At 41.3% G+C, this 250,100-nt stretch overlaps 1 protein-coding gene across 5 annotated transcripts; it reads left to right on the top strand.

Moving 5' to 3' along the window:
• The first annotated feature begins 26,501 nt into the window (after positions 1 to 26,501).
• LOC101156929 (AT-rich interactive domain-containing protein 1B) lies at positions 26,502 to 244,470 on the top strand. Of its 5 annotated transcripts, none has more exons than XM_023952010.1 (21): positions 26,502 to 28,045; positions 59,053 to 59,256; positions 83,175 to 83,342; positions 97,242 to 97,343; positions 167,940 to 168,243; positions 192,548 to 192,634; positions 195,854 to 196,021; positions 210,472 to 210,775; positions 219,911 to 220,035; positions 221,951 to 222,051; positions 227,365 to 227,544; positions 228,097 to 228,309; positions 229,262 to 229,481; positions 234,070 to 234,211; positions 235,381 to 235,550; positions 236,951 to 237,083; positions 237,164 to 237,283; positions 237,364 to 237,439; positions 239,371 to 240,085; positions 241,274 to 241,404; positions 241,496 to 244,470. In XM_023952010.1, the coding sequence occupies exons 1-21, from the start codon at positions 26,867 to 26,869 to the stop codon at positions 243,251 to 243,253; spliced, it is 6,600 nt and encodes a 2,199-aa protein (XP_023807778.1). In that variant the 5' UTR covers positions 26,502 to 26,866; the 3' UTR covers positions 243,254 to 244,470. The 5 variants fall into 5 exon arrangements, with proteins under 5 accessions (XP_023807778.1, XP_023807779.1, XP_023807777.1 ...); XM_023952011.1 differs by having other exon boundaries at positions 227,362 to 227,544; positions 239,374 to 240,085; XM_023952009.1 differs by having other exon boundaries at positions 26,503 to 28,045; positions 83,178 to 83,342; positions 227,362 to 227,544.
• Positions 244,471 to 250,100: the final 5,630 nt, after the last annotated feature.

Genomic DNA, 250,100 nt, shown 5'->3' with positions numbered 1-250,100 from the left:
CATGACAAAGATGAATTACTTAAGTATTACGTCAAAAATAACTATTTTAGAAATCAACATGGCAAATGCAGATCAGTCATCTGAAATATATGCAGCTTATGTTACTTATAAAAGCCATTCATATGAATAAAACATAATACTATATTATTAAAGCAGACAACACTACTTCAGGAATTTTCATAGCAAAAATTTCATCAAGTATCAAAAGTTAAAAACATGTGCAAAATTATGCTACATTAGGAAAGATTTTTGAATCAATTTATCAAGTTTTGGAGAAAGTGTAGTAATATCATTAAAAGTCAATCAATTTAACAATTTTCAATAAGTGATTAATCATTTGTTTTACTTTTTTTTAAATATTTTTTTTGTATTTTTTTTTTTTTTTTATAATAAAGAAATGCTGTAGGGGAAGAGTAAAAAGGGTCCATAACTGTCGATTGTCCAAGGTTGGTATTTCTTCTTTTACTGATAACAGCTGATCTCCTGGGTTCAAAACAGAGTTTATAGTTCTCTTCGATGTTATGTCTGCAGACATTAGATTCAGGTCCATATCCTTCTTCAGCTGATATCAGCGACGGTGAAAGTTGAGGTCAAGTTGTCTGCAGGTCAGAACTCTGCTGTTATTCAGGTTACGTTAAAGTGATGAATCCACGTGTCATATTTCTTGAAATTATTTGGCTCTTTGGTTTATTACTCCATGTTGTTTCAGACGACCGTGATCAAACACTTTTCAAAGTCTTTCATGGTGTTCACAACCACAACCTTGGACCGGTCCTCTGGACCGAGCGGTTTGACATAAATCCTGCAGCCTTTAACCCAAGTGTTCTCAATCTGCTTACGCTTCCTGAGAAGCCGTGCATGTTTTGAGATTTCAGCATTCCTTCTGGTAAGATGGTCGTTCAGATAAGCAGCCGAACCTTTCAGGTGTTTCCTTTGATTCATCAAAGCTAGCTTGTGTTTGTGATTCACAAACCTGATGAGGATCGCTGGTTTATCCGTCTCCTTTCTCCTGGGGAGCAGGTGGCAGGTCTCGATGGTATTGAGATCCAGGGAAATCCCTTTAGATGTGAGAAATGAATGTATTTGCTGTTCCAAAGACACACCGATCTCCGTATTGGCACTGCTAGCTACGCTAGCCCTAGCATTAGCAGTGCTAGCTCGAGGCTTGATTGGTACTCCAGTGAGAATGACATTATTCATCCTTACTTGCTGTTCCACATCGTCCAGTCTTTTCTCCAGAATCTCGACCCGGTTTTCTCGCTGCTCGTTTTGAGCCCGAAATCTTCGGAACTCTTCCATCATATCCCAAAGGGGCGTTAGCTTAGCCGACACTTGTTCCATAAAACTTTTCAGCGTTTCTTGAATAATGTCAAGAGTCTTCTTGAGGTCATCATATTCCTGGGGTTTCTTCGGGGGCATGGTCAGCTCTCTTTTTTGAAAATCAACCTTTTAAGTAATTTGAAGATAGTTGTATTCGCAGAGAGGCACGCCACGCGTCCTGCCGTGTAACCCGGAACCGGTAATGACTTTTTAAAGCAGCATTTTTGCATCTGCTCCTGATTCACAATGATTTGAATGAAAAACACTCAGAAACAGAAATTTAAGCTTAATTTTCCTAATATATGTCCTCCATCATCAGAAAAATGTCACCAGAGCATGTGAAAAACACCAAAAACAGCATTTATAACTAATCATAGACAAAAATGTGGGTTGATGTGACTTTTTAGACACGATTATTTCTCGACTTTGTGCAAAGTGGGAGCAATATCTTTTCTTTAGTATTACAAGACCTTAAGTGTCACATATTTATATAAGTTTTCTAATCTTTGGTGTTTCACAGTGGCTGCAGGCTGATCTGAAAGAGCATCATAGTAACATTTGAAATCAAACTAGCACAGATCTTTTGTCTAGTTTACCAAAAAAAACAAACCCAGAAAACTCCATTTGAAATTTATCACAGAAGAAGATGTGTCACATTAATGTGTTATTTAATAAATTAAGAGATAAATCAAGGGAGTTTTTCTGTTCTTCCAGCAGACCAGTATGCAAACTTGAGATCCGGTGTCCAAAAACTGACCTCACACTTTCCAGGGCTGTTAAGACGGTCTGTCAGTGGTTATTTGCTCGTCACACGATAAATCAACAGAGCAGAAGTAACGAAACTGCCAATTGCAATAACAGCCTGAAATGACACACAATTATGTCTTCAGATTGAGTGGATTGTTCTGTCAATCAAAAAAGTGCTCTGTAACGTTCCAGTGAATGGCGTAACGTTTCCTTTTTTCCACGTCAAGGTCACAGTTGTAAAGCCTGCCACCAATTAAGGCCTATACTGTGTCGAGTCAAGCGTGGCAACAAAATAGTCTGCAATTTCTTTTGCTCCTGTTGGAAATTATGCTGATCAGGTACCTTGCCTTAGCAAAGGGCAAAGGTCAGCCTGAGCAGACAGGCAGCATTTCTCCACATAATTGAAAGAAGTTTAGATTTAATTGTATAATTAATCTTGTCAAATTAAGTTACACACAAGTTCAACCCCTAAATTAGGCAGTCTGGAATATTTTTAATTGCCTTAATGTGAAATCTGGCTCCAGAATGCACCTTGTTCTCTCCCGATGCTACGAGCGAAGTTTTTATCCAGCCTGAGCATGGCTCGCTGTAATAACCTGTTAGCAGTTCTTATCACACTGTGATTAATTTCCTCAAAATGTAATTGCAGTTTGAAAAAAAGGAAGACTTCTTTTGATTTTACAAATTATTAAAAACCAGCAAAGTATAAAGGCTGAATTAATTTTAATTTTCAAGAAATAGAAGCGTAACACAAAAGTGTGTGTTCTGTTTTGATAAAACCATTCATTTGATTCTTAGTGTTTCTGATTTTTAAGGAGTAAAATTTTCTTTTGCTGAATTTTGTTCTTCTGTCAACCAAGCTAAAGAATAATTGTATATTTTATTTTATTTTTTTAAATAGCACGACCATCAAGTTTTGATTGGAAAAAGAAAATAAAGTTAAAAAATGTTTGTGTTGTGGAATCTGCATGGCTAAAATCTGACAGGTATGACCTACAGATTATAATCTTAATTCATATTACACAGGGAAATACATTGACAGAGTTATGGGCAATTAGTTTATTAATTAGTAATAAGAAATTCTGTTACGACTGTCTTGAAAATGACTTGTAAGAGCCGTTTGCGCTTTCCTCCCACAGTGAGAATATCGCATTTCAATCTACTATTTTAATTTACAACGCTTTTTCTTATAATATTTATATATAAATAAAGAGGAACTGATGTTTCGTTTGAAACCATATTATTAAAGACTCTGGCAACGTCCATCATTTGGAGAATTGACAAAAAAATGTCCCTTTTTGAGAAGAGCTGCTATACACTCGTGCTCTGTGTATTTTTATTATTTTTTATTTTTTGGAAGTATGGAAAATTTTCTAAACTATTTTACCATAAAAGCACAATAGGTCAGTCAGAACAAATACATTTTGAACTTCAAGCTTTCTATTTGGAAGGAATAAAACAGAAATAAATAAATTAAATGTACATTTTCTTTTATTATTTTCTGTAATCAAGTTTTTTTTTACACATATTACATCACATGTATCATTCTGTAGTAAATCTATGAAAATATGTTAATTTTAAGTCATTTTCCTATATGCAGATAAGCAAGTTTCCTTTTTTGTGCCCCTTTCAATCTCCCCTGTATTAGAACGTGTACAAGAACTTTTATTTTTGTTGAATTGTGGAAATGAAAAGAAAAAGTAAAATGAAAAAACAAAAAAAGAAAAGATGCTTTTTTAATTACATTTAACTGATCTGGAGTATGGCTGAATTTTTGTTTTTTCCATAATTAATTGCTCATTGTTTCTTTTATTGGCTCACTTGTGTACTAATCTTTTATTTTGGTAAGGTTTCAACAGCTTCTCCAAAGTTTTTTAGATTTTTAGGTAATTTGTTCTAACTATTTTAACATCCATATCCACTAAATATCAAGTCCTTTATTGGCTTAAATTGTGAAACATGTGCATTAACTTGAAGCAAAATCTTTTTTTTTTATCCTAAAATTTCTTTGTACCTTCTCTACATTGTTTTATTTGACTTAACTGTCAACTTATCTTTTTGTTCTGACACAGAATGAGAAGGCACACCTGCAGCTTAGAGAGCGGAGGGCCCTTGGGGTATTTGCCAGCGTTATTTTCATCTTAACCCATCGACCTCGCTCTTGCTGTTATTGTCAGATTTAGTAACAGCGCGCACACGAGACAAGGTGCAGGATAAAGAAAAAAAGAAAAAAGGACTCTTTTTGAATGCCAGGTGTGACGTGTGTGAGCCTCCGTGTCAGCCACATCTCTGGGAGAGATATGACACTCCCACACAACCCTCATGCCACCCACAATGCTGATAGATAATCTATGTTTGTGTACTTTTCCCTGAAGTACCGGCTTTTGTGGATGGTTTCTATGTGTGTGTGTGTGTGTGTGTGTGTGTGTGTGTGTGTGTGTGTGTGTGTGTGTGTGTGTGTGTAGATTGTGTTTGCTTTCCAAAAATGTGTTAAGACTGCAGATCGATTTCTGAAATGTGTGTATTTATAGAGTCCACCAGTTTTAGAGTTCTGAAGATTATAGGATGGTCTATTTTATTTTGAAGGTTTGGGACATGACTTTAAAGGACGGATGGAGGGATGGATGGATGGATGGATGGATGGATGGATGGATGGATGGATGGATGGATGGATGGATGGACATGTTTATGTGTAAAACCAGGTGAATTGAGTAAAAAAGTGACAACACAAACTTTTTAAGGATATCAAACATCTTTTTCTTCCATAATACCCAACTGAGACATTGTTCAGATAACAAACCAAAGACCAAAGGTTTTATCATAGCCCTTAGAAGAATGAATACACAACAGCAATAATACACTGAAGTATTCTATGACTGTGATCACAGCCCTCTGAGCTTATAGTGCCTTCTTGTTGTTTATCAAAAAGCATTCTCTGAATGTCGTCTGCTTGTCCTCTGGGTAAATTCCTAACAGATGTTTTAAATTACCCTGTACCCTTCGCCAAACAGTACCTGGGATTGGCTCCCTCAACCCCATTAACCCAATTCCGTTTAAAGATCCTTTTCAAGGAAAATTGTGTTTTCAACATGTTCTTGTGGCATTCTTTTGATTATGGAGGACACATATTACGAAAATTAAGCCCAAAATAGCATTTATTTATACAAATTGTTGTGAATCAAGGGTAGATGAAAAATTTATTTTTGAAAAAAAAGAGTAAAGAAAAACAGCTGGGCGGGCCACAAGTTTATAAGCTGATTGGTATATTGTTTAGTATGGGGAGAATGCTTATGTGGTTTGCTTTGTTTACTGTGAGTTTGCTCAACTTTATTGATTAAATTTCATTGAAATATCCAAAAATGACTTAAAGTGTGTCCAGACTGGGAAAATCCTGTGTTCCGGATCGAGTCCTGAACCTTGTGTTTGGTCTGTATTCAAACTGGCATTAAGGGGACCTTTCTGTTACGAACCAACGCTTGTGAACAAAACCCTGTGACTAAAGATCTCTTCAGTCATTGTCCAGGAACTGCGAGTCTTTATAATCCTTATCGGGACAGTTAACTTCTTAAAACTTTATATTTCAATTACCAGTTTAGAATGTCAAGAACATCACTTTTTACTTGTTACTTTGGTACAGCGAAAGCGTGCTGCAACTGGTTCGGTTTGTTTGGGTTTCAGAACACTGCTATAGATAGATGGAAGAATAAACCTGAGACCACCATTCTTATTAAGAGAAGGTTTATCCTTCTTGACAAACCATCCTTTCTCTCTGGCTAGATCTAGCCAGAGAGAAAGGATGGTTTGAGTGAAGAGTGAAAAAAGCCATCTCAAACCGAACCAGTTCCACCTGGGTCGTTAACAGCTGAAAGAGATGACCAGTTTGGGGAGGAGTCACTGGCTCCCCAACCCCCAGCTGAGGACAAAGGACTCTCAACGACCCGAAACCATGGTCTGACTCCTCCCCCATGAGCGCACATATACCAGCTCTTTTACCAGCTAATTCAGAATTGACAAAGCCTCTTGGATAAGAGGTGAAACGTCTTCTAACTTTAAAAACTAAGTCCAGATGACAGCCCCTAAACCTACTACTTATGATGGAATCAACCTGGATGAATGAGTCTTCATAGACATATCCGAGTAGAATTGTTTTTTGTCAATCATTCAGTTTGCTATTTTCATTGGTTCTTCATGAAGTGTACGTATGTAAGAAAAAGAAAGGACGCTTTCTATTTTAGGAAGACATCTCAAACATTCATCCTATAGTCTCTCATATTCAGTCTGTTTAACCTTTCCTCTGAATACTGTCATGACATTTTCCAACATTCAGTGTCTTCAGAGTGTTATGAAATTGAATATAGCCTAATGGCCTGTTTTGGTTTTGTTTTGTTTTTTTGTTTCCCCTTCTTTTTCCCAATCCATCTTTGATTGTTCAGAAAAATCTTGTGAATTGCAAATGGAGCCAAACAGAATGTGAGTGCTGCCCTGTGATGATTACAAGGGAGAACTAATGATATCTCAACACTAAGGTCAGGAAGGGTTTAATTAGAAGAGGCACAATCAGTGTCATTCATGTCTTATGCTCCCCTGTTCCTGCCGCCTGCCTGGGCCTGTGCCAACACGCTCTCTGTGAGAATAAACAAAAAAAAATGCCTGCTGATACGACAAGAGACAAATGGACAGTAAACAAGGCAGCCTAGCTCTTTTGTTTGAAGCCAGGATTTTCTTTTCTTTTTTTTTTTTTTTTGGGGGAAAATGGAGCCCCAGAAGAAATATGTCTGTCTGCAGATAAAAGTGGAGGTTAATCAGTGGAGCAGAATTAGAAAAGCTGCCAATTATTCTCCTGAACACGTTAGGAAAACCCTGTGAGGTATTCAGCCTAACACATGCTCACAGGAGCACTTGGTAACAGTGAAAGCACGCGCTCTACCGTCCTTCCCCCCTTTGTGATCACGAACGAATGCTCGGCGGGAATATGTTGCGCAACTAAACAAATTACTGCAACGGGGAGACCATATTGGACAGATGAGTGAGACTAGCCAAGGAGAATGACTGGCCAACATTCCTGATTATCCAATCAGTGCTCCAAAAACATCAATTCCATCTTGTCAATAGATAATTAAGAAGAATAATTGGCTGTCTGCTCTCTGGGTAGACATGCACTCCTGGTAGCGTTCCATCCCTTTTAGCAGAGCAAAGACATCTGGCCATGGAAGGTCGGCATCACATCTGGGGGAACAGGACGGAATTATGGCTACCTAATATACCATATTTTCCGCACTAAAAGGTGCACCTAAAAGCCCTATATTTTGTCCAAAAATGACAATGCGTCTTATAATCCGGAGCACCTTATATATACATTATCTCTAGTTGTGCTCACTGATGTCGAAGTGATTTTGAGAGGTACACAGTGCTCTGTCAAAATGTCAGTCTGTTTCTGTTTTTTTAAGCTAGGTTGTGTGTTGTTATGAATATGCTAAGGCCGCTACCATGTGTCGGTGTCGTACTAGTTTATTTTTACGTTTTACATACAAGGTGTGTTTGCGTAGTCACAGTAACATTTGTTTTAGCGGTATCAGTCTGTTTAAAACATGTTAAAATAAGGTTGGGAGTCACAGGTACTGTTAACACGCCAACATGTACCGATGTCGGACTGCGTTTTTTTTACGTGTTACCTACTAGGCCAAGAGTTCTTGTAGTCATAGTAATGTTTGTATTTGTGGTATCTGTCTTTTTTTTAAGTGTTGCTAACAAGGGTAAAAGTAACAGGTATTGTGAATACACTAACGTATTGAATATGTATCATGTCAGACTGTTATTTTTTTTTTTAAATTACTGGTATCTTAAAAATATGCTAACATGTAGTGATGTCAGAATGTGTTTTGTTTTTTGTTTTTTTTTACGCGTTACTAACAAATGATTGTGAGTTAGCGTAGTCACTTAAACGCTTGTTTTGTGGTATCAGTCCATTTTCTTACGTGTTACTAATAAATGATTGTGAGTTAGCGTAGTCACTTAAACGTTTGTTTTGTGGTATCAGTCCATTTTTCTTACGTGTTACTAACAAATGATTGTGAGTTAGCGTAGTCACTTAAACGTTTGTTTTGCGGTATCAGTCCATTTTCTTACGTGTTACTAACAACGTTTGGAGTTACTGGTATTATGAAACACTAATGTGGCTAATGTGTAGCGTGCTACAAACAAGCTGTAGAGTTATTGAGAAAGCAGTTAATTAAGTCTGACTGACAGATTTATCTCTGACTTTTTTTGTCTCGCTTAATGCGCCTTATAGTTCGGAGCGCCTTAAATATGACAGAAGTTCAAAAATAGACCATTCATTGATGGTGCGCTCTACAGTGCAGAAAACATGGTAGTTAAGAATTAATAAGGAAACAACAAGATGAACATCATCTCCACCAAGTTGTGGTTTGAGCCTTTATTTTTTCCTAATGTTTGTCTTGTTTGTGTCGCTCCTGCTCCTCCTTTTATCCATGAGTTATCTTTGATTTGCAGGCCATCGGATTCAACCGGACAAGACCAGAGATTTGAAATGTTGACCCACCAGGTCTCAACAGCTGTGTCGTAATCTATTCTGTAGCGTCCAATGTACTCCCTCCTCTTTCCCGCTCTGGTGAATTGTAAGGTCCTTAATGTGTGAGATCAAGAGGAAAATAAGGCTATCCAAATGGAATCAAGTCACACAAGGGGGTTGCCCCCGCTTGCTGCAAAAAGGCCCCACCAACAGAAAGGCCAGAAGAAGATGGAGCGCTCGGACTGTAATTCCTTTCCCAGCTATTAGCCCGTCACAGCTTGCCGTTTTCTCCTTTGCTTGGTTCACTTCTCATGGCCCTCCCCGGCCTGTCGGTCTTTGATTAATTCATTAATTCACAAACAGAGGCTAAATAACATCTCGCTGTAAGTTGAGCTCAAATTAGACGCATCAGTCTTTACTGCCCCAAACTGATCTGAGGGGGAGGATGAAAAAAATAAAGTAGCATAACCGAATAAATGGATCTCTGTCCGTTGGACCTGATAATTTGTTGCATTTTCATGTTTTATTTATGCTCAGAGAAGCTGCCTGCTCTCGTATATCACAAGCCAAGGAGGGTATTGATCTAGTATGACTGTGCAGCCCTTTAGCCACAGCTACGGCCCATGCAGTTTGTATGCAGTGCGAGCGTCTAACCCTCTCTAGCCCTTATGTGTTGGCTCTCATTCACTGGTCCCCCCCACCTCCACCTTCTTGGCTCACACAAGGTTCAATCCCATTCCCATGCATTCAATATTCCCATTATAAGCTCATTAGTCTCCTCATTGTTTTGGACTCATTAATAGGATATCCATCGCCGTAGACACCTCTGAATTAGCATGTCACAGTGCGGCCGCTTTCAAAAACGCACAGGGGTGGTTTTGCAGAGTTGCCTCTTTGCGGGTCTGCGCGCGTCTTCTGTGCATTACGTCGACCTTGAGTTTGCTGACATGACGGTCCCTCTAGAAACCTGCTGACACACTTCATGCAGCAACGCACATACACACACACACACAAGCCTGCGCATGCATTCACTCAAGCCCTCCCTGCACAACCTTTATCCAATTGCTTGCCTCTCCCAGAGGTTTGTCCATCAGATATGTAGGAGACATCTCTGAGGGGCGGAGGGGGGCGTGCATGGGGGATTTTAACATGCGAAGCAGGTCCTCCAGTGTGTTCATATTGATCCTCTGAGGGCTCCCAGGCCCAGTTTTCTTTTTTTTTTTCTCCTTTCCTCCTCTAGGCAGTGGAGGCCATTCATCACCAAAGCCATGACTGGACAACTCAAATAGTCATCTCTGTCAGAAAATGAGCTGCAACCGGCTGCAGCAACAACTAACTTCTCTATCTCTGTGGCTTCCTGGTTCTGTTGACCTATCGTCTTCTCTTTGTATGTTAGTTTTTATGCAGTTCCTTCTATAGGAAATCTAAAACCTGGCACAAAATTTTTTAAATCATACCAGATGTTTATATATATATATATTTTTAAAGTCACTCTCTAATCATCATTTGATCTATTCTAGTGGTATTTTAATTATGATGTTTTTTTAGCCAATATTTTAAAAACGTATGGTTTGTAGGACATTTTTTCAGCAATTTTTTTGCCTGCTCCTGATTCACAACAATTTTCGTAAAGAAATACTCAAGAAATAATCTGAAATTTTTTGTATGTTTGCCCTGCACCATGAAAAAAACTACTTGCCCTTGTGCTATCTTGTGGGGTCCAGATGACCCCACTCCCAACGTTAACGTGCCTTGGGTCACCTGGACCCCACAAGATAACACAAGGGTCAATAGAACATGTTAAAAACACAATTTTCATTAGAGTGGGTCTTTAACTTTGCTCCAATAAAATAGAAATATCTTTCTCTTTTTCGTGGGTTTCTGCTGTCCTTCTTGCCTTCTTCCTGCCACACCTACGTCCTCTTCTACATCCTGATCGTTGATTGATAGTGACTTTCAGTGCCATGGGGGAGAACCGCATCCCAGCTGGGCTGCCAACGACTGCAGCCTGAACCTAAGTTTGGGCAGTGACAAGGACAAACGGGGAGAAAGAAGGATGGTGGGTGGGAGCAGAGAGGAGCATAGCCTCAGCATCGGATGTGTTTTAAATAACTTTGACAGAGCGGTTTGAACTGTCTCTCTGGGCTGGAGCTAATCTGATGTGAGAGGATACCACACTGAGGCTTGATAGGACACAGAGATAGAGGAGGGGGGAGGACGAGGCAGAGCCAGGGAGAAAGGGTAATAGAGGTGCTCACTCAGCTGGTGGGAAATCTGCCCTCTCCATCTTTTTATCTCTCCAGCCTTTCCCTTTCTCGCGTTTGCCCTGCCTCCCGTGCATCCATTTACCGTCAACCCCCACCCCGACTGTCCCCTCTCCCTTTCACACTTTGCGTCACTCACACCTCCTTCCATCTCCCTGCCTGTCGTCCCCTCTCTCATCTCCCCCTCGCCTCGCCGCCGCCTCCCCTTTCTGTCTTTCACAGACAATTTAGGAAGTCACAGCCTCTCCCTTCCATTTATGAAATTGCTCATGTTATTTTCTGCCCCCTTACCCCTTGTGGCCAGCTCCCCCTCATAAGTCCTACTGCCTTCCTCTCAAATTGTCCCCACATGACCTGGTCTTCCATCCAAAAGACGTGCAGCTCAGTGGTTCATGGTCTAAAATAACAAAAATCTGTCCAGAGGGCAATTTTCTCTGACAGCACAGCCAACTCCCAACACTGCGACCCTGCCATAACATCCAGTGTCCATCCTTAATCCCCACCTGTGGCCTCTTGTTTACCCCACCACCCTCTGGCCGCTGTAAAAAGGCGTCCATTTTTTCCTGTGGCTGCATCCTGTTTTATGGCGTCCTGCTCAGAGGCCAGTGCTCTTATGAGTGTTGTCCAGGAGATGATGCAGTCAAAAAGATTTAGAGGATCTCCAAATGTCATTTTCTTCATGCAATGGTGAACCACAACAGCAATTTTGGGACCTTTGATTGAATTTGACCACAGCTGAGTGTCTTTGACCACTTGGGGGCAGTGGAGCGAGGTGCAAGCACAACACTTCATGGCATTAGGACATTATGAGGAGAATCTGCAGCAGCAACCCACTCATCCAGAAGATCATTACTCAGTTTGGGTCCATTTTTAGACAAACTAGCATCTTTAGTTAAAAAAATATAAAAAAAAAGTTACATCAGATTTGAATGAACTATACAGATATTAATTCATGTTAAACTTGTTTTTTGATGTCATGCAGTGCAGTCTGTTGTTTTGAAGCAAAATTAAGCTAGAATAGTGAAAATGGTACTTAAAATAACCGTGCATTTCGTCGTACAAGCACAAAACTTGGTGTGGATCTAACTCGGGATCCCTTCTTTCAGAAAAGCACATTGCTTACAAAAAAATCCAAGATTTTAAAATATATATAAGATTTATCCAGTATTCTGTAGGTACTCCTCAAGTTAAAAGACAACATTTTGTGCATTAACAAACCATATTGTTGAGACTGGGCCACATAAAATCTAATGTATTTGTAACAATTGAGTGTACCCTTAGAAAAAATGTAGTCTTTTAAGTGTACAAGTATACTTGGTCTATGCTAAAAGTGAAGTAGTATACTTGAACTTTTCTTTTTATACACTATCTATGTATTGTAAACTTTGCTGTGTACTTCCTATGCTACACGTACATGTTCTATACTTGCTTAACGTATACTTAAGTAAATTTAATAAAATAAGCTCCAAGGGTCCTACTTTTTGGTAAGAATGGCCGCCATCTTTAAAAATGGCCACCATTTTGGGGTTTTTGAACAGGGGCAGAGCTACAGGGGGGCAAAACGCTCCAACCCCTCATTTGATGCACACTTTCTGAGTCAATCTTATTGTCCTTATTGACAAGGATTAAGAAACTATCTTTATTTGCCACATCTTTGTTTTGTGTATGTTGGCCCATCTGGGCTTTCAAGAATTCCTACACATTTGTTTATCTTTTTTTTTGCTACTACTTTACATTAGTTATTGCATCTACGCAAAACGAGCTGCAGTTTTGATATTAATAGCATTAATAAAGCAGTTCGAAATATATATATATATTATGATCCTTTCAACTGTAATGGCTGTCCATTGCTGGTCTTATTTACCACCTTTCCAATTCTTTTGCCCCCCCCCAAAATAAAATCTTCTGGCTCTGCCACTGACTTTTAGCCATACTATACTTTTTGCTAAGTGTATGACCGCCATCTTTTAAAAAGCTGGATTTTTGCATTTTCTGAAAGAGGAGATCCTTAGGCACCCCCATGCCAAATTTGGCCTATGTTCCACAAAATGCACAATTTGTTTGAAATATCAACCTAACCAGCTCGACTACAAATGTATATCTGGTTTTATAACAACATAGAGGAAATCATTCTTAAATAAAACAAAAAAGGAACTGAAAGCAACAATGCAGTGCGTATTCCTTTATCATTTAGTTTAAAATAAATATTTTACTATAATTTGTTGGGACAAATCTGCAAGGCAGTGACCATGTCCTTTTTTTTCATGAGGTGCAAAGAAAATAATTAAAAAAACAATAATTTAAAAAAATATTTTAAATTCAAAAAGTTTCAATTTGGATATATTTATATAAAAAAACATGTTTTGTGTGGCTCCCCCTCAAAAATCAACAGAATCTTCAAAATCTCCCGTTCTGCAAAAAACAAAAATTGTTTTTAATAAAAGCGGATTACTTTTTACCCATTTTATTAATGGGATGCGACCCTGCCTGCTGTAATTGGTTGTAGTGTAGTGGGGCGTGCAACCTTCACCAATATAGAGGACCCGTGTGAAAAGGAGTGCAAGGATGCGTGCATGCCTAACCTGTGACTGTGTGCATGGAGGCACATACAAATACACGTTTCAGGATAGTGTGTGATGTAGAGCAGAACAGACGGAGCCACGTGGATGGAGGGAGCGGGACAATGTGAAAGAATATAAAAAGAAAAAAAAAAGTGGAACCTTGATGGTGTTTGGCTTCCTGCAGGGGAGGCGGGTGGCAGGATGAGGGAAAGAAGGGAGGCTGAGTGAAGGATGTATGTGTGAGAGGTCAGTGATGGAGTGTGGCGGCCCGTCCTTGTGCCTCCTCAACTGCTCTCCTCTCAGCCTTCCCCTCACTCCTCTCAGCCTGTTTCTGGCTCATTACCCTCTCTGCCAGCAGACTTTTCCCTGGGCGGCGGTGAAAAGAACTGTCCTCTCTCCCTCTGACCGACACTCGCAGCCTGAGCTCTGCCCTGCCCTCTTGATATTAATCAACACACACACACACACTGCTTCACACACACACACTGCTTCACACACACGCACACACACACACACACACACTCTCCAGTGAGCTCCTCTGATGGACTGGGCCCTGGGCAGCCGTATCTTCTGCAGACTCTCACTTGCAAATGACATATCTAACCTTGTGGCGCAAGAGAGCACAAGATATTATTATTTTTCATTATATATTGTCAGAGACTGGAAGATGTGAGTGTTGCTTCACCCAAAGAAAAGAAAAATGACAGCTAAAAAAAATCATTTTGTTTCAAGGTAAAATTATACAATATCAGTGTTAACTCTTCATTAATGTTAATATGACTAACAGACATATCAATCTATAGTTTCTCACGTTTCACCCACAAATATTCAAATTTAGGAGCAAAAACTTTTATTTCATTTAAATTCTCAAACGAGCATGCTGCAATTTACTCCGATGATCTTTTGATTGATTTTAAATGTGCTCCCGTTGGTCTTTTAGTTATGATTGTGCAGTTTTTAGCCAAAATGAAAAACCTGTGTTGTTAGGACACAGGAGCTTGTAGCCTATGTCAAAAATATGACCTTTTTCAAACTGCCTTTTTTCGTCTGCTCCTGTTTCACAACAGTATGGAATGATAGATAGATAGATAGATAGATAGATAGATAGATAGATAGATAGATAGATAGATAGATAGATAGATAGATAGATAGATAGATAGATAGATAGATAGATAGATAGATAGATAGATAGATAGATAGGTAGACTTTATTAATTTCGAAGGAAATTTCAAGTGGCCAGCACAATCCTTCCTAAAACAAATAAAAACACAATACATGGATAAAAGTCTAAAAGGATAAAAAGTAAATGAGTACAATTAACTAAAATCAAGTTTCCCAAAACATTTCAGTGTAATCAAATAAAAAATAGTAAAAGCTCTCTGGTGCTAAGACAGCGTGCTTTTCAGTCCAATGGCTCATGGGACAAAGGAAATACTCAGAAATACAATTTTGAGCTTAATTTTCTTTATATATGTCCTCCATGCACATGTTAAAAACACACAAAACACTATTTTCATCAGTCTAACTTTGCCTCATCATTATGTTTTAATTTCAAGATTTAAAAACTGTAAAATAGACGTTTGACATGCAAGTTCAAAGCATAAAATAATATTTATGGGGAAAAAAATCAAAATAATGTACCATCTTAGCCCTTTCTTAAAGCTCACTGACGGACAACCAGGTGTGCCTGCACCCTGGAGACATGCCTTGTGCCTTTACAGAGGACTCCCTCAGCCATAAAGGGGATGAGGAATAGAAGCTTGGCTGCAGAATTCCTTCATGGGGGCGCACTGAGAGCCTCCCTGGCTGGAATCCGTGACATTAGCTGGCTGCGTTCCCTCTCCTCTCAGCAAAGTCGGCTGCCACAGAGCGCTGGCTTCACACAATGTCTGGGGTATGTGACCTGATGTCCAAGTGACATCTTGCCTGGCAGGGAATCAGAATATGAAATGGCGGTATTATTCATGTCCTACCTTTGACTTTGTCTGCTAGCTGTGCAGCAGGCGGCACAGGTAGAGCAGCAATCTGGCAGTGCTGTCCACCTGGGGTGTCTGATCAGCAAGAGAAAAACTAACAACACCCATTCAGTTTGATGTTGTGCTAATGGCTTAGCTTCAATAATTGTGACCATGTCTCCTGGGTGTTCCTGGAAATTTCCTGGTCTGTTGAGAGTTCCCAAACTCCAGGGACTCTCCTTTCTAAAGCTACATTCACACCCATGATGTTCACACTGGACAAGCAGGGAGGGGCTTCTTCTTTTTCATTTTCTACTGTTTCCCTAGCACTACGCCACCTACAGTTGGACGAGGCTTGGTGCAAAATGTCAAAGCGGTGCAAATCTTGCCTCTAGGCTTTTTTTTTTTCACGGCTCTATTCATATAAATGAAAGTTGAAGCATATACAAGCACACACATAGTGTGATCGACTGACCACATTTGGTTTGCTAAAAAATGAACCACAGTTTTTCGTTTCCCCCGATAATACGGCAACAAATTTTCAGTCTTAATACATCCAAGCGGACCCTGGTCCAGGACCAGGAACCGCTCTCGGACCCATCTTCTGAGGTGGCCCTGGTTCGTTTCCAACCGGACTAAGCTTCGGTTTGCTCTGAGTTTCCTCAGTCTGAATAGGCTCCGTGCTCGGGGCTGAACAACTGAACGGGAGCCAGGATGTGAGCAGAGAACAAACATGGAGCAACTCGTTGAAATGTGGTCGGATGAATGCAGGCTCATGAAAACAACTTTTAACACACTACAAAGTGTACAATTAAGCACACCTTCTTAGCCGTTGTCTCTGCCTTGCAGCCTGCCTTCATCTTTCCAAAGTAACAAAAAAAAAATGTTGAACCGGACGTTGATACAGACGTTCAAAATTGGTCGGCGAAACATAAAGTTTGGATAAGTGAACTATCCCGACTAACATTGTAGAGCTTCCATTATTCTTTCTCTCATTGCTTTGCCCCGCCCTCGTAATTCCTGGCCAATGACTTAAGGGATCTTTAGTCACATATTCCGGACCAACAGACTTTTTCAGTCTGAACACACGCTAAGACGTACGAATTTAAACCTGCCCCAGCACGAAGATTTTGCTCCCAGGCCAGAAGGCTTAAAATGATTGCAAGTTATTTGAAAGAAATCATTATCAACATTTGGATTTCGCTTCATCGTCCCCCCTGTATGTGAGCACCTGTCATTCATGTCAGTACACAAGACTCCATATAGAGGAGAATCATCCCAGTCAGAACGCAAAACATTAAAAGAAACAATATCCATTGATTTTTATTTTCTGTTTTCAATGTCCAGCATCATTTCCACGGCAACCGGCAACTGTTGCTGGATTGCCCTTTAGAGGCCTGGAAGTGCCATTGATGTACATGTAAGAGGGTATTAAAGTTTCACTATTCATGTCTTCCGTTGCGGATGGAGTCTTTGGTATAACACAGCAGTCACTCTGCTCCACAACCAAGGAAATCACATTCCTTCACACAGATGACTCAATTTCACACCCTTAGCTGGATTAAGAGGACTCTGCTCCGGGCCTGCACAGGAAAAAAGGGTAAATATCACCCTCGTTCTGGGTGCAGGAAAATCCGCTATTTAAATGAGGGGGTAATATAACTGACATTTTCCAGTTCATTATGCAGCCCCTGACCTTCGCCGTGTATGACTCGGTTACTTCTCTGGCAAAAGGCGAGGCCTGGTTCTCTCTAATGGGAGACGCTTGACCTTGTCAGGAACTAAGGGAGAGGTCAGGAGTGAAGCGGGCCGTAATGGCCCCGAGAGAGATGAGGCGCAGTCAAAGAAACACCTGCAATAATGACAGAGAGCGCTGTAGCGTTCAGCCGCGCAACCCAGTGTGGCATTTGGACACGTGTAGGTACAGAAAATAAACACGTAAATACGTGATATGTGCTCTAGAAAGTTCCTTTGATGCTTTATGTAAATTTCTGATCAGTGGGGATAATCTATTTCTGTTACATCGTGTGGTCGTCAGCTTTGTGTTTATCTCTGTTTGTGGACAAACTGTAGAAGCTTATCACAGATGGATTCAACTAATCTTCAACTGGCTCTCTGCCTTTACGTCCAACTGTACTTTAAAGACTTCTCAGGATTTCAGATAAATCCATCGCACTCAGCCTCCAAACATAATAGAAAGTAATCAAATCAGGAGTCTTTCACGGATTAGGCTGTTGTGAATGTGATTTATAATCTCTTCTGATTGTGTGAACTACAATGATGTGCACTGGGCGCCTGGCAGAGATAATCTTATTACCCCGTTGCCTTTTGTTTTCTGCCTGCCTTGCTTTTATTCTTTATTAAAACATTTTTGCTGCATTTAACATGCTAATTTGAGGCTGGGCGTAATTGGGGTCTTGCTTTAAACACCTCTCTTCTGTTTGGAAAAGATTAGGAATTTCATCTTCACAATTATGTATTGAGTACAGCGAAAGCGCATGAAAAAGCCCCCTTTTCCCATTATGTTTAAAAGCACTAAAGCTTATTAAAGCTAAAGAGAAAACGTATTAGTGCCCACATAGTGTTGAAAAGATGTCAGATGGCATCTGGGACTGTTGGCTTGATGAGTTTCTTGTCCACTCGCTGTACTTCCAGGCTCAAATTCATTAAGTCTAGCAGCTCAATCCTGGTCATTTTCACTCTCTTTATTACATGGATTCTTAGAGGTAGCCCAACAGTTACAATCTGGACTCTAATCGTCAATTATTATTACGATTTAAAAAGCTGCAGTCGACTTTTGGACCTCAGAAGTCAGATGAAACCCAGCGACTCTCACAGGAATCCTCATTGATCATTGGTGGCTTTTTTCACGAGCCTCAGATGTGCCGAGATCAGAGCCGGAATCATGCTATGAAATGATATCTCACAATGCGAAACGACTCCCAGATCCGCTTGGAAAAAAAAAAACTGTCAAAGAAAGTGCAAAGTGAATATTCAGGTGTCAGTATTTCTCCCCGGTTCACCTCGGGGTCTAATAAGTGATCACACAGAAGAAGAAGGGGAGCTCTGCCCCATTATGGTGAGCAACTTTTGATTTTCTGTCAAAACATATTTAAAATTTGAACAGCGCTGTCACTCCTGTGGCGTGCCGATCTCTCCGTGGGGCTTGTCACAGGAGGCGTCACGCCACGCAGCTCCAACACACCAGGCTCCTTTCATTCCTCTGCCTGACACGTTAAGTGTGATGCTACAAAGAGGCTCCATTTTAATTGTTTGGACAGATCACTCAAGAGAGAGGGGCTTTGATTTTGGGTGTTGACAGAATAGGCACAGGCTTGCTCGGTGCGCTTTGGCGTCTGTCTTGCCGTAAATGTCATTGCGCCGTATGGGTAGGGAGAGGTTCTCCCTTAAAGCTTTAGCCCCATGCTCCTATTGACCCGTACAGGTTTTCGGGTTGTCCAGGCTGTGGAAGGTCATAGGCAGGGGCAACAAAATTTTAAAGGGAATTGCAGGTGTGTGGTTAAGTGCAAGATTGGCACGCAGGAACTCAGGGTTCGATTCCCAGGGGAAGCGATGAGCTTTGTCCAGTGTGGGTCCCTTTGGCCTTTACGCTACGGCCTAATTATATGCCGGCCCCCAGCCCGGTTAAAATACAGGGTTTTGTCAGGAAGCGTGTAAATCTCTGCCAAACCACCTGTATGAATGAGTGAAAATGGATTCACTGTGGCGACCCCTAAAAGGATATGCTTAAAGGTAAACAACAACAGTAGTTCCCTTCCTGTAACTCACAAAAATGGAACGTACCATTGTAGTCTGTGTAGTAAATGTATCTTGAAGTATTTGTAAGGATATGAGTTATACACACTTGTGACAAACAGATAATGCTAACGTACGCTGTCCTTATGACGTACTCTAATTATTATTGAGGTGCACTTACTTACCGCATGCACGGGGTGTGCAGATTTAACTTAAGTGTCCATACCATGTGTCAGAATCCAGGCCCTGCGGGCCAGTGTCCAATATGTCTTTCAACTAACACACACACCTAACAAACACACCTGCACATCAGCAGCAGATAAGGCAGGATTTCTGGAAAACTAGCAGAAGGCCTGGAGGATGTCCACACAAACTGAGCTCTGATTGTCTAATTTTCTGTCAGGCTGCACACAAGAACCGCTCACTCATTAGTTAAACAGCACTAACGCTCCCCCCTTACGCAGTGCACAGGTTTCGGGGGGGTTGAACAAATCTGTATGACGTTCCTGCATCTTGCCTACTTCACCCTTATGTGTTTTTTAAGTTTTTGCTACGACCTGTCGCCTACACCATGCCGGTAGAAGAAATATATTCTTTGGGCTAACCGAGAGAAAATTTTAAGTCTACAATCTTACAATTTTGTGTGGTTGTGACAGGTTTGTCAGTTCTTGGACCGCAGACCACCCATACCCACCTGTAAGGACAATTGTGACAGCTGTATAAGAAAACTGGACTGGCTGACCCCTGCCCCCATCACAATCCAAATAGGAAGAACCTGCTGGTTCAGAGAAGCCAAAACTCCATTGACTTCTATTGACCAGTCTGACCAATCAGAGGCCTCAAAAAAAGAATGCGGTTTCACGTTGAAACATTTGATTGACAGATCCTCTTGAGCTCGCTTTCAAGTGGTAGGGGTGAGCCCTTCCAACAAACTCACTCATGGTGGGCAAAAGTGGTTCCCATAGAAACTTTGACTCAATTTGACTTGGACCAATTGCTGCTTATTGTCATTGACTCGCTCCAATATATTGGCCTCTGTTTGGCAAAAAAATAGCGACTAAATTGACTTTATTTGGTTGGAGCTGGCAGGAAGCCATTTTCAATGGGTGATGTCACACTCGCTCGGACCAGTTCTCATATACAGTCTATGGTTGTGTCTCTTGTCAAAGACTTTCAGGGATAATTATTGATCAGTTCCTTGCTGATGAACAAGGAACTGATCAATAAGCCCAATTTGCCCCATCACAGAAGATGGAAGATGGAATAAACTTTTAATCAATCCCTGTCAGCTGATGGACAATAATGTAGTTTTGCTTTTAATTTAGCGGGAACCATAATGTCACACAGCTGTTCATATCCTCCTGCTGTGCCCATGGCTTTGCTCTCTGCTCCCACGAGGGTGTTCCCGTTCCCACCCTGCTTCCTCCTACCCGTTTCCTTTCGTCCATCCTCAATTCCTCGACACAACAGTTACAAATTACCCACTTTACCCTCAATATTATCAGGCCCGATCGTTGGTGTCCATAATTAGAGTCTTAGTGTCATCTTGCCTCCATTAGTCTAACAATGGAGCTCTGGAACAAAGCCACTTTGGGCAAATAACATGTTGAGAACACTTGACTTTTTGAAAGGAGATAATGAAAAGCATCTGAGGCCGTTGCTGATCCAAACAGCCTTTTTCTTTCTTTCTGTGAAAGTCGTGCATTTTCACTCAAACTGTGACAGCGGTTTCTCTCACATCGCAGAGACACAAATCCAAACATCATCAGAGCACATGCTGCAGTCTTGTGAAGGTTGGATTGCAGTGACAGAGCAATAGATGGCTGTCTGCCGTGTTTCCTCACAGGCTGTAGAGAGAGAGAGAGAGAAAGTATTCGGAGTCGGGGCCCTGTTTGATCTTCATCGCTGCCCCTCCAAGACATCATTGTGTAACAGTGGAATAGCGGACAGCTTCACGGAGCAGAGGAAATATCAGGGAAGTTATTCATAAATATTAGATAAGATCAAAACAGCCGGTTTCCCCTCAGACTTTGAGCTCCTGGGTCAAGCCATCCACATCTCTCAGATTTCTCGCCTTTCCACTCAGACTTGGCAAGAAAGATTGCACAGAAATTGCAAAAGAGCTTGGGAAAAAAAAACATCGTAGTGTCTAACTATTACAGCAGTGATAAGACATAAATCTGCAGTTTTGTTTCATTTCTGATCAACACCTCATTATTTATAATTCCCCCCCTTTTTTTTAATGTTCTGATTAGGGTCCCTAATGCAAGACTGCGCCCAATCTGAGGAAATTCACAGGCAGCTTTCTCCAGTCTTCCTCTTCTACTCCACAGCTGACACAAATTGGTGAAATATCACTTTGATCGTGCCTCCCGAACAACAAACCAAACACAAACCTAATTAGCCTAATTCAAGATCATTCCAAATGCCTCTCTTTGTTATGAAAGCCTCCCCTCTCCCTATACCCTTGTTAATAGCGAAAATAACAAGTTTGGGGTTTTTACTTTACCTTTGCATGTTACTTCTATTTTCAAAGTGTTCCCAGTGGTATTTTAATTTTTATTATACTGTTTTTGGCCACAAAAAAAAAATCTTTTTTTCTTCGACATAGTTTCTGCAGAGCGGCAGTAGTTTATTCGAAATTCACCTCTGAGTTGTGGGAAGTTGGAATGGAGCAACCCCGCTCCCCTTTCCCGTCCTTGTTGTGGAGTAGAGGAGGTAGCTTAAGGCCCACCCAGTGTGCTTTCCACGGCACAAATAAGCTCTTTTTAAAACGCCACTGTTTCAGATTTGATCCACTTTTTTTAACATGCTATTGTTGTATTATAAAATACATAATAATTATAAAACACTGCATTCTTTCAATTCAGCAGGCAGTCATTTTTAAAAATGAATAACAACAGGAGTAATTTCACAATAAAATTTAAAACATTTGCAAAACATTTTTGGCAAAAAGGATTTTTGAGATTTCACGGAAGCAGCCATTTTGAAAATGAGCAGGAAAAGTCCTTCTGCCCCTAGTGGAGAGATGATGAACTACAGGGCAGAAAGCATGGACTAAAATACATCAAATTTGTTTTTAAAGACCCCCTATGATCGTCTTTTGAGCTGTTTTTTCTAGCCCATTATTTGTGCAGAGCTGCAGTAGTTCATTAGAAATCCACTGCTAGCTTACAGCCCCTCACACCACCAACCCAACATTACGGGTGCGACAGAAATGGCGAGCAATATTGGAGCTGTCCAACCGCACAGTGTTGAGCCAGATGCCAGCTCACGACGAGAAAAACAAAGACATACATGGATCTATGCCCAGCGTATTTTTCACCTCATAAATGCAATATTGTTCAACTTTATTTCTTCGTCTGCTTTTGATTCATGATAATTAGACTAAAAAAATACTCAGAAATTCAATATTAAGCTTAATTTCCTTCCTCTGTTAAAATGTTAAAAACCCCATTTTTCCTCAGAGTGGGTCTTTAAATGAACAGTGTCTTTTGTTGCATTTAGTTAGGTGAGAGAATCTCTCTCTGATGTTTATCCCACCCGCTTTTCTTTTTGTCCTTCTTCCTTCTTCTGGGCAACATGAAAAAAATCTCCCTATAATCCGCACATGAACTGTTATATCCATGCTGTTGGAACCATGGAGTTTTCCATGTTGGCTTCATGATCATTGTATGGGGGCCCATCTAATGAATATTTAAACTTTATCATAGAATTCAATGTACAGCTTCTTGCTGTAAAGGAGATGTTGTAACAGCAATGCACCCATCTCAAGTGCACACTTACGGCAATCTGCTTGAAGCCTACCTTCCATTGGTGGTGGATTAGCTCACGTTGCCACACTAACATATGCAGTGACTGGCGGCGAGCTCTTTCCCCATTAGGTTGGCACATCAAAGGCGGCGGGAGAAGTTCTTCACAGGCAGTTAAAAGTGGGCTCAGTGTGGATCTTGTAAATACCGTCTTTCAGTCAGTGCCTCTCGGGGGACACTTCACACACTCCTTCAGCTGGGAGACGGGGTTGGTAGGATGCAGTGACAGGCATCATATTGGGGGGGGGGGGGGGGTGAAGGGGAGGAATAGGGGTCGTGGTGTTTTTTTTTGTTTTTTTTTTTTTTTTTTGTGAGCCCAGTTTCCTGTCACCATCAGGGGATGAAGAAAGTCATTCAGCTCTCCTTTCTTCCCCTTGCCTCTGTCTCATCGCACACTTCCTCCCCTTCACACATCACATGATAGCTGCCAGTGAAAGTGGAGCATGGCTGCTTTCTGATTTCTTTTGAGTCATGTCTTTCATAACACATAAACAGAGCCTGCCGCGTCCTGGGAATTCTCTGATTCTGTGTGTTTTTCTTTTTTTTTTTTCTTCCTGGAGACACAATAGCATCCACTCCTCTGAAGTGTTGCTGAAAACATTTTATCCATCACAGCCGCTTTGGCGAGGCCCTCAACTCAGCAAGGAGTGGAAAGCAATAAGAGGCGTGTTTTGGAAGCTCGCGCGCACACACCGAAACACGCTCTCAAGACCATCGTTGGCTGTTTTTTTTTGTTTTTTTTTTGCAGGATGATCAATGCAAATGCTGTTATTTACCCAAGCCTGAAATGAAAAGACTATGGATCAATTTGATGCACTTCTATACTCTGCTCTCACAATGGCTGGCTCAGCTACACCCCCTCCCTCTCCTCTTTCTTTTTTAGCCATCATCTTAAACAAGACCCCTCCCACCAACTGTTAGATCTGCGGTCATGCTGTAGCCCGTGTCCACAATCATCTGTGCGCTCTCCTCCTGCACCCTCTGTCTTTTTCTCTCAGCCACTCGGTGACATTAGGGCTGCACATGTCTGAGCCGTCTGTGTGTGTGTGTCTTTGTGTGTGTGTGTGTTCAGGATGACCCACTTTCTGTGCTTGGCCAGGCTTGTGCTGCTGCTGTCTGCTGTGCTGTGCTGCTTAAGGGGGAGATCCCTGCAGACTCCAGGAGAAGAGGCTCTCCTCCTGACAGACACTCGCCGTGGCATGTTAACCCCCACGGATCGGAGAGCCTCCGCCTCTCTGTCGGCGTTTGCGCGCATCTCAAGTGCACCTTGATGCAGATGCCACAAATAAGGCGCTCGCAGGAACGCCTGCATGGCGCACAGGCTGCAGCAGCTTCCTTGCCCGTGCGCGGATGTTGCTCAAATGGCATGCCCATGCAGAAAGCGCACACCATATCCCATATCTGTATATTTTTACACCCCCTCCTCCTCCTCTAGCTCCTCCTCTCTTTTCTGTGTTTGTCTGGAATTATTGTTTCAATCTTGCTGCATCAGGGGGCCCCTGAAGGTTATAAATTAAACATAAATGCAAATGCGCCGAGCCATTTCCCCTCATCCACCTCCTCCAGTACACACACACACACACACACACACACACACACACACACACACACACAGCATCTCAGCTTTCAGATGGATCCGTGTGTCTGCGAATTAATAGAACAGTGGGCTTTTTTTAATGAGTGAGAAAGGGAAATTAGAGTTGCAAAGTCACAGCGTGGCACACCCAGAGCTGCAGCCCAAGCTTGAAAAGCTGTGTGCCATCATAGAATATGCTAATGCCCCAGGTTCCCTCCACCCACCCTCACTGTCAGTGTTAGCGTTGCGCTAGATGAGATCAGCGCGCTGAGGCTTTGATCTGGGATGCTGATGAGAGCCGGGATCGTCGTGTGTACAAAAGCCCGGGAAGCGGCAGCGCTGCAGATGAGGGATGTTCTGATAGGAACATGCGCACTGTAGCGCCTAGATGAATCATGCAATCTGGATCTATATTCAAAGGGTCATCACTCTGCACACACACACACATTCCTGGCCTTCTGTCACCTGCATGGAGTGGAAATAGGATTTCCTCTGTAACAACTGCACAACTGTAAAACAACAACAAAAACTGGCCTTGCTGATGTTATATACTAAATATTAACACCATGGAGACTGTAGTTGGACCATAATGGCGTTATTGCTTCTATCCTCTGCCATATGGGCTCATAAAGGCAAGCGGTGGAGAAAGGTTTCTGGGGATGTCACCATGTTTCATTTGCCTCCAATCACCGAGTTCCATTTGGAGGGTGGGATTGAGCCTCTATACTGTGGGAGGTATGAGACTTTGAAAAACCTCAAAAGAGCGCTTTTATTTCTTGCTGTAATGTTCTGGTGGAACACAAGGTGTTTTTTTTTTTTTGCCTGTGTTTATACACCTTTTTCCTTTTTCTTTACTTCAAGCTGCACCTCCACTGCACCTCCACTAGGGGTCTTCCCATTGTCATGAACAAGGAAATGTGACTCCATAAGTTTTCATTTGAAATGAGGAAGAATTGTGTTTATGATTTACCTTCACAGCTTTTACAACAGTCTTCCTCGCTTTTATTTTCAATATCCTTCCACGCTTCCTCATCATCATCATCATCATCATTCTGGCTGTCCTCAGCACAACTCTCAAGCCCCCCCCCCTAAAAAAATCCTCTTTTCCCACCGCCTCCATCCTCCCTCTTTCATCCGCGCTTCTCTCTGTTGATCAAATGCATCGGATCTCATCAAAGCAGACCCTCTGCTCATTCAAGTCCCAGCAGACACCCTGGCTCTTTTTACTAAGCACTATTTTACATTCATGTTTGAATACTGACGATGAGTAGAATATCTTGTAGACTTTGGTTTTGTGTGGTCTTGCTTTGCAGCCTGGGGTTAATTTTTTCTCCTTTTTTATGCTCAAAATGTACAAGTCGGTCTCTGATAAAGCATTAGAGTTTTATTTTGAAATCCATTTTATGTTCCTTTACTGTCTCATCAGGGATATTTACATTTATTGTTGGGGGATTTGTCTGAAAGAAGTGATTGGAGCATTTAGATTATTTCTGCATGACGAGGTGATAGTGTCCACGTTCCAAGGGCAACGTTTTTGCGCACCGTTTGTGGTTGCGTGTCCGACTGCTGTCAGAGCTGCAGAGAAATTGACTTGAGCTGAGGGACGTGGAAAGAGGGGGAAAAGGAAAAACAGACCTGGATAATGGAGCTGTTCTTCTCCACGTCCAAAAGAAAATGTATGATTTGTGTCAATTTGGACGAATTCGGGTGAATTGGACATAAATCTAGTTGGGTAATTGCGTACATTGTTTTTTCCCCCAAATCAAACATGATTAGGGTGTGCGCGCAAGGAAAAAAAAAATCCAAGTCTTATGATGAAAATCGATGCGATTCTCCATCAATATTAAATATTACTAACACAATAGTGGTCTAAGCTTTCATTTTTCTTAACATACTTCATTGGATGGATGTTACATGCAGAGGCAAACACTCTGGAGCGCGCGCCGGCGCAGAACTCCAGTCCGGATTTTCCATGTAAGCGCCAGAGCCCGGGAGGTGGATAAGCTGGTAGAGCTCGCTCTCTCTCGTGCCATGCTGGGCCAGAAGGGCTCCAGAAGACGCTGCTAGATTCCGGAGAACCGGGATGGAGGAGAGGCGGAGGGGGGAAGGAGGAGAAAAGTTTGGCCTGAACCAGCTAGAGAAACTTTTAGCATGAAGCCTCGCTGACGCTCCATTTTCAACTCCAGCGCAGAGAGAACGCACTCCGTTTCTTCACTGCTTTTATTTTTTCAGCACCACAGCTTGTGTTTTCTTCCCCTCCACCCCCCACCCCCGTCTTGTGTTGTTTTCTGCGCGAAAGGCTGGCCGGGGCTCGCTGTCACTGCGCGTTGAGATGCTGGAGTGACCATGGCTGCGCAAGTGGCGTCGGCTCCGACCAGAACCAACAATAAAAACAAGAAATTATCCGGCGGGCTGTGTCCTGATCTGAATTCTGGGAAGTCCGGAGGAGGAGGAGGAGGGGGCGCGCAGAGAGCTGGACCGATGCTGGGACCCGGCGATGGGACTCTAAATAATGTAGACCACAACCGGCGGAGCGAGCTGAGCGCGGTCCATTCAGCCTCTGCGGCTCACGGCGCGCCGGACTGCCTCGACAAGGCTGGGAATAACCTCGCCTCTGCGTCGAATCCGAGCGCTCCGTCGATGGAAGCGGGTTTGATTGCGAACCACAAGCTGAAATGTGTCGGGAGTGGAGACCCCTCTCAGCCTCAGCCGCCGCAATTCGGCCAGTTTGCACCCCACCAGCGACAGATCCAAAGTAACAGCACCGCCAGCAACAACGGCCAGCTGCCCCGGGGGGACAGAGGCATGGACCATCAGCACCACGGTGGGAAGGAGAACCTGTTGGGGGTGCAGGAGGAGCACCTGTCGGGGAAAGGTGAGGGGGAGCTCACCTGTAAATCCTCTGAGAGGATGCTGAGCTCCAGGTTTGAGCAGCCAAACTTGGGGCCACATGGCACCAACTCCGAGTTCAACAACAACTATTACACCCCGAGGCCTTGCTATGATCAACATGGCGGGCAAAGCACTATGGGAATAACGCACTCTCACAATAACATGGAGAACTCCCACGAGGGAGGGTACCACAACAGCCAGTACGGGCAGTACCCGGCCTACCGGGCGGGGTACGGCGGTGGGGCCTACGGGATGATGGGCACCTCTGGGTGCAGGCAAACAGGGGGCATGATGATGGGCAGCAACTCCTCCGCAAGTCACGGCAAACTCCCTCTGGGGGCCGGCTCGGGAGGCTTTCAGAAGTACCCGGTGCAGACTCAGCAGCAGCAGCACCCCTCAGGGGCCACACCGACCCTCAACCAGCTGCTGACATCTCCCAGCCCGATGATGCGGGGCTATGGGGGGCCCTATCAAGAATACAGCGGGCCTGCTTCTCAGCAAGCCGGCATGGGGCTGGGGAAGGACTTGGGGCCCCAGTATGGAGCCACATCTGCGCACTGGGGAGGTCAGCAGAGGAACCACCCACTGTCTGTGAACCCGGGCAGCGGAGGTCAAGGCCTCAGCAGAGCGCAGGTGAGTGGAACAACGTATGGCAGCCTTCATTGAAGTGCTGAAAAGGCATTATTAGCATGCATGAAATGAACATTTCTTGACCCAAACTTGACTGTTTTGTTGAGTAGTTTTAGTCTGAGATAAGGAATTCATTTCCATTTGCAGACGTGTTGCCCGACACGTAGCGAGGCGGCCCGTTTCCATGCGCGCGCTGCGTAAAAGTGTCTGCGCACAGAAGACAAATACACGCCAATCCTCACAATATTAACCTGCATCCATTTAAATACCCCTCGTTTGGGGGCATTAGAACAGCAGCGGGACTGTGGAGAGGACCATCCGTCCTCCTCCGTGCGCTCTGCGGCGCGCAGCTGCGCCACCTCCTCCTCCTCCTGCTTCGGCTCCTGCTTTTATTATGGACTCAGGATTATGAATGTGCGCGAAAACTGGGTTGAAGCTCCTGTCTCACAGTTGACATTCAGCCTGCCACCTGATTGGCTCCCCGTGGCCCCCTGGGGCAGAATGCAATCAGGGAAAAAACACGAGGATTGAAGTAGTGATCTCTGCCCACGGCGCCACACTCATGCTGCATTCAAGACTTATAGGAATATTCAGACCCAGACGTTTTGAAGGCTAAAACCCAGTTGGGATTGCTATATGTGCCACTTTGTCTCTGATTTTTTCCTCAAACTTGGATTTATTTATAATTAAAAAGAACGAATTACATTAATGAAATGTAAAAATCTGGGCTCCTTCTGTTTCCCTGTTTCTGGCCTGTTGATGGGTGTGTGAGACCGAGGGCAGAGCAGGAGTAAACAAATGAATGAGGATTGCAGAAGTAATCCCTGAAGCTTGCTGTCATTGCTGTTGAAGAAAGAATGGACACACAGTGAGAGATTTAGTGTTGTTGCCTTCAAGAATCCTCAGAAAAGAAAAACAGAAATAAAAGTCTGAGCTGCAGCATCTTCGCCGTCTACAGGGACCATGTGCCAGTTCAGAGCCGTCTTCCGGTGAGGCTGTTGTTGTTGTGTCAAATTATGCGCCCCGCTGGACGGCACATCTGGATGGGTGGGGGGTGGCTTTGTGCTAACCCCCTCCTTTAAAAACAAAAGTTATTGTTTTGATCAAAGGACATTTTGTTGGTTGAAATGGGGTGAAACAATGAAGGCGTCATCACTAAAGCAGTTCAATGAAAATTTGTATTTGAAAATATATATTTTTGGAGATATAAATTAACTTTTATTCCAACGCTTTCCCTCCTCAGCATTAGTTGTGTGTTCTACTTTTCTTTCTTTTCCTCGACTTTACCAACACTTGAGCAGCGGCGGATCCGTGCTACAAAAGCCCCATGTTTAATTCATATTTGGAGCTGCAGCTCTGCTCTCCTCGCGCTGACAGGCTGTGTGAAAAAGGCGAGAGGTGTAGTGCATAATACTTCCTCCAAATTGGCCCCGTGATATGACTGCGCTTCCCATCAGACGGCGTTTGGTCGAAGCGCGCCTCTGTCACCTGTTGGCACAGTTTCCCCTCTTTCAAATTCAATTTCCCTCCCCGCCGCCTCTCTTCAGGAGCAAGCTGTGAACGAGGCAACCCCCCCCACCACCACCCCCATACTCCCACAAGACGGAAGACTCACCTCTGTGGATGTGAACGCATCCTGCACAAGACGCTATAAAAACAACAAAAACGACTTTCCAAACGTTTGCTTTTTGACCTTCACCAGCTCCTGTACGTCCCAGATAGTTTCCTCCCATAAAAAAACACTGTGTTGTTGCAAAGCAACATATGTGTCATTGCTCAGTTTGCAACACAAATGAAACGTTTTGCGTCTCATCCCATGTGCTACAAGCCTCCCTCTGTTAAAGCTAATCAGAGCGCGCACACACACAGAACAGTAAGAGTAATTAGTAGATAATAATGAGGGCTCAGTGAGTGAGAAATAGTGTTGTTGCTTAGATAATTACAACAGCAACTCTTTTAAAATCTGACCTAATGAAAGAAAGATGAATGCATGTTTGCAGTTTCCACCCATTTATCACCATTACTTCCTGGTTTCTTTTTTCTTTTTGGTTAAGAATACAAATCAAAGGTCAGCAGCTGAATATCAGAGACTGAACTGAAGCCGATTCCATCCTTGCTAATGTGCTTACCTCTAAATGATCCGTGCTCTCCAGTGCACACTGTTTACATTTCTCTCTTATGAATTATTAGTGTGATATGAACAAAGACTTTATAATGGGAGCAATGCATCAATGTCACTTTGTATTATGCGGCTATCCCGGGGAGCTCCGTGCATAGTGATGGGCCCTGACTGATGCTGCTGCTGCAATTTCATTTGCGATCCATGTTCTGCATCAGAGCGACAGCCTGCAGGGCCGGCTCTGGAAGCTGTCCTAAAGGTGTGTGTTGTTGTTGTTTTTTTTGTGTGTGTCTTCTCCTTCCACGAGGCGCCTCCTTCCTTCCGTCTCCATGCTCTTTGCCCCCCCCTCCCGCCGGTCGTTTGTTTACGCGGTTTTGTTTGTATCTCTGTCTCGGCTAGCCAGCTGATTAGCAACACTAGAGTGAAATTTTAATTTGCTCTGTTTGGCTGATAAGGCCCTGAGCTGCCTGCTTTTTTCATCTCGTTCACATAAAAACACAGAGCAGGCTTAGGTAATTGGCAGGCTGGGGTTATCCCTGGTCTGCATGTGCTTCCCACAAAACACCAATTATTTCTTATTTTGACAAATTAGAAGAATTTTTAAAGCACAAAATAACAGTCTTAAGATGCAAACTCGTCTCGTATTAGCTGTCTTTTCTAGAAAAAAATTGCTTTCCTTTTTTCTTTTTTTGTTCTCTCCGCTATGCATTCATAACAGCCCCTTGAGTCAAAGGTTCGATTTAATTACTGGGAGATTTAAGATTTAATTAATCAGAGCGGGTGTTGATTTTGTGTCAGCTCTTTCTCAGCGCCGTCTGATCCCAGCTGTCGAGGTGGGCATGCAGAAAAAGCAAAGCAGAAAGGCTCCAGTGAGGAGAGGAGAGGAAATCTCTGACCTTTGAAAAGACTCCAGAATGCTTTGACTTTGATTGTCTTTAAAGATCCACTCTGATGAAAATCATGTTTTTGCTGTTTGTTACCATGTTTTTCTGACGATGGAGAACATATATTAAACTAAAAACTGCATTTCTGAATATTTCTTTATGCAAATTGTTGTGAATCAGGAGCAGATGAACAAAAAAAAGCCGTTGGAAGAAGCTCAGTTGTGACGTACAAACGACATTCAGCTCCGCTCCATTCTGATGCACCCACTAGCAGACGACTACATCCATGTACGTCTTTGTTTTCCTCGTCTGAGCTGACGTCTGTTTTTGGTGCACCGTGTTGTCGGTTGAGGTTGTGAGGGGCTGTGAGCTAGTGGGAGAGCGTGTTAACAGAATGATGATGGATATGGGCTTACTTTGCATCCACAACTCCGAGGCGACTTTCTAATGAACTCCGGCCACTATAGTGCGGGACTTGCTAGTTTTCTGGATTTTAAAAGGGCTTTTTTTTTATTTACGGCGAATGTGACATCCCAGATTTCCCATACCTATTAATCATGAACATTTTACGAAGATTATTTAAGAATCTACCGTGTCTTGAGGATGAAAACGTGCATGGTTGTAAAAAAAAACATAAAAATACCTTTTTTTTCATGAAAAAAAATCGTTTAATCGCAATGCATTCTGGTCTATATTTGCCAATCTAGTGAGCATTAATGCTCACTGGGTTTTCGTAGAAGCTTCTGGGAAATTTCACTGATTTTCAGAGGTGTAGCTTTAGACCGTTTTAAAAAAATCCCAAACGCCCTCTGTAAAATGAAGAAATGAGGAGACAATCTACAAAATTGACATTGATTTTTTTTTTTAATTTTTGCCTAAAAACGGCACAATCACAATTAAAAGCCCACTGGGAACGATTTAAAAAAAAAAGATGATCAGAGTGGGTCTTTAAAGTCAAAAAGCTGTTACTTCAGGTTTTGAGCATTCAGAAACGGAAGAAATCAATACTTTTAAAAACTAAAACACCCCTTGGTAAAAAGTAGTACATATGAAGTTTACTTGATCAAGTATAGTAGAGTATAAGTACACTAGGACGTATACTATTGACATGCAGCATAGGAAGTGAAGGAACATTTTAAGTTTATAATATATAGAAAGTATATAAAAGTGAACTTCAAGTATACTGCCTCACTTGTAGTGCACTTAATTCGACCACATTCGACTGATTGAAATCTCTTTTTCCTCTGAGTATTTGATTACGTTTTGTGCTCAGAACAGAGTCTGCGCTTGCAGAGACACAGACGCGACAGGAAGCCAGAGATGTGGAAATGCAGACGGCGTTTGAAGTGAGTCACATGGAGGGCTGCTGACTTCTGAGGAACTGGCCTGACCGACTTTACAGAGACAAAACGGGAGAGACAGAGAATCCGTTTGTGAACCCTGGCAAATGTCAACACAGTTAAAATCCCTTTCCCTCTGGATCTCGCCCCCACTTCACTTCTGTGGATAAAGACAGAAAAAAAAGGAGTGTTTTATGCACTGTCGGCCTAAAAACAGATTTTATTTCTCGTTCATTTGTGTGCCTTTAAGCTTTGCTAGGTGGGAATGCCTCACCCCCCCCCTGACATTCCCAAATACTAATTAGCCACGTGGAGACCCAGAATGCACTTCTGTCCTCCCAGAGGGGTGCAGCTCTTCCCCTCTTTGTTCCTTTTTGTACTTGAACATATCAAAAATGACTGAATACTTTAAAAAAAAACGGCATCCATTCAATGTTTTCCATCTTTTGATCTTTTCTCTGCATCTCTTTTCTGAAAGTTTTATTTCCTCTGCGTTGCTGCAGCTCTCCCAGGGTACCAGTCAGTGTGAAGTATTTAGAAAAACAACACATAGTATTGAATTTCCATACAGAGTAGCCACTGATACTCTGTCCTCTGATGTCTTGGCTTTTTGCCTCTTTGCGTATAACAGAAGGCCATAAAAACACCACTTTAGCTCCTTCTCCAGTGATAAATCCATAAACGTTGTTATAAATCATGTTTTGTATTTCTACATTTTTTTGACTAATCGGGTTCATGATAACAGGAAAATGGCTTATTCGCTATAACTTTGAAGTTATTGAATTTGAAATCTTTTTTGGAATTAAATGAAGGAAAAAGGATCTTAAGGCTTGAATTCACTTTGGTGGTTGTTTAAGGAGTTATTGCTTCTTATGGTGAGATTTGAAAAACAGCGGGCGAGAATTTTTAACTTTATGAAGGAATTTAATGCCTTCAGCTTATAAAGCCTGTGAGCAAATCATGGTCATCATCCTCATCATCCTCATCTGTCGTTTTACACACCAAAGCCTCTGCACTCGTGAGAGTTTCTGGCAGACTGCAGGCTGCTCTCACCAGTCACACGTCTGTTTGGCTGTTTTAGTTTGACTCCATCCTAATCAGCACTGACATGGCAGGGCACGCACATACGCACACACTCATACACACACAGACTCACACGTACATATGTAGACACATCCGCGCGCACACACATTTGTAAACACACAGGCACGTACACACCAGCACACCCACTTATACGCACACACTTACACGCACACACCTACGCATGCACAATTGCACACATATACAAATGCGCACACACAGATTGGCACGTCCATACGCATTCGTGCTCACACCCATACATATGCACGCATACACACACACGCGTATGCACACACATACTTGTACACGCACATACTTGTACACGCACATACCTATGCACACATACGCACACAAGGACATACATAAACATACTTGCATACAAACCTATGCACACACACACACGCACACACACACATAGGCAGCCACATACACACGCCTGTATTCACACATATATGCACACACACACATGCATGCACACATATGCACGTAGACGCACATATGCACCCACATGTGCACACACCCGTATATGGACACACACAGACATGCACACATGTGCACACACTTAGGCACAGACACACACACCCACATACTTTATGTGCACATACATCTGCACCTACACAACCAGGGAACTCAAGACTTTCTCGTCATTTAATTTCGCTGAAACAGGGAAGTGATGGAAAAAAGTTTTGTGGTCGCACACTCAAATACATACGCTGACACACATCTTTGCAATCTCCCTCTAAAGAGTTTAAACCAACTTTAGCCATTTTAACCAAAGCCTTAACCTTAACCTCCTTCTTACTCCATCTTACCCCAGAGACAGCTTTCAGATTACCCCTCCCCCCCATTTTTCCCAGTCCTCCTGACGCTCCGAAGAGAATTCTGGTTTGGATTCTGCGCTAATGTGACGGATGTGGACAAAGAAAGCTTCCTGAACTTGCAACCTAATTAGGCTGTCAGCTACTGGAGGTGTTCTTGTATTTAACAGAATCTGAGGTTTAGCAGCTGCAGCGCTGCCAAAACAATTGCAGGTTTTGTTAGTCTCTGTTTTAAAGTTACGCTCACTGGTTTCTTTCACAATCTCAGCATCACAGCTGTCTGCTGTAGTTTGGTTCTTTAGCATGGGAACTAGTTGTGGCAAGAATTGTGGGTTATTTTTGCACCTGTGTTGAGTTCATGTCATGGATTGATTTGTACCGCTACTAGATTTGCTTCAAAAAATAGTTAAAAAGAACAGTTTGCCTTAAATTTCCTTTCGTTTTTTTTGTTTAAATCCTGTGATGATTTAACGCGTTTCTCTCTTTTTGTTTGTTTTTCTGAGACCCAGCGTGTTCTGGTCATCCTTCAGCTCTTTAAACAATCTTTGTTACAGCTGATGGTTTTTGTGTGCTGGAAACATATCAGTAATTTAGAAACAGCAGCCACAACTGGACACTGATGCTGACTTCTGGCAGCACGCTGCTTCATTCAGATCAATTTAAACTTGATTTAAGAGGCAACTTCTCACCGCAGCCTCTTGTACACAAAGATGCATTCACAGCAGACACACAAATGCACACTTGTGTGTCTTACCTAAGGAGGTCAAAGGCCATTTGAGAGATTTTTGTCCAAAATCGGCTTTGCCCCTCTGCACCTTGTGGTAAACATTTCTGACAGAATCCAGATGACCTCGATTAGACGTCCACAACCCTCGTGAACTTTAAAAATATATATCTTCAAGGGATATCAATATGCATCGCAGGAGCGTAACCGCCCCTCTGCAACAGAACGTGCACGCCCGCGCGCCTCCCAGCTCAATGAACATCCATAGTTACTGTTGGCTAAACATGCAAAGGTTACTGTAATGTCAGACACATGCCAGAAGGGAGTGTGGAATACCACATTAGCATAATCCATAGAAGGCGGTCCCATTTACAAACACGGCTGCACCGGGCTGGCCGCCACGGCTCTGCAGGAGCACATGACTGCTCACGCCTCTGCCGCCATGCACAAGGCGGGACAGGGGAAGCCACCGAGGGATTTCTAATGGGGGGGACCCCAACAGTGGATTATCATCAAGAGGAATGCAAAGCTGCTGGTATTGGGAGTTCGATGACTGTTATCTCACATTAAAAATCCTAAATACTCAGTTTAAGTTTTTGAAATGAACCTATTGTCTTCAGAATTTATTTCCAGCTACAAGAAGAAGAAAAATTATGTTTTTGCTTTAAAGTAGATGCTAAATTAAGGTAATTTGGAGCTGCAGTGCTTGATATCCGTCCAAAGGCTTAAAAATGAAGAGTTTCTAACTGATAACTGTAAAGGAATTCAAACTTTCTGTTCATAGTTAATCTCTCAGAAGGAACACAAAGCAGCCACAGGTCAATAAATGAAGCAGTTTAGTGTCATGGAGAGGCTGACTAATGGCTGGGATGTGGAACATCCTCATGCTGAGGCCGGAATCGGTGCCAACAGTACAAGCCCGGTTAGCAAATCAAAGAAAAGGTTTTCTCCTTTTCTTTTGTTTGATCACATGGGTTAAATCTTTTTTTTTTTTACGGCATAACTTATTTTTTTCTGCTTTTCAATGCAGACTCCATCAGCTCATAGGCATTTCTCAACAGTTTTATCCCCCTCCCCCCCAAAGAGAAGATAAAATCTGCAGACTCATTATGTGTCCTCTCCCTTTCTTAAGTTTACCTCTTTCTCTGTTCTGCTTTCTTTTCCTCTCTCACTGTTTTTCAAGTCTTTGGGATGCTACTTATGAGTGACCTTGGCTGGCGACTACAGTGGCTTCTCATTAGGTAGTAAAGATGAATGGTTCCATTATGATGGGGGTGGGAGGGTGGGGGAATCGAGCAGAGCCAATTAGTGGTAATTAACAGCAGAGAGGGTGAAGGGCTCTGGAGGACACCTTGACCTGGACTCTGGAGGGGCAGGAGCAGCAGCAGGAGGGCAAAGGTGGGAAGGAGGTTTAGCTGTTTGGGCACGAAATGGGAAAGTTGGTGGTTAAAAACAGTGGCAGAGCTAGAACTTTTTACATGAAGGGGCTCGAAATTTTCTTTAAAAATGTTACTTTTGTTATTTCTGCGATGCTTAAAGAAGCTTTTATTGAAGATTTCTTAATCATTCTCAATTAGGATTGTAATATTGACTCAAAAATTGGGTGGTGTCTCCCTCCCTTTGCCCCCCACCCCTCACATAGCTCAGCCCCTGGTTAAAAGTCTGGATTTGGATGAAGAAAATTCCTAACGCTGCGGCGTTTTGTTAAACTATTAGTCAGTGCTGACTGGGATGTATGCGTCACTCAGTCATTGCGGGACACAAGTGTGGATCGCTGCTGACACTTCTGCATGCTGACAGAAGGGGAAAATAATCCCGGTGATCCAACACATTTGAGCAATTAGAGGTGACGAGGTCAATGGCAGGTAGCACCCCCCTCAGAGACTTTTGCACCCCCCACCTCCTCTGCCTGCTTCAGTGTGGCCAGGGAGCTTGTTAGGTCTGAGTATAACAGGGCCTGAAATGCCAAGCCGATACACGGTGAGCACTAATGAGCACCATGTGATCGTCTTTGTTCCTAATTGGGATTTTATTTGTGCTGATCTGCGTTATTTCTGCATATCGGGAGCGAGAAGACATTCAAGGTTGTTCCGCTGCCCTTGATTTGCTCACCACTTCTTTTTTTTGTTTGTTTTTAATCAGTCTTTGGGTTTTTTTTCCCAGGTATTCAGTGCTTTTGGTGTCAGACTAACAGGTGAGGATGCGTGTAATTGGCCCAGCTCGCATGGGCTCTAACATTAAGCGGGAGCAGGTAATTCTTTTGTCCGACATGGAAATTCTGGCACGTCAGGAAGGCGACGTCCCCATACGGTTGTGTTCCTACTGTAATAGACATGTTGAAATTGGCAGTTGCTGAAAGAGCGTCTACAGGCTGGAGGTTTTTCGGAGGTATTTCGCAGCAAAGTGCTGCTTTCAGAGCCCTGAAAATTGCAACGGCTGGTAAATGGATGGTTTGACAAGTATACAATGTATTAGAAGTCGATTGTGCTTAGGAGGGCCTGTTTTCCAAATCACTACCTGAACTAGTGTGTTACTCGCCTGTGTTGGCGCCTGGTCGTTTGCATCCCCCGCCTCTGTGCCTTTGCGCTCAAACCATCTTTTTGTCTGTATTTCCCTGTTGCTTCAGCATCTTGAGGCGTCGCTCGATCCGTAGGGCTGGTGGTGGGGGTTTGGAGGGAAGGGGGGGTGTTACGCTGCCGAGACGCCGTACATAAAAGAAGTCATTACCCATAATGGCCTTGTTCCCTGCATTCTTCTTCCCTCTCCGTTTTCCCTGCTATCATTTATTTTATGACTGCTTACGCATCAAATATTTAAATAAACAGACTATTTGGCGGGAGGGGGGAGTTTTGAGAGGAAAAATAGATGGGGTGAAAGAAGGAAAGGACCCAGAGGGTCACCAGTTGTGCACTTGCACCCTTTTCTGCATGCAGGAAAGGGTGCAAGTGGGACACATGGAAGGAGGCCCATGTGGCTCATGACGAAGGCGGCTGCACGGAAACAATATCAGGTTGAATGACAAGCGGCAAGAGGATCACAGCACAACACATAAGTAACAAAAGAAGTAGTGTGAAGAGTAACAAAGTGGAACAGAACAAAAGGGAGGGGGCAGAAAAATGACAAGACAAAGAAAGGTAAGAGGAGGAGGAGGAGGGCAAGGTATCTGCTTTCCTCAAGAGAGGAAGGCGGAAGACAGAACTGACAGGAAGACGTTGAAGGGAATGGGGAGAACAAGACAGAGTGGCCGGTCTCATATTCACTGGCATCAGTGGGAGGCCCATTATTGTCAGGCTAATCTTAAAATAATTAATTGAAAAGTCGATGCTTTTTAAGGAGTATTGTAATTGAATCCTAAATTAAGCTTGGGAAAGGGGACGCGTCCTGCTTTGCTGCAAATCTGCTCCCATTCTCCAGTAAAACGCGCGCACGTGTGCATGCAAGCACACACGTGCGCATGCACCCACACACGTTAGGAGAAAAAAAAAACAAACACAACAGGCAAAAGGAAATGCTAATGACCTGCATATTTGGGGAGAAAGGGGCCATCTATAATTTAGCCGTGCTCTTTGAAAGTGAGTGATACGTGCGCACGCGTTGTGATTTATTTTTGGTGTGCAGAGGGATAATTCTGTCAGAGCAGGCTTTTATTCTTGTAAACAAATGTGGGGAAAAGAGGCGAAGGAAAGTGGAGTAATAAAGTAAACACCATGCTATGATCGCATCTGCATGAATAATTTGGGTCGTTTTGATGAAAGTGAAATGGCGTGTTGAGGAGGGGGGAAGGCTGTGTTGCTTTGTGAAGATCTTGGCTGACCTTTGGTTTAAGGGATTTCTTTTAGGAGATTCCAGAGTCTGATCGGGATGTTTTGGATTTCCTTTGGATTTGGACTTAGAGACGGAGCTCAGAGAATGTGTCTCTTTACGGGTCTGGTAAAGCTACGAACACAGCAGGTCTGTGATGTGCTTAGCCCATGGTGTTCACACTGGACAAGCAGGGAGGGGCTTCTCCTTCTTTTTCTTTAATAATTCTTCTTAGTCTGATTCTGAAGGATGTTTTATTTTGGAAAACTTCTGGAATCTCCACCAAATCCCTCTCATTCTTGACACGTGTCGAGAGTTTTGGTGCGAGATGTCAAAGTGGGGAAAATCTGGTGAATCTTGTTCCAGGCTTTTGCTTTTACAGCACTATTCCTATAGATGAAAGACTTGGTGTCATAGATTTCTGGCCGCAATTATTTATTGATTCTTTATGATCAATTTAAGGTTGGCACTAACGTAGAAGCCCAAAACGCACGTTTACAAAGACTTTTCATTGAAAGTGGTCACTTGAATGTGTGTTGCCTAGGGGTGTGTGAACATAGCTTTAGAACAGTGGTCCCAACCTCCTGCAGACTGGGACCGGTCCGTGGGACGGTTGGTACCAGGCTGCAGAGGAAAAAAGACCCCACAGCCTATATAATTTTCATTTTTTTTTTAATAATCTGATTCTGAAGGATGTTTTATTTTGTAAAACTACTGGAATCTCCACCATATCCTACTCAATCTTGACGCATGTAAAGTCGCTCTGTCACGTGTCAAAAATTCATCTGCTAAATTAAAACTCTCCAGCTAGCAAAGTGAACAAAAACAAACGTATTTGGAAAGTTTCTTTTTGTAGAAAGGAAGTGAGGAAACATAAGAAGAGTCTTGGACTTCAAAATAAAATAAACCTTTAACAGACAAAGAGTCTTTACTCTAAATATGGCTGTTGTTACACAAACCATAATAACGATTCATAATTTTCTGCAATTGGCTGTCTAATGTTACGAAGATGCTGCTTATAAAGCTGCTTTTTTTTGCCGTATATATCCATCGCACCTTAAAAGTCGTCTGAAGTCGGCGTCATCTGACCTTTTAGCTTCCATTTTGACAGTTATGGGTAAAGGGAAATCTGTATCACATTTCAGAGGTTTCTTTACGAAATCTAGTTTAGACGAGCTGAAAATATTTCACAGAGGATGAAGATAAACTCAAAACGTAAAGAAAACTGGAGGTTAAAAAAATCTGTTGTCTGACCTCAAACCGCCTGGAAATGGTTGGGGACCACTGCTTTGCAGAAACCACAGAAGACAGAGAACGATGGGACTAATTAAAAAATAGATTGATTGGTGCTTTGTATCTCGGCTCCACTCCCCTCACAACCCTTGGATTCCGGCTTTGGCGTAAACACGCGGATGACCCCTGCAAAACGACGTACTGCAGAACTTTCCGGATCAAAGCACTTGGAAAAGGATTTCCATAAATGTCGGCCCGGCTTCATAGCTCTGGCAGGAATCCTTGGAAGAGTGATAGTAACGGGCTGCAGGGTCAGGGAGACGGCTATGCAAGACGGTTATTAAAGCCAAACAGCCGGTTGTAAACTTTCAAAAAGTGCGGGGACTTAGTTAACCTGTAGAAACGTCTGTATCCATTCATTTTTGCACATTTACATGCATTCTACTAAAATAAACCTCAAAAGGCAGCCAAAACAGCTGTCAGTATTTATTTTTTCAACACCTTGCTTATTGCTATTTGGATTTCATATTGCCTATAATAAAACATTTTATCTTCTTTAAGATGTAAAATCTTGAAATTGGCCACATCTGCATGACAAATGAAACGCTCCAAACATTTGAAACCCATTCAGCTGTTATTTGGCCCTGATCTGACAGCTATAAACTTGGCCCCGAACATCCCATTTTCTCTTTGTTGGCTGAGATAAATAAAAGCAGAGGACAATATTGTGCTGGAGCTGGAGCACAGCTGACTCCTCTGTCTCTGTGATCCCTCTATCAATAAGGAGAAAAAAAAACAGAAAAAAACGGCCTGTCAGAAGGCTTGCCAACTGTCTGGCCGTCTGTACAGCCGGTGCTCTACGCAACATCTGGACACAGATGGTTGAGGCTCTGATCACACGCAGACACCGGCACAAAAAGATACTGGCAGTCGCTCACAGGCATGCTGTGCATTTGCAAAATGGTTAAAAGGCTGATCTCAGTACGTGTGAGTCATTGTCATGCATGAATTTAGTTACCCGGAATTTGTTGTGTTCATTTTTTTCTCCTTATCGTGACGGAAAACATGCGGTTTCTTTCAGAAAACACATTACTGCCCTCTACAGTTGTCTGTTCTTTGAAATGAAAAAAAAAATTGTCTTTTTTCTTCTTTTAGGCTTTGATCAGAAAAGGTCAGTTTGGGTTCTAAGTGTGAAATGTTCGGCTTTTGTTGTTCCACGTTTTCATGGCGAAAGCAAATCGGAGCGAAGACAGTCCATTTCATTCACGCTGGTGATGCAAATTGTTTTTCCTGGATCTTATCGTGGCGAAATATAATTAAAGCTCTTCAACGGCAAATAGCAGTCAGTTTTCCCTGTCTTGTTATTTATATGCTCTGGCTCAGCAAGTCCACCATAAACATAGTGGCCCCGGGGCTAAGCAATAATGGGAGTAAATGGTGGAGCTCAGTTTGAGTCAGAGGTGTGTGTGTGTGTGTGTGCGGCCAGGCCATGCATCAGGGGTTCTCACAGGCCTAGAGCCGCTCATTGATCGACCCGACACCCCCACCTCATGTTCCCCAGCCAACTTCAGTGATTGATTCCCAGTCATAGCCCAGGCGATGGGAGTTCTGGCCCAGGCTGACGGGGCCCGGGGCCTCCCAGAGGGTGACCTGGAGGTGCTGCAAGGGGAAGGGAGGCCTAGTAACGGGACCCCTAATCCAAGTCTGGGAGAGCCTTTCTGGAGACGCTTTTGCTGCGAGGTGAATGATGGAGACGCATATTTATTACAGGAGAAAATGAGGGCCACGCCGTATGAAAAACATCAGAAAAGCGCCGTAGGGGGTGGTAGAGGGATTGGTTTGTGTGTATGTGTTGGGTTGGATGTGTAAAACCTCCACATACTTAGCCACCATCTCTTGGGAAACACACAATAATGCTGTTCCCGGAAGCAGGACTAAAATTTGCCCCTCCCCAATAAAACCCCAAAGACTCACAGCAATGAAAATCATTTTTTGGGTGTTTTTAAAAATGTTTGTGGCATTTTTTTAGATGATGATAAAGAAAATTAGGATTAAAACAGGGTTTCTGCAGATGAGAAAAGGCAGTTTGAAAAAAAGCTTGTATTTTTTAAGAAAATCTACAATCCTCAGGCCACAAGCTCCCTGTTCTGCTCCATTCCGATGCATCCACTTGCAGACAAATGGATCCATGTACGACTTTGTTTTTCTTGTCTGAGGTTGAATCTGGCTCAAAACTGTACGGCTGGATAACTCCAATAATGCTCGCCATTTTTGTTGCAACGGTAACTTTAGGTTTGGGGGTGTGAGGGGATGTAAGCTAGAGGGAGAGAGTGTAAACATAGGGGAAGTGTGGACAAGCTTACATGCACCCATAAGTCTCACCCACAAATTAGAGGCGAATTTCTAATGAACTCCTGCCGCTCTGCAGAACTATATTCTAGAAAACAACACAGGTCTTTTGACTTTGGCCTAATTAGAATCAAAAGACCACTAGGAACGCTTTGACAATGGATCAAAAGATGATCAAAGTGGGACTAAACCTCTAACTTGAAGATATCAGCTGTTATTCTTCACTAGGATCCTCTTCATGTCACTTCATAGCATCTAATCAAATAGGGAAAAAATGTATGTATGAATCAATTTTTTAAATTAACTTTGTAAATTTCCAGCAGAGCTATGAGACACGGAGGCTGAGTGTGTCATGCTGAGTGCGATAATGAAATCAATTAGTCTCAAATTGTTTCAGGTGACATTTAATGAGTTTCTAATATTTGCCTGAGGAAAGGAGGAAGGTCAGAAAAACTGTTTGTTACCCCCTTTTCTGTTGTTATTTTGAAGTGATGTAGAATCGGTAACCATTGACTGTAAAAGGAAACTGGACTGAGCAAGTGTGACATCACCCATAAAAGAAAGGTGATGTCACGCAATGAAATGAAGTCATTTCAGTTGCCATTTCTTTGCGATTCGGACCCGGCCATGTTGGAACCAATTTGTAAGCAGCAGGGGCGGAGCCACAGGTGGGCAGCTGCCACTTCAGCAGAAAGCTCCGCCTCACGCTTACCCTATTTTTTAGTTATTATTAGTTATTATTGATAAAGATTAACCAATCATCAATACAAGCTTCTTTAAGCGTTGCAAAAATAACAAAAGTAATATTTCTTAAATGAAATAAAAACATAAAAACAATAAAACTATTAGAAACACGTATTTTTGATTCCTCTATGTATAGTGGCCGTCCGTTCTGGTGTTTTGCCACCATTCCAAAGTCTTCTGCCCCCCCTTTCACCCCCCTCCATGTAAAATGTTCTAGCTCCGCCCATGGTAAGCGTGGTGATTGGTCCAAGTCATTCTGAGTCGGTGTTTATATGTAAACCACTCTTGCCAATCAGGAATAAGCTTGTTGGAAGGCCACACCCCTAGTCCTTTATAACTTGATTAACTTGCTCTAAAGAAAAAGATTTCATGAAATAAAAATTGTGATTAACACAAACATTTAAAAAAAGGTAGTAGAGCAATAATGGTTCTTCTGATAAATAGACTAAGTAAAAGCTGTTTATTTCTCTACAGAGGTCTATGGGATTTTGTTATTTTGGAACTAGCGTGTCCTGGAATACAAAGGGGGAGGGGGTCACTCAGTCCAACTCTCTTATACAATCAATGGTATGGACAGACCACACATCTCCAAAAGGAACAACCCTGAATGCAGAAACCCTTTAAGAGGAAGGTGCTCTGCCGTTTGTTATTTAGAAAATGACCTGTGAGGGCGTCATACAAACACTGCAGGACATTTGGGAAAGAGCTCAGTGAAGGGGAGGCAGACTTATTGTGCTCTTGCTTTAGATTCTTCCATATTCACACAACCTGAGGAGCCTGTGTGAGGAGCCTTCCTCACACAAAGACTAATGGATGACGGAAAGAGCCCTCTCAGGACCTTTCAGCGTCGTTTCTGTTTGTTCACTTTGTATTCGCGTATTTGTTTTTTGCTGGAATACGAGTGCACGATCAAACACTGCTAAAACATTGCAAACATGGCAGGTGAAATAGGACTTTATTCATATTTATCCAAGGAGCACGAGAGTGCAAATGATTTCATCAGGAAAGGCAGAGATTTCCTTAAATAAGTGAGGATGTTAGCCTGTGTAATCAGTGCAAACACGTCTGCTTGGCTCTACAAGGTGTGAAAAAACAAATAGAACATCATATTTATTTGAACAGCTAGAGGAGAGGAGATGGAGTTATATTCTGACTATCTTTTTTTTTGCTTTTGCCTTAGTCACAACTGTCCTTACGGGTTGATTGTCTGCGAGCGAATAATAGGCAAACCTGAACGCATGTGGCCTGCATGAAACCTGAAGATCGACCACTCGGCGAGCCCATAGAGCGAGAATGTTTTTACTGATTTTTTTCAATGGGCATGCTGCAGGTGACAGGTTGTAGTGAACACTTTACGACCCTCCACGGACCGGGACAACCCAAAATCCAACCGTACAGGTGCATGTGATGAGGCATAGGTAACTGCATCCTTTTCTTTTGGTGCTTATGTTGGCTCAGACTTGTAAATTCTTGTTGTTTCAACATAAACTATTAGATAAGATGACTCACCATGCTTTGGTTTGCCTCTACATAGAGCAGTGCTGGGAGTAACTTGTGATTGTTTGAAGGCATAAAACAACAAGTTTTACCAAGAAGAGAAAAAAAAACACACAAGAAAATCTAGTATTTCATCTTCTTTGTTTATCAAACACATTCAGAATAAACTGACGGATATTACTGGAACCAAACCCCTCCAACGCGTTTTCCAACCTTTTTGGGATTTGTGTATTTTTCTTACACTTTTACCGCTCGCTTCACAACAACTTTTGGTCCTTTTTGCTAATAGTCTGTCTGCTTTTCAATCTGTCGCTAAACCAAACTAAGGTTTCCTTGTAGGCAAACTAAATCCTTGTTTTCAGGTAGATCAGTGTTCATTTCTTCTGCAAGTTCAGGTGAGCTTTCACATCTGCCAGCAGACGCAAACTATCCAACAAAACTCTGATGCAGACCAAAGCTGTGAAAGCCAGGGGCATCATGGAGGACTTCCTGCTGATGCCGCTCTGGAACAGTAGAGCCCGAAATATGGAGATAAATATCATTCAGGTATTTTCAGTTTATTAACAACGCCCCAGTTCAAAATAAGGTTTGTTTCAAAACGCTACACAAAAAGCAAAACACATCAGTTAATTATTAATTAGGATTGTTACAACTCATTTTAGTCCAAAAACAGATTATTTTAATCGTACACTAATGGCCTATATTAGGGATTAACAGATTACATCAAAGGATTTTATGTGTGATCTTCAATTAAAAAAATCCCTAACTGGAGGATTTAGGAAGAGGCGTCCAGCTTCGGGTAGGGCGACCATCTGCCAGGACGAGTTGGGGTCTGAGATGACAGACGAGGACTATACTGGAACATTTGGAGAAAGATGAAGAGGCAGGTTAGTCACTGCCGCAACGAGAGGAGAGGAAGCAGATGAACGATCCCAAAATCCCTGAAACATCTGTTGGAGAACTCGATAAATAAGTTAGTCATTGCAGCAGTTTGGGATCAGGAAGCAGATGAGCACAAAGTCATTGAAGTTCAGCTGTAAGACAAAAGAGATGTGTTTGCAACTCTTGGCGTAGAACGGCGGTCGGTCAGAAAGCAGACAGGGGTCAAAAACACTGGAACATCTATTAGAAGGCAAAACAGGCACATTAGCAACAACAAGAAAACAGGATCAAAATGACAGAAATCTGTGAAGACGTAAGAAAGTAATTAGTAATAATGAGCAAGAAGGAGATAATGACTAAACTACAGAAAAGACAGAAAGGACTGGAACAACGGCCAATTTGCAGCCAAGGTATAAAAAAAAGTGTTGGAAGTGTGGAAAAATGCCCAATGCATCCCAGAACAACCTCTGACACAGATCTGGCTCTAGAGGAGTTCAGCTGGAGGTGCTTTTGCTCGTTTTGGGGGCGTAACTATCCCAGGTTTTCTTTTGATATTTTAAATGCATTTAAGAATTCACTAAACATCCCTGAGATCACATCACATTACGATGAACTTTCTGCTTGGGAAACAGTGTGCAGCATCACTGTGTGCTCAATATTCAAGCCAGGGTCTGGGTGTTGGTGCCATGAACATGAGAAACTGCATTTCTTTCCAGAGAAATTTTGCGATGGATACATTTCGAGGTGTGCTTGCCTGGGTTGAATCTGGGTGCTGCAGCCGCCGTGCAGCGGTTAACGCCTTGGTACAGAGGCGGAGCTGATATGCTTGTTGCTGGAGCGCTTGGCTGCACTTGCCTCGCTGATGCTGAATTAGTTTCAGTAGTTTCATTGCTGCTTGTGCATTCCATACTCACTTTTTTGCCAAGTTCTAATGTCCATTTGTGGCAATATTAGGGTACAATAATACAGAATGGCTTTTTTTTGGGTGGAGGTGGCCTAATCAGAAAGGGAAGAAAGAAATGAACTAAAGACCCAGCGTGGATCCTTTGACAAGACCCTTCGTGCTGCTGCCTAGCTGTGTCTGTAAAATACAGGCACATGAAAGGTATCCGGCGTAAAAGCTCCTGCCAAGCCACCTGTGTGAATTCAGTGTAGTGACCGCTAGTGGTATAAGCCAAAAGGAGATCAGCAATGTGGACGGCAGGTGGAGGAAGTTGAAAATGACTGTAAATGAGTATAAATCACCAATAAACGAGTAATGAAAGGGATTGGCTAGTGGATACGAACCAGCATTTAACTCGTATGTCAGTGTAAAAGCTGTACATGTGACAATAAAAGCTATTCATTCATTTGTTAATAGTTCCTCATAATTTTCTGCCATTTATACGTAGGATTCAAACTGTGAATGTTTTTTTTAATTTATTTTCACATTTTTTTCCATCTCTGTTTATGAGGTGAACTCCACCAGAGAAGCTCAAACAAAGCAGATTATCAAGAGAAATAATAGTGGAACTCTGTGTCTTTAGGTATCAAAAGAGAAAGTAAAGGTCTGAATCTTTCCAGATTGGTTTAAAATCCTCATATATTATATATTTGACCTATATTTTTCGTACAGATCTCGAATTATGTCACTTAAACAAAATTTTGATTTTGTTTCAGCAAAAAATGTATTTTACACATTAAAGTACCATAAAATATGTCAAAAGTAAGAAGGTAATGAATTTTGATTGTTAGATATGAATCAAATTTGTGCCTTCTCTGTTCAGGCAAAAATGCATCCCAACTTACATTTGGAAATGCTTTCTCAACAGTTTGCAGATGGCTGCGTTTGAGTGGTTTTCATTCCTTCATAGTGTGTCACAGGCACGTCAGCTGCAGCTTGTTTTGTCATTGAGATTTTCTCCATTCCGCCCAGCCGCCTTTTTAGCTCCCAGTCTCAGCCGAGGAAAAGAGCTCCAGCGACCCTTTGCCCCCAATCTCACTTGAGACAGATGAAGAAGCCTCCTGCCTTCTCCTCCTTTATCTCCCTTCCCTGTCCCCCTTCGTCCTCTCCTCTTTCCCCCCCCAAATGACGTTGTTGTGTGTTTGCTGTGATGAACCCACAACTTTTCACGCATGTCGGAGATTTGGAGCGGCGGATGGGTTTGGGTGCTGTATGAGTGGAATGTAAATATCGGTGTCAAACGTAGAGGGCGCCGCGATCCCCAACTCTGAAGGCGACGCGGGGCCAGTGAGCAATTATGTGCACTGCGGCCAACGCAAAAGCGTGCTGATCTGCTGCATCACAGAAGGGTCCTATTTGTTTTTTGTTTTTTTTTGTCTTTGGTTTCTTAACTCACAGCATCATTGGGAAAACATACACGCTGTATGTAAATATCTGTCCCACCTCTCCTGAGATAATGCCATGCCTCCTATTGTTAGCTAGCCTTTCTACCTTTCTGCCTGCACTGTCCAGGATCCAGGCATAGTGGCTTAAGGAAACATAATTTGGCTCTTCTCAGCTCCCTGCGGGCCAGCGCCACTCCTCACACTGCCATTCATTATGAGTCTTTCTACTAACAAGCAGTGCATGCTGGGATGTGGGATCGAAATGGTTTTTCAAGACCTAATTCAGTAAATTTGCTCCCATTAGTGATGCAGCAGAACATATGGGAACGCCATCTTTTGGTCAGATCCTTTTATTTATAGTTTTTTTTATATATATAGATCAATATTTAAGAAACATTAGAGAGCTTGCGGTCCCTATTTAGTATTTGGTTTGTTAGTTTGAATCCTATAGTATAAAAGTACATTTACACCGCCTTCGGTAATGGGTGTTGAAGCGTCCAATTTCAATGAGAAGTCTTTGTAAACGGGCATAACTGCGTTCTGCTTTGCGTTCAAAACTCTCGCATTCAAGCAAAACTACTCAAGTTTCTACAACCATTTTTGAGGTCAAGGTACAAAACACGTGGGTACTAAACGTGCGTTCAAGCGAAGCCTTTCTATGAGAAGTCTTTGCAAATTCGTGTAACTGTGCGTTTAGGGCTTCCACGTTCAAAACTCTGGCGTTCATGCGAGACTATTTGAGTTTCTACAACTACTTTCAGGCTCTACGTACGAAACACGTGGCTATTTAACATCCGTTCAAGCGACCACTTCAATGAGACGTCTATGTCATCGGCGTATATGCGTACTTTGGGCAATGATGTTCTAAATTCGTTGCCTTTACACGAAGCTACACAAGTTTCTAAGACCATTTTTGGGGTCAAAGTACAAAACACCCGGCCATTGAACGTGCGTTGTAAGTTAAACCAGCGTAAACTGTGACCAATCAGGGACTCTGATTTAGTAATGGCATATGTATGGCGTTCCTTTAAATTCATGGAAGTGCCAACCATTTGGAAATTGAAGATTTGCAAAATTTGTACCACTTTAACATTTGGCAATAACACTCTTTTAACTGTTGGTGGCGGACATGCGTTAGTAAACAGTAGAACAACACAACGAAGAAGTAACCTATCCCTGCTTGTCCAGTGTGAACACCATGGGCTAAATGTGCACTTTTGAACCTGCGTTTAGCACATTCTTGATCGTGCATCACATTTTCCGGTATGTCCGTAGCTTTAGTGATGAAATGATGGCACAGAAGGATCTGCTTCTCCTCCAGGCCAGGCAGGGAGGGGTTAACAGCGCCGATCCTTTCCTCTCCACTTGATGACATCAGTATTGTCTCTGCATCCATGAAATTAATTTTTCTAATCTTAGTCAGCAGGAGCCGGGGAATTTGCATACATTAAAATGCAAGTCGATCTGTACTCGCCCACCACTGCAGTCTTATCTTCTTACCCCTTTTTTTTCCCCTTCCCCCTTTCCCATCTTTTCTCTTTTTGACCATGCGCCACAGCGAGCCCAAACACAACTTTTTTTTATTTATTTTTTTGGTTATGGAGCATCGCACCTCCACTCAACACATAAAGAAGTGGAGAGCGCTCTGCTACAAATAGATACCATGAAAGACGAGGCTGATTGTCCCAGCGGACCGGCGAGGCTTTGGCTGCAGCGCGTTGACTCTCCAGAGGCAGACGCTGCACAGAGGATAAAGAGGATCTGTTGACAATAATTAGCTGTATTTGTTTCTCCTCACAAATGCACCCAGGCTACACTAGTGTCATTACACAGGAATTAAAGTTGGCTCTCCATAGAGGTCCATTTAGGAAAAAGAAAAGATAATCAATACTAAAACAGCAACTTGAGGCCTGTTTTTACACACAGCGTTAGTGGGCTTTTTATTTTTTATTCTTTTAAAGCAATATTTTTCCAAAGCACTAATTTGTGCCATGTGACTACTAAATATGTCTTTATGCCTAAAAATATGCTTTCCTTTTGTACACCCTAAAGAGCATTTATGTAAATGAAGCTGGAGAGTCTTCCAGTTCAGCGGGCTTGAAATAGTTCTGGAGAAACTTTTTTAAATCCAGAAGAAGAAAAAATAATAATAAACTGTTGCTTAAGACGGCTCTAAACCAGAGTTTCCTGTAATTCTTTTTTTAATAAAAAAACCAATTTCTTCTCTAGAAATTTCTCAGTAAAAGGTCATGAAAGCCATAAAGCAGATATGAAAGAAGAAATGTGTTGCATTCTTGTTTTTCTTAAAAAAACTGTGTCATTGATGTGAGAAACTCTAGCTCTGTACATAACAATAAGAAAGAGTACATTTGTGAAATTTCAAGCTTAATAGTTCCAATTGATATTTTGGATGTAGTCAATTTTCTCATGCAGGGTTTCGGCCAGTTGTCCACAAAAAAACATCCCGAAAAGCTTCTCAACATCAAAACAAAGCTCTGAAACGGACTGCGATCAAGGCATGTCAGCACTGCAAGGGCAAATGCATTCAAACAGCATTGCCCCAGTTTATTGATATGAGTTTTAATTAAAAAAAGTCACACAGATTAGGGCCTCATTAATTCAGATTACAGACAAACACTCTCATGTTGTAGCATAAAGTTAGCAAAAGTGGAACATTTAGACACACTGATTACTAATCTAAAAACAAAACATGTCAGCTAGGGTTGTAACGGGTATCCGAGTACTTGGATACTTGCGATCTGCTCCCGAAAATTTGAGTATGAATATTCATGAAGTCCAAGATCGCTAAACCCACGATAAAGGCAGAAATGCAGAATAATGTTGGATTTTAAGTTTATAAAGTAAAAAAGCTGCATGCACAGCTCTACTGTCACCGGAAACAAATCTTTAAAATAAAGTCACGGTGAAGCTTTCCATTTTCAAAGTAAAACTTGTAGTTTTCTTGTAGTTGGAAAAAAGATAAGATTGAATTTCCATTTATTGCTTTAACCTCCATTGTTTTACTTTTTTTTAAATACAATAACTCTTCAATCGTTGACGCAATTGACTGATTCAGAAGCGTATATTATTTTCAGTATTTATTGTTGCCAAAACAACTGTGATGTTTATGTTTTTATATTGTCTAAGTTACTGCTGAGCTTAACCAGAATGTTCAAAGGGGAAAAAAAATGTTTACAATAACAAATACCATTCCTTTTTATGGAAATTTTTGTGTTTTTGTCAGTTTTGTTGATTGAGATCTCTTTTTCTAAATAAAGGTATAAATGATGGTGATTTAATACATGTCATTTTAATGTTTATACATCCAGTAAAGAGACATGGCAACTGCACTAGCACGTTATATTAAAAAGTAAGAATCGTGGTTTGATCTGTAAATATTGATCTTGATTCGTGAATCAATTTAAATTCGTCAATCAATCATCTTTGCACGCTAAGCAACGACCACAGCCCTAATGTCAGCTGACCAAAGGATTCAATTCTGTTGCAAAAAAAAGATCAATGTGATACAAAGACCCCTGTTAACTTTACAATGAGGCATGGCAGACTTTTTGTCTAATTTAGAAACACTGGAAGTCAGATTAAACTATTAAAAAACCAATGTAACTATATAAAAAATCCAACAAACTGAAAAAAAATATCCAAGACCAATAATCCTATTATCATATTCGATACACGCATTTCTGTAACTCATTGGTTAGAACTAGGCCTTCATTTTCGGCCTTGCAGTTCATCATTATTCCACTAGGGGCAGTGGAAGGGCTTCTTTTGCTCATTTAAAATGGCTGCTTCCGTTAAATCTCAAAAACACATTTGGCGGGAAGGTTTAGCTAATTTTCAAAGCTTTATGGGGAGAATACCTCATCTATCGTTATTTGTTTTTTAAATGACTACTTGCTGTATTGAAAAATGCAAAATCTGTTGAAAATTAACTCTTTATACGGTTACAAGATGTGTGGATCAGATTTGAGACCGTGGGGAGATAAGTTGCTTTTTTATCCTGAAGACTTGTGTTAAACTTACAGTGCTGTGAACAAAAACTTACACAATCCCCTAACCCTATCTCATTAAAAAATTACATGGCAATATTTTTTGTAGATTTCGACAAAGGGTTTGAAAACATTTTAATTAAAAAAAGAAAAAGTGAATTTTCTGTCAATTATTTAAAGTAGTGGGCTTTACAAGCTTAAAAACATTTATATGACTGAAATAAAATAAAAAAAAGAAATTGCTCTAAGAATGCAGTGGTTCCAGTGCTAAGACATGAGGACTCATTTGATCCCTACACAAATGTGACAGAAAAGCTTTGAAAGTAAAAACGGCATCAATACATAAGTTTAATTTGAGCAGAATTCCCACTTCATTCATTTTAAGGGTGTTATATGCACACATTTTGAGGCTATATTATGAGTTTCTAAAACACACAAGGCATAAAGACAAATCTGAAACAATATTTCAAATAAAACTTGTTTTGGGCAACTCTAGATTGGTCACTGCGTCGGAGCAAACTCACAACAAAGCAGGATTTCCACATTTTGTGCATTTGTGTTTGTGTGCTGGCCCTGCTCCAGCGCGTCCCTCCATAAATCTGAAGATTTTCCTTCAAACTTTTTCATCATTTAGCGCAGAACTGCGTAATAACCATTTACTAATATTGTTTTATGTTTCCTTGATCCCCGTGTGTGTTTTCTGAACCACATATCAGAGCCTTTTGTGTCAAGCATTGCGTCTTTTTCTGATCCACAACTTGGCACATTAAAGTGAAAAGGAGTAAAAATCATTTGGCAACATAAAAACGCCGTCGATTGAGCTCACAGAAGCAATTTAACCGCTTTCACCCCACAGTAATTTCACCCATGTTCTGTTTTAATGGCTTTGTTTTTTGAGAGGGGAAGAAAAAAATGGCAATAAAAATAAGTTCATAAATTGAATTTTAAATTTAGCTGTTAAATTACCATTGTCTGCAATGCCTCCCCCCTTTCTGGTGTTGAGGCCCAGATGAACAAAAGTGAAGAAAAATAAAACAATTACTTTGAATTCCCCTTTTTTTATGCGCTGTCCCTTCTGGCACAAACAGGATTCACTCTGTGTCATGTTCATAATTTTTTTTCTAAGTACAGGCGTTTTCTTTGACGCGAGGAAAAAGAAATAACATTTCATTTTTGCTGTGCTTTTTTTAAAATTCTATTTTATTTTTGTTGGTGACTTTGAAAGAAATGATGGGCAAAGCTATAACTCCTGGAAAAAAAGTGGCATTTTATTTCCTCCAGCTTGTGATGAGAGCAGATTTAAAGCTGTCCTTTATTTTTTATTTTATTTTCCTCTCAATTCTGTGTGGATGATCTGTGAAAAAAAAAAAGATAATAGAATCAAGTATGAATTGAAAGTGAGTGTTTTATTGCGGAAATCTCAATAACTTGGTGAAAAAGTAGAAGAGAAATAGGAGGATTAGAAGCAGGAGGATAAACAGCTGCTAACACGTGTGTGAATGGGTGTGTCTAAACAGCTTTTTCCTAAATTCTATGTTCCCAAGTGCAGCATTTTATTTTTTTTCTCTTAAGCGTGTGTTCATGCTTGGCAGCTGGATGACAGGATTTACTTGTGTTTGCACTCAGCGCTTTTGGGCAAGCTGACAACCACATCTGATGGATTGGTAAAGTCGATTTCCAAGTGCTAGGTAATGTGTGTCCCGCGTCAGTTTTGGTAGCACTGCCCTGGAAGCCTGGGAGCATTACCCTTTTGGCCCTGATGGGGTGCGTCTGTGTTCTCTGTGCAGATCACCCCCACCCACACACACACACACACACTTATCCGAAACGGCCTTTAGACTACATTGGAAACACATGAGCGACATCAACTTGAGCGCATTACCATCAGTCAAAATAAATCCCCCCTTTGATTTCTCTCAGATGCTTTAACTTAAAATTCTGTGAACTCTATTAGAGTTGCGATCTGAATTAAGTTAATATCCCATTCCTGTTTTGTCATGCTCTTCCCGGTCCCACTGACAAAACAACAAGTAAGGACAAACACAACAAACGCAACCCGGCAGAAGCTTTGTGTCATCACTTATCATTAAAATGCTTTTATCCATTCTAATTCATAACAGAAACTACAATAAATTGTGGTTTAAATGTTCATAATAGTTTGGTAATTCTATTACAAAAGTAGGGATGCACTGAAATCAAAATTTGTGGCTGAAGCTAAAACTGGCAAAAAATGAACCCTATGAAACCAATCATATATTTATAGACACAGTACTGAAATCCTTATATCGTTAACATGATCCAAACTTTCCTTAAAAACAAATAGTTTACAATAGGCCTGCACAATAAATCGCACATTTATTGTTATTGCAATATCAAGCTGTGCAATACACATATCGCAAAAGATGGCAAAAATTGCGATAAATGGTAACCTTAAAAGTGCTAAAACAATCCTATGGCAGCTTGAAGTATTTAACGAATCACATAAATCCATTTATGCATTTGACCAATCGGATGGACCCATTCACGTTGTTCAATCAGATGGAGTCCTTGTATCGTAGATGCCCTCCTCCTACGTGGACGAAATTTTTGTAGACATAATTTAAATTAAACTGTTACAGTGAAATGGAAATTGTGTTTTTAGTTGTTTTGCTATTTATACATTTATCGCAGGTTATATCACCATCGCAATATTGATCGCAGATCGCAAGTTTTCCGCATATCGTGCAGCCCTAGTATACAACTTGGTCCATGTTTTCTGCCCTGTAGTTCATCATTATTCCACTAGAGGCAGTAGAAGGCCTTTTTAAACTCATTTCAAAATGGCTGCCTCCGTGAAATCTTTTGGTGGGAACATTTTAGCTAATTTTCAAAGCTTTATCATAAAAATAACTTATTTATCGTTATTAATTTTTTTAAATTACTCCTTTCTGAAACAAAATAATGCAAATTTAGTTGACAATTAATTGTTTAAATGACAGTTACATCAAGGTAAAAAAGTGTTGATAAAATTTGAGACAGTGGGTGAATGAGGTGATTTTTTTTTTTCCTGAAAACTAATGTCAATATCTTTGTAGCTTAGAAAAACATTGTTGTGGGGAAAAACTTATCAATTCACCCAATGTATCATAACTGATCCTATCTATATCACATTTCAAAATAAATGATTGCAAGAGATTTTTTGTGGATTTCATTAATGATGTTCATAAAACACCTTGCCTTCAAAAAACTTTGACGTCGGCCACGGTAGGACAGTTAGCTTTCCTTTTTAGCTGGTGTTCTGAACTTTTAGGCATTTTAAGGTGCTATAGATTTTACTAGATGAACTTCTACAAACTAGTTTATCGCCAATGTCATCGTAATATCAGCCTGTGCAATATGTGTATCCCAATAAATGGTTACCTTAAATCAGGGGTGTCAAACTCATTGTCACAGAGGGCCACATCAGCATAGCGGCTGTCCTCAAAGGGCCAGAAATAACTTATCCATGTAACTAAATGCAACGGAAGAGAAACGTAACTACCCCTTAATGTTAAATAACTCATTTATTTATTTATAACTTTTTAATGTGACAATTAAAGTTGCATAGAAAATACATGTTTCCTTGATACTTTAGCATAAATCCTTTTACATTTGATTCTGTCAGGTTAGGTTATATGGACAGTGTTTAAGTCCTAATGTATAGTTGCCCAATCCGATGTTTCAAGTCTGATTCCCCCTAAATATGAATAAATACACACCAATTTTTATATTTTATTTGAAGAAATTAAAAACTGTTATGCTCTCGCGGGTCACATAAAATGACATGGCGGGCCACATTTGGCCCCGGGCCTTGAGTTTGACACCTGTGCCTTAAATGTTTACACTCATGCTAAATATTTCTTATAGTACAATTTAAGTTATGTTGAATTTTACTTAACAGAAACTGTTTGTTTTTTGTTTTGCTTGTTGTTTGTGTATCGCAAGTCTTATCATCATCGTAATATTGATAATTAATCTCGCACATCACACGATTTTCTTGTCGTGCAGCCCTACACTGCAGACATTTTAAAGAAGGCTCAAAATCATTGATGCAGATTGGTTAATTGCGTCAACCACCACTATTTGGCCTTACTTTACCTCACACCCACCAAAGCCCGAATGTTTTTTGTTGTTGTTGCAATATTTGGCTGAATAATTGTGGTGCATCTCTATAGAAGAGATGTCCTGGTTACGTTATGAAACAGGATTTTACACACAATACAGCGGGTAAAAGTGAAGACTGCACATAATTTAAAGTCAAAAATACTTATAATCACTTTTTAGATGCTTAAAATAGATGTGTTACAAAGTTGAACAGGATATCCTTCCTCATCTGCAGTGCTTTGGATTAGTTTTGGAGCTGTGCTTCACTTCCTGTTTTTTTTATTTTATTCGATTCTCCCACTACCCTGACACACTCAATCGTTCTCTTTCTACTTTATACTCACAAGAATAGTCCAAACTACTCCACACACATGCCTCAGTAGGTAAAACCCTTTTACAGCCGAGGCGCCTTAGCCTCACACACGTAACCTGCTGAATGAAGTGCTCCCCTCCCTTGACATGTTTTTCTTGATATTAGCCTGGCAATATGAGGCAGCGGCAATTTCTCCTCTTCGCTATAGACGAGGTGATATTGAATTGGGGAAAAGAGAGGACGCTGAGGAGGCTGGGGGAGGAAAATGTGTGTGTGTGTGAAACAGTAATGGAGCAAAATAGCAAAAATCACTCATGATCCAAAAAAAAGTGAAAGCAAGGGAGGAAGAACGCTGGAGCACATCACTTTTCTTTCGCCTCATAGACAGATAAAGTATGAGGGGATAGATAAGCCTTTTGCTTTGAACAGAGTTTTGCAACAGCTCTGTTAAATTCTCAACAACCATATAAACGGCACCAAAATACAAAAACCCCACCTAATGTTCCCAAACTTGATACCAACCAAGACAAACCAAATGTTGCAGTTTTGCCAAAGAAAAATCACTGAAACTTTACCACTAATAAACCAATATACATACTAGTGTCTGAGCTTTTTTAAAATCATTTTTATTCCTTATTTATTCTTCAGGACAGTTTTGGTTAATGGCGTATATGTTTATAAGGTTTTTGGACCTGCCTTGAAGGCTGAAGGTGCTTTACAATCCAGTCCCGTTGACCAACACACACACATACATTCACACACTGATTTCTTACACTGGCACCAAAACCACCAGGAGCCATGTGGGGTTTGGTGTCTTACGGCCACGCCCCACAGCCTGTACTTACAATTTGCACATTTTTCATGTATGAAATTTCAGTCTTTCGTGATACTTGAGGGATTTCGTCGATGTGCTCAGATGTCCGTCGATGGTTTCCACCGACGAGTCTTTACATGAATTCAGTTTGGAAATGTTCAACATTTTTTGGATGGTTCAAATTTACTCAGCTTATGCCTTTTTTTTAGGTAGTTTAAAGAGAAACATTAGGTAAATCTTACCCAATTGTGCGTGATTTTTGCTAGATGCATACACAAATTTGTGGCGTTCCATGACGTTCCACGTTTGTCTAATGGACTTTTACGCATCTACATCCGATGTATAACTTATATATTGGATATACAGCACACATATCGCTTTAAAATTACATAATTAATGCATGAATCATTAATGAATTGCATATAAACAGCCCAATAATCACGCACGGTTTATGTTCTAAGCTTATTTACATGTTCTTTGAGTAGTTTATTCGTACTTAATCTGTGGTTTTAACATGGTTCATTCGAGATACATTTGTGAAAACAAACACAACCTTTCTCATTTTTTCTACGTATATTCACAGATGACCAATTTTCATCTGTGCAATATTCGCAAAATGTACGTAGTGGATGTATGACATGGCCTTTAGCCAAGGACACTCCAACCTTCAAATCAGAGGTTGACCACTGCACCTTTTTGGGGGAAAAAACTCTTTTTGGAATCAGCGCTTAAATTTGCTTGGATTTTGGGGCTGACCCTTTTGATTGGCAGGTGGGTGGGCCTAACACAGATTTGAAGTGCACTTCTACTCATTCTATTGCATTATGGAATATTGTTGGGGTTGGTGCCATAAACTCAGATCAATGGGTTTGACCAACTTTAGCCTTCATTCTTGGTCTGGTAAACCCAGTGAGTGACCAGATTATACGTCCAGTGTTTTTTTTTTAATCAATTTTCTGGACCTGCTAAATGTTAAGTCACTTCAGTCACCTTTCTTCCCCTTTCCGATGGGGTTTGAGCAGCAGGTAGCATTGAGTTGCTGCCATTTGATTGGCTGTTTAGAAATTTGTGTTAACAAGCAGTTGGACAGGTGTGCCTAAAAATTTGGCCATGGAGTGTATGTCAATGCAAAACTCTTACGCTGAGCTTGATCACATAGGAAGCCCGGTTCTTAAAAGCGTTAATGCTTTTCATATTGTATATTTATACAAAAATGTTTGCAGGATATCGTAATTCTGAAGTCCTAATGAGAACATTTTGAATTATTGTTACGCATTTCAGTGACACATTGAGGTGTTGCATATTTGTGTCACTCTTTAACCTTTAACTTCTTTGTCTAAACAACCCCTTGGTTTATCAAACAACTAGGGTTACAGGGTGTACAGAGATTCCCCCTCAAACTTCAAAAAATCTTTTCTAATTTTTTTTCTTATTTTCTTTAATGCATAATTAACGCATAATGTTTTTTAGTAGCTATTTCTAGTCTTTCCTGCCAATTTCCTATAAGCAACAACATGGCATCCAAGAGGGAAGCTCAGTGATTACTGGCACTGCTGGGTTGCGGTTGTGGGAACAAGGCCAAAACTGTTTTTTATTGCCATCGCTTCCCTCTACTTTAAACAACATTTACAACACTTTAAAACCTTTTCAAACATTAAAACAAAGATACAAGGTCTAGGTTTTAATTAAATCATCTTGTTGTTGGCTCCCCGCCACTAAAGTTTTCTCCTTGTAGCCACGCAATAAACATCTTCACTGACTTAATTCAATTTGTTGTTATTATCCGTAAACATTAATTTAAAGCCCCCACTTGTTGTGCAATTATGAAATAAATCACCGCGATTTAAAGTAGCTGCACTAAGTGGTATTCAGCTTTAAAATTCTAGTTTGGCAGATAAATTGAGTAAATCTGAATTCTTCCGTCAGTTTATCAATCCCTTTTCCCGCCGCTGCAGGTGTCCTCCATGGATTTTATGGCAATGAAGCGCCCCCAGCTTTACGGCATGACCAACAACCCCTACCCTGCCTCTCAGCAGCCAGGGGGCGGACATTACCCCCCCAGCCAGCCATACACATCGCCTCCTGCGCATCGATATCCCATGAACATGCCGACGAGGAGCCAAATGGGCATGGGAGGAATTCAGTATCCTCAGCAGCAGGTAAGTCAACAAACCAAAGAGGCTGTGGGTGTTTTCTGATGGGTATCAGTGTAGGTTTTACAAGCAATACTGCTGTGATTTAAGTATTAAATGTTGTCTCCTGGTAATCGACTTCTATTGTTGGGCAGACAGACTGTTTCATGATTTCGTGGGTAGTTCTTTCTAATTGATTCCACACACAGGTGTACAAAAACGTGGAAGAAACTGTCATTTCTATTTCTCTTTATGATCCACTTCTTCTGTGCAAAAGGCAATTGTTCATCTCTCTACCTTATTGAGTCTTTGGTAAATCCCATCGGTATGTCCAGTGTGTGTTAGGTTGTGTGTGCGCTTGTGGAACCGATGCCACAAAACGGTTTTGAATGGCGTGAAAACCGTCACCCACATGCTTTGCAAAGCAAGACCTTTCTGAATGACTAGTTGTGCTTATCAATTTATTTGTGTGTTGGGGGGGGGGGGGGGGGGGGGGGGGGGGGGGGGGGCTGCTGGTGCTGAATGCTATATTTAGACAGCCCAGATTGAACTTGGACATCTTTTTGGGCTGCCTGAGCTTCCACGTATAAAGGAACTCGAGGATGCAGAGAAGGAGAAGAACATAAGGACTGACAGACTGTCACATTTCTCCACAACATATTTTGCTGAAATGGACAAATAGGAAATATTACACTGATTTTGCCAGTGTGCTTTAAATATTTCCAAAGTGAATGAATTGGAGACATTAATAATTACAGTATTTTCTGCACTACATGGCACGCCAAATCATAAGGCACACCATCAATAAATGGTCTAACTTTGAACTTGTGTCATACATAAGGCGCACCTAACTTTAAGGCACATTGATTGGGACAAGAGTCAAGCTATGTACAGACTGAGCATGTGTGGCGCGTTCAAAAATGTACGGAATGTGGGTTTCTGTATGCCCTCTTGGCATACGGTGTTCACACAGGTCTGTCGCTACCCGATACTTGGAAGAGGCTTGGTCCAAAATATTGTAGTGGTGTTAATCTTGTGAATCTTGTTTCATGAATTTTCTTTCACAGCACTATTCCAACATATGAAAGACTTGGTGTCATTGAATTTTAGCCAGACACAATCTGCAGTTATTCATTTCTCCTTCGTGATCAATTTTCAACCGATTATCATTTACGTGTTTTAAAAAGCCTACTACCCACCAAATCTGAGTCCCTAATCAAAAAAAGTTCAATAGATTTAACTTTCAGCACAAGTCAATTGCTATGAGTTATGTATGTAGAGCCCGAAAACTTAACTCAAAAACCTGCATAGCGTGAATGCGAGATTTTCAATTGGGAAGCCCAAAATGCACATACACGCGCGTTTAGACATAGACAGTTTAAGCCAACCTTGGTCTTATAGACTACGATGGAATGCGACGGAACAATTTCTTCCAAAAAAAATGTATTTAAATGTTTTTATTTTTTAATTTTTATAAATCACCACTGGTTTTATCTCCAGAAGACAGTGGATTCATAAATAATTGCCGCAAAACGCTCATTAATTACACTTTAACTTCGTGAAATCGATGACGTCATGTGGTGTCACGGCATGGTGTCTAAAGTGCTGAACTATGCCACATTATTTTTTCCTGCTCTAAAAGAGATTTTTAAAGTCTTGTTTTTTTTGCTGATTTGTGGTGTTTTCTCAGTAATCAAATACAATATAGGTCATTAGATTTGAAGGTCCCAAACCCCTTCTGATGCATTATTGAGACAGCAAATCTGCCCAAATAATCCTTGCAATACTCAATAAGAGGCTATATATCATGAAATACACACAGTGGGGAGAAAGTGATGGTTTATGTGTAAAAATAGGCTATAGTGCACAGGGATGTACAGTCAAACAGGAAATACATCCTTGGTACTATTTTGTGATGAAATTGTCCTGCGTATTACATAGGGGAGGCTGTGGTTGGGGTAGCAATCACTGCCTAGCGTTATGGAATGTAATTAGTTCAAATAGAATTAGTTGTTCACTCTGGCTATAGCCATGGGAACTGTGCTTCTAAAGTTTCTAATTATCTGGCTCTGGCTTTAAAAGCAGCACCACCGCATTGCCTATCTGCAGCCGGAGAAATCTAGCTCGCAGTAATGAGTTCGGAGGAGGAGGTTTAATTCTACACTCTCGGATGAGCGTAATGAGCCTCACCTACAGAAAAGCGGTCAGGGGTCTGATCAGGGAGGAGCGGAGCAGGAAATGAAATGAATATTCAAAAATATGTACTGCGGAATGTACAGCACAGCAGCTCCTACAGCGACCGCTGCTTCCGTATTTAAGATGTGCCCCAAATGTCGTGATGATTGCAGCTGTGTGCGGAGGCGGAGGAGGAGGAGTGGTCCGCCACCCCACCTTCTCTCATAAGCCCAGAGGTTGAGAAACTTTTCCAGGATCAGCTGCAACAGCAAGGGGAATTGTGGGTGATGTAAGGCAAACAACACACAATCACCCATGATGCATTACACTTGAGGGCTGAGACCTCAGCTTGTCACAGTCAGGCATGCTGGGAAGTTGCCAGGCAACGTGACGTCAACAAAGGCATGTGTGTATCTCCCTGTCTGTGTTTTCCCTGGGATCCAGAGATGTGTGTGTGTGTGTGTGTGTCTGTGTTTGTGTAAAGGGGTTTCAACAATAGAACAAAAGGTCTTCTTTGACTTCCTTTCATTACTATGATTAAATCCTGCTAAAATTAAGCCTCACTCAATTTAAATAAGCCCTCCACAGCAATATTTCATCCACTGGAGTTATTGGATATGCGTGGAGGCTCATGTCTGTCCTTAATACTGCCAAGGAGGGGGGCCTCTGTAGTTCAGCTTGTAGATTGCATTCCCATGTCAAATATTCTTTCCCACATTAGGTCTGACTTGGACTCTTGACCACTTGCCCCCCCTCCTCTTTGTTTTATTAAAAGGTAAGATCTCCCAAATTCCAGGACTTATGTTTTTCTTTCCCGTTTACCACAGTGACATTTAGCCACATGACAGCTTAAGTTTGTCCTGGCTCTCACTCTGAATATGTGACTGTAGCAGGTCAGCTGACCTCGCTCTGCTGAAACCTGGCAGAGACTCTCTTTGTGCTCCATACGAGACATGTCATATTGCAGATATTGGCGCCCTTAACCAAAGAACTGCAATCAGTTTATCTAAAGAAAATGGGAATTTACTAATTTCTATAGCAAATCCAGTTTAAAGTGGTCATAGCTTTTTATCTTTAAACCTATGTAACAGGTTACAGAAAGAACTTGCATGAAATAAAAGCTAAGATATTAAGAAAATTGTCTATGCTTTTAGTCATTAACAACAAAGAGGGAACAGTTTCTTACACTTAGGTATATTCAGACTTCATTTTTCATTCATAAAATGAATCTTTTAAGCAGTGGCAGAGGAACTTGTATACACTTTGGTTGGGCTTCCCCCTAAACAATACCCTCTTTTAATAGGTTAAATCAGCCTGGGGGCCAAATGCGGCCCGTCAAACTATTCAATGTCAAACTGAAATAACTGAAATAAATTATAATGATAATACTTATTATTATTTTATTGTCTGGTGTGTCCCCATAGATGGTGCACTGCTAATAAGTTGACCTTTGTTTATGTGCAGAAGGTTATTCTACATTCATGTGGTTTTCAAAGATTTGTTGGTTTATTTAGCATTCATGTGTGTTTTCCAAGTCAGAACAGTCAATTTTGCGATCATTCCAACATTACCTGGATAAAGCATTTCTCTAATATGCATTTTTCCCCCCAAGGGACATCAATCCATTGAAGCAATTGGCTCTAAAATGAGAAGAAAAAGCCACAGTTTTAATAAAATCTCCAAAATGTTCTGTTTCATATCAGAATCAGAAATACTTTATTGATCCCACACGTGGGAAATTTGTTCGTTACCATAACAACTGACAGGAAAAAAAGAGTAAGAATAATATAAATAAAAATAAAAAAAGAGAACAAGGAAAATGTGGTATAATTTAAAGAGCTATTTACAAAACAGTGCAGGTAAAGAGATGTGCAAAAGAAATGTGCAAAAGAAATGTGCAAAATAAAGAAAAGAGAAAAAAAAAATGTGCAAGGTTATCTTCTGCATTGTGAATTATTGAACAGGGTTATAGTATTTGGCAGGAAGGATTTCTGGTACCGGGCAGTTTTGGAGCGGAGCTGTCTGAGCCTTCTTGAGAAGGAGCTCCGCTGTTTGTCCAGAACAGGGTGGAGAGGATGCTCTGGGTTGTCCATGATGGATAAGAGCTTGTTCAGTGACCTCCTCTCCATCACTGCTTCAAAGGTTTCCTGTTTGCAGCCAATGACAGAACCCGCCTTCCTGATCAGCTTGTTCAGTCTGTTGGTGTCACTGACTGATATCTATACATATCTATCTATACATATTCATCTCATATCAAAATTAAAGCAGGTTTTCGTCCAGATTCCATGTTTTTTATTTTTTTTATGAGGTGGGATACCAAAACGTGCCACGCATCTTCTCCAAGTGCGGCCCTACTGTCAAATTTTACAACCTTTTTGGCCCACGAGTCAACCCACCCCTGCTTTATATCAAGTATAAACTAAACACACAATATTTTAACTAAGAGATAAAATGAAGAACCCAATTAACAATAAGGTAAATCATGACTACTTTAAAAACACACTACTGCCGTTTAAGAAATTTAAGAAACTGCAGCTCTTCCTTTTGTAAGGAGCTGCAGTTCCACTTTCCACCCTTGGGGGCGCAGTCTTTTGAAAACTTAGAGAATTAGAAAAGTATTCATCCATCATAACATGCCTAAACCAATTAAAGAAAACTTTGCATAGTTAGACTATTTAATAAGTCCTCTTTACACATTGTGAGTCCATAACGTGACATGTTTGTCAAAGTGTGTCAATTTTGTCAAATAGCTCATGCATTACCTATGAGTTTTGCTTTTGTGATATCAATTTAAAAAAACAAAACAAGTATTGAGCGACTGAGCAAATCAGAAGTCTTGAATGTAAAAAAAAAAAAGGAAAAAGTTAATTAATTTTGTCTTTTTTGTGCTAAAAGTCACTGAAATCAGTGTTCTAAAAAGATGTTCATTTTTTAATTAAAAAACTGACATGCATTAAGAATCAGAAGGATTTTAATACATGACCACTGGCGAGTGGTTACCCCCAAGGAGGGACATTTTTAGAGTGACTTTACTGTTATTTTAATCTCACTGTTGAACTTTGTATTCCCCATGTATCAAAACTGCTGACCTCATGAGCTATTCCATCTCTGGGGAGATGGTTTACCAATTTGAGCCAAAAACATGGAGATGCTTTCACTACCAACGTTGCTTTTGGGCCTATTTTCCTTAATTCCAACCATAAGAGACAGGCACAGACACCAGACTTGTGGCTAATGCCCTCTGAAAGAAAAAAAAACCCAAAACACTCTTCTATCTTTGCAGCCTGCAGCAAATAAAGGCTAGATCAGCCCCTAGATGTAGTTAAGGTCATGCTGAGTGTGCATGAGAGGCAGGTTGAGTGCATCAGACAGTCAGAGACAGTGTGTGTGTGTGTGAAACCCCAGAAGATGTCGAGTGTGTGTATCGGACAATATCAGCCAGATAAGAAAAAAGGAGGGAAAAAAATGATGGAAAGCAAAAAGCAGAAGAAAAGGCGGTGTCTTGAGGATGAAAGGCCATATGAGAAAAAGAAGAAGAAGAAGAAGGGCCTGTTTTGGATGTGCTGCAAAGTTGAAAACAAAACAAAAAAAATTGCTGCCAATTCTGAGTGTAATTTCCTGTGATGTCAAAGTTGGCAGACGAAAAGGAAAGGGAATTTGAGGGAAACATTAGTGTTTGATGTGAAAAGAAGGGAGGGCTGATGGAGTGGGAGAAGAAAGATATCTTGGGAAATAGCTGAGTGTGTGTGTTTGTGTGTGTGTGTGTGTGTGTGTGTGTGTGTGTGTGTGTGTGAGAAAGAGGTTGAATGTGTCAACGAGTCAGGCAGAAACCATTACCAGTGTTGGATGTTTGTTCCTTGCACGCTGGGCCAACTTAATAGAAGCCAAGCATTAAAGTCAAGTGGAAATGTGGCTGACCTGCCACCTGTTCAGAACACACAAAAACCACAGCGGCCCCTCGACAAAACCTCTGTCCTTCGCGGCTTTGTGGCGCTTTAAATAGCTCCTTTCTCTTTTAACACATGACTCCTCCGGCTTTCTGTTTATTCAACAAAGAAGGAAAAAGGCAGAAAAACATTGCATCACTTTTAATCTTGTATTCCTTTCAGCTGGGCAACATCTGTCTTCTTTGAACTGGAAGCTTTCAAAGACGGCACCATTTTTTTTTATTTACTTCACATGTCATATTTATGTACAACATATGAGGATGAAACCTAAATCTTTTCTTAAAAAACTCAACTCTCTCTGATGTAGGAATTCATTTTTTTTCTTAGGAATTTAATTCAGTCTTGAAGGGAAAAGCGTTTCTGGAGTCCAAGCTGTTAAATGATTGAAGCTTTTTTCAGTACAGATATCCTTACTAGCCTGATGTACATACTGGGCATGTGTCATGTGTTCAAGAACGCTCATTTTTAAACGTTCGTTTAGCATACGGTGTTCACATTGGAGTGTCTCCACCTGATACTAGTGCATGTACTTACAGTTGGAGGAGGCTTGGTGTACAATTATTCATTTGTCCTCCATGATCAATTTTCAAACAGTTGGCACTTTAGTGATTCAAAAAGGACACTCTACATACGTCACTACTAAATCCAAGTCCCTGATTGGTCAAAGTTCAACTGGTTTAACTTTCAAAGCACATTCAATGGCTGTACGTGTTGTACATAGAACCCGAAAGCGATCTTAGAAACCTACATAGCTGTGCATGAATACAAGAGTTTTGAATGAAGAAGCCCGAAACTCGCATTTACATTTACTTTTTATTGGAAGTGGAAGCTTGCACACGGGATGCCGGTGTGAATGTAGCATAACAGATGAAAGCTTGGTTAGTATTCCTTCTCCACATTTGTTCAAAAAATGATTCAAATCTGGGCCAATCCGACCACAGCAAGGCCTTAGTCACATTCAGCCGTACAAGAGGTTCATCCCTGCAGATGCTGCGGGATTTTGGGTTGTATGGGCTTGTAGAGGGTATTAGACACGAATGGCCTCATCTTATGAGGAGAACAGGTATGTCTGTGTCCTTGAGGCCCGTAAAAATGGAACGCACGATTGAATGTTCCAACGTCTGCACCTGCACCTTGCATTGGGGCCCTGTTTGTCCTGTTTAAGTGATAAGTGCGTGGTAAGTGTATTGTGAAGTCTCTGTTACACCCACTTATGATATATGTTTGATGCTGTTGTACGGTGCCCTTGTGCCACGCTCATGGGTTATTCCTTAGTTACATGCATCCGTATGGAGGGTTGACCTGTATGGGTGAAGCAGGTTTTTGGATTGTCCAGGTCCATGAAGGGTCGTAGACAGGTGTAACCACATCTTAAAGGGAGTGAAAGTGTGTCTTTCAGTTCCCTTGAAGCTTGTGTAGCAACCTCATGAAAGTGGAAAGTACAATTGTTGTGTGTGTGTGTGATAGGTGTATTGTAAAATATTTGTAAGACAAATGTAAGTCTCCTGCAGGTGGATGTTGCACTTTAGCTGTTGAAAAGGTGCGCACACTGACCCCTTACCAACTATGCCGTACGCTGCATGCACAGGGCGTTCACACGACACATACAGTAAGTACCTGTAGGACGCCCTCACAAAACCCTCACCCTCACAAAACCCTCACCCTCACAAAACTACACTTTGTGTCATTTCTAACAGTCAGTGTGTACATGAGGGGCTTGCAAACGGCACTAACAAGCCCCTTGGGCAGTGGGAGAAAATGCATACAACATGCCCATGTCTCACCTACTTCAACTTTACTTACCATTGCGTGTTGTTGTTCCTCATGACCTGTTGACTGCAGCATGGGCATAGAAAAAAAAAGAAAATAATCACTCTACGGGTCTACAAGCTTGAAATTTCATACGGGCCACCTACCCTGTACATGTTTGCTGTTTTTGTGCCCCAACCGCCCTTATCCACCCATAAGGCAGTTATGACTAAGGTATGTAACTACTCATGGATGAGTGGACTCCTGTCATCCAGTGTCTTCCTTCCCTTTTCTGTTTGTCCTTCAGAATGTTGGCAGCAGTAACACTGACAGCATTATTCAACCCATTCTCCAATTTCATCGCGTCGACGTGACGTTTGACTGCAAAAAAACCTAGCCTTTTGAATTTTACTGAAAGAGGAAACAGTCCATGACAAACTGCTGGTTTCATGTTCCCGTCGAAACAAAAAGCTGGAAAAATCTTTGTCTGTCTTAACAGCTTCTTATGGACTTTTGACTTCAAGGAGTTAGATGGTCAATTTATAACATCGATTGAGTCTGAGTGGGGGGGAAGGGGAAGTGGGGGAGTGGGGGGTTCCCTCACCAACACGGAGATTGAGGGCCACTTGGAAGCACTTACGGACCCGAGTGCCGAGGTTGTCTCTAGGGTTAATGCAGCCGGCGCTGCTGGCTCTGACAGATGACTAGGAAGCCCCGATAAATCAGCTCCTCTGCCAGGAAAGATGGAGGAAGAGGAGGGAGCAAGGGGCTTCATGGGGGACCACTCCAGACCCCCCCCCCCCCTTCCCCCCAATCTTCTGAAAGCCTCTTGAAAAAATACAGGCTTGCTCTTCAAAGTACACATCTTGTCATATTGAGGCACCAAGCTGCCACAACACCAGACCTGCTCAGCCGTTTGTGCAACCCTGAGTGTTTTCACCTCATAATTAAAAAAATGCATTGAGGGGTTTGGAGGGAAAGCAGTTGGGAGAACAGGACTGAAAGTAAGGAGGACGATCTGGATGGCCTGATTAATTAAGGGCTCCTCTTCGACTACACAACAGATGAAGTTTCAAGATCAATTAATTAGAAAGCTAGCCCTTGCACGTCAATGACTCTAATAGCCTTCTCTCATCTGTAACTTTTATTACCCTGCTGCTGTGTCGGGGCTCTCAGCCAGTCAGATTTTTACCAGGAGCCCCCGATTTCTAAACAATCCTCTTTCTGACAATGAACGCTGCATACTCCCATCATTCATGCTTAGAGGGATGAAGTAACACCGAAATACTATTTAGTGTCAAATCCAGGCAAGAGATGTAAAAACGTCATGTTTTTGAAGCATCCAGACTCTGCGTTCTGCATCTGTGCTGCTCGTTGATAAGATAAAAGAGCCGAGAGATGAAAGTACAGTGAAATGAAGGGAGCTAAGACGATGGTTAAAAATAAAGAAGAAGGAGTAGCGCTGCCTCTTTTGGGCGTTACAAGGGGATTAGCCCCCTCGCTTTAATTGGCTCACCGAGGATACATATCAGTTTTCATCCAGATTAGAAACAGGTTTTTTTTTTCCACAGGTCAAGTCCGTCTCTGTGTCTCCTCATTTGTACTGCCTAACGGAGGAGGGAAGCAAAGTGAGGCATTATCAGCATCTGAAAAACAGATCAGAGACGGCAGAGACAGTTCGGATTAATGGGTTGCTCAGTTTCAACCACGGTGGGATGCTCACATTCGTCCAGACGAGGGAACCATAATTACATTTGTTTGTTTAAAGCTATAAACTTAAACAGTCTTTGAGTGTAGAATGCCTGCTAATTTTCTTGTAGCAACAGCCGTGTTTGAAAATTGGAACTAAATACAGAGACATAAACACGTTTTTTTCTTCTGTTGGCTAAAACTGCATACCTGCCTTTCATCATACATGTTGTGTTTAAAAATGCAGGCTTTTCAATTAATCATTTGCTGTTATTGGGTCTGATTGTAGCCTCTTGTCAATGACCTAATACATCCAAACATTTCCAAGAATACAGGTACTTGTTTAAACATCTATCCAAACCCAAAGTCTGTAATGTTACTATATATGTATGATACAATTCCTGCACCAGACTGACCTGGAGTTAACTCTATCATGTGGAGAACAGCTGGGGATACTTTTACCTACAAGCTCGTCTCAATGTACTGTTTCCCAAGTTGTGCATTAAGATAATAGAAAACTAAACCAATACCCGATTTCGTGACTTATTGGAAATGTACATTTGTGGCTCTCAGTAAGATTGAGGTGTGGATCGAGTGAATATAGATTTACACTTATGGGACATTTCTAGAACATTAAGAACCTTCAGTAAAATCTATCTCAGAAACACACCTCGAATTGTTCCAGACATTTATGAGACTGCTTTCACATGGCAGTACGTTTCTATAGAATTTATGTGTGTGTTTTGACGTTGTATTACTGTAAAGCCTTAGTGACGACTGTCCTTATGGATAGATTCACCCTGTCTGTGGATGAACTTGTAATAGGTATGCAGGTGGCCCGCACAAAATAGCAAGGTCGTAGAACGCTCGGTAAGCCCATAGGGTAAAATGTTGGGCATATTTTTCTACAGGCATGCTGTGGTTGACAGATTGTAGTAAATACTTATATAACAGTTACGGGTCAGTAAAGGTAAGCAAATGGATTTTCCAAATGTTTTTAACCCAGCTAAATCCTATGCACTGTGCAAGCAACCTATTAGGGCTTTTCGTGTGATAAATGCAGGATCCTTACACACAGCCTGACTGTTGGAAATTAGGAAATTGTACAATCAGAGTAGTTTTTGTGGGCATCCTACATGCACTTCCTTATCACCTGCATACCCCGTGCGTGCAGCATTTGCATGCGGTCAGTAAGGGACCAGTACCTCACTAACGACTAGAATGTGGTATAAGGGAGCCATACGGCAGCACCACACGCATGTAATAAGAGTATGTAATTTACGTTATCTTTAAAAATACTTCATGATACACTTACCACACAACAATCACATGTTCCATTTTCATGATGTCCTTTAAAGTTGCCGTACGAGCCTTAAGGAAACTAGAAGACACACTTGTAATCTCCTTCAGGGGATCGATAACCCAAAAACCCCTCACAAGGTTGCGTGTGACTAAGGCTATAAAAGTGAGTATTTGGTATGGGATAGCACAGAAACTTCTTACCTGTTTAGATGGAAAATGTCTAAACTTTTTAGAACTTTGCTTTGTTTTTCTTTGCCCTTCCACTGTACTCAGACCAAACCAATTGAAAGTCTTAAACAGCTGCACGTTTTGGCAGGGTCCTCCCTGAAATGAGGACTGTAAAGCGTGCCAAGGGCATGACTCCTAAGCCACATACTTATTTCTTTTTGGGCTGTTGCATTGTCAATTGGTGTTGAACCGCACCAGGATTCATTTGCAAGTGAACTCGGGCATTGAATTTCAGACGGATCAGAGTTTGCCTGCCAGAGTTTTCAGAATATTGGAGGAAAAAAAATCTCTCTTGACCAAAACTACTTTGTTGTATTGATTGCTCAGCAGGAGATAGTCACTTATGACAATCTTAACTTGGGTTCTCATTTTTAACACTATTTATCCTTCTTGGTGGTGTCTGCATTGTTTATCCTCATAAGACTATCATTGACAGATTATCACTGTGCTATATTAAGCCTCATAACCTGCAATTAGCAGGACTCCTTCACCTGTACTAGGAAAAAAAAAGGGCTTAAAGCCATAGTCTCTGCTGGCGCCTCTACCCGTCAACTTTCCAGACAGACAGCTTTACGCTGTGAGATGTGAAATCCAGACATAATATCCCAAGCTTTCTGTGACCGCTGATGATGAAAAGTGTATTTAATGTTAAAGCCCCAACCCTCTCCCTTTGGATGTAATCGACATGAGTCCTACACGAGTTGGAGCCCGTCAGGTGAAAAATGAGCCGAGCCGCAGTGAATAGAGATGATTGATCTTTGAGATTTCAGACTGTTTAGCTGTGATGTGTACATGTATCATATAGCATTTTTTCTCCTGTGTAATTGTGATTATTTGCCATCTGTCAGACTGCCTATATTTGGAGCTGGATGCCCTTATGAGATGTCCCTGTTTATCTGTCTTTGATGCACTTTAGAAAACTCCCTCAGTATTAACCACTAAATCCTTCTTCTCCTTATGCAAACCCATTTTTGACCCTTCGCTGACTCACATTTGCTTTTTTTTTTTTTCCTGCAGACTGCTTCTCTCTTCTCTTCTCCGTCTTGCTCGGCCCCAGATTGGGGTCAAGAGTTTAGTAGGGGAAAACATTTGGAGTTGGTGGCACAGAGCCCAGAGTGTCTCTCAAAAAAAAAAAGAAAAGAAGAGAAAGAATAAATAAATGGCTGTTCACACTGACATTACGGAGAGCATTAACCTGACCTGTCCTGCCGCTCTAAATGTCTCCATTACGGCTCTGCCTGGAACAACAGAGCCGCTGCCAGTTGCAATCAGCCTGCAATAAAAACGTTTGTAGCAAGCTGGGACTGTTTTTTTATCAACTGATGCAGACCGAAACACAGAATTAGAGCGATAAAAAATGAGGAAAGAGACTCCAGGGCAAAGAGTATCGTTTGGCAGCTGTCAGAGAGGCATCAAAAGGAAAAAAAGATATATAAATAAAAAAACGTCTCTGTGTATCAGTTGATGTCTCCACTATCTGCTGCTTTTACTCGCCTTCCCTGTGATTTGATGTTATCAACAGGTCAATAAGTCACGATTGTTGAATAGACAGACTTGAGTTTTCATGTGGGAATAAAAAAAAGGTAGCAAATGAAATCTAGCGGGCTTTATGAAGAAAAGATAGTAAAAAAAAAAGAAAAATACCAGCAATTTGATGTGCAGCAGAGTTTTTCTTCAGTGTTTGAAGGGAGCTTTGAGTGCTCAGTTTGGCCTTCTTCATGCAGGCTGTTAACATGTCACCTTTCAGACTTGTGTATCAAAACTCGTGTCCGTCCTTCTGTCTTACTCTCCTTGAACAGCAGAGCATTCTTGAGCGTTAAGAGCCTCCACGTGCGCGAGAATGGAGGAACGGAGGGAGAGATGAAAGACGTGGGTAAGGGAGGGAGGGAGGAGCATCACCTTGAAGAAGAGATACCAGAGTGATGATGAGAGCAAATAATGCATCTTTCCCTCCTCATGTTTAACCATGAGCCCGCTGATGCTAATCCTTCCCTCCAAGCCTTCACGTGATGAAGCTCACCTTTTTTTTTTTTTTTCTCTCCTACAACGGCCTGATTTTATCTCCACAGAAAGGCTGGAGCAGCGGGCTGATTTATTTTACTCCAGAGTGGGATGATAACCTCTAGTAAACTTTATGTGCTACAGAAATGACAGCTCAGGTGCAGCACGCTTAGTATGCGATCTCTTATCTGACTTTTGCTTATATTAACATAAAAAATAGTTTAATTAAATGTTTATAAATTGCCAACTTGGATGCAGCAAACAAAACAGACCAGCTACACTAGAAACTAACAATGAAATGAAATAAATAGAAGTATGTAGGGCTATGGTATTTAGAGATATAATCACTACATACCAATGAGTTTCAAATAACTGACCAAGGACAAAGAGGAGTTTGGCATTTTCTACATTAAGATTATAGAAATATCAAATTTTTTCCACAATTTAGCAGTCCTGCCTGTTGAGACCGTGCCACACAGCCACTACGGACATTTTGCTCACTTTCTATTTATGAACTTTCGGTCTTTTGGAAAACATGCTTGATATACGTAACTCTTGCGTTTGTCGATGGGCAGAGATGTTATTGTGTAAATCTTACACAATTGTGCGTGATTTTGGCGAGATTCATACACAAATTTGTGGCTTTCCACAACCTTTCCATATATATCTAATGGACTTTTCACACATGTACCACCAACGCATAACTTTTATATAATTTAAACGGCTCATGTATCGCTTTAAAATTACCTAATTGAAGTAAAAATCACTCATGAATTGCATATAAACAGCACTATAATCACGCACCGTTCTTGTTTTGTGTTGATGATTTACGTGCTCTTCTTTTCAAAATTTCACGTAAAGACCACAATTTTTCTCACTTTTTCCACCTATAATCACGAATGACCAACTTTCTTTTTTTTTTCTTTTTTTTTCAACAAACTTTATTGTACATTTTTCAATTTAGAGAAATTCAAAGTTACTTGCACAATAAACAATTGTTAATATCAAACACACATATAAGACCGAAAAAACAAAAAACTAATATTTTTACGAATGAATGACCAACTTTAATCCATGCAATATGCACAAAATGTACGTGGTGACTGTGTGACACGGCCTGTAGAGTTTCCTGATATATATACATATATGTGTATATATATATATATATATATATATATATATATATATATATATATACACTGTCAAATGAAGCTACAAACTAAGATGGGCATTGCATAGTTTACATACACGCTGTTTAGCTCAGGTGAGGTCAGTTTAAATTTAGGCCAATTTAAATTTAGCACTGTTATTTATTTTAAATAATAGTTTAATAACCAAAAGAGTATGAAAAACAGGTAAAATTGCATCTCAAAATGCAGCTTTGCAGTTGAAAATATTAAAGAAGTATTAAAAATAGATAAAAGAAGCTAAGCTGAACATACTCCCTTGCGGTACACCAGCGCTGAAGGTTTTGAACAAAGATGGTATTTTTCCTTCTCACATGAGCGTAGTAAGACAAATTTTAGAAAGAGAAACGTTTAAAACATTATACATATTTGCAAAACTGTCTATTTCATTGTTAATAACAAGAATATATTTGTTCACTTGTCTGGCAGCAAAGCGCTGGAGACCAGAGACAGCGAGAAAAATATGCAAACTATTCCTGAGTTAAAAAAACAAACAAACCTGAAACAAGACCAAAACATCAATCAATACATGCATACATGCATAAATAAAATGACCCCAAAGTGAGAAGATTCAAAAGGAAGGATCAGAAAGATGTGAAACAAAGATAACTGACCAGATAAACAGCTGAAAACTGAAAGCAGCTGTGCTCTTTAGTAACAGAAACCAGGTGACATGAAGCAGCAAAGCAGGGAACCCAAGATTTGGAAAAGTCAAATTATGCAAACATCCTCAAAACAGCTCCAGTTATAGCATAGATTTACAGTTGACTGTTTTCATAAACAACCCTGACCCTTGGTAATAATTTATTACAAAATAAGTGTTGTTTAAGTGGTTTTAGAGCCTCATAAAAACAATGCAACACTAACAGAGGATGAAACCAAACAGGCAAATAAATTATACATATAATTGCTGGAAAAACAATTTAATGCACAAAATGTGATATTGATATTAACAAGAAAATTGTCGTGCTTTAATTGTCTACACTCTGCATTTCTTTACTGTTGTTGTTTTTTATTATCTTTTTCTATTATGGAAAAATGATTTTTTTAATTTTGTTTGACTTGTGCAATGACATTTGGTTTGATATTTCGACACGTGATTCAAATTTTATGGAGTTATTTTTGATTTAGTTTCCTTTCTTAAAAAAAAAAGGTGGCCTTCTTTGAGGGATGATCGGAAAGACAGTGAGAGAATAACGAGTGGGTCAGGTCAGCGGAAAAATGTTCCTGTTGGATTATTTAAACGCTTGCACTAAAGGAGCTTTGGATAGAAAAAAAAAGAAAAAAGAGGTGAGCCAGCTGCCACAGTTGTCAGTTATTTTGAAAGCTGTACACTTTTCATTCCTGTGACTGGCACATCTGTCAACACTGCCATTTCTGTCTTACCTTTTTTTCTCTGTTATGTTCCCTCACTGAAATGCCCTTTGATAATCTGCTGTAAGGTAGCTTTTGCATTTCTAGAAGTGCTGATTTAACCGAAATATACGGTAGATGGAGGTAGGAGGGAAAAAAATCCCCTTTTTCATTCAGAATCTGTGTACAAATGTGATTATTTTAATGTGGCCCGTTTTTACGTATTCACTCGCAGGCCTCCTGCAAATTGGAGAACTGCATGTAGATATGCAGAGCTGCAGAATGAGGTTTGAGGTCTTTTGAGGGAGACTGATTAGCATTTGAAAAAGAATCCGCTGGAACACATGACTTGGTGGAGAATACACATCTAAAACCGCCACAAGTTCATGATCAATACACACATTTGCTATACAGAGAAAAAGTTAAAGAAATAAAAGAAATAAAAGTTGCTTTTTTCTTAATCTGGGATAGAAAAAAAAAGTTTGTTTTAATGTTTTCTTAGTGGTACAGTACGACAGAGTTTTTAGACTACCAAAAAAAAAAGACATAAAATGAAGAGATCTAAAGTCATAAATTTATGAGAAAAAAACCTTTTTGCATCTTTGTTTCATGTATTCTTTTTATCATGTTCCTGCTAATTGCGGGTTATTGTAATTATAAACTGGCCAAACAGATGCCTGATTAAAAAGCATGTGGCCTCACGTCAATTGTTCAAAACATTTGGTTAAGAGATTCTCCAGACCTCGCTTTCAGTGGTAGGGGTGTGCCAGAGTGGTCGCCATAGAGATGTCGACTCAGTCCAATTCGGATCAATCACTGCTTACTGACGATTTCTGGTCCCAACATGGCAACGCCCATTTCGTTAAAAATGGCAGCTGGATTGACTTCATTTGATTGGAACAGGAAGTAATCCATTTTCTGTGGGTGACGTCAGTTCTCTAATACAGTCAATGACAAGTGACACAAAAGAAAACAGTAGTTTGCATTTGTTTTCCATTTAGATAGAAAAATGTGATGTGATTATTGGTTCAAATCCAGTGCTGCCCTTTGTTTCTAAATCATGACCAATTATCCATTTATCTTCCAAACCTGCTTGATCCTTTCCAGGGTCATGGGGTTGCTGGAGCCTATCCCAACTACTGTTGTGCAAAAGCAGGGTATAGCCTTCCCAGCTCGCTCTCACATTCACACCTAGGGACAGTTTTGAATCATCAATGAAGAATGTTTTTGGAATTTGGAAGGAGTTTTCCAATTTAAAAGTAATTTAAAGTAGGCTACTGTATTTTCCGCACTATTGGGGGCACCGGATTGTAAGACGCACCGTGAAATGAATGGTCTATTTTTGAACTTGTGTCATATTTGTGATTCATCGAACTATAAGACGCATTTAGCGAGACAAAAGTCATTGATAAATCTGTCTGTCAGTAGATATTTTGAACTCCTTAACATGTTTGCAATACTTACAAAACAGGCTGATAACACTTAAACGTTAATGTGACTACGCTAACACCCAACCTTGTTAGTAACACAGTCAGACACCAATACACGTTACCCACATTAGCATATTCACAATAACGCTCAAACTTGTTTGCAACTCGTGAAAAAAACTTTACTATTACTACACTAACTCCCAACCCTGTTTGTAACATGAAAAAACACAACCCAACAACGCTACACGTCAGCCACATTGGCGTTTTTACAATAACGCCCAAACTTGTTTGCACCTCATCACTTAAAAATACATACTGACATTTTGACAGATTACCATGTACCTCTTAAAATCACTCCAGATTATATGGCGCATTGTCTTTTTTATGTGGTAAATTTAAAGCTTTTAAGTCCGCCCTATAGTGCGGAAAATATGCTACTAGTTAAATAGATCTAAATCCATGTGTTTTATATAAACTAACTCCAACTTTTTAACTAAACTCCAACTTAATAATAATAAAAACAAAAAGTTTTAACACATTTTCCTCTATCCTTTTTGCTATCTTATGGGGTCCAGGTGACCCCACTCCCAACATTAGCGTGCCTCCAAGGCACTTTTCTTCTCCTTCACCTTTTTCCACCTTTGTCATGGTAGGGATGACACGTCAATGTAAGGGTGGGGTCATCTGGACTCCACAAGACAGAACAAGGGATTTTATAGACATCTCTGACATCACTGAGTGTTTAAAGCATGCATGCAGTGTTTCGTGCATTTTTAGCAATGATTTATGTTTCCCCCTCTTTCAGAATATGCTTTTCCTTATGCATATATAAAAAACAACTTCAACAGTCTGTATGTGTCTCCCTTTCCCCTGCACGTATCTCTGCGCCTCGCACAAACTTCTTTATGTGTCTTTATCCTTTGCAACACCGCTTATCTTTCCCCTTCAAGTGTTTTGGTGTGATACACCCATCTTATACCTATCTCTTCATCTCTGTCTCTCTAAACATCTTCCCTCACCTCTCTTGTCATGTTTATTTTTATGTTTTCCTGTGTTCGGACTTGCAGCTTCAGTAAGAGTTTCCCATTTTTCCTGGGTTTCAGCTGATATTACTGTCAGCAGGCTGCGCGTCAGTGCTGAGGGTAATGTGCGTGTGCCTGTCAAGCCTGTCAGTGCACGTGTGAGCGCTCGGAGGCTGGGTGGTGGCACCGCTTAACGCTCTGGTTGGCTGAGTCCATCTGTCACTCAAACGGGGGCCACCTTTGGTCCCGGTCAGCAGCCAGGCGTATCAGAACTCTGACAGAATTATAAAGACTCCTGTCCGTTGCTTATTGGCCGGATTGAATTACAAGCAGTGGCTGGAGTTTGTTTAAACGGCTCATTTGCGACGACACCCCCCCCCCCCCCCCCCCCGGCTCTCTGAAAGGAGCCATTTCTTCTCCACGTTTTGCAAAGCGGGAAGTTATTGCCATTTTTTTTTTGCATGCAGCTCCTGCTTTTGATGGATTTTTGATTGAGTTATTCTCAGTGTTTTTGTTTGTGTCTTTATATTTTAATATGCCGCCAAGGCTTTTGTTTTCATCCCACTGTTTCTCTAGTTTATGGTGAATTATTTGCTTCACAGGATGTCGGTTCTGTGTGGTTTCTCCCTACAGCACTTCATATCTGTTGTCATTTCATTACAGACATTTATATGACACTGCGCGCCTGCCAAGGCACTCTGGATAAATAACACTCTTATTTAGTTGGCTTTCACACACCTGAGAGGAAGCGAAAGGCAGAAAATGGTCTTATTTTCGCCTGCCAGCGGTTATTTTTATTGGTGTAACCAGAAGCACATCAAGTCTGTTTATCACCGTGCATATTCTCAGTCAAAGAGCATCAGGTTTCATTGAGCTGCTGTGTGCTCAGCAGGTACGTTTCTTTCATACGGTCTGCTCCTGCAATCAGACACAAGCAGCTTTGAATAAGTCATTCTTCTTCCCAGAGCCACTCTGACAGGTTACTACTTGTTAGGCCTCCAGTCTGCACACCGCCTTTGCTGCCATTATTTCTGTCTCCTTCTTCTAACACGTCGGTTTTATTTTCTGTTAGTTTTCCTGGCTGATGGTTGTAGCTCACAGCTCCTTGTAGTTGCTGTTTTCCTGCAGCGAGAGGGTCCTTGTTAGGATTCAACTGTTCTCTGCGGAGTCTGCACGGTCTCCCTCTTTTGTGTGGCTTTTATTCTCACCTTTGCAGTCAAAAAAAAAAACAGGCCTGCTAAGTTGATGAGTGGGTTGAAATTGCCAGTGCAGTGGCTCTAAATCTCTTTGTGGCTGCTTAATAGACAGGCAACCTGTTCCCTGACCTGACTGCAGCTGGCATAACTATAACCTGCACTGAACAAAGAGGGATTTTAAAATGACACGTGGATTATTTAACTACGAAAAATAAAAATATTTTTTTGGAACCAGTACAAGCCTGGTTGGAAATGAATTTCGCTTCTTGTAAAAACATCTAAAAGGGTTACGTTGTTGTCATTATGTTGTGCATTATTTTGCAATCGACAATATTTGCCATTTAGGTGACTATTAAATCCATCGGATTGAATCTAACAGAAATTTAAAGTTAAGGGGTCTGCAACCTGAGGCTCTGGGGCCACATGCGGCTCCTTCATCTTTGAAGAAAAACGCTAACAATTTAAATAAGCTACGGGTTTTGTAGGTATTTAAATTTGTTTTAGTAAATTAACTTTGTCAAATTAGTAATAAATTTGATAACTGAGTAAAATGATTGTAGTATATTGTCTTAGTGGTTTATTTTTCTTATCTCCTGCTGCATCACAGTTTCTAGTTACTCAGAGGGAGAGTTAGTCTTAAAATATTTGATAACATGTCCTATACAAATGTTGTCATGTTTATATTTGATAGTAATTGTAGAAAAAGGCTGACAGCACTCTAAAGCCATAATTTAATTAAGTCATAATTTAAATCTGCTGCAGCAGGAAGATCTTATTTGACTCAGGACGCTTCTTTTGAGGAACTTGTATTTTCCTCTGTCAAAAGTAAAGGAAGTTAAAATTGTTATATAGAATAATATAATAATGAATTATTGTAATTTTTTAAAAGCTACGTTTCATAAGTGGAAACCTTAATCGGCACAAAAACATAAATAATGAATTTTTATGGTTTTTTTTTTGGTACTTTGTGGCTCTTTGATCATTAAAAAAAAAATGGCCTAAATGGCTCTTTTTGCGCCAAAGTTATTTTCTTTTTCAGCAGCAGAAATTATGAATCATGATATCCGGAGGATCTATTACAGTAATAATAATTCCAATCATAATGTTTTTATAAAAAACATTATAAAAAAGCTAACACCCCCAAGGAACACTAGATGTATGTGCCCACTTATACTGAAAATAGCAAAAATTAGGGTTTAGTCTTTTGTGCTGTGACGCTAAGAAAACCTTTCAAAATACTTGTTGATCTCGCAATATTTCTTTCTCTCCAGAATCAGTGCTGAAACATTAATATACGTTTTTAAACCTCTAAAATAGATGATTGGAATGCCCTATGGACTGCTATTAAACACCTGCAGCTTTTCAAAGCCTCAAGGGGCCCAATTCTGGTTTCCCCTATGCAGGAGGTTTTACGCCCAGTTTTACGCCCTTCCTGGGCGTAAAACTGGGCGTAAAACCGCCTGTACGAACAGTGAAAGCTGATTTGTTGTGGCGACCCCTAAAGGGATATGCCGAACAACAACTTGTAGTTTGTCCAAAAATCTTTTTGCTCCCAGTCAGCTTTAGGATCAATTTTACGATTCTATTATTAGTTCATAAATATATAAAAGTGGGACTGGATCTTCCTTTTTTTTAAAATAAAAATTATTTGTAGTTTATGACCCTCCCAGAGCTCTCAGGTCCTCCGGTGCAGGTCAGCTGGTGGTCCCAAAGGTCCATTTCAGCCCTGTGGGCCTCACCTGTGGACCAGCCTGTCTATTTTTTTTAAGAAAAAACTCAAAACTCATCTTTTTAGTTTAGCTTTTAAGTACACAGCCTCATGTTTTTAATGGGACTTTATGGACATTTTTTTCCTGTTTGTTTTTTTGTGTGGGGGAGCTTTTTTTATGATAACTATTATTTTTTATCATTTTTTATTTTATTTTTTGTAAAGCACTTTGAGGTGTTCTGTAATAGGAAAGGCGGTTTAGAAATAAAGTAGATTTTGAAGAATAATACGCAAAAATCTGCGAGCAAAACGAGACAATAGGTCTGACTTTTGTGTGTTAAAGGGCCTATATCGTGCAAAATCAACTTTTTGAGCTTGTAAGTGTATTGTAATATTAATTCCTCACTAGAAACAACCCAAAAAATGAGTGGATCCTAACACAGAGCTAGCAGGGATCAGCTAATCACTTTCATTTTCTATGCACAATATGCACATCCATCTTTGTTTTCGTGGGCAAAATGCAGACATGCTGCTGAGACCGACTTTAGGTTGGCGTCATGAAATGGGCGGCACCCACAAGGAGCGAAATGCGGTGCCTCAGAGATCCAGTCGTCTTACTTCAGGGTAGGAAAATGAACTGCGCATATGACTTATATTTCATAAAGAATTGGTTCTTTAGTGTGCCAAAGGTAATATATTATCACGTATATGGATATAGTTTACTCTTTCTCTCTATATATAGACCCTTTAAGTCTTTCCTCTGTTTAGAACATCATACCTGCAACACAGAATGAATGCTTCCTACAATAATTAAAGCTTTTAGGACGTTTAGAAGAAGGCGTCTTATTAACCTCTGTCTGAACTGCCACCAAGAAAAGATGCTTTTGACTCGCTCTTGATCTCCATGGCGACCCCACTCCTTTCAAACCCTGAGCAGTCGTTCTCCAATTGATACCCGCTGTGTTGCACCAGACTGTCATTACTCATCACTGGGATGGCGTTGCTTCGGTTTTCTTGGAGTGGCTTCGTTTTCGCGTCTTAATGACGCGCCTGAGCAGGAGGGAGCAGAGCTGTTGTCCCTTCCTCGGCTAAATCAGAACAACTTGCGTTCATTTGAGGATTTCGCAATCAAATGTGATGTTAGGCGTGTGTGTGCATACATTGGTGTGTGTGCCTGTGGGTCCAGTAATGAATCCAGCGGTGCTGCTGGCATGAGCAGGGCCATGCTATTAACCTCTCCGCCAGCTAGACAGATCTCACCCTGCCTGTCTGTCTCTGGTTGGCCTAATGACACACTCACACTCTGAGCACAATGCAGACACACACAAAAACCTGTCCTTACTAATCAAATTTTCCACTGAAGTGAAAAGTATCCAACACTGCCCAATCATCTCTATTCAGAGGCAAAAAGCTTCAGCCGTCATTAGGGAAACGCTGGAAAAGTACTCCTGGAAATGCCTTCAAATGTATTCATCTTCACTCCTGCAACCAAATCAGATTTCGCTATATTTTAAATCAGAATTGAGCGTCTCCGTGCCCACTGTGAAGGGTTTTCTCTCATTACAGTCACAGCAAAGCCTCAACTCTTAACGGCGCGTTGAGCAGTCGTTGCGTCATGTCTGACGTTCTCAGAGCATCGTTATCGGAGGTATGATTCATGCCTCAGTTTGAGGCTGTTTCTCTGCAAAGGAAGATGTAAAACAATGCTTGGCTCTTTAAAAAAAACCTCTCAAATGGTCGCATCTTTACAGGTTTAATGAGTTTATGGACGCACAGAAAGAAAAAGCGAAGTGTGAATCTCTTCTTTGGCTGTATGTGTGTCAGTGCACGAAAGGGAAAACCCCGGACCCGGTAGGGAAATCCTCCCCCCCCAGCACAAAGGAGCACCTGGTCCTGTCTATAGTCATAACAAATAAAAATGAAGGAATTAAGATTGCAGTTGTATTTGTGCCAACTTGATCTGGACTCTCTCCTTCAGCATCCGTCTAATGCACCATCGCCTCTCGCTTTGTCCTTGCGAGTTACTTTTTCAGCTGAACTTTAGTGGAATGCTCCCCCATGTGTCCCTCATTAAGGTTACGGCCTGGGACGGGCCGGCAGTAATATCCAGCACACATCATCCCATCTGTGAGCTGACCGAGACAGGCGTAATGTGGAGAGAAGGGTGCATTTGGCAAGCCAGAGGACATAAAGTTAGTCGGAGGTTTCGCCGTGCGAGTTCATTAGACGGAGGACTGCTGGGAGATGGGTGTGAGACCTTTCCAAGCTAAACGAAGAGGCTGTAGCTGTGGAGAAATCTGAGGAACTGGAAACATTTTATGGGGATAGTCTTTCTGACCCCATTGGGATGCTTTCTGTTAGAATTTTAAACAGTTGTAAGGGTAGAAACTCTGGCTTTTATGGGATTGATGTAAAATAATCGTATTTACCCAAAGCTACATTCACACCAGGCATGTTATTTGGGGTCAAGATCACGCTAAACGGGCATTCTTGAACACGCTTCTATCATATAGTGTTGTCAGTACCCGATACTAGCGCAGTTGGATGAAGTTTGGTGCGAAATGGCGAAGCGGTGCGAATCTAGTAAATTTTGCTCCAGGCTTTGTTTTTCCACAGCTCTTTTCCGATATATGGGTTCAGACCGCGATAATTTGTTTCTCCTTCATTATCAATTTTCAAACGTTTTGCATTTAAGTGCATGATAAGTGGCGTGATCCATTCTTCAAATCCAAGCCCCTGATTGATCCAAGTTCTACTGATCTTGTACGTAGAGACCGAAACGGTCTTAAAAATGGGAGAAGCTACGCATGAAAGCGATAGCCCAAAATGCGCGTTTACATAGACTTTTCATGGGGAATGGTCCCTTGAACCCATGTTTTCAGCCTCTGGTGTTAATGTAGCATAAAAATTTTGCGTTCTGCCTTCATATCTCTGCTTTAATCGCTGGAATTGTTTCAGCAGGTTCCGCCGTACAACCAACAGGCGATGGGGGGCTACAGTCAGCAGCAGCAGCAGCAGCAAGGAGGGCCACAACAAGGAAACCCTCCATACTTCAGCCCCCCTCAGCAGACACCTGCAGGCCCCACCCAGAATACCTACCTGCAGCCTCGAGCTCCACCGCAACAGGTGCCGTCTCACACACACTGAACATCCCTGCATGGGAACAGACAAGCATTTTCCCCCCTCGGGCACTTTGAACAAGCTCAAAACGAGTTTACCAAATGTGCACACAAAAAAAAAGGCCTTAAATGCAATTCATGGCAACAGACAGATCCATCTCTGTGCATTTCTACTCTACATTTTCAGCTGCTGCAGTCAGAGCAATCCCAATTTTCACATCTACAAAGGCTGCAGATACACATCAAGAACTTATCCTGCCAAGTTTCAGAGTGCTTTTCTGTCAAATATTTCCACTGGGAGGCCGAGATTCAAGTGGTTGTTTTTGAGCTGAGTGAAAGCTACCCATGTGTTTCCCATCCACTCCTGCAGCCATGAAGGATCTATCAGCCTGCTTGGAGTAAATCTGGCTTGCAGCCCCGTGCTGGATCGTTACTGTGCAGAACAAGTAAAAAAACAAAAACACATATCGGACAAGAGTCTGCTGCACAATTGGACAGGAAAGAACAGATCAGATAGAGCAAGATGGAAAACAGAAGATTGGATGAATTTAAGCAGAGTGGTCAGATGGGGAAGAAGTTTCCCTTAGGCCTGCATGTGAGATCAGTATCATACTTGATAAAGCCTTGTTTAGGCTGATCGATACAGACTCAATCAGTGCATATCTAGTCCTAATGTATAAGCCTGTGGAAAAAAAGAAAGGGCAACAGGATCTAAATCTTTAAGTCAAAAGTGGGTTTTTTTTAGCAAAAAGGGTCAAATGTAAATAAAAATATACATTTAAAATACATTTAAAAATACTCAAAATCCAATTCTGCTTACATCTGTGTACAATTTATTTATGCATGCTCTGAGTTTTCAATTGAGAAATAAGTCCTGCAGTTTATTTAGCTAAAAATAAGGATAAAGTCAATAAATTGTAGTTGCATCCTTCTACTGTATAAGAGAACTGGATTGGGTGAGCCCTCCCCTCATGATGTTCCGAACAGGAAGTACCCACTGGCTCCAAGAAGCCAAAATCCCGTAGACTTCTATAGAGAAATAAACAGCTATTACTTCTTTATTTTACTTTTTGCACTAGATGCCACATCGATCTATAGGACGCATGAACTGAGACAAAAGAGTCAGACTGGATTATCTGCGTTCTCTGTATCTCTAGAACTTGTTAGTGACGTGCTACACGTTAGCCACGCTAAAAGCGTAGGCCGCGCCAACGTATTCACAACAACTCCCAAAGTTGTTTGCAACACATAATAAAACCGCCTGATACCGCTAAAACAAATATTATTGTGACTACGCTAACTTCCAACTTTGTTAAAAACATGGAAAAACAAGTCTGACACACACACACAATAAAACCCGACCTTGTTTGCAACTTGTAAAAAAACATTTTGACAGAGCGCCGTGTACATCTCTAAGTCGCTTCGACATCAGTAAACACAACTAAATTGACTTTATTTCATTGGAGCCGGAAGTTGACGTCACACTCACTCTGTCCAGTTCTCATTTACAGTCGATGGTTGCACCACAACGACGAATCTATGCCAGCAGAAGGAATCCAATGAGCTAAAACAACATTAACATTTGAAACTTAACAGGAAACACTTTAGTTTATCTGTGAAAGATTGTGAAGCTTAAAGAGTGCAGAAGTCTTGTCACAACTGTTTACAGGCTGCATTGTGTTTGTGTAATGGCTTCATAGTTCATAACTGAATAGGTGTGAAGGACAAATCCAAATATTCATTCATCGTTAAAGTGTGTATTTGTAGTAAAGGTTGGATTCTATCTTGAGGTAATTACTGCATTCCTGATACAAGCACCATATCTATTTTTAATAGTTAGTTTGATGGCTTTACTAAAGGATAATAACCAGAAATCAGCGTTTTTTTAACGTCATAGATGATAGGCATTCAATCTAAGAAAGATTTAATATCCACCTGCATGCAGAAAAAGGTTTTGGGTTTGCCTGCTTAACAACACATGAACATTAAAAAAGACTTTTAACAAATCTGCATGACTTATACAGTTGAAATCCAAACATCTTTTAAATGAACATCTTTTTTTTTTTTAATCAGCCTAGATGTGTAGGTCAGTAAAGGACTCCTTCAGTATTAACACACAAGCTTTGGTTTCTCTAAAGAGGACTTTCTTCTTTTAGCGCGCTGACCTACACAGGCGACATTATTCACCCTAACAAGGAGAGGCGGAGATCTATGGCTGCGCCGACGCTTTGTGACAGTAATGGTGTGCTTTCATCATCGCAGATGATGTGGAGGCATTTGGCCCATGCTGACATTTGTATAACAGGTATAGCTTTTGCAAAACCCTCTGATTGGCCGAAGCCTTCGCTTCACCTTGATTGGTTGCCAGGCCAACCCAGCCGTAGACCGAGGAGCTGCTTTCTTAATGTCTCCCGCTGTAATGCATGCACTCTGCACTAATGGAGACTGTTTCAATCAGTGTGCATGAAAAGCGGCGTAGAGGACTCCACACGGCTTTTTACCCGCAATCAAGAAATCCTCTCTGTGACTTACAGCTATGGCACATTCTGTGCTGTAAAAGGCAGACTATGTATAAAATCATCAACCAATATGTTTACATTAGTTGGCCTCATGAATCCAATGTGTAAAACTCACAATGTTTGGATCTTTATGGAGGGTTTAGGTCCAATTCTTCATGCAAATTTAGAAATAATTACTAAAAATTCCTATTATTGATCTTTCAAAACCCATGACATTTAACACATGACAAAAACAAGCTTGTGCAGTGACATTAAGACAGAGTTAATTGTCCATTGATTTAGTGTGAGAGGAATTTAGAGACGTGGAATAAATTCATTGGACTTCATTGGAATAACAAAGAAACGTGTTCCCGCTGTTTGATTTTTTTTCTTCTTTTTTTTTAGATCCTGCATGAAAACATGAACTCACAAAGTAAAAGTGGCAAAGATCATCCCAAAAAACAGCCTTTGATTTGAGCCGTTACCTTTTTAGATTGCTGTGCGTTCGCCTCTGTCAGGTTTTCCTCTGCGTGCGTCTGTGTGTACACTAATCAAGAGCTGTGAAAAGGTCAAACAGCGACCTTTTGTCTGTGATTCTGGGCTGAAATGAGACATGATGTGTGCCACATGATGGAGGCGGATTACATGCGCACACGCTTGCCAGTGCACAGCAGATTACCATGCAGTTGTGGGTTTTTTTGACCCCTGTTTTTTGACCCCGCATTACTCTCAGAAATCCAAGCTGAAAAGTTCTTTATTTTTGCTCTTCCGCCTCTCTCAGCAAGTTCCTTCTACTCCCACCCCCCCGTATGTACTACACTCCCATTAACCCCAGCCAGAGGACATCCTCCAGCTGATGGAACCAGTCCAGTTCCCTTTGACACAGAATTTGCTCTGTAACCGACCGCTATTAGCCAGTTTTGTAACAAATCGAAGAGAAAATGCTGCCTTTCTTTGAGTTTATTGCACCGCTGTGACCTCATCTGATTGCGAGGAGCGGAGCAGTCTAAAAGCACATTTCTGAGACTCTCGAAAAAAAGAAAAAAAGAAATAAATGAAGCCTCGCAGGAGGGAAGACTTTCACGAAAAGGATAAATAGAGGAATCCGGATACCACGTGTGAGATTAGCAGATATTTTTAAACTGATTGAACGTTGATTATAACATTAAGACTTCTGTTTTCGGAAGCTTATTATTTGAATTTAAGCTCGTCATTTTGTCACTAACCTTAGCAGGGATCTACATTTTTGCATCCACGCCGATGAAAAGGATGTTTTTGGTATTTTTTACATGTTTTGTGGCATTTTTCTCATGATGGAGAACATTTATTAAGAAAATCAGGCTTAAAATAACATTTCTGAATATTTCTTTACCCAAAATATTGCAAATCTGGAACAGATGAACAAATGCAATTGGAAAAAATTACTAATTGTAGAAAATATGCTGGGGAGGGCAGCAAGCTCTCTTCTCCGCTCTGATGCATTCACTTGTAGATGGCTAGATGTGAAGGGGAAGGGGGGTGGGGTTGCTTCGCGCCAACAGTTACGCCTAAAACTCAGACACAAATTTCTAATAAACTTCTGCCAATCTGCAGAAACTATCCTAAAACATGACAATTTTTTTTATTTAGGCTAAAAACGTCATAATTTTAATTCAAATTCAGCCGGGAACACTTTTAATATAGATTGAAAGAGATTAAATTACACAGATGTTGTAACTATGGTAACCCCATGGCAGAAGCAGTGCATAATATCCCATTACTGTTTACACATCCTACCTTATAAAAGCAGAAATAGAGAGGGGCAGTAATTTAAAGAATCCAGAGATCTTCTTTGCCATGCTTGCTTCACAGGATGATATGCAGCAGACTTCAGACAGAAAAGACCTGGAATACAACGCTGGCCAACTGCCAGACTTAAACTCATAACACCGTGAGAGCATGTTTCTGGATTTGATCTGCCTCTCCATGGAGGACACAGCATTTAATTTTCATTGAGAAAGCACTGTGTTAAAGTGGTGTTTATGGAGTAATAACATTATACAGATTATGGCCTTGTTTTAGTTGTGCTTGAACTGGATATAACACGATCCGCATGTGTGTGAGCGGTGTCCATGTCAGGATTTGACTGCCGCTCTTTGAAAAAAAAAAAAGAATAAAAGAGGAAGTCGATCCTTGTAAGATTCACTTCCCATACTAAAACTATCTATCTGGTCTCCTGTGTGAAACTGATCCCAATTGCTCTATTGACTTTTCCTATTTCCTCTTCCTGTCTTAGAGTGGGCTCTGGGGACTGCTGCTTTGGCAGAGATGAACTCTCAGCAGATTGGAGGAGACACGCTCACTGTACAGAGACCAGCGTGCATGAACGCTGATTCACCAGGGTTAGAGGCTGCTTAGCTGTGAACTTAAGCACATATTTTTCAGTTTGTTTGTTGACAAGAAAAGGATGTTTTTGCCTGACAGGTCACGCTCAGAATGCCAGAAAACCGTCTCATTAGATTAGCTGCCGACTGTTAGACGGCCAATAAAAGAAGGAATGCCAGTTTTTATCTGCTGGGCTGTTGTAGGAAAAATGGTGGTTTTTTGTGTGACATTTTTGTGATGATGAAGGACGTATATTTGGAAAATCAAGCTTACATTTGCATTTCTGAGCATTTATTTATTCAAATTGATGTGAATCAGGAGCAGACCTATAAGCTGGGAGGGAACGGGGAGGGAAAGGGGGGCGGGGTTGCTCACAACTTGCTCTGGACTTTAAATTACACAAACATATTACACAATAAACACATCTATGTTCTGAACCCGTTTGATCCCTTTACGGGCTGCGGGAGCGTAACCCTGGCAATTGTTGGGCAAAGGCAGGGTCCCAATAAACCCACTTATTAAAGTAGAATTAATAAGAATTTACTAGTTTTTTTAATTTTTGATTAAAATTTTTCAGGTTTTATCCATCTTATGAGAAACTATCGTCACGATCTAATAACGTTCATAACTTATTGTGTTTTTTTTGTACTATTTCCTGTCTGCCACCTCTCCCACCAACTGGCTGCATCAGCAGGCCGCTTCCCGCGCACCTCCACCACCCCCACCCCCACATTTAATCACACCAGGTTAATTAAAAGGCCATCGTGCCATTCTGCAGCCTGTCCCCAACCCCCGGCTTTATTACCCCCTCCCTGTAAACTGACTTTGCTGCCTCAGCCGCCTCCTCACGTTTGCGCCTTCAGTCACACGGAAATGGGAGTTCACCTTGGTGATGGCGGGGAAGCAGAAGGGGCGAAACAGAGGAAATGAGAGAAAGAAAGGCAAGCGAGGAGACATTATCGTGACTGGTGATGGTGGTGGTGGTGGTTGTGGTGGGAGGGGGTTTGCAAGGGATGTGGGTGGGGCACCTAAAGTTCAATGTCATTAATTGGTCAGCATTTGAATATTAGGTGAAGAAGTCTGTTAATTAACGGGATAATAAAAGCGCCGCTGGCTGAAAAGGGGGTGGACAAAAGGGGGAGGGAGAAGCAGTAGGAATGGAGGGCATATGGCGAGATGGGAAGGAGGAGACAGGGAGACTGAGCGAGGCTGGGCGCGATGTGATAAGAGGGAGAGAGACGTCCGTGGGTAAAGGTCTGGCAGTGGTAATTTGCGGAGAGCTGCGTTAATTGTCATAACCTTTTAAATGGCAGAGTTTATCGGAGTCCTCTAAATGTCCCTGCATATCACCACGGCAACCCTAGGCCTGCTGCACCCTGATTGGCTGCTGCCGAGGAGCACTTAAGCTTGATGAGTTTTCAGCAGAAAGGAAGTGATGAAATAGAAAAACGAAACGTATATAAACCGTATAGAATGTGTCATTTCTGCGCGCGTGCGTAAAATAGCAAGGAGCGTGTTTTCTAGACAATATTTTTAATTTAGTATTTTTATTTTTTTAACTTCACATTGACTGACACTTGCTAATTGCTCGGCCAGAATCCGGCACATTTTTTTTTTTTTTACCCTCTCTTCTTTTTTTTTTTTTGATTTATGTTTGTTTTTGTACGGCTGAGCTGCAATTCAAATGCAAATGAACAAGAACGAGAGAGGTGTTTTTGGAACGGTTAGGACAATCATAATGGCTCTGAAAAAAAGGGGGCCGATAATTAGCGGCGCAGCGCCCTAGGGGCCTCATTTAGCTGCCATTTGTTTGGAAATGCCGCTACATTTGTTCGTGGCTACCGACTTCATAGACAGAAAGAGAAAAGGAAAATGCCCTCAAAAATGTCAACGGAGAGCTCGCCAACATTTAGCCACTGTTCCTCCTTGTTTGAGCAAAAGTCGCGTGGGTTTGGTTGGATGTCCTCTTTAGTGGTGTGCCAAGCAAGTGAAGTGAATGGGTGGAGAGGGGTAGTTTTGACAGTGACTTGCAAAGACTGTGTGAAGTGAGGGCCACCAACTTCAAACACCAACTCTCGTTTGATTGGACGGACAGAAATCGAGCACTTTGGCTATGGCGTCTGCAGGAAACACTGTTAGCCACGTCGGACGCCAACCTTGAAGCTAAGTACACAACGGCATTAGACACGCGTTCAAGAACCTACATCCACACTGGAGTGTCGTTACCGACACTAGTGCATGTACTTGGTGTGAAATGTCAAAGCAGTGCAAATCTCGTGAATCTCAATCCAGGCTTTTTCTTTTGCAACTCTGTTCCGATAAATAAAAAGCTTTGTTGTAGAAAATACAAACAGCAATTATTAATTTCTCCCTTGTGATCAATTTTCAAACAGTTGGCATTTAAGTCAATGAAAATGGGCACCATCCATATGTCTCTACCAAATCTGAGTCAGTGATTGGTCTAGACAGTTTCACTTTCAGTGCTCGTTCAATGGTTTGCTATGTAATGCCCGAAAAGTCTATAGACTTTTCATTAAAAGTGGTTGCTTTCCAAGGCCGGTGTGAACGTAGCGTTAAGCTGTATTCACATTGACCGCATGTGGTGAGTTCAACAACTCGCAATCAGCCGGTGATGTTCACACCGGACACGCAGGGAACAGCAGGGAGTGGGACTCTTCTCTTGTTTTACTGTTTACTAGCTCGTGTCCACCACCTGCAGCCACTGACGTAAATACGAACTCTACGTACGGTCTTTGCCAACAGTGGGATGAAGCTTGCTGTGAAAAGTCAAAGCGGTGCAAATCTCACAAATTTTGCTACAGGCTTTTTGTTTATACAGCTCTGTTCCGATAAATGTTCGTCTTAGTGTCATATTAATCTGGCCGGGCACAAAACGCAATTAATAATTTCTCCTTCGGGATCATGTTAACAATGCTTGGCACTTCCGTGTTTTGAAAAGCACCTGACCCACACCTCACTACCAAAGCCGAGTCCCTGACTGGTCACAGTTCAGCGTTGTTGCGTTTTAGCACCCAAGAAGTTAAACCGGTAGAGCGTTCAGCATGTGATCAATAAACGCCCGTTGGGTATGTGGAGCCTACGACCGAACATGAGCAACGTGTGATCGCGAGAGCTCTGGACGCGGGTTCATGCATGTTTATTTTTTTATTGAAAGTGGCCACTTGAACACGTGTTGCCAAAGGAAATATGCCGCTGACTTTAAACTCTGACAGGAATGAACGCTTATAGAAATTCTTGTCTGCAAATGTGCATTTTCTCTTTTATATCCACAAGAATAAATGTGCATTTTTGTTTCTACTGTATGTGTGTGCACGTGTGTGTGTCTGTGTGCATCTTGAGCCAAAGCTCTGGTCTTCTCTTGGAGTCTCTTTGTCCCAAAGGTCAGGGGGATAGCTGAGATAGAATCCAATCTGAAGGACACAATACTAGAACAAACCCTGCTGCAAATGGACCGGCCGGACACACATGCACACACTCACAGCATAGGTTTACTTGGTTATAATACTGTCATTGTCATTGTTTGGACATAACAAAATCGGAAAAATTAAATAAATTATTATTTGTGGACAGGTTGGAGAGGTGGTAAAAGGAAAAGGTGTAAAACAAAACCCAAATCTGATTTTCCTGTTCTTCAAAGCTGTTGTACTCCCTCACACCCTGATTGTTGCTTTAATTATGTTGCCGTCAGCCTGATTGGTGCGTGTGTCTAACTGCACGTCTGAACCATCACGTGTGTCCAACACCGGGTGATGAATATGGATGTTCCCCCCTCCCTTCCTCCCTCCCTCCGGGGACCACTCAGACCAGTCTTTATTTTTTTTAACTGCATCTCCCGTTTTGACAGCTTCCCCAAATGAAAGCTAAATTAAAAAAATATCTACTTTTAGTAGGAATTACTGGCAGAAAGCGGACCATTTACATACACACACACACACACACAAAAACTATCACTCTTTGGAGCATTTGCATATTTGTGTGCCTGCTTCAGATGACGGAGGCTCCTTGTCCTTGCAAGGTGGAGGCACTGGTGTCCATGGGGTGTGTGTGTGTGTGTGTGGTTGAGTTCGTCTGCGCAGGTCTCTAAGACATGCAATTAAGCTTAATTTTTAATGAATATTAATGACATTAGCATGAGATTTTGTGGTGATGTGCATCTGCCAAGGTGGAGGGGAAAAGGAGGGATGACTAATTCATTAAGTAGTCATGAGAGGAGCTGTGGAAGCGAGGGATGAGGGCAGAGGGAAGCAGAGAGTCACAAAAATGGGGGTGGGTTTAAAAAAAAGGGGGGGATACGGGTGCATGAAGACTAATGATGCAAACTTATCAGGACACTAATGAGGATCTATGTTAGTGACCCCCCCAAAAAAAGGAGTCATAAAAATGAACAAAGCAAAAAAATAGAAATGTTTTTTTTTTGTTTTTTTTTAATTCTATCATTTAGTGATGAGACAATAAATGAAGATCGATGGGACGTTCCCTGCTTGAACATGGGGGGTGTGGAGGAAACCAACCCAGAAGGCCCTGCGCACTCCTCCTTGATGAGGTGTGAAACACCAAAATAGAAAGTGTTAAATTGATTCTTCCATGATTACTATTAGGGCGACCACTGTTTCCTCAGCTGTTAATGGACTCCAGCTCTTTATATGGGAAAGAAAATTTCCCCTGTGGTATAAACTGTAATACAACAGTTAACTTGAAAACTGGGCGAGGTAAGCTTTTCAAAAGCGACATATTTTCTGTTGGTTTTTTTTTTGAGCACCCCCCGTCCTTCCTGAGTTTGTGGGATCAAGGTGCTGCTGCAATATTGATTAATTTCTGCATAAAGCTTTTCCGGCTCTATATATTACAGCACATTCAGCAGTCATCTATTCAATCAAATCTAATATTACACTGCCTCTCCACACAGCTGTCTAATAGCATTTAACTCACAGTTTGATTCCTCCATTCCCTCATGTACTTCAAACGCTTGCCTTCAATATCCTTCATGCGCTTCTACTGTGCCAAGATGATGTCTATTTTTTTTTTTTTTTCTAAAGCATGGAGGATGAATGAGCGTGGCTGGCTGAGCATGTGTGTGTGTGTAAAGACAGGATTAGCTGTGGCCTTAGGCTTAAGGTATGGAGTGGAGTGTATTTTAGTGGCTTCTAAATTAACTGGGAAATGGGATTTTGAGACAATGGACTGGAAAAAAACTCAAATGAAAGGATGCACTCGGAGCACTCTTTCATTTGCCTGATGTTCTCTCACTTCTGATTTTCAAACGCTGGCATTCCTTCTTCTTGTTTGTTTTTCTTCTAACCGCTCTTTTTAACCTCCTCGCCTCTGTTAATCTTAGATTCGAATTTGTTGCTAGGTTTTGGGTTTAAGCTATAAATTACAATCCAGAGTTCACAAACACTTTTTGACTGCTTTTGTCTTCCTATTGGAATCCTTTGTGCCCAAGGTTGTCAGCTTCAAAGACCCACTCCAATAAAAATCATGTTTTTGGTGTTTTAAAATGTTCTTGTGGCATTTTTCAGATGATGAAGGACATATTTTTGGAAAATTAAGATTAAAATTGAGTTTCTAAGTATTTCTGCATTCAAATTATAAGCAAGTTACTAATCTGTGTATTCTGTTCATTTTTTTATTATCATTAACTAAAACAAAAAATACACCTCAGACAAATAGCACTTCAACTGCAACAAAACATTTGCAACTTCATCACAAAAAGCAGTTGCACAAAATAAAACCAGCTCGTCAATACAAATGTCCTCAGGTTATTTCACATGTACATGTTTAATCAAAGTTGATTTGCAGTTATTATTTTAATTGAACTAAAAAAATGTAAGAAATTATTTTGATTCAGATTGTAATTTGTTTATTTTAATGAAAGCTGCATGGATTCAGATGCTGGTGAATTGTTAGGAGAAAGCAGGAATTTTGGGCCACTTTTCTTAATACTTTCCTGCAACTTGTAGTTAAAGTCATAATTTTATGTGATTTTTTTTTTTTTTTTTTAGCTTTTTTACTCATTTACGTACCTTAAAAACTCATAGTTACAAATACTTGGGATGTTTTAAATCCAACTCTGACGTTAAAAAGGGACTACCTTTTTTTTTTACTCTGGAAAACTTAAAAAACGCTCAAACATAAATTGGATGAAAATAAAACCCCAACAAATGAGTAATAGTCCTAAAAGTAAGCCAAAAATGTATCCCATCATGAATAACTCAAGAAATGTTTTTAATAGTGCAAAATAACAAGTGGAAAGTATAAATTATTATTTTTCAGAAATATTTAAAAGGAGATTTGTGATTGGGTGGCAACAAATCTTTACATACTTTAAGCCTTTTTTTTAACTTATTGTGACAATATATAGAAATGCAAATGAAAAAATCTATTTAGTAGTTGATTTAACAGCATAGATTTGTGTGGAGTTGCTCTCAAAAAAGGTTTTTGTTATTGTGAAAAGTGAAACTCTAAAGAATCTACAAAAGGACAGATAATTCCAAAAACGATTTATAGCCTGGAAGCTTGAAAGATTACACAGTTCATAATAATTCAGTTTTCACTTGATACGTGTCCTGCTGCGAGGGATTATCTCCAGCTATAAAATGATATCACCTAGCTGACAGGAATATTGCTCACCTGCTCCATAATCAGAAAAAGGATAAGAAATCAAACTGTGGGGAGAAATGGATTTTTGAAAGTTCCAAGCGGAGGACAAGCGCACGCTCCCGCGTCTGCGTGTTGTGTCTGGTGATGCCGGCACTCGCGTGTGATCCCTCGCTGATCAGTTATCACTAATCCTCCCACTCAGAGAGCTCTGTAACAAGTTGGCATTGTGCCGTTGACGCTTAACATGATGGAGGAACGACCTTCGCGCTGAATGAAAAGAAGAGGTAGAGGGAAGGAGGGCGAGATTCAGACGGAGAGGGCAACACCTCTGACAATGGGGAGAAAATTGGTTTACACTAGATAGGCTTATGATTACAGAGGGAAAGAAAATGACTCGGTTCGAACAATGGCAGCCAGTGTGCGCCTTTACATGGGTTTGGATGTGTGTGTGCATGTTTGGAGGATTAGTGAGTGGATAGACTGAGATTTGGGTGGAATGAATCCGTGGTTACAGTGGGCTGATGCGCTTCTTGGTGCCTCATTTTGATTGTGACTCCATCTAACTGGAAATCGAGGAGTCTGTTGCATCCCTAAACCGAAGACACTCCACGCCCAAACCCTCTTGTCCAACTCGGCCTCGTTATCACTGCAGGGATGAGACTTATTTGATGACACAACAAACTCTGTGGGGGCGTCACGACTGTAGGCCAAAGTCATCCTGCAAACAAGTCGATGCAACAAGAGAGAAAAGAAAAAAATATGTCTTCACGTCCTGTTTGTTTCTGGATACTTTCACATCCACTAATTTGTATATCAAAGAAGCTGCAGCAAATATGCCCTGGAGGTATTTCACAGCTGAACCATAAAATGATTTTTCATAACATGTCTAGAAACTCAGCTTGTAGGAACACAAGTCTTTTGAAGTCCCCCACAGCACTTTTTTACTGAAGGTGTTGATTCACTTCTCTTGTATTTCAGCCATAAAGTCACACTTGTTACTGCTGTAATCACCCAATTTGGAAGCGCTTGTACTTCACGAAACCATCACCAGTGTTTTTTTATATTTATTCTCCTTAAACATAGCATTTTTGCTAACCATGTGGGCTCACGAGGGCCACACAATAGGGACCCAGAAATGGGTAATGCCAGAGTACTGTTTGATTTTTGTCTCTTAGCTGTTTGTATAAGCTGGTAGTATGAAATATTGTGTCAAAAGCCCTGTTAGCAGCACAGAGGACAGAGATTTCTTGTACTTGATGAGCAGATTTCTGCAGATATTAGACGGAATTTTGCTCCACTAATCTTTACAAATTACTAAACCTTTTAGATTTGGTAGCTGTTGCTTAGTAACTTAGAGCTTCATCTCTCTATAGGTTTTCTACAGAAAGGAGGTCCATCCACCACCCATTTTAAGCCACGTGGTGGAGGGAAGGAGGTTCTTACTCAGGATTTAACGGCACATGACTCCCATCAACACCCTGAAGTATCCCTGTGCAGAAAAACACCCCAAAGCATAATGCTTCCGCCTCCATGCTTGACAGTGGAGATGGTGTTCTCGGGGTCATAGGCAGGGACTCAGGGACTCAGTTTATGCCAGAGCTCCATGTTGGTCTCATCTGACCACAGCACCTTCTCCCAATCCCTCTCCAAACCATGAAGGTGTTCTTTGGCAAACTTGGGCCTGCACATGTGTCTTCTGAAGCAGGGATGCTTTGTGAGCACTGCAAGGTGTTAAACTATTACAGCGTAAAGTCTTAGCAATGGTTTTCTTGCTGACTGTGGTTCCATCTGCTTCGAGATCATCAACGAACTCTTGTTGGGTTGATTTGGGCCCATTTGATCATGGAAACTCCACCAAGTGAGATCTGGTTTGGAACTCCAGACCTAAAGGTGGATTGATGGTCATGTTGGAATTCATGTATTTTCGCACCAACAGTTGTCACGGTAACCCCCAGCTTCCTGCTGATGGTTTTGTAGTTCACTCTAGTCTTGAGCAGGTCTACCATCTTTTCCCTTAAATCCATTGAAAGCTTTTTGATTAGTTCAAACAGGTTTCTTCAATTCAGGACAGGTTGATTAGTTCAGTCTAATAGGTCTGTGTGAACCAGAACTCTTAATGGTTACTAGGGGATGAAATACTTAATTCCTTCAATGAAATGCAAATAAATTGATATAAATTCTTTAAAGTCAATTTCTTGTTTTTCTTTGTGATTTTTATTTTAAATCTCTCACTGTTCAAATGAACCAACCATTAGGATGACAGACGGTCAGTTTGTTTTTAAGTGGCCAAACCTGCAAAATCAGCAACGGATTGAATCCTTGTTTCTGATGTCTGAAATCATATTAGGATCTCATCAAATCCATGACTTCTGATATGTTTTTTTTTTCTTTTATGTTTTTATTTATAATTTTTTTTATCTTAGGAGTCCCAACAAGAAAACTACACCGTTAGAGGTTCAGCTCCTGGGAATTCTGGGAAATCCAATGAGGACGGCGTTTCCCACATCCGCCCGTCCAGCCTCCCTGTAAGTGAACATCAGCGGCGAGACCAAACTAACTACCAAGGCAGAAAATAGTCAGCAAATCTCAGCTTTCACAGTTTGGGGGATTTTAAAAAACAATTTTAATTGTTGCATCTTCCTGTGGTTCACCACCATATTGGATCTGATACACCCACATGCACACAGAAGCATATGCATGGATGCAGACATTGCTTCCACTGATGGTCAGCTTCCTCGAAGAGCAGCTTGGCTGGAGGAGGAATTGAGAACAAATGTGAACAAGGTGATGGGCTGTGTGAGATTTGCCTTCTTTAAAGCAAAAAAGCAAAAATAAATCGAAACGCCTCCTATTCCTGTCTCCTCTCCTCAGCACTTTTAAGGAATCCAGTTAATAGACGATTGCTAACAGTTGAGCATCTTGGCTCCGCTTGAGGTGTTTTTGCTGTAATTTGTCAGATTATTCGCAGCAACCCAAGGAGTGGAGAAATGAACTGCTAGAAAAGCTATATTAGGAGTGCAAACTCCACTCAAGCAACAGTTTTTTTTTCATGTTCTGGTGCTTTTTAAACTGTGTGCTGGTTGCTTTAATAGTTTGAATGTTCTTCACTTTAAAGCAGTCACCCTGATCTGTCATTTATCAAGGGATCCCGATTCCTCCTCTTTTTTTCCCTCTGTACATACACAGTTACACACTCTTCCCTGCCTTTTTTTATTCATAGCGTGCTATGTCATCTGCATTTCTTCCTTTTTTCTTCACCCTTTTCGTCCCCTCGCCTTTCCCTCCAAAAAAAAAAAAGCATGAAAGTTCTATATTGAGAAACGGCCTTGATGTATCAACGTGCGAGAGAACAAGACGAGAAGAGGAGCCGCCGCCGTCGTGGTTGTTGTCATGGGGGCCGATCTGTTTGAACCAGCTCCACCATCACCCCCGTATTCCCTCACCCCTTATAATCCTGGCGTTTTACCCCTTGGGTTCTCCGCGTGTTTTCACATCCCATACAAAGCCCGTCGCTCGCCAAGATCCTAATCGGCGGCAAGTTGTGATGAGAGACACAGATAAAGAGATGGATGGATAGAAAGGAGAAAGAAACGGCTCTGCGTTTGCCAGGATCTTCCAGCAAGTTGTCACAGTAGAGATGTTACTGCCCCCCCCTTGCCTTTCTCGCTCTCTTGCCAGCGTTTGATGTCAGATCTAAAGGTGCTGTCATCTTTTTTTTCACTCCTCTCTGTCTCACTCTGTCAGGGGCAAAGGAGAGCGGGTCGGCAAAGTGTCATGTTGTTGTTTTGGGAGGCTGTGTGATGGGGTGGAATGGTTTGGAGGGAAAATTATTTAGCAGCTTCCTACAAATGCACCTCCTTGTAATAGTAATATTTGAAAAAAAACATGATAGTAGTCGGTTAAAGTTGATTATTATCATGGTACGTTGATTTTTACTAGGGATAGTGGAACTGGGTATTAACATAATCTTGCATTTTGTGGTAGATGCACCAAATTTGTCATGCATGGACCGTAGGATCCCCTCTTTCAGAAAAAACATTAGCTGTGAACAGATTCTAGAATTGAAAACAAATAGAATAGGGTTGGAACGATTAATTGACTCAATGGATGAATCAAGACCCTGCGACAGACTGGTGACCTGTCCAGGGGGCTCCCTGTCTTCGCCCACAAGTGGCAGGGATAGGCTCCAGCAGCCCAGTGACCCCGAAAGAGAATAAACGCCAGAAGATGAATGAATGAACGATGAATCGAATTTTATTCCTACGATCTAACCAGATCAATCTGTCTGAAGCATGTTGTTATTCTGATAGACCTATACCATTATAAAATCATTTCAAAATGAAATAAGTCAATCATGTCAATATATGAAAATACTATTTAGATCAACGCACGGAAGATTCTTTTACTTTAACGGGACAACAACTACCGTAAGTGCATCACAGCGGACAACACACATGTCATGCAGCAAAAAAAGATCAAGCCATCATTACAGCCCAGTGTGTGAAAACAGCTGGACTAATTCTCTGTTTGTTTGTACACATATTTTATTAACACTCAAACACAAACTTTATTTATTTGTATAGCGCCTTTCATTCCTTGCTGAAAACACAAAGCGCTTGTGTTTTCAGCACTTTCAGCAATTTAGACTTGATTATCTTGGAAGAAGTACAAGATAAGTACAAGATCTGGAAAACTTCACCAGCACTGTTCAGTACACATGCAGGTATTTAGCTCTGACATGTTTGGCTAAAGATATCCAGATTGATTTTAGCTCAGGGAATTGTATCGTTTAAAATGAACCAACATTGACTATGAATCTGATCCAATTATTATATGAATTGTGAAAATAAATCTTGAACAAAATAAATTGTTATTATGGTATGTTGATTTTTAGTCAGATGAGTGGAACCGCATTTTGTGCTAAAAGCACCAAATTTGGCTGCTGGACCTCTCGCACTTGACCGAGGAAGGAGGAAGCTCCTAATGTGCGTTATATAAATAAATAATTAAAAAAAAAACTCTTTATGATGAACAATGTTCAATGTTCTTTAATAAATGTTTCACAAATGATCAGAAATGTTTCAGAATCGTTTTTGATAAGTGAGGAGCGGTGATGGACATTCTTCGGTCGTGCGGGTGGGTTTTGGATTCATCTTGTTATCCAATTTATTCTTTACAACCACATTTATGCTGTATTTATCCATCCATCTTCTGAAGCTGCTGAATCTTTTTCGGGGTCACAGGGTCGCTGGAGTCGACCCAGCTCCTGTCGGGTGAAGGCGGGGGTGAACAGTCGTCAGTTTATGGCACACAAACGCGCTCATATGCACACCTACGGGCAACTTGGAGTGGCCAATTAACCTATGAAGCAAGCTTTTTGGACTTATCGGAGAAAACCGGAGAAAAACCCACGCATGCATGAGGAGAACATACAGATGGGATTCAAACCAGAGCCCTCTTGCTGTGAGCCAAGAGTGCTACTCACTGCATCACCGTGCAGCCGTGTTTTTTATCCAGTTTTCTTTTATTTCCTTCTCTGATTTTAAAACTGTTAAGCTCTTTGGCGATCTAATGTTGATGTAGAGTGCCACAGAAAAATACAGTTCATTCATCAGTTCACTCAGGAAGGTTTTTATTTTCTAGTTTTCTTTTTCAGGTTGATTTCCTTTTTTCAGCCCATAACTATTGTTGAATTAAGTGGCTTTTTCAAAAAGGAAATAATCTTTGAGCAGAAAAAAATGGCTAAAAATGTTCTCCTTTTCATTTTTCATGTAAAATGATACCTGATGCTTTCAGTTATTCTTTGACTTTAAAGACAAGCTCCAATAAAAATGTTGTTTCTCAAAGGAATGATGGGAAGTCTGGGCAGGCTTACTTTATGCTATTAGTCCCTCCCACAACTCAGTTGTTTTTGCCCACAACTGGCATAAATACAACTTAAAGACCACTGGGAACGCTTGATGGTGGATTTTGTGTCCTCAGAGAAGACGGCGTTGACTATAACCTCTTGATCGTTTGTTTCCCCTCAGAGAGTCTGTGATGGAGTTGCACTTTTTCCAAGTCGGGTGCTGCTTTTTTCCAAATGAATCTGATTTTTTGGGGTTGTGTGCACCCGCAGGTTCCGTTGGCTTGCCTTCTTGGCGCCCCTCGCTATTGCCAGCGCTTTTGTGGCAATCAGCGGAAAGGTGAAAAAAAGAGGAGCGATCGGTCTCTGTTTCTAGCCGCTCCGCTTCACCCTCAGGCTCTTCTGTAAGCCCTCAGCCTTCTCCTTCAGCCCGCTGCCAACCTGTTCCAGTGACTACATGTACCCTTCTCTCCTGCTTTCCCCTGACAGCCTGCCAGGCTGCCGCGCAGCCTCCCATCCTTTGGGACATGGGGAGGGATGGCCAGCCATGTGGAAAGACGGAGTGGAGGTGGGAGGGCGGGGGAGAGAGAAAGGGCGCGAAGCGCTGAAGTGAAACGTGGTTATCTTTTTGTCACTTGTTCAGGATGAGGGATGTCGAATCCATGCTGTGGGATTCTGGCAGTGCTGTGCTTTTCGGATAAGTACACATGCACACACGTGCACTTTTACTCTTTCCCACAGATGAACCAAAAAAACGCTCTTACAGGTCTTGTAGTGCTCGTTTGTCCCTCCTTGACTTATTCAGGATCAAAAAGAAAAAAAAAACCTCTGAAACATAATTTCCTTCTCTTCCTCCAAGCCTTTCCACCTCCTCTGTTTTCCTGATGTGAGGTCATGAATGATTGACAGGGCACAGCTGGAGAGGCTGCATACGCACACATTTCCCCCCACACAGCTCTGCACCCGCACACAGCTCTGTTTGCACAAATGTCCGTTCAGCTCCCACCCCTCCCTCCTGCACGTGCACGCTCCCCCTGGCTGCCCGCTCTCATTCCGGTGCTGCCTGGCTCACTGCCGGGTTTTATTTTAAAGTTCCCCAGACAGGGACAGCAGGCAGCGCAGAGTAATGTCATCCAGCCTGCACATTAGTGCTCGCTGGGGAGGAGGAGGAGAAGCAATATGAGGAAGATGAAGAGGAACACATAACCCAATGTGGAAGGGAAAAAAAAAAAGGAGCGGGGATAAATTGTAGCAAATAAATGATACTGTGTATGTTTTGGAGTGTTGAGAAAGTGTGCTTTTGCAGAACGTGGAGGGGAGAAGGCCTGTGGGCTATTCTTAGAACAGACAGCAGCACTGAAGGCCACTGCAGCCCCCCCCCCCCCCCCCCCCCCCCCCCCCCCCCACACACACGCTACCGCTACCGCCGCCATAGTGGCTCTGAGAGGGGAGCTGATGTGCAGACTCTGAGGCTTCACGCCAGCCTTAAAACTAGCAGAATGTCTGCAGGGCTGTATTTTCATAAGCCCCTATTTCTATTTTTTGTTTCATCTCAAAGAGTTTGTATAAAATGACAGCAAATAATCTGAGCCTCCACCTTTTTTCACCGCAGATATCATGACACAGCATGTCATTGAAAATGCAGACAGGCTATTTTTTCCCGCTTCTATCCCAGCCTGCTCCCTCTCATGAATCATTTAGCTCACTCACACAGTTTCATGTACGAGCAGGGTGTTTTTGATCCTCCAGAGGCGGGAACACATGTTTGTCCCTGGGCTCACCATTTGTTTCCCTGTAGCACGCAAAACCATTTTAATTGATATGTGGAAGAAGCTATTTTAAACATCTGAATGTAAGAAATGTAATGGTAAAGATATCTTAGCTGTTTCTTTGGTGTACATTTATACAAAATTGTGTGCTTTTAGAGCTGGGTATCACTGCCAAATCATTAAGTAAGGTTCACAAACACACAATTTGATTTAAAATTGTATACAATTCCATCACATATAGATATTTTTTCACTTTTTTACCCCCCCAAAAATTTGTTTGGTTATAAAAATGTCCTTTTTGTACTGATATAGATTAATAAAGGTAGAGCTTTAATTATAAAATTAGAAATTCTTTAAAATGAATGAAAATAATATGGTTTAAAGAAAGTTATTTTAATGGATTTGGTACATTTATCTTTTTTTAAGTGAAAATATATTTTTTTTAAAGTTGCAAAACAACAGTTTATGATTTAAATCATGACAAAAACTACCATCTGTGACTTTGTGTTGGCTTTGGAGTAGTTGCAAAATACGATTATCTCCTAGAAACATTAGTTAAAAAAAACAATTGTACAAAAATGTTTTTGCATGACTATTAAGTTACAAAAAAGGTTGGAAATTTCAAAATAAAATGGAACATTTCTTTAGTAAAGACTGACTGTAACAGTTTTGGCCTAAAAATAATGCAAGATTTTTTGTTTAATTGTTTAATACATTTGATAAAAGTTTGAATTGGTTAATTAAACCTTTTAGGTATAAGATATAAATTATAGCAACAGCCATCTAAAGTGAGCATTTATCAGGCATTTTACCTGCTATCTGTGACTTAGCCTTCTACTTGCTTTGGAGCAGCTGCAAAATAAGATTATCTCATGAAAAAAAAGTTGTTATTATTTCGCCTTTTAGATTTTTTTAATTATATTAGGACATCATGTGTGACGCAGGTTATCACAAATAACACAATGGTGGTGTTTTTCAAATTGTTCAAATCCCTACTCAAAGCGAATTTTATTTGGTTACAGAAATGTTTTTGCATGACTATAAAGATAGATTTGATAAACGATTTAAAAAAAAAACCTTATTTGTTTAGAACATTTTCTGATCTAAATCACAGCACAAACAACATCTAGAGGGAGCATTTATCTGGCATTATTTTAAGTTATCTTTGACTTAGCGTTTTATTTGCTTCGAAGCTCCTTCAAAATAAGTGTATGTTTCTTTTTTTGACGCCTATGAGGTTTTTTGCTCTACATCTCATGGCATTATGTGCGACGGCTGTTGTTGGCGGTAACACCAGGCTGAGCCCCAGTGGTGTAGGGAGAAGCAGGAGGCTCTGGTAAAGCCCAGCCACCCTTGACAGGCTTGCTGGCTGAAGCCCTGCACAGCGGCGCTAAAGGGCAGACGCCACATCTGTGTATTCATGTACACACCTTCCCCCAGTACTGCTTTCTAACTCACACACAGCTACTTCATGATCGCCATATATTCCCCACGTGTGTCAATATGACTTGAGAATGCGGAGGAAATGGAGAGGGATGAACTTGGTTACGAAAACAGCCATCTTGCTCCACTGGCGCCTGTCCACCAAGCTCTCCTACAGAGGAGGAGAGACGCGAGGGGGAGATAAGGAGGAAAGTAAGCATAGACTGACCCTACAAGGAGAGAAATGTTCCCCCTCTGCATCCTTTTAAAATCCCTTGCCAGTCAGTCCTCCTCCCCTGACTCGTGTCTTTTGTCAAAGCTTATTTCTCCTAATAGATCGGGAGGAGCGGTTCAAATTGAGGACAATTTAGGACAGAGAACTTCTTTGCTTTTTTGATTCCAGGAACCTACAGAAAAGATGATGAAGAGCAGTCTGTGTGAGGCCAAATGTGTGTCACTGTGTGCGTTTGGGACTTAGCAGAGAAAACACAAAACACACTGTAGGGGATTCAAATCCATGACAAAATTCTTTTTTAAAATAAGTTTTATGAGGCGCCTTTCTAGACACTCAAGGTTGCCTTACGACAGAAAAAAGAGTAGAATTAGAAGCAAAAGTAGTAAAAAAAACTAAAATGTAGTTAACCTTCAAAGTCTCTGCACTCACAAGTAAGTTTGCCAATCGGCTCTTCACGATGATGCAGAAATGAAGCTGACCCCACCCCCCATTAACATTATTTCTATTTAAAATTTACGTAAAGTTTTCAAAAAAGTTTTTAGCTTTGACATTTTTGCTTTAAGAGTTCTGACATATAATTGTGACACCCTTTGGGATAAACTTTGTGCGTGAATAAGTGAGATTCGCCTGGCAGCTTTTTACATATTTTTCACATCGTTTTGACCTCGTCTTTGCTATGTTTGTGGATTTTTACATTTTTATTTTGTCTCTATATGTTTGATCTTTTGTTACAAAACATACAAACTGATTAATCTAAATGTTTGGGGATTTTTGCAGCCTATGAAAAGATAAAATGTACCACTTGGCAGGGGCGGAGCTACAGGGGGCATTGGGAGAGGCAAGTGCCCCCCAGTTTTCCCCCATGAACCATTCATCAATATAAGCTTTAAGCACTCCAAAAATAACAAAAGCTATGCATTTAAATTACGTTTTTTGGCCCCTCAAATTACATTGTTTTTACATGTTTGAATTTTTGATCCTTTAACATTTGTGTTTGATGATAAATCAGTAAAGAAGGTAGAAAAGCAGAAAAGAAATGTTAAAAAAAGCCTCACATTAATAAGGGTTAAAATACATTACTGTAAATAAGATGCTTTTTCCTTTTGAGATTGGTAGCTAAAAGTCTGGCCTCTCTTTATTTTTATTTTTAGATCAGAATAATTTCATAAGACAAACTAGATTTAGCCATTTGTATATTTGCAACACAGATTTTACAGAACAATTTGAATTTTTTTCAAGTGTTACTGAACCATTAGAGCTGATTATTAGTATTTTTTCAGAAAACCTTTTTTTTGTCCAAAATGATCAAATTCAGAAAGATGTCTTCCTCTTTGCAGAGCAGACAGACACTGAGTGACTGTTTTTTTTTTTACTCTACCTTTTCTCAGTTTACTCTCCCCTGCTTTGAAGCGGGCCGTGACTCTCTGCCACTACAAAAAAATAAAAATAAAAAAGGAGACAAGAACCCATCTATTTATGCTTTTGAGCTTCCCCTCATCCCACTTCACCCCCCCCCCCCCCCCCCACACACACACACTTTTCCGAGTCTCAGTCGCTCCAGTTTATTTCTATGTCTGTTCCCAAATGTCTGGACTCCCAGCAGGCGACCTGGGGAGGGCGGGGAGGTGCGAGACAGCTCAGGATGGAGGGAGGAATGAGCCGCTGTGGGAGGAGCCGGCTGTCATCCCCGTGGCTCCCTCTGGCTGCTGGGAGGCTGCAGTTGCATCTCGCTTTGGATTCGAGAGCATCGGAGTGGTTGCTATAGCGACAGGAAGAGAGTGCGCGCAAACTCCTTGGGAGGTTTATTATGCATGATCCTCACCGAGACAAGTCCTGATGGCATTACAGTGGTGTTATTAATCTACTCTCAGAAAATATCTTTAAACACATCCTCACGCGCGCACACCAAGAAGAGCACACAGCCCTCTTCACAGCTGGATTCAGGCTTCATGTTGTGCTTTTTATAGATTAAGATCAAGTTTTTCCTCTTATTATCTTTGAAAAGGTTTAGCCGGCTACACACAGCTCACAGGCAAATACGCACACAAAAAAAAACACACTCCGGCACATGCAGAGTGTCTTATCTGATTGCAGATAAAAGTGTTGGGTCTGTTTAAGCCGCTAATGCAGTCTGCAGGATGTATGGCTTTTGTTTTCCACGAAGGCCTGAGAAACACCTAGACAGAGAGATTGATTGATAGATACAGAAAATAAAAATGATGGATGGGATGTATTACCAAAAAAAGAGGAAAAAGTGGGAGGAGCAGATGTGGAAGAAGGATAGATGGGAGGAAGAGGATGAAAGTAATGTTCCATTAATCCAAAGCCAGGCTCTCGCTGTGGGCCCCGGCACCAATCTGCATCTCCCTACAGTCAGGCTGCTATACATTTTTCATGAACGCTGAGTGAGAATTAGCGACGGATTGCTGCTGCAAATTGCTTCTCCTTGGTTGGGGGACTATGGAGGGAGAAAGGATGAGGTGCAGGGAGAAGGGCAAGATTTAAGAAGGGTGCGAAGGATGCAAAATCCAAGTGGGTGGACGACAGCGCCAGAGCAAGGGGATTCGTGGGATAAGTGAGAGCGGATATTGTTAGATTTTACAGCTTTTTTTCTCAAAATATCCTTAAAGTCCCACTTGGATCATCTTTGATCAATTTTAAAATCTGCCCCAGTGGTCTTTTAATTAGGATTTTGTAGGTAAAATTGTCTCTTTTTTTTTTAGGACATCATTTCTGCAGAGCGGCAGTTGTTCTTTGGAAATTTGCCTCTGGGTTGTGGACGGGACTTTTGGTGTGGAGCAACCCCCACCCCCCTTCCCCTCCCCACTGCTGAGAGCTCCAATGTGGCCCGCCCAGTGTATTAACTACTTTCGTTCCAACCCTCTCATCTGGTCTAAACTGATAAAAAAACAAAACTGTTTTTTATACGACACTAACATGTAAATGATAACTGAACTGGGCAACCCCTCCCCCCTCACAAGTACCCATTGTCCCAAAAAAGGTGAACTCCCACAGACTTCTATAGAGAAATAAGAAGCTATGATATTTTTTGCTGTAGGTCAAGTTATTTAATGATTAACCGACCAAAAAGCTGCCTCAATAAACGTAGGGGGCCTCGCATCAAACGTTTAAAGCGTTTGATTGACAGATTCTCCCGAGCCCGCTCTCAGTGGAAGGGGAGTGGCCTTCTAACGTGCTTACTCTTGATTGGAGAGAGTGATTGCCATAGAAATATAGACGGACCAATCACAGCATACTAAGGACGTTTGGTTCCAACATGGTGACAGACATATCAGAAAATGGCTACTGAATTGACTTCAATTGGTTGGAACCGGAAGAAAACCTTTTTTTTCTATTAGTGATGTCATCGCAAAGTTATATATCAAACAGTTATTGGTAATAAAATACGCTATTTTTCCAACAACATTTCCTGATTGGTTCTTTGAATAAAGAAGTACTCAGAAACGGCAATTTGAGCGTAGTTTTTATTTATATATGTCTTCAATCATCCGAAAAAAGCCACAAAAACAGGTTAAAAACACCAAAAACCAGGATTTTCATCGGAGTGGGTCTTTAAATATCATCATATTAACATGTTTGCATGGATGATGTACCCTGTATCAATCCTAATCTTTAAAAAAAAACGTAGAGTGTGCGATAACAGGAAAATCCGCCACAGTTTTTTTATTCTTATTTAAAATCCAGTTTTGTGTCAAATTTTTCCCCATTGTTTGACCTTTTATTTTAAGCGTAGTTGGTTGCTTTGGGGTTATTCTTTTTTTGGAATTTACAGGTCAGACTCAGATGTGTTTTTGCTGCAGTGTTATTTATTTGTTTTGGACAGGATTGGAAGTGTGTGTATGTGTGGGCCTATGATTGCTCCTGTAATCTGCTCTCTCCTGTCAGCTACCGTTATTACAGTTGTCGATATGGTGCTCAGGGCTTTATAGACACAAGCAACAAGGCTCTGTCTGGACGCCCGCCAGACTCTGTGTGTGTTTGTGTGTGTGTGTGTGCTCGCCAAAGAGCTTGATATTTGCCTGCACCCTTGTGTGTGCACACGTGTGTGTGATCTTTTGCTCTGTGTGTATGTAATTGATCTCTCGGCTCATGTCAAGGCCGGTTCAACTGTGTGTTAATTGCTTATGTTTCAAAGTGTCGGTCCCAGCAGTATGTGTCGGTGTGGCTTTTTAGCTGCTGTGTGTGTGTGGACGTGTGTGTGTGTGGTCCGTCTTTGCTCGGACGGGTTGACTATGATAGTGGATGGAAAACAGGCGAAAGGTGGAATAAAAACCAGTAAAAGTAGTGAAAGAGTTTGGGAATGAACTGGAAAAAGTTTTGAGTTTTGATGGAAACAAAGAAGTATGGATGTTTCTTAAAGACCCACTCTTATAAAACTGCGTTCTTGTGGCATTTTTGTAATGTAGAAGACAGATAAAAAGGAAATTAGTATTAATATTTCTTTATTCAAATCGTTGTGAATCAGGAGCAGACGAAAAAATGCTGTTCAAAAAACCTTTAGCGTATTTTTTGGAGTATAAGTCATGTTTTTTAATTGTTTTTTTTACATCCATTGGGGGTTCAACGTATACTCGGGTGAGACTTGTATGTGATTTTAAGAATAAATAGCAACAACAGGTAGAGGGTGCTAGAGGGGCTAGAGGTGCATTAGAATTTGCAAACAGTGTTGCCAGATTGGGCGGTTTTCCGCCCAATTGGGCGGTTTTTGTTCTAAATTTGCGGGTAAAAATGGCTTTGGGCGGGTATGCATAATTTGGGCGGTTTTAGGGTCTGCTCGGCGGGTTTTTCCCCCTCATGAATATATAATAGCGGACTACGTTAGGCTGGGTGGCTGTTGAAGTCTTATGTTCTGAAGCTCCGTGAACGCACCAGGTAGAGACGCTTAATGGGTTCTGTCATCTAACCTGTTGTTGGGGGTTTGCCGCCCCGCCCCTCCTCTGAGAAGTTGCGTTGTTTAAAGGTGACACCGCGGTCGCGTGTGGGCGGAGCTACGAGCTAACGTTATGGTCTGATCGATGCATGTCTGTGTTTATCAGTGCATGGTAGACACGGAGAATGAGGAGAGATCAGGTTTATTATTTTGAAGAGTTCTACTTGGTAATCATGTTTCCATGTTTGAGTTCATGAGATCGTCCCAGAAAGTCTCTGCTTCAACTCCCGCAGTGAAAGCTGCGTGTGAATCTGACGCCCGTGTTTCCATCTCTCTGACAGTTTGAAAAAATCTACAAAAGCTGTATTTGTTGTTTCTCCCAATCATAGATAGATAGATAGATAGATAGATAGATAGATAGATAGATAGATAGATAGATAGATAGATAGATAGATAGATAGATGGATGGATGGATGGATGGATGGATGGATGGATGGATGGATGGATGGATGGATGGATGGATGGATGGATGGATGGATGGATGGATGGATGGATGGATGGATAGATAGATAGATAGATAGATAGATAGATAGATAGATAGATAGATAGATAGATAGATAGATAGATAGATAGATAGATAGATAGATAGATAGATAGATAGATAGATAGATAGATAGATAGATAGATAGATAGATAGATAGATAGATAGATAGATAGATAGATAGATAGATAGATGGATGGATGGATGGATGGATGGATGGATGGATGGATGGATGGATGGATGGATGGATGGATGGATGGATAGATAGATAGATAGATAGATAGATAGATAGATAGATAGATGGATAGATAGATTGATTTGATTGTGCTTTTAGACTGGATAGGTAGCTGTGAAAAGCCAGTCGAGTAATATCCCCTTTCTACATCTGTGATTTGTGAATGTGTAATTCATTTGACTTGATCTTATTTTAGAAAGGGCGTAAAGACAACGGAACGGGCTTTTTCAGGAACTGAGTGAGCCCACGCAGGCGAAATTCTCATTGAGCGACCCCGTATTTTAAAATGCACTCCTGCAATCCTAACTGAGCCGTGATCCCACGCGGTCAATTCTCCTTTGCGCCCTCACCAGGATTTGCGCTGTGTTAAGGGGCGTTTTTGTCACTTGGGGGGTGGTAACCTTTCTGGTTGATCTGATTGGGTAAAATTTGCATGTCGTATCCGGCGGGGCAGGGGGGCGGGACTTTCATTTTTCAGAGCGGGGGGGGGGGGGGGGGGGGGGGGTTAACAGGCAGAGCTGCATCCGGCTCTCTGCCTTTTATCATGGTTTCTATATAGCATACTTTCACAACCATAAGGCGAACATAAAAGTCTTACATTTTCTCCAAAATGTACGGAGCGGCCCTAATGTGTTTCTGGTTGATCTGATTGACTGAAATTTGCATGTCAAATCCAACGAGGCAGCGGATTCGCCTTATGGTTGTGAAAGAGCTGATTATTAGTATTTTTTCGGAAAACCTTTTATTAATCCAAAATGATCAAATTTAGACAGATGTCTTCCTCTTGGCAGAGCAGAAAGACACTGAGTGAGTTTTTTCTTACTCTACCTTTTTCTCAGTTTACTCTCCGCTGCATTGAAGCGGGCCGTGCGCCTAGCACCAAGGCTCTTCCAACTGTAGGTGGTGGACATGCGCTATGTAACAGTTGAAGTAGAAGCAGAAGAAGAAACCCCTCCCTGCTGGTCGAGTGTGAACACCGTGGGCTAAACATGCGTTCTTGAACATGGGTCACAAGCCCAGCCTGACAGTAGTTTTGTACTCCAGTGCAACCTATACATGATTTTTTTTGTTATTATGAATTTTTCTGGCTGCTGCGACTTTTACTCCAGAGCTTTTACTCCAGTATTTCTTATGGAGTAAATACGCTTGGCGGGCCACTAACCCCCTACTTCGCTACGTTGTGATGCATCTACTTGCAGACAAATAGATCCATGTATGTCTCCCTTGTCTGAGCTGACATCTGGATCAAAACTGTACGTCTGGTTAGCTCCAATATCGCTCGCCATTTTTGTATCACTGGTAATGTTAAATTGGGATTATGAGGGGGTATGAGCTAGAGGGAGAACATGTAAACAGAGAGCTCTCAGTTATGGGTAATGGGAAGGAATGGTGGGGTTTCTCTGCACTAACAGTCCCGCCCACAACTCAAATTTCCAATGAACTACAGCAGAAACTATGTCCTATAAACGACACAGGTCTGGCTAAAAATGACATACGGTAATCATGATTAAAATACCACTGGGAAGGCTTTTACGATAGATTAAAAGATGATCAGGGTGGGTTTTTAAGTGATGCCCGTTGCTCATGTCCACTTCCTGTGTTTGCTGTTCCTCCAGCCTACAACTGTTTGGGCCTGGCAAAGGGCTGCAGCAGACTAACATTTGTTTTTGCAACAGTGTCATACAAGCATACGCACACACACAAAGACAAACACCGTTAGGGTCACTCATGCCTCACTTTAACAGTCACACTGCTCTTTTGGAAAAAAAAAAAAAAGACCATCTGCCAGGGTTGGCCGAACGATTTAACAAATCCTCCGTCTCCCTCAAAGTGTGTGACTTGATTCTCTGCACATTTTGTTGACCTCCGAGAAGCATCAGCGTCTCCGCTGCCAACACTGAGTGGTTGTGTGTCTTTTTTTTTTTTTTTTCTGTTTCTCAGATCAGACCTCCCTTTCTAAATGAGTGTTCCAGACTAGAAATAAAGAAGCAAAATCACTGCTCTTTAGAGAAAACATCCTGTTTTAATGGATTTTTTATGAGCTCTAATTTGTGCATCTGTATTGGAATGTTCTGAGGAAGTTTTCGTTTTTTTTTAAATAAATGATTCTTATTAAATTTTAATTACTGCTTCCCCAAGGACTGCACACATTTTATTGCCAACATTTTTGACTTTATAACAAGTCCATTCATCTTTTTGCTCACTAAAATACAGATTTGTTTTCCTTTTTTCAAAGGAAAGTTATTAGACTTTCTGTTAAGTTAAGTAGATAGTTGATAGTTGATAGTTTTTCTCTTCAAACATGGTTTCTAAACATCAAAATAGCTGTCATTAGCATCACTTTTACCATCGTTTCCAAACTCATTGTGCTTATGTTTGTTTGGATGAACGTCAAAAGTAATAAAAGAACAAAAATGTTCAAATGAAGGCATGATGGCCATGGGAGTAGTGTTTAAACTATGATGAAAAACCTTTTTGTTAAAAAACTCAACAGAAATGAGCAAGTTGACCTAAAAGAAGGTTGAATTTGTTAATGCACCTCTACTAAACACTATTATGTTAAACTCCCTTTTTCTGGTCAATGAAATAGACTTTATATAAAAGCCACATCTTCATCCAGATTCCTGATATAAAAGCTCTAAAAAATCCAAGATGTGAATTTCTACATTGCTGCTCACAAATCCGTAGTCGATGCATCTTTTATACAAACAAAACTTTACAAAAATACAAAGAAGTTTCTGTTTTTGCTGCAGGTTCATGCATTTTATTATCTAACTTTTATGATATTTCAGCATCTTAACTTGCTGGTTGCTAACTTCATCTTTTTGCTGCATGGTGGGGAAAAGAATGTAATCTTTTTTTTTCTTCTCTTTTTTTGTGTGCCTAAAACAGTTTTTTGGAGCTGCAAAGAAGTGCAGAGTCAGATGGTTTTATCATTATTTATGATTCTAGATTTAAATTCCATATGCAAAATTAATGAACATCTAATAACAAAATGAATGAATTAACCTAAACTTGCTGGAATTAATCAGGAATTCCATATTTAATACACTCTTAAAAGTCTACTTTGATCATCTTTTTTGTTATTTTAAAGTGTTCCCAGTGTTTTTTATAAGTATGATTATGATGTTTTTAGCCAAATCTTTTAAAAAATGTGTTGCTTTCTAGGACATAGTGTCTGCATAGCGGCTGTAGTACTTTAGAGGGCTGTTGTGGAGGGATTTTTGTGCCATTTTTGCAAGCACAACAATCAAGCACAAACCTGATCCAGTCTATGAGCTTATTGGAAGAATTTCAATTTCGTTTTGATCGCACATATTTGTCAGTTTTGAGCGCAAAATAATTTTTGAGCGCACAAAATTCTTTCCGTTTTAAGCTAAAGAAAAATGAGGTATGGGTGGGATTGTTAGTATGGAACAACCCCGCCCCCTTCCTATCACCCATCTCTTTACGTGCTTTCCTGCTGGCTTACAATTTTCTACGTCACAAGTACGCTTTTTTTTTAAACTGCATTTTTTCATCTGCTCCTGATTGTCATGTATTGGAATAAAGAGATACTCAAAAATACAATTTTAAGCTTAGTTTCCTTTTTTTTATTTGTCCTTCCTCATCAGAAAAATGCCACAAGAACATGTTAAAAACACAGTTTTCATCGGAGTCGGTCTTTAAAGAAATAGCAAAAGATTTGAAGGTGGGTTTTTTTTTCTCCAATAATCCTCTACTTTGACGTTTACTATTTTTCCCTTTCCTGACAAATGCTTTTGTTCACACCACTCCTGCTCAGACAAATTCATCCTAAGGGTCTGGAACGGATCTGACTCCTCACAACTCTTAAGATAAATGTCAGTTTTTCCAGTTGAGCAGTGAACTCATCAGAGGCAGGGTTTTTTTCTTTTTTCTCTCCTGTTGTGGCTTTTGTAGGTTTGTTACACACTAACACATGCCGGCGTGCACACACTCAGCCTGAGTAAGTTTGAAAGTCTTGTGATATGCTTTGCTAAGGCACTAATGGCGTGCCGTGTGCTTCCTCCCAGTTCAGTGCATCCATTAGCAGTCATATTACTGCCACATAATGGCTTATTGGATGGTGGGAAAAAATTACCAAGAAGGCTCGACGAGGAGAGATGGAGCAAGAGGGGGGACAAAAAGATGAGGAGACAGGAGAAGAGATGAAGAAAAGCATCTCGAGCAGGGCCTCCGAATTGAGTTACAGCTGTTATGATTTGTCGTCTCTCAAGTCCTTTTCTCGCTCCTCTTCTTCATTTGTTGTTGCCACCACCTTCAGTTTCATCCTCGGGGCTTTGGGATGTTTTTATCTTTCTAATGAGCCGTTGATTCTTTTTTTTTTTCTCTTCTCTCTCTTGTCATTACTTCATTCGCTCTGGATAGAAGGCAATATTTGTCATTATGTCAAGCTGGTGTTTGTGTGTGTGTAGCGTGCCGGAGCTAAGTGGTTTTGGTTAGTGTTGACGGCTGAAGTGCACGCTGGGGTCAGAGTGGTTTGGCATGGTGGCCCCGAACTCCGCGTTTTACTCCCCACTTTATCAATATGCAGCACGGTGGGCGAATTGCACTCGACTTGATTGCTTTAATTGGCGAGGCACACACAAAACAGGCGCGCTCGCCGCTGTAGCTGCGGCACAAAAGCGCCTCCTGATGTGTTGTTTCATTTTGTCCAGCCGTCGTGAGACTCCGAAGCACTCAGCTCGACTTTGCATGAGTCATTGGGCTCCTACGCGCTCATTGTGCGCGCCGTGTAAACACACACAAACAAAGAGTTTGTTGTGCAGAGAACTTTAAAGGCGCTTTTGTGCTATGATCAAATTTGAGAAATCACTACACAGCAACGAAAGTCGTGTTTGTGTTTGTTTAGTGTTATTACCAGCCGTGAGGGAACTCTACTTACGAGCGGTGCTTGGGTGGCAAATAGGTGTGTGTGTGTGTGTGCATAAGTGTGTGTTAGGTGTGTAAAAACCAGTTGGAAATCAAATTCACCTTGAAGTGTCCTTCTCTCTCCTCTTGCCACCCCCATATTTTTGCCTTCGTCTTTGCTTTGAACAGGCTGCTGCACTCAGTTCAAAGAGAGATGCAATCGTGTGTGTGTGTGTGTGTGTGCGTGTGTATGTGTGTGTGCGATGGGGCTTCAACTATTTGTAAGGGATGGCAGCTGGGTTGGAGATGGAAGAAGGTAAAAGGAGAAGAAGACAGGCGGCTGCAGCCTCCTTCCATCATCAAAGAGCAGCCAGGCTTAGAGAAGCGCTCGTCCTTCTCCCATCACCCTTCTTCCCAATTAAAAGCAACCTGGGACAGAGGAGAAGGAGAACATGAGACAAGGTCGAGGCAGGAACGGAAGCGGATGACAGGAGGAGAGGTGAATCGACGCGGAATGAGAGTAATCACAGCGGTGTCGGACAAAGGAGGCGAGGGATAGTTCTCATTTGGGCCTCGCCGACCTCTCACCTTCTCGGTCCTCTCGGGACAGGCGGAGCTGTGGGGGATCTAACCGCAGAGGTGGAAAACTTTGGAGTGATCCTTTTTTCCAAATGGGGGTTTCAATCAAAGCGCCCTCATCGCCTCGCACTTTGAATTGAAGTGGAGCGGTAATGGCTGCTGTGAAGAGTCTGAATTCATCACATATTCCAGAGTTTATACATTTTTGGTCTCATATACTGTGTGATGGAGCCTATTTCTGTATAGCCTCAGGATGACCTCCCCTTACACACACACACACTGTTTGCATTCAAAGTTTAGGAAACTTTCAACCTTAAAGGTCACAGGACGGCATAATATTGCAGCTCAGCGTGTGATATTTACAGCCGTCTCATGCATAGATAATCAAATGTGATGAATGTCTCAGATGCTGCTGTAAAAATATTAAAGGGTGGGACGAGAAAGATTGAAAGCAAAAGATGAAGATGGATCAATAAACTCGGGGAAGAAAAATGAAGGTGTAAGTCAGAACTTTGAAACAAGCCTAATTGTACATGAGGGAGGGGATATTTACATCCTACCCGGGCCAGATGGAGAGCGCGTGTCCCCCCCCCATCTCTGTCTTTTCTTCCTTGCTTCTCTCGGGTTCACAGATGCTAGTTTAAGAGGAGGAAGCTGCGGGGAAGGAGACAATAAAGGTCAATCTGTCTTTTCCTTCCTCTCTTCTCCTTAGCTTTTTCCATCCTTGCAATGATTTCCAGTCAAACTCTCGGGTCAACTTCATTCTGCCTCTGTTATGTGGAGAAATGTCAGAGCGGAGCATCAAACGGGGAGAATCTGACGGATTTACAACAAGTCTGGATGTTTTTCTCATTGTGATCATCTCTGTTTTATTGTGTTACATAGAAAATCCACAGAAAGCCTTTAAAAATGAAGCAAAAACGCAACACCAGTCAATAGTTATTTAAAGGGGATATTGCTGCTTGAGGCAAAAACAAAAAATGGTTGCAAAATTTTTAATTCATAAAAATGTTTACTTTTTTATCATCCATCGTGACCCTTTTTGATTTTAATAATCACTTCCAATTCTTCCTCCAACTCATCTCTTTTCGTTGGCTCCTCCTGTCCTTTCTGACTCAGAAGGCTGAATCCCCCTAAAGGTCAGTCCCTGCTGGCATTTTCTCTGGAACCTCATTGATTTCTAGTCTGCACACGGCAATTGGATAACCGGATCCTCTTCCATTTCCCAACAATCCCCTTTAACTAGGAAGCAAGCTAGTCGGCTGACACTGAGGTCAGCTCGTTCCAAATAGCTTTTTCTGGACTGCTGGGGTCTTCTTTGCTCCATATTTCTCTCCTCAGCGCCGGCACACCTCCCTGCAGTGGCAGCACGGAGAAAGGGTAGGAGTGGAGAGATAAATCTTAAAGTGGAAGTTTAGAAAAGATGTGGTTTTCATACTGCGGTTCGTCAGCTCCCACAGTGCCTTGATGTGGCTCCTCAGCGGTCCTGGTGAATCCTGGAGTCATTTCTTTTCTGCTTGACCTGAAAAGCTAAACTATATGTGGGAATAACAGCTTTTATGAAGACACTGATTTTGTGAACTATCTGGCTTTTGTTAAATAACAAATCCCACAAGTTGTTGTCGCAAAACTTTAATAAAAAATAAAATAAAAAACTACAAACTTTAGTTTGCTCTACCTCAGTGACCTTTTTATTGACCTTTATCGTCTATATTTGTTGTACCTTGATGCCAGCATTAGTAGATTATTAAACCATAACAAAAATACAACTAACTGTTGCAACTTAACAAAACTAAAGTCAGGTGCAGTTCACCTGACTTCAGGAGTTCAGGAAAACTTTTGTCCAACCTAAAAAATTATGGTAAGCACACATAAATCTTGATTTTAAAATCCTTGTTTGCCTGTTAAAATAAGTGTTTTTATTGATTTTGCGTCAATGGGAAACAATTTACCAACGTACAGTAGCTTGGACAAAAAGAATTGCAACACTTTACCAATGTAATGATATGGAATTTTACTAATGTAAAAATATGCAACACTTTACCAGGGAATAATTACAGTGGAAGGCTGCTTTTCTTCACTTCAGAATCCACTGGAATTTGGTAAATTGCGTAAACAGCTGAAGCGTTTGTATGTGAAAATTGTTGGAGGCAACAGCTATGTTTATAGTATTTGAGTGTGTTTGTGGACAGGCCCTGCCCCTTACAGATTTGTGTTACATCTGAACCTAACCGTAATGATTAAAAACATCCAGTAACTTGTTGCTTTATGCTGCTTCATGGTTTCATCCCCCCTTCTATAATCACCCTCCTACCCCCCCTCTCCCTAACGTCCCTCTCTCTTTCCCTCCTTTCCTTTTCCGTCCGGTCCGATACAAAAATGTTACAAATATAAGTAAGATGAATAGAGTTTGGCCTAGATTACAAAAGGGGGTTTATTCAGACATACCTCTGGTGTGTCAGAAGATTCATAACCCCTGTTGTAAACGTAAAATATGTCCAACACAAGAGGCCTTCAGCTCTCATCTGTTTGCCCAGCTGTTGGACAGGACAAGTTAAAAAATAAATAAATATATAAATATGCAACACATTACCAATGTAAAGATATAGAATACTTTACTAGAGTAAAAATATGCAACACTTTACCAGGAAATAGTTACAGTGCTAGGCTGCTTTTTTCTCCACTTTAGAATCCACTGGAATTAGGTTAATTCTGTAAACAGCTGAAGCGTTACGGTACTCGAAAGAATGTAAACACTGGAGCTAGAGCTCCGGTGTTAAAGAGTTTTTTGGGTTATTTTAGAGCTGAATTTGTACAGATTTGTGTTTTTCTGATTGGCAGCCGGGCCACAGGTGACTGTGGGGCTTGACCTCTAAAGTAGATGCAGGAAATTTTGCACCAGATTATAAAGTTATCAACTTTCCTTTGAATGCGACTGTCGGGAATAACAGCTGTTTTGTGGACACGACGTGAAGTAAACACTCGAACGGTTTGAAAAATTGCTTCCAAATGTGCAGGACCTCATTGGGAAAAACAACAATTGAAAAATCCTTGTTTAGATCTGTATTCTCCACCTCATTTGCTGCTTGTTTTTTTGTTTTATCTGCTGCTGCTGCTGCTTTTTTTCCCCTCTGCACCTCCACGCTACGTTCTGCTAAATCTGGTAGAAAACCGTCCTTGTGAGAGACAGCAGTGGCGGCGTTGGTAGAAAATTTCCGACAGCAGCGGCGTAAACAAATGGGCAGACAGCTCTCAGTCTTTCTCTCTGAAGTGATAATGTGTTCCCCACACTGTTTTTTTGTTCCCATGCTAATGAAGTGGACCGTATCGGTAATCACTTTCAAACCCTCAGAGAGCAAAAAAAGGAGAAACGGCAAAACAAAGGCTGGAACAAAAGGATGCTGTGCTGTTGTCACCGTGTGAGCGTGTGCAGAAGAGAAAACAAGGATGAACGTGGGTTTTTTAATTCTTTATTTTTGCTTGTTTTTTTTTTTTTTTTGCAAACCCACTCATGCATGGAAAACAAGGTCAACCGCCCCTGGATTCTGAAGAATAACTTGCAGATTTAATGAAACATGATAGTATATGGGATGACAACTGTCCAGTCCCATAGGATCTCCATGTATGACATTATGCTTTTGTGGAGCCAATAAACATTTGAAACCTTCGTTTGTGCTGGTTGATTAAGTTTAGTTGTAATAATTGCCACAAAATGTTACTTTTTCGAAGAATTGTTGCAAACAGAAAAACAAAATTATATAAACTTCACCTAGATATAAAAAAATAGTGTTTTCTGGATACTTTAAAATGTGTTTTACCCATAACTCGGGTCGGATTCTGAGCCTCCTAAAACTGTAGAAGAGTTTGAGGTTTAAATGTGAAAAGAAAAGGAGGAAAAATCGTCTTAGCGTAATATCCTCTGCGCCACATAAATGTAATGACGGAAGCCGTTGCTAAAAAAGGTTTTAGCCAAGAGACTCATCTCCGAAGATGAAGGGACAAATCTAAACTTTCATTTCCTGCTTGGTTTCTCTCTATGTATTAATGCCCCCCCTCCCCTCCTTCTTAATTCATTTTTTTTTCTTTTTTCCACTCGTCTTCTTTTCAAACCCACTCTTGTTCTCCGTGCTGACAGAGTTGGAGCTGTAAAGCTGAAATGCAGCCTCCTGAGAGCCATTAGTTTACTGAAGACCTTGGAAATTAGCATGTTTTGTAAGACGGAGGACAGTCTGGAAACACATGGTTGTTTTTGATGCTTTATGCTCTTAGACATGCGGATTCCTTAACTGACACCAAAGTTCTTGTTTTCTGTATTTTTTGTTGTTGTTCTTTTTATACGTATTTGCTTTAAAACGTTTTGCAATAGTTGATGTCCGCATGTTCACTGCTGCCTCCCTCCTCATGTGTGTGTCTGTGAAAGACATCAGGCCGCAGTAACAAGCCTTTTGGAATAGAGGAGGATCTCCTGTGGAAATGCAGATGATCCACAAATGCAGATGTTAATGCAAAGTTCACTAATAACCAAACATAAACGTGATGTAGAAACACAGATGTGTAACCATTATGGGTTTTTTTGTGAACATCTTTGTCATATTCTGTGGATATCTGAACGGATGCTCTGGAGTTTTTTTAAACCTAACATTACCAGTGCAACCAAAATGATGAGTTTTTTTGAAGCTATTTTTGAGTTCTGAGGCAAATGCCAAGTCAGACGAGGAAAACAATGACGTACACGGATATATTTGTGTACTAGTGGATGTATCAGAATTGGGCGGGGCAGAGAGCTTGAGTCCCGCCCACTATACTTTCTTCTTTTTCCAACAGCATTTTTTTCATCTGCTCCTGATTCACAAAAACTTGAATAAAGAAATGCTCAGAAATGTAATGTAAAGCTGAATTTTCTTGATATATTTCCAGAAAAATGCCACAAGAAAATGTTAAAATAACACCAAAAACAAATAGTATTAAAGGGCCTATACCATGCAAAAGCAACCTTTTTGAGCTTTTAATTGAATTATAATGTAAATGCCTCTCTTAAAAAAAACAAAACAAAACATAGCTCTCTGAACACCACACCCTCCAAATTCATGCATGACCTTTAAGTCTTGGCACTGTGTTGTTTTGTTGAAAAAAGTATTTTTTTTTGTATGCTCTTTATTGTATAATGTTTGAATTTTTTTTATTTTTTTTTTACGAGGAGAGCTATCAGGATAATCAGCGTTAAAAGGCAATCAACCTTTTCACTTCTGGATTGAAGCACATTAAAAAAAACAAAAGGTAATGGAGTTAGACACTGTTCTACAAGCATTATCTACTTGGCTATGTCCTAATTCCTTTCCATAATCCCTAACTACTAAAAGAACGATATAGTACGGGACTATCTAGTACCCTGAATTTTAAAAGCAATTTGGGCACGATGCTCACTCCTTTTATTTTATTTTTCTTTAAAGGGGAAATGGGTCACAGATTTCATGAAGTAAAAATCTAATAATAACAGGCATTTTACGACATTTATTTATGAATCCACTGAGTTCTGAAGATGAAAACGGTGATTTTTTTATTTAAAAAAAAATTTAAACCCCGAGTTTTTTCTGCAACGCAATGCATTGTGGTCTATATTGACAGTCTAGTGAGCATTGGTGCACACTGGTGTTTCGCATAGACTTCTGGGAAATCTCTAGATCACTCTATTCGGAAATTCGGACAGATAAATTGGGACAGCACTGGAAAATGGCAAACGCACTTTGTAGTGCACTATGTAGTGAGTAGTGAAGTTATTCGGACATAGACCGAGACATTTATTGGCGACCAATGAAAACATTTACTGTGAGCACGTGATCTATGATAGGAACTGTGAATGCTGTCAATGGAGGAGTCGGACTATTCTTCTTTAGAATTGTTTGGTATGTATTGGTGTGTAAACAGGCCTCAACCCGACGCAATAGAGAATAAAAAGCTCCTAAGCAGTTGAATAAGAAGATCTGATCTCAAACCTTGAACTACTTCACCTCATAAGAAAAATGTCCCATAAAAATTTGTCAAATCTACTCCAAGTGTTTATAAATGCGGCTACAAAAACAGAAAACCTGCTATCAAGGATGTGACCTTGTGAAAGAGTGATAAAGGTTCTCTCTTCTAAAGCACATTTCAGTTTGGAGCATCAAAGCAAAATAAATACGCAGTCATGACTCTGACTCAGTGTGTGTGTGCACACACCTGGTTTTGCTGCTGGCGTGACGTTGGCGTCTCAGAGGTAATTAGACAGTTGTTGGCTCTGCTACAGCAACTCGGATCCCGCGTCTGACTCCACTACACCTGTCTGGAAGGGGGGAAAAAAGAAAAGAAAGAAAAACAGAGCACGTGGGCGTGTTTGAGTGCCTCTGTCTCATCAGCGCTGTACTTTACCCGCTTCAGGATTTTTGTGTGACACTGCGATGACACGTGTCCCTGTGATGTGAACATGCGAACATGTGACGGTTTTTCCGCGACGCTTTTCAGGTGTGTGTCGCACCTGCCAGCACGCCGTTATTTTGACACGACTCTGATCTTGGGAGGAAAGCCTTAACAACAGGAGCATATACCGTCGTCTCCTCTGTCTGGCTTACACTCCGGTGCAGATGAAAAGGCAGACATCTGGATTACAGAGACGCTAACATGACAGGGCTGTTATCTGCTATGCTCTTTATGAATATCACTAGATGGTCTTTAGGATAGATAACACAGCCTTTGATGATTGCTGTGTTGCTGGAATGACATTTTGGCAGTTGTGTACACTCGGAAAAGCATCTGAATGTATTGCAGCCGGCTTTCACACACACACACACACACACACACACACACACACACACACACAGAAACTTGCACCAATGACAAATGCAGGGATTTGTTTGGAAAGTTGTCATCGCACACTTTCCTTCGACACAAACATGCAGGTCATTGTGTCTTGGAATTCAGCATCTTCCTGCTACATATGAAGCCTCTTTCTTGGTCTGGAAAAGATGCAAAACCCTCAAACTGGAGGGTAAAGTTAGCTCTGTAATTTGAAGCATTGAAAAAAAAAGATAAATAGCAACGAATAATATAAGAAAAGCACCTCCTCTTGTTTCATTTTGAATTGAGCTTTTTTCATTTGATTTTGATGGCTTTCTGCCAAAGTAATAGGATTTTTTTTACTAATAAATTAGTTTGGTCCTCTTGGAGGAGCAATTTTGCTCTTTGACCACTTTACTGTTCAATTATGTTTTTTAGTTTCTTTATTATAATTCCTATCCAACTGAAATAAAAAAATAAAAAATAAAGCTTCTGTGCTGAGAAAAATGGAAAAAAATTGATGTAAAATACAAAATAATAATTATTTTTTTCTCTGTTATTCTTGGAAGTCTGATATCAAAGCATTCGCTTCGCCTTTTTGCGACATTCTACTCGTTTTCTGACCTTGAACACGCGTTGCTTTTCATTTCTGTGTTTTTGTGCACAGAGCAAAGAGGTGCAGATCAAAGTTCTATGCAAATGAGATGATGTAGACAACCTGTGTGGAATTTGGCCAAAACAGAATTTTTTTGACATCTGAATTTGACATCAGAGCTCCATTTGTCTAAAGAAATGTCGCCCTAGCTAATGAGGAAGCACGAGCGAAAAGCCGCAGCAGGAGCCGACACGCCGTGGTTGATCACCTGCCCCAACTCAGATGCTTCTTCAGAAAAGAAATTGATGAATACCTCACAGGGTTTGTCATTTTAGCCATGCTCGCTGTAAAATAGATCACTGAGATTAAGCTAAACTTAACGTTGACATCCTCTTTCTGCCGAATAAAACCAAAGCAGATTCTGGAGCTTCTATTTGTCAATATTGGTTGATGGTTTATACTGCAAATTAACATTAATCTAATGTTTTTTGTGTTTTTTCTGATTTAAAATCAACTGATTGATGCAAACAGAATATATTTTTATCTGTATTTATAAAAAATTGTATCCGATTTTTTAAAATCCTGAGACGAAATCATTGGCCTGGATATTAAGCACACAAACTTTTACTTCACAATACAGTGTATGTCATGTTTCCATCTTATCCAAGCAGGTTTTTGCAAAACTATGGTGATCCTGAAGTGTAAATGATACCAACAAATCACTTGACGCAAAAATCCCAAAAACAATTAAATAAACAAAAAAATCCAATCAAATAAAATAAGAAATCAAAACAAAACAAAATTGTAATTCCAAAAAACAGCCGAAAATCCACCTCACCACAATGCTGAATGGTTCGAGGGAATGTCCCTTTGGGATAAATCTGTATTTAAAGTAGGACTCCTGATCCTGTCTATTAAATGTAGCTTTCTTTTTTTGGAAGTCGAAGGCTCCTCTTCTGTCTGCTGGCTGGGCCTTTTCCCCTTGGCAAAGAAACTTTCCACGTTTGTTTTTTATTCGTTTTGCTTGTTCCTGGGTTTTATTTTTATCTTATGACGTGACCAAGACTGATTGAGGTTCTTTTCTACATCATCTATTGACATCTTCTCCATCATGTCGGAAGGCAACCTCCCTATATCCCGCTGTGTTTTTTAAGCTGCCCATTCCCGCCCACAGCAAAATTCAATCCGCCTGCTCCTGCGAAATTTGTGTTGGGTCGCGGGACACAATCCCAATGCAGCTCTCTAGCTGCTGCAAATAAAAAGAATGATGCTGCAAATAAAAGAAACACTGCAACAAATAACAAGAAATGCTGCTGCAAATAAAAAAAACTGTAAACAAAAAAGCCACAATGGAAGTGGATTATCTGGGATTGTTTTTGCCCATGCACCGCTGTGACAAAGGAGAGAAAAAAAACAGAACTGAGAAAGTTGGTGTATAATGTCACTATGTGTACTTTTTAATGTGTTATTTGGTTAGGCCATATAGCCTCAGGTTTGAAGGTAAATAGGAGGATGCTGTTGTATCGCTAACTTCGGCTAACATGGAGAATCTGTCGGCCCATAACGAGAGAAAGATGGAGTTCTATAGCTTTGCTCAAACATGCAGCAAAACCCAATTCCAGGTACCACCGCACAGACTCATTCCAGAACGGTGCCCACCCTAGACAAACTCAACTAACAACAGGTACTGAAAGCCTGGAACAAAAAAACATCAGAGTTGAAACAACGGATAGCTAAATATTATGGGTGTAGGGGAAAAATGGATTTGTTGATATATCGCGATATTTCATTTGGCGATACTAGTATGGATTTAAAATAGTCAAAACGACATTTAATTAATTATTTATGAGCGTCCTTTGGAGTCTGACAGTTTTTTCCACTTAAACGTCACTCAAAAACCACCCTGTGTTGATTGCTAAAAGGTCAGTCAACCTTGCAGTTTTTGTTATGAGACGTGTATTACTTAGTTATTGCTTGGGATGGGTACTGAACAGAAACTCTGCACCTCCTTTCTGCCAGTACCATAAAAAAACACAGATTGTGGTGTTTCGGATTGGGCTTCAGATATCATGAAATGCTTATGGCAATGCATATTGAATCATTAGAATCTTGCAAATACACCCCCCTACTAAATACTTCTGGCAGCTTATTACTGCGATTGTTGTTGTTTTTACCATTAATAATCCTGCTAACAATTGTTAAAGGTGTAGGTAACAGTTGGCTTTTTTATTTGTAGCAATTTTATGTTTTACTTTCTTTTTATTTGCAGTTTCTTTTCTTGTTTGCTCAAGTTCAAATCTCTGTTCCCAAAATTCATCCACTTATTTCAAATTTGATGTATTTTTCAATAACATATTGATTGATTGCATATTGAATTCTCATTAATATCCTTTTAACAAAAATCCCTTTTTGTAGCGCTGGTACTCTCTAAGCATAGCAGTAGTTTAAAATTTGTGTTTTTGTTTAAAGGTTTAGCTTGTAAAGGTTGAGTCAACCTTTCAGATTCAGCACAGGTGCTTATTATTTGCTCATGCGCTGGGATATCTGTGTGCCAACAGCAGACCAAATCCACCAGGCTTTGTGTTTGCATATGTGTGTGTGAAAATACACCAAAGCCGACTTTCCTCCTTCAAAATGGTAGATCAAGGACTTCTCCCGGCTCAATTTGGAGAAACAGAGAGACGGAGCGGGAGGGATATAGGGAGAGCAGCCACAGAGAGAAAACAAGAAAGAGGATGAAAAGGAGAGGGAAACTGCCAGGCTGTTTGCTCCCACCTGTCTTGACTTGAAAGAAGAAATGGGAAGAGAAGACAAAGACGCTTGGGAAGACTTGAAAAGGGGAACAAAAAAGTAGAGAAAGAGAGGAAGAGGAAGAGAGCAGATATGTGAGCGGCCCCAATAGGCACATTGGTGTTTGAAGCTGAAGCGTTGGAACAAGCGGTAGCATTGACTTCATAGAGAATCGGTCCCCGGGTAAATGACTGGAGTGGAAGGAGATGTTTGATACTGGGAGCGCTGGAAGGGAAGGATCGCTCATTAGATGCATCCGCCAGCACCAAACCTCTGCCGCCATGCCTTCTATATCTAAGGGATTAGGATATGTAAACAAGACGAAGAGTTGTTTTGGAAAAAGTCGACTGGAATAAATTGACACATTAATTTCGATATGTTTTGTTAACTGTGCACTACGACCCCCAAAAGATTGATGTCAGTCTTGTCTGATTGCAACCTCAGATATATAAATAATGTTAGTCCATGTTTTTTTTTCCTTTTTTGGAGGGGGGATATGATTGCTTTGTAGCTGATAAGGTTTTTTTCTTCCACTGAACACACTGTTTACGAAACTTCGACAGTGCTTCATGCATTAGCACAGTCCTCAAAGACCCACTCCAAAGAAAATGGTGTTTTTGGCATGTTCTTGTGGCATTTTTCTGATGTTGGAGGACATACAGTACAAACCAAACGTTTGGACACACCTTCCGATTCATTTGAATGGGAATGAACGTTTGTCTGTACTGTATATAAAGAAAATTAAGCTTAAAATTGTGCTTCTGGCCTTTTTTTTATTCAAATCGTGAATCAGGAGCAGACAAGAAAAAATAGAGTCGGGAAACGATCATATTTGTGTTGTCGAAAATACGCTAGGTGGGTGACAAGCTCCCTACTCTGCTCCATTCTGAAACTACATCACCTTTGGCAACGCACGTTCAAGTGGACACTTCCAATGAAAAGTCTATGTAAACTCGCATTTCTGGCTTCAGAACTCGCATTCACGCATAGCTACGCAAGTTTCGAGGCCTTTTTTTAGCCTCAACATACAAAACGCATGCCCAGAGATAGAAAAAGCCTGGAGCAAGATTGGTGACATTTGCACCGCTTCGACAGGCTCTTCCAACTGTAGGTGAGGGACATGCGCTACAAAAACAGTAGAAAAAGAAGAAGTCACTCCCTGCTTGTCCAGTGTGAACACATATACATTTCAACCCACATTTAGCTCATTCTTGAATGCCTGTCACATACCCGGTGTTTCCGTACATTTATGCATCTAGATGACTACATCCACATTCACCATTTTTGTTGCAACGCTAATGTTAGGATGGGGTTGTGAGGGGCTGTAAGCTAGCGGGAGAGCAGTTAACCCTTGTGCTATCTTAGATGACTCCACCCTTACATTGACGTGTTCTCCCTACCATGACAAAGGTGGATAAAGGTGGAAAGATTTCATGTAATCCATTGACACCAGTGAAGATCACAAATCATTGAAGAAAGAAGGTTCAGCGCACTGTCTAGTGGGTCTAGATGACCCAACTCCCAACGTTAAAGTGCTTAGGATAGCACAAGGGTTAAATAGAGAGATCTCAGTGATGGGGAGGGGAAGCTCTGCCCATAACTCAGAGGTGAATTTCTAATGACTGTCAGGACAGAACTCAGGGCTGGACTCAGATGCAGAGCTTAGGTAAAGACACTGGCACGGGACAAAGGGAGACTCAGACTATTCAAGACATGAGGGAGGGAATCACAGGTGGAAACAATCAGGGAGGATTAGACAATCACACCTGCGGGGAAACACACCCGGGCAGGAAGTTACAAGGCCTGAAACGAGAGGAGAGTTAGTGTTTCAAAATAAAACAGGAAGGGCAACACGAGACAACACAAATGACAGACATTAACCCAAACGTGCACAAACAGGACAAAATATAAAACTGACGAGACATGACTGAATTATTGCCGCTTTGCAGAAACTATGGCCTAGAAAACAACTGTTTTTTTTTGTTTTGTCTAAAAACTGCATCGTCATAATAAAAAGATCACTGGGAACACTATGAAATAGATCAGAGGAGAACTTTAGGAGTCAATTTATTATGGAGGACAATATTTGCATAAAGTGCAATATTGCAAGTTGTGTCAGCAGCTCCCAGTAAATCCAGTCAGCATCTATTTTCATTATTTTGTGTTTGCTATTCTTAGTGCAGCTTCTCTTTCATCATGTCTGCCTGGCGTTTGTTGTCCTCCTAACCCCCCCCACCCCTTTTGCCTACTCATGCACTAACTTCCACGGATCTCCTCATACGCTGTTATTCATACGGCGCTCATATCTGCCGTGTGACAAAGTGCTGGGCTAGAGCCATCCGTTTGTTCGTCATCTTGCTGTAAGCTCCCAGGGAAATGATCCGTGAGGTTAAAGACAAAAAGATTTGTCACTGTCGAATGAGGGGGGGCGCAGCATCACGTGTTCACTGTAATCAGCTTCATGAGAAGATGGAGCGTGTGCTATAGCACACATTTTCCCAAAAGCTCCTTCCACACATCTTAATGATGTCTGACCTCCGCTTACAACTCCTTTCAATTATAGAACAAAAATATTGCGGCTGTCGTCTTCGTCAGACTTAATTCTGTGTGCGCGCGTCTTCAAATGTAAACCTCCTGCTTACATTAACCTCAGTAAAACAGTTAAACTGTTTTTGTCTGGAGAAGTGTGTACCTGCGTCTGTGGTCATCTGATTGTGTGTTTGTGTGCGAGGAAGGGCATTGTGAAGGTTAATTTGTATATGAAAGCTTCGGCTCCTGGTCTTTGTGTGTGTGTGTTTGTGTGTGTGTGTGTTGGAGTGACTCAAGCTGGTTATGCATTGGGGTTGGGAGCTGCATAAACAGGCATCTCCTCAGTCAGCCGTGCCTCCGCTGCATAATGAAGGGCGCCAATCCTTCGAGTTTCCTGCTGCGTTCAGACACACGGCAGTCTGCAGATGGAAAACACAACCTTAATTCTGCCACACTGTCTCCGTCTTTTAGATCGTCTTGATTATCATATCTCTTTTTCTTCTTCATCTCCTTCTGTTTGTCTTTTTTCCCTCCATGTCTTTGAGTTTGTATCTGCGGTTTTTCTGCTTTCTTATCCCCCGTCGGTGCTCTAAATTAGGTAATGGAACCTTTCCTCTCTTCTTAGTTTGATAATCTGTCAGTTGCCATTTCATTTTCACTCTTTGATTGCGTTTGACAATAAGACACCAACCTAGATTTGGCTGTTGAGAAAGGGCATAATAATAGTGTTCTTGTTCTTCTACTTTGAATTTATGAAAAATAAACAACTTTTACTTTTTAGGATCATTTTAAACTCTGTATCCCATGAACATGTTTTTCAATCCGGGCAAAACTAGCTCAAAATCTGCTAAAGCTAACTATTGGAGAGATTTGTAGACTTCAATAACTTCAAAGGAATATATGAAAAACAGTAGTGAGATTTACCCATAGACATAGGAGGTTTACACATATATGAACTGATCATCGCTGAATTTAACAGATGAATTCTGAACAGCAGAAAAGACGCCAGAGTTTTGTCGTATTCTTTGACTGGGGTTTTCTACACTCGACCCAACAACAACTAAAGAACTTCAACAACTTGAAGTAAAACAATGCGACAACAACTCAAAAACTTTAAATGACTTTACAATTTTAGAAATTCAACAACTCAAGAACTTCAACAACTCAACTCCAGAAATTCAAAACACAACAACAATTTGAGCACCTCAACAATTCAACAACCTCTCAATACCTACAACAACTTAAAACTCAAAAACTCAACAAATGTATGGCTTTCAATGACCGTTCCACGTATGTCTAAAAGACTTTTCACGCGTGATACATTCGTCTACGTGCGCCGTAGATGCACATATCACGTTAATATTACATAATTGACACACGAGTCACTAATGAATTGCATATGAACTGCACAATAATCACACACGGTTCATGTTCTACATTGATTTACGTCTTCTTACGTCTTGTTTTTTCCTACTTCTTCCATGGTTTTAACGTGGTTCATTCCTGATGCAACAGTGAAAATTTCACGTAAAGAATTACAGCTTTTCTCCCTTTTTCAGCGTATATTCACGTATTACCAACTTTCATTCATGCAATATGTGCAAAATGTACGTTGCAAAATGTACGGCCCTATTTGTTTTCAGTAAGTTTGATCTTGAGTCAGAGCGCCTTTTTTTCTCTCTTCTGGACTGTGGCGCCGGTGATAAAGCAACAGCTTCGTTTTCATTCTGCGAACAAGAGGGATTATTTTTTACCTTATCATCAGTAATGCGACACTTTGTCGTCTTGTAAGTAAGACGAGGCTCCAGTTCTTATTTCCTTCAGACAAGTCTTGATGGGATGCTTATTGCTTTCTTTTTCTTCTCTCAGTAGAAAACCAGCTGTCATACGTGTCTATCCCTGTTCCTCTTCACCTTTTTTCTTTGTCTTTATCTTCTGTCTGTCACCTTTTTTGCATCTTTACCTTGAACATAATTGATCTAAATGTTCATTCAATAACACCAAAGGCCTTTGCATTTAGCACTCATTACATCTCTTTTCTTTGTTGCATTGAGTCATTCACTCATATGAAGGTGAGAAAAGGCAGGTTGTAGAAAATAAGACACAGCTGGAAAACAGAAAGTAACTTTGTCCTGACAAAATAACTCATAATGTTCATTTAAAACGCTTGAAAGGACGAGAAATAAAGGAGTAATACAATAGTATTACGTTTATTTAAAGTCTAAGGTTTTTTCAGCTAAGAAAATGGAAAAAAAAGTATTTCAAATGAAAAAAAGCGCAGTTTATGGTTTGTGTGTTAGAAAATCTCAAAAAGACAGCAACTGGGCTTTCATCTCTTTCCTTTTTTAGTGTGTCTGTGATCTTAACTCTGGAGGATTTCTTCTCTGTGCGTTTGAAATCATGTCCCCGTTCCTCTTTTCTGCTGTGCTTCCTTCCTTTTGCGGTGCGTGCGTTCAAGCACGCCTGGCTAACAGTGGCGGCAACACAGATGCGTTGATGAAAAATCCAGAGGCTATCAGCAGAGCCCAGAGACACATATATATATATATATATATATATTTATATATATATATACACACACACACACACACTTGGTGCGACAGCAGGGACTCATTCACCCTGGGAGACTGAAGGACACGTTGCTAAATTCCTGTGAGACATGCAGACATTTTTTATGCTCCCACAAACCCATAAAATTTGAATTTCAGAAGAATTTTTTGGGAAGTTTCAAAGAAACAAGAGAACATTTTTGGTTTATTTCTGCATCGAGCTAACTGACCCTTTTCTTTCTGCGGCCATCATGATAAAAATCTCCATGGCCCCTTCATCTGTTTTAACCCCCCCCCCCCCCCCCCCCCCCACACACACACACACCCACCTTTTCCAATTCTAATTCACTTAAGGGGATTGATGGTTTATCATCCCATCTGATGCTACAGAAACCTCCTCCGCCCTTCTATTCTTTACCTCTCTCCCTCCCTCCCTTCTTGCCCTCCATTTTCCTTTTTAATTTGTAGTGAAGGCTCCTCGCCATCATTGAAGGTAATTAAAATGAGAGCAGGGCGACTGAAAATGAGAAAAGGAGAGGACGAGCGGGGGGAGACGGTGGGAGAAACGAGGACCTGGAGAGGTTGTGAGGGAGGGATGGGACGAAAAAAGAAAAGAAAAAACCCACATTCACTGTATGAGCTGATGACATGCGGGAACACGAGTGTCTTCAACTATAAGTGTGCAAAGGAAGGTTACCCTTTTTCCCGATTAACCGCCTGCTAAGTGGTTTGGGTTCCGTCGGTGCATTTGTGCAGTTTTCATTTCATCTGTCCAGTACCCCCATCCTCTTACTCACTGTGCAAACACAGTCATTATGAAACTGTGAAATCTACTGTGATTCTTGAAAGCGCTAATGATCCAACAAGCCCTTAAACGGAGCAGGTTTTTCCTGCACACAGACCAATAAAGTGTTGCCACTGCTGCAAAACATTCCAGGGAATATATGTAATTAAAAACACAATTCCTGCTGTAAAACAGGCATGTAAAATTAATGAATTGCAGGTTTTTCAAAGCTATAATTATATGCAAATGCTATGGAATGTATAAATAATTACAGTGGTATCATAGTGCTGATCACATTATAATTATGGTCTTTCTCTCTTCCCTTATGTCTTCTGCCGCCGTTCCTGCGCCTTCATCATCATCTAGGTAAGTCCTTTTTTCCTTTTCTTTTTTTCCATCCCCAATTTACTGCTTCATTTTACATCCTCACAAGTCTATTAAGTAAATTAAAACATCCAAGGGAGCCAGTAAGAGTCTTAAACCTCAAATATATTTCAAAAGATGAACAGGAATGGGACAAATGAGAGGTAATTCCCTCTGACCTTCATGTGGTTTTGATGCACAAGCAGCAAATTTAACAGGAAACCATTTACAGGTCACTTAATATTACCTCATAAACACACAGGAAAACATTGTAGTGCATTGCACTGTGGGAAATAGTTATCACTACAGTAAATAAACTACACAATGAAAGTAACGCTGTAGTTGACCACTCTGTGTTTTCATGGATTGCATAGACTCGATGCTTTTCGATGGAAAAAAGGGTTGATTATTGATTATTTAGTGCTAAAAGATTATTATGTAATAGTGGGGGCTGCATCTGACATTCACCGGATTTTGTTCAATTGAGGAGTGAAATGGGAGTGCAGTTTTGTCACAAATGCAGAACATGTGGTAGGATTAAAACAAGGGGTGCCCAACATCTCGGTCACGAAATAGACAGGTTGACGTGTGAAGTGAGTGGTCATTTCAGAAGTAGCTTACATGCCCAAAAAAGTGTGGATGCCCCTGATTTAAACTGTTCAATGTATTGATGTTCTAAAGATCTCGAAGAAAAGTGCAAAGTTTTGTCTCCTCAGAGATGCTTTACTGTAAAAGTCTACACTGAAACCAGGGTCATGTTAGTTTGATCTGATTCAGATAGTCTCCTACACTGAGACGGCTCTCCTATGTGACAGAGGCCCCAAAGGCAGCTGGAGCTGCTCAACGGTCGTAGGTTCTCATCTGTCCTGACTTTTCAGTTGGACACATGGTGTCTGTACTTTGTGAACAGCTGGGATAAATTGGGTTTGACCGAGCGTAGGGGTTAGCATTCTCTTGCTTCCGTTAGGAGTGCCTCAAGGCACGCAACTCAGACACTGTTTCTTTTCAAGAAACAGCACTACTTTCAGATTAGTCCTCTATTCTTCGTGTTTCCCTAAGTTATTCGTCTCTCCTCAACTTTCTGTTAGTGATGTGACTTTCACCTTAAAAAACAGAGGTTACTTTAAGGTAAAATCCAGGAAAAGGTTTTGGTAATCTCAAATATTACACCAATAGAAAATAAAATCAACACAAATCAGTGCATTATCTATAGAATTACTATTAATGACTCCAATAATTTTTCAAAACACCAAGTCTCTTACTTTTGGAAAATATTCCAAAAAGCCTAATGTTTGTTTGAGCATCTTCTTTCATTGAATTGTATGGATTCATAATATACATATTTTGTAACACTCCAGTCAGCATTTTGCAAGATTGACACAGTCAAACCAATTGTGTCTGAGCTCCTGGAGACCTAATTTTGCATCCTTGTTTTTCTTTGTCCTACGATATCAATAAGCTAATAATAAGGAGCTCAGGGTGATGTCTGAGGTAAAGTTTTTTCAGAATTGTTCATGCACGGGTGTGAATTCAGACCAGCCAATCAGGGTAGAGCTCAACGACTGTATATAAGACCAGGACAGAGTGAGTGTGATGACTTACTTCTGGCTCCAACAAAGCTGCTGTCAGCAAGCAGTGATTGGTTTGAGTCAGTCTCAGTCAACATTTCTACGGCAACCACTCTCACAAATCAGGGGTGAGCTTGTCGGAAGTTCACACTTGAAAATAGATTCAGGAGAATCTGTCAATCAAATGTTTCGAACATGAGACACGAGGCATCTGATTGTTCAGTTTATAACTTAAAATAACTTGCAGAAAAATATAAGAAAAAAAATTTATATTAACACGAACATGCTAAAAAAATGTAGCAAAGCAAATAGAATGGTGTTTATTTTTCATTAGAAGTCTATTGGATTTTGGCTTCCTGTTTGGAACTAGGGGCCAGGGTCACTTGGTCCAGTTCTCATATACAGCCCGTGGTGGAGCTCCAGGATTTTGGATTTCCATATTTTTCAAACTCTATTCGCTGTGTAAACTGTAAAAAGGAGGAGCTAACGTCTCTTAGTTTTTTTTTTTGCTGCACTCCAAATCACAGAAGAGACTGAGATTCACACAGACTCACAGAATAACACACATATCATTCTTTTCTTTACAGTCAGCATGTTCCTGCGGTGCTGTGAGATTTGTGATTTGGAGCTCGTCTACAGAGTTCTCTTCCTTTCGCGCCGACACACATTCGCTGACACCTTTAGAGGATTTACTGCGCTCTGTTAGATATTTGCTTTGTCCAACATCCTGGCAATAATACACAAGACCTGGGAATATCTTTTTTTTTTCCCCTCCATTTCTGGAATTGGTTCAATCGCTCTCTTTCACAAGAGCTGACACATTATTTTGCCCTCCTGGCTCACCCCTTCCCTCCTCACCTCACTCTCCAGCTCATCTCCCTCAGGCTACCAGAGAAGTTTGGTGCCCTTTCCCTGTGTCTGGGGTCCTGGCTTAGGACAGAGAATCAGTCACAGTTACACATATTAGATTAGAGGAGAGTGGGAACCAAATTGCCCTCTCCTTCTCCTCCCCCTCTCTCCCATCTCCATCCTCCTGGTCCTCTCCTTCTGTCTTTCCCCAAAGGAGGCTAAGTGTCATTGTTCTGGTTTTATTTCATTATTTACTGGATCTGTTTGTTCGTTTGCCTCTATCCTTTGCCGTATCAACATGTGTCGCTTTCCAGGAATGAGTACATCTGAGCAAGTTAAGATCGCTGCTGGTTCAGCCACTTCAGGGTCAATAAGCCAGGCATTTCTGCCCTCTGGTTGCTGGTCTGAATCCCCTCCTTTAAAGGAATGAGTCACACCAGAGCCATCTCAACGTGGTTTAACGGCTTTTGAATTTACTTTATCCTAAAAAAGAAGAAGTGGCTCCTTCTGTGTGTGTGTTTCAGACAAAGATCTATTTAGATCATTCTTCAACCCACTAATGACCCCATCTCACCCAGAAAATGGGAAGCTTGACTTTTCCCTTTAGATGGCTGCAGCTGACACAAGGCCAGTAAGGCAGGATATTAAAAGGAATGGCTGTGATTTATTACCTGCGCATATATTATTCTGGCTCACCATTGTGTTGTGAATCTGTCATATTCGCACCACTTCCTCTTAAAATTTTATTTTGATCCGAGTCGTATTTTGACCTAATAAACTATAAATATCCGACTGGAAGACTGAAAGAGGAATCGGCGAATCTTCCAGACGACTCCCAGGGCTGCTCTTCCTTCACAAAGACCGCTAATCCTTCCATTAACCTATCACATGGATAAGAAGAGGAATCCCCCCCAACCGCACACATACAACTGATAGGAGACCCACGTCTCCCCTCTAATCCTCTGCAGGGCATATTCAGACACATATGCTCAATTTTAAAGCGGAATTGTCAAACGCCTTGATGTTGGAACTAAAGCCTCGGGATAAATCCAGCCAGGTGTCAATCACACAAATCACCATAAAGAAACAATGACCTTCTTTCACAAAGCACCTGTAGCAAAGTGTTGCTTTTAATGTCTCACTGCAGGAGTTCCAAGTTAGATAAACGCACAGGAGCGGGCTGATGGGGTTTTTATGTGTGTGTGTGAGTGGGGGGGGGTGTATTACGGCACAACATTTTTAAAGGCAGAACCGGGCGGTGGCGTCTCACCTGAGTTAAAATGGCAAAATAGTTTCAATAGAAACCTACACGACTGTCGGAAACTGAAGCACGGCAACGAGCCACGCCACCTTTTTTCAATTCAATTTTTCTTTAAAGAAAAGTGGGCGTTGCTACCCCTAATGAAAAACCTTTCACATCAAACTGTTTCTTCAAACCCCTTCGAAAGACTCTGACAGAGATAATTACGCTTCCATTTAGTGAATTTTATTCAAATTTGTGGAAAACCTAAAGGCTTCGATGTGCAGAAGTTTCATTCCTATATACAAGCAGCAGGTGTTGCCATAAGCCCCTCCCACTTATAGCAAATACTGTAAATAGAAGCTTACTCACAGGACACCATTTCTGCCATTCTAGAGCAGATCTAACTGTTAACGTTTGTTTTGTTTCTGTGTTGATGCTTGTTCTTTTCCCAGGGACACAACGCTGTTTGCAGAAGTGTGATGTTTCACAGTAGGGTTGTAGTGTGGGCCCAAAATTTTACATGAACCCATGTCCTATACTGAAAGACAAGTGTTCGGACTGGACAAGCCGGGAGGGGCTTCTTCTTCCCTTTTTTTTTTTCTACTGTTTACTAGCACTAGTATCTACAGCTGAAGGAGGTTTGTTGTGAAATGTATAAACGATTCAAATCTTGCAAATCTTACTCCAGCCTCTTTCTTTCACAGCTCTATTACGACAAATGAACGACTTGGATTCATGGAATTCCAGTCACGCACAAACCACAATTATTAATTTCTCCTGCGTGATCAATTTTCAAACAGTTGGTACATTCAGGAATTAAAAGACAGCTATCCGAACGACACCACCAAATCAGAGTTTCTGATTGATCAAACGCACGTTCAATTGCTGCACATTTTGTACATAGAGCCCGAAAATGGTCTTAAGAAATAGCGTAGCCATAGAGCCCGAAACGCACGCTTACATAGACTTTCCAATAAAAGTGTACGCTTGAATGCACGTTGCCGAGGCCAGTGTGAACTTTGCTTGAGACGAACCATATAATGGGCTATAAGTGATTTTGGATAGGAACAGAAGAAGGTCTGGATGTTAGTTTCAGCTTTGGTTGATATAAAGAGACCTCAAGCGTGAATAGTCGCATGTTGGCAAAGTTGTGACATATCCTGTAACCTAGTCCTAACTTAGCCCCCACAGGCTTACAGCAATGTTTATAGGATTTATTTATTTATTTTAAAAAGTTTTTAATCTTGAAAAATTGTTTTATGTAAAATTTTCTTAAATATCAAATGAGTCTTTGTTGGGCTCTGCAAGTCTTTTTTCAACAAAAAAATAACAAGAACAAATTATTGATGATTAAACAATAACAAAGCACGCAGTCCAATTAGATGGTAATACAAGTTTACATTTGGTCCAAGTTTTTTAATTTGAAGTTTGACTTATGACCTCACCAAAGTGCCAATTCAGCCAAAGGGACATGGCAGCAGACACCTGGCTGCAACATCCGGAACCAGAAATCCTCGATCAGAACAGGAAGTCCCCTCATATAGATCGAAAAAAAAAAGTATTTTAACTCGCAACCCTAACTTTTCGGTTAGAGTTAGGGTTATTAGAGGTACGGTTAGGGTTGGGTTTATTAGAGTTAAGGTTAGAGTTAGGGTTATTAAAGGTAAGGTTAGGGTTGGGTTTATTAGAGTTAAGGTTAGAGTTAGGGTTATTAAAGGTAAGGTTAGGGTTGGGTTTATTAGAGTTAAGGTTAGAGCTAGGGTTATTTAAGTTAATGTGAGAGTAAGGGATATGGTAAATTGTATAATTTCTGCTTCTGGCCAATGATTTTAGGCGCCATCTTGTCTGCAGCCAGGTCACTCTCCAGTCATTATACTTGTTCATTTCCTAAAGTTGTAAATATTTTATCATGTGTTTAATTCAAAGGTGAGGGCATTAAGTCTACTTATGAAGAGGTGCTGCAAACATTTGACCAAAATCTCCTTTAAAAATAACATCTTGACAAGTAAGAAAGTTTTTATGAGGAGTATTGTTGGAAAAGTGTCACAGTCAGTTTGCTTTTTTTAGGTAAATAAAACTATTTTGGATTTTATTTCACATTTACATACACGTTTGTAGTTCTTCTGGTTCCGATGGATGGATCTGTTCTCTGACAGCTTCATGTGTTGCTTTAGTCGATGTCGTGTCTTTTTTTCCCCCTTTTCTCACAGCATCATCTCTCGTTAGGCTGCAGAACATAACGGAACAGACTTCTGCTGTGTTTTTCCTTCCAGAGGCAATTTTTTTTTTTTTTTGTGTGTAGTACCAATTTGTTAGGCCAAGGGCATCAGTTTATCCTCTGAGGCCTGTCCTGAGGCAATACAGGCTTAGACTTAGGAATTCATCCTGTTTTAAATTTTCCTCTTGACGTTTGAAAGCTTGTTGAACTCCTTACAGCCTTTTAGTCTAAGAATCTAATCCAAATAAATATAATTCTACTGTTTGTGTACATTTTTTGTATTTGTCTTTCTTTAACTTATGCAGTTTTAGTCTTTGAAAATAATAGTTTGATTATTTATTTTCTATTCTTTTAAGAAAATGTGAATATTTGAGATGAGAGATGAGTTTATTTTGAAATAAATAACCATGCCTTGGACTCTAAAGGCCTAAAGAAAAACAAACTGAATTAGATGGATATAGCACTCCCTTTTATGGCTTTACTGATCACTACGAAGATGAGAAATGGAAGAAGAAGAAGAAAAAAATAGTAAAATAGGAGGCCTAATTAGGGGGTTTGATCACTTTCATCAAAGATAATGAAAGTCTTGGACAGTCTCCCAAATCCCTCTCCAGTATTTGTAATATCCCCCTCACTGTGCTGGTTCATTTCTGTCTCCATTTCTTTTCATTTTTTATTTTCGGGAACCTCGCGTCAACACGGCCGTGCAAGCATCCAAATGCAGAAAAACATCAATTCTATAGAGAAAAAAAGCTTCAAACAGAGCCATATTTCAGCATTAAGGTCTCCTATGAAAAGTGAACTTCTCAAATGTCCTTCCCTGGCCTAATGGAGCAAGAAATCATTCAGCCTTGAACATTATGCTAATGCCTGCTAAGCTTGCTCTCTCTGCCTCTTTCTGTGAGTGTCTGTCATTCTATTTAGCCTGATAAACAAGTCTGATTTTCAATTATCTCTATTCAGATGAGGCCTGCGGCAGTATTTGCTTAGAGAGGTCCAATTTGTGTGCACCACTTATTTGTGTGCGTGTGTGTGTGCGTGCGTGTGCTCTTGCACCCAAATGACTCTCCTTCAAACGCACTTAATTGTGCTGTTTGTGTCTGTTGGTGTGTGTCCGGTAATGTGTTGGTATATGTGTGGGCACTACCTGTAAACATTATCAGCTTTATTGGGATGGTGCAAAGCTACAAGTGGTTTCTACGGTGGCCCTGAAGTGCAAATCACACCAACAAATCACAAAAAAATCACCGAGATCCCTATTAAAAAAGCAATCAAATAAAAAAAAAACATCATTACATTTAAATAAAAACAAGAAACAAAACAAAAAAATGTAAACAAAAGAAAAATGTATTGTAAAAATGAAAGACAATAAGAATTTGAAAACTGGAAAAGGTTGTGTGGGACGTCGCTGATTAGATGATGACATTTGATTTTTTCAAATCAATGTCCGTATACTAATTTAAGTTTTATAATTTATACAGTTTCCCTAAAATACCTTTTGGTTGAAATGATGGACAATTAGTGAGATCCCGTAGTCCATACCTTTTCCAGTTTATGTAAAAAAGAAAAACGTTTCGGAAAACAAAAGGAATGTCAAGAGATCAAAATGACCTGCCAAAAAATGAACCATAAGAGGTAGATACTATGTATGTCGCTGATTGGATGATGACGTTTGTCCATCGTTACCACATAAAAAAAATCTCAAACATGGAATCTTAAACATTAACATCACCAATGTCCTGCAGTGCCTTTTGTTTTTGACCATTTTATTTTGCCTTCTAGAAATTACTTCCATTTTAATTTTTTTGAAAGTCTGTTTTAGTTTTTGAAATTTTAGTTTTACTTCCCAAGATATTTTGGTCTTTGCTTTTTTGATTGTGATCTTTAAAATGTTTTTGTGTTGAGTGATTCGTTGATGTGATTGGCGCTTCAGGGCCACCGTAGGTTTCTGCGTCTTTTATGAGTGAAGTGACACCTACCAGGAGGGCTACAGGCGTGAAAACATCGGACACAAAGTCTGGCCGCATCTAAGGGAAGAGAAGGACAATTAAACGGGAGCGTGATTCATCGTCTTTCTTTCCCTTTTCTAGGAAACCTCTCATCTTTTCCTCCCCCACTCGCCTTCACTTCCTCCCTTTCTCTGTCCTCTATTTATAAATTCCCCTTGCTCGGCACGGCAGTCAGCGGAGAAGTTTTTAGTATGCAGCCTCTCTCAAGGACAGAGCCTTGTTAGAAAGCCTATTGAGCTGTGGAGCAATGGCGCTCTACAACCTGCCAGTGGATTGGCTGCATCCCACCATCCCCTCCTCCCTTCCTCCATCCCTCCATCTCATTAATGATGTATTAGTTTATTAGGCACTGGATATTGGGTCGGGGACCCTGCGACGGACTTCATCATGACGCCGCTGCATGGAGAGGAAACAGAGAGAGGAGGAATAGGACTCGGGAGCCAGAGGTGCATACAGATTTAGGACCATCCACTCCAGGATAACACGCACACACAGAAACACATAAAAAATAAACAGTTTGAAACTGAATAAAGCCTGGACACTGTCAGTATTCATGAACAGGAGCTGCTCACTCCAGCGATTCAGTTAGAGTGGCTGGATTAGTAACCGTGCTCCCTCTACTGTCGGCAGTGTGGTTAGGAGAAAACAAGCCAGCTCCCATGCAGCACCCCCCGCCCCTCCACCCCCCACCTTTTGGTCACCCCGGGACACAAGGTGATTTCCCTTAATGTCTTTGCGGTCTGTAAACTCCATCTGTCATGCAAAGTGATACATTTCAAGCCCTGAGCTGCAGTGATTGTGGTTTTGTTGCATTTGTTTGCCAATGCATTATGGAGCTGCCTCTTGTATAATTTATAAAAGGGGAATATTGAATTGTTATGAGCCTTCAGTAGTCCAGAATTTCTTAAGCATTACATTTTTTTTTCCTTTTTACTTTCCTGCCTTCCATTCATTCTCTTCAAGAAATGTAGGACTTTACAGTATAGAACAGGAGAGTTTACGTTCAAATGACTTGATCCTGTCTTTACAGTTCCATTTAGGCAGTGGCAGAGCTGGAACATTTTATATGGAGGGAGCGGAGGGGGGCAGAAGGCTTTGGAAGGGTGTTCAAGGCCCAAATAAAAGGATCAAAAATACTTATTGGAAGCAGTTTTATTATTTGTATTGTTAATAATGTTAAAACAGCAGTTCTTTTAGCGGAGCTGCTATTACTAATGCATAAAGAAGTTTGTATTGATGATTGCCTAATCTTTGTCAATAATTATAGTAACATTAACCCAAAATTTGAGGGGCCAAAGCTTTTTGCTGGGGAGAACCTGCCCCTTTAGTTCCCCTTTGTAGCTCTGCTCCTGCATTTCATCATTTTTTACCTTCTTTGAAAGATATTTTTGTCAGCAATTATCGGATTGCTTTACAGTCATTAATAAAAAGCTTCCTTTAAGGGTCAACCAAGCAAAAAATCATGAAAAAAACAATTTAGTCCCAAATGAATTTTGAAATTTGTCATTTAGAACTTTAGATTTTCTCCTAGAAATAAAACAAAGGAGGATCAAATGTCTGTAGTTCATCTTTTTGTAGTTAAAAAAGTGATTTTATGAACAAAAACAGATTTTTCAGAATTGAAACAAAGTTCATTCAAGGTTAGCCTGTTCAAAGACAAACTCTAATAACTCAAAGAGATGAATCGGTGGAGCGGACATGTCAGGTGTTTATGTTCAAGGCCGTACAGCTACAAACGGACTCATAATAATGACCTGATTGGGAGAAAAAAATCAAAGCTGCGTCAAACAGGGATGTTGTTTGGATTTGTCTCGGGACACAGGAACCCCATCTAGACTCTTTTGTTATCCAAACTGTTGCTGAGTAAACCAAAATGTAATCCTAAACACATTAGGAAATGAAATCCAATTTAGGTTTGATAGTAAAGTGAAACACTTCTCTGGATCTCCATAACTTATTAACTGAGAGAACTCATTCTTACATTACTGCTCTGGTTTAGGCCTGCACAATAAATTACAAATTTATCGTCATTGCGACATCGGCATGTGTGATACACATATCGCATAAGACGATGGAAACTGCGATAAATGGTTACCTTTAAATGTTTACACACATGCTAAAACAATCTCATGAAAAGAAATCTCAGAAAAAAATAAAATAAATAAATAAATAAATAAAACAATCTCATGGCTGCTTAAACAAATTCAATAAAGTCTTTTATGACTTGTGAATTTCAAATATTGATGACATAATTAATTTGAAATGTACATTTTTAGAGCGAATTGCAAACTACCAGGGATAAAACATGCAGAAAAGGTTAGTTGTCGTTTAAAGCACTCGTGAAGTTCAAGTTACTGCTGCTCAAATTTGTCTTTGAGTTTTAAATGTCTAATTTTAGTATATTATTAGAGCAGATAGGGCCCAAATATCTTTATTTTTTGTCTAGTTCTGATATTTACAAAGAGTGGAGTGCTTATTCTTTTCTCCCCCAAGAGAACTTTAAACACACTTATAAAACATAAACTGCAAAGCTCGTCTCCAGATCCCTGCCTGTTAAATATTGGCCTTGAAATCCAGCCAGCCCATCACATTTTACCATCCCTACCCACCCCAACGTCACCTCAACAGAATACCTTTTTTTTCTCCCGTCCCTGATGCACTTTCATTGCTGCAGCTCTGTCTGCCTCTTCTGGAGAAGCAATATTTTAGACCGAATTGAAAGCTGTGCACTTAGAGTTTGTCATTGGCCTTCACCTTCATGCCAAGAGATGAGAGAAGCACTCTCTAAGTGGAGAGTTTGGCTGCATGTGTGTGTTGATCTGCTGATCTGGGTAAATGTCACTAAAAGGAAGCAACTGTGGTTCGATGGGAATTGAACAGTTTGCTGATATCCACAACATCAGCCCTCCCCCTTCCACATCCACAACTTATTGTGGGTCTCTTCGGGGGGTAATGGAAATCACAGTTATGTCGTCCTTGACAGTTTCACAGAATCCCATTTTCTTCCTGGTATTGAGACTGAAGTGTCTTGATTGTGTAACAGGAGGCAGACGTGTTAGATCCTTGAAATGACGAGGAAGAAATAGATTAATAAAGCCCTCCGTTAAAGGAGAAATACTATTAATCAAAAGTGAAAGAGGTGAGTAATGTCACAGTCTTTGGAGTCGATGAGTCTAACAAGTAAGCTCCCTTTCAACAGTGACCCTTTAAGCATCTCCAAAAATAATACAACAAATAAAAGACACAAAAAGCAAGGCAGATGATGGCTATAAAACAATGTTTATTTTTTGATAAGTAAGGGGAAAAAAATCGCATGATATGGTTTCCTTAACAAAAGATAAAATGTTGTAATGGATAAGTCAGATAATTGCATGTTTGTGGATGTCAGAAGCTTAAATACATAGACAATGATGCCATAGAGTAGGTATGAAGTCTAATTCTTTTGTCACAACTGCTTTTAGGGAAGGATATGTCTGCAGGTTAAAATCTGTACGGGAAACGCACACAATTTCAAAATCGTAGACCGCTCATTTAACCTTATAGAGCATAGATTTTCGTCTCGATTTTTTGCTACAGGCATGCTTAACCCTAGTGCTATCCAAGGAACTTTCACATTGGGAGTTGGGTCATCTAGACCCACTAGACCAGGGGTCGGCAACCCAAAATTTTGAAAGAGCCAAATTGGACGAAAAAAACAAAAAACAAATATGTCTGGAGCCGCAAAATATTAAAAGCCCTATTTAAGCCTTATAATGAAGACAACACATGCAATATGTATCTATATTAGCTATATTAGCATACTATCAAAATGACTAAGTTGCTACAAATACATAATGAGCATTAACGATTAAATGTTTATTTGCCCTGCAGTGCATTCTGCGGAGAACGACACGTCACGTGACTGCTCTGTTGTGCGAGTTTAACTTCATTACAATATCAATGAATTATGTTTCATTGCTTTGATAAAATTAAAGAAATGTAATAAAGAAATCCTATTTTTGATGTCATTTTTATTTTGAGGATTCGAACAAAAACAATATAATGGAACGTGCGTGCCCCATGACAGTCAGCTTGCGCTCGAATGACAGAACAGCTTCAAGCATTTGCGGCGCAGTGTTTTCCCGGCACTGGAGACTTTCATTCAGCTCGTTTAGGTGGCTTATCACAGTCATATCCACCAAAAAGTGCAGCTTTTCGAGCCACAGTATCCTCCAATCGCGGGTAGTTCAGCAGGTCTTTGCTTTTCAGGAATGTTTTCACGTGTTCGAAACAGACGACAAAGTGACCCAAAACGTCACCTCTGGACAGCCATCGGTCTTTGTTGTGTAGCAGGAGATCAGAATATTCGCTTTCAACTTCATCAAGCAATGCACGGAACTGATGGTGGTTCGATTTACATCAGCCACCTGCCTAGCGGTCCGCTAAAAGCTTCCTCCTCTCTGAGACTGTTCGGAGTCGTGCGGTGTGTGGGACACGGACAGTTCTCCAGCGCAGCCAGTTGATTGTCAGCTCAACTTTTTGACAGCGTGGCTCCCGTATTTCCCGCCACAAGTGACGTACCTGCTGTGCGTTACAATATTTATTCTACACATTCTTACAGCATTGGAAAACATTAAGAATGTTTGTGTCATGTTTTTCCTCCTACAGAAACCATATTAAAACATAAAATATATTTTTCTCCCCCATCTTTTTACATTTTCAAACATTTTTGAAAATGCTCCAGGGAGCCACTAGGGCAGCGCCAAAGAGCTGCATGTGGCTCCTGAGCCGCGGGTTGCCGACCCCTGGAATAGACTCACTGGACAAGAATTGCAAGGATCCCTTGTAATTCCTGGCCAATGACCAATGAGATCTTTAGTCACATGGTTTTGTATACAAACTTTAGTTTATAACAGAAAAGTCTGCTTGACGGCAGTCTGAATACAGACCAAATGCAAGGTTCAGGACTCAGTCTGGACCAAACTTTGCCAGTCTACACTCTCATATAATCCTTATAAATATTTCATGATACACTGACCACACTCAGGACAATTGTACGTTTGCTTTTTATGAACTGCAAAACATGCCTGCACTCTCCTTAAGATACGGCCGCCTCTCTAAAGACCCAAACAACCCAAAAACCCACAGCACCCTTATGGGAATATATATTTACGTTCACCTAAACATGAGGTAGGATTTTACTGACTTTGGTTTAAAACAAAAAAAAAGAAAAATTAATATATTTTAACAAGTATGATTATGTTTGAAAAAAAACTTTTTTTACGTTAATGTTTGATATATGCTACATTTATTATGTAATAACGGCAAAGAATGCATTATTTTCATTTTTAACACCAACCACAACAAAATCCCAATTTTTGCAGCATTTTGGAACAGTTTGAACTCTCTAAATCAGTTGCACTTTTACATGTTCTTACATTTGTGCAAAGAGCTGCGCCACAGGACAAAAAAAGTTTTTTTCATGGCGAGAGTGTGAAATGTAAGTCAGTCAGTCGGTTGGCGAGAAGGTCGAGTTTAAAAAGAAATGTCCCGAAAAATTATGTGGAACTGTCGTCCGTGATGTTCAGCGCTCCGGCTGCTGCTGTCAGCTCTTCTTTTCCACCTCCGGTGTCTGTCTCAGCACCTCTTTCTCCAGTTTACTCTCCCTCCCTCGCTCTGACATTCGCTCAACAGAATTCATCTGTTCAATTCTTGTGAAAAAATGTAAAATCGTCTCTTCTTGCTCCTTTGTGAAGTGTGGATTTTTTTTTTACACATCTGCCTAGCTCATGTTTTCAAATGAGCTAGCATGGCCTGCTGCCCTGTGGTACACCACAATCACAGTGGATCAGAAAAGATGGAGAAGGAGCTAGAGTCTTCGTAATTATGTCACTAACAGGTTTTCCTGTTACTACATCTGTGATTACATTTGGAATAATGGCACTTCTAATGACATATGTGCCAGTTGTGCTATTTGTGTTACTGTATCTCGTCCGGTTGACATCAAGTATTTACAGTTTTTTGTTTGCAGGAGACAAAGACTTCTGCCCTTCAAGGGACTCTTTCGTTCTGAAAAAAAAAGAAAAATTCACACATTTTCCCTGTTTGATTTTCTTCTTTTGGCTCAGAACTTATTGCTATTATTATATTTTTATTATCCTAATGTTAAGTTCACATCCACCTTGGCAACGCGCATTCAGGTGAACACTTCCAAAGAAAAGTCCATGTAAACATGGGCTTCCGTGTTCAAAACTCTCATGGTTACGCGTCACTACATTATGGCAAGCGAAAGGAATCATAAATCACAATGAAAAACGCCATAAATAACAATGTGTTGGTCACAAAAAAAATATTTTTTTTACACACATTTCAAAAGTGGTACATAAATTACCCCTACTGGCTTTAGGCTACTTATTTAAATAGGATGGGGTTTTAGATGCGCGGTTTTGAACTCAATAAGACGCCGCTTTTCATGCCCGTCTTGGGCCAACACAAATCGCCTGCTACTTTTAAAACATGCATAAAATTAGCGTTTTTGATGACCAAGATAATTTATGATGCCCATTGCTTGCCATACAACGCAAGTTTTTAAGTCAGTTTTTAGACACTTTGACCAAGACTCAGATTTGGCAGTAATGTATGGATGGCGTCCTTTTTTAATTCATGGAAGTGCCAACCGTTTGAAAATTAATCATAGAAAAGAACGAGTTATATAACACCGCTTTACATTTCATACAATAAAGTGCATTCAAGAATGCCCATTTAGCGCGTTCTTGAAGGCTTGTGTCCTTTTGTTTTTAGCGTAATACAGATTTTTGGTTTTCCATTTTTCTTTCATCTTCAGTTTGGCAGCAAACCTCGGATCCAGCAGAATTTCAAGCTTTTTCTTCAAAGCTGTTTTTCTTGTTTCACATTAGAAAGATTAGTTAAGACTGCAATGGAATAAAAGGAACGTTTTAGGGGTTTTCTTTCTTATAACTGGAGACATTTGTTGCTCTGTTTTCAGCCCTATAAAGTCTTTTGTATTTTACAGAAGTCTTTGTTTTTCCTCAGTTTAAGCCCAAGAAGGGAAGTTTTTTTTGTTGACTCATGATGGCTTCCATCTGTTGTCCTTGATTGACTGGTACCGAAACGGCTGTAAATTCTACACGTTTCACTAATGTGCAAATTTGACAAGAAACCAAAAACTAAAATAAATAAAAAAAACTAGCTTTAATAATTGGCTTACTTTAAACCTGGATATGCATCTAATATGATTGAATTTTGCACTCCACTCATGCTATTTCCTTGCTCATGTAATGCTATTAGCACAGAAAATGAACAAACCCATTAAATTTGGGAAGTTAGCGTCCGTTTCTCGATTCCGCAAAAAAAGAAGCTTGTGCGATTTCCTGTCAGCAGTTTGTCAACTTGAATAGAACAAAACATAAGAGTTGGATGATAGCAGGAACAAATGAGCAATAAAAGTTCTAAACGGAAACATTAAATATCTGTTTTGTGATGCAGCAGCTCAGCTGGATTCACATGATTAATATTGTTTGCTTCCCCTGTGGGTGAGTCCTTGCATAAAAAAAACACATTTGTTAGCTAAAGAGGAATACAAGAGAGAAAATTCAACAAGGGTTTGAATAAAAACCACACTACAAAGGACACTCAGTTAGGTGTCGAGTTAAGGTTTGATGAGGGATAGTAAAGCTGTGGCACACAGTGTTTTCTCTGTATTGCATTTTGGACATTAAAGTTGGTGTTATTTTAAGACCTTGTGCTCTCGTTATCTCCATTTTAGGTAATACGCAGTTCTTTTTTTTATTTTTTTGCTTTATCATGTTTGCTTTCAAACATCACACCTCTACTGCTTACCTGGAAAGGCTGCACTGTTGCATGTTTTCTTTTCTTACTCTTTTTCTTTGCTTTTTGTATATTGCAGCTTAGAGAAAGAATAGTCCGACAAACTGATTCGTCTGTTTTGGATTGGCTCCAACTGGAACTTGCTTGTTTTGAACTTACGAAACAAATTTAAATGCAGTAAATTTACCATATTTTCCGCATTATAAGTCTCTTCTGAGTATAAGATGCAGCAACAAAAAAAAAAAAAAAAAAAGGCATAATAAAGAAGAAAAATCATATATAAGTCGCACTTTTGGGACAAAACACTTGTCTATGACCACACTTGTCCCGAAATGTGTTCATAACCTAGACGCTCCCACTGTGTGTGGGAGGAGCTACCGTCAAAAGTTCCCCCATGGCTACGTGGAAGCATTGGCTGTTTTTAGCAGCTTAGCCTAACCCCCCCCCCCCCCCCCCCCCTTCTTGTGTTGATTAGGTTGTAAGGAACTGCGGTTGCCATGGATGCAACACTGCGACAAAAGTAGTTGCTATGTGCGCCGGGTGGTGACGTGGGCTGAGGAGAGAAGATGGACGCGGGAGGCATAAAAATAAAGACCGCTCTGCCGTGTGCGCGCGCTAGAGTTGATGAGACCGGAACTACAGAAGTTTAGACTGTATGGACAGTTTTGTTCAAGTAGAAAATAAAACAGCTACTAGCCCTGTTCAAGTGCAACTGTGTCCCGTTTTATTCTGTTACAATTGCGGCCAGACCAGGAATGACGGCGATTTTTTAAAACTACGAGCTGAAGCCTAAAGCTGAAAAAAGTAACACCGCACATCTTATTTACAATGCATGGAAGGCGCCGGATGACGTTAAGAGATCAGGCTTATTTATTTTGAAGATCTCTTCAAAGACATTGGTAATAACGTCTTCATATCTGAGTTCATGAGGTCATTCAGAGGTTCTTGTAATACGATGAACTTCATCATCTACTGCAGTAGCCGCGTCTGAATGACGGAGCTATCGGCTGTATTTCTGTCTCTCTCTAACCCAGTATGATAACTTTCTGTCCTGCCTTAGTCTGAGAAGGAAAAATAAAAATAATAAAATTAGAGTGCTTTTTAGTATTAGAAAAATATCAGAAAGTTGAGGAGAACGATCAGGTCGGTTTTGGACAGCAATTCTTCCTCTGCATTCCCGTAAGTAGCAAGTACCCATAAACACACCTCAAGTGCCCTCTAGTGGTGGTTAGCGGGAAAATAACAAACATACAGTATGAGTCTATTTATTTTAAACCACATATTAGTCGCACCTGAGTATAAGTGGCACCCTCGGCCAAACTATGCCAAACACCGCGACTTATAATAAAAAAAAATACGGTACTTACATGACAGGTTTCCAACTCCTGCAAATGTCTTTTACTCCTTCAATTACTTTTTTTTTCAGCTATTTTTTGTTTCTTTTTCCCATCCCTCCATCCACCTTCATCTATTCTCTTTCAATCTATATAGCCCCCTTCCATTGTGCCCTTCCCTGGGAGACCACAGAGGCAATAAATAAGAGAGGGTCAGTCCACCTAACCTACCCAGTTGTGTGTGTGTGTATGTGTGCAAAATGTTAGTGTATTCCCCCCAAAACCACTAAACATTGCTCCCCTTAGCAGTCTTGAAGTGTATTGGGAAAATGCGCTCGTCCTTTACCTCATACATTTTATGTATGAGTATGAGGCAATTTTAAGGTGCATGGAGCAAAAGACTATAAGCTGCGAAAGGCCCATGTTTCCTTATTTCCCCGTCTGACAAACAGCAAAGCGCAGAAATAACCCTGCAGGTCTGAGCAGGCTTTCTTGGCGCCGCACGCAAAAATTGAAGTCGGCCAAGACTCATAGGGCGTCAATGCAAAGAGAAACAAAGGGATTGAGAAAAATAGTCACACACCTGTTAGCCAATGCCATTGTGCTCTTTGTTTTCCACAGAAGGCTTGGATTCCACTTAAAGTCCAAGCACTAAATCAGTAATGGTATGTAGAATTGGTATTCGCTTGACTGTGGAAGGGGGTTTGGGGAAAAACAGGCCGAGATTGAAAACGAATGTGAACTGCATGATAGTCTGCCTCCTTCCGTTTTTCTATTGTTCTGTATTCTCTCGCCTGCGTCTCCCCGTGTCACCATCCCACTTCCTGCGCACTCTTCGCTTCCCTCCAGAGGGATTTGACTCTAACTAGCCTTGGCGCCCATAATGAAACCAAATCTATTTAAAGCCAAAAGCGATCCAAGTTTTAATTTCCTATTCCAGACTTAACCTTTTTGGCTGCGCTGCATTTTCACATCCACTTAATAACTTTTTACCCTCCTCTCCCTCTCTCCTCTGTCACTCCCCAAGCCTTTGTGGAACACCTCCTCCACCCCCCTCCTCCCTCCCCCAACCACCACAACCCTCAACCTCTCATGAGTGAGGCACAGGCTGCCTCTTCAAGGGCAATATCTGTCAAATGATTCCCCTGTGAAATTAAGACAGAGCCATGACAGACATTTGTGAAGGAGGGGGGGAGAAAGAAAAGGAAAGGATGCATGTGTGTGTGGGTGGAGGTAGAGGTGGAAGGAGCAGCAGGAAGATCCAGGGTAGTGTGTGTGATGGGAGAGGCAGAATCAGGTGGAAACCTTCCTCCTTTCACCAAAATCAATCGAATCTGACAAAAAATACATGAAAAATAAAACAGTTAAAGATAAATCTGGCACTACTTCCACTTGCTTATACTTTTTCACATTAAAAAAAAGGAACCATAAAAGGTTTAGGGGAACAAGGAAGTGAGATCAAAATAGAAGATTTGCACAATTATGGTGATTTTTTTGGGGAAATAAAAAAAAGAAAGAAAGTCATCATCAAGAAATAGGCACCTTTTCAAGCTAAAGTCAGTTTGTGTTTTTATTCTAATCTACAACACTTGCTCGGTTCTTGTTTCATTACGAAACAGTCCTTTGAGTTGCCTAATCCAAAAAGCAACCCCTGCCTGGCTGCCCTGTTTGCACCTCTCAGCCTGAACGGCGCCATCTGCTGCTAATCTGAGCAACTGCGCCCGAGTTCCAACCCGCTCTTCATCTTAAAAAAACAGGTGCTTTTCTTTAGTCGTTTCTGGGTAAAAGTTTCCAGCTTTTTCTTCTCCCCCCCCCCTCCCGTCCCTGCCTTGCATTTACACTCGTCTGTAAATAGCTCAAATATAATTATTCACTATCTCAATTATCAACGCTGATAGCCTGATGGTGCACTTCAGCAGCAGAAATTTACAGCCCCATTCTGCAAACGTCTACAATGAAATTAACTTTCTAAAAGGTGTCATCTGTGGCTTTTAAGAAGTAAAATTGAAGTCCCCCCCACCCCACCCCCCACACACACACACGTGTAGACCTCATAATGAGAAGCCGTTATTAGGCTGTGATTGGAGCCAGGGTGCTGGGATTAAAAGTGGCAGGAGGCAATATCGCCACAGCGCCTAATATTCCGGCAGATATGTCATATATATTTTTAGGACAGCTGCACTGCTATTTATAATTAATAGCGAATTAGACGCCAGCTAACAAGGGTTGCATTCCATGCAAGTATTGTAAAAAAATAAATATGGTTTTATGTCCTGATGGAGTTCTCTTTGATTCGGAGTATTTAAAAAAAACTGAATGCAATTCAAACAGAAGAGAAATAAAGTTAGCCTCTAAAGACGTTTGAATCAAAATAATCTGTCTTTAGTCTGCCACCCCCCCTGGTCATCAAACACTCCTTCCCAAATGACAGCTTCATACATAGCAGCATGGCAAATGGCTCTGTAGTATAATAGCAGTGTAGCACATAGCATTGTTATCTGCTGAGGAGTATTCTAGCCCATGTGTCTCTATGCTGTGCCCCGAAGCTCTAGCCAGATTACACTGGCCCGGCGACAGTTTTATAATAAGACTCGCCCATTAAATCATATCAGCACTGCTTTTTATAGGCCAACACCTCAGCTATGACACTATGAAACTGTCTATCACACAGGGAAATGTGTGTCAGAGTCTGTGCATGCACGCAGAGGGGGTGTGTACATGTGTGTGTGTGCGTGTGTGCAACAGCCACAGTCTGGGAGGAGACGTGTGTGTGTGTGCGCGTGTGTTTTACCAAATGTTGCTGGCGTTTGAGCTGCTCGCCGCAGCATCTGACAGCGTTTCATCTTCCGCTTTTATTAGATCAGCCTCGCACTGCTGTCACCTCTCCTTTCCCTGTGCTTACATCATACACACACACACACACACACATGCTTGCCACCGTGCACACACAGCCCTGGCAGCCATTGGCTCCCGTGCTCCACAGGGACATTCTGGTTGGTTAGCTGGTCTCTGTTCCGGGTAGGAAAAAGCGCGTGCAGGGTGACTTTTCATCTCAAATCACAGCGTCAGGATGCAAAATATGTCGGCGCAAACTGAATTTGAATGAGGTCGCGTAATTATTAAACACGCTATATGGCACTCAGTCAGTGGATTTTGCACTAAATTTGTTTCCCATGTTTTGGTGCAAACTTATTGAATCTTTAAAGTAATTTTGTAGGTTTAAAAATCCTTTATTTGATGGAGTTTTTAAGAAAATCTGTTGAAATCTGACAGCTGGTAATTGTCAGATTGCAATATGGTTTGGTTTCTAGATTCCCCCTTGTTCCACACTTTGCTGGCTTCTTTTTTTTTGCATGCAGCTTCTTGATGTAGAGCTGCCACATTCAGTGACAGATGAGGTCGATGGAGAGCAGAGAGGAGGTAAAGAGACGCAGCGGAGCAGTTTTGGCTCTTTTTGGATAAAAAAGCAGAGCGACGCCTTTTATTTTTGTCACTCAAACTCTGGTCCTGCTGAGTGGCGTCTGTTTTCCTTCTGTTGTCACGCCAGACTGAGGCGGCGCAAGGTTGAAGGTAATGCAGGGGGTGGAGTCACACTGCAAAACCACGAAATACTAGCAAGTATTGGCATCTAATTTCTAGTTTATCTATCTTACCACACTAAATGTGAGACAAAACTAACTTCATAGTAACTTTTTAGGAAGATGGTATGAATTAAATAAATAAAACTTGAAATCATCTCATTTTAAGTTATGTCTCTCTTTTTTTTGGCTTAGGATTTACATAAAATTTTGACATCTGCATCTAAAAATGTATCATTCTATGGCCTTTATCATGCAAAATCAACTTTTCTGGAGCCTAGGTGTACTATAGTGTTAATTCCTCACTAAACAACCCCAAAGTGGTATTTTGATCCATTCATGCTTTTCTGAGCATTCCTCTAGAAATCTGCGCTCTGAGCACCAGCCCCTACAAATCCATGAAAACGACCAGGTTCTCAAATTGTGACATAGTGAGGAACCGCCACTTCCAGGAAGATTCTGCTCTGCCAGCTCCGCCCCCAGGCTAACACACACACACACACTTTCTCTGTGGACCTAGTGGTGATCGACAAAACACTTTTTAATTTGCACAATATGCACATCGCTCTTCGCAAAAGTTCCGATGTTTGTTTTCGTGGGTGAGACGCAGACACACTACCGACTCTGGGATGACGTCATGAAATGGGCGGCACCCACACAGAGGGAAAGGCGGAGCTTCGAGTTGTGTTACTTCCGGACAGGATAATGAGCTGATAAAATAACTCCTATTTCATTTAAGTGCTAAAGGTAAAATTATCATACACTGTAAATGGAGTTTATTCTGAAATGCTTAAGAAAAGCAGGATATAGGACCTTTAATTGTTCTAGAAACAAGGATAGGTGGACTGTTTTTAAAATTGGAGAAAAAGTGTAAGCATGTACATAAGTGTATAAATTGTCATGATTCAACTTCTTAATGCCTTAGTTCTGCTTCCTGTTTTATTTTGAAGGTTTCTTCCTGCATGTTTTAGTTTTGAGTTTGACTTCCCTTGTCCCAATCTCCCCTGATCGTTTTCCCCTGTGTTTCGTCCGTCTGTCAGTCTAAATGTCTTGTCACTGCCTTCCTCTGCTGCTGGTCCATAATGTCTTCTTCCCCGTCTACCTGGTTAACCCGACAGGTGGTTTTGTTTGGCTTCCCTGGTCGGCAGCGCTTATGTTTATAGTAATAAACCCCTTTTACTTGGAGCCCCCGACCTCCCGTCTCTGCATTTTGGGTCCTTCTCCTACCCCTGTATCTGACATAACTATCTTTAATGATATGAATCTTTAACAGTTCACTCTTATTTTAAAACCTAATTTTTTCAATTAGCAGATGAATAGACTTAAATATAGATGTCAATTTATAACTGATAATTTCATAACTACATTTTGTCCTACATGATCAGAACTTCACAACTTATTTTAAGAAATTTTACCAAGACAATTTCTACCAGTTTTATTAACAGATTTTTCCACCTATAATAAGGAAAAGCACTTTGTATTATAGATTTTTTAACTTCTTTTGAGACGTACAAAAGTCTGCTTCATTTTCATCTAAGACAGCTTTGTCACATTTCTGATTTGCTTGCTGTCACTTTTTATTATCTTTAAGTCTTAATTTGACCTTTTTTCTAAAAAAATATTAAAATCTTCAACTCAACCCTTTTTTTTAAAGCCTTCCCAGTGGTCTTTTATTTATAATATTTCTATTTTTATCCAAAATACCAAAAATTTGGTTGTTTTCAAGGCTTACTTTCTTGTTTATTAGAAAGGGAAATTTAGCGTGAAGCAACGCTCCCCCCCTTCCCCTCTCTTTTCATGAGAGCTTTCTGTTTACATGCACATATATGGATCGAGGCATCTACAAGTGGATGCATCAAAATAGTACGGAGCAGTGAGCTTGTGGCCCCGCCCACTGTATTTTCTATGTCACAAATACCCCCTTTTTAAACGACAATTTGAATGAAAAAATATTCCAAATTGCAACTTTGAGCTGAATATTCTTTATGTGTCCTCCATCAGTAAACACAGTCTTCATGTTTCGTTGAGGCGTTCTCTCCACATTTATTCTTGTACCAACTGCATTTGAGTGTCTTTATTGTCCAATGTTGCTAATATTGCACAATATTGTTCAGTAAATGCACATTTGCACACAGGAGAACACCTTTTCCGAGTAATTACCTGAAATAATCCCAAAGGATGATCCGTAAATCCCAATCAGTATTCCACATATGTCCAGACGGACCAAACGATGTGATGGACAGGAACAGACACGAAAACATACCCAGCAATTCTTATGCATGCACAAAAGCCATGCAGTGTACACACAGAGATGGACAAGCCGAGTTGCTGACAAGCGGAGAGGCACGCTCATCATCCCAAGGCCTCTCCACATCTTGGTTAATCCAAACTGTCAGTCAGTGCTTCGGGGCCTGGATGCTGCCGTTAGATTGTAATTGCAAAAACCAGAGGTAGACGAGGGAGAGCGGGGGATGTCGATAGACAGGTGGAGGAATGGATTCCTCCTGCCTGCAGACAAGCCCCTGCACAGCACGCTGCGTGACTTTGTGTCAGCAGTTTGTCTTATGCATAGCTAATAACGGCTCGACGGAGGGGGGGGCTCTGGTCTGCGGCTGCTGCTTTTGTTCGATCTCCTCATCTGGTCTTCGGCTGAAGCCCCAGCAAATGGGATTTTTGCCTGAGGTGGATGTATGGGAGGGGAGGGCCCCCGTCTGTCTGGCTGTCGGTTAAGAAGGACCCGGAGGATCTTCCTCTCCAAAACTTCCCCGTTCTTTCCCTCCCAGCCCCTTTTTTTATCCTCTCTGGTTTGAGTCCGAGGCGGGAACAACATAGCTGGTTTTAATGAAGAGGTGGAGGAGAAGCAAAAGAGGAAACAGGGGGAGCAAGATTTGGAGGCAAACTATAAATGTTGGGGGGGGGGGGGGGGGGGGGGGGGGGGAATTCTCTATGCTTGTTTAGCAGACACGGTTCTTTTGAACTAGCACAGCAAAATGCCTTTTTCAGAGGTCTCTTTGATGATGAGCCCAGCGTGTTTTCATGTCAAAAACCTTGAGCGCTGTGGAACGGGCTGGTGATGATGACGAAGCCAGTCCAGAGAGAGCTGCCCTCCCTCTGTTTATAGGCATTTCTGTCTTATTTTTGTGCTTTGGTTGACGACCAGTGAGAATCATACCCATAAGTATTCGTTTTGGGGGGGAATTTTCTATCAACAATCCATCATCTGAACCCACTAAATCCCTTTTGGAGTCATGGAGTTGCTGGAGCCTATCCTAGCAACTGTGGGGTGGACGCGGGGTGGACCCTGAACTGTCTGTTTCAGGCTCACGCACTCAAATGTAAGCCTAGGGGCAATGTATAGACACCGATCAACATCGGAAGCATGTTTCTGGACTGTGGAAGGAAACTGGAGTACATGCCAAAACAAAAAGTTCAGAACCTTCTGGCTGTTAAGCTACATTTACCACACCCTCAGCAATGCGCATTCAAGCCGCCACTTTCAATGAAAAGTCTATATATACTAGCGTAAACGTGTGTTTCGGGCTTCCTCGTTCAGACTTTTTTGCCTTCCCGCTTAGCTGCGCAGTTTCTGCGACCGATTTCAGGCTCTTCGGACCAAACGCGTAGCCATTGACCGAACATTGAAAGTTAAACCAGCTGAACTTTAACCGATTAGGGACTTGGATTTGGTATTGACATATAGGTAACGCCCCCATTAATTCATGGAAGCACCAACCGTTTGGAACTGCTTGATCATTAAGCATAAATTAATTGCGGTTTGTGTCTGGCTGGATTTATACGACACCAGGTCTTTCATATATCGGAATAGAGCTGTGAAAAAGAAAAGCTTGGAGCAAAAATGTTGCGAAATTTGCACCACTTTGACTTTTCGCACTGACCTTCCAACTGTAGGTGGCGGAGGTGCGATAGTGAACAGCGGGAAAGAAAATAGAAGGAAGAAGAAGAAGAAGCCCCTCCCTACTTGTCCAGTGTGAACATCGTGGGCTAAAAACGTGCTTAATAACTCGCTAAACGTGCTAACCACTAAACCATTTACCCAATCGGCTTTCCCAAAAAACGTATATGGAAAATAATAAAACGCTATGTTTATGTGTGAGTGAGATACATAATTTCTGAAAAAATCTGAAGATTTCTTGATGTTTTCACATCATAAATACATCAATAAATGAGCTAACATTTACTAAAACCGGGCATCACAAGCGATATTTGCCCCATAAAGATAAAGCATCACGGCTGCTGCCTGGCCAACATGAAGGAATAAAATACCAAAATACAGTCTGTATTTATAGACCAAATCTGTCATTTTCCCCCTATTTTCTGCATATTTATAATGTTGACAGACCTTGACAAATCTAAAAAATTTCCCCACTCCCATATTGATCAGCTGCACAGGCTGATGGATTGGTGAGGTGGATACACTGACAGGCGGGGGCATCCATCTGGGGGAGAGTTTAACGCTGTCCAGCTTTTTTTTTTGATTGGGAAGCCAGGCTGACAGGAAATGCTACAGATCCCCGAGAACAGAGGAATGGGGAGGATTAGACCAAGAAACACCTACTTTCATAAAGAAGACTGAAAAGGAAATCAGTGTTTCCTCCCTCTGTGGATGCAAAGAGCGGTTTATGGATCCAACGTTCTCTGTAGACCTTTTTGTTTGTGTTTCAACTTTATTGCCTCAGCACCGGCCACATGCCTTTCATCTGCGATGGACCCAATCCTATACATTCCATCTAAATCAAAGCTGTTCTCGCCTCCCTCAGCATCCCTTCCTTCTCGTCTCTGACTTCCTCTCTTGCTTCTTCCATCAGGGAGAAGTGAATGGCGAGCGTTTCATCTCTCCAAAGCAGCGGTTAGACTAAAACACCACAGAAGAAGAGTTGGCTGAAATCACACTAGATTGGTTTCGAGCAAATACAAAGGCAGAGGAGGGGAATAAAGAAAGCAGCTGGATAGGCTTTAAAGAAAAAAGGATGGAGCTACAGATGGGAACCAACCTTGCTTGGGTTCCTCTGACGTTCATTCACACACTCATATCCAGCGAACCTGTTATTGCCGACCCCCATTTCCTCCCCTCTCAAGTCGTCCTTTTATATGTCCTGTTCAGAGGACAGCACGAAAGCTTCTGAGGAATACCAGGTTACAGTGTATTAAAGGACATGTTGTTTGACCAAAAAAGGAAAAGAAAAAAAAAAGTAATTTTCCCTTCAGACGTGAATACAAAGGTAGCACTTCAAAGCTCCGAAAACGTCCCGTGAAACGTCTCTGACTGGGTGCATCTAAAGACGACAAGCAGGGGATCATTCTTTTTTTCTTTTTCTTTCTTTTTTTTTATTGTTCTTGGCCGCTCCTAATGTTTGTTGCTGTACAAAAGTAAAAAACTATGAAGTCCCACTCCGATCATCTTTTGATCTATCGTAAAAAAGGTTTACTAAAAGGGTTAGCCAAATTATTTTAAAAATTGCCCCTAAGTTGAAGGTGAGATCGTTGGCGCAGATCAACCCCGCCCCCCTTTCCCCTCCCCGTTGCTGAAGATTCACACACCAGGCATTCTGAAAAACTGAGGAAAAGAAATCAATGATTTATTTTGACGATCTTTTTAGAATTTCATTTTGGCTTCTGAAAACACCAGAAGGCAGTCATTTGTTTGTAAACTGTCTTTTATTGTTTTGTTTTTTAAACTTTCAAAATAAAAGTCTGTTTCAGAAGCATTTTGGTAAATCGGTTCTTAAAAGAAAATCTTATTATTATTTATTCTTTTGATATTAAAGAAAAAGCTGCCACTAAATCAATTTTCCACTCCAAGTCAATAAGAAATTGTCTTTTTTATTACTTTCAAATGTTTTTGCTTTTTATTAACTTTCTTATTTGTAAGTGAAATAAATAAATAAAACAATGAATAAACAAAAATGAAATTAAAATAAAAAAAAGATAATTTTGGATTCCAGCTGAGAAAATCTGTGCTTGCAAACTAATGGAGGAGGAACATTAAAGGGAACCAACTTAAAGTGCTTGTTTGGTTGTGTTTGCAGGAAGTGAAGAGTCTGCACTTTGGTAGACTCTTTCCTGATGAAATGCACACATGCACGTCCAACAACCCCCCCCCCCCCCCCCCCCCCCCCCTCCAATGGCCCTGTCTGTGTGCCAGGGCGGGTGATTACCAACGCTCTCCCCCAATTATGGGCTGATTATTCCGCCGCGCTCTAATTGACTGGGGAGATATGCAAATGGCTGTCATTTGGGATGATAAAGGATGCGGGCGCTGGATGCCCCCCTGCATTATTTAGCCTCGGCTGTACGCAGCGTGAAGGATGTGGCGTGCGCTTTAATTGCAGAGGAGAGAGAGGTTAAGCTGAACGAGCAGTTGAATTAGAAATGAGAAATTTGGGCCATTTATTTATTTTATTTCTTCATCCTCGTTCTCTCCCTCAAAGACGCGCACCCCCCACCCACCACCCCTGTGTCGGCTGTGTCACACGCCGTTTTTTCAGCTCCCTCTTGGGTGAGTGGAGAGGTGAGGAGGTGGTGGGCGGATGGCTGGATGTTGTGCAGGAATGCCATAAATAAAAACATCGGCAGACGTGCAGAATGAGGAAAGGGGAGTGGGTGTTTGTCAAGCCGGCGAGTGGTCGGCGAGCGTGTTCATGAGGGGAATCTCGGTGGACTAAAGCTACATTCAAGCTAGGTTCACACCGGCTGCATCCGCTCGCATTTAAGCTTTCAACTTTCAATGAAAAGTGCAACGTAAACGCGCATCAACCCTGTTCAAAACCTCGCATTCATGCGACAGTTTTTAGGTCGCGGGCTCTACGTACAGAACGAACGCTCATTGATCGCACGCCATGTCAAATAAAAGGTCTACGTGAACGCAGGTATATGCGTTTTCAGGCTTCTGCGTTCAAAACGCTTGAACGCAAGTTCAAGTGCAAGAACACCTTTTTATGGTCCTCAACCCTGGCTCACCTGTAGCTCTGTACCTGACCGTGTACCACGTCTCTGGTTTGTCTCTGCTAAATCTTTGCTCTTGCTCCACTTGGCTGTGGATCCTGCCTCCGGCTCGTCTCGCACTCCCCGCCGTCCCCCAACTCCATTTGGATGAAGGCCATCCGCTGGACTATTTAAATATGTAGTTGTAGAGTTAGATAAGTTAATTCTTCTCTATGGGTTCTGATCGCCTGTCCGTCCTGGGGGAGGATCCCTCCTTTATGTGGGCACCCCTGAGGTTTCTTTGTTTTTTCCAGGGTCCGTTTTTTTAGGAGTTTTTCTTTAACACAAAGAAGGGTCTAAGGATCAGGGATGCCTAGTTGAGTTTAGTCTGTTTGGTTAGTTCCCTTTAGAATTTTCCTATTGTATTCTATGTATTCATGATCCTTTATTATTTTATGTTTACTTTACAATTAAGCTACATTCACACCGGTGTCGGCAACACACGTTCAAGCAGCCACTTTCACTTAAAAGCCCACATGAGAGCAGATTTGATGTCTTGAATCGACTTACCCTAACCCTAACCTAGTCCTCCACTTGGAATACCTTATGAGTGAAAGTTGTGGACAGGAAGTGCCTGGACTTATTCACTTACTTCAAACTTGGACTGATCTCCATCTTTTTAATCCCATGTGAGGCCCAAGGTTGTTCAAATTACCTCCCCGTCACTGCTGTTGGTGCAGAAAACACAGCCGTGTGTTTGCAGGGGTGCATTTCATGTATAGGGTCCACCGGCTAAGTACTTCTCGCGGCCACATGCTTGGCACATTATCAAGGGGGAATCAGGGTGAAACTCAACACTAATCCCTTTGGTTTTGGAGACAAGCAGTGCCAGATTTGGAGCGTCTTTAACAGCTTACAGTTAATAAGGCCTCAAATGCTTCTTTCAAAGTGGTCCTACCCATATCTCCACATTACTGGAGGCTTAAGAGCCGGGGCAGTTATCGCTTTGGGAACCCCCTGTCTTACCACCAACTGTAATTACTAATGCAGCAGAGTTGCTGTTAGCATTCTCTACAGATTTAGTGGCTGTGTTGGAATAGGGAGTCAGGTGACCCAGCAACTGCAGGACCCATAAGCTGGACTCCAGGACTGCTCCCCCAGTGATTATCTTGTCTCCTCTATTGAAAAACATGGAGAGAGCCCCCCCCCCAACTATGTAGATGCTGCTGTATTACCAGGAGATTGTCTGATCTTTGTGAAGTGTGCGGAAATAAGATTTGAAAAGAAAAGCACGTTTGCTCTGTACTGCTGCTGCTGTGACCTTCCTCTGCACAACTCTGCAGGAAAGCAGCTTCACATGTGGTTTTTGTTCCAAAAAGCAAAGACGAGCAAAGTTTTCTCCAGCAAATGTAGACTTCACATGAATGCCGATCTAAACCTTAGTCACATGGATGCATCCAAGTGGTGCGGGTTTTTAGGATGTAGGAACGGCCACAGCTAATGCTACGTTCACATATACAACTGCCACCGCTCAATGGGAAGGCATTCAGACAGGCGGGGATGACGTCATTACAAAATCGTGCAACCACAGGGCGCTGGCATCAGGATCACCAGCCGGCAGCAAGTCTGATTAAATACCTCTGGACGGCGGCCGTCATATCAAGTGGCACCGGGCGCCTGTCTACACTGTCCTACCCTGCTATCAGCCAAGTCCTACAGCTTCTTTATTTATTAATTGTTCCTAATATGTGTTGTGCACTTGAAATCCACGTTAGTCGGTTTAGCCTAATTTCTTTGAGTCGTGCTTTTTAGAATCAGCAGGGTGAAGCAGTTATGGCAGCATGACTGTGGTTATTATCTCTGTTTAACACTCTGACCTCATTACTGCAAAGTTATGTAATCCAACCTCTCTGGCTTTCTCTTTCTAAGCAAGTTATATGGCTTAAATATTTAATGAATGATTTAGAGGGGGAGTGGGGTGGGGGTGTCAGGCTGACATACTTGACTTCTTGTCAGTTTTTTCTTAAAGGAGGAGAATCTCTAGAATTCCCCTTCTTGTATTTCTTTCCTTTTTTTTCTGGAGGTGTCAGAGAGTCTTGTCTCCACAAATCCTGTTTGCACACTCACTCATTGAAAGGAAAAATGCAAAGAAAAAAAAATGCGTGCCTCATCATGACCCCGATGCAAGAATTACTGCACGGCGTCTTACCAGGCACATTTTATCTTCACTTAACTGCATAAATATTCATCTATACACATCATCTTCTCTCATTAGCGTCATCATTACAGCACAAATTCATCTGCTGAGGACAAAAAAATGAGAAATTAGAATGAGTTTGTTGTGTACAGTCCTCCTCTTTTGCTTACTAGGTTTCAATCGGCGTGCCATTATCACTTTAAAAACATACATGTGCAGACGTTTACCAGCCCGTTTGGATTTGTTTTTTTATGGTATTTCATTTGGATTTTGCCTCAGTGGATCGTTTGGGGGGTGATTTAAAAAGAGAAATGTTTTTTCTTTTTTTTTTTAGCGTAATAGCATTCCCTCTTTGTCTCAAGTGCACCATAAAGAGAGGAAGCCGAGCGGCCAGAGCCGATAAATGACTGCAGCGCTGTCATGAGCAGACTCGTCCCTCAGGCTTAAAAACTATAGCTATTGCAGTTAATTACAGTTTACATCGTTACATTTATCCAGACAGAGGCAGAAAATAAAAAAGTCCACTGTGTTTTTTGTATGGAAATTTCGCAACAGAAAAGTGGTAGTTGTCTTTTATTTTGATGGATTTTATTCTGGAATGTACGAAAGTCACGTCATGTATGGATGCATGTTCTAAATGGGCCTCTTCTGCTACATTTTTTTTCTCTAGAACCAGTTAATCTCTAGCTGACATTTGTAGACACTTTTATGACTTCCTGTCAGGGTGTTTTCTTATTAAAACAATTCAAATCAGATAGCAAATCTGTAATGTATCAGTCAAAGTTCAGCTTGACTTAAACAGTAAATCCCATATTGTTTTGCACTGTGAGGTCCACTTAAAAGCCTAATTTTTTTTCGAAAAATGATCAAAGCCATTTTGAGAGGTACATGACAATCTGTCAAAGTGTCTGTTTTTTACGAGTTTCAACAAAGTTGGATGTTATTGAATTAAAGTGTTGTGGTGTCCAACTAGTTTTTTTGTGTTACTAAAAAGGCTGGGAGTTAGCATAGAAACAGTAACGTTTGTCTTAACTAATGTGCCTTATAGTTTGGTGCGTTCTTAAGTGCAGAGAGTGCGGAAAAAGAAACCGTGGTATTATATTCCGTTTTTAGAGCTAACGTGCTCCTCAAAAAACAGACCTACGCCTCAGTTTTTAAAAATTAAGTAAAATATAAAAATAAAATGCATTGTTGACATTGTGGAAAAAAGATGATGACATCACAGCAGGTGAAACTGTCTCCTGGAGGCTCAAAAAATATTTCAGAATCCACAAACCAAACCAAAACCCAAATGAAGGCAGTTTTAACCCATAAGCACCCAAATCCGTTTTCCCAAAAAAGAAAACAATTATGTGAGATACGAGTGGACCACAGGACACATTTCTGATGGTCTTCTGTTACACTGATGTCACCATGGATTCTTTTTGTTTGAAATTATTATTGGATGGCCACATGACCTATTACTTGGCAGGCAATTTGAAGCAAAGTTTAAAATTTGGCAATTTTCACATTTTTGCACAATATGGGAAAAGAAAACTTTTGTTTGAGCATCTTCACAAAATGTCACACCACCAGGTTAAGTTTACAACCAAGTTTTGTTGACCTTTGACCCTGGGAAGAGGCTGCTATTTTGACTTTTAAAAAAGAAAGTCGTGTTTAGTACCTTCTACAAATTTAAACTCCTCCTATGAATTTCAATCTGTCGCCTCTTAACTCATCAAAAATCATTGAGAAGCTTCTTGGGAAAAATGTTGGTTTTAAAGTTTGTAAATCTTGAACACTGTTAGCGTGGCAAGCTCGCAAAAGTGATGTTCTGCTTTTGCTCGCATATTTGTTACACAAACATTGTTAAAACGTATAACACGAATCATTGGTTCAAGCTGTATTAACCAATATGACATATACATATTGGGAATCTAGGCGTGGTTAAGAAAAAACCTCGGTTGTCAAGGAAATCCCAAAAATTACTTCTGCGGATTTTTCTAGAAATTACATAGACCTGTTCGTCACCCCCAGGTCACCAAAAATGAAATGGTTGCCATGGAGATAAAACAAAAGTAAAGTGACCATTTGAAAAAAGTTTTTTATTAATTTGTCTCATTATACTCCGACGTGGGTGTCTGGGGTTGAATAGGAGAGTGAGGGATGTGTAGTAGCCGGTCAGCCAGTGAGGTCGTGTCAAAAGGAGATGTCAAGGCCGGGCGTGGGTAGTACCTATGGGCCATGCAACGCCGCTTGCAGCTTTAATATGTATAGCCTTCCCTTTCCATAATAAGAAAACTCTACTCTGTGTCCCCACAGCTCCTAAAGTATTATGTAAAGGTAACAGAAACAGAAAGCCCCATTTAGAAAAGTGACAGCTGATCTGCACACATCTGATAAAGGCTGCTGATTCAAATGTCATCTTTCAACACTTTTCTTTTACTGACTGTACTAAAAAGGAGCACCGGAGCACAGGCACAGGAAATCTCACTGCTCGACAAGAACAATGTCAAAGCTGAAAAAATCTGGAGAGGTGAGATGAGAATGTGCTTTTTTTAATGTTTAGAAATGTATATGTCTGTGATTTCTTTCTCTTTTTCTTTTTAATATTAGTTTAAAAAAAGATTATAGGTAAAGAGGTGTCAATGTTCTGTCCATGTTAGAGTAATTTTATCCCGCTGCTCCTCTTAGTCACTGTGTTTGCTGTTCAGGCTCAATTAGCTGCCTGGTCATCTGGTACAGATCCTTCAGCCCTGTGAAGCTGCTGACGGAGGTCAACAGACACAGAAATGCAGACACTTGTTACAGAGGAAAAATGAATAAGAAAACAAAGGGAATTAGAAAAAAAAAACTTTTTTTTTTCAGGTGGTTTTCTTGCTATGTAATTTGCAGTTTGCTCCTCCCTGTCTGCACCGCAGTCACACACACACATATGATGCTTTCTGCCATGGCGAGTTTCATTAACTCCCATTGTGTGGTGAGAAGAGACAACAGCAGCAGCGTGGTCAGGGGAGAGGCCCAGAGTCTCCTGTATGTGACAGCTCCCTGCTTCACACGGATGCCTTATACCACCGCTGTGTGAGCTAGTGTGTGTGTGGGTCAGTGGTATGAATGAGAAATTGGGTGGTGGAGACGGTGTGAGGGAGGGGGTGCCTCATCTGTCCCCTCGGTCGCATCAGTGCTCAAGCATGTCTTGCTGTGACAGCCCAGCAGCCTGTGCCGTTGTCACACACAAACAGAGGAGCGCTAAATGGGGGTGCAGGCATGCACCGGCACCGGCGAGGTGAAGGGTCACGAGCGACTGCTTCTCCAATGTTGTGTGAAATATGTGGATGGCTCATTATGTGTGTATATGTGACTCGATGTGTGTCTAGAGGCAGGTGGGCGAATGGGGGTGGGGGGTATCTCAAAGTAACTGGTTATTATCACCTCAATATTTTTCTTATTATGACAATTACATGCTCCAGGAGCGAATTAAGCGATACAGGACGCCAAGTGGGAGTGGTTGACAGCTATTTGGAGACTCAATGCACAGAGCAATTTGCAGCCCAGAGCCAAACAAATTGGATTTGGGCCACTTTGGATGGGGGCCCCAGATTGTTGGGCGTTTGGATTCTGAGATCCAAATGCGTACTTGGCTGGTTGGCTGGCTTTGATTCCCTACACATGACTGAACAGCACACAATGGGCCAGGTAGTAACGCTCAGACGAGGATGAAGTACAAGTATGCTGATAAACTGATTATGGAGCAGCTGATTATGGGCATTTTGGTTTTCAACCTTTCCATTTCAAATAGCACTTCTGCCGTTTTGGTCTTGGGCCACACAGCTGTTCTCAAGTGGGTAATCCAAATGAGGCTAATAGGCTCTAAAAAAATTAGCGTTACACGTTTTCCCGCCCTAAACTGATTCTGGAAAATCTCACAGCAGCACCAGATTAAATGAAAAGCAATTATTCCCATATAGGTTATAGCAACCTAGCTTGTTCAACCATAGCTTTGGGTGTTTTGAAAAAAACATCGCTATTTTTGGATTACCTTACTGCTTTCTAACCCCAAAAAATGTGGGACTTTCCAAATGCCCGAATTTTAACGCAATTCGGACACATGCTCACATTTTTTTAATGCTGGCTATCTTACGTTACCCATATACCAGAATAAAACCTAATAAATATGAACTTTTTACGAAGACTGTTAATGAATCCACTGTTCAGTTGATGAAAATTTGGATGTTTTATAAAGAATGCATTAAAAAAAAAAATCAAATGACAACTTGTTTTCAAAAGTCATAGTCAAAGTAACTTTATTGTCAATCACTACAATGTTATTACATAGAAATTGAAATTTCGTTTTCTCTTCAGCTTCAGTTTAAACGGGGAGACAGCTTCAATTGCACAATACAACAATAGACAAACTATAAATTGTGGAGGCTATAAATAGTAGAATAAAAAGCATGAATGTAAAAAAATGAGAGATAAAAATAAAGTGACTGTAGTTTAGTTCCTTGTTTAACTTAAATCTTTGCGGCACTGGAGGACTGGTGGAAGGTGCAGTCAATGCTAATGAGGTAGATGATGTGTGTATGTCAGGGTTCAGCAGAGCAGGGGGGCAACGGGGCAACAAGAGGGGTGTGAGGGCAGGGCTGGGAGAGAGTTCAGCTTCCCGTCAGCCTGGAGGAGAAAACTGTTTCTGAGTCTGCTGGTCCTGGCCTGAAGCCTGCTTGTTTTGACGCAATGCATTGTGGTCTATATTCACCAATCTAGTTTTGACGCAATGCATTGTGGTCTATATTCACCAAGCTAGTGAGCATCGTTACATGCTGGGTTTTTTTGCAGAGGCTTCTGGGATATTTCCAAGGTCCTGGATTTTAGAATTGTATAATTGGACACTCCGACAAATTCGCCAATGCTAGAGCATTATGCAATCACCAGTTAGGGAATTCGGCGAGAACCCATGGTTATGCTAATGCTACTGTTAGCATGGCTGTCCCTACTCAATCTTTAACGGCCACACGATCGGTCCTCGCATTCACCGATCCTACGGCACTTCCTCTTTGTCACCGACATTGCGACAGTTAGGATTTGAACTAGATTAACTCCCATAATTTGTACATTTTTTGTGCGTTTGTTGTTTCAAGATCGTAAAACTTGTAAAACAAAATGTCGGTCAAAACCTGAAGTTCAAAGGGTGCAGGCATGTTATCGCTTGGCTCTAAGTGCGGGGTGACCCGATTGGCTGAGACGGTGGAAAGGTGCGGCTGAGGGAGACAAACAGTGAGGGAAAAAAATAAATAAATAAAGCCTCATGTGCTCAGTGGAGCAAAAGGTAGAAAATGCCAGGTGACAGGCTGGCAGGCCAGCTGAGCGGGTGGGGCACACACCGCAGCGTGATGGAAAACAAAGGCATCACAGTTGAGATGGCATTAACCGAAACAAGCAGCAGGCTTGGTCGCTGCCTCACTTGCTTGGTTGCCTGTTCCACAGGTCGCACAAGTTCCGGCTGATGGAAGGGGATGAAGGATGCCTGCCTCTTTTCTTTATTTCCCACCACGATGTGCTGGGGTTGTGAGAAATAGTTTTGGCACTGACAACCTGTCAGACTTGAAACATTAGCATTAAACAGCTAAAACGGACACATTTTGAATAATTTGGATCTATAGTTTGGATTTGCAGTGGCTTGAAAAGTAACGTTATGCATTTTTTAGGGTGTTATGCTGTTGTGCACCAGCATTTTTTTCCCACTGTGGCGGCAACAGACACAGCTGCCTTCAGGTCTCTAAGACAGGATCTGCTGTGACACTGATGTAAGGCTCAGGTGGGAGTGGATCTGAGAGTCAGAGGGTCAAAGCAAAGGCAGGTGGATCAGCTGGCATTCACCCGCAACCCTTCCATCACTTCCCCAAAGCACACACCGGCCAGCGAACCGGGGGTCGCTGATGGGGTAACGTCGCCGCCAATCGCCACGTGCAGCTAAGGCATGGCTCCGTGTGTGAGACATCTGACTGGTGGGCGGCCATCATCTTTTATCTCACCACGTCACATCTGCTCCCCCCTGAATTTAGTCACCACATCCTTTAGTTTCTTCCTGTCGATTTTAGTGGGGATTTCCTGGAATTGTTTTAGGTAAGGGACTATACCTGGGAAGTGCACACGTAAATTAACAGAACTGAAAATGGAAGATTTGTGAACTTGCCCTTGGTCAGAATAAAATCGCATTCAAATTCATTTTTCTGACAGCAGCCTCTGTAGGACCATTTTTTATGAGACGTTTGTGTTCCTCTGCAGCTGACACTATACAGGTATTTTCTCAATGATTTGATGGCCATAGGAAAGTCAGCTTTCATCCATTCATTCAAAGTAAACCTTTCATATTTCTGCATTTCTTGAAGTGTAATTTTTTACAATAATGTTGTTTTAACCACACCGCCATGATTACATAACTTCATGGTCAAAGTGATCTGCTTTGCTTCAGCTTATACTGAAATGTGCCACCTGCTGCACGCCAGCTCTGATGAAATGCTTGGATGATTTCCTAAATGCTCACTGTGAGCCTCTTTTTCTGTTCCAGGATCTGTCTGGCTCGATCGATGACCTTCCCACTGGGATTGAGGGAGGCCTGGGCTCCGCCGCCTGTGCTGGCGGATCCTCCAGCAGCAACAGCAGCTGCAGCCAAGGGGAACAGCCAAACGCAAGTAACCAAGGACAATCCCCCTTTTCCCCCCATGCCTCCCCTCATCTTCAAAGCCAGAGAAGCGGGCCCTCTCCCTCCCCAGTGGTCTCCCCTGCAGGCTCCACACAGTCCCAGCAGTCCAGATCGGGTTCGGGACCCATTTCTCCTGCAAGCGGACCCTCTGCAAACACATCCGCACCAGGTAAGAGTGCTGTTGGATCCTGAACAAGTGTGCAAACATTTTATGTGGTGGAAAACTGATGAGGATGTACCACATAAAAAATACCAATTAATTACTGTATACTGTAGTTCTTCTTTAGTCTTTGTAATATGTACCTGTACAGAGGGGTGCTGCAGGTTTTAGGGTTGTCTGGGTCTGTGTAAGGTCGTAGAGGAGAAAGGCTGCTTCTCAATGGAGCAAAGGTTTTTGATCACCTTTTGGCATATTTAAGGGTGTGACGATAATCGCATCACCACGGTGATGACCAGACTTAAGCCACCTCTTGAGGCCACATAGTTGGGAAGTAGTACAAATGGTTTTGTCGTAGAATCCTCACTGGCGGGAGCTCATTGGGAATCAAACTCTGATTTCCCATGTGCCTGTTCAGCACTTAACCAACTAAGCTTTCCGGCTGCATCTTAAAGGAGTGCAGGTATATCTTGCAGTTTCCTTGAGGCTTGTACAGACACCTCAGTGGTTGTCATGAAAACTGAATGTATGCGTGTCATGCCTGTGGTAATCTTATCGTGAATTATTTATAAGGCTATTGCAAGTTACACACACTGATATGTGTCGTATGGCACGTTGTTAGCCTGTAGGATGTCCAATTCCTCATTTCAGTCAAGCTACATGTAAGGAGTACACACTTATCACATGAACAGCACTAACGGCCCCTTAAGCATTGCGCAGGATTTGGGGGTGGTGAAAAAAAACAAATAAAAAAGGAAAAATCTGTACGACACACCTGCAAGTCACCTACTTCACTCCTACTCACCTTTGCGTGTTGTATGTGTTCACTTCAACTTGTTGCCTGCGCCATGCCCGTAAAAAAATGTGCACGAACTGCTTTAGGGGCTCACAGAGTGGTTTACGATCCTGATATTTGGTGCGAGTCCTCTGCATCCCTCTTTATGTGTTTTGCCTGCATACAGCCGGTATTTAACCATAAAGACAGTTGGGACCAAGGTTTTAATGAACACCGCACAAAAACCGCCTTATAGTTTGATGTGTTCGAATAATCTATAATTTGAACAATTATATTAGAACTATAATGAAGAAACCCATCTGGATCCCCTTGGTCGTGTATGGGTTAGGGTTAGGGTTTACAGTACCCATAGACGAGTCGACTGTGGGTACAACTATTAGAGTCTCTGATGTAGATTGTTTGCCCTGGAGCTCCAATCATGAATTAAGCAGAAATCTTTTTTTTTTTCATCTCTTTGTTATTGTTGCTGTTGCTTACAAATCATAAAGCCCTTTTTTCATGCATGTTACACTAGTGAACTCTGAAAGCCTATCACAGTTATCACACCCATATTCCTGCTTGACCTTTACATTTGTGCTTCTGTTTTCATTTGTTTTTAAATATGTGCATTTAAAGAGGGTTTTAAAAAGGTCACATGGAAGAGCGACCTCAGTAGAGTCTATCAATAAATAAACAAGATTTCTGTGGAGTTTTGCATTGCAGTGGAACTATGTTAGAACAATGTTGCATTGCAGTTGTCAACGAGCAGTTTCCTAAAGTCTGTACCCTGAAAATGCAGGAAAAAAAAGGTTAAATGTTTTGTTTTTGCTTAAAGATTATCCGAAATTGAGGCAAAAATAAAATATTAATAGTTAAAACATAAGTTTGGAACTTTACACTCCAAAAAAAACATGAAATGATGAATGGATGGTGAAGTATTAATTCATTGTTGCTCAAGTCTAAAACAAAAGGTGTTCTGTTTGCTAATCATATTTTTTTCGACATTTATAATTATTTGTACAACCACAACAACATAAAAAACGGCGGTCTTGGCTTAAAGAAATGATAGTACAATGAAGGGTATATAATCCCTGGACAAGTCGTAGTGGGGTGAAGTCTTGGTAGAATATTCATTATGATAAAACCACCCAATCTACCCAATCAGGATAGTGGTATATCCATCCATCTAGTGAGGTCATTTTTTAAATTTTTATGAATTGAAACCATATTCATCTTCAAAATGCTTGCATGTTTGGGACCACTTAAACCCCCTAAAAAAGTTAATCCAGAGACAGACTAGGTAAATGGAAAATTCCTGGGCACAGAAGAGTTCTCATAACCTCCTGTTGGCATGGCAATTGGTATAATTAACATCTACATTGTAGCTGGACAGAGAACCAATGTTATTTTATAGTTCATATCACAGCTGGTATAGATGTTCTTAGGATCAGTGATGAATAAGAAGAAATCAATTGCATACAACAATGTTTGATACTCAGTTGCTCCAAATTGAAACTGGGTGAGCTTCATCCGTTGTTGGTCCTTGGGCAAGACCCTTTGTGCTACTGCTTTACTGGGTCCCCCTGTGCTGGTCCCCAGCCCAGATTAAATACAGGGTTGTGTCAGGAAGGGCATCCGGCGTAAAAAATCTCTGACAAACCACCTGTTCGAATTAGTGAAAGCTTATTCGCTGTAGCAACCCCTGAAGGGATATACTGAAAGGTGACTAACAACACAGCTAGTATAGATGCCTCAGGATCAGTTATAAATAAGGAGACATGATCTGCGTACAACAATGTTTCATATGCATCGCTCCAAGTTGAAAGCCTGGTATATCAGAGTAACTTCGATTGGCCTCTGTTCCATTGTCAGTGCAAAAACAAGTGGGGCTATTGGATAACCCTGAAATGTTATCCTTCCAAGACTGAGTTTTGGTGATCTAACACTGTTCACAAGGACATCTGCTCATGTTAACTGTTCAGTTTGAAATTTTTTATGATATATTTAGAGTTGTGATAAAAGGGGAATTATGAGTATCCACAGAATACAGGTATTGTATTTGTTGTATTTTGTTCATACAAAATTCAGACCCTTATGTGTATTTTTGTTTCATCTTTTTCCCAAACTAGTGTTCTAATTTTGTGTTATACACATTGACGCAACACAACTATCAGAGGGCTCTAGACAGTTGATGTTGATGAAAAATACAGATTTGGGCATTTAAATGCAAACTTTCTATGACTTTCTATATTCAAACTGTAAGACTTTTTTTTTCTCAACTTCAAGTCTCAGTCTAATCTATCCCGATTAGCTCCCCGTCTGCCCGTTTGCAGAGAGGGTGAAGCTGAGAAAACACTGCAACACAAGACCAAACATGTCCATCCTGCATGTCTAGACTTCCATCTGTAATCAGAAAGCAGGGAACTGAGAAATAGCACTTGAAGGCGCCAAGGCTATTGTGGGACTCACTCACATGGGGTTGTGGATTGGATTTTAGAGATTTCTTCTGCCTGATCGAAACAGTAAAGAAACTAGCAGTTTTCCAGCAATCGATGGTATGAATCAGCATTTCTGTACTATACGTCTCTCTGTTGAAACTAAAATTAAAGTCTTAGTCACATGCACCCACACGGGGGTCAGCCCATATAGGTGCTGCAGGTTTTTGGGTTAGTCCGGACCTGTGGAGGGTCATAGAGTAGAGCGTCCACATCTTAAAGGGAGCGCAGGAGTGTCTTTCGGTTCCCTTGTGCCTCATAACGCCCCCTTAAAATGAAAATAGAACGTACCATTATTGCACGTGTGGTAAATGTATCGTGAAGTTTTTGTAAGTGTAATGAAAGTTACACACACTGATGACATTTACTGTTGTACAGTTGTACCTTATGTCACACTCGAGTACATACATCTACATTTATACCTCTATTCACAGAGAGTGACTCACAAAGCGCTTCACAATATTGAAACAGGAAAAAAAAAAAGAGAAATACTTCAAGCTGTTTTAAGCAGGTAAAACCCAATAAGACATACTCAGACATTTTAAAAGACAGGGCTTAAAAAAGAATACCAATTATCGGCCAAAAGTTTTTTTTTTAATTAAATGTTTAACTTGAGTTTTAAATCACTTGATTGAGTACATCTGGTACATAGACAGAGGGAAGCCGTTCCAGAGTCACGCAGCGACTGCCCCAAAGGCGAGTTCTCCCCTAGATTTAAAATGAGTTTTTGGATCACATAAAAGATTCTGATCAGTTCACCTAAAAGAACGTACAGGAGTGCAGGTTGATTGATTGATTGATTTTATTTTATTTAAGTGTCATGCACTAATGTGCCCAGCCCGCACGGGCTTATATGACACTGAAAGACAAAGTACAGAAAAAATATAGAAACATGCCCATCACAAAAATACAATAACCTACCTAGTCAGAGGTAGTTAAAAGGTCAAAAATATAGTTAGTGGTCTGTCTGTGCGAGGTTATAAATAATAGCAGAGGGGTGACACAAGTTCCCTTATTGGTTCCAGTTAAAAGCTTGCTGCAGAGCTTTGGACAAATTGGAGATGTTTAAGAGACTGTTAAAACAAGTGAAAAGAGAGTTACAGTAATCTAAGCAAGACGAGCTAAAAGCATGGATAATCAGCTCAAGGTCAGATCAGGATAAAATTGTTTTTAGTTTAGCCACATTCCCCAGGTGATAAAAACAATGTTTTACTTGGAGCTTCAAATGAGAGTCAGGAGACATGGATTTGTAGAACAAAGTTCCTAAGACTAGACTGGACAGAAAAATAAAGCTGAATGTCATCAGCATATAAATGATATGAAATGTGACTAAATTTGCAGATGAGTCTCCCAAGAGGGATTGTACAGAGAATGAATAATATGGGGCCCAGAACAGAACCTTGGGGAACACCACTAGTATTACTACATTATAGGTTCTACTGCTAAAGTTGGAGGCAAAGTAGCTACTGACTGACTCCAACATAGTCCTAATGAAAATGCTCAATCATAAAATTGTGAGCTAATATATCAAATGCAGATTTCAGGGCTAAAAGAATGAGAACATTATACTGACCAGAATCTGCAGCTGTGAGCACATCGTTAGAAAAAGATTGCACAATTATGCATCGTTCCATCGCCCTACAAGTTCATTGACCGGCCTGAGATTTGATATTGTGTGTTATGCCCATTTTTTGCCTGTAGTAGCCCATATCCACCCATAGGGGTACAAGATCCTGCAGAAATCATAGAGCGGATCTCTCCTGAGGCCACAGCATGTTACCGTTTCGATTGGCATCATAAACTCTTTAATGCGTGTGACCTCCATGGCATCCATCCACCTGTTTTCCCGGGTGAGGGCCTGATTGAGCCCCTCTCTCTTCATGTGGTAGACCTACTAGTCACTCTCACAAGCCGCAACAAGGGCATCTTGAGTGAAAACCTAACTCCTCCTCCTCCTCTCCTCCGCCTCCTCTTAGCTAGTTACTGGAGTGATTGACGCTAATGAAAAACTGGGACAGTGCGGTGTTGTTGTTTTTTCAAGCTCTTGTGCCAAGAATCACGAGGAGAATCTGGAATGAGGCGGCAAATACGGGGGAGCGAAACCGATGGCGGGGACATTATTAATAAGATCATATTCAAAAATATTCCTTGTGCCAAACAAGTGGTGATAAAGCATGGAGCAGAGAGGAACATCTGGCATGCTTCAGCGTTTGTACTACATTCAGTTTGAATTAGATCAAGGCGCAGCCTGAGACGCGGGGAGAATTAATGCGGTTAGCACACATCTGATTACTAATGCCGTGCTCTGCAGCACTTCATCACAACTTAGGACACTTTGGTTTATTTTGTCCCTTCACTTTAGTGCACTGCAATGATGAGAGACATGGATGTGCATGCTGCATTTTTTTGTGTATTTATTGTGTTAATATTCACTTATATGTCATCTGAGTGAAATCAAAGTAACAATATTAGTTTATTTTATCAGTTGGAAAAAAGAATTGAGCATAAGTCACAGAAAGGAAGAGTTCACTGACTTATGACTGCTTTCTGATCCATTTACGCTGCTTTTTAGGGAGGAAGAAATCCAAATCACAGGCTTTTGAAAATTGGTTTTGCTGCTTCAATGTTGGCAAAATTGATCTGAATTGGTGCTTTAGACCAGTGTTTTTCAACCTTTCTTGAGCCACGGCACACTTTAACCCTGACAAAAATCCCGCGGCACACCAGCATCCAAAAAAAAAAAAAAAAAGGAGAAATTCATGGTCTGTATTGATCGACCCCCCCCCCCCCCCCCGCGAAATCTCAAGTGGATTTTTGTGATAATTGTGGCAGAAAAAGCAGGAAGTTGCGGCTGTTTTTTTCTAAGAGATGAACCACCAGCTAAAGACGAGCTTTAGATGCTATTTTTGTTAGAACTGAGCGACTTTATCAGCAGAATTAAGAACAAGGAAGTGAAGACTTTAGCCACTTCTGATTGGTCAGACTGATGACATGTGATTAAGCCTTCAAGAATGATTGGCGGAGACAGTTAAAGGGGCGGGACTTTTCCTTACACAGTTATAGCTGCAGCTAAATCGCGGCACCGTGATTCTTATCAAAATGTCTTTAATAGAATTAAATAAACACAAAGAAAAAGTCATTTTAAGATCTTTTATATTCCTAACTACTCAGTGTTTTATCAGGGCCTGTTTGGATGAACACAGAGCTGAAATCCTGGAGATGGAAAATGTTTTTAGATCAGTGAATGAGGGCAATTTCTCCACGGCGCACTTGACCATCTCCCACGGCACACTAGTGTGCCGTGGGAGATGGTTGAAGCACACTGGTTGAAAAACACTGCTTTAGACAACTAGAAACGTTGTAAATCAGCTTTTGATCTATTGTCAAAGTGTTCCAAGTGGTCTTTTAACCCTTGTGCTATCTTAGATGACCCCACCCTTGCATTAATGTGTTCTCCCTACCATGACAAAGGTGGATAAAGGTGGAAAGATTTCATGTAATCCATGGACACCAGTGAGGTTTACAAATCATTGAAGAAAAAAGGTTCAGCGCACTGTCTAGTGCGGGGGTCGGCAACCCAGAATGTCGAAAGAGCCAAATTGGATGAAAAAAAACAAAAACAAATATGTCTGGAGCTGCAAAATATTAAAAGCCCTAATTAAGCCTTATAATGAAGACAACACATGCAATATGTATCTATATTAGTTATATTAGCCTACTATCAAAATGACTAAGTTCCTACAAATACATAATGAGCATTAACGATTAAATGTTTATTTGCCCTGCAGTGCATTCTGCGGAGAACGACGCGTCACGTGACTGCTCTGTTGTGCAAGTTTAACTTCATTAAAATATCAATGAATTATGTTTCATTGCTTTGATAAATTCAAAGAAATGTAATAAAGAAATCCGATTTTTGATGTCATTTTTATTTTGAGGATTCGAACAAAAAACAATAAAATGGAACGTGCGTGACGAGCCCCTCTCTGGGAACTAAACAGAGTGCAATAAAACGCAGCCTGCGTTTATAAAAAATAAAATAGCCTTTTGAAAAGGTAAAGCATATAAAATCAAATTAATACAGTTTAGTTTGATTTCTGTGCAAATGCCAAGCAAGTCAGTGCAAGGGTAAAATGCAGCATCCTCTTCTCTTCTTCGCTGTACATCTCTGGCAAAGACAGCCAGTAAGCCTTTCATTCAGCTCGTTCAGGTGGCTTGTCACAGTCATATCCACTTAAAAGTGCAGGTTTTCGAGCCAATCTTCCAGTTGCGGGTGGTTCAGGTCTTTGCTTTTCAGGAATGTTTTCATGTGTTCTAAACAGACGACAAAGTGGCCCAAAACGTCACCCCTGGACAGCCATCGGACTTTGATGTGTAGCAGGAGATCAGAATATTCGCTTTCAACTTCATCAAGCAATGCACGGAACTGACGGTGGTTCGATTTACATCAGCCACCTGCTTAGCGGTCTGCTAAAAGTGAAAAAAAATAAAGCCCTGCTGGTCAAAATTGTAGAAACTTGTCATTTTCTAGGACATAGTTCTTAAGAAATTCCCCTCAGAGTTTTGGGCGTGACCATCGTTGTGGAGCAACCCTGCCCCCACTTCCCTTTTTTTTTTGCTGAGAGCTCCTGGTTAACATGCTTTCCTGTTAGCTTACTGCCCCTCACATCCTCAACCTAACATTATCGGTGCAACAAAAACTATGAGCAACATTGGAGCTATCCAGCCGTACAGTTTTCAACCAAATATCCGTTCAGACCAGTGAAACAAAGACAAACACGGATCTTTTGTCTACAAGTGGATGCAAGAACTTGTGGCCCGCCAGTGTATTTTCAATGTCACCATTACAATGGTTTATAAATTAAAGCAAAGATTTTTGCTTTGGGTGGCAGCTGGCCCCCTCATACCCCCTGTATTTCCACCCCTGGTCCTCCATTATCAGAAAAAGGCCACAAGAACATGTTAAAAAGACATTTTTTATTGGATTGGGTCTTTAAGTTATAACTGTACTTGTCTCAGTATGATGTATGGAAAGTTTGAAAGTTGTTAAAAGACAATATCGTAAAAATTGACCTGTTAGGCACAAATGTGGGGGTTAAATGTTAAGTGTGTTTGACAGCTTTGTGACAATAGAAAAAGCTGAATTAGTGAAATAGGACAGAGAAAGTGGAGTGCCATTAAAGCGCTCACACCTGCATGTTTGTGTGTCAGCCTGCCATCAGCGGCCCACGGATGAGCGCGCACGTTCCAATTTCATTATGTCATCCTCTCACCTGGCTGTCAAACAGAAGGAAGTTTGAGAATGCAGAACCCACTTGTGTGTAAAAAAATAAAAAATACAAAAAGCATTTTGCATTTTGTTGTTGGGATAATTGTCCCAGTGTGTTTGGTCAAATGGATGAGCGACAGCGTGTGAGGGAGGCTTTGATAGAGTCAGACAGCCAGGGTGTTAAAGAGAGGTATGCTGACAGATTGCCAGCCTATCATACACCTATGCACTCTCACAAATCTATCTTGTCAGAGCGCCGCGGCAAGCCTGTGATCCCCCCCCCCACTCCTTACTCTCCCCCTCCCCCTGTCTGTCTCTCCATGAAGCAAATCCAATACACTGTAACATTATCTGGGCCTCGCCTTGCTATTTGGATTCTCTCCCGGAACCAGAAAGGCACACGCGGGGCCAAATTGATTTTCCTGTTGCGCTAGATTTGTGACAGTTGAGCAGAAATCACATTGCTCAACTGCCAACCCCCCTCCTCTAACTCTTGTGTGCACATACAAGAAAAAAAAAACAAAAATGGAGCACACACGCTCCGTCAGTGTCTGTGGCTTCATCCTCGGAATGTTTTCCCCCTTCCGTGAGATATCAGGGAGAGATTTGTCTTTCATTCGGATGGATGGTTTGGCTGGATTGGAAGCAACTGCAGTCATCTGTCCAGTTAAGGAGCCCGAAAAAAGTTAACATTAGCACCGACAGAATGATGAGGGGGGAAAAAAATAGCTTGTATGTTTTCAGCTGTAATTCTGTGTACTTACAGGATGTTTGGTGCCGATAACAGTGTTTGGTTAGAGTTTGCACATATGCTGGTTTGACGAGCTGTCTCCTGGTACAGCCTGTCACTGCAGAGCCACTCTCTGTCAGCCTTAGTAGGACTGTCGCTTCCCCAAAAATGAGCTGAAGACATACCCATTACCAGGCTCAACCTGATGCATATTACATCCAACTTCACACGAGCTCAGTGCAGAAACTCAGCTGTCATCGGCTCCAGGCGCTCTAACAGATAACGTGGCAAAGGGAAGACATTTCAGCAAAAATTTTGCTCATGGAGAATATTGTACTTCTAATCCCTTAGCACAAAACAAAAACTTCCTAGCATGAATTCACCTTCTTTTGTTCTAACAAGCATCTCTCAGCTGTTCATTTTACACAGTACAAAGCCCACTACGTCCAAGAATTGACAGAAAATTCATTTTTTTAAATAAAGATGTTTTTAGACCTTTTGAAGAAATCCCCGAAAATTGTTTTTGACATATAGATAAGTCAACCAGGATTTTTTGGGTGAATTGGGTGAAGTTTTTCCTCATAACAAGTTTAAGATGCAAAAATATTAACATTATAACAAATTATCAATAAATGTTGCGTTAGGTCTATCCAGCAAGTACTGTTATAATAATAATAAAGTAATAGATAAGTTATTTTAACTTTAAAGGTTTGAAAATTAGAAAAACTTTTCCCGCCAAAAGTGTTTTTGAAATTTCACGAAACCATCAATTTTAAAATGAGCTGAAAAAAACCTCTTTACTGCCCCTAGTGGACTGATGATAAACTACAGGGCAAAAAACATGGACCAAGTTATACAGTGGGGCAAACACAACGCTGAAGTTGGCTTCTGATTCGCACTAAAGGAACATTCCACTGCATTTTTCGCACTAAGATCACCTAAAACCAGGTCCTCTTCAATAACCACATGACCTGGACTGCTCAAACCTGGATAAAATTATGATTTAGATAGTAAAGAACACATTAAACACAGTTTCTGATTTGTGAAACCATCCGAGCAGGAAGTTGAAACCTTTATTTGATTTCTCAAAATGAGGATGGGAGAGATACGATCGATGGAGGAGAGAAGATAAATGAACAACAGAGAAAGAGATGAGTGAACCTGAAATGGGAAGAGATAACCATTAAAATGTCAGGGTCCAAAAAGAGAGAGGTTATCTTACAAGTTGGTTTGGTCACGTTTACTTTATGATAGGTTTTTGTTTTTGTGGCTTTCCTGTTTCACAAATCAGAAACTGTGTTTAATATATTATTTAGTATCTAATGCATAATTTTATCCAGGTTTGAGCAGTCCAGGTCCTGTGGTTTTTGAACAGGACCTGATCTAAGGTGGACTCAGCGCATAAAATGCAAAAACAATCATCCTATTTCACATTTTCACAAATTAGAGAAAAGTTTCACAAATCAGAAACCATGTTTAATGTGTTCTTTACTATCTAAATCATAATTTAATCCAGGTTTGAGCAGTCCAGGCCCTGTGGTTCTTGAACAGGACCTGGTTCTAGGTGATCTTAGTGCAAAAAATGCAGTGGAATGTTCCTTTAGTGCCCTCGCGAATCGGCAGCTGGGTATTGGAAACCAACTTCAGCATCGTGGGGCAAACAAGTATTTAGTCAGCCGCCAATATTGCAAGTTCTCCCACTTAAAAAGATGAGAGAGGCCTGTAATTTTATCATAGGTATACCTCAACTATGAGAGACATGTGAAAAAGAATCCAGAAAATCACATTGTCTGATTTTTTTTTCACAGTGTGGCATGATCTTTAACATTTTAAGCTTATCAGTGCTGCTTAATGATCAAATCCTGTCTTTACCTGAAGGTAACGTTAGCTCTGGCATATAAGAATTTTTTTTTTGGAAAGTTCATGGTAAATTGGCATAAGAATTGCTTAAAAATATTAAATTAGTGGGTAAATTGAATGCAGTGTTCAAAGCAATGATGTGGTTTTGTGCTATGAGTCATAACTAAAGAAGTAAGAGAAAATAAAAATAAAAGACTCAGTTCAAATTGATATTTTTGTTTTACCTTAGTTTTTCTTTTCTTTTTTTGTGTTCCTACAAGTCTTAAAAGACAAACTGCTTTGTTTTTTTATGCCTTGTGGCACAACTAATTGACACCAAGCTCTTCCTCGCTTTTCTTCAGCTTTGTTTACTTAGTCAGCATTAGAAAATCAAAGCTAGTCTTGATTTTTTTAGCTCTTTTTTTCTTTCCCTTCAAAGTCCTCTGAGGTCCAGTTATTGTTGCCTGTTTGCTCCCTTTTGCCCCTTTCCGTTTATCTTCTGTTTCTCCTTTTTTTTACTTGCACCTAGTTTTTATTCTTCTCTATTAGGGTGATTGGAAGTTGCAGACAAGAGCTCCAGAGAGTTTGAGCTGCTTTTTCTGCTTTCCGCTTCAAGCGCTTCCAGGGCTGAGAAGGACACAGAGGGGTCAGGGCAAGTGGAAGAGGATAGAAGGTTATGGGAGAGAGCACCAGATTTGGTTTGTTTGGTAGCTAAAGGGTCTTTCCTTAAACAAATCTCCTCTTAAACAGTTTTATAAATTTGCTCTCTTTACATCTTGTTCCAGCTTGCCCTGTAGGGCTCTAATGATTCGTAAAAACAAAACAAACCTTCATCCCTGTTATCCTGAAAACCACAAAAATGCTGCTCTTCTACCACGCTAGGGTCAAAGATCAAGGCAGGGGCGTCCAAACTTTTTGCAAACAGGACCAAATTTGGTTAGGAGAAAATGTGTGAAGGCCTGCATTCTTTGAGCCTAAATAATACTTTAAATGCAAATTAATTATTTTACAAACATGCTTTTTGTAATGGGATACTTGCTGTAAGATTTACATTTAAAGACCAGAAATAAAATTAAGATTAAGACTGGAGAAAACCTGTTGTCAACATGAAATCTGGATTCATATAAAATGTCACGTATTATGAAAAACAAACACTTTAAATTTAAATCATGTGAACAGAAAAATAACGGTTATAATTATTAAAGTTACGGTGGTTTTGATTGTTAGCTACTGTACCTTAATGAGGTTAACCTAACCCTTAGAAATCTTTGAGAGTCTGTAGCTACAGGTTGCTGCCGCAGGTTAACAACAACTTATAGCTGTACGCTAGTGCAGCCACCAGCACTAGCGTATAAGTGCTGGGGGCTGCACACTACCAATTTTACGACAGGAGTTTGCGAAATCTGACTGCTGGTGGCATTTGGCCCCAAGGTGGACTTTGGACATGCCTGCCCTATAGGATCCTAAGGCCGAATCGCTTTCCTACCTGTACGTTTGTCCCTCCTAGCAGACAGATATGAAAAAATAGTGTTTTCAAATTCGGAGGTTACTACGACTTGATGGCGTCATCAATAGTTGCCGGTCATCTACGTTAGTGCGTAGCTACCAGTATTCAGAAAATACATAACATCAGTTTTATAATTTGAAAAAGTCATGCTAAAACAAAAACTCAGTACTTATATTCCAATGTGAATTTCAGAATTCACCCACGTGGAGAAATGCGTTCCTCCTTGGCGCCACAATGTGATGCAGAACACTCTACTGGCGGAGCGATAGCCAGCCCTAAGTAGCTACGGCTCCTCCCTAAAATACACTTTTGGACACCACTACAGCTTCAAATGCTCCTACAGTTGGGGCAATAGAGGGGAGCAGGACGGGTAGGGCAGCAATTTGGATTCGGCCCCTTCCGTAAAAGGGCCACCATTTAGCGAAGAAGGACTTCTCGACAGCGAACACAACTGTTAAAAGGAGTGCCACGGGGGTGCCACAGTGAAACTTGAATTTTTCCTCAGCTTCTGGTAAAAGTTAGATGCAAAAAAAATAAAAATAAAGCAGCGGTTTGGGTTTGGTGTTTTATGTGTGTTTTGCAGCACTGGGTGAGTTTTCTTGTCACACCACTCCCTAAGAGGCTGCGTGGTAGGAACACTGCCTCTGGCTGTCCCTGCCCCCCCTCCCCCTCCTTCTTTCCCTCCATTCCCTCATTATTTTTATCATGCTCGCGCTCTCCTATGTTCCTCCTTGTCTCTCACGTTCCCTCGCCGCCTCGCTCTCCTCCCCATCTCTGTTTGCATCTGCTTTCGGCGCTCAGAGCGTAACTGTGGTACAGGCCTCCCACAGAGGAAGAAGCCAGAGTTTTTCCATCCTTTTCTCCCTTACCGTCATCTGTTTTCTCCTCTCCTCACATTCTTGCGTCTCGCCTCGGCGCCTGATTGTGTGTGAAGTGAAACATCAAAATGCCCAGACATTATGTTCACAAAGCACGCTGTCAGCCAAAATGGGGGGAGGAACCTTCTTACTGCGTTAGCCATTTAGTATAAAAAAAAACTACATTCTAAATCTGTCTGACTGGTAAAGCCTAACCTGAGCACAGTGGGCAATTATTTCCCTCCCCAGCACCTATTTCCTAGCTTTCTTTTGCTTCATTGCTCCCCCTCCGTCTTTTTTTTAGCTTAAGCTGCAGTTTTGGCTTACTTACAGTTGCTACTCAGCGTTGGAAGTAATGAGGATCTTGGGAGAGCGCTTGTTTTGCGAGCCACTGCAGGCCTCTGTTTGTCCCCCACAGGGAGAGTTAACAGGCATTAGCCCCCGGCTTGGAGAGGCATTGACTCGCACCCATTGAGATCTAAACCGCTATTATTGGAGCCTGCTGTTTATCTGCCTCTTCCCCCTAAAGACACCTCAAATTGGGGGTATTACCTTGGCGTGTGTGTTTGTTGAGTGGTGCAGGTGTGAGCGCGTTTTTTTATGGCCTAAGGGTTGTATAAGGAGATGGTGCTGAAGCAGCCCTTTCTCTGTCTTCCATGCCAGTCTATTAGAGCTCGCCACACTCGCCTCACTTTATCCAAAATGGTCTTCTCTGCTCCAGGGGATCTCCTTTGGTGAGAAATGCTTAGAAAGTGTTAGTGCTCAGTCAGGCAAGGAAAAAAAAAAAGTTTTTTCTGCGCATAAACAAAACACTCACCAGCCACTTTATTAGGTTCTTGTAGCGGGTTGGACCCCCCTTTTGCCTTCAGGACTGCCTTCATCCATAGTAGCATAAAATACAACAAGGTATTGGAAACATTCCTCAGACAGTTTGGTCCAGGTTGACATGATAGCATCACACAGTTGATGTAAATTTGTCGGCTGTACATCCATGATGCCGATTTCCCGTACCCACATCCCAAAGGGGCTCTATTGGGTTGAGGTCTGGTGACGGTGGAGGCCATCTTAGTCCAGTGAACTCAATGCCTGCCTGTACATGTTCAAAATGTCTTTGATCTGATCAAAGATCGGATTAGAATTCAACTGTTTACATAGAAAAAAAATGTATCTGATTAGAACAAACGTTTACATCTGTCACACGTTCAATCAGAATAAATCATTTTGACATGCGCAGAACTATCTAAAGTACCGGAAACGGCCATAGAAGAAGAAGTAGCGGAGTTTTGTTGAGGATGAGTTAGGGTTATGGGTATGGTCAAGCTAATATGGGCAACCGATAACAACATTTACTTCAAATATGTGCAGGCAATGTGCACCTTGGTAAATTCGTTTTAACAGCATAGACCAGGGGTCGGGAACCTTTTTTGCCGAGAGAGTCATAAACGCCAAATATTTTTAAATTTAATTTTGAAAGAGCCATACATTAATGTAGTGTCCCTTTACCACACTGAGGCACGTAGACTTAACCTCTTTTAAGGTTATTTATTCTGGTTACTGCAGACCACAACAAACGTCGTACAATTAATTCAGCAACTCCTGAATCTCTCCCGCCGAGACGAGAGCGCTTCTCCCAACTTTATATTCACCTGCTCCCGCTCCAGCCCTCCCATTTCCCTTATTCGGCCCATAGCTGAACCCCATTGGTCCAAATTACCTAACAACAGGCTGAGTGACAGAACTGAGGGCCAATCAGATCTCTGCTTGATGCGTTCAGCGAACTCCAGAACTTTTAACGCGGCCCAACAGCTCAGTCCGCGACAATATGTTTAAAACTAAATATACAAGTGAATGAGTGCATTTGATGTAATTTCAACATTTTTAAAGTACAATAAGTCTGTGGATTCTTTTTAATAACATTTTTATGCTGTTGCTAATAAATGATGAGTATTTCTCGTGGTAGTTTTGCTGATTGTCTAGTCTGGTTGATAAGTGGTGAGTTTCTGCTTCATGCAGGCGTTGAGACTTTAAACGTGATCTTAGGTCTGAATGTTCTGTAGATGTGACAGACTGCTCACATGCAGACGCGGAGCCAAACACACACTCACATGCTGCAGTGAGTGACAGGCAGCGGGTTTTACGTTTTTACAATCCCTGCGCGATTCACCTGCTGCCTGTCCCCACAACACCTCAGCCCCACCCTCTGCTTTCTCCCTCACACATCCCGTCCCCGCAACTGCGCGCTCTTTCTCAAAGACGGGAGCGCGCAGTTTTAGGCACGTCAATTCACAGGTTTCCGGGTGGTACAAACTCTGTGAAATAATAGATAATAGTAAAGTGACAGTGCTGGTGCAGATTTCTCTCTCTAAGCACCGCTCTAATGAAAAAAAAAGTATAATTAAAGATTTGTTTGCGAGCCACATGTGACCATCAAAAGAGCCATATATGGCTCGTGAGCCATAGGTTCCCGACCCCTGGCATAGACCTTTTATTTTTTCTGGACGTGATTGGTAGCACAAATTCTCATGATTGTCTTCAAGGTTTAACAGGAATGCTCGGAGCGTCTTTCCGCATTCAAACACCGCCAACGGTGTTCTAACACTATCCCGAAGTCACTCCTCTGCTCGGAGACACGGCTCTCCTGTGTCCAGCAGCCGGCCGGTCCTGTTTGTGCTCCAAAGGCTGATCCGGAGCCCACACCGTCTCCACATGACGGAAAAGGCAGCACACAATCAAAATAAATTGTTAACTCGCACTACAATCGGATTCACACTCGGCACAAACCCACCTATCTTGATCGGAAGGACATTTTGATCCCAATAAGTCTGATAGGGTATTCTAAATGGTTTGTTTACATGACAAATTTTTAGACTGATCAGGTTTTTATTCCAATTACTCCATGTAAACGCAGCAAGTTTCGTGTTGAAGAAACCCGTCTGACATGATTCCGGCTTGTTTTTTTATATGTTTCTACATTTTGTTTTACCTCTGAAACACCTTGTGACTTCTGTTCTGTGAAAGGTGCTCTATAAATAAAACGTACTTACTTATGACACAGCGCCTTATCCTGCTGGAAGTAGCCATCAGAAAATGGTACACTGTGGTCATGAATGGTTTGAGATGGTCAACAACAATACTCTGGCAGGTTGTGGTGTTGCAACCATGCTCAATTGGTACTAAGAGGCCCAAAATGTGCCAAGAAAATATCCCCCACACCATCACTTCCCCACCAACAGCCTGAACCGTTGATACAAGGTAGGATGAATCCATGCTTTCATGTTGTTGACAACAAATTCTGACCCTTCTGACTCATCAGACCAGGCAACTTTTCTCCAATTTTCTATCGTCCAGCCTGAGCCTGAGTGAATTCTAGCCTCAGTTTCCTGTTTTTAGCTGACAGGAGTGGCACCCAGTGTGATCTTCTGCTGCTGTAGCCCATCTGCCTCAAGGTTGTTGTTCAGAGATGCTCTTCTGCAGACCGAGGTTGTAACCAGTGGTCGTTTGAGTTACTGTCGCCTTTCTATCAGCTTGAACCAGTCTGGCCATTCTCCTCTGAACTCTGGCATCAACAAGGTATTTCCGCCCAAAAAACTGCTGCTCACTGGATATTTTCTTTTTCGACCATTCTCTGTAAACCCTGTAGATGGTTGTGGGGGAAAATCCCAGTAGATCAGCAGTTTCTAAAGTAGCCGTCTTTCACCAACAATCATGTCATGTTCAAAGTCACTTCAATGGCCTTTCTTCTTCATTCTGATGCTCAGTTTGAGCAGATCGTCTTGACCATATCTACATGCCTACATGCATTGAGTTGCTGCCACGTGATTGGCTGATTAGAAATTTGCTTTAACGAGCAGTTGGACGGGTGCATTTCTTTTCTTAGGTGCCTCACATTTGATGAACTTTTAAGCTGAATATAAGCCTGACTTTTATCCATTATTGTCATGCTTTCAGATACACACGCACCTTTGCACACTTTCTATTAGCCAGCGCATGAAACAAAACTGAAATATGGCCACGAGTGTTCTCCCTCAGCTTTGAACTTCTCCCGCATTTGCGTTTGAAACCGTGATGGAGAAAGAAAGAAAAAAGCTTCAAAGACCTCGTTCCGCGTCTTCAAAGCAAACTCTGGTTTGCATGGTCGGTCCTCGTGCAGGAGAATCAGAAAGTGTGCATCAGGTTTTTAGCGAGATCTCCAAAAACCTCAACAATCTCCACATACTTTTCAGCTCTGCTGACTCTTAATGTGAAGAAAAGAGTAAAAAATGAGCATGGGTCGTGAGTGACTTTTATCAACGAGAAAATTGCTGTCATTTGACTCTTAAATTGTGTTTAGAAAAGCATTTTTGCTGCATATTTATGTATTTTAAGCCTCTTCACCCTTTTTTTTTAGAACAGCATAAATACATAGGATCATTGCATACGCTTTCTTATAGGTGGGAAGTGCAGACCAAAAAAACAAGTGATATCCAAGAACAAACAACTAATTAAAAAACATTTCCTGTTATTTGCAAAAGCCAATTAAAAATACAAATCATCTTCACCTTTGATCCCTGTTGTTTTTTCTAATGAATCTGCCATGCTTGAATATGAATGACAGGCCTTGTTTGTCACTTCTTTGTGCATGTTTGGATTGTTTATGTGAGCGTCTGCTTTATTAAGAAGGTGTAAATTGCATACAGGAAATAAAGCTGCAGAGAGCATCACAACAGCTCCAGCACTGATTGCTGGATGTGCTAATTGCTGTGCAGCTGCTGTGGAGGCTAAAGCGTTATCTAAAACATCCACAAAATAATGCAGTTCTCAATAATCGTATACCGATATATTAAACACATTTTTTAACTAAAAAACACAAAACCTTATACAAATGTGGCCTTTAGATGCATTATTTTGCCTGTTAAATATAAAAAAGCTAATAAAACATTGTTAAATATTGTAAAAATAAGAAGAAAAGGGGAAATAAATTCCTATTTTTGGTCAGCTATTATCAGCAGAAAATAAAAGCCGGAAACAAATGTTAACCATATGTTAAACATGTACTGTATTATGGTGCATACATTTATTTTGAAAATATCTGATATAAAATATATTTTGGTCACCAGTAAATGTCTTTAACCAGACATCTGGAATCAAATTAATAAGAATAAATCACTTAAACGGATATATAATTTCAAAAAAATCTTAAATCTTTTAGAACTAATGTGCATTTCAAAATAAAAATTTTCATATACACAGTTTTAATTGAAACTTTAGGTTAAGTGGAAATTGAGAGACACTATGACTTTTTTGTTTTTTCTAGTTGATACAATTTCCTGAGGTCTTAATGAAGAGGCTCAGTGACATGATTTTGGGGACCACTGCTTTCTTCTCAGATCTATAAATAGCTGAGAGTTTTGTTGGGGTGGGGTAACTCATCTGTCTCCACCCTACCTGGTGACTCCACGGGGAAGGACCTCAGCAGCTCACCTTGGTGATGCCATGATGTTAGTGCACAAACCAGAACCAATCACACCTGAGGGGTTTCTGGGCCTAAAGAGAGCACAACAGACTTTTGGCAAGAACAAAAGATGCTTAAATCCAACTCCGATCATTTTTGTAAATCTATTGTAAAAGCATTCCCATTGGCTTTTTTAATTATTATTATGCTCTTTTTAGCCAAGATCTAAAAACTTATTTTGATCTGCTCCTAATGCACAAAAAATTTGAATAAAGAAATATTCAGAAATTGAATTTTGAGCTTAACTTTTGTTATATGTGTCCTCCATTATCACAATAATACTACAAGAACATGTGAAAAAGACCAAAAATATATTTTTTTGAGTGAATGTTTAATAAATAAGCAGTTTTTTAAACTCTTTTCTTTGCTGCATCTGAAATTTACAAGCAAGTTATGCAGGGAATCTATTGAAGTTATGAGTGAAAATGCAAACAAAGATCAAGAGATTAAGTAGCTCTGGTAGAAAATTTACTGTAAGAGTCAATAAATGACACATTCATAAAGGATAAGAGAAAATTTAGAATATTTTTCTTTTTAAAGATGTGGAGTCTGAAATTTTATGCTCTCAACCATTCAAAACATTATAAACAGTCTGGATTGGTAAAATTTAGTGTTTTAGCCAAAACAATAACAAAAGACAGTTTTTTGAAACAACAATTATATTTTGGGGTCTTTCTTGTTTTCTTAAAATGATTTCAAATGAAACCAAAGACACAGAATTATTTTACTCTGCTAGCTAGTGTCTAAAGTTATGAATCCTTAAAATTATTTTGGACTGAAAAGGCAGTAAAAAGTCACCACACTTTTCTTGGTTTTATTTTTAAGTGGGGCAGATTTATTACAACAGGACAGGACCACTCACACAGACTCACACATATATGCAAATTCCTGCTGCGCAGTTTTCGCCGTGCATCTGTACATAGTTTTGTGCGTCTGTTCCCTGAATGGCAGAGGCATTTCCATCCCATTTATTTGTTTTACATTTGTATTCATAGCTGGTAAAGACTATTTTCTGTGGGCAAAGGAAAGTTTGCTCCCGCTGACATTTATCTCTAGCTTTTTTTCCTCCCTTTTAGCAACACACGAAGGAAAAACCATGTGACTAAATGTCCTGAAACACTCTATGAAGCTTGTTTGTTTCATTTGGATGTAAATATGTAATATTCTTACAGGACCCTGGATATGACAATAAAAATAAAGAAAGAAATTGTTCCTTTCAATTAGCAATAACAAATTACTTTTTGTGCACACAAATTGTTACTTATTTATATTTTGGAAACGATTAGTGCAAAGGTGAGCTAACACTTGTGCTCAAGTGAGCGTTCATGTTCTTCTAAAATGGATGATGGAATGTAAAAAGGAGGGAGAGTTCCCAGCCATCCCCACACCAAGACCCCCGCTGCAAAAATGGTTATTTTATTGTCACAAATCAGCATTTTATTTGCCTTTTTGTGCACAGTAGTTAGTATTTTGCTAACTTGTACCCACAAGATGTTAACATACAAAACACTAACTTGTGTGACAAAATGCTAACACAGAAAATGCTTACTTGTGTGCATTGTGCTCACAAAATACTAGTTGCAAAATAGCAATTTGTGCACAAAAATGGACATTTTGTGCATACAGAATTCTAATTAGTGCACACGAAATGCTAAAAAAAGTACTAATTTGCGCCAAGCACAAAATGCGAATAAAATGCTCATCTGTGGCAACAAAATGCTAATTTGTGGGAATAAAATGCTTACACGCACAATGCTCTCTTGTGAGCTCAATCTGCGAACTTGTCTGCACAAAACACTACTTTTTTTGCAAAGAATGCAAATGAAATGCTAATTTGTGGCCATATTTGAGCATATAAGGCTAATGTTGAGCAAAAATGTATTATTTTTTTCAATGTCGTGTCTAGGGCTTTGTATATTCTAAATTATACAGGGGAATGATAAAGATAAAGGTCTTTTGGTTTAAGATTTAATAGGTGTCCAGTTTAGGATTTTTTGGGAAGAAAAGAAAAATAAAGTTGTGAGTTTTTTACTCTCATCATCTTCGCAGCAAATCCCATCTCCTCATGTGCTCGTGGACGCACACACCCTCAGTTTAAGAAGCTGCCACTTCCACTCAGCCAGCCGAGCAAACTCGCTCTGACAGCGGAGCGGGTGCTCGGCGTGGAACCCTGCGCACGCCACCTCACACGCTAGCACAGGGGCCGAGGCAGAAGGTTGATTTCCATAGTTTAAAGGTTCGGTAAACTGCCCCGAGCGTCCTTCATTCTCGCCGCTCCCCCTCCTCCCGCCCCCTCCGTCTAAAGCTGGACTCCAGCAAAATCTGTCCCTCTGGCAACAAGTGGCCGCAGCCTTTTACAGTAACTCTCCATCCAGGCCGGGTAAACACAAACCCTACAGGAGAGCGCCAGTAAACACAAAGCAAATATGAAGGCTTCTTTTGTTTACTTTTATTAGAGAATTACTTTTACTTAAGTTTTTCCTCTCATTCAGTACACACATAAAAGCCCACTGCTTTTGTGTTATCTCACAGAGGCTTTGGTTGGTGCATACTAATGTTTCTTATTGCCTCCTGCAACATGGTGACAGACTAACTAATCGAATATTCTCCCTTTGAAGCGCCGCTGCTGGATCTATTCAAGTGTGAGGCAGGGGGTCTCTAAGTGTGCGTGTGAGCGTTTCAGCACACATCTTATGTGTCTCTCCCTGCTCTTATGTGTGCCTCATGTACACTTGTTTTGTGCAATTACTTTTTGCGACTCTCTGTGTGTGTGCGTGCGGCCGAGTGTGAGTAGGCGGCGGGTGGATGGAAATGTTGTTTATGCATTTTTATGCAAAGCAATTATGTTGACTTAATTGGGTTTGTTTATGTGGAGAGTGTGTCACCTCCAGTCATGTATTACTGTTGGCACACACAAACACTTCCCCATAGTGTGGCCATTTCACAGAGTGATTCAATCACGTGAATTGTTTTTCATATTTATTGAAATGCGAACAGTTTGGCACACTTTTAGAAATACATTCAATTAAACCTTCTTTGTTCGTGTGTCCTAGCAGCATCTTTGGACATGTTTCTCCTCTTTTGCCTCTGATCTGAATCCAAAAATAAAAAAAGGTTCATTTACCTTCTTTTGCTGTCCAGGCCCAATCAATCCACCATAGTCTCTGTCTACTGTTGGCCTAATCAGACACCTGAACTCACTATTGGATTTCAATGCGGCCGGCGCTGACTGAAGGCCGGCTCAACCACCTAATCAATGATCCTGAAATGACTTTGCTTTTCTGTGTGTGTGTGTGTGTGTGTGTTAGGGGGGGGGGGGGGGGGGGTGCTCTGGTTTTTAATTCTCACAGAAGAGAAGTGGCTTTGGGGACCTGATGTGTCCTCTGTGAGTGACACTACCTCAGGATTACCGCAAGAAAACTTTACTTGTCTAAAGAACCATAAATGATAATGCCCAATGGGGTCTCCATTTTCAGGGGTAAAAAAGAAAGAAATGGACGGCTTTCACGTTGTGCATTAAGTCCTCGAAGGCCTTTATACCGCTTATGTCTTAGTCACTTACGAAAGAAAGAAATATTCAATCAATTTTTAGTACTTTATTTTTGTTATTATTTAGGTTTAAATCGCTTTTTCACAAAAAACAGACTATTTGATATGTGGTGCGGTGCGTTGTCATGGTAACTGCAGCGGCATATATGCTGATCGTCACAATGGCTTAAATAAAGCGTCAGTTCAGAGAGAAAGTTCGCCTCTTAGCGTTTGTTTTTGTTGTCTTTTCTACTGTCTTGCTGTTGTCATAAACTGTGGAATATGGCATGACATTTTGTTTGTTTTAAAAATTTTAATAATTAGAATACCAACTATTGTTCAGAACTTTTGGACTATGTGACCGGAACTTCTTTTTTAGGTGTGATATATGTAAGAGGTAATGGCCGATGATGTGTGCATTATCACTTTTAAACGCACGCCGTTGAAGCCCTGCTTCCGCAAAGTGTGTTAAAAAGTGATAATGCACATTAACCTGCTTATACCAGGGTCAGTTACAAAAGAAATGTATATTAACCAGTTTATAGTCCTTAATTCTTGTTTTTTTTATTTGGATCACTTTTTCCACAAAAAGCAGCCTATTGCCTTGTTACGTGTTGTCATGGTAAGGCAAGGCGCTGCACCACCGCTGCAGTCAAGATTCTGCGATATAAAGTGATATATACATGCTGATCGTCCCAATGGGTTGAATGAAGCATCAGTGCAGTGAGAAAGTTCACCTCTTACTGCTTGTTTTTGTCCAAATGATGAAGCTAAAGGTTGTTTTAAAGAAGCCGCCGCAGTTATACAGAAGATTGTGCAGTTATCACTGTGCGTTATCACTTTTTAATGCACACCCAGCAGCCAATCCGAATCGAGTATTCACCCGGACCATGATATAACACTTTTTTAGAAGAAATCCCTCCCTGCTTGTCTAGTGTGAACACCATGAGCTGAATGCATGTTCAAGAACCCGCAGTTAGCACGTTCTTCAATGCGCGTCACATGTCTTCTATAAACAAAATGAAATCTTCCTTTAAATTTAGGTGTAAGCACTCATATTTATGCATAGTCCTCTGGTAATTGGAAATATTATGTTTAAAAAAAGCCTTTCTCGATCAAAAAATGCCTTCATATCTTTTATAGTAGATATATTTGTACATTTTCCCCCAATACACATCCTATGGAACTATCCCTATTTATAGACCAAAATGATCTTTGAGACTAGAATTATACATTTTAAGATTAAAAAAGTCAAATGAAAATTTATTTAAATGAGATCTTAAAAAATAAAAATTCTGATTAAAAACATAATGTAAATTTGAAATATTTCTTCAATTCATCTTTGTTTAAATCAATATGACTCAAGAAATATAAGATTTCTTGTCTTAAAGCAAGTCTTTTCATCGTAAACAAAAGTTACTGATAAATTTGATTTGTCTAATAAGATGTTTTTAGGGTAGAAACTAGAAAAAAAAGCCTTGTGTGTTTGCAGTGTTATGTGCTATCGGAGCCTCTAAACAGAGACATTGTTTTGTGATGAGGTTGTTCAAACTTTTCCCACAAAGTTCATTAAGTGACATTACAAAGAAAGGCAGAGGAGGAAGCAAAGGTGGTCCTTCAGGAGCTGAATGCTTTAACGCGCGCACTCAGACGTCTTTTATCCTAAAATCCATTTCCAATTGACCTCCGTTTTGGAACAAAGACGGAAGTTCAATGTTTGCCCATACACATTCCTTTCAGATGTCAGCTTTTGTTTTTTAGGGGTTGCATTGTGACTCAAGAGTGTTCAGATATAAACCGGGACTCAGATGTGACTGCTTTGCAGGTTCTGGGATGGCGCCGCAGAGCTCTGGAAATGGACAAGACGCAGCTCATCTGCAGGTCACACGCTCACCCGTGGCTCAGGAGAGAGGTGAGTGTGGATGGGCCACAATAAAGCTCAGTTTTTAAAGGAAAAGTGGGGGGGAAAATATATCAGAATGGCCATTTTTTGACAAAACCTTACAAAAATGCAACAAATTTGCAACCAATTTATTGTTTTGTGAGGTAATAAGTACTTAAATTCCCATTCCTATCATCTTTTGATCTATTTTCAAAGTGCTCCTGTGTGTACATAGTTTAATTCTAATCCGATTTTTGATCCGATCAAAGACATTTTGCACGTGTAACTGCAGCAGTTGTTTCTGCAGAGCAGCAATACTTTATTAGGAATTCACCTCAGAGTTCTGGGCGGGACTTCTCTTGGAGTAAGCCTGCAATCATTTCCCATCATCCAACTGTCTACATGCTCTTTCACTAGCTTACTTTTCAACCTGCATTTTTTTTTCTGCTCCTGATTCACAACGATTTGAATAAAGAAATAGTCAGGAATGCAATTTTAAGTTTAATGTTCTTCATATATGTCCTCACTCATGAGAAAAATGCCACAAGAATATGTTAAAAACACCAAAAACACAGTTTTGATCAGAATGAGGTTTTGAAATCACTGTTTTCTTTGTAGAACTGATTTTTATAGATCAACTTCAAGCTTTTTTATCCAGAAACTTTCATTCTTCCCCCGAAGCTAAAAGAAGTTTTAGTTTAAAAATTAAAAATTGGCTAAAGTTGAGCAACATTTAGTGATGAGCTAGCAGGTTTTGTTGGATGGATCCTGAGCTCCTTTTACTAACCTAAATGGAAGCCGTCTCCACCAAATATAGACACTTCTCAGCCGAGATGCTCTCAGGATAAAATGCGGCTGCATTCACACAACGCTGCAAAAGTCTGGAGTCGGCCTTATGGAGAGACCGTCAGGCTCCTTCTGCCCCCCACCCACACTGAAGAATTTCATCAGGATAAATTTAGACACTAAAAAACAACATATTTTAATTTTAAACTAACTTGATGGAATCAAAGTGAGCATGTTGTTTTAGCGTTTTGATGGCAGTGACCCTTGACCCCTTCCTGCTGTATCCGCTGTTGTTGTTTTCTGGCTTCCTTGCTATGATTAGCCCCCACCTCACCCACACGCCCCACTCGGCTCCAGAGTTGGCCTCGCCGAGAGCCCATCTCTGCTCTTCATTTTCATAAATCCTATGAACACCACCCCCAACGCTCACACCCAAACACACCCAAACACACACACACACACAGAATACTCGGTGCTTCACCGCTTGTCTGTTGTTGTCTTCTGACCGAGAGCCTTTTGCCAGGAAGAAAAAAAGATTTTATGTGTCTTCATTTGTGTGCATGAAGACACACAGAAGCTGTGGTTGTTTGTGTGTTTGTGTGGATCGGTGTTGTCTCTATTTGTGTTTAATACGTGTTTATTTGCTTGTTTGTGTGTATATCTAGATCTATGTGTATCTTTATCTGTGTGTGAATGTGGTTGTGTGTGTGTCTGTGTTCATATGTGTGTGTGTTACTGTGTCATGGGGGTTTGCGCGTGTTTGCATCTGTGCATCTGTGTGTCTTTGTATGTATGTGTGTGTGCTTGGGTGTGTTTGATCATTTTTCTGCATGCATGTGTATGTGTGTATGTTTGTGTGTCTTCGGATGTGCATGTGTGTCATTAAGTATGTTTGTGTGTCCTTTTTTTGTTGTTTGTGTGTCTACATCTATGTTTTTTTGTGCATGTGTGTTCATGCTCATGGCTTTGTTTCTGTGTGTCTGAGTTTGAATCTTTGTGTGCATGTGTTTGTGTGTCTGTGGTTGTGCATGCATGTGTGTATATGTATGTGCGTGCATGTATGTGTGTGTTTGTCCTTGTTTTGTATATACTTTAATGTCTGCTGGCGTGTATGCATTTGAGTGTCATTTCATGTTTGTTTACATATGTGCGATTTTGTGTGCATGTGTGTATTCTTTTGTGTTTGTGTCTACATCAGTGTGATTGTGTGTGCTCGTGTCTGTGTGTGTCGTATGTGTTTGCGTGCGTGCTGGCATGCATGTATATGTGTGTCTTTTGGTGTTTGTGTCTACTGTGTAGCTTTTTGTGCATATACTGTATGTCTGCGTGTGTGTGTGTGTAGCGAATGCAGCACGCACACACACAGAAACACACAGTCAGAGGGAAAATTCCCTGAAAGTGTTCTTTGCTTTTAGCGCCGTCTGCACAATGTTTCTCTCTCCATCTATTTTCCAGGCCGTTTAAAGTGCGGTATTACACTCCTCCTCTCCCAGAATCCCTTTACCCTAATGGAAGCAAAACATTACAATAATGTCCTCGCTCCTTAAACCCAGCACTCGCAGCCTAAGCACTTTCAGCCCCCAATCGCTCTTTCCCTCCATCTCGCTGCCTTTCCCTCCCACACACGCTTTTGCTCTGACTGTTGTTTTTTTTTCTGTCTTGGCCTTCGTTTCTCTGCGCACATTCATCGGTTGTTTCTTTATCTCCCCTCCACATTCGCACAAACACACATTAGTACATTCAGGCATGTTTCTGCATCCTCACGAACGTCAGCTCGCACTTTTCATCGTTTTTTTTTTCCCATCCTAAACTCCAAACTGGCTGAAAAGTCGGCGCTCGCGCAACAAAGACGCGCACAGCCGATCCATTTATCTGCAGCACTGAGTTCAGGCGCACGTTTCTGTTAGCTCAATGGTCGTCCAGCGACCTTTCTCTATTGGCGCTGGATTGGCCGATGTTTTCAAAACCTGAATGAGCAAGGCCCAGGCGAGGGCCACTCCAAATGTCAATTTGAATGAAGTTCAGGCCTGAGAGGCTTTGACACATCTATTGACTGAAAGGCTTAGAATAACACAGCAGCCACGGTGAAATCACCAGCTATTCTGCAGGGAGGGGGGCACGCGGTTTAGCTCGAGTCTTCGCCGCTTTTTCAGACGTACACCCAGCTTTTTGGAGCCTCGGACATCTTTGAGCCCAAGTGTTGACCCGGGCTTTTGTCGCTGATGACATTCCCTGAATGCTCCGTGTGTGTTTATTTGTACTGCGGGTTCCTTTTACGCTGTAATACCCACTTTTTCTTGCATTGATCACCAAACGAGCTTTTTGTGCAACAGGAGCTCACAGAAAGGTAAAAGACCGCGGCTTTCATGGACGTAAACACATAAAAACACAAAAAAACGAAGGTTTTTCTGGCTTTGATTGATTGGTGAAGCCAAACTTTTTTGTTTGTTTGATGTTTTCCAGGGTTCATGTCAAACTTGCAGAGGAACCAGAGTGGCTCCCAGTTTGCCTCTCCACAGTCCCCCCACCCACCTCACGGAGGAGGCTCATTGTATCCCAGCATGGGTCCGTACTCCCAGAGCGGCCCCACCGGCTCCTACGGACCTCAAGGGGCCCAATATGGACACCAAAGTAAGAGTCTACCTCTTCGGATTGTATTAATAGCAAAAATTCAAAACTAAACGAAAATTGAGACATCTGCATAAAGAGGCATCCAAACATAAGGCAAGGCCAGACATAGGCATGAGCAAGGGGTGCAATGACCCCCCCCCCCCCCCCCCCCCAATGGTTTGACGTGATGGTCCAGAAAAATGCACAATTAACTAAAAAATAAAGAAAGAATAAATAAATAAAACAAAAGACAACAGAAAACATAAGGATGGGCAAATAGAGCAGTGTTTTTCAACCAGTGAGCCGCGGCACACTAGTGTGCCGTGAGATATGGTCAGGTGTGCCGTGGGAAATTACCCTCATTCGCTGATCTAAAAACATTTACCATCTCCAGGATATCAACTCTTGTTCATCTAAACAGGCCCTGGTAAAACACTGAGTAGTTAGGACTATGAAAGATCATTTAATACTTTTTTCTTTGTCTTTATTTCATTCTATTAAAGAGACTTTGATAAGAATGACGGTACTGCAATTTAGCCGCAGCTTCAGCTCTGTTTTGGTGTAAAATTTATTAAACATATTGTGATCATATTCAAATTACAGTTGCTTTTGCACTAACATTTAAAAAAGTCTTTAAAAAATAAATCACTGTTTAGAAAGAATTTATTTGTTTTTTTGTGAGTTTACATAAAATTGCATGTTAATAAACTGGAGGAAAAAACAATTACCAGGGTAAAATTTCAAATAATTTAGTTGAATATTATTACTGAAAACTAACTGAACTTTTATTACCACTTTTAGAAAAAACAGCTGCAACTTCCAGCTTTTTCTGCCACAATTATCACAAAAATGCACGTGAGATTGCAGAGGGACTGTACATCAATGCAGACCATAGAGTTTCTCCTTTTTTACATTTTTAGATGCTGGTGTGCCGCGGGATTTTTGTCAAGGATAAAGTATGCCTTGGCTCAAAAAAGGTTGAAAAACACTGAAATAGACATTAAAAGAAAGATAGATGCAGCCTGAGCAGGGCTCAAACCAGTGTTATGGTGGGGCCTGTCCCTGGTCAGGTAGTGTCAAGAAGAGCACTCAACATAAATATGACACCTCAAACTCTAAATCCATTTATATTATATTTAATACGCATTTTTGATCATCAGTATGATCCAAACTTCCCTTAAACCCATTTTATAAAGCTTTGTACATGTTGTCTGCCCTGTAGTTCATCATCATTCCACTAGGAGCAGCAGAACGACTTTTCCTGCTCATTTCAAAATGGCTGCCTCCGTGAAATCTCAAAAGCACTTTTGGCGGGAAAACGTTTAGCTAATTTTTAAAAAACATATGGGGAGAATCACTAATCTATTGTTTTTTTATTTTTTTAAATGACTATTTGCTTTATTGAAATAATGCAAAATGTTATGATATTTTATTATTTTAAATTCAAAATTCTGTGAGTAAAAACCTAAAAAAATGATATAGCAATTTTTCTGTAGATGTCTTTAAAGAGTTTTAAAAATGTAATCCCGAAAAATTAATTTTTTGGCATTGCTTTGATTTATCGGGCTTTATGGGGTTTAAACAACTTAAAAATATTGATATTGAGTCAAATCGTTTGGCGTGTCTTAAAGCCAGCAGTTGAATTCTGGTAAATTTCTGTTGTTCCCATGTGGTTTTTATGCTCCATCTGCATCATTTCTCCTGTTTGTTAACAAGCCTGCTCTCTCTCTGCTCACGCCAGCCTTTTAAACGCTGCTTTTATCGGGCATTTACTCTTTTACTCCATTCCCCGACAATAACTGCAAATGATCATTTTATTTCAAGTAGCTCAGGTTTGGTTTTTGATGAGGAACTGCATTTTTATCCTTGTTTTATCAGGCTTCTCTCAATGGAGCCGCAATGGATGTAAAGCTGCTTTGAAAGCACATTCTATTTATTTTTATTAATTAGAAGCATTATGGACGTGTCCACACAGCATAAATGTGAAGTGTTTTAGCTCTGCTGGCTTTATGTTTTTATTCCATAGGTTCAAGAGATTCAGCCTCCATTAAGCTGGTAGAATGTCTCGGCTTCTCTGTTCTCCTCTCCTGATGAAGCCATTATGAGATATTAGAAAGTGAAACTCCTTTGATAGATCGGCAGACAATGCCCTGAAAACATGTTTATTTGTGCTCACACATATGAGCGTGGATCATTACAAGATTCTTTTCAAAAGCGGTGCCGCCGCCGCCGTCCTCCTTTGGCTGTCTCTTTTTTCCTAACAGATAAACAAACCTGTGACAGCACACACTCCCATATGGCGTTGACCTTTTTGGAGACAGGAAAACACAATCCTAGGTAGCGTGTGTTCCGATGAGCTTTTTGTCGCGGCTGAAAAAACTTTTCTTTATTTTTTTTTTTCCCCACCTTGAAATGAGCGTCTAAAGACGAGGCGCACCAATCCGATGAAAGCCCAGATGGCCCAGTTTTTCACCCGCACTTAAAAACAGCATGCATTTGTGGATCTGTGAAGAGCTGAGGGTGTGAAAAAGAGGATCACACAAGCTGCTCTGTGCTGAAATCTAACTTGATGGGAAGAAGTGCACGCACACACACACACACACAAAAACCCTCAACCATTTGTGTCTTTTTTTTTTGATGGATGGCCTTTGAAAGTTGGTGATGAAATTAAACCCAACATGTTTGGATTAATGACGGGTCCACTAGTTAATTATTGAAAAACACTATTTTTTTATCATGTTTAGCTGTAAGTTAACAGGAGAGCGCGAAAACAGACAGCTCAGTTATGGGTAATGGAAAGTGGGGGTGGGGTTGCTCCGTGCCAATGGCCACGCCTACATTTCTGAAATAAATTTCTTATGAACTCCTGCCGCTCTGCAGAAACTATGTCCTAGAAAACGACACAATTTAAAAAAATTATAATTCAAAGACCACTGGGAACGATTCTACGACAGATCAAAAGATTTTCAATACACACATACCAGCGAAGAAGTTAGACGCCAAGTAGCGTCTACACTGCCGCGAAGAAATAATGACGGACATTCTTAAATATCCCCGAACCAAGTACCAGTTGGAGCTACTGATGCTTGAAATATTCATGTTTTCTTTGTATGATTCTGACAAGCGCGTAAATACTTGCTCTCTTCTTCTGAGTGAAAAGCGACTTTAAGAATCGTAAAGTTGCGCAGCGCCACCTTGTGTACAGGAGTATTTCTGTTTACATTAAGCGCCATCTAATGTCAGGGAAGGAAATTGCATGTTCGCTCGCCTCATCGGCAGCGAAAATCGCCTGGGTGTGAACACAAAAGACGTGGCGAAAAACGCTGGCGAATAACGCCTGGCGAATATTCGTCCCGGTGTGTACGGGCCTTAAGAAAACAGAAAAAACAGAATTCAAGCCAGATTTGCTGATTGGATGATGATATGATCACTTCATGTCAAATAACTTTTCCGTTGATGGATAAACATTATCATCCAATCAGCGATCTCCCATCTACCTTTTCTGGTCTCTTACTGTGGTAATGACTAACATTTCCTTTTGTTTTCTGCAAATTACTTTAGTTTCCCGTAATCTTTTATTCTTTTACATTTTAGGTACTAAAATTTCCTTCTTTTTTTTTTTAAATGGAATGCTGTTTTTTTTTAATTTGTTTAGCTTTTTTAATTTTGATCTTGTTTTTGCGTTGAGTGATTTATTGATGTGATTTGGACTTCAGGGCCACAGTAGTTATGTATATGTTGTTGATTAAATGTTGTGAGTTGAACTACAAATTTAGAATTTTCTTTTTTTTCCTTTTTTTATCATCCTCTGAAACAATTCACAACATTTTTAGATCTTTTAAATCCTAGAACTTAGGCATATTATTTTACTTATTTCAAGTAAAAATGTGCAAATGTTTGGATAATTTGCTGAAAACAATCAGTCTTTCTCAGTCAGAAAGTAAGTACAGTAAGTTTAGATGAATGTTTGGTGATATTTTTAGTACAAATAGCATTTTGACTCCAACGACCACAAATGAAAACATAGAAACACAAGCTCACCCTTACATTTTTAGGGAAGTTTCCGTATTTTCTTCATACAGGCCGTCTCCTGACTGCCTTTGTCCTCTTGTAGTATTCACTTCTGCATTAATCATTAAAAGCCATCAGCGTATGGCTGACACTGAAACCCGGAGCATCCTTGACTTTGTGACCCAACTTTGGAGCAATGAAGTCACAAAGAAGTGTTTGATGGGAAGGAGACGTTTCTCACTTTGGAGGAATTTCGATTTCTCCATCGCTACCGTCGCTACGGGCCTGACAGTCGTGTCATAAAAGTCAAAGAGGAGCTTAATTAAGACAGAATTTAAAAAAGGAGTTGATTTGAAGACATTTTCCTTTCCTGGTTCTGTTTTGTGGTTCTCTTTCATTAAAAACCCAATGCAGCCCTTGGAACCTTCTGGATGATCCAGAGGCGAGGAGGTCCATCATTTCTACACACGAAGGAAAGTTTGTTTGTAGTTTCATATTTGGACTACACTTTGTCATGTATAAACTGTAGTCACTTGAAAATCTATGAATAAAAAAACAGCTTAATGAATATTTCACATGTCACACAACATTTGCCTTTTTAGCAACAATTTCAAAAATGACACCTTTAAAACAATAAAAAAAAGCTTTTAAAGGATAAAAAGTACAAGTAGGCAATTATTTCTCTATGAATTGAGGATTTTTCTACATTTCCTGCTCACATTTCTTAATGCTGACTTAATAGCAGTGATGGATTTGGAATTTGCCCTATCCTTGTCTGCCCACTCCTAACTCTTAAAGTGACTTTGGCTGCACTGACAGCCCAGTAAGCAAAGAGAGATGGGAACAAAAAATTAAACGGCGGAGAGCGGCGGCAAAGCCGAGGAGGCTGGAAGGAAGTCCAGAAGCAGATGAGCGTGAAATCTCACTTTGTTGACAGCAGCGATGTTCCCATCAGGAACAGAGAAGCTCAGGCTGGGTGTCTTCTCTGCAGTTTGGATGTTTTTATTCAGTCTAAAAGGCTTAAAATATCTGAACAAACAAATGTTTGTTACCTTTTTGATCGTGTAAGGAAGTTATTTACTGGAAAAATGCTAAAAAGACATTTAAGTTACATAATCTGCCAATAAATTGGGATTTCCTGCCTTTTAAGACAAAGTCATTTATCGAAATTAGCTATAAACATTTAAATTTGGATCTTTTACTCTGGTAATTAGAAATATTATGTCTTAAAAAGAAATTTTCTGCTGAGGTTAAGAGTTTTAAATCTTTGAAGTAGATACATTCACACACGTTCCCTCCAAAAATACATCCTACATAAAACAAAAATAGTCTTGTCTTACTTCAAATAAGAATTTTTGGTCAGATGATTTTTCTTAGTCAATGTCAGATTTTATTTATTTAATTTTGCTTATTTAAGGAAAATCTAACAATGGCATAAGAATCTATGGTTGTGTCCAAATTCCTTCAATGGCCGTGGCGTTCCCAGGCAATGTTGGCCGCTGTAGGTACCATAACCATTCAGCCTGCAATAACCGTTCAGGGTCTTTTCGACTGAGGATAACGTCACTACGGTAACCCCACTTGGACAAACTACGTAACTCGGAGATCTGCTCGGGCTCTACATATTTTCATTTCACGTATCCTTTAGAAACCTAAAGTTCTTTTCCTTCATAAGTTGTGTCTGACATTATTCTTTGTAATGTTTATAGAGAGATTTTTCCACAACCCAGTTTGTAAAAAGATCTGTGGCTGTTACAATGAACCGGCTGCTCCACACAAGCGAACTGTGTCTCTGAGCAGAGCAGCTGGAGTCTCGTAGCTTCATATTTGCAGGCAGGTAAGTTGCTTTGTTACAGTGTGCGGTCCGGGGAAGGGTTTCCATTAGGCTGCAATGCACTTAATAATAATCATAACAATAATAAAGCACGTTTAGAAGATAATCTTGCTCTGTCTAAGCGCTGTTTGTTTACAACGGACCGCATAATATCTTCTTCTATGGTGGTAGTAATTTGTCCAGACCAATCACCATCTGACACGTCATCGGACCAACGGACAGTCAATCACATAATGTGACGTCAGCACCACTCAAAGGACCTCAAACAGTTGTTGCAGTTCGAATGGTTATGGTACCTACACCGGGTCCTTCGTCAAACGGGTAAGCGGATGTTAACGGCTGTGAATTTGGACGAGTCTAGCCTTTAGATAATTCCAGCCGTAACATTGGCGAATGTCCTGTCGCCTAGCAACCATGAGTCCCGAACCGACGGGAGTAGTGAACAAGGCATGGGGCTCAAAAGTTTCCTGGCTTATTCTATCCAACTTTTAATGTTGGAGGTGTAATTATAAAAAGCTGTAGTTATATCCAATTCCGGGTCCCGTTTCACAGTCCGCCACTGTTGGCAGAAAATCTCCGGGTTCTGCCACAATGCATCTTGGGATACACCAGACCAATCCTTGGAATCAGGAAAAAGAAGGCCGCCTTTAAAGGAGTCGTTGAATTTGGACAGCACTTGTCGCGGCGGTGCAAATGCCCCCAACAAATGCAGCCCAGGAAAAACGCAGTCACCTCGAATTTGGACAAAGCCCATGACTTATTTCTAAAGAGCCTGTTGTATTCTATTCAGGGAATTTAAGCTATTTCTATTTAAGCACTTTAAGGTAGCTCAAATTTCTAGTTAAGATCATTTAAATAGTTCTGGGTTTTTTTTGGACGTTAGAAACACAAAAATCTGTTTTACGTAAAGTTTATTCAGGCTTTGACAGCCACTCCACCTCCTATCTTCTGTTATCTGCTCTTCGTTATAAAATCCACTTTTAAATGAACAGGAAGCTCAGAATAGTCTGCGTCAGGTCAGGGGCCTGGGCGGGGTGAGCGGTTCAGACAGCTGCTGCTCCTAATGACAGCTCCATCTGCCTCCCTTCCCTCTGACAAATGAACCAGCCGAGGAGCCGGCTCCAAGTCCCTGAACTCTGCTCAGATGTTTTTCTTGGCTTGTCCATGACGGACGAGCGTGTGATAAAACATTTGAAGTGGTGACATTCTCTCCAAGACCAGCTGGAGCTCACCAAAGAAGAGTGAAGGAGTTCCTGTGTTCTGATGCTTTAAAGGCTGCTGTTTCATCAGTGGCTGTGTGATCCAGTGCATGAACTTTGACGAGGCTGCAGGAGTTTGTTGCTCCTCTACAGTCGGTAAAACATTTGTTTCTAGAGATCTGACATACCTTTGCAGGGAATTACTTAAGTTTTCTCCTCATTTTTCATTCATCCAAAGTTTAAAGTCCCACTCCAGTCATCTTTTGAGCTATTTTAAAATCATTTCACGTAGTCTTTTAATAGTATTTATGATCATTTATATTTTTCACAATTAAATGCTCACTTCTACATTTAAACAGCAATAAACACAAATAGTGGTTTTGACCACACAAACAAATAAGTTCTTTCCTCTCGTTTGGCCCTTAAGGTGTGGACTCGAGTCGCATGACCTGGACTCGAGTCACATGACTTGGACTCGAGTCACATGACTTGGACTCGAGTCACATGACTTGGACTTGAGTCACATGACTTGGACTTGAATCATGACTTTGACAACTTTAGACTCAACTTGGACTTTGGACTTGCACACCAGTAACGTGTGACTTGACTCAGAATTTAGCCGTCTGACTCGGAAAGATTTGCTTTTTTCCCCAAACTCCACAGATTAACCCTTGTGGTATCTTGCATTGACGTGTTCTCCCTACCATGACAAAGGTGGATAAAGGTGGAAAGATTTCATGTAATCCATGGACACCAGTGAAGATCACAAATCATTGAAGAAAAAAGGTTCAGCGCACTGTCTAGTGGGTCTACATGACCCAACTCCCAACGTTAAAGTGCATAGGATAGCACAAGGGCTACAAAGTATATCGACTTACACAGTCTGTCTCTGTGTTTGTTTACATCCAGGTGTGATCTCGGCACGACGTCCAATCAAATCAGGTCCAGTTGGTTTCAACCCACTTGGTCCCACCTCTGCCCTTAAGGCTTGGGAGGTCAAGTGGCCTCCGGTTACTGCCACAGGTTTATAACGGCTTATTATTTAGCCAATCACAATCAAGAAATGATATTATTGATTTTATGACAGAAAATTTGAAATTTGAATGACGGCCATATTTGACTCACAAGCCGGAATTTGGACATGCTCTTTTACAATCAAGTACACCCCCCCCCCGTGGCTCTTTTTCAAACTGCATTTTTTTCACCTGCTCCGGATTCACAACAATTAGAAAAAAGAATTTTAAGCTTTATTTTCCGTATTATATGTCCTCCATCATCAAAAAATGCCACAGTAACACAATTTTGTTGACTAACCGCCTATTGTTTGGGTTGATGTAATCTGTTTTTAAGACTTGGTGATGTGGATGCAGATGAGTGGAAACGCGGCCTGCTGCAGCCTTGCTTTCTCCCCCACCAATTGCACCTTCCACCCTGTAACAGACCCCCTCCCCCCCCCCCCCCCCGTCTCCTCCAGAGAGTTGGGTCCACCGCTGATAATGACCCTGCCTCGGACGGTGCTTTTGAGCGGTGGTGCCTGGCTGGAGCCGCGGGGTAATTCAGCTCCCCCTTAAAAAATAAAAGGAAATTTGAAGAAAAGAAAAAAAGCCCTGGACTCAAACCAGCGCCTCTAGGATGGAGAGGAGTTTTCAGGGGAAATTGACAATGTGTGAAGCTCAGGAGCCTCAAGGCACTCAAGCTCGGAAACCCTGCTGAGAAAGGTGCTGAGGTTGCTGGGAGGGGAGGGGGGGGCCTCAGGCCACAGGAAGCAAGGGGAAAAATATGGCGGGAAAAGTGAGTCCTGCACAACCCTCGCAAGGATGTTTATGCTCATTTATATTCTCCGTTTTTTTTATCTCTTTTGTGAAGTAACTCCTCTTCGGAAACTCCAAGCAGCTGGTAATCATTGCTCCTTGAAAGAGTTCACTGCTCCTCCATCACTCCGCCGTCATCAGGAAAGGCGGATGCTCCGGCTGTTACCGCAGCCCGGTCCAGTCTGCTGAGGAGGCAGTAGACAGTAATGTGCTCGGTCACACTGCAGCTCCCCTGTGGGGCTGCGCGGATTAAGCCCGGCGCAGGGGATGGCGTCCAGCAAACGCGTGACCGCGCCTGGAATTTCCATGAAATTGTGAACGCAGCACCCTTTTCTTTTAACATTCCCTCCATCTTTCATAGATACCACCTACTGCCCAAAAACAGAACGTTAAGAAGTGGTTGAGCAGGAGATAATGTCCTCATCGTCCTTCCATTGGTTTCAGGAATTGCAAACTTTTATGCACATTATGGGACGATGGCCTCATAATAAACCTCATTATTTACTTAATTAAAACTTATTGCATTTTAATCTCAAAGTTAAGGCAGATTACTTTTTATCTGGGTGTGGATCATGGACTGTAAAGGAGAACTGGAGTGTGACGTCACCCTTAGAAAATTGTTTACTTCCAATTTCATGAAATGAAGTCAATTCAGTCACCATTTTTTTGCCATTTGGAGCCAGATGAAGTCAGTAAGTAGCGTGGTCCAAGTCAGTCTGTGTTTCTTTGGCAACACACTGAAGTACAAATCTTTTATAGCATGGTAAATGGCGTATACTTGTATAGCGCTTTCTACCTTTCTCAAAGACCCAAAACGCTTTACAGTCACAAATCCAGAACACACACCCATTCACACACTGGTGGCGGCTCCGCTGCCGAATACTGGTGCCAACCTTCCACCAGAGGCAAGGTGGGGCTCAGTGTCTTGCCCAAGGACACTTCAACACATGGGCGGGCAAGGCAGAAATCAAACCTGCAATCTTCTGATCAGAGGTGGACCGCCCTACCACTGCACCACGGCCGCCCATATGAATTATTTTCACAAATTCATTTTCCTAACAGGAAGTAAGATGACTGGATCTCTGAGGCAACGCCTTTTGCTCCTTGTGGGTGCCGCCCATTTCATGACGTCATCCTAGAGCCGGTCTCAGCAGCGTGTTTGCGTTTTCTCGCTGCCTACTGCACATTTTCGCCACTTAGTAGACATCACCTTTTGACTTTTATTTATGATAAAACTGATGCAGTGAAATAGAAATGATGTATTAGTTGTTATAGTTTATAGGTTTTAGTTTAGCTTTTTGTTTATGTTTTGCGAAGTATCGTGATCACAGTGTTGATCACTACTATTGCGAGTTTTCCTCATATCCCCTGTGTGGATTCCTGTATTTTTTTTTCTCGGTGGGATGTTTTACTTCAGCAGGAGTTTCTTAAAAGTCATTTAGATGGGTGGGTTAGTCTGTCCTTGAAGAAGCTCTCTGCAGCGTCTGGATGTGAAGAATTCTCTTCAAGACACAACATAACTCTCACAGGAGGACTTTGTACTAACTTCATCCCCTCCAGCTGCTCCCTCTTTCCTTCTACCAGTGCATTCTTTGCTCTCAACTGGAGCTTTTTAAACGCCACAGATTCTCCCGGCGCCAGTGATCATTTTTCCCATTCTTCTTTCAAATGTGGTTCAGCGTCTCTCCACCTGACGAAGACGTGGACACACTTGTGAAAACTTCCCGACAGGTTGTGAGAAACACCTCCCCAGGAGGAGCTCTGGAACCACTTAGGGTGAAACACCACCCAGGTTTTTTTTTTTTTTTTTTGGGGGGGGGGGGGAGGGGGGGGGGTGGTGGAGGGCCGGACAACAGATCCCAGCAGATTCCAGCTTCACATTCCCGGGATTTTGCTGCAGCTGTCTGTGAATAGAAGAAAACTGGAAAAGTGTCACTCGGTGGTTGCAACGTCCCCAAAGTACTATACATCCAATTTACAGGTTGGAGCAGATTCCCAGCCGCACATATGGAGTAGAGTGCAGCGCTCCTAGCTTCCTGTGTTCATTAGCAGACTTCCTTTCTTCCAGGGCGCCTCCCTGTTACAGCCCCCCCCCCCAACCCCTGACAGGTGTCAGCTGTACTTAGCTCACAGACTCTCCAAAGCTCCCCAGAAATCATTTGCTCCTTTTTTCCACCCAGCAGATTTTATCCCTGGGTCTGGACAAATTCAGGCAGAGATGCTGACTTTTATGGGAATGACATTTATTTTGATTCAATAGAAATCCTTTCTCCGGGGGTTGGGGGAGTCTTATCCCCACCCCACCCTTTTCTTTTTTATTTTATGTCCCGCAGCAGCAGTCCCGGACCAGATTGTTTTCGCAATTTGTCCTTCTTACTGCGCCTTGGAGCAAATATTTGCCCCCAGCCACATAATCAAAAACTCACCAAAGTTTGCAAGCACCTGGTACTTGATAAAAGATGAATTTTGAGCTTTGCGATCGACCGCCCCCCTCCAAAAAAAATGATGACATCACAGAGTGGGAAACGCTCAAAAACTTAACAGCGCCACAATCTCTTATAGGGCTTAAAAAAACCTATAACATTTTAGGATACCTATAAGGCAGTTTTGAAGTTATTATGGGATGTACACATGGCTCAGTGGCCATATTGTTGCACTGAGAAATTTTTCTATTTTTTCACAATGTAGGAAAAAAAAACTGGTTTGAGCAATCGTCACAAAATTTCCCACACAAGCCACCAGGGAAAGTTTACAAGAGCAACCGTAGCTTCTTTGACCTTTGACCTCAGAAACAGGCTGCCATTTTGAATTTTCAAAACTAAATATTACTTGGGATATGTCCGAATCCTTTCCCTCCTCCCTAGCTACGATATAGTGCGGACACTGTGCTCACAAATTTTTTTAAACGACAAATGTGACATCATCGATTTCGCCTGAAAACCTAATCAGCACAAGGATTTTACGATGACTATTGTTACACCTACTTTGTTCTGATGAAAACTTTCATGGGTTATTAAAAAAAATACATTAAAGTACATTTTTTAAACACAATGCATTGTGGTCTATATTCCCCAATTTAGTGAGCATTGCACACATTTTTCTATCAGAATATTGTGAAAATTGGATATATGAATCCCCGGCTCAAGTTGAACGAAACGATACAACATACCTTATGAACATATTAGGAATGTGGCCGTGGTTACCAAAAAATCTCAATTGCTAAGGAAATTCGAAAATCTACTTTTGCAGATTTTCCTAAAAAATGACATATACCTGCTTGTCACGTCAAGGAGAGCAAAAACTAAAACGGTTGCTATGGAGATAAAGCAGCAGAAAGGCAGCCGTTTTGAAAAAAGTGTTTATGAATTTATCATGTGCAGCTATGACCAGCAGAGCGGTAGAATTAGTGATAACTTTGTTTGTTCTTATTTTTCTTGGACTTTCATATTATGTGGACAGTGCTTTTGCCAAGGCACCTTGAGGACACTGGGGAAGCATTTCCATTTTCAGAATATGGAGTGAAGTCATGCGACGGTCCCTTGTTGGTCTGAGGCTGCAGAAAAGCCTTTGAGTTTCCAAAAAAGCTTTATCCCCTTTTCTCCAGACACATTCTCAAGGGATTAAGCAGTGAAAACCCTAATCAAATCAAAATAAACAGCTTCTATGTCAATGGAGAATGCCACATTTTTGATTCCTATTTTGCCATGGATTTGTTCCAGGGAGGAAAAAAAAACCCCACAGAGGGAAAGCGCCTGCAGAGGAAAACGGTGCTGATTGTGTGGGAGTGTCTCCAGCTCTCTGATGGACAGTAGCTGTCTTCATGTATGCACATCTCGCCTTTGACAGCAGACCGGTTCCCTTCTTTGGGGCAGCAACGGCAGCTGAGCTGTGAAAATGGAAGGGTTTAAGTGCGCCTTAGGAAAGCTTCTGGCGTCACGGCCGTGTGGCACTCCGGGGTAGCCAGAAAGTATTTACTGCAGATTAGAGCGTCCTCTTAAGTGTTTTTGCAGAGTCAGTCTTAAGCTTTGCAATTGCTGCTGGTGCTGTGCAGCATTCTGCAGCAATGAAGAAACGTCAGGAAGAAAAGCCCGTCCTAATTACACTTTTCTGCCTCCGTTTTTAGTTTTTAAAGGTCAGGAATGAGGGTTGAAGTGTTTGTCACTGCTTATATATGTCATGGTGGACTTTTTTATGGCCTGTGGGACCATTTTGTCCTCGCAGATAGAGACTTTTCTGCACCTTTCTGAGTGAAGATGGCTCCTCCCTTTAAAAAAAACAAACAAACAAATAAAAACCGATGATATTATGGCAGACAGAACGGTAACTAAAATAGATGGGCAAAAATATTTTAAAATGCACCAACGAAACCAAAACACGTGTCAGAGATTTACATAGGACATTTTGACTTAATTAGGGGATGGCCATACGACCTCCGGCCGCCATATTGAATAAAAAATATACTATTAGTACCAGCTACAAATTTAAACTCGTCCTAAGGAATTTAATCGATCATCTCCTAACATATCAGGCATCATTTTGAAAATACTAGGGAATTACGGCGAGGTCGCAAATGTGGCGTTCTGCTGTGACTCGCACATTTTTTAACGGAATATTGTGAAAATTCAATGTATGGATCCCTGGCTAGAGCTGAACAAAATGAGAGGACATACAGTTGGATATAAACACATTAGGAATGTGGAATTACCAAATTATCTCTGTTGCTAAGGAAATCCAAAAGTTAACTTTTGTCAATTCTTCTAAAACTTACATTACTCTGTTTGGTATCCCCAGGTGTCCGAAACAGAAAATGGTTGCTATGGAGATAAAACCAACAGAAAAGCTGCCAATTTGAAAAAAGGGAGGTGTTTTTTTTTTGTACATCTTTTTGTAAAGTGGGGCGTGTGTAGCGGCTGCTCACCAAGTTAGGCCAGGCCAAAGGCGGGCAGCAAGAGCGAGGACAAGGGCCGTTGGCATCTGCTGGCCATACAATGCCTCTCGCAGCTTTAAAAAATTTTTTTTAGAAATGATGAAAGGTTTTTTTTGTCCTGGTTTGTATCAGTAAAAGCTGACAGCTACCCTGTACTATCTTTTTAAATGGGTGATTTATCAAAGCGGGGATTCACAGAGGTCATTCTGGATGTGAGGGGAAACAAATGTCATCAAGCTGCATTTCTGGTTTTTCAAAATAAACTTTTTCGCGACCATCATGACAAATACTCTCTTTACATATGCAATGGACACCAAAATGAAAAAAGAAAATGATTTTTGTCATCCGCAAACCTTCTCTTGACTGATGAAATAAGAAAATACATACATCACCAATATGTTTGTTCTCTTCAGGCTGTAATCTTTTTACGTCTAGTTGGATTTTATGGGTTTATATGAAATTCATGCTCATAAATCCTTTTTCCTTCAGCAGATCTCATGCAGCCCGGCTCCTGGAGTCACTTTGGGGTCTTTTCTTTTCCCGGAGGCTCTTCATTTGTTTTGCTGTCCACTTTCTGCCAGTCCACCTTTTCTTGTTTGAGAGACGTTTTATGATATTTTCTGTTCTTTGGTACTTCTTGTTATTATTATTATGTATATTTTCAAGCTTTATACCTTTTGTTTTTTCAGATAACTACGCTCGGACATCTAACTACAGCGGGTCAGCCAATCCCAGCTACAACAACAGCCTGGGAATGAACGCAACCAGCCCTATGCAGGGTCAGGGGCCCGGGCAACCCGTTCCAGGGGGGCGCAGCCACGGCCCCGCCAGCCATAATAGGGTTTACACTTCCATGGGTCCCAGTTCACCAAGCGTGCCACAGCCAGCTGGCCCTGGAATGGGTCCTCCATCCTTGGGAAACTCTAATCGCAAGAACCAAGAAGCAGCAGTGGGAGGCAGCATGGCGGGAACCGTCAACACACTCAACAACAGGTGAGGCAGGCAAGACGAAACGCTGAATGGGGTCCAGCTTCAAGTGAATATTTAGCGAGATAGAAAATTTAAAAAATAAATGTTAAATATTTGCCATACCAGTTTTAATTTAATAGTAAACTTTAAGGAAATGTTGAAAAATGTTTACGTTTTGATACTACATGTTTCAAATTTAAAAGAAATATTCAAATTCTGTCAAATTCGGTAGGGAGTTTAAAATATATATCTATTTTTTTCAACCTAAAGAAATAATGAAAATTTGTAAAAATATGTAATATATATATATATATAAAACAAAAACGCCCCTCTCACCCTCCGCGGGTGGTTTCTCCTCCAAGCTCGGGTCCTCTACCAGAGGCCTGGGAGCTTGAGGGTCCTGCAGTATCTTAGCTGTTCCTATACTGCACTTTTCTGGACTGAGAGGTCTGAGGTCTTTCCAGGTATCTGTTGTAGCCACTCCTCCAGCTTGGGGGTTACTGCCCCGAGTGCTCCAATTACCACAGGCACCACTGTCACCTTCACTTTCCAGGCTTTCTCCAGTTCTTTTCTGAGTCCCTGGTATTTCTCCAGTTTCTCATGTTCCTTCTTCCTGATGTTCCCATCGCTTGGCACTGCCACATCCACCACAACGGCTTTCCTCTGTTCTTTATCCACCACTACAATGTCTGGTTGGTTCGCCATTACCATCCTATCAGTCTGGATCTGGAAGTCCCACAGGATCTTTGCCCTCTCATTCTCTACCACCTTCGGAGGTGTTTCCCATTTTGACCTTGGGGTTTCCAGTTCATATTCTGCACACATGTTCCTGTATATTATTCCAGCCACTTGATTGTGGCACTCCATGTATGCTTTCCCTGCCAGCATCTTACACCCTGCAGTTATGTGCTGGATTGTTTCAGGCTCTTTGCACAGCCTACACCTTGGGTCTTGTCTGGTGTGGTAGATCTGAGCCTCTATTGCTCTGGTGCTCAGGGCTTGTTCCTGAGCACCATATATATATATATATATATATATAGAGAGAGAGAGAGAGATAGATAGATAGATAGATAGATAGATAGATAGATAGATAGATAGATAGATAGATAGATAGATAGATAGATAGATAGATAGATAGATAGATAGATAGATAGATAGATAGATAGATAGATAGATAGATAGATAGATAGATAGATAGATAGATAGATAGATAGATAGATAGATAGATAGATAGATAGATAGATAGATAGATAGATAGATAGAAAAATAATAATTTGAGAAAAATAGAATTCTACATTTAAAAGAAATTATTAGAATTTGGAAAAATGGAAAAAAAATGTGAATTTGAAATAATGTCACTTAAACAATAGTATATTTGAAAATGAAAATGAGTATTTATTTAAAAATAGTGAATGAATACATGTATTATGTGAAAAGTGTTTTAAACTTGAAAGAAACAGCCGCTGTTTTTTATTTTCTACTTTTCTTCTCACTCTTTGCTTTCAGGTATCAATTTACATATTCAGACTTTTTACTTACAGGGCTGGGCCTAATTTTTTTCGATTTTTGCTTTATTAATAATCACATTTTTCTTTCCTTTTAAGCTTAAATTGAGATGAGAGACTCAGCAGAGGCAAAGTCCTCTTCACATGACTGCTTGACTCAGGGTTTATTCCCCCTGTAAGGTTGTAGTTTTGAACACTTAAAAGTGCGTTTGCAGCAGCAGACAAGAGTAAACTCTCGCTGAACCCATCAGGGGGAACTTGTGAAAGCTTAGTTGTTGCCTGCAAGGAAGGACAAGTCTTCCCACTTTCTAATATCAGTGTGATATTGCAAACAAAGCATCATGGGAGCAGAGTGACTGAATTCACACGAAACCCCGAAACGTAATATTTTTTTGTTGTCCTCCTCTTTCACCTGCTGAGGCCTGAGCAAAAATATCTCACCCCCCTCGGTTTGTTGGCGGCATATATTGTACATGAGAACTGGACTGAGTGACTCCTCCCCCCTGAGGTTCCAAACAGGAAGTACTCGCTGACTATAACAAGCCAAAATCCCATAGACTTCTATAGAGACATAAACAGCTATGAATCAGTCATCATATTTGTCAGAATGATACATTTTTCTAACGTAAACTTGCTAATCTGAATTTTTAAAACCTTTTATCAACTTGCCAATCAGGTGCCTCAATAAAAGTAGTTGGTTTTAGATTAAACATTCAAAACATTTGATTGACAGATTGTCAAGAACCCGCTTTCAGTGGTACGGGTGTGACCTTCTGACAAGCTCACTCCTGATTGGTGAGAGTGGTTACTATAGAAGCACCGACTCAGACCAATCACTGCTTACTTACTGACGGTTCCAATATGGCAGCGTACAACTCATGGAAAAATGGTGACTTAATTGACTTCATCTGGTTGCAACTCAGTCCAGTTCTCTTATGCAATCAATTGTTGGTGGTATTGCAATCTCCACATGCCGCCGACCTGCTCTTTTCTCCACCTGTCTGCTGCCGTCCCTGTGACCCAGACCTCACCATCCTCCAAGGTCTGCCACTGTATATTTTGGTGAATATGGCTGTGACTAAACGTATCTGTCAGGAGCCCCGCCCCCCACCTTAACAGAAAAGAAACGGTGTGTCATTATCGTTCAAAGTGCCGTCACCACCTTCGTCAGCATCAAAGGAGACGCGCTGGAGTCGCTCTGATGTCAACAGCAGGAGGCTGAATGCTTTGCACGTGCACGCTTGCTGGGTTCCAGATAGTTGTTTGCTCCACAGTCCTGTGTGCTGAGGAGGGCTGGAGGGAGGGGGGTGTCAGTATGGCTGAGTAATCGCATCAGGGGAGTCGAACCCTCCTCCCCCCTTACTAGCACACACACTTATGCACACACGCTGCGATGCAAATGCTCGACAAGCCATTAAGAGATGGTTGGCTTGTCGATCAGAAGTGGCATGACATGATCCCCACTGCTGCGACCAATCAGGCCGGCTGTCAGTCTTTCCTCACATCCAAACCTCCTCCAGGACTCCAGAGACGATGCGGCTGCCGGGAAAGCAGCCCCCAGCTCCCCCATTCTTTTTATTCGCAAACCTGACGGAAAAGCGGTTCATCTGCGGTGGGGGTGGGGGGGTGTGGCTGGATGTCTGTGTTTTCTGAGTTTCACTCCATTCCACTTAAGCTCCACTGGGCCTGAGTGGCATGATCAAGAACGCGCTGAACACGATTTTCTGAACACGTTTTTGATTTCGTAAATCACAGCTCTATTCTGATTAATTGTATTAATGTCTCGTTGATGGTCAGAGGGGCCGTAGGCGTGAACTGTTAGCCACGCCTCTGTCAGTCTGCCCCAGGGCAGCTGAGGCTACATTAGTAGTTACCATCACCAAGTATGAATGAATAATGGAGACATTGTAAGCGCTTTGAGCACCAAGAAAAAGCGCAGATAAATCTAATCCATTATTATTATTATTATTATTATTATTATTATTAATGAATGACTTGATGTCATAGGATTCCAACCAGGCACAAACTGCATTTATTCCTTTTGTATTTCATGATCAAGAAAAGACTCTACATACATTCCTACCAAATCCGAGTTCCTGATTGGTCAGCTGGTTTAACCTTCAGCGTGTGTTCAGTGGGTGCGCGTTATGTACTTCAGCGTGTGTTCAGTGGGTGCGCGTTATGTACTTAGAGCCTGAAAATGGTCTTAAATACTTGCATAGCGACGTGTCAAAGTGAGCGTTCTGAATGCAGAAGCCTGAAATACGAGCTGAGGTGAGTTCACAGACTTTTCGTAGACAGTGTTCGGGGCCGTTGTGTTCCTTGAGAGTTTTGAACCCGGAAGCCCAAAACGCACATGAACGGGTTTTATGCTGAGCACGTGTGGTGCATACGGGGTTCACATGAATCTGCCGCTACCTGATACTAGTGCGTACACACAGTTGGTTCTACGTTGATTTACGCGTTTTTTGCGTGGTTTATTCGTGATACCTCTGTGAAAATTTCACAATTACAACTTTTATCACTTTTTCCACGTATATTCACGTATAACCAACTTTCATCCATGCAAAATGCACATTTCCGAGCCTGCTGTGAACGTATAGCACAGCTTTTTCCTTTGATTTTCTGATTCAAACCTTATTGTCTCTTTTTAACCCGGCACAATACCTTCTTACTGAGGAAAAAAAAAGCGCTCAGTGTGAGCTAACTAGTGTAAAAAAAAAATAGTGCTTGTTATGTGAGAAGGCAAACCAGGAAAAAGTTGTCCTACTTCTGCCAGCTTCTTTATTTAGTTTGCAGCAGGAGGAATTAGTTTTATGGCAGAAAGCACTTTTTTTTCTCCTCACTGATTTGATACAAAAGTATGTCAAAGTGTTTTGTCATGATGGGCATTTTTTTCCTCATAACTAGTTTGTGTGGGAATGCCTGCCTGTCTCCCACTCCCTTCTTCTTTTCATCCGTCTGCTTGTGTCTCCTCCCACCTGTTTCTCTCTTTTTTTATTCTTTTCTTTTACCAAGTCTCTGCTCTGTTATCCTACCCAGACTATTATATCCATCCCTGCCTTTCTTCTCCTCAATTTACTTTTTTTTTCTCTCCGCTTTCTTCAACACAGCCTTGTTATGTTTTTCTCCCTCTGATCCCACTTTAGAACATCTGAGAGAAATTGGGAGAAAATTGGTCTCCAAGAAAAAGGGAGGAAAAAAAAAGAAAAAAACCTGCAGTTAGAAGCTCCAGCTCTCGGTGCAACTCTGCGAAACATTCTGACTTCTTTTCTTTTGAAACGTGTGTGGAGCTACCATAGCCGCCTGCAACTTTCCAAATAAGTGCCTGACTAGTTAACGGGACTTTTTTTTAGTGTCCTTTCTCTTCATCCCTGCCAATAATCTTCCACCTCTCATCCCACACGTCTGTCCTCTCCTGACTCACATGATGCATTTGTAGCTGCACTCCGCATGTATTAACCCAGACGAGAACAATCACAGATGAACTAAGGAGGGCCACTTTTGGATTCCCGTGGCTGCAGGCGTGGGCAGAGATTAAATCTTCATTAGGTGTGGTGCATAAAGCGCAGCCCCACCCACACCACCCCTAGAGGCAAATTTCCCCTCCACCAGCAGGCTAGAATCAAAAACTAATATCCCACTTTGATTGTTTATAGACCCACTCCAAAGAAAATGGTTTTGTTAGTGTTTTAACGTTATAACGTCGCATTTTTCTGATGATGGAGGACAACTATTAATAAAATTAAGGTTAAAATTTTCATTTCTTTATTCATTTCGTTGACAATAAATAAATGTTGTTTTGAAAAAGAGTTTATTTGTAATGGAAGAAAATGCTGCGGGCGGGCCACAAAGCATAGGGTTGCTCCTCACCAACGGTCCCGCCCACAGCACAAAGACAAATTTTTAATAGAAAATCAAACAGGGTTTTGGCTAAAAATGGAAAACCTACAGAGTAAAATTTGCAGGAGCCAAAGACTGCAAAATAAAGAATGAAAAAAATCATTTTTGAGGTAAAAAAAGTGCTTCTGAATAATGCTTACGTCCAATTCGGTGCTCAATGTTTGTCCAAAAAATATGTTCATAGACCGGACGATTATTAGAGGTAAATAAACTAAAAGGGTTATTAGTGTAAAAACAAAACAAATACATGAGCCAATGTTTATTTGTTGTTAAATCACATATGAGTGGGAAAATTATGCTCACAAAATACAGCAATTATACTAAAAAAACACTAGAAATGCGTTTAAAACAGCTCAAAACATGATGGGAGTAGATCTATAATGATCTTTATTGTGGGTAATAGGGCTAGATTCTAAAGAAGGCATGTCCAAAGTCCGTCCAGTACTGCCCTGCAGGCTCCAGTCGTAAAATTAATAAAAGGTGTCCCCCGGCACTTTATGTGTGTGATTTCTTGATTGTGATTTGCTCAATTATAAGCCGTAGTAAACTTTTGGCAACAACCTTGACCTTTAAAGCCTTAAGGGCCAAATGGGGGAAGAACAGACAGATTTGTTTCTGTGATCAAAACCACTATTTGTGTTATTTTCCTGATCACATGATTTCAATTTAGAAGTTTACAGTGAGCATTTAATTGTAAATAATGTGTAACAATATGATATGAACCCAGATTTAATGTTAACAAAAGTTTTTTGTTTCAGACAGACTTTTTATTTACGTATTTTATTTTTGGTCTTCATATCAGAAATTCACAGTATTTTTGGTAAAAATGTATTTGAGAAGAAATGAAAAGTAGCCCATTTTAAGAAAAGTTTTATTAAATAATTATTATTAAAAAGGTGACCAAATCCCCATATCTGTGCTTTTTGGACATAGAGAGATCAACACCTGTAGACCACGGCGGGACTTTCTGGTGTCCTCACCAAGGTCAGCCAAGGAGAAAATGGTTTTAAGGAAAAGAAAAAAGATGAAAAGCTTCTGAGCTTTTGTTGGCAGAAGCAGAATTGGCTTTTTTTTTTTTTACGACTTTCCGATGTTTCCGGCGACACGGCGCACAAACTTCCTGAAGCCATAGGAACAGACGAGCTGTCGTTAAAAATAACCACTCACTTAAAGAAGAGCAAAGCACGGGGGGAAAAAAAAGAGGAAGGAAAAAAAAAGCCATAAATAAAAAGGAAATTGAAGGGAGAGGAAAAAATGTTGGATAAGACAAGAAGAGAGGAAAGGAGAATGCTCCCAGGCAAATCCTCGCCAAATAATTCATTTCTGACCTCCTTAGTAAGTAAATTTACTAAATAAATAAGAGCAGCGCTTGAATGTCAAGAACGGTACATGCTGCCTGTGGCGCTTTGTCGCTCACAGTCTTGGCAGCGCTGCGGAGCGCTCTGCTTTCATTAGATGGGCAAAATAAATGGCTTCTCCTCATCCATCCATCCTGAGCTGTTTGATGTTTTAGCGGGGAGGCGGAGGGAGAAGTCGCTTTTCTCTGGATTTAATATGTTAAAAGCCGTCCCTTTATTTGTTTATTTATTTATTTTTGTGTGCGCCAGGTTTATTCGGGTGTGTGTCTCGGTGTGCACGCATGTTTGTGTGTGGACAGTGGAGTTTGGAGGGGTCGTGGCCGGCCCGAGGTCAGACCGGGCCCCATATATAATTCATAGCCTCCAGTCGATCCACCCCACCGCTCCATCCAGCATTCTCTGACTTTCCTCCACTGCCCCCCCCCCTGCATGCTTTTAACCATGTAGCAAGCCGGGGGATCGATAAGGAAGGCCTCTTAGCCGTCACACGGTCCTGCAGTCCCGGCGCTTCGGCTGTCTGCTTCGGTTAGCAGCACTGGGAGGCAACGCCGCCGCCTGTCACCGCCAATGAAGGACAAAGGCGCTGCCACTTCCAGAGAGGAACCGTCAGCTGGTTGGCTGGCACCTAGTAACCATGGCATCCCCTTGGCAACAGCACCCACCCTGCTCGCACAGACAAGGACGCACACGGAGGCGCTCCGCCTTCGGTCTGGAAGCGGCCCTGTCTGATGCCCTTCACGCACAGACATCAGCGCGGCAGAAACAGAGGAAGGATAGAGTCTGTAAGCTCACGATCGGAGCGAAGCTTCTCCGAAAACAACGTTCCGGGCTCTCCATTTCTCCCTACTGCATGTTTGCGTACCCTCGCTTCAGTTTCACAGAACAGCTCTGGGGCCTTTAGCTCAAAAATACGCCCCCATCTGTCCAGCGGGGGAACCCATGTGCAGACCTCTCTTCCTTTTCCTCTCCTCTCCCTTCTCTCTGCAGCAACAGGACACTTCTTCTTTTTTATTTTTTTTTGCCAGCACAAAGGTGCCCAGGAGCAAAGATAGATGTGCTGCCTCCCCTTTTCCCCCTCCTCCTCCTCCTCATTCCCCCCCAGCCCTGATAGCAGCACATGCATATATTAAGTGTGATTAAACGCCGTGCAGTGCCTCCATCAAGTGCTTTCTAATGGGCTTTTTTATGACATGAATTAGTCATAATGGGAGAGTGCCGCTCCCCGCACCGCCGCTGTTGTTTTGGTTGATTTTTTGAGGGGGGCTCTTGGTAGAAAGTTTGGCTTCTCTTAACCGATTTTTCTCTCGAAAAGGTGCAACAATCGAAAGGTGAATTGGTTTCTATGTCTTGACTCACACTGAGCTTCTCAGGCGGCAAATCCCAACACATGATGGAAAAAATGGGGCCAGATAAGTGTGGATTTGGAGTGCTTGTGTCTTTGCAATAGCCCCCCCCCCCCCCCCCCCCCGGTGTACCTCAGCCCCCATAGAGGGATTACATATGTATCATCAGCCGTGCTCTATGACTAATTACATCTGTGAGATGAGATTATGGCGAGGTTTACCATGCCAATCCCTCCTCTCAGGCAATGTGTATCAGTTCCAACATTAGGTATTACATTATGTGTCTCTGTGATTGTGTGAAAGACAGAAAAATGTGGAGGAAATTGCATTTTGCTCCCAAATTTGTGTCAAAAATGTAATTTTTTCCCCCGTTTTTTTAATGCCCCTCCTCACTTCAGTTGCGTTTACTTAAAGACACGGTTGTCCGGGAGATAATCTTCCATCAGCAGCAGGTGGACCAAACTGTCACAAACAGAGGGTTTCCTTTCGGCCTCTTTGCCCACACGCACACACACACACATGGGGTGTGTCACATTCAGCAGGTTACAGATAAGCCCCGACCATGTCACTTGCAATACCATGTGATGAGCCGCCTGAGATGGAAAGGGGAGGCTGAGTGAGGGGAGCCGAGCGGCGGCATCGATTTCTGCTGTCGCCATGGCAGCAAATAACCTGATCCTCTCCAAAAGCACACCTTAATTAGGTAAATTATGAGTCGTGGGATGAGCGGAAGGAGGGAGAAAAGAGGGAAGATCGGTAGACCAGAAAAAAACAAAACTAGTTTCTTTTTTTGTTCTAAGTTTGCTCATTCATTCTCAATCTTCTGAAGCTTTTTGTTTGATGTTTTGTCTCTTAAGTGTGACTTTCAGATATACATGCTGCTCGGTTGTTGCTGCAGAATTACTCGACTGACTGCCCGTTATCATCGCTGCAATTATGCGACTTGTGTTGCTCTGCAACTCCCTCTGGTCTCCTCGGTCTGTCGTCACATTAGGGGTCTGGCTGGATTTGCGCGCTAATGTTTTCATCCCCCTGTGTTTGTTTTAACAGGCAGAGCAGCTACCAAACCCCGGGTAGCAGCCAATCAAGCAGCGTCCCGTACAGTCAGGCAATGGGGAACAACAATTTAACCATGGGCAACATGCAAGCTCCAGGCTACGGCATGCCACCTTCAGGTACCAACTCTTTCATAGACATTAACGCAGAGGCTAAAAAACCCTAAATGACCAGCAAATCTGTGTTTTACTCAAAATGATGCCAACTTCACAACATTATTATTACCAACGTGTTCAGAAAATAAATAAGTTAAAACCTTTAGTTAAAGACCCACTCACAATGAAAATGGCGTTTATAACGTATTCTTGTAGCCTTTTTCCAATGATGGAGGACATTTATAAACGAAAGTAAACTTAAAATTACATTTCTGAGTATTTTTTTTATTCAAATCGTTGTGAATCAGGAGCAGATGAAATAAATTGCTTTTGAGACATAGAAAATATGCTTCGAGCTCTCTGCTCCGATGTCTCAGCAGGAGGGGAGGGGGACCTGGTTGCAGACAAGATGGCGCCCAGACATCATCAGCCGGAAATGTAGTTTTCTGGATCGTAGCACCTTTTATTAGAACTTTCTCCTGTGAATAAACGGTTCAGTGTGCAGCATGAGCTTCAGACAGGGTCAAAACAGTCATTGTTTTATTTCTTTCACAAAAGGGTTTTAACACAAGTGTTCAGATTTGTAAAACTGATACATTGGAGCTTTAGCTCCAGTGTACACATTTCTTCGACAAGCGTAACTTTACAACGCTTAACGCGGTCAATGTGAATCAGCGTGATCTGTTGTGGAAAAAAGGGGCTTTGCGCCGGAATGCAACACTTTATATTAGGAATGTTGCATAAAAAGCAGCTTAGAACTGTTGTTTACCGGCACAAAAGTGCTTTTCTCTGCCGATCAGCTGATTCATCGTGTAAGGAGTTACAGACAGAGCGAAGCAGGCTTTAATAGAGACGTAAGTGTTAGAGTCGCCAGTTAAAAGACTAAAAATGGGGAGGGGGGACAAGACGTGAACTTCCGGATCCGGCTAATGATGTCTTGGCGCCATGCTGTTGTCTACAACTAGGTCCACAGAATGTCTCCATGCCAAAGGTTCGCCCACAACCCGGAGGCAAAATTCTACCGAACTCCTGCCGCTCTGCAGAAACTATGTCCTAGAAAAACAACACCAGTGATTATTTAGATTTTGGCCAAAAACATTATTAAAAGACCACTGGGAACAGTGACCACTGAGTTTTTAAGGCTAGCTAGCCAAGATGAGCCAAAAGCTTTATACCTGGAGAACCCTTTTTGTTTATGGAATCTAAAATAAATATATTTAAAATTCAAAATCTCCTAAAAAACAAAGATAAACATTGTAAACACATTTTTCCCATTTCTTTGCACCTCAATTTTGAACCCAAACCGGCTCAAATTTAATTAAAAAGACAAACAATCTTAAACTGAACAGTTTTTAAATTTGTGCAGTAGCACAACACAAACAATAACCTTGTAAGCAAGGACTTTATGTCTCTAAAAAGGTTTTCTTGACATTTTTAAGTGATCCGAGTCTTAATCTGATGTTTGCTGTTAATCCTCCAATCCCAACAACTCTTTAAAAACCCCAGGAGGTGCAATCATCAGGAGGCGCGGTAACTTTGTTTTAGTTGAAGGAGATCTCTGTGTTTTTCCTGAATAAGAAGCTACACTCTATCCCTTCTCACCGTTGTCTTTGAGATGAACTGTCACTCAGCCTCAGAGGAACCTTGAAGGAGCAGAAAAGAAAGAATTCACTTGTCTGACATTGTCAATGACATTGTGTTGAGCAGCTCACACTGAGAAGGTACCATTCTGATTTAAATGAAGAGACTTGGTTCAGAAAAATGTGAAATATGTTCCTTTTATCTGCAACAAAGTCATATTTGTTAGGGATTTCAGTTGTTTTCTCAATAAAATCTGAGTTTTTCTTGCAAAGATACTTTTCCAGTGTTGTGACGTTTGGTGAAACATCTTGAATTTATGCTTCTTTTCCCCACTAAATACGTGTTTGTCTTGTAAAAGGGGGCGTGGCTCATTCCGGAGACAACTTGACGAACCCAGACAGGAAAACAAAAACGGACGTCAAAGATGAAGGCGGCCTCAACGAGCCACAAAAGTCAAAGGTTGCTCTCCTAACTTTCTCCTCTTCTCTGTTTCTCCTTTATAAAGTTACTTAGTTCTTCATCTAAGTGCACCGAACCACGGTGATTACCCATCATGCACTCCTCCTGTCTTGTTTTCTCTTCTCATTTAGGAGTTTTTTTTTTTGCGTTTTCCAGCGCTGATGCTCTCCTGGTTTTGCCTCTGCTCGCAGCAGTCTGTTGTTTTGGCAGCTCGAGCTGCATTAAAGGCAGAAAAAGGGAAGAAGGGGGGGCTTGGCAGCTGCAGTACGCGCATGTCCATGCACACATTTAAACATTGAGGATATTTCCACACAGAAAAACAAACAATAAAAGTCGTGCACACGGCTTTTTCCATGCACACACATCTCCGAACACAATGCTGACTTCTCAGTCTGACCTACTAGTGCAGCTCGCCTTGGCTCAGCGCAACAACAAACTCTTCTTTTTTTTTTCTTCTTTTTGTCCTCCCTACCATCTCACTGGTTTTTGCTTAACGACCTCTCTTCAGCACAAACACCCAGAAAACGTCCATCACATCCACTACACGTCCTTTCCCTCCAAATCCCCCTCTTTTCTTTTGCTGATTACGGCAGTAGGGCCTTCTGAATTATTTAAGGCAGCCTTGCAGCCAGAAAGACCCCCAGTGCTCCCAAAAGAGATGATCTGTCTGCCAAGAGAGGGGAAAGGGAAAGAGAGGGCCAGAAAGATAAGCTTCTGCTGACATGAGCTTTCTGGAACACGGACCAAAAGATGTAGCACGGCTGTTATTCCACACACTAAGGCATGCACGTGCACTCAGAATGAGGATTTTGAAAATGGTGTTTGTAACGTGTTCTTGTGGCATTTTTCTGATAATGGAAGACATATAGAAAGAAAATTAAGCTTAAAATTGCATTTCTGAGTATTTCTTTATTCAAATTGTAGCAACTTGTAGACGACTAGATCCATGTGCATCAGGGGTCCCCAAATCCAGGCCTTGAAGGTGTCCTATATGTCCTATATGTTTTCCAACCAACCTGCCATTGAAGCTCCTTATTGGCTAAACACACCTGATCCAGGTAATCAGCAGCCGATAAGGCAGGATTTCTGGAAAACCACCAGGAGGCGGGCCCTCGAGGCCTGGATTTGGGCACTCCTGATGTAGGTCTTTGTTTTCCTCGTCTGAGCTGGTATCTGGCTAAAAGCTGTACGGCTGGATAGCTCCAATTTTTCTCACCATTTTTGTTGCACCGGTAATAGGTTGGGGGGTGTGAGGGGCTGTAGCTTAGCAGGAGAGCATGTACACAGAGAGCTCTCAGCAATTGGGAGAGGAAAGGGGGAGGGCTTGTTCCGCGCCAACAATCTTGCCCACAACTCACGGTACGTTCACACTGCACTCTGCCCCGCGTGTCCAACGAAAAGTCGACCTAGACTCACGTGTTCGGGCTCCCGTGTTCATGCGTCGCTATGCAGGTTTCTACAACCATTGTTGGGCTCCATGTACAAAGTGCTCCGATTCGACAGTGACACATAGATGGCGTCCTTTTTAATTCCCAGAAGTGCTGACCGTTTGAAACTTAAACATAGAGGAAAAATTGATAATTGTGGTTTGTGTCAAGCAAGAATTATATACCACCAAGTCTATTACATGTCGGAATAGAGCTGTGAAAAAAGTAGTCTGGAGCAAGATTCACGAGGTTTGCACACCGCTTTGACATTTCACACCAAGCCTCCTGGTGGCAGACATGTGCTGAAAAATTGCAAAAAAAGAGGAAGGCGCTGCTCGCTCAATATGAACACCATGGGCTATCCTTGCATTCAAGAATGCCTGTATAGTGCATTTTTGCATGTGCGTCACATGCTTGTTGAGATCAAATCAAAATTAAATACCCTGACTTTTGATTTTGGCTAAAAATGGCCTAATCGTAATTAAAAGACCACTGGGAATGCCTCCAAAATAACTAAAAACGGTAGTGCCCTACCCGCCAATTTTAACCGCACCCCCCTTAGTACACACACCCCTCCCCCCTCAATATATACATCCCAACATAAACACACACACATGCACACACACCCCCTCTCAAACACACATACACGCACACACATTTTGCAAGGAAGGTGGGACCTAGGACCATCTGTCCCCTGCCTCTTCCCTGGTGGGGGGTACGGGCCCCTTTGCAACGGCGGCTGTGTCCCCGGGGTGCCGGCTTCCTGGGCCCGGCGGTGCTCTCTCCGCGCGGTGGGGGGGTTCACATTACATCTGAGCCGGGGGTGTTCGTGTCCCTGGGGGGTGGGTTCTGGTCCTTGCTCCTGAGTGCTGGGCCCCGCCAAATTTCCAACTGTGGTCGAGCCTGGTCGGGCCATATTTACAACACCCCTTGTGGGCCCTCTTTTTTCCCCGGGGTTCCCCCCTCCTGGGCGGGGGCGGCGGGCCCCTGCCTCGCTCCTCCCTGGACCAACCGTGGGCCGGGCGGATGGCTGCCTGGAGTGCGGAGTGGGTCTCCCTTGGGGGTCCTAGCTCGTACCTGGGGTTGGGGCGGGGGGATGCCCGGAACTCCTGGGTGGTGGTGGGGTGCTCGTCTGGGGCTGTGGGCGTCCTTCTCCGGTGGGGCCCTGCGCTGGGTTCTCCCGGCGCGGCGGGGGGGCTGCTCTCCTGGTTGGGCTGGGGCGGCGCCCTCTTTCCCTCCGTGCCTCCCTGCTCTGGGGGCCTTGCGGCGGCCCTGCTGGCCCTGGCCTGGGTGGCGGGCTTGGTCGCCCGGGCGGCGGTTGTTCCCTGCCGGTTCCCGTGTGGCGTTGGGGGGATTCCGGCTGCCGCTGCTGGTGCGGTGGGGGTCTTGGGGTGGGGATGGCTGGGCACTCTCCCTCCTTCTTTTCACGTTCCACCATCCATTTTAGAAGAACATAAACACTCACCTGAGCACAGGTGTTAGCTCAACAGACTGAATGACTGAAATATTTCACACTAGTTGGTTTTAAGGCATAAGTATGCATGTGAACATTATCTGTTTTGTGTACATGTCGACAGGTGGACATTTTTGCAACTAACAGGTGTGTTTATAACATTTGAGTGTGTGTGTGGACAGGCTCCGCCCTTTTTTTTTTTTTTTTTTTTTACATTTAAACCTTACCATAATGATTAACAACCAGTAAACTTGTTGCTTTATGCTGCTTCATGGTCTTATCCCCCTTCCCCTCCTATTATCACCCCCTACCCCCCCTCTCTCTAACGTCCCTCTCTCTTCTTCCCCTCTTTCCTTTTCCGTCCGGTCCAACACCAAAGATTTTCAGACATGTTTGAAATTAATAAAGTTTGGCCCCAATTACAAAAGGGGTTTATTCAGACATACCTTTGGTTTGTCTGAAGATTAATAACCCCTCTTGTTAAAGTAAAATATGTCCAACCCAAGAGGCCCTCAGCTCTCATCTGTCTGCCTAGCTGTTGGACAGGACAAGTTAGAAAAAAAAAAATAAATAAATAAATAAATAAAAAGATGATTGGAGTGGGACTTAAAACAATTGTTCTGTCAATAAGATCTTTTTTAGTCTTTTATGCAAGCATTTGGATAGGTTGCATTTAACACTTAATAACAAACTCACACACTTAAACCCTCTTACTACAATTTTACATCATTAAAAACAACACCTGATGAGCAACTTATGGAAAAGTCTTGCTTTTTGTCCAATTTAAATCATAAATCTGGTTACGTAATCAAACTGTCACATCACAAAATCTGGAAAAAGTGTAAATTGTGTTTTCATCCTATATCGAAGGGTCTGATATATTCACCAAGCAGAAACACAAAAATGGAAATCAAGACATCTAGATGTTGGGTGATTTTCAGTTTAACTAAAGCCTGTATGCAATTGCAAACCATGTTCACACACAAACACTTGTTACTGGGAATATTTTATTTGAAAAACAAAGGCCTCATTCAAAATTCATTTAGGAGAACTTATTAAAGCGGTTAACACAGGACTGTGTTTACAACCTCATTGCATCACCTCTACTTTGAACTGAGGAAAGCTTCACTGGGTTTAGGAAAAGTACATACGGCTTCCTGTCTTATTTTTTTCCTATTTTTGTGTCGGAGGTAGAAATCAGTTACAAAACCTGGGCTTCCTTTTCTTAGTGTGTTCGCATTTGCTGGGCAGCTTTTGAAGCTTTTTGTTTGGAAAAAAGTCTTGTCTTCTTACACAAAACCGGCATAGATAAGCTCAAATGCGAAGAAAACGGAAACATTTATAGTTTTGTTTTTCATGAACAATGGTGTAAGTAATAAAAACATGAATTTGCCTCAATCTTGTTTTTTTAAATGTGGCGTGAGAACGTTTTTTTTTAGCTTAAAACAGACGTCACCCATTTGCAAAAGTAAAAACCTACTAAATATGAAGACTTTTTATGAATCCAGAGTGTCATTAAAACCCGAATGATTTATAAAAAATACAATTACTTACCTTTTTTGTCAAATAAGAACCGTTCAAACGCAGTGCATTGTGGTCTATTGTACATTCACGAATCTAGTGCGCATCAATGCACGCTAGTTTTTTGCGGAGACTTCTGGGAAAGTGTAGGGCAATTTTCGGGGCAAATTCAGACACAAATGCCTTATAAAGTTGACAGTATTCGTACACAAGCTTTGACTGGCTGAACCCCTTTCCCCTGATTTAAAGCCATGTCACACAGCCACTACGTACATTTTGCACGGATAAAAATGAATCATACGTGAATATACGCGGAAAAAGTGAGAAAAGCTTGTGGTTCACATTTTCACAGATGTATAACAAACCATGCAAAGGACACGTAAATCTACGTAGAACATAAACCGTGTGTGATTATTGCTTTGTGTATATGCAATTCTTTAGTAATTCGTTCCTCAATTTTGTAATTTTAACGTGATATGTGCACTGTATATGTGACAAGAAGTTATACATCGTGGTACATGTGTGAAAAGTCCGTTAGAACTATGTGGACCAGTCGTGGAAAGCCAGAAATCTCGCCAAAATCCTGCACAATTGCATAAGATTTTCATAATAATTGCGTATAAACTACGTAATATACACAAAAACTGAGTAATTCTAAATCCACGAAAAATCTTAAAAAACTCAAAACTGAATTCACGTAAAGACCTGATGGCCGAAAGTCTCGACGGACATCTGCGCAGGTCGACGAACGCAAGAAACTCTTATGAATTATGTGCATCACCAAAGATCAAAATTTTATACGTGGACAATGCACAAAATGTATGTAGTGCCTGTGTGGCATGACCATATATGGAATCCAAAAAAGACCCAAGCTGCAGCCGAGTTCCATCTTCTTTTATCTTCTTCCAGCAGATGTCAGAAGGTTACATGAACAATAACAGCAACAACACGTCCCAGCCAGCCACTCCAGGTGGGGCCCTGCCCGTGCCCTCGCCCCTCTCCCCCAGCCCCGCCAGTCTGTCCTCGTACCACGGAGATGACAGCGACAGCATCAGCAGCCCGCCGTGGCCTCTGAAGACTCCCTGCAGCCCCGTAAGAACGAGACTCTGCATATTTAACAAGTGATCGTGGCATTACACATGTTTTTTTACACACAACTTTGACACAAACACTCAAACGAACTTCCTTTGTGATCAAGGCCAGGGATTTTTGGGTAATTATTTTATCAAAAGCTGCTTCTGAAGGAAAAGTCATCTTTCTGAGCATGGAATCTATCCAGACTTTGCTATTTAGGATTAAACTTTGCTCTTAGTTTTAAACTTGAAAGAAAATATATTTGCTGTTAATGATATTTGAAACAAAGGCAGGCTGATAATAGAAAAAAAATTGTTTATGGTTGGACACACAGAAGGCTCACTTGAAGCGTCGTAAATAAAAGATGAATCCTGAATGGTTGAGTGGCTCAAAAGGTTGAGTTCACGTAAAAAAGAAACGTCTCAAACAAAAGTAAATCTAGGTTGCATAACACGCAATACATATTGTGGATGAGTCTTCCAATTTCAAGTCAGAAAGAATAATACATTTGTTGTGGTAGAGTTCTTTTTTTTCATTCTATGATTAAAGCTGTTTTTTGTTTTTCATCAGAAACCAAATCCCAACTCCTCTCTGGGCAGCGAACGCATCACGCGGCTGTACGAGCTGGGTTCAGAGCCAGAGAGGCAGGTTTGGGTGGAGCGGTACCTGAACTTCATGGAGGAGCGCGGAACGCCAGTTACCCAGCTTCCAGTTGTTGGAAAGAAGCTGCTGGACCTGTGGAAGCTCTACATAGCTGTTCGAGAAATAGGAGGCCTCGCCATGGTAATACTGAAAAACAGCAATGACAAGAGTGGATGATAGAAGACAGAGCATTTACGTGTTCTCTCACTTAAGGTCATGTGCAAACACATGTGCAATACAGTTGACCTACTTTTGCATCATTGGCATAATAGACCAAAAAAGCTTAACAAATAGCCTCTATTAGGTTTACAAATAATAAGTGTAATTTGCAGTGCATAGCTTGAAGGTCTTTAGAATTTGCAAACTATTTCTTTGGTGATTACAAAGGGTCTGGGGTTCACATTTCATTGCTAATAAATCAGTTAAATATACATTTATTAGCCTATTTCTTGGATAATTAAGTCAACCTCTCCCTGCTGATAAAGCTAAAATCCTACTCTGATGAACTGAACACAAAACAGCGACAAAAAAAAGCACACTTTTTAAAAATCTTGAATCATATCAAACTCACATAGCATTAAGGACAAATGACTTTTTTTATTTAAGTTTGCAGACTTCAAAGCAAACATGTTGGCAATTTGTACTTTTTTACACATTTATGAGTATTTTCAACCATTAACAAGCTAAGACATCAGCCTCAGTGCTAAAATCCACCCACAGTTATCTTGATATTCTTTAACACTTGTCGAGTAATCATATGTTATCTGACAGATGTGTTAACAATGGTGTGGTTCTCCTTTTAGGGTTTTTTTGTGGCTTTTTTTTTTGGTTTTTGTGATATTTTGCTTAAGTAAACCAACTGAAACAGAGTTGGGACACCTTAACTATCTCCATGACTAGTTTTCCACTTTACTAAATTTCCTGAACATATTTCAAGATATTTTATGCCTTTATCCATTAAACGTCCACCTCTAAACTTGACTAAAGAGGTGAGATTTAAAAACGTTGACAGCTACAGTCAAATGTTCCTGTGGTCGATATGATTTTTTTAGTATTCTAATACTTATTTTTAAAACAATCTGATTCTACCCAGGTAAACAAGAACAAAAAGTGGCGGGAGCTGTCCACGACTCTGAGCGTTGGTACATCCAGCAGCTCTGCCAGCGCGCTGAAGAAGCAGTACATCCAGTACCTGTTCGCCTATGAATGTAAGATGGAGAGAGGAGAAGAACCACCAGCCGACAGCAACAGTGGCAGCAGCATCAGTGGAGGGGACGTTAGGAAGCAGGTCAAGATCCAGCCACCGTCACCTGGTAAGTGGTTACAGATAAACTGAAGGCAGCATGAGGACTTTTCCACAGATCCGCTGACTAACTCATGCAATAATCAAGTTTGCTTCATTTATAGGTAACATACAGTAATTAAAAAATAAAAAAGAGTTTCCAAAGTGACAACCACCTTAAAAACAAATCCACATTTGCAACAACATTCAGGGTTGCTGGGTGTTGTGACACCACAGACCCAACTCCGTCTTTATTTCCTTCACTGACAACAAGGACGAGAAAACGGTGCTCAAACCAAATCAGCACAGCTCCAGTCTGCAGTAGCCACTGGCGGTGACAGACCCCGCAGCTCCTCACCTGCCCGATACGCCACAAAATGCTGATTGAGGAAGAGCGAACATCTGTCCTGATTTAAATTAATGCATGCACAGAAGCACAGGCCATACTGTACCCATGACCCATGTCTGTACATGACCACATTTGAATAAACTCATGTTCCAGCTTTCTGACATAACTGCAGAATTAATCTGAACATCTGCCCTCCAAAGCAGCTCTTTGCCAGCGTTATCTGGGATGGATTACGGTCTGCATAATCGCAGGGCGAGCTGAGGTCAAGAAAGAAGAGAAGACTTGTGTTTCAGCTGACTTCTTACTAAAATATACATATAAGTTTCTTTCAGTGCAACCAAACATCTCAAATAACCAAAAATATTGATTGTTCTCACATTAATGCACCTTGTCATATATCACATTATTGCACCACAAAATTTGTCATCCATGAATTAACGTTGTGGACTTTGTGTTAAATTTTTACAGATGTATCACAAATGAACCATATTAAAACAATGGAAGTACGAATGCACCATGCAAAGAACTCGTAAAGTTCATGTATACATGAACTGTGTGTTATTATTGCTATGTTTATGTGCAATTCATGTTCAAATTCAATTTCACAATTTGAACGTGATATGTGCGCTGTACAGTATACGCCATATAAAAGTTAATCATCAGTGGAAAATGCGTGAAAAAGTCTGTTAGACAAAGGCGGAACCGTCGTGGAAAGCCACAATTTTACGTTTGCATCCGCAAAACTCACAGACAATTGTGTTAGATTTATGTAGTTATTGTGTAGAAACTATGTGAAATACACTTAGGTTGTGTCTGACTTCCTTCCTTACTCTCTACATAGTGCACTATATAGTACGTTCGCCATTTTGTAGTGCTGTCCGACTTTACAATTACAAAATCGAGTGCCCTAGAAATTTTCCAGAAGTCTCTGCGAAAAACCAGTGTACATCGATGCTCACTATATTGGCGAATGTAGACCACAATGCATTGCAGCTGAACAATTTTTCCCAAAAAAACGTACTTAAAAGTATTTTTTTAATAACTCATTAACATTTTTATCTTCAGAAAACAGTACATTCAAACATGATCATCCCAAAACGCTCATATCAATTAAATTTTAACTTTGTGAAATCGATGACATCATATTCGCCGTTTAAAAAAAGAAAAAAAAGTAGTAAGCGTGGTGTCTGAACTGCTTTTAAAACACTGTATAGGGTGGGAATTTGGACACACCCACAGATTGCGTAATTCTCAACCAACCAAAAATGTTGAACTGCTCAAAAGTGAATTTGCGTAAAGAACCGTCGGCTGGAGCTTCTTGACCTACATCTGCGCTCATCGACGAACAACATACAAAAAATACGTATGAATAACGTATAACACACAAAAATCACGAAAGACCAATATTTCATATGTGGACAATGCTCAAAATGAACATAGTGGCTGTGTGACACGCCCTTAAGGTTCAAAGTGCATACAATTTTTATTAAGCTTGATGTAAAGGGACACTTCCCGTCCGTTTATAGTGTCGCTGTGTTCTCCACCTCAGCCTGCTGCTACCCCCCCCCCTTGCCTCCATATCCCCTGCCAGCCTATATATAGACTGACAGCCCAGTGTTGTCACTGAGGGAGCCTGTCCAGAGGGCTGGTGGCGGGTGTATGTGGCGGCTGGCGGTGCACAGTTGAGAGTGATTAATGAGGACTGGAATGCAGAACGTAAACAAACACGACCTCCCCCTCACCTTTCATTCACAAAAACCAGCTTGGCTCACTGCCCCCCCCCCCTTTCCCCCCACACTACCACCCCTCCGGATTATGTCACCCACTCACACACATGCAGGCTGTTATTGCGCACACACACGTTAAGTGTTTGCCTCTTGGACAACCCCCCCCCCGTCATCCCTCATTTATTCTAAATGTGGAGCAAAAGGGCACTAGAGTTGGAGCTCCTCTCCACCCATCTCCATACCTCCACTTGGCTGGATCGGCACCTGAAGAACGCCTCTTAACCTTGGCTCAACCCTGCCATTGTTTGCTCCTCTCCACCTGTGCATATTCATGCCGTCCTGACAATGGGGAAATCCCAGGAAGGGAGAAATCGCTTGTGCTTACTGACCCGTCTTTGCCCTCGCTCCCACCTCTGCTCAACATCGCGGGACGCCACTTACCTCTGTCCGTCTCTCCTCCTGCCGCTCTCCTGTGATGTAGAGGCAGGAAGTACTCTTGAATAATTCAGAATCCAGCATGAATATTTAAAGTATAAGTCTTTGGAATTTGATTTTATTTTTTCCTGTGTGGTGAAAACAGAAAGGCCACCGAGGGAGGATCTTCCATAAATGGGTTTCCTACACTAAATGCTTATTAGTTGGTTATTCTCTGGCTGTTTTTGTCATTTTTACAGTTGGAACGCTCCAATTTTCCAATCAGTTTGGGAATTTGTGTCCTGTGGTTTTGGCTGGCTGCAGCTGCTTTAGATAAAGGGCTCTCGCAGCTTCACATTCCTGTAGTTTCTCACTCATCTGACCTGGGAAACAGATTTTTTTTACTATGACAAAAGAGCAAATTAATCCAGTTGTAACTTCTTCTTAAACTGCAGCACAAGGTGGTTCCTGTTTACCTTTTTTAAAGAATTTCTTTACAACTGTTGTGTGTAAAAACGTGATTTCAAAATAAAACTTAGACATTAGGTCACAGAACTAAGATTCACGCATGAGTTATAGTGTTTCCTCATTTATCGCAGGGGTAACATTCTAAAAATAATCCATAATAGGTAAAATCAGCGAAGTAGGATTACAGATGTTTTAAGGCAGTAAAACACCTGACTTTATACCAGGGCCGTACATAGACATGAGCAAGGGGGGCCCAATGTCCCCGAAGTGCTGGAGCTCCCCCCCCAAATGTGATGGCACGCAAAAGAAATCTACAATTAATTAAAGAAATAAAAATTAAAAACAATAAAAAAACATAAAAACTAAGAAAATGAATACAATTAAAATAAATGCAGCCTGAACTTGGCCTAGACCTGTGTCCTGCTTGTGCCTGTCCCAGGCCCGGCATTGGAGGGGGTAGCATCAGGAAGAGAAATCAATCTTTTAGCAGCTTGGTGGGATGTGACACTCCAAACTCAGCACACCCAGTTTTCACCCCCATGATTCTCTACCTGCACCACATAGTTGGGCTGGCTAAATCCGGGCTTGTTTTCTACACTTTTCTCACACATACATGAACATTCTCACATTTTTTACTCTTAAAGTTCAAACATTCGTAGAAAATTGAGTCCAGTATTATAAAAAAAAGTAAAATTCTGCCCGCGATTGGATTCTTTTTTTTTTTGCATAGCACTTTCTACCTTCCTCAAAGACCCAAACCGCTTTACAGTCCCATTACCATTCACCCATTCACACACTGATGGCGGCTCCGCTGTCAAATATTTGCGCTAATCTTCCAGTTGCAAGGTGGGATTCAGTGTCTTGCCCAAGGACACTTCGACACATGGGCGGGAATCAAACCTGCAATCTCCTGATTGCCATACCGCTGCACCAATATGCGAAAATGTACATAAATGTTATGTCTATTTGGTTTGCCAGAAAGCCTTCTTGGTAGGAGACCGCGCACAATTGAGATTGATGAGGTTCACAGCCAATCAGGATGCAGAACGCAGTGCATTGGTGAAAACATTTCTTTTTTAAAAGCAAGAAAAATTGCACAAAAAAATCTGCAAGACTGCGAAAGGTGAACCGTGATTTGGCAGCATATCCCACAGCTTCCTGCAGAGGGCACTATACTCATCCAGAGCTTCTCTTTTTTTATTAATTCACTAATTTTGCTGTTTGTGAATAAATGCGTGTCATTTATATCCTCTAATGAGGTCAGCAAAAAAAGGCCATGTGATGCATCTTCACACTTTGACACAGGCGCTGCAGAAAACCTCCATATCTGGCTTCTTTTGCCTCCTCTCTCTGCTCTTCGTCTTCTGCTGGCTCCTTGTCAACACCTCCCTCTGCTCCCGTGTTCCATGCCCTCGTGTAGCGTGTAGCATGTTTGCTCGGGCTCAGATATCATGTTGGGCTTCCCTATGAGTGCTTTGGCCTAAAGCCCTCAGTTAGCTCACCATACAGCACCTCGCTGGGATGCAATCCCACCTCAGCCGCTCTCTCTAAGACCAGCTTTCTGATGCAGTGATGGGGGGTGGCTGGGGGGAGGGGGGGCAGTTTAAATGTGTAGCTTTAAGTTTTACTAACCCCCCCCAACACGTCTCCTGACTTCACAGCTCATTCGGGTGGCTCCCTTCAAGGCCCGCAGACGCCCCAGTCGTCTGGAAGCAGCTCTGCAGCTGAGGCGGCAGTCGACCTGAAACCCCCCACGCCCGCCACCACCCCCCTGGGACAAGTCACTCCGCTGCCCCCCAACAGGTAACAAACCCCACCCACTCAGCCACTTTTGATTTTGTAGGATCTCCCGGAATCTTCATTTTGACATTTTTTTAAATTATTTATTTATTTGTTTATTTTTGCAAAAGCAGCGGCGTTTGTGCGATGTCAGTCAGCCCTGGCGAGGGGAGGGGGGCTTGTTTACGCCTCTGAAGGTGTACGCGCTGCTTCTGAAAACAAGCAAACAGACAAACAGAGCGCAGCAAAGCACAGTTCCATCAAAAGACCCTTGTTGGGGGGGGGGGGGGGTGCAGCATGTTGGTGAATTTTCAGATATTTAGGATTTTCTGTACTTTTTATTAATCCCCCCCCCCCATCCTTCTCTACTCATTGCAGTAATAAACCACAGCAGCTGTGTTTGCAGAGCTTAGCACGACAGTCAGCCTTCTTTGTTTGCTTTGGTTGTGATAAAATGCGAGCCGCATTAAACATCATGCCTAATGAGTCTCGCTTAACCACTGCACTGCCATAGTGCTCATAAGCAAACGCTGTTTTTTGCCCCTCTTTAATCATCATCAACCCTTTTCTATAATGAATAGTAGATATGGCAACTTTTTGGGGCAGCTTCCAATAATGTGCGTTTTTTTTGGCATTTTTCTAATTATTTTTTCTTACAAATAAAGATAAAAAATTTCAATTCTGACTGTTTCGTTATCCAAATTGATGTGAATCTGGAGCAGATGAAAAAATACGGTTGGAAAAAAACTGGCATCTGACTCTAAACTGTAGGGCACCTATACAGTTTTGTTGCACCGGTAAAGTTAGGTTGGGGGTTTGAGGTGCTGTCAGCTACCGTGTAAACAAATAGAAGATGGGAAGAAGGGACGGGCTTGCTCTGCACCCATAACTCAGTGGAACGTCTAATAAACTCCTGCTGCTCTGCAGAAACTATGTTCTAGAAAACAACACAGGCTTTTTGATTTAGACTAAAAACAGCATAATCTTAATTAAAAGACCACTGGGAACACTTCGAAAATAGTTCAAAAGAGGATCGGAATAGCATTAAATAGTACTCTTAATAGTCTATGAAAACTGTAAATCATATGTATTTAATATCAGAGGTAAAACAATGAAGCATATCATTTATTAAAAAAAACTAAAAGTTGAGTTTTTTACTGCACAGTCTGATAGATCATCTCTTTCTGATCCAGGAGCATGGTGAGCGTTCAGGATCCCTTCTCTGAGGTCAGCGACCCCGCCTTCCAGAAGCGACCCGCCACCCTACCCCACTCAGGACCCTACCAACAGGGCCTCAGCATGCCTGATATGATGATGAGGATGCAGTACGACACCAAGGACCCCTTCGTCGGCATGAGGAAGAGTGAGTCATTTTTATGATTTATTTTTACCTTTATGACTCGAGTAGCATGGTTTTTTTCTGTTCTACATAAATATTAAAAAACAAAACTTCTGTGTCAAGCTGAGCTGGGACTCACAACGCTGCAAAATTCCTTTCAAGTAGGCCTGCGGTCTCACATCAGGACAGACGTGTGTCACTTTCACCTCCAGGACTATGAAAGATGATCGTATTTATTGGTTCCAAGCACACATCTTTATACTGACAACACAAGGCCTGCTATAATCTGGGAGCTTTGTCTCATCTCCACTTCAGTCGTCCTTTTATTCCACCTTGTTTTCAGTCTTTCATATTTTCCTCTCCTGCTGCGACACACCTGTTCGGACCGAGTCATGTGGTCCGGTTCTCTGAACAAACAGCAGCTTTCGAAAGAATGCCGGCGCTTTTGAAGGCTGACGAGAATGGAGTCGGAATGAATAATAGAGGAGGACGGCAGCTGCATATCAACACTTCTGAACAATGGTTGTAATTATGGAGAGCAGCAGGAACAATCCTGAGGGAATGCTGCCACCTGCTGGTGGACAGAAAGGACGCTGAGTGATGGTTTTTTATGTGGGATTTCAGAGAAATCAGTGTTGTTTCTATCAGTAAAGCAAAAGAAGAGGCAAGTAGAGTCCCACAACACTGTTCTCAAGTAAAAACGTTGTTTTTACTTGAGAACGTAGTTAAAAGTACACAGAAGTACTCGAGTAACAGATTAAAAAAAAACATCCTGGGCAGTGATTATCTTTTATTTATAAAATTGAAATGTTCTCAGAATGGACTTTTTCAAATTAAAAACAAATGGAATCACTAAAAAAATGTGTCAAATGTGATATTTTCAAAAAATTCAAATCAATTTATTAAATATTTTCATTTTTGACAATAAAAACAAACCTTTCCCTGTAGAGTAAAAAAGGAACACTCAGTGTTGACTTTTTCACAGGTTTTTTTCTAAGATAGATTATTACATCTTCTGTTTTTGAGTTTTGAAACATTAAATTGAATTTTTCCTGAATAATGTGTTGCAGGTGTGCTAAGTTTGTAATTTAACCATCACAGCTCAACTTTATTAAAATAAATCTTTATACGGATCAATTTTTACCTTTTTATGCAGTTATCTGCAAATATTGACATACATTATTGTCCATTTGTGGTAAAAATATCTCTAGCAAAGCATTTATTTTGACTGAAACAGTCCCCTGGAGCTAAAAGCTAAGAAAACTGTTTTTCAAAATAAAACTACCTTTATAGTTTACTCTTAGCAGGACAATTTTAATCAAAAGATACCCAAACAAATTCATATAGTTAATAAACTTTACTATCCACCTGTGGAAATGATTCTTTGCAATTCTTTGAGTTTTTCTGTCTTTTTTTCTTCTAAGTGGCAGGAGTTGATCCCTATATACCGAGCCAGATGCCCAGTGGTGGGATGCAGGACATGTACGGCCGCTCTCCTTCAGCCCTGAGCATAAGCCAGAGGTCGCAGTACCCATACGGACCCGGCTATGACAGGAGGTAAGAAAACACGGGCGCTGACAGAGTCACGTCCGCTCATTCTGAACGTGCTGATCAAGTCTGACCCGTTTGATCCACAGACCGGATCATTTGATGGGGATGGAGGGAAGTATGGGCCCACCCGGGAGTCAGAACAACCTGGGACCTGCGAACAGTGAAGGCAGCATGTACTCCCCCAGCAGATACCCTTCACAGCAGAGGTTAGTCCTTCTCTCTTTCAGGGTCTTTTTTTGACAGGTAACACCTTCTTACAGAATTCCCTCTTTTTGTTTTTTTGCAGACATGACAGCTACGGGCAGCAGTATCCCAGCATGCCATATGGAATGCATCCATCTGGGATGTATTCACAGCAACAGGTGCAAAAAAAAAATCAACTTCTTTTCAGACCTTCTTATTCGGGGTTTTAACAATCCAACTGTTATTTCGTCTCCAAACACTGTTTGATTAAAACCGCAAGTTGAAAGACAACCTAGAAAGATTAGAAAGCGGGTTTTAAATAAAAACAAAACACCTTCACGATCTGAAGCCACACAAGTGGAGGACAAAGTTTTACAGGGAGAACGCTATCATTTTTTGTAGTTACACTAAAGACTAATCTACTCTAGCAATGTAAAAGAGGAAGTGAGCAACAGGAAATGATGACTAGATACATTTTTAGGATTCTTGCAGCAGTTTTTACAAGTATTAAGCTAAGAGGTCCTGGTTTAAATCCCGGACAAAACCCCAATTTTTTAGATTTTTTTAGATGAGCATAAAAGAAGTTAATATTATTAGGTGCTTTTATAAAATTACAAAATGAGATGCACTTCTATGCATTTACAGTGCTTCACAATAAATTTGTTTAAGAAGGTTCAGAGTCTAATTTTCTTACATCTGCAGTAAAAAAAAGAAAGCTTGTATGTGTAAATATTTAAACAAATATAAAGGCAGTAGCCATTCAAATAATTACATGAGTAACAGGTAAAAAGTAATCTGTTAACTAAACATTTCAAGTTGTGGTTAACTCTTTTTTAAAATAAAGTTGGGAAAAAAAACATCTAGTTCACATCTAAACATCTAATTCAGGTAATTTTTTATTCCTTGTTCCGGATTTCTCTAGCTGTAGCTCCTTAGCGTCAATTATTCTTTCCCAAATAAATAAAAGTTCAAAAATGTCCACTTGACCCCAGAAGTTCATCTTTAGTTTCTGACTTTTTCCTCAGCAGCACAGAGGAGAAGACATGTATGCTAATATTTTGAAGGAGTTCTACTCGTATAGAAATTATTTTATCAAAAATTATTTGGATCTTTTTTTTTTTTTAAATGTTAGATTTAGGTGTTTTTTTGTGATTGGTTTCACCCCGTGGCTGCTGGTGCTCAGTTAACATCAAATTAAACCTTTTGGGATGTTCAACAGCATTTGTGAGAAAAAAATATTACATAATGTGTTTTTTAAATAAATACTGTATCTTCACTGGTAAATGGCGTATACTTATTTATATCATGGTCTATTCTGATTGGCTGCTGGGTGTGGATTAAAAAGTGATATTCAACAGTAATAATGCACGCCTAAAAAAGAAGTTCCGGTCACAGAGATTAAACATTAAATGTTCTATATTACTACGCTGGCTTCTTTAAAACAAACTTTTGCTTCATTATCTGGACAGAAACACCCGATAAGAGCTGAACTTTCTCTCATAACTGAAGCTTTATTTAACCTGTTGTGACAAATAACGTGTATATCTCTTTCCTATGGAAAGTCGAGGTCGATGACCGCTCAGTCGTTACCATGACAACGTGCCGCACCACGTCTCAACTAGTCAGCTTGTGAAAAAGTGATTTTAACTGAAAAAATAACAAGAATATTGTACTGAAAATGGATAGAATAATTATGTGTTTGTTAGTGACTATAGTATAAGCAAGATAATGGCCTTTGAAGTGTGCACCATCAAAAATTAATAGACGCGACGAAAGCAACCATCCGACGCGAAGTCTTCTGCGTCCTCCATTAATTTCTGATATTGGACACCTGCTCCACATTCACACACTGCTCTGCTGTGGACGACTGGCAATGTGGGGTTGAGTGTCTTGCCTAAGGATGCTTCTGCACTTCTGAATAATAATGCCCCACTAAATTGATCAAATCTTCTCTTCAAATACATTTAAACTAGTGTTTAAAACAACTTTCTAATAAAGTGATATTTTTGCTTGTTAAACTGTTTATTTATCTTTACAACTGATTTAAAAAATGTTCATGTGGAAAAATTGTAGGAGACCATTTTTAACCAGACAATGTTTTGGTTTTCAGCAGGGTTACAAACGGCCAATAGATGGAATGTACGGTCCCCCAGCAAAGAGGCATGAGAGCGACGTGTATGGCATGCAGTACAGCAGCCAGCAGCCAGACGTTTACAACCACTATGGTGGTGGATACTCGGGATCCGAGCACAGACCCCTCCAGGGGCAGTTCCCCTACCCTTACCACCGAGACCGCATGGTCCCATCGGGCCAGAGCCAGCACACTATTATGGGCGGGGGGCCCACCCCCAATCACACCAACGAAGGGCCCAACATGTGGACTTCTAGGACAGAGCTTGGCTATCCGTACCCCAACAGGCCGCCATCTCAAATGGCGCCATACGGCTCTATCTGCAGAGATGACATGGACGGTCGGGCAGGCCCGGACCAGTGGCACCGTCAGTCTGCCTACATGTCATCCGCGGGGGGAATGCCACATCTACCTTCACGCCAGCCGCTACCTTACTCCAACTCCTCATCCATGGCCAACCATCTGCCCAGAGCGCCCAGCCCGGGGGCCTTCCAGCGTTCCATGGACATGTCGCCCAGCAAAGCGTCCTTCATGTCTCCCATGAAGAAGCCTGGGATGATGGGCCCGCAGAGCGCTGGACCCATGGGTCAATTTCCTCCCAACCTGAGACGGGACCTCAATTACCCACCAGGGTCAGCTGAAGCCACCATGCCAGTTCTAAGACCGCGACGGAAGCTCACCTCTAAAGACACCGGTACGATGAACGCCATCACTTCAACACGTATGACTGGAAATAGTCATTTAGCTACACATGTTTGGATGGTTTTCACGTCACATTCCACAACTTCAGAGCCGTTTTCTCTTCCATTTTAAGACCCACTCCGATAAGAAATTGTGTTTTTGACGTGTTCTTTTGGCGTTTTTCTGATGATTCTTACGATTTGCTGAAGTGATAAGGGGTCCCATGGGAAAAGTTGTCAGTAATTCGTTCTTGATTGACAGTTTATTTGGCAGTCATTGGAACGGCCCATACCTCACCTGCCATCATGAGATGTGATAGAAAAATAGATGTGTCAATTAATATGTGCTATAATGCAATTTATCTGTATAATATTAAATATTTTGAACATTTTTAGACCCTAATCTTTGTATTTTGCATATTTCCAGTTCAATTACAGCTCAGGCTGCGACCCAGCGTATGTTTATAATATATAGACCGTGAAGGTGAATGCTGTGTCATTCAGTTCCAAAATTGAGGTACTAAAAACTTTTTGCGCCGCTACAAAGATATGTTGTTCCTAAGCTATTCTCCAATTAGTTTTCTTGCAGTATTTTTGAATCGGCAGGCACTCACTCTGCTGCGAACGTAAACTTCCTGTGTACCCGTGTTAAGAAGGCGTCGTCATAATAGACCAATCAGAAGAAGGCAAATGCAGCTCTTCGTCTCCGCCCCAGTTGTCAAAAGACATTTTCCCACTTGCGTTGCGGAAAATGGCTTAGCAAGCAGAGCCAGAGCCCCTGAGACCGCCCACGACCAGGAAGTAGACTGATTAGATCCATGACCTTCTTTGTTTTCCTCATCCGAGCTGACATCTCACTCAAAATTGCATAGCTCCGATATTGCTTGCCATTTTTGTTGCAGCGCTAATGTTAGCTCATGTGTTAAAGGCTGCAAGTTAGCTGGAGACCATGTAAACAGATGGGTGATGGAAAGAGGTGGCGGGCTTGCTCTGTGGCAATAGTCCCACCCACATCTCAAAAGAATTTCTAATGAACTCTTGCAGAAATTTATCCGAGAAAACAACAGATTTAGGCTTAAACAAATGACATCATCATCTTTTACAATAGATCAAAAGATAGTCGGATTGGGTCTTAAATAGCATGAATGCTATAAAAAACAAAGCTAACCCTTTTTTTACCTCAAAATTCCAATTGTTTCCAGGAACCCCGGAAGCCTGGCGCGTGATGATGTCTCTAAAGTCTGGCCTGCTGGCAGAGACCACATGGGCTTTAGACACCATCAACATCCTGCTATATGATGACAGCACGGTGGCCTCCTTCAACCTCTCCCAGGTAAAACAAAGTAAAACAATGAAAGTGATGCAGAGTGCAGGTGTTCCTGCGTCAATATTGATGCCTTTTTGTCCCGTCTTCCCTGCACCAGCTGCCTGGATTCCTCGAGCTCATCGTGGAGTACTTCCGCCGATGCCTAATCGAGATTTTTGGCATCTTGGAGGAATTCGAGGTGGGGGGCGCGTCTCACAAACACAGCTCGGACGCTGATCTTATTCTAGGGAAGGAGCAGGAAACGGACTCTGCTCCCTTGCCGGAGACCGAAGCCTCCCTGCCGGCCGATGTGGCGCAAACAGGAAGCACAAACGCGGAGGCTGCAACTGCACAACCGCCCGACAGCCAAAGGAAAGAGACGAAAGCAAGCCCGAGAAAGGATGAGGAAGACAGAAGGGAAGGGGAAAACGAAAAGGGGAAGGAGAGTAAAAAGGCGGAGCAGCGTCCTGCAGAGTCAGAATCGAAAGTCAAACAAGCCAGCAAATACGATAAATTCCCCATCAGGATTGTTTCCAACGAGGAGCAGGTTGAAGACATGACCAAGACCTTGGGTTTTGTCACAGAGTTCAGCAGTGGGCTACTGCACTGGCAGGCGGGCGGAGGCGACTCCACCAAACACATTCAGCTGCACTTTGAGCCTCGGAGCGATCCACCCGCCCGCACAGACGTCAGGAACCGGAGCAACCTCAGACAAAGCGACGCGCCGGACGACGAGCAACCGCGCAAGCATCTCACCGCCACTATCGATGACGTTCTATGCGCCAGGGTGGACGCTCTCTCGTCCGCGCACCCCGCCCGCTCCCTGCCGTCCTACCCCTTCAGGGTGCACCCGGACGGGGCAGACGACGGCATCACCCTGCTGGAGGACGAACCCCACTGCCTGGACGAATCTCCTCTATGCACCATCTCCTCCTGGCAGGACTCCTTGTCCAAGCGGTGCCTGTGCATCTCCAACGTGGTCAGGAGTCTGTCCTTCATCCCCGGCAATGACTCGGATATGTCCCGCCATCCCGCCCTGGTTCTCCTCCTCGGCAAGCTGCTCCTCCTGCACCACCTGCACCCAGAGCGGAACAGGTCAGCTCCAAGCTACCAGAAGGAGGAGCAGCAGGAGCGGGGGCTGTCCAACAGCAAGGAGGAGTGGTGGTGGGACTGTCTTAGCCTGCTGAGGGAGAACGCCATGGTGACGCTTGCCAATATGGCGGGTCAGCTGGACCTCTCCACATACCCAGACACCATTTGCCTCCCAGTGCTGGACGGCCTCCTTCACTGGATGGTTTGCCCCTCGTCGGAAGCCCAGGACCCCTTCCCCTCCGCGGCACCGCACTCTCAGCTCACCCCGCAGAGGCTAGTGCTGGAGTGCCTCTGCAAGCTGAGCATCCAGGACGGCAACGTGGACCTCTTACTGGCCACACCCCCATTCAGCAGACAGGAGAAGCTCTTCGCCGTCCTAGTCCGTTACGTGAGCCAGAGAAAGGCACAGGTGTTCAGGGAGATGGCGGTGGCTGTCCTGTCCCACCTGGCGCAGGGGGACCCCACAGCCGCGCGGGCAATCGCCATGCAGAAAGGCAGTGTGGGGAATTTGGTAGCCTTCCTAGAGGATGGCGTCAGCATGGCGCAGTACCAGCAGAACCCTCACAGCTTGCTGCACATGGGACACCCCCCTATGGACCCGCCAAGCGTAAACATGATGTGTCGAGCGGCGAAGGGTTTGCTGGCGATGGCCAAAGTGGAGGAGAACAAGACAGAGTTTGTATTGTATGAAAACAGATTGTTAGACATCTCCATCTCCTCGGTGCTCAACACGGGAGTGGTCGCCATTATTTGCCAAGTTCTGTTCCATTTGGGGAAATTATGACAGGAAGTGAGACGGGACTCACTCCACAGACACTGAGGCCAACCAGATATCTGTGTTTTTCTATTTTTATTTATCAAAAAATGACCTTTTTAAAAAACAAATATTCAACTAAACAAAAATGTCTATAAAGTTTTAGTGTCATTGTAAATTAATGATAAAAAACGGTTTGGGATTTGAAAGCTCATTTTACCATAAATCTTTATTACTTGCTGGTGTTCGATGTTCCGATTTGGTTCTGTTTTGATTTTTCAGCCAAAGCTGCCAACAGATGTAGGTGCTGAAGCTTTTTTTGTTTTGTTTTGTTCTACTATAAATGCCACTATGCTCATTGACCTTTTGTCAATGGAGAGTATTTATTAAAAATGTGACTCTGTACAGTTTTGTTTTTTTTCATTGCCAACCGCTGTGAGGTAGGGAAGGACACTGAAGATTTAGATGTCTCCATCGCTGGAAGATAAACTGTGCAATACGACAACAAAAAAAAAAAAAAAAAAGGTTTCAAACAGCTGCAGTACTCGCTTCACAACAGCAGGGTATCAACAAATGAACAACAGAGGAGGAAAACAAAAACAAAAAAGTCAGCAGAAGTTGTCAGACCTAGCCTCAAAGACTCACACAGATGAACTTTGTGTGTCTGTTGTGTTACGTCTGTATTTTTTCATCAATGTGTACATAAACCCTCGTGCAATAGTCGCACATGATTCTTTTCCGTTTCTCTCAAGCGTAGCGGGATGTGGAACTTTCTGACGATTATAACAAATGCTTTTATTGTTGGTAAAATTTCGTATTGTTACAATACATATTTTGTTAAAGGGTCAAATATTTGAACACATGTACCGTATGTTTGACTGTACAAACCCCTGTATGGAGTGTATTATAGCTGAGAAAACAATCGCTTTGGTAATCAAGGGTGAGAGGAGGATGACGTCAGAAAACCGAGAAATACTTCTGTTTGTTACTGTTCTCCATTCATGTTAATGGGCATATTTTTGCTGTTCTAAAAGAAAGACGTGAAGAAGAACCTTGAAAATGTCCTCAGAGCTTATTGTAAAATTTGCCTTTTTTTCGTATGACTCTGTGTCTTTTAGTGCATATACACATTTATACTCTGTGCTGCACATGTCAAAAATAAATGTATGATGAACATTGTTAAGCACTGGAGACGTTGCATTATGTCCAGACAATCTTGGGCCAATAAAACAAACATCAACTGCTTACTTTGCCTCGCCTTTGTTCACTTTTGAAAGAAAAAAATTGAGAGAAATTTGTTTTTGTTAAAGACCCTCTTTTTGTTCGAATTTTAAAAGCATTCCCAGTGGTCTTGTAATTATTATTTTTATTATTATGGCATTATTGGCCAAAATATGTGTTGTTTTCTAGGATGTAGTTTCTGCAGAGCGGCAGGAGTTAAAATTTCACCTGTGAGATGTGAGCGAGACCCAGAGCAACCCCGCCCGCCCTTCCCCTCCCCATTGCTGAGAACGTTGTGGCCCGCCCAGCATCTTTTCTACGTCACAAGTGTTTTGATTTTTAGAAATACTCAGAGTGAGACCCTTCCAGTCGCAGTAAAAGAAATGATTCCTTCATTTTATCATTTTCATAATCAGTTTTCAAATCTTGCATATCAAAATTGTGAAAAATATATATTTTTCTATTCTGAACAACAGCTTTTTTTAATTTTTCACATTATCTAGTATCAGCATGGGATAGCAGTGACAAGGGTCTAGCCTTTAGGTGGCTGTGTGTTAAGAAAATGTATATTTTCATTTCTTGAAAGACTGTTCGTTTGTTTGTCTAAATTATCTTATTGTACCAGATTATAGTTCCATGTTTTCTTGTAGTCGTATTATCCATTTTCTTTAGTCTTTTAGTTGTTTTTCCAACCCTATATCCTCTGTTTTTCTTAAGTGACACCCACATGCGCAGACATTCATCTGCACATACATGCAGCAACTTTACAACAAACCCAACTCTGACATCATTTCCCTGGGAACCCAAGAAAGAAACTAACTCCTTTATGCGTGTGTGTGCATGTGTGTGCATGTGTGTGCATGTGTGGATCAGGAACAATATAACTGTGTCTTTCAATGCACCTTCAGTGTACAGACTGAATGTAACCATCCTCCGTTCACTCCTTGCAGCAACTAAAATGCTAAATACCAAGTTTTTGACTCTGATTGAGTCTTTTTGTGTGTCTGGAAAACGCGATGAACTAAACATTTCAGAAAACCTTCCCTGACACCAACATCTTTTCTGTTGATGTGAATTTGCTGTTTCTGCTGACTCTTGCTTTGACTTTCTACCTGATTTGCAGCACCTGGGAGGAGGAGCCTGTGAGCATGAGACCTACTTCAGGGGTTAGCGCTCCAAGAATCGGAACGTTAAGGTGGACTGATGATTCTTTTGTGAGAGAGCACCTTCCAGCTGAAGGGTCCCCCTTAGATTCCTATGACCTTGGATCAACGCTAAAGAGACATGACCTGGGGCCTCATTTATAAACGTTGCGTACGCACAAAAGAAGGCGTACGCCACTCTCTACGCAATAGTTGAGATTTATAAAAAGCAAACTTGACGGGAAAATGTGCGGTCCTTCACGCAAGCTCTGACCCAGGCGTACGCACAAAAACGGGTGAAATGAGAAACGGCGACACCGTCGGCAGAAGGAAAAAACACGTGAAAGTGAAAATGACAATCCTGCCTCTCATAAATAACATGAAGACTTCACAAAGCAAGTCTTACAATTAACATCTACACGAACACGAACACGTTTGATCGATCAGCAGTGAAACAAATAAAAAAATCAAACGAAAATTACAACAGAAATTCAAATGAACACATATTTGCAAAAAGAAAAGTGAAACATGTTCTGCAATATTGGCATGTTGTGCAATTCATCCTCATAAATAATATAAATAATATAGTTAACAGAACGAAATAATGTACACAACTGATATTCCCGTCAATGTGTCCGTCTGGCGGAGCAGATATAGGTGCAATCAGACAGACAGATGGATAGATAGAGAGAGATGCATTAATTCTCCACTGGGGAAAGTTGTTTTCATAGTAAAACATGTCTTCATAAGCTACAGAATTATGGTATTCATGCATATGCCTTTAGTTTGTTTTATTTTTCATAAAACAATGTATGGCGTATGTCTCAACCATTCAGAAAGCAACAAGAAATTACATTTGCGCTGATCAATTTCCCATTTCCACGTCGATTATTCCCGACATCTGTAGCTTTTCAGATGTAATTAAATGGAGGGAAATAAAATGCCCCATCACAATGCGTAATGACGCACAATGGCTGATCTTGCGCTCTTAGAAGATGTGGCAAATGGAAGAATTCGGAGTGAACGTATCTTTAAACAGCAAGGAGACTTGTTGGCAAACGAGGACGAGTGGCTTATGATCCGGTTCCGACTTCCTCTGCGGGCTTTTGGGGGTGTGTCACCCGGTGCATCTGGCGCGTCGGCGTCCCCCTGCGCCTCATTCACCACTCCACTTAAAAGGGATTCCCCAATTATTGCCGCCAGTCTCTCATCAGGAGGGGTCAGCTCCGGTGCCCCCCCCCCCACACACACACACCCGTGGCAGACACGGGTGTGTGTGTGGGGGGGGGGGGGTGGGGGGGGGGGGGTACAGCGCTAAACGTTTTTTTGCTTTGACTTTGATGTCCGACCTTTTCTTTTTTATTTCGGCCACCGTCCGAGGTTGTGAGGCTACAGCATTTTCGGCGTCTGCCGCCGTCTGCCGCTCACGTGCCTTTTTGGCATTAGTAATGCCCACACTGTGCCCTCCAAACAACATTATTCTCCTCTTTTCCACCTCGCCAACGATAACTTCTACTTCACATTGAGTGAAGTTACGTTTTTTTGATTTTCTCTCCGTGTTTGGCATGGTTTCGCAATCAATGAATATTAATTTGTGGGCGTTTCACGGACTATTTATGGGCAACTATGGGCGTGTCATGAAGCCGCAAAAGCTGCGCAGCATTTAGAATTGGTTGTGATTTATTAAGAGAAAGATGCGTAGGATGTGCGTGCGCACGGTTTTATAACTCCGAATATTTCTGTGCGTACGCACGTCCTATGTTTCATCCGTACGCCACTTCTGACGCAAATCCTACGCAAAGTTTTATAAATGAGGCCCCAGAGCTGGTTTTCTTCAAACTTGATTAATCCTACTTCTCATTTTACAAATGCATGATCCTTCCAAAGGCGCCTAACACAGATTTGTGTAAAAAAGAACAAAGCTGAGCTTCCATGATGTTGCTTCCTGTTAGATTAAAACTTGAGTTCTGTGGGTCCACTTCCTTCTTTTATTTTCCCAATATATATCTACATATATTTAGTTTTTTTTTTTTCTTTTATTCGAATTCTTGCAGGATGACCTTTTTTATTGGTTACAAATAGAATATATGAGATTTTTATTTTTATTCTTCTGCTAAGATTTTGAGGGTTGTTAATTTTTAAATCCCTCTAAACTGCAAACTGAATTCAAAGGATGAAGCTTCATGACCAGTCAATCCAGTTTTGGTCCCTGTTTTCACATTTCTAAATAGTCTTAAGTGCAACACAATCAATTAGCATGAGATTATTTTTTTTAACGAATTGATCTCTGGTTTTCATTGATAAATGATCACACTTCTTATATTTGGACAATATGCAAACAGGATGTAGTCACATGATTATGAAGCTTTGGAGCAGTTTTGATAAGGAATCTCTACCTCCCTTACAGGTACGCTGGGTTATTACGTCACTCTGCACACCATTGTCAAGTATTGACTTTGAACCAATGGCTAAAGAGCCCTCCTTTCTTTTCAGCCAATCACAATCTTTGTCTCTCTCTGCATTCTTCCCCTCCTCCTCCTCTTAATTCCCCACCTGTAGCGGTGCTTTGATGCTTCATCTGTGGTTCCAGTTCATCCTAAGCATGGTTGATGCCATCGGCCCAGACCCTGACTGCCAAAGAGCGTGGATTTATTTCATGCACCTTTCTCTGCAACAGAAAAAAATCTTTCCTCCTAATATCTTTAGCCCTTGCTCTATCCTATGACACCACCCTTACAATGATGTGTTCTCCCTACCATGACAAAGGTGGATAAAGGTGGAAAGATTTCATGTAATCCATGGACACCAGTGAAGATCACAAATCATTGAAGAAAAAAGGTTCAGAGCACTGTCTAGTGGGTCTAGATGACCCAACTCCCAATGTTAAAGTGCCTTGGATAGCACAAGGGTTACTTATTGAAATATAACTTTTTAACATGTATTTATCTTCTAACATTATGTTCGGAGAGTTTTATTCAGCTTGAAATTTGCCACTTCCTGTTTTTAAAATCTGATGTCTTCCTCTCCCTTTGCCAGGGGAAATGTAGGCGCTGTATCCAGCCCTATTTTAGGATTTAATAATGGTTATGTGAGGGGTTTGAAGACCAGGCAATGAGGCGTCTGATGGCTGTGAGGTACAGCAGTTGGACTGGGTTGTTTTGCTGCAGAGACGTCTTATTAAAAACACGAAGAGGTGGCTGAAAGTCTGATTACTGATTTCCTAAAGCTTCAATTTGCAGCTGATGGTGTGTCTGCTGCACCTGCATTCAGGAAGGATTCTTGTGATTTTCGAGGCATAAAGAGATTCTGTCTGTTTCAGGCGATATAAAGGATGAGTTTCACGTAAGTGGCCATCGGCAGGAGAGAAAACCTCCCACACGCTGTGCTTCTAAAAGCTGATTCATCCTGCTTCGACAGGACGGATGTGGCGGCTGCGACAAAGACAGGCCTGTCATTGGCTAGCGCCGGCCTTGGAAACCCTGCTGGGCTGCCGCTAATGTGGGAAGGCGAAGGAGAGTTGGTTGAAAACAAAAGAGGCTGTGGTGACCTTTGTGTGTGTGGCAGCAGTGGTTTGAATTATGTTTTTGTTTTTTTTAAAAAAGGAGCAATCGTCATTTGATTGCACAATTTCCTGTTTAGCTAGAGGAGATCCACACCATCCTTTGGGTAGGTACGCCATCATTCAAAGAAAAGTGGTGGAGTTCAGTGCTTTAGACTGAATTTCCAGGCTTTCAACGGCAAATCCTCTCATCCATCAACCGTCAAGTTCCATAACACAGGCAAATAAACATATGTTTACCTTCTTGGCTTGCTCATTTGGAAACGGATGAACAAACCAGAGTTTTTCATGGGAGCATGAATCACCGCCTGGCTGTGGGAGGGAATCAGCTGAATCGCCTGGGTGACGTGAGAACAATGCAAGGGGGTGTACGGCGTGCTTGTGTAGGTTTTAAGATGAGGACCGATGACAGTAAAATTGTACGCCGACTATGTGGTCATTCACCTGGAAGTCACAACATTTGTTTCAAATAATAAAGTATTTGTCAGCATCAGCGAAATGGCAGTGCGTCAAAAACAGTCTTGTCTCCGTCTTGAATGATGAGGGTGTTGAACTTGGCAGATTATAATCACGATCCCGCATAAATGATGGGATTTACATAAAAAACAACTTTGAAATTAGCAGAAAAAAAAGGTTTAGTTCATTTTTGGTCTGGTGATGCTTTTATTGTGGTAAATATTTCAACTAAGAAAACAGAATCAGAACAAACATTCATATTTACCTTAATATGATAAAAGATTTACCCAATTTATGCCAAATGAAATATTTTTTTGACAACAAATTATAATTTTCCTCTCAGAAAATCAGCAGTAGATTATTTTTATATTTTTGGTTTCACCCATCAGTCGTCATCACAGTAAATCACTTCTAGCTTCAGTTTTAGGGCATTCTGGACTGCAAATTACCGGACTTGGGACAAGCACATCAAACCAGTGGAGAATGTCCCAAAGTGATT

This window comes from Oryzias latipes, chromosome 22 (genome assembly GCF_002234675.1).
Source record: "Oryzias latipes chromosome 22, ASM223467v1".
In the NCBI taxonomy this organism is placed as follows: domain Eukaryota; kingdom Metazoa; phylum Chordata; class Actinopteri; order Beloniformes; family Adrianichthyidae; genus Oryzias; species Oryzias latipes.
Note: the sequence above shows the minus strand (reverse complement) of the source record. Positions and strands in the feature narration are given on the sequence as shown.

Bases quoted from the DNA above. Each gene is read 5' to 3' on its own strand.
- LOC101156929 (XM_023952008.1), top strand. From the start codon at position 26,867: ATGGCTGCGCAAGTGGCGTCGGCTCCGACCAGAACCAACAATAAAAAC. The intron at 237,084-237,163 runs GTAAGAAAACAC...TTTGATCCACAG, and splicing joins GGACCCGGCTATGACAGGAG to ACCGGATCATTTGATGGGGA. The intron at 237,284-237,363 runs GTTAGTCCTTCT...GTTTTTTTGCAG, and splicing joins AGATACCCTTCACAGCAGAG to ACATGACAGCTACGGGCAGC.